Consider the following 234,006-nt stretch of genomic DNA (forward strand, 5'->3'; position numbering starts at 1 on the left):
ATAAAAGCACTAAGCTCCTTCTACAGTATTTATTGCAAATTATTGGCTAAAAGTAAAAAGGATTTTCAACGAAATTTAAGGTTCAGCAACAAGGAAAATAACAGATAAGGAGGAGTGGCTAGAAGGAGCGAAGGCGAGAACTGAGGCAAGGGCGTGTGCCAGCTGGACTCGTAAATGTTTCGGTCATTAGCCATGGCGTGAAAACCAATAAACGTGAAATAAACCAAAAAGAAACATGGAAGGAGCCAAACAAAAAAAAATTGCAATCAAATCAAAAACTACAAAACAAAGCAAAATGCCTTTATGATATGGCCATAAAGTTTAGCCAGCCAGCCAGACAGTTGGCCAGCCAGACAGCGGGCTCAAAACATGCCGACATACTTATAGCCAATTTGCGCCGGTTAATAAAAATGATAAAAATATTGCAAGTTTTATTAAAGCGAAACATTTGGCCACATACAATATTTTTATTATTATTATTTTTATATATTTTCTTTGCGTCATCTCTTTAGTCACTTATTTCATAAGGGGGGTGGGTGGTGTTTCCCCCCACATGCCTTCGATCGACTGTTATGACTTATTGTTAGCAAAAGTGCAAGTATTGGCCTTTGGGCTTCGCTCCGGGGTCCCATGTTTGATGTCAACAACCACCACGCCCCGTAGCAGCCGCAGCCGCAGCCGCAGCAGAATCAGACAGACCGCAATATGGAGCACTCTGAGCTATTTGATTTATTGTGAATTTAATGCGGTCTGTCTGAATGTGTGTCCCGTTGCTCGTCCTTTTTTTTTTTGCTTTTTGCAGCACATGGTTAGTTATTGATGGCATTAACAGGACATAGACACGTATTGTGACAGGTGTAAGGCCGTCTATTCATACTCAAACAAAGTCAAAAAGTTGATGAACACATAAACGGCATAAGGAATCATAAATCATTTTGAGGTAAGGTTCGTTCCTCCCTACATTGAAATTGGTTTTAAAATTTTAAAGCCATTTCAGACTTGCCATCAATCTCAATTTCAACAAGTAATAATAAAAATAATTAATAATCATGTGGCCATATTAATTATATATTGCACTCACACACTTTGAACGTTTGCATAAAAAGTTCATCATTTGCTTAATTAAATCGTCAATTAATTTTGTTTGAGTTGCACATGCAGAGATTAATATGAGTCGTTGGAGTAGTTGGTTGCATATTTTTTATTCTTCTTGTGGCATTTCATTTCATAATATCACACATACGGCCCATTGGTCATTACGCATTCGCCCAGTGGTAATCATTTCTGTAAACTGTTTTCAATCTACAGAAGATGTGAGGCACGTACTTACATCCATATATGTATGTATGTATGGGCAATGGACTGCTGACTGAAAAATGGAAAGGAGGAAGGGAAGGACTATTTTGTGTTGTGCCACAAATAAAACCCGTTTAGTCGCTTGGAATGCTTTGCGTTCAAATGGCTGTCGACAACGACGCCCTGTGCGATGGCTGGCAAAGTCAACTCGACTTTTCCTGTCAGCCACTGGCTAACAAATGGTGCAGAGTCCAGGCCGCAAGAGAAACTATTTAAATGCGGGCCCCAAGCATCGTCCAAAGACGAAACTCTCAACACACTCACACATATTTAGAATGACCAGATGGATGGATATATGAATAGATGGATGACTGGATGAATGCATAAATTGATGGAAATGTGAAACACCCACAGAAGGAGAGAGAGAGAGAGAGAGAACGACACAATGAACCATTTATGGGAATTGTCTGCGTTGGTGTCCGCTTCAATTGTCGCCCTCGATTTTGATTAATCACTGGCCAAACGTATTCTATGTACCTTGAATCTGGACACTGGCCACCAAAAATATTTGCCATGCCAGCAAATCCGAGAATTCCGTGTCAAAGTTAGCTTGCTTGGCATAACTTCACGTGCCAATGTGTTGGCGTTCCAAAGTTTTTTTTTGCCCTCATTCTAATTGGTTGCAGCTTTTCTTCTCACACACAGGAACTAACTTGCCTACACAGCCAAGACGACGACACACTCTACATCCTGATTTTCCAAGCCTAACCTCCTTTTCTATTCTTTTTCTTTTTTTTTTGTTGCTGTGAATAATGTTGTTGCCTTGTGTTGCTAAATGTTAACGATGACGACAATGACAACGAATGGTGGGATGAGTAGGCACACGACGACAACGACAACGACGATGATGATGATAATGGCCTCGTTGCCATTACTTTGTTTGCTGCTGCCGCTGCTGCTGTTGCTATTCCTGGGGGAGGTGACTACACTTCTGCCTTCTGTCTCTGTCCTTGTTGTTGGCCTAATTGATTTAGTTGGAGCTACACAGAGTTTAATAGTTGCTCATCATTTATAAGACACTTGCGGAGCACCTTCAACTTGAGTCAGTCACTTAATTTTATCCAGCACTGTATTTACACACACACACACACACACACACACACACACACACACACACACGTTTGTTGTAATTGTTAAACCGGTTAAGCAGCATCTCCATGCTCCAGTTTGCCCTCCATGCAATCGAACCCGACTATTAAGTCAAAGCATTTTCTATCAAGAATCAATAGCCACCACCCTATCGAGTTCTGATTACCAACTGGCGCAAAGCCATGAATGGCATTTTATCTAATCCACTACAAAACCGCCAGTCGCGCCATAAGTGGTTCGGTCTGACAGTAAATATATTTAGAAACTAATTTTAATTACTTATTAACTAATCAAACATGGAGCAATTTAAAGAATTTCAACTAGATTATGGCGTCAGAATGGTTGTTAGAAAAGATTAAATCATAGTTGTTAGCTGAATGTCCTACAAATATAATTAAAAAATCGATGAATCATTTAATAATTCAGTAAATACTTCAATTTGCTATGCCATCAGAAGACTTACAAAAGTAAGTCTTTTTTATTTCGTCTATTATATGATTATTTCTTTCTTAAATTACAAAAATTACAAAATATATTAAACTAAACAAGTCAGTATTTGTTAAGAAATGAAATAACGACGACGATGACGAACTAGATTTAGTTAATATCATTCTTATTAAAGTCTTTATCTTCTATATATATAAAATTGTAAGCCGCTTTTTTGTAATTTAATAAGTCCTTCAGGAATCAACCAATTTTGCCCATTTTTTTTTTTTGTAAATGTTCGTTGTAGCCCAAAGAAGAGTTTTTTTCCAAAAGAAAGTTAATTTTCAGTTTAACCAATTAACTAAAGGCGTTTTAAAATGAATGATTAAAATGAATTCAAATTACGAACCAGTGTTGTACAACGTTTACCTCTAACGTATAAAGTCTTTCCTCTTATTAAAGTCTTTATAGAACATCAAACTCTACAAAACCAAGACCTTTATTTTGTTTGACTATGGTTTTTGCAAGGGGCTTTTAAATGGGGGACTAACCGATTAATATCATCGGTTAATTTTTGCCCTACAGTGTCAAGGCAATTGTAATTGTAACTGCGTCTTGGATCGGCCACACTTCTAACACATTGTAGAACGACATTAAACATTAACTTGATAAAGTAGTCTGTAATACAATTATTATGTATTGTTGTAGTTGTAGTTCTAATAATTAACTTTGGTTGGCACTTGCCATTGATTTATGCAGGTAGCATGCAAACAGCAAGCTGGAAGCTGCTTCCATCTATAGACAATGTCTAGTGGCAATTAATCAGCAATTGTGGTATAAAAGCAGTACTAGGGCACTGTCAAGAGAGTCAGTTCCATTACAGATGCAGCAGAGAGCGTTCTGACAAGGATCTCGATTAACTATATATAGATTTCTTTCCACCATGCGAGCAATAGCAGTGAGTTTTAATCAATTTAATGGGACAATGTGATTGCAGATATATTCCCTTTTTATATTTCGTCAGTTGCCGTTGTTGCTGTTGGGCCTTTTGGTCATCCAGAAGGCAGAGGTGAGTGTGGCCCATGTGGTACCTCTGCCTGTGGCTGTTCCCTTGCCAGTGGCTGGAACCTATTTGATACCTCATCCGGGGCCAGTTGTGTTGTTAGTGCAACCGGTAGAGGATGATGGCTCGTATAAGCAAATTTTAGGTGTAGATGATGGACTATGGAAACCACAGCCTGGACTAGAAGGTGAATATGTAGAGACGGAGACGGAGACGGAAACGGGAATCGATTTGAGTGAGAATCAAAGTGCCAGCTCAACAGCGAATCTGGATGCAGCAGAGGATGAAGGTACTCTGACATCTGACAGCTCGGCGAGTGTAGCCGCCGAAACAGCAGCATCTTGCGAGGGTGGAGCTGGTGCAGGAGGTGGTGGAGCTGCTGGCCAGCCAGGTGGATTGCTTGGTGGGGCTGGTGGCGCCGGAGGTGCAGGCGGAGGAGGCATTTCGGGCGGTGGAGGCGGCGGCGGCGGAGGTGGTGGAGGTGGTATTGCAACTTCAGGCGACAGTGGACAAACAGGAGAGCCCGGAGCACCAAGTCCCTCTGGACCACAACCGGATGGTGAGGATGGGGCAGATGGCGCTGATGGCCCGGACGGTCCAGATGGTTCTAAAGGCGGCAAAGGAGGCAAAGGTGGCAAGGGAGCTCGCAATGGAGCTGGAGGCGGCGGAGGAGGCGGCGGTGCTGCTCCACATTCTGCCCCCTATCCAGCACCCGTATGGCCGGAACCGGAACTGAATGCAATGTAAACTAAAGAACAAAGTCTTTTTGTATATGTAAATTGACGTTCTTCTACTTTTCATTGCAGTCACGTGTTGTAGATAGATTCCTTGGAAATGCTGCAGCGGCCATTTTAACCTAGTGATTTAAGCCTTGTTTCTAGCCTTAAGTCTAGTCAACAATTCTAGAGCTCACATTTAAGTCCATGCAAGCGAATATTAAAATTCGATAATGCCTATACAAAAGTATTTAACTTTGCTTACAGTTCAGGCCATTAGTCTGCGTACAAACACACGCACACACACGCACATAAATTGGGAACACAATTCCGGGCCAGCAGCTGGACAGGTCTTTAATTTGTTTTTTGGCCATTTAATCACACTGCAGACAATGACTTTTTGTTTCCTCTTTCACTCTGATTGTCTTTCTCTCTCTGTTGGCTCTTTCATTTCTGGGTAATTTGAACTTTTCCAAAATTACACTCAATAAACTTGGTCTAGGCCAAAGACAAAAGTCAACGAAATCTGGTTTACAAGAGCTTTTTGGACAGCAGCTGCCAGCTGGCAACTTTATTTTTGCATAAATTATATTTTATGCCTAAAAGTAGGTTATGGAAATTACATTATCTATTTGCATCTCATCATCGAATTTGTTTGCTTTTGATCTGAGTTTGCGTTTAGCTTTGGGTTAAACACAAGGTAATGCGTAATTACGCATGTCAATCAATTAATGTTAATTTATACGGCACAACCAAATGTCAGAGATACATATTCCTGTGTACATATTTATATATATAAATTGATATTCATACAGGGACAAATGTGTAGGTTTAAGTATGTTTGATTAATATTCATAAATTGCCAAATGCGAATATTGAATTTAACTTATGGCGAAATCCTTGCAATGAATATTCTTAGAAAGTCCTTACATTATTTGACTTTAAGTGTGAAAAAGAGTTTTGCAAAATCTGTTATTCTTATATGATTTTCGAACATTTAAATCGATTTCATGTGAATTTATGTCACATTGTTCATCTTCAGGCTACATTTAAGGTATAACTACACTGTTTTAAAATAAGTTAATGACAATGGGAGCAACCATTTCCCTTGATTGAAATACACGACAAGGATAAAAAAAAACACACCCAGACACTTACACACTTATATAAAACAAAAAATTTCAGTGGAATACACATTTAAACAAAGGATTTAACTGATGATTATACACATTTATTCCACAAATCACAATTCGCTTCAGGATTTATATTAAGCAAATTCTGAAAAATGCATTTTAATGAATTCCTGCGAATTACCTTAACAAATTATTCTGCTAGAAAATATTTGGCTAAAAAATAAAAACAGCAGAAAAAACCAAAACATATAAAAATGCTTTGATATTACAAGGTTTTTCGCAGAATAATATTAAAATTTAAAGTAAATTTCTGGTGCAATTCACTATAGATAAAACCAGAAAAAAAAATGTACTGCAGTTAAGTAAATTTGTAGTTAAAGTATAGTTTTTAGTTGATAAATTGTCTTGATTTTGCTTAACTGTCCTAAACCACACAGATTATTACAATGGATTTCAACACTCTGTCGATTACAACATATATTCAAAACAGATCAATTAGGCCATAAATTAACGCCTTAACCATAAATTAAATTGATGCAAAACATAAAAGTCACTTTAACAAACAGCAAAATATGCAAAATGCAGCCAAAAAAAAAAAAAAGGAAAACCGCCCACCACAAAAAAACAAAACACAGAAGAAAAAAAAAACAAATGCAGAATTGTTATATTTATCGGACAAACTTAAGCTGTACCGATCTGTGTATACCCTAGCAGAATCTTTCAGTATCTAACCAATCAAGTTAAGTGTGAAAAACTAATGAACAATGCTTTTCTTCTGAAGGGTATACCCAAGTTGGGATAAATCTATTCAAAATCCACAACGAGTGGCATACAATTATGGTATTTGTTTACTCAACAATTGGGCAGCCCTTCCCTTGATGGAAACCAAAAAGGCTGCAATACCGACTGGCCAGAATATTTGGCCAAATTGGTTTCATATTAAATAAGCGTGAATTCTGTGAATGTGAATGAAGCATTTTTTTGAAGCCTGAAGTGCAATAATGAACAAGCACATTCACTTTTGACTTGCGGCTCGTGCCACGCCCCATATCAGTGCTCATGTGAGTGTGTGTGTGTGAGCCAACTTACTGGGCGGTCGAAATGGTCAAGCTACCGTTCTAGGCATTTTAAAGCAGCTGGCAATTTAAACAATTCCAATTGCCGATTTCAGCTTTTATGTTTTTGGCAAATATGTAATTAAATTAAGAGACCGTCGGGTCAGTAACCGAACTCATAGCTGTAGGCGATGCGAAAGCGAAATCGAAACCAAATCCATTTGCCACTTCCCCCTTTCCACCCAATGAAGGTCGTTCGAGTGGATATTTAAAAATTAAATCAAGCCCGAGTGCTAAATATAACATTTTTTCTCTCTCGCTCAAGCGAAGGGCCATAGAAATTCCTAATTTCCAACTAACTAAACCACTTCTGAAGAGGAAGAGGAGGAGGAGGAGAGTATGAAGTGAATTCATTTATTCCTAACCCGCCATAAATTCAAATGCCAATGCATGCTTAATTAAATGGCCTACGGTGTACAGTTGATATTGCCTATTGCCGTCCCAGGAAAAGAATTTACGATGGTTTCCATAACCAGGTAAAACTTGGCCAAGCCCTCTTAACAGGTGGGCAGTTGAGTTAAGTTGAGTTGAGTTGATTTTGGTTGGCTTCGTTAGTTGGTTTTTCGTGGAAAATTGAAAATCCTTTCGCCCCCACACTCCTTGCCCTCTCTCTATGTATGTATATGCCCTTCATTCGAAGCGAACGGAAGGGATGGTGACCTTTGCGTGCACATCGAAGGTTGTTAATTTTTAATTAGTTAGTCTCAGCTAACCTGCCCTGTAATTGACTTTTCCCATCGTCTCGATGCGGTCACCCAGCATGTTTGGAGGTTGCCAAGGTTATTGATTGGGGCCAAAAAGGTTGCATTTGAATTTATGGCTTATAGGCACATGCCAGAGACATATAATCAATTTCTGCATCATTGACAAATATCAAGTAAGAATTATTTGCTTAACTTTCACGCATAAGCCCAATGAAATAAAATGAAAGACAGCGGCATGCCGCATTGATTGATTGTTTACTCTCCCAACGATGCCACATGCAGCTGACTCTCACTCTCTCTGTCGCCCCATCTCTTTCTCTCTAACATCTATTTAAGCCCAACGCCCATTCGGCCCATCATCCTTGTGGCACAATGCCATCACACGCTGTCACCGTCAATTTTCCTACATGCAAATTTCAATCGCAGCACTGCAAATATTTATGTGCCTTTCAAACGCATCTCCACATCTCTGAGTGGTGAGTCTCGGAATCGGAGGATTCCCTGTCTCTCTCCCTGACTCTCTCTGACAACATGCGTATGTGGTTGTCAAAGTGAGAAACATATTTTCTACTATTTGACATGACATTTTAAACTTAAATATTTACGATATCTTCCAATTATTCTAGCAATGAAATGCTCCCCAAACTTACACATTGAAATGACGTTTAATACATATGTTAAAATCAAATTCGATGCAATCGGGAATCTTGGTATAAGAATCTTAAGAGGGATTCAATTCTTAAATGAAGTAAAACATTTAAACGGTATTTTCAAACAATTTTAAATCGAATTTACTTATCACTTGAAATATTCGATGAGCATTCATTTAAAAAATGTTTAAAAACAATAACAAGTCACATTAATTTTGATTGTAGTCATTTGTTTCTCGTACTCAATTTAAAAGGGGAATTTTCAGAATTATTTCTTAATTGTTGTTTTAGAAAATTGGCTATTACTTTTTAGTCTACCACTGACCAAAAGGTTAACAAATAATGTATCCTTTTTAAGAACGGTAAATTATTGTTTTATCTAGAGAAAATTTTCATACCAACTTTAATGTTGTTATGTTTTTTGTTAGGAAATCAAAAGTCAAATTAAGAACAAATACATTTTAGCAGTTTATTTCTCTGTTTTGCAGTTTCATATAAAATATAGTTTTTACATATATATATATATTGTCTGGTTTATATATGTTTTCGCATAGATTATAACAGTTATTTACAACACACTCGTACAGCGCTTTTGGAAAACTCAACGGAAAAGGAAACAGTATAGAAAGATAGATCATAGATAGAAAGAGAAAAGAGAAGATACTTAGAAAATAAATCGATCAAGATATAATATATACTTGATATTGGCAGTGATTTAAAAAAGAAGAAGAACAAAGTGGAAGAACAAGTCGTTTAGTTCGTAATTAGTTTCAATTTAGATCGCAATTTGGGGCAAGTAGGCAATCTGTTGCCTACATCTCCCACATATTTCGCCTTTTTTTGTGATTTCGTTTGCATGTGTGTTTGTGTGTGTGAAAGAGAGAGATACATAGAGTGGGTTAGAGAGCAAAGTTCGCCGCCGAGAATCGCGGAGGGCGGGGGCAGAGGCTTCGGTAGTCGGTTAGAGTGAAACAGAATAGATCAGGCTGGCTGAGGATAGCTTTAGTAGTGATCGTAGTGCGCATGGTACTGGCCATCATCCTCATGAGCTCCACCACCACCACCGTAGTAACCACCGTGGGAGCCACCGTGGCTACCATGGCTGGCAGCGGCAAGAGCGTTCAGATGCGCGGCACGAGCGTGTTGCACCTCAGCAGGCTCCACGGGAACACCGTTGTGGATGACGGGAATGTGAATGGGACCCTTATGCGCATAACCGCTGGCATAGCTGTGGGCATGGCTGTCGTGACCGCCATCCCAGCGACCATCGTACTGGCCATCGTAGCCACCATCCCAGGAGCTGTGCGAGCTGGCATGGGAAGAAGCCTGTGAGACGGCGGCGTAGTGGGCGGCCTTAGCATGCTGCACTTCGGGGGTATCGACTGGGACTCCGTTGTGGATCACTGGCACATGGTAGCCACCGTGGGCAATTGGGGCAATGGCATGACCCGATCGGGCAGCGGCATGGGCAGCGAAATGAGCGGCCTTGGCGTGTTGTACCTCAGCTGTGTCAACGGGAGCACCATGTCCGTGGGCAACATGACCCAGAGCCTTGGCGTGGGCAGCATAATGTTCGGCCTTGGCAGCTTGTACATCGGGGGTGTCTACTGGAACTCCACCATGGGTAAGTGGCACATGAGCGGCGCCGCCATAGGCCCAGGGACCGCCATAAATCGAACGCTTGTACAAATGATGACCTCCAGCGTTGTGGGCAGCAGCAGCATGAGCAGCAGCATGGGCAGCCTTGGCGTGTTGCACTTCGGGAGTATCTACTGGGACTCCTCCGTGGGTCAGAACGGGAATGTGAATGCCATGAGCGTGATGAGCATATGGCACATAGGCGGAATGGGCATGAGCTGCAGCGTAGACTGGAGCACCATGGGCGAGGGGAGCCTTTGGCAAGTTGGTGCCAACAGCATTGAAGCCATGATGAGGATCGGCGGTATACGAAACAGATTGCAAATGACCGTGTCCATCTACATAGGAATAGGAGCCATGAGTGGTGCCATCATGAGAGCGTGTCTCATGCTTTTGCGAATTGGGATCAGCATAGCCGTAGGAGTAGGTATGACTGTGGGGATCCAAATGTTGGTATTGTGTGGAGACGGCACCATGCCACGAGCCGGACACTGCCGAGACGAGGAAGGCGGCAGCAAGCAACTAAAACCAGGAGAAAAACGATATCACAGTTAATGGATGCTATGGACTAAACATATCATTAATCATATTCCCTACTAATCTCTGTCTTCCTCTCTCTCTCTCTCTCTCTCTGGAATATCTGTCACTGATGTAAACTTTTCTCTCGGCTATTGCTCCGTATAAGCTAATTGCATGTTTTTCTGCGCTTGCGTCAATGTTTACCACATTCGCTTTCTTTGAGCCAAATAAACATTGACTCAGCCCCGCCTCTCTATGCTTCTGCCCATCCCATTGCCATCATCAGACACACACAATCATTCACTCCACTTGCACCTATCTCACTTTTCAGCGCTTTCAAGCGCAACCATTTGATTTGATTCCCAGATACTCGTTTACGCCAATCCAAAGATATTACCGCATGCGATGCGATTATGTATTATTATATGTGTGTCAGCAGGTGAATGGAGCTCCGACTGACGGAAGCAGACATAAACTAGCCGTATCTACAGAACAGCTGCTGATGATTGGCTAGATTAAGTATGTGGCAAGGATACCATGCATTTTCTCAACGTTGAAGAGTATATTAATTATAAGGATATACATATTTCTATATGCACACTTATTGAATTTGATTTTGGGTATTCACTCAAATGATCACCGTTTCGAGTTACTTACGAATGACTTCATGTTCGGTTTTTCTTTTACGTTGTAATCACAAAGCAGGAATCTCTTTGGGATTCGTAACAAAAGGAAACTAACTACGGGGAAACGCACACACGCACACACACGTTACGGCACTAGACACTTGGTTTGGGGGTTTTTGGAAGCTGGTTGAACCTCCTAGAATCACGACTAGGACTGTTAACGAACTGTGCTCACTGCCAGCTGCTGGCTTCAATATATACCGCCTCAGAGGCCGAGATTTAACACGAACAGAACAATGGGGGAACAAGAGTAATCGAATTACAACGTTAATCGCGGCTCAAAAGCAAGTTTTTTTGTTGCAGCCACAAGCAAAAGCCGAACCAAAAGACAACGACGCCGAAGAATGTGCATGTATCTATGGCCAGGCAACATGTTGCTAAATGCAATATACGTATTTGCTGGCAACATGTTGAGGAAAATTCAATTGAATTGCTTCGGTTTATGCCTTTTGTTGCTATCTGCAAGTGTACTCTCGGTGACTATAGAAGGTGGTACCTGGTGGTGGTGGAGCTGATACCGCCGTGACCTTGCTTTCGATTGCGTCGATTTTAATTGCTTAGTGCTACTATTTTATATTGTTCAGTCTTTAACTTCCGAGCATTGAACAATTAGCACTCATTATTTGGCTATGTGGAATTATGTTGTGATCTTATCTCTAGGCCTCTTTGCCTTTCCCAAAAAAGAAATAATAAAAATAAAATGAAAAGAGAAGTAACAAAAACATAAAACACAAAGCCCACAAGAAAGAGACGTGGTCCCATGGACCCGCCCAGCGCTCAAATTAAAAAATTCTTATGCCCCAGAGAGACTGACTTGCAACATGGCCATAACGAAAAAGTGAGCAGAAAATATCGAAAACATGGTAAACGTAAACCAATTTCTGGGCGTTTGCCTCTTTAATCATTGAACTGCATCGGACGAGAAAAATAAAGTTGAAAAATGAAACGAAAAGTTTGCAAATTAAAAAAATAAAACCATGAAAAATGAAAAACAACAATAAACAGAAAATCGGAGCACAAAACAAAAGACAGATAAATGGTTGTGTCTGTCTTATTCGTCTTGTGCTGCTGTTGCCACATGTTGCAGCATTTCTTTCTGTTGGTGTTCGCCAATCTTGATTGTGGCAAGTTTTATTGTTTCGCTTGCCTCACACACACACACACACACACACAGTCCACTCTGAAATGCATTTTAATAGTCGTAATGAGTGCAGTCAAAAGTTTTTTTTTTATGATTTGCATGCGATAAGCGGCAGCTCTCTTTTACATATGTTGCATGCCACATATCAGCAACTTAATTTGTTTCAACTTTTCGCCTGTTGCCAATTTAATTTAAATAAACTCAAGCCACATTCTACATATATGTACATATGTATGTATTTGTGTGTGTGTGTGTGTGTGTATGTGAGCTGTGGGGGCGTTTTTGTTTTTTGCTCAATATTATAAATTACTTGTAAATATTCCCGTTGCCACATTTGTTTATAGTTTATACCTTGGCTTATTCACTCATAAGCCACGTCGACAGTTGTGGGCTGGCTCAAGTGCAATCTACACATTTGTATGTGCCCCGCCTCTTCGCCCCCACCTTTCCTTGGCATTTGCAACCCATAATTATTTCAGGCCATGTGACTATGCGAGTTTTCTTGGCATGTATTTGTCACTCTAATGGAAATTAACTAATTAAATTTAAATCATAAATATTAATCATTAAATTGCCATTCATTTAAAATAACCAATTGAATTAAATCTTTGCAAAGAACTAAACAATTTGTAGTCCATAATTTAGAAATATAAGAAAATCAATGTAGAATAATGAAAATTGAATCAAATTGAGGCCCAGCCCTTTTTGGTTGCAATTCTATATGTTTTTATTGTTAAATAACAATTACAAAATAGTTAAACAAGACTACATAAGTGCATAGTAGAGATATTTAGAAGGGACAACTGGGTTTCCTTTAGTCCTAAAAGATTCTCTCTACTTCTATGAGCTCCTAATGAGTTGCAAAGTGCACCTTGATAATGCCAGTACTTCTTTCCAAGATTTTATAGATAAGTTATAGATGGACATTTGAAATTCTCACTGATACATGGTTCGTATGGCACAAAAGAACTTGTACGACATTCTTAGAAACTATTCAGAAAGAAAGGCATTAAAAAAATACATAAATATATGAGAGAGAAAACATTACCGTGCTCATGGTTTCCATGGAAATATCCAAGAAAACGGTGGCTTTCAAAAAGACAGGCTTCTGAGCACGCTGAGCCACAAGGACAAGCATTTTGCGAACACGATGATCTGCTATGGTCCAATTCATATCATATACAGCAAGGGCCACTCCACCGCTCTAAAAAAAACAACATTCATATGTACATATATAACTACTTATTATAACAATACAAATGACTTACCGCTTCGATTAATAACTGACTAAAGTAACAAATTAGATATATTTCAACATTGGCCGAGATCAAGTAGAGAGTGAGCTTTACAACTTGTTCAGGACTTAGAACAATGGTCATCTGAAAGCCCACCAAGCACACGACCACCGAAGAGGTTAAGAAATTAAGCAACAATGGTCGACCGAATACCTCGTTTATCAAATCGATAAGACTAAGAACGAAAGTTGTAATTCAATATAGATATATAGTCGAAAGTCGGTGTATTAATACCCTAGAATTTTATTGTGATACGCAATTAGATGCTGCAACTTCGACAAGTCTCTATTCGCTCCTTCGATATTGGCACCATTTTCAGCCTGTATGGGAAACTCTAGCAGACTCTTCGAAAGATAATCAAAGTGCATAAGGACTTGAATTTCTACAGAAAAAATCATTAAATCGGCAGATATATGACCCACTGAGGATACACAAGCTGCCCATGACTGTAGGAAATAAGTCCCATAGAATCCCCAATTACTATTATGCCAATTCCATGGTACATTTGGCACATAGGGCATCGTTCGCTCAGCATCCGGTGAGTTTTGAATATAACGATCTATAACATATTGAAAATATGCGACCATATTGTAGAGGGATATAAGAACAATATAAAGCACACTAAAGCTTTTTGTGAGCAGCCGACAACGTGTTAGATACCGACTAACATCATAATCTTTATGCTCGTGGTTTTTGGGAAATATCGAATCCATCTGATGAACAAGATTACTCAAAGTTGCTCGACGAAAATAGACGGCAATGATCTTAAGATCAGACACAGCAACGAATCCAATGTATCCCAAGGTTTCGCAAGCAACCACAAAACTTCCGTTCATAAATTGATCAATAGCAAAGATAATTTCGCAACCCAGCACAAAATTCAATGCACCCATATGGATAAAGAATAATATCCAAAGCCAATTGTTACTGGATCGTCCATCTTTCTTGTCTTCTGCATAGGGATTGAAGCCAATTATGTGATAGAAAAACAGAGGCAATCTCACAAAGTCCTTAAATTCCGCATACAATCTTTTAGTTTTCATCTCCCGATTGAACAACTTTGACAATTCCTTTCCAAAGAGCTTCATGGTGCCGCGGAATTTAATTGAAGGACTACATGGGAATTTCTTTACCTTGCCCTTTTATAGTCGAATGCTATGAACAAATGCTTAATCAGATCTAGTTTAATTACGGTGTAAGTGATATAATGTAATTTTCCCATCGTTTATTATTTAATCAAATGCACTTGGACAAGGATAAGCAGTAAATACCATTGTGGAAATATATCCAGGTGATGTAAATGAACATCCGTTGTTTATAACATTATAATGAATGCTTTAGGAAATTCACCTATACTTAACTAACTGACCGATACAATGATTCCCCTTTTTGGCACACAAGCAAAAAATAATTAGTATTAGCTAGTAGTATAAATCCCTTTTTCTCCTCTTATTCTTACTAAATGATTATCTTGCATCCTCTGTTCTTCTCTTATTCTTACTAAATGATTGCCTCCCAAGAATAAAACTTACACTATAAGTTTTTGAAGAAGTTTGTTATTAGATTAATGCTTTATTAACCCTAAATGTGTTCAAATTTTTCATTGGAACATGGTCCGTAATAGGCAAAAGAAATTGTAAGACATTTTCAGAAACTAAAAGAATAATAAATATGCACATCGTTCAAAAGGCATTAACAATGCAAATTCAATTCTCAAATTTACCATACTCATAGTCTCCATTGAAATATCCAAGAATACGGTGGCTCTTAGACAAGCAGTTTTCTGAGCTCTCATGGCCATAAGGATGAGAATTTTTCGAAAGCGAATATCGGTCGAAAACCAATGCATATCATATACAGCAAATGCCACTCCACCGCTCTATGAATATAGAGATGAAAAACTAATTTAATTATTGAGAAATTCGAAATCTACTTACCGCTTCGATTAATAACTGACTAAGGTAACAAATTAAATAGATTTCCACAGTTGCCGAGACCAGAAAGAGACCAAGTTTAAGTGCTTGCTCGGGACTTAAAGCGTTGGTCATTTGAAAGCCAACCAGACAGACGACCATCGATGAGGCCAAAACATTGAGCAACAATGGCCAACCGAAAACCTCGTTCAAGACTTCAGTTAGACTATATGTATTGGGGATAGTTATGGGTGAGCAAAAGATATATGTGGAAAGTTAACACACAAACCCCAAAATTTTGTTGTGATAGATAATAAGATGCCGCAACTTGATCATATCTTTATGGGATTGCGTCGACACTTGGAACTCTTTTAAATTCTTTGAAACATAATCAAAATGCATTAGAATCTGAATAACAAGGGCAAAAATCATCAAGTCAGCCGATATATGCCCAACAGACGAGGTGCATGCAGCACAAGTTTGTATTAAATAGGAGGCATAATATTTCCAATTGTCATGCCAATTCCAAGGAGCAGTCGAAACAAAGGGCAAAGTTTGCTTGGCATGCGGCAAATGTTGAATCCATCGTTCATAGCCATATTGGAAAAATGCAACCATATCATAGGTGGATATAAGAAATATATATAGAGCACTAAATGCCTGTGTGATCACGCGGCATTGTCGCAAATAACGACCAACAGAATACTCTTTATGCTGCCAATTCTTTGGATATATAGACTCCATTTGATGAACAAGATGACTTAGGTTGGACCTTCTCCAGTAAACGGCTATTATCTTCAAATCGGCCACAAACACAAATCCAATGTATCCCATGGTACGAAATGCTTCAATTAATCTTCCGCTTTTTAGAGCAAAATATACAAAGACAACTTCACAGCCCAGCATAAAATTCAAGATTCCCATGTGAATGAGAAAATAAATATAAAACCAAATGCTGAATCCCGTACTTTCACCTTGCTCCGCATAGGGATTGAATCCAATTATGTGATAGAAAAATAATGGTAATCTCAGAAAATCCCTGAACTTTCCATCTTGCTTCGCTATAATCTTCTTTTTTGGCATATCAGCGAGAGAGAGGAGAGAGAATTTTCTTCCAAGAACTTTATAAAAATACTGATTTGCAATATTGGACACTTTGTTTTTATATACTTCTTCATGCATGTGATACTGTTGGAAAAAAGGAATAATAATGTCCTTTAATATTTAGTCCATTAGGTCAAGGAGGCCCATGTAATTTGTATCGTTATTTTGCTTAGAAAAAATAATCTTTGTGGTCTTTGGTTCCTGAATATTTCATTATATAATTTGCTTAATTTTATTTAGCTTAATATTCTCTTTGTTTCCTGGAAATAATGCACATGTCGTTAATCCGACATCAACGAATTCACAAAGGTCACGTGTGTTAGAGGTATTTAGCATTAATCATAGATTAAACAGGTATAATTAGGTTTCAGTGCTCCATAAAGAGTAATCACTTATGCCCTTTGACTATAAACTCAGTCTTTTCAGATGGTATTTGTTGTGGGAAATGTATAAACTTGGCAACCGCTAAGTGAAAAGAACATTGTATTTATTAAATATATTATTCAACAAAGGTTATAACTTTGTTTAAAGTGATCAAAATTGTCACAAAATGTCTAACAAAAAATAACTGTATGTATGATTTTTGCCCTTGTTATTCAGATTCTTATTTCTTATATACCAGAACTCAGGAGTTTCTACTTAGCAATAAATATTTTATACTGTGAATAATTATTATATACTTTCCATTAGGCCTAGCCATAAAAGATAAACATTTCGTTGAACTTCAAGAGTAAAATCTATCAACGAGGTTGTTAGTTTTGAGTCACAATTACAACTGTAATTTGCCCACTCATTGGATTTTGTAATGAATTTCTGTGATAATTAATAATGACAAATTCTTGGCCCTCAGCAGCTGCAGTTGGGCCTTTTGCGTATAGTCTGAAGTGCCCTCTTAGAATGTTGGTACAAATGTTACACCCATAACCATACCACAAACACACACACATGTCTGTAATGGGTTATTATAATAACTTGGCTTAAAAGTGGGTGTCGGATGCCCGACTTTGTTGTTGCTTGAATGATATACGTATTAAATTCAAAGTAAAACTTGGAATGCAAAACTGAAACTGAAAAATATTGCAATAATATGCAAAGCGAATGCCTCGTCGATTTTAGCATTTTGTTTAATTATTGTTATTTACAGTTACGAGCTTACTAAACTACGATTACGTAGTATATGAGGGTGGGGTGAATTGTTTGAGTTTTTATTGCAGTTCATATCATAAACTTTAATTTGTTATCCTTAACTTATGAAACAACCCTCTGGGCATACATTTAAATGCAACCAGGCTCACTTTGGGGGCAGGTGTCAGTCGTGTCTAGTGTGATCCACATACATACTTACATATATATATAGTATATGCATATTCATTGAAAGAAATCATGTTTAATTAATTGCACTTGCTGTTAAACAACATAATTAAGACAATCAGAGTGACTATACCACAGCCGCGGGTGTTCACCATTAGGTAAATGAAGCGTGATCTGGTTAGTAAGTGAATATGTATGGCCCAACACTTGGATGATTGCAATTAAATGCAATTATTATTCAAATTCTTCAGGCAAGAACCACTTGAAGCAACTCTACAAAAATCGTCCGACTATTCAGCTTAACTTGGCCAATCAGACAGACTTGCAATGCACCTATCGAAATTAGCATGGCAACACCTTCCAATTCTTTGGCGAGTTGCTGAGCAGCATGCTTCACTGAATTCGAGTCCACTGAGCAGAATTACTGAGCACCAACCGTGGGTCTAAATAAAGAGAAATGATATTAAAAGACACCTCACAATCATATATATCAAAAAGAAGTAATTATCAATAGGTTTATTGTTAGAAACCTACTTTATTACCTACTAGTTACTTTATCCAGTTTAAGTCATCGAGACAAGTAAATTTCATTCTCTTGGCATTTCATTGTTTCTTATTTTAGTTTCATTCTAAATCAGACTTTGATTGATTGGGTTTTATTTTAGCCATTTTTTATGTCAAATTGTCTTTGACTCTTTTAATAGGAGAGTTGTTCGATGACATATTCAACAATTTTAAATGAATACTTTTCTAATAAATTCTGATGGTTTTTCTAGCACTTTGCCCCAGTGTCCGTGGAAGCGAGCGCTTTTTGGCTTTTCTTCTGGTTATCTTTGGCTACACTGCCGCAATATGATGGCAATGAAATACTTTGGACACAATCGATTGGATTAACTGCGGCTAGCCAGTTGGTCATTAAGAAACAATGCAATCTGCATTAACCAGCGATGCAGTGAAGCGTTGACTAATTGCAAGTCCATCGGAGTGGCCAAGCGGATATGCAATCAGAGCGAAGGCGGTTAAAACACCCAACCCTATCACTCCGAATTGGTAATAAGAAGCCAATTGTTAGTTTTTTCTTCTTTTCGAATATTTTTGCGGTGAATTAAGAACGCTAATTGCTGGCTAGTTTGTTGGCCATAAGACGAGAATACGTTTTATATTGCGAAAAGCCAAGTATAACTTGAATAGAGGGTAACCACACATAAAAATAACAAACTTAAAGATTGACTAAAGATTAGTGATATCTATTCTCCCTCTTAGGCACCCTGTATATTATGGTGGAGGCATTCAAAGAATTAATTCAATGTGCTAAGCGAAAATAAATCATTAAAATTTATGAATTTAATTGCCTTCAATTATTGCCACAGATAAAATGTAAAGCAAACTGCAACTGCAATCAAATCGCCATCGACTGACCGCCATGACCGATGATAATCAAGCAGTTACTACAACTACAATATAAAAGTAGCTCTGAGTTAGCTGCCATTTGACTTCGAATCGTGTTTCATTCAATTTTCGATTCCTCGATCAACAAGGGTGGTATTACAGAAATTATGGCAAAAACTTCTTGTGGAACATATGATTAGGGTGTAACTTGGCAAATCATCGAAATGAGGCGTTACCACGCCTACTTTATTGCCATATATGTGGTTTGTCATGGAGGGCGACTAGTTAATTAGTTTTTCGGGGTAAAAGTTCTGCCTAGAGGTTAAGACTTTATTGAGCGTTGGCTCAATGAAAATAATTTTCCATGAAATGAAATGATTGTCTGGGATGTTTGTACTGCAATGTTGTTGTTGTTGCTCTTGTTGTTGTGGTTGTTGTAGTTGTTGCTGGGTGCAGTTAGCAAGATGCCATTCCAGATCGTCGATGGTTGTGTGGGTTGGGTCGCTTACAATGGTCTGGTTTTAGGCTGGCCAAAAACTACTACTTGTATGCAATTTGACCCGCCATGAACCAGTTGTTTAGTTATTGCGAAATTTCTATCGCTCACCAGCAGCAGCAGCGGCGGCAACGATTCGCCACAGGTGCCAAGTTTTTTGAGTTGGCCCATCCCACGCTGGCTATTTCAATAGCCAGAAGATTTACCCAGCAAAATATGTGTCCTGCAGAAAAATGGGGGAAAAAAAAAACACAATCACGAATGTACACACAACATTTTTTGGTCAACATTTTTGAAATCTTCTAAATACGGTTTGACATGGACATTCGGGCAATGCAAATCCGCCACATGACAACCAAATCGGGAGACCAACCAACCAGCCAACCAAATAAAACCACATTCACATTCCGCCCTCCCTACAAGTTCATAAAAGTGGGCTCAAGCGAATAGAATGGAATGGAATAAAATCGCTTACAATTAGACGCATGGGTGTAGTTAGGACCTTATCTAAAAAAAAAATAGAAAACAATGAGAAGTTCAGGGACGTCAAAGTATCCTAGATCTCTCCAACTAGTTCTCTGCAATAAAAAAAAAACGATGAAGCGTTTTATTTGAAAGTTCAAAGAGTTTGAGAGTGAAATATCTAATAGACAGTTTGTCAATAGACAGGCTTTCGCTCTGGCTACGTCCATGATATGACCTGCCCAACATGTCGGTCTCTGATATTAAAATTGCCAAAAACCAAAACAAAGAAACAAAAAAAAAAAACCCACAGAAAACACCATGAAATAAATAAAAAGCTAAACCACATGCATAAAAACAAACCTTAAAACTCCAAACTGACCACCCAAAAAGCAGCAGCATCAGCTTCAGTATCAATGCTGCTCGTGCCCCATAATGGAGGCTACGTGCGATGTCAGGCGGGGCGGCAAATAAAGTTGGCCAACAAAGTAAACAGTACACGGAGTCAGAAGTCAGGCGCACAGGGCCATTAAATGTGAATACCATAAAATCAAAAAGAATACGATGGCGATTTCCTGATGCTTCTTTTTTTTCTGGCCTGGAGCTAACAAATGGTCTAAAATTTCTACTATTTAAAGCTGAAGAAAAGCAAAACGCACCCAGTCATAACTGGAACCAGAGAATAGCACTTATTTAAGAGCTCTTTCAGTTAAAGAGAGTGTACAAGAGATTTGTAGAGCTTTTTTTTCGTTATTGACCCCCTTAACCTTTATTCAATAACAATAGTTTACACTTTTTTTCCTCAATTTGTTTGGATTTGTGAATCGAGGTTATCCACACACACGCACACAAACACACACACACACACACACACACACTCACAGTTAAACAAATTTTCACGCCATTTAGCATTGAGTGTTGCAGACCATGACACTGACTTTTAACCACTGGTTGCATTCACCAATATTTCCGTCACTCCATGAAATAAACTGCAAAATTGAGAGAACTGGTTTTTTGGCCTGCCCCTGAGATTGCGTATACGCAACGTGCCCCAATCACGCATGCGTTTGTGCTAGATAATTGAGGTGGTTATGCTTGTTGTTGGCCACAATTTGTCACACCCGTCACTAATGTGGTTAAACGTGTCGCAATGTTCAGTTGAGTTTTCAGTTTCAATTAAACTGATATTGCAAATATGCAATTTTTTTGTTTGTGACAGACTTTCACACTTTCGTGTGTAACAACAGATTTTCTATGCTGTGATTACTAGTAATTGCTTGTTAATATAAGTAGATTATGCAAAACGATTAAAGCAATCAATTGACTGCAATTTAAGGCAAAGTTTTTAATAGGATTTAAATGAGAAAAGAAACTAAAAGCAAAGAGGGAAAGTTCCCGCGATTTTACTCTAGGCAATTAGTAACAGAGATGCAAGATAACTTGCAGGACTCCATTTGCCCCCAGGCAAATGGAAATTACTAACCAGAGCCAACCACAATTATAATTTTACAACTTTTTTCTCTCATTGCTTTTGCTTTATATTTCTAGTTGGCACTTGCATTTTGAGCTAGCCTAATTAGTTTTTTCTAATCTCTACAAATTGCCATGAACTTTGCCGCAATATCAGAATGCCGGTTGGGTCAACATTGCCGCAAAAAAATCGCATATCAAATTTATATCTATTCTTAACATCTCCGTTTGCTAATTAACCTTGAAAAGTGGCAGATGTCAAATGGGTAACGGTTGCATGGTATGGCTTTCAGTCAACCCAATCAATCAATGAAAAACTTTTTTGTCTCTCTGACACAAAAGCGACCTTTGTTAAAATATTGTGATCCAGACCCACACCCTCACCCACACCCACACCCACCGCCCACTCCATTTCGATTTGAAAGTGAGATTGTCACTTTGACAGATGAATAAACGTCTTACACTTGAAGTTCAAATACATATTTTATTTATATTTCTCTATCTGGATGATAAGTTATCGAGATAAGGCCAAAAGCCAACGTTTGTCTAGCTGTCACAAGCGTGTGACCTTCACAAATCCATAAATAATGAAAAGTGTCCCAAAAAAAAGAAGAAATGTTTGGCATATTAATATGCAAAGCATTGAATAAATCTAAAAGATAATTCGAAAAGGAAACCACTTTTCCATCACTATTCTGACTGACATTTGATGACAAACTAAATAAAACACATTGCAAGAAGCACGTGGCGCTAATTCAATTAAATAAAAAAGAGAAACAAAAGAAAAATATATCAAAGGTAATTAAAATAAATAAATTTAAAAAAAATAAATATAAAAAAAATAAAAAAGAAGGAATTTTCTACTTTTCACAAGTAGTAGGCCCCGGCGAGATTCGAACTCACGATCTCCTGTTTACTAGACAGGCGCTTTAACCAACTAAGCCACGGCGCCATGTATGTCGCTGTGGACGAATGACGTATAATAGAACATCTCTATCGATTGGAATGCTCGAAAATATTCTTTGCCTTTTGTTTTTCTTTTATTTTTGTGTTTTTCTTTTTGTTTTTGGCCCATTTAAAGTTTTGTTTAGTTTCATTTTTGGTTAATGAAAAATCAAAATTATACACATAGATTAGATAAACACAACATTCAGCAAAGGGCTGCGCGCGCTTGTGTGTGTGTGCGTGTGTATGTGTGTGGCCAACTAAAAATAGAAATTAATTAAGTATTTTTGTTTGTGCAAAGAAGTACATATTCTGATTTTTAGTTTTATGTGTATAAATCATGCATATTCGATTAATAAATGAAATTTTATTTGCCATTTTCGTTAACATAGAATAAGGGAGGAAGAAAAATCAATAAAATAAAAAAGTGTTAGTAAAATTACACAAAGTAAATAAAATGTACAACTATAGTAAATAAAGGTTTTGTTTATTAAACACTTAATCTCAAGAATTAATCAGACAATCGCTTAGATTATTTAACAATATATAATCATTTTTTATTTATAATACACAACTTATGAAGTTGAGTGAGATGTTGCTTAGTAGATATGGTTGCGAGGTGTGTTCAAAAAGTAACCTGAGAAGATATTAAGATATCCATTGTGTCTACTTTAGAGTAGTCACCCTTAGAAAAGTTAATTTCTTAACTTTGTGATATAGCCTTTTGATATTTTAGCAATACAGTTTTCACACGTTTTTGAGTTTATGAGACCCTTCAGTTTTGGGAATAGAAAAAAATGTCGTCGAATTAATGTGGTGATTAAGGTCTGGTTTTTTCCAAAGTCTTACAAGTATGTAATTAAGGAATTGTGAGCCTTTTTTGATTATTGAATTGCTTAAAATTTCGAAGGACTGAAAGAACATAATCGATGCAAAAGTTGCACGCCAAATTGAAAAGGTCCTTACCTTTTAAAATAGACCTCGTATAAATTATTTCAATGTAGTGTTCTTTTTAATATTTCGAAGTACTATTACTTCCAATGGAATCTCATCGAAAATTAAAGTTAATCTTTAGATACGACGACGTTTTTTTATCCAAGACAGAAGCACATTAAAAATCGCCTCAAAATTGAAAATCTCTTTAATCTTTTCAATTTAAAGAATATTTTAAAGGTGTTTTAAAAATGTGTTTAATAATGTATAGTTTTACTTTGCCTTTCGAATATATACTAGGCCTCTAAACCAATTTATAATGTTTGTTTCTTTATAATATAAGACACATATATGTATGTTAGTAAGTAATTAGCATGAACTATAATTGGTCTCTGATTTGATTCTGTTTCTATAAATGTCCAACCACTAGATTACGCTTCAAACCATCTTATATGATTAGCTTGTAGTTTTCCCAACTAGATGCCAATTACTTTGAACGTGTTATCAACCCGCAACTTGCCATAATTCCAATTGGTATAAGGTTCATGCATATATTGCCATATCAATTACTTAAGCTCCAGCTTGTTGCACTCAAAGGCAATAACAACTACAACAACAGCGTCCAATGGATAGGTCGGCATGCGGACAACATTAAGCATATCAAATGCTCAGACAGCAAACACCTTCGCGCATGCCCAAAGCACTTCCACACAATGCTCCTCACACTCCCTCGCCCCCCTTTACCCTCACAGGATTAGGCGGGTGGTCTGGTCTATGTGTCTGAAATGTCTTTCAGAGTCTTTGTCCGAACCAGAGTCAGACCACAAGCCATAAGGCAGGCGCCGCCGACAAAGTGCAAAGTCACGGATGAATGAGCCACAATTGGAGTTAGTTTTTTTTTGTTTTTTTTTTTGGTGTTGGTGGAACTTTGCTTCAGCGATTCGTTTTAATTGATTTTGTTTCTGGCTTGTTTGGCAATTGCAGCGGGAACGGTAAATCTAATACGCAAAAACACACAAACAAAAAAAAGAAGGAGAAACATTTCAACAAAATCAGAAAATTCTGCAATTGAAATCAAGTCGTTTACAAGATACCCTTTAATTGAATAGGTTGTACTCTAAGAATAAGTTTACAAACGATTATCAGCCCCCTTTCCTGCATAGTTTTCTGAATCCGGACCTATTAAGAATGTTGTGAACCAATGAACTTTTAATAGATCGACTTCACGTTTTCCAACAAACAGCATTTTGTCGGTATTTAAGAATTCCTTAGATCGATATTGAACACAAATCTATATACAGTCTTACAAGCTCTGACTAGAGGGTATAAAAACTTGGGCAACTAATTTTCAGTAAACATAAAGTTTTGTTACCAATCTGAAGAGGGAGGGGAATTGCAATCGGGTGAAGGTATATGCAAAAGTCAGTTGCCAAATAATTTTTGTAGCCATTCTTTGGCGGCTCCTAATTGTGAATTTCTGTGGCCAAGCCAAGTCAGGCACTTGCCAATGATGTTGTTGTAATTGCCACAGTTTTTTTTATTTTGCATTTATTTTTCTTTTGGCTAATTTTCAAATACGCGATCCATTTTGAATTTCAGATTTTCTGTTTACAGTTTTCCATTTTCCATTACCAATCGAGGGGGCGCCCGTCGCTGACAATTTGCAATATAGTTATTTGCTGGTTGCTGGTTGGGCCACATTTTTTCCGTTTTCGCCTTTTTGGTGTTTTGTGCAATCAAAATTCTTGCTGTCCCCGGGGTGAATAGACTCCACTAGTCGAATGGCACTTGTGGGTGCAATTGTAATTATCCTAATTTATGTTGTGTTCAGTTGCCCCTCTCGCTCCCTAGTATATGCATGTATATGTATGTACATTTTAAAATACCGCACAGATTTATTGCAAATTATCTCACAACTTGACAATGATCGATAGCATAAAACTAATGGCCGCAACGATATTTCCCATTTTTTGTTTAATTTATTTTATTTTGGGTAATAAAGCGCTCTACCAGGATCCATTTTCCAGATTATATTTTTGTTTAATTCTCAAACTCCCGCAGCTTCAAGTGGAAACGAATCAGGTTTTATTTGTTTGGCTTTTGGTTTCATTTTAGATTCGTTTTAGCCAATTCAAAATATTTGCCACTCTCGTTGCCAACGGTTTGGTTGTGTTTGTCTGTCTGTCTGTCAGTCTGCCTGCTGTTCCCCCCAAATAATTAGTTGGCCTAATAAATGTTTTACCATGATTGGTGAATTGTTTTAGTCCAGTGAACGCATTAGTGAAATGAGGAGCTAATAAAGAGGAAATAAATTAATTGCACACTTTAGTTTATAATTTAATATGGCTAATTAATATGGCTGAAACACTTTTTGCAAATGCAACTGGTGGAATGTGGTGAAAATGCAAACCCAAATACATATGTGCTGCAATTATTAGCTTAATCATCATCGATGAATAAAGAAATTAAATTATTATGGAAAAATTGAATTTAAAAAAAGGAATAATTCTAATTTTACTGGCAAAAATTAACATATTTAATAATTATTTCTTTTAATATTGTCGTGTGAATACAACCGAATAAATTGGGTTTTAAACTCACCTGTTTAAAGCTTAAACTCGAAAATATTTAATGGTCGTTTTTTTTTACTTCGCGCATCTGGTCACACTCTTGTTTACATTTATGAGCGTTTCTTATCTTTGTCTTTCGTAAATAAACAAAAGGAAGGAAAACTTATAGAAGCTTATAAGAACCATTAAAAGGAGGATCAAAAAGAAAATAGAGTACAGTATAACTTGTTCGATTAAAGACACTTTAATTTTACTTACCTCAACTTTTGTTTTGCTACATTCCTTTATTTTCGTATTTCTCTTCCATTAATATTTATCGAAGGCTGCATACTTGCACTTTGTTTACACTAAACACCAAACAAAAAAAAAATAAGCAAAAAACATTACAGTTACATATGTATGTAAAGTACATATCTATTTACATATGGATATTTCTTTCACTTTGCTTGAAGGAACCGGCGACTGCATCGCCAGAGATGTCTCATCGCATGGACCGAGGTGTCTCAATTTTGTTTTTCAATCTTCGCCCCAATGCCTTTCCGGATTTGGGGAATAAAAAAACATATGTATATGAACACACGTAGCTTTAACTTTATACCAAAATCACAATCATTATTATTATCACTTTTCTCCAAACGCAAATACAGAAATTAAAGCATAAATTTACAACCGAAAAGTCGTGCCGCCAAAAAAAAAAAAGTGACAGTGCTGCCAGATGTCAATAATCAGATCTGACAGCGTTGATCAAATACCCAACGTCAAAAACCGCTATAATGGCATTGCTTGACAAAATCCGCTAAATTTTAAATTCAAAACTGTCGATAGGCTTCCCTTAAAAGTTAGTAAGTTAGAATGAATTTATCTTCTAATTGAATATTATTATATTTGCAAACTAGGTTTAGTCTGCCACTTGATTAGGCACACATATAAACATATGCATAATTGAACGTAAAATTGCTCTTTTGCTTCACTAATTAATATTCTAATGTTTCCCATGAGTTCCCCCCTTCAATTAAGTAAAGTTCGTATATAAATGCCAAAGGCTTCCCAAATATATGGAGAACATATTTATAACTTCATTCAAGTAAAACTTGCCAATAATAATATCTTGTGTAATTAACACATTTCTGATGACACACAGGCGCTAAGGCTCTGTGACCCCCTTAACCCCAAAGAAAAGGAATATAGTATACATATATGTTTGTGTGTGTGTATATATTTTGTGAATGGCGCCAACTTGAATGGAGCAACGTCTTTTGCTGTCTGCCACAATTAATAAACCATTTGCTCTCCATATGCAAGTGCTAAATTATTAAATTAGCTAATAACAAAAGCAGTGATAATAAACAATGGAAAATACACAATAACAAATTAATCCATTGAACAAATAACTCTGGGCAATCAATGTGGAGTGAATAATGACAAATGGCTCTGTGTAAGCGTTAATATATATTGATAGGCTTTGATTTTTAGTAGGTGTGGTGGTCCAGCTTAAATGGCAAATTGAAATGTTCTCAAGTGGAACTACATATGAGAGTGTAAATTGTTTAAAACCAAAGCGAATTGAATTGATTTATGAACTGCACATTGTCGTGTTTATGTTAATTAATTACACTGGAGTTGTCAACAATGTAATTGACATAAACTCACACACAGAGAGACAGACAATCTTTGCTGGGTAAGTCATTAAATTGAAAAACTTAAATTGAAAAATCGAAAGCATTTGCTGTTATTGTTGGTGACAGGTAAGTCGGCCGCATTAGCTCTATTTCCAAAGCAGATGTTTACTTTTACTTTTCGGGTTTTAACTCAAACACACCACAATTAGTGACAATTACGATTAGTGGTGCGGAGGCCATTAAACTCCGACGATAAACTAATGGCCCCAAGCCGTTTCTATAAAGTACAAGCGATGCATCCGTATCTCAGCCACACATCCCCGAGAACACTTCCGAGGCGATAACGAACAGATGCAGCTGCTGCAGCAACATCGTTGCATGGAACACAAAGTAAAAAGTACCTAGTACAAAATCAACAACAGTTCTCCAAATTGTTTTTAAAATCAGTTTCGAAATGTCAACGAGACTCGCCGGTAATGTTAACGCATCGCAGCACACAAAGTTTTATACTGCCAAAATCAAGGACTTGCACAGGGAAGAGTGTATCCGTGTGTGTGTGTGCTATCTAGTGACTGAGTGTGTCTGACATAAAGTGCAAGTCACAAGTGTGAAGAGATTTTCCACAGAAAATTTATTGAGTTTTCGTTGCAGTCAAGTTCGACCCAAACAATAATAACAATTATTCCACGTTCGACCGGTTTCTGGAAAATTTATGACAAAAAAAAGGAAATAAAAACCCACAAACACTTTTCAAGCATCACGATGAGTTGCATTGATTGTAAAAACAAGTTTTAACGTCATTAGATTTGGAAAAAATGCGGAATTGAATTGCATTTAAGAAAAAATTAAACCACTTTGAATGCATAACTCTTAAGATTCAAGACAACTTAGTTCTAAGGGCCCAAGAGAGGGTGTGTAATTGAGGACGAAGCTCCTAAAGGGCAAAGGACTTTTGCCCTGACATTCTAGTGCATTCCTGTTGTGTTGATAACGTAGATAGTTTGTGTTCCAATAACCACAATTTTCATAAAATAATAAAGCATCCTTCGCTGCGTTGCAATTTTCCGTGAAATTTCCATGTGGCCAAAACAAGTATCTCAGCTCTAGTGAGTAGAAAATCCTGGTGGTCTGACTGAACCGTGGGCCAGTGGGCGGATTCCATTTTCAATATTTTTAAATTCATAAAAATACGTTTATATTTAAGTCTCTGTGACAGCTCTGAACTAGGAATAAAACGTTGTCAATGCCTTCTCTATCTAAGTCACTGAGATAATGATTATATCTTTAAAATTACTTATTTTTTAGAACAGCAAGTTCATACAATTAAAAGCTATAAGCAAGACATAAGCAATTACTTCTTAGAACTAAGTTAAAATCATACTTAAAGGTCTACCTAAACCAAACAGAGAGATTTAAGTTTGCGTTTTTTAACGAATTCCTGCTAGGGTACTAACAAATTCGTAGAAATTAATTAGAATGAAGGCATATAAATTTCCATTGTGATTTATTTACGCGATTTTTATTTGCGAAATAGAATCCCATTTACTGATAAGCTCAACTAATTATTCAAAATGTGCCGAGTTGCAAATTATTATAAGAGTGAATCTTTTGCATATATAACTGACTCTCTCAACGTTTCTGAGATCTCTGGCACAATTGATTGAATCACAATTCGTTCGTTTACCTTTTAGTGAAACCTGATGCCTCAGCATCATCGTCTATATAGTATTTCAATTTCGTTTTACTGGGTCATTTAACGGTATATGATCTTGAACCAGAGTTCAAGTGAATACCCAATGAAAATTTCAATTCTCTTGGGTAGTAGCCATCGGCGTACCAAGATTATACAAGTTGAGGAACCAAGCACATTGTACATATTGCAATTACAAATATCTAGATTCTAGCTAGATTGATATATGTGTGCATACATATTGTATGTGACGTGTTTGTCAATCTCGGTCATAGTCGCTAATTAAAAGGTTTAAGGCTAAAATTAGCATACCTACATATGTATATGTATTGATGTTTGTAGTTATAGTCGCAATTCAAAGTGATTACAACATGTGTGTGTGTGTGTGTGTGTGTATATACACAATGTACCCACCCGCCCTGCGTGTTTGCTGTTCATGAAACTCAAATGAACAAAAGCAATGCTCTTGTCCTGGGGGTCTTGGCTCTATGGGCCCTTGGGTGATGCGAGGGTGAGATAGAGGGAGAGGGGGAGTGTATGACCAGAGAATAGGTGCGTCAGTAGCAGGGAATAGGCTTTGGAGAGGAGGGGGCACATCAGCACATTATAGTCGATGGTATCGCATGCCGGCAATTACCCGCATAATCTTGTAATACTAACCTAGCCTAATACAATCCCCCCCTCCCAAAGCGTCCCTTCCTCCACCTTTTCGGTGTGGCAATGCCGAGAGTCAAATTCAGTTTCAGTTACGCCTCACGAACCTTTAATTCACTTTAAAATAGTTTGCATACACCGTGCTCTATAGACTTACTTTTTCTGCCTTGTATATTAAAGGCAAAAAAAATTAATTTAACCCAATTTAAATACTGCTGGCATAAATAAGACCTATTGCAAGAGGTAAACTGAAAGGAAAAAGTGAAGGAGATTTCTTCTTTCTTGGGACATCTTTCTTACATCACGAAAAGTCACACCCTTTATGTAATTGATCCAAAGGTTTGGGGTTTTCATAAGATATTACAAGATTAACTTCCAACTTGCCAAAAAATATCAAACAAATTGTCTTTGGCTTACAATTAGATCCGAGTATTCTAAAAATACTACAAGAACACTTCCACCCCACTCCTCATAGAATCCTTGGCAACTCTTCATAATGCACTAAAATTCAATCACATATCGCTTTAATTATTTATAAAAACTTATCCAAAAAATATTTCAAAAATTGATATTGAAATGTCTCTCTTTTAAATGGCAATCAGTTGTAGTAGAGGAACTGATTCTCATCTACCTTTTTGCATATACAAATCTATTCCTATTGTTGATACTCCTCCAAGCATGTAGAGCCAATTGGAAAACATAAAGCTGAATATGTAACTCAGTCAGTCCGGCGATTGTCCGTCTGTTTGTCTGTAGAATTGTTTTGTGAAATTAAATTAAATTGATTGAATTTAGACGGAATTTAGTTTTGAAGCCACCACCACTCATGGAGGTGGGCCAGGAGGTAGAGGTCAATGCAGAGCAGTTTAATTTTGCTTACTGACGATTCTTGTTGTTGTTGTTGTTGTTCCAGTGATAATGACACTAATTTCTGTTGATTGGCAGATATTAGAGTGGATTAATGTAAATGGAGACTATTGTCAATGGCATAGACAAATGAGGTTAATGGGTCGAAGGTGTAACCTATCCACGTACATATAGAATGTGATGCCATTAGGTACTACAGTTTGTAAGATTTTTGGAAATGATCAACAATATATATCTAAATGAAGATCAGCATAACAGAGGAACCCGCAGCAACAGCACACACACCCACACACACACACACACACACAGTGCACAGTGGTTCATTCATTGAAGCGCCGTCGTTTGTCGTTTGCTCAATTGAATGTCGCGCGCCGTGATTGCCCGTCCAGTTTGACCATTGCGAAAGCCATGCTTCTGCCCCAGCTCCAGTCGCAGTACGGATCTATCAGCTCTCGGTCTCGGACTCTCGGTTCTCTCGGCTCTTGTTTGCTTCCAGTTTCACAAAAAAAAAAAACGAAAAAAAAATTGCGTTTAATTAAAGTATAAAGGCCACAGAGGCGGTCTCAATTTGCTTTTCGCGCTATGAGTCGCCACAGCCAGCAACTGAAGATGGCACTGCCGATGGTGCATGGGGCCGGGGTCGGGGCCGGGTCCGGGGCTACGTTGGCTCGCGATGCGTCGCCGAGTGTTAAGTTGGGATTGGGGGTAAACCAGAGAACTGGACGGGTCCAATGGTGTCCTGGGTTGACCTGCTGTAAAATGCTTATATTACTTCCAGTGGTAATGTTGCCTTTGACATTGGTGCTAATTCTTCTAATGCGTTTGGATGGGATGCTGGCAGCACTGCAAATAAGTGAGCAACGGATGCGGGAGCACAGGGCCATGCCAGGCTATGCTGAGGACTACGAATCTCTGCTGCCGGAGGGAGAAACCTACAATGAACTAATCCACGATGAGTTTTTGCTTCCTCAAGCCAAGCGTAGTCAGTTGGAGGAGCAGGCGGCAAATCGGGCCAGACGTTGTCTAAATATACGCTACGGCAATGGGGAGACTTTGGACCTAGAGGAACGCAGTACCCTGATGAAGGATTCGCGTACATCCTTTCTACCGTTGGGCGCACCGCGCGAATGTCTGGGCAATGGTTTGGATTACGACAGGCAAGTCAAGTCACGAGATGACGAAGACATGGAAGAAGATGAGGACATTCGCCAAGAGTTGTACTCCAAACACAGAAAGGTGATTCCCAAGCATTATCAAGAGTTGTCCAACTACTGGTCAAGTCGTGGCCGGGAGCGACGTGAGGCTGAAAGGCAGGAAGAGGACTCCGAGGATTTGGCTGCTCAAATTAGCGAAACGACAGCCGCATTACAGTCATTTTGGAATGAGCAGGGCACTCCGGAGGACATACGTCTGGCCCAGGCAAAGACAATGCAACGTTATATGGACTTGAAAGTTGATCCCTGTGTTGATTTTTATAAATTTGCCTGCGGCAACTGGGAGAGACTTCATCCCATTCCCAAGGATAAGGCTGGATTCGATACCTTTGAAATGTTACGCGAAAGTCTCGATGTTGTTCTCCGAAATCTTCTCGAAAAGAATACTCCATTGCAGAATGTGCCCGAGGGACACAAGAGTCCAGTGCGCAATAATCTCTTCCGTCTGAACGAACAGAACCCCGAGACGGAAGCAGATCAGGCAGAGCGACTACGTCAACATATTGTCAGCAGAAGGCATCTACTCAATCGGGTTCTGGTACGTTACAAACGTTTAACCAATGGCACAAAACGGAAGCGCATCATTGAGCCGACACGTGAGAAGTCCAAAGAGGAGGAGGCAGTTGTTTCCAAGCCGGAAACTGGCGGTGCTCATCAGCAAAATGAATATCTAAAACCCATACATGATGCCCAAGTTAAGGCTAAGAATCTATACAAATCCTGTGTCAATAGCCACTTATTGGCCAGTCGAGGTCTGGAACCTCTGCATACATTGATCCGTCAATTGGGTGGTTGGCCAGTGCTGGATCGCGAATGGAATTCCGAAAATTTCAATTGGCAACATCTGGCGGCCACACTGCGTCGCTATAACAATGATATACTGATTGTCCAGTGGGTGGGAGCCGATATTAAAAACTCCGAGGAGAATATCATACAATTCGATCAGACAGGACTCGGTTTGCCCACTCGGGAGTATTTTCTACAGCAAAGTAATGCCAAATATCTATTGGCCTATCAACGTTACATGTCCGAGGTGATGCAGAAAATGGGAGCATCGAAAACCGATGCCCAGCAAGTTGCCACCGAAGTGATTAGTTTTGAGAAGCGTTTGGCAGCCATAACTGCACCAGCAGAGCAGCGACTGAATGTGACAAAGGTGAGAATGAACTTAGATCTAATGGACTCTACTAATTGTTCCCCTACTTACTGCAGCTCTACAAGCGCATGACCCTTCAAGAGTTGCAGATGACAGTTCCCCAAATTGGATGGGTCAATTACTTGAAAACCCTGCAGAATCGAGAGGTACACGACACCGAGCAAGTGGTCATCTATGCTGTGGACTATATGAAGAAATTGGTTGGCCTACTAGCCGAATCGGAACCCCGACACATAGCCAACTATATGATGTGGCGTTTTGTGCGGCATCGCATCAATAATGTTGACGATCGCTTCGATGACATTAAGCAGAGTTTTTATCACTCGCTCTTTGGTCGGGAGGAGAGTCCTCAACGCTGGAAGGTTTGCATTGCCCAGGTGAACACAAATATGGGCATGGCAGTTGGCTCCATGTTTGTTAGACGCTATTTCGATGATAATAGCAAACGGGATACCCTACGCATGACCCATGAGCTACAGCAGGCATTCCGTGATATATTAAAGACAACCGATTGGCTGGATCAAACCACCAAACAGTTGGCTGAGGCCAAAGTAAATGCCATGTCATTGAAAATTGGCTATCCGGATTTTATTCTCAATGCTGCCGAATTGAATGAGAAATATGCCGGCATTGATATCCATCCGGATAAATATTTTGAGAATACCTTGAATGTCCTGTTGCATACGGCCAGGACAGAGCAGGCGAAACTACATGAGCGAGTGAATAAGACAAATTGGCAGACAGCTCCGGCTATTGTGAATGCGTACTATAGCAGGAACAAGAATCAGATTATGTTTCCAGCTGGAATTCTGCAGCCACCGTTCTATCATAGACATTTTCCCAAATCCTTGAACTTTGGCGGTATAGGTGTGGTCATTGGACATGAGCTAACCCATGGGTTCGATGATAAGGGTCGTCTCTTCGACAGCAATGGCAACATTCATAAATGGTGGACAGATGCCTCGATACGCGGTTTCGATGAACGTGCCCGCTGCATTATTGCTCAATACAGCAACTACACAGTCGAGGAGGTGGGCATTATTCTCAATGGCGAGAGTACGCAGGGTGAGTGGTGAGGCGGAGGAGGAGGCCGAGGAGGAGTAAACGAATATGTATAACATTTTCTATTCACCAGGCGAAAACATTGCCGACAATGGAGGATTACGACAGGCATTTCACGCTTACAAGCGTTGGCAAAACGAACACCCGGAAGAGGCACAGGATGAGATGCTGCCGGGCATGAATATGACGGGGCCACAATTGTTTTTCCTGAACTTTGGCCAAGTTTGGTGTGGAGCCATGCGGCCGGAAGCTATACGTAATAAACTCAACACGGCCATACATAGTCCAGGACGTTTTCGTGTCATTGGAACATTGTCCAACTCGTATGATTTTGCCAGAGAGTTCCACTGTGCAGCCGGCACACCCATGAATCCGCATCGAAAATGCAGTGTTTGGTAGTCAACTGAGAATGGCAATGAAAATGGAATGGTCCGATGGTGAGTAATGGTATGCAACTCCTTTGCAGTCATTCCTCCCTACGATATATAGCAATTGCTCCACTTTGGGCACTTGCCACTTGATTAGAAGTATGTCTTGGCTTGACAGCTGCATCTGGTCTTATCTTCCAACTAGTCATCGCCGACGTCGATGTCGTTGCCGCCTTTAAGTGTATTGGGCCAACAACTGCAATGCACTTCAATTGAACCAAATAGTCTAGCACTTAATTAATGGTGATTTATGCCTTTGGAAGTTGGGGGTATCCATAACAACAACAACAACCCATCGACTACTACTTCAATTGTCTTTCCAATTAACTTACATTTTCTTCGAAGGGACTGCACTTTGATATACAAAAGAATTCCTATGCATATGATAAACTCTATTTCTCTCTATCTATTTCTAGTTTACTCCATTCGAAACTGTATTGAAATGAACTTCCTTGAATTGTGCCAAAAAAAAAATTAATTTCAATTAATTTAATATTATTTTCCATTTATTGTAAATAAGTCTATGTATTTTTGGTAGATTTAAACTATTTATATTTGTGATAATTTTCCCAATTAAATGTTAATGTACAATATCATCAAAGAACAAGAGGAAGAAACATTTTTACTCAATTTTTGGAAAGCTTTTCCCCAAAAAATATGACTAAATGAGATTTTGGAAAACTTTTCGAGCAGTTGTGATCGTGCTGTCAGCGGGACAAGAAGAGTTTTCTTTCAGTGGGTGAACTAAATATATGTATTTATAGAAACGTCTATATATATATACTTATATATAGATACATATATGAATTTCTTTAAGGGAATGTGATTCAATTTAGAGTGTATAAAATGAAGTTTTGGTTAGTGTTCCCAACTCTATTATGGTCGATTGGGGTACAGAGTCAATATTATGCAGGTAACTCGTATAGCCCTGCCAGCAATCAAGCAATTCGTATAGGTAAGCTTTTATCATGCATCACATTTTCACTCAATACTCACGAGAAACAAACAACAACAAAAGGCCTTATCACAGACGATGCCACGGAGAGGATCCGTCGAACCTTTGATCATGCCATCTCTGTGGTAAACAATGAGCTGAGTGTCCCGCTAGTGGGAGAGACACATCAAATGACCAGCTATGGCAATTCAGTGGAAGCCTTTGGCCAACTATGCAAACTAATGCAAGTAAGCAACAAGTAACTTCAATAAATTCCAAGTCGAAGGAACTGAAATGAAAATTGTTTCCTCCAGAGTGGAGTGGGTGCAGTTTTTGGACCATCTGCCAAACATACTTCCGCACATCTGCTGAATGCCTGCGACTCCAAGGACATACCCTTTATATATCCACATCTCTCGTGGAGTTCACAGACCGATGGATTCAATTTGCATCCCCATCCCGAGGATATTGCCAATGCCTTGCACGATATTATTGAACAGTTTCAATGGTCACGTTACATCTTCTGCTATGAATCCTGTAGGTAACCTTTACTTGACCTTTCCATGAGCTAATTTCGTCTCCATTTTAGCTGAATACTTAACGATATTGGATTATCTGATGAGTCGTTATGGCAGAAAGAGTCCTGTCGTTAAGGTATTGCGATTTGATCTGAATCTTAATGGCAATTACAAGTCAGTATTGCGACGTATAAGAAAATCGGAGGACAATCGTATTGTGATTGTTGGCTCTACGGAGGGGGTGGCTGAGCTGCTGCGTCAGGCCCAACAAGTCGGCATTATGAATGAGGATTACACCTATATAATTGGTAATCTGGATCTACACACATTCGAGCTGGAGGAATACAAGCACAGTGAGGTCAATATCACTGGCCTACGAATGTTTTCACCCGATCAGGAAGAAGTACGAAATCTTGTTGAGTTATTGCATCAAGAGATTGGCGAGAGTGAGTCAACTAATAATGGTAAAGCTAAAGATATTCTAAAGATATTTGGAAACAAACTACATGGAACTCTTTGTACAGGATCTTCATCCATTACCCTGGCCATGGCTCTGACATATGATGCAATCCGTGTAATTGCCGAGACCACAAAGCATTTGCCTTATCAGCCACAAATGTTAAACTGTTCCGAACGACATGATAATGTCCAGCCAGATGGGTCTACTTTTCGAAACTATATGCGATCGGTAAGTTAAAAAAAAAACTAAAAAGAAACTCTTAATTATTCGAATAATCTATTTAGCTGGAAATCAAAGATAAAACCATGACGGGACGAGTTTACTTTGAGGGCAATCGGCGAAAAGGTTTCACCTTTGATGTCATTGAGCTACAAATCGGTGGTCTGGTCAAAGTTGGAGTTTGGGAGGATGGCAAGGAATTCGAATTTAAGCGTCCGCCACCAGTAATCAATTATAATGAACTTGACGATGGTTCATTGGTAAATAAGACCTTTAAGGTTCTTATCTCTGTGACAGTAAGTTAATGTGAAAACAAGAGAAGTTAACAAATATCATGAAGCTTATTTTCAGACTCCTCCTTATGCCAGTTTGGTGACCACTTTTGAGACTCTAATTGGCAATAATCAGTATCAAGGCTATGGTGTTGATCTAATCAAGGAATTGGCCGATAAATTGGGCTTTAATTTCACCTTCCAGGATGGCGGCAGTGAGTATGGTTCATTTAACAAGACCACCAATACCACAACGGGCATGCTTAAAGAAATAGTCGAAGGAGTAAGTTTGAAACTGAAATGAAAACTAAATGATCTTCTAATGACTATACTTTTTAGCGAGCTGATTTGGCCATCTCTGACTTGACCATAACATCGGAACGGGAAGAAGTCATTGATTTTTCTATACCTTTTATGAATCTGGGTAAATTAGATATGCAAGAAACGTTGATCCAAGTTATCTTATTGGGTTTTTTTAGGCATTGCCATTCTCTATGTCAAAGCACAAAAGGCGCCACCTGCACTTTTCTCCTTTATGGATCCCTTTTCCAAGGAAGTATGGCTATATCTGGGCATCGCTTATCTGGGTGTCTCTCTATGTTTCTTTATACTGGGTCGCCTCTCGCCCACCGAATGGGATAATCCATATCCATGCATTGAAGAGCCCGAAGAACTGGAGAATCAGTGTAGCATAAATAATTCGCTATGGTTCACAACTGGAGCCCTACTGCAGCAGGGATCGGAAATTGCACCAAAGTATGATCAATAATTAGAAGAATTATACCTACATTTATTACCATTCGCAGAGCTTTAAGTGTTCGTACGATTTCGGCTATTTGGTGGTTCTTCACACTGATCATGGTCTCCTCGTATACTGCCAATTTGGCTGCCTTTTTGACAATTGAATATCCCACAAGTCCCATTAACAATGTGGACGACTTGGCCGAAAACAAAGATGGTGTACAATATGGAGCAAAACGGGAGGGATCTACTAGGAATTTCTTTTTGGTAACTAAAATTAAAGTCTAAAGAGAGTAAAATTTAATTGAATTTTCATAAATCAGACTTCGGAGGATCCCACTTATATGAAAATGAACGAATACTTGATGAGCCATCCAGAAATGTTAGTTGCTACCAATCAGGAGGGAGTCTCTAAGGTTGAAGCTGGACGAGATTATGCCTTCTTAATGGAATCCACTTCAATTGAGTACACCATGGTAAGGCATTGCAATCTAACAAAAGTTGGCGAAGCTCTCGATGAAAAGGGTTATGGCATAGCAATGATAAAAAGTAAGTACCAAAATAATCTACCAACTCAACTCAAATTATTGATTCCATAGATTGGCCCTATCGAGATAAATTCAATAATGCTCTATTGGAGCTTCAGGAGCAAGGTGTTTTGGCTAAATTGAAAAACAAATGGTGGAATGAAGTTGGAGCTGGTGTTTGCAGTGTAAGTCTAAAGACTATTGCATTCAATTTTGTATATAACTTGTTTTTTTGATATTATTTTTAGAAAAAAGCCACCGATGATGGTCCCTCAGAATTGGGTGTCGATAATCTTATGGGTATTTATGTCGTCTTGGGTATTGGAACAATTTTGTCTATTCTACTCTCCATTATGTATTGGTGCATATTTGTCTTCAAAAAAGCCAAATTCTATGAGGTATAAAGAGTGAAATTGAAAGTATATCCAAATATATTTATATTATTCTTTTAATCAGGTACGTTTCTGTGATGCCCTGGTCGAGGAGTTTTTAATTGTGGTTCGTTTTTCGGAAAATGAACGTGCTCTAAAAAGTGCCCAATCGGTTTATTCCCGCAGTCGCAACTCTTCACAGTCCATAGAGTCACTCGAAACGGATTCTGAGGAAAATATATCCAGAGAGGATTAAGCTTTTCCACTTAAGCTTTCACTCAAAAATCATATTTTCCAAATTGTCAATTCGATCAAGTTTTCAGTTCTAACAATTCGCTCAACAAGTGAGGACAATAAAATTGGAAAAATATTGTTTTCTTGCTTTAATGTTCATATCAAAATATATATATAAATAAAAATAAAAAACGAGAACAAAATGCTTGATAAAAGCATTACTTATATATTTATTTTTTTACAAATCGCAACTATTTATGGTCAATACGAAAACTATGGCGGAGGCTATAATAGTTTTCAGAACTCCGAAAGTGTTCCAATTGGTAAGTATTTTTCTTTTCGAGAATACATATTCCAAAAAAAAAGAAAAAAGTGTGTATAACCTATTTAAAAACATTCAAGAGTTTTATTTTTAAACTTTTTGTTTTTAATGAGAGAACATGCTGAGCGTTCCATCAACGCGAAAAGCTCATAAAATTGAGTTTTATTATTTGTTTGTTTTGCTTTCTCAAACCGAATGGGACAGTGTGTTAATGAGATACATATACAAAAAGCATTTGTTTACAAGTTCAATTTTTTTGTTTACAAACAAACCGGCATAGGTCTCCTCACCGATCAGAATACTGAGACCATGAACATTATATTTGATCATGCCATCAATGTGGCCAATCAAGAAATAGGCACATCCCTGTCATCCTTGAAGGCCGAGGTTAATTACGGTGATGCGTATCAAAGTTATGGCAAACTATGCAGAATGCTGGAGGTAAAATATATAAGAGATCAATAGTGTCTACTTAAATTAAATATTGAATTAAACAGACTGGCATAGCTGGGGTATTTGGGCCCTCTTCTCATCATTCGGCCTTGCATTTGATGTCCATATGCGATGCCATGGACATTCCCCATATCTACTCGCATATGAGTGAATTAGCAGAGGGCTTCAATTTGCATCCACATCCCAAGGACTTGGCCAAGGCTTTGCATAGTGTTATAACTGCCTTTAATTGGTCGCGTTTCATTTTCCTTTACGAATCGGGTAAGCAAGTCTGCTTAGTCAGTGAAAAATTAATATTTTTATCTTAATTTTAGCTGACTACTTGAACATCTTGAATGAGCTAACCACCTTATTTGGTATGAATGGTCCTGTTATCACTGTTCTACGCTATGACATGCAATTGGATGGAAATTATAAGCAAATCTTGAGACGTGTTCGTAAATCTTCAGACAATCAAATTGTTGTTGTTGGTTCCAGTGATACGATGCCCGATTTTCTAAATCAAGTAAGTTTCATTTACTATATGGAAAACTAAGAGAAACATAAACAACTTACATTAATTTCCTAGGCTCAACAAGTGGGAATCTTTACTGAGGATTATAATTATATAATTGGAAATTTGGATTTTCATTCATTCGATCTGGAGGAGTACAAGTACAGTGAAGCCAATATAACAGCTTTTCGCTTATTTTCACCAGAGAAAATGGCCATTAAAGAGTTGCTTACCAAACTTGGCTATTCCAATGATCAGGATGAGTTTCGTAATGGTATTAAAAATAAACAAATTTAATTTAACTACAAAGAATACTATATATGGAATTATTTCTGATTAAAAGGTTCTTGTCCAATAACTGTGGAGATGGCTCTTACCTACGATGCTGTGCAATTATTTGCCGAAACTTTAAAAAATTTACCTTTCAAGCCAGTTGCTCAGAATTGTTCACAACGCTCGGAAAGTGTACGAGATGATGGTTCGTCCTTCAAGAACTACATGCGAACGGTGAATTGAATAAGATATATAACCCATGAATATCAGAAATATCCTTGTTTTAAATTACATTTTAGCTACGCCTAAAGGATCGTCTTCTGACCGGACCCATTTTCTTTGAGGGGAATATACGCAAGGGTTATCTTTTGGATGTCATTGAACTGCAACCATCGGGCATTGTCAAGGTGGGCACATGGGATGAACAGCGTGAATTTCGTCCTCAACGTCTGAAGCCCACGAATTCTCAATTCGATTCCATAGATAACTCGCTGGCCAATAAAACGTTTATAATATTGCTTCATGTGCCGGTAAAGATTAATAACCAAGTTAATTTTATGAACTACTAATTATGAAAGATTTTTAGAACAAACCTTATGCCCAATTGGTGGAATCCTATAAGCAATTGGAAGGAAATAACCAATACGAAGGCTATGGAATTGATTTAATCAAAGAGCTGGCAGATAAATTGGGTTTTAACTATACATTTGTGAATGGCGGCAATAACTATGGATCATATAACAAATCAACTAATGAATCTACTGGCATGTTGAGAGAGATTATGATGGGGGTAAGAAAAAAATCTCAAAAATCGAAAAAGAATATTCTTATATATAGGTCTGATATACTTTTCCATAATTAGCGTGCCGATTTGGCTGTCACTGATCTAACAATTACATCAGAACGTGAAGAGGCAGTCGACTTTACAATTCCCTTTATGAATCTGGGTATGTTTAGAATGTTTTATTGTGGCTTGAAATTTTGTTAATTAAATTTTATACTTTATTTGTTTAGGCATCGCCATACTCTATTTGAAACCTCAAAAAGCCCAACCAGACCTTTTTACATTTATGGATCCGTTCTCTCAAGATGTTTGGTGGTTTCTGGGATTTTCGTTTCTCTTTGTATCGCTGAGTTTCTTTATATTGGGTCGACTATCGCCAAGTGAATGGGATAATCCCTATCCTTGTATTGAAGAACCAACAGAGTTAGAAAATCAATTTACCTTGGGCAATTCGGTTTGGTTTACAACTGGTGCTCTGCTCCAACAGGGCTCGGAAATTGGGCCCAAGTAGGAGGAAAAACTAAACAAATTTTCCATATTTAACAATGTTTGGTTTTGTTTTGTTTTTCAGAGCCTTATCGACTCGTACAGTGGGCACTTTCTGGTGGTTCTTCACTTTGATTGTGGTATCCTCGTATACTGCTAATTTAGCTGCCTTCTTGACCATCGAGAATCCTCAAAGTTTGATCGACAGTGTGGACGATTTAGTTGATAATAAAGATGGAGTGGTATATGGAGCCAAGCGTACAGGTTCTACTAGAAATTTCTTTATGGTAAGTTTATAATAATAAAGTAAATTTTGAACTAAACTATCAACTACTTCTAGGCATCGGAGGATGCACGGTATCAGAAAATGAATAAATTTATGATGGAAAATCCAGATCTCCTCACAGAAGACAACGAAGAAGGCGTACGCAGAGTTAAACATAGCCAGAAATATGCTTTTCTAATGGAATCCACTTCCATTGAATACAATACAAAACGTGAATGTAATCTAAGAAAGATCGGTGATGCCCTAGACGAGAAGGGCTATGGCATAGCCATGCGTAAAAGTAGGTGTGATCAACGCTTTAATAATTGATTATTATAGATTTTGAAAATATTCTGCAGATTGGCCATATCGTGACAAGTTAAACTTTGCAGTAATAGAGCTCCAGGAGCAGGGTGTACTGGAAAAGATGAAGAACAAATGGTGGAATGAAGTGGGCACTGGAATTTGTGCAACCAAGGAGGAAACACCCGATGCCACGCCCTTGGATATGAATAATCTGCAGGGTGTTTTCTTTGTGCTATGTGTGGGCAGCTGCTGTGCCCTAATCTATGGCATTATAGGCTGGGCTGTGTTTGTAGTTAAAAAGGCTCGACATCATCGGGTGCCATTGCGTGATGCCCTTAAGGAGGAATTGAAATTCGTCCTCAATTTTAACAATTATGTGCGAGTGCTCAAGAACTCTGCCTCAATCTATTCGCGCAGTCGCCAATCATCCATGTCGATAGCTTCTATGGCAGACAGTTAATTAGTAAAAGTTTATTATCAGAAATGGAATGAAATTGATTATCCGATTAAATAAATTTATACGATTATTATTAACAACATTGCACCCCTGGGTCAACTGAGATCCGATTTTTAGGTCCAATTCTTGGCGCGCCACAGTAGACAATGAATGTTATTGTCCACATCAGTTGGCGGCAAGGATTTAGCAGCACCATGCGTGGGTGTACTCACTGTAGAAGCGCACTGGCCAGAAGTCTCGGCCATATCCACATAGCGTGAGATCAGTGATCGATAGCGTCGTCCAATGGTGGCAATTAATGATACGCTGCCATTGGGCACAGTTACAATAGCCTTGATCTGCAAAAGGTAAGTGTAAGTAACTCTCAAATAGATATATAAATGGCATATTTCTTACTTCATTTTCGTATGGTCGGAATACACTGATCGGTCGCAGTGTTTGTAATTCGGCCACGATTAGACAACCCCAAGTAGTGCCAATATATAGCTCTGTATTGTGGGCCGCCAACGCCGATATCTGACACTTGATCAAGCTAACATGCTCGTCAAGGGCAATACTCTGCAATGACTCGGAGCAGGGCAACAGTTTTGAACAGTCCAATTTGTTTTCAATCCGTTTTGAACTAACACCCCATTGATAAACCATGCATCCAGGATAGAGACAGCTAAACACATGACTATTATTACTGCAGAGTCGAGTGACCTTAACATCCTCAATCAGATTGGGTTCTTCGCTGTGGCAGAGAGCCTGATGACCGCATACGCCGGACTCGTTTAAGGGAAAGACGTTCATTTTACCGGCTATTTCACCGCACCACAACTCGTAATTGCTGGAATGAATGAAAATTAAATTAAATAATCAGAAAAAGCTCCAATCAAATAGTTAAACTCACCCATCTACTAAGACTGAGCAGGCCGCATGCAACACAAAGCCAGAACAAATTTCGGTGAGCACGAAACTTCCTTCGGCAAATGCACAATTACTTGGCACCAGTGTCGCATCCACTAGAAACACTCGCCCATTGTGTAACCCGACAGCAACTCGGGCTATTCCTTCCATATAGACTAGACTTATCACAGCAGATTTAATAGCCGGATCGAGCATGTAGGAAAACAAATGCTCATAGCTGACTGTACTATAGGCATGCAAATTGCCAGACACATCGCCCATCCAAATGGCCTCTTCCACTAGACAGCAGCAAAGCATATTAACTTTGGGCAGACGATGGCCAGATCGGGCACGCCCGCTTTCGGGTGGCGTCTTTGCCGGCGGCACCATCTGAGTCTGAGAAGCACAGCTGATGCTGCTGCATTGCACCAAGTTGCCACCAGGTGTGACATCCAAAATATCAATGCGAGATCCAAAGGATGGGAGCCATAACTCCAGACTAGAACGTTCCTCGTCACCTCCACATATTGGGCTATAAAAGAGACCGCAGACAACTTTCTCGCTGTGGGGTAGAGCAACTACATCAAGCAGGTGAATGCACTCTGGAGCACTAAGTATGGAGACAATTTGACTGGCAGTGGGCCGACGACGAGGCTGCTCGTGCCAGCAAAGAACCATTAGGTCAAGACAACAAGTGGGAAATTGTGTCTCGCGATGTGTCAGAGCTGGACGACTGCCTTCGAGAATGCATTCTTTAATCGACTCATAACCCTCAAAAGGCTGACGCAAGCTTATGTTCTCGTAGATGAACATGCCAAAGGAGAAGCAGTCCACCTGTAAAAAATGAGAGTAAATGATAAGGGATTATCCCAACTTTTACTAGGAAAACTACTCACTTTCTCTGTGTACTCCTCCTCGCCGTTGTAGCGTATGATTTCGGGGGCCATAAAACCTTCGGTTCCTCCAAAACCCTTGGCTCCACTTGGTGCTGTCTGCCTGCTAATGCCATAATCTGCAATTTTGATATGCACATGATTCCGTGGATTATCTTCGGTGTGTGGCTGCGGTAGTTCCCAAACGAGTACATTTTCCGACTTCAAATCCCGATAGATAATCCTTCTCCGATGCAGATACTCAATAGCCCGTGCTGCTTGCAACACAAGTGTCTGGAATGTATGTGGCCCCATGTGGGCGCCGCTGCGGCGATACTGACGCAGTAAACTATCAAGACCGCCCAGCGGTGCCAGTTCAAGGACGAGAGCCAACGGTCTAATACATATTCCCACCAATGGAACAATATTCGGATGTTTTAGAGTAAGCAGTACAGCCAATTCCTGTCGTGCTGTGCAATAAGCCTTGCAGGAGTGTTGCAATGGATCCCGATCCCATTTTCCCAACGCCACTTTATAAGCCATTAATGCACTCTAGCAAAAGAATAAAGTTCCAGGATACAAATTCATTTTGTTAATTTATAAAACTCACCTCCTTGGCCCTTGCACCTGGTGGAACTGGTTGTAGCATTTTCATGGCGACTGGTTTGAAGGATCCACGTAACTTGCAGCTTGCTTTGAAAACAAAGCCGAAAGCTCCACGGCCCAAAAGTGAACCCTTAATAATACACTCCGATGGAATCGTATATTTCTCTGGTATATCAGCAAAAATTACATCCGGAGCCAGTTGGGCCATCGACTGCTCCAGATGAACAGGACAACTGAGTTTGCTTTGATTGTAAACGGATAAAATGCACTCCTCAATCATCCAAGCGTAACAGACATTTGAATTATCTGGCAGATGATAATTTGGATGGCCATCTACAGATGTATTGCGTGATGAATCAGCCGAATCAGGACCCACACCTGAATCTGCGTCGGATCCTGCATTTAGTGAATCCTCTGAACGTCGTTCTCGCCTGGCTGTTGCATTTAAGTAAGCGGAAAACACATTTAGGCCGCCATCTTCACTTGGATCGCCAGCTCCATGCAAAAAGTAAGCACTACTAGGCCCACCACGCTTCCCACTGCGACTGGGCCTATGACAGCCCATGCCTGAAGCAGGTAAATCTCGATCCACGGGCGGTTCACCGTTATTCTGCATCTGCAGCTTTCGCAAACATCGTGGACACAAGACAAGACGGGTTATTAGGAATCGACCTTCCGAAGTGTGCACAAATCTTGTACCCAAAGCCGGATACCAATCTTCCAGCAGTAGATCAATGTGATCCACAGTTAAGGCCAACAATTTAGCCACGGCCGACATTTGAGGCTTCAACTCGGCGAGCAACTCCCTTTCGCTATTATCCAGCTCATGGGAGATGGTCATTTGGTGTAAAGGAAAGTAAACTTCCAGAATGCTTGAAGAACTCAAATTGACATCGCCCCAAATGCCATCCAGTTTGAGTTTAAAACGATTGCTAGCCGTGCGAAAAGGCTGCGTACGCTCAGTATTTTGAAATGGCACTTCCCAGATTTTAAAGATTAATACATTGCCATAATACAGAGCCAAACCCGTCTGCCAAAGATTCCATTGGGTATCCTGTTCCAATGACGAACGCAAATCAAAGTCCAAGTATTTCTATAAACCATAGAGACAATATTGAAATCACTCAAACTTAATAGTGCTTATTCTACTCACATCTTGGACAGTTACATAAACACTTCGTATAGCCTCAATGATTTGCTCGTCAGCCAGAATACGTGTGATAAGACGAGACCAGAAGCCAGAGGGAAAATACGTCATCAAGAGTATTCGCCTAAGACCTTGACTGCTCGGTGAATTGCCTGGCGAACACTGTTCGTATATCAAATTGTTCAAGTTCAACTCTTGCGATACGGAGCAACCAACATGCCGAGAACGAGAACGCTGAGATAACTTTACAGTGGTCCCCGCACTAAGAGTGACGCCCTCCTGCACCGGCAACAGGGATGGTATTAATAGAGTGCGTGAGTCCCAAGTGAGTGCCACTTCGAATTTGTTCAACAGGTTAACTATATAGCTATAAAGGATAAATTGATTACAATAGAAGACACAATTAGGTACTCTAATTTGCTTTCTCTTTACCTACGATTCCCATTCACATGAGCATGGACACTGCGAAACAATAACTGGAGATCATCCAACTTCATCACGCCCGTTGGAGCAAAGGGATTGATTTCCCGCACAGTTACCACATGGGCCAACATATCGCACAGCCATTGGGGATCAAGAAAATAAAAGTCCCTCAATGTGGCATCATCATAGTGAAGCAGAACTCCATTATCATGACACCAAGTGGTGGCCTGTTGCAATTCGGCAGCATCCCTGAATCCCTTGTAGTTGTGCACTCGCATTTGCTCTGTCACCAGACGTCTGTATTGCTCCCCATCCAAGACAGGATCACGCCCAGAGGCACGCAGATTGCAAGCAATTACATTGGCAATGTCTTCCAGGGCAATATAACTGGCGGGAATCTTTTGTAGCAACATGGGCTCCTTGGAGCCCGGAGATCGCAATTGCATGGCAGTGTCGTAGATAATATTTGCCAGTAAATGAATGTTGTGCAAAGTGCTAAGAATAAAACAAATTAATTAAATTTCATCAACCAATCGTATCCAAAGTGCTTACCGGCAACTAATCTCTATGGAATCAATGACACGTGGTAAACCAATCTTTTCTGCATCTGGAATGGCGATGAATTTCTCTCGAATAAGCTGCTGAAAATGTTCCGCTTGTTGTGCAGAGATAGATTCACCCACCAAATCGAAATGCGTGGCCACAATGATGACCGGCGAGTTGGGTGCTCGAGCCTGTATATTGATGAGCCACTGCAGCAGATCGGTCAATCCTTTGTGAGCTGCATCGGTAATTCGCCATAATACCAAGTATAAACTGCGCTTGGACAGAAAATACTGATGCGTTGAGTAGTACTCCTTCTGGCCACCAAAATCCCAAGTTCGAAAGACAACAGGACCATGATAGCCAGGTGAACGTTTTCTCTTCTCGCATATCCAAGTGCCAATATCAACGCCGACTGTAGAAATGTTGGGATTGGCGCGATGCGAACGCGAAGTGCTTCGCGAATGACCCATTCTCTTGGCCCAATGATTCTCGCTGGCCCACGAAGAGCGCTGTGATGCACTGGCGCCTGAGCCCGAACCCACGCCCTGACGCAACAGATCCAATAGGGTGCTCTTGCCGATTCCCGCTGCACCCACCACCATCAGTTTCATTCTAGCATAGGGTTGTGCATCCTCATAGATTGACTTCAGATAGCCAACAATGTCCATAGTTTTGTGCTTTTTGCTCTCGATCATTGAGCGCAATGGTTCCTGCAGCAAACATCCGCGAGTGTTTAGATTCCACAATCTGGAGAGCAGTCCCAGATGCGGAGGCAACTCGGTTATATTCACATTGCCACTAATATTCAATACGGAAAGGCTGCTCAGCTCGTGCAGGGAAGGGGGTATCTCCTTCAGGCAATTGTTAGTCATATCCAGCATGGAGAGATTTGGAAATATCACTTTAGATTTATTCACACCCAAGACACTCCAGTCCGCATCTTCGGTCTCATTGAACAAAGTGGAGGCATCGTCGGTAGAAAGTTGAATGCGAGTCAATAGATTATCGGCCAAGATGAGAGTACGGAGAGACTCGAGACGTAGATGACGCCTATGCCGGCAGACACTTTTAAGCACCGATGCGCGAAACGAGGAACACGTGGACGTGGAGGATACCGACGATGTTGTCTTATAACTGGGCGATTCTTCGATTCCCTCCGGTAGCTGGACATAACTGTAGCACAGCAAATGGGGATCTGATTCGGTAATGCGAGGCAAGCTAGGCCAACAGGAAATCTCGTTGTGACTTAGATCCAATTGCTTTAATGTGGCGGGATAACTAGTGACATGTCCCATGGATCGCAGGCTATTGTAGGACATATTAAGACGGGTCAAATTGACTGCCAGACATGGCAACGCAGCCGGAATGCTACTAAACAGATTATTTGCTATATTCAAGCTGCTCAACTGTGATGTAATGGCTCCAGTCACGGATCCGTTCTGGCCGTCCATCAACTCCTGCTGCCATTTCATGTCGTTGTCCGTGATTTCCAATGTAGACGACCACAGATTACGATGGATTAGGGTTCTTGTGGTCATCGTACGCGGCTTGTTCGATGGTTGTTCATCGAAAGACTGTAGCTGCAGCTTATCCAGACTCAGCAGTGAACTACTCGTCTGCATGGGTGGAACTGGTAGATCCTTGAGCAAATTAAATGCCACGTTCAATTCCCGAAGTTTGGGTGCTCGCCACAAGTCGAAAGGTAATTGCTGGAGTTTGTTATTCGAGATGTCCAGTATGGTTAAAGCGGGCAGATGAAAAATAGCAGCTGGAAGACTGGTCAACTGATTGTCCTGCATGTAAAGCTCATCCAATACGGGACAATTGTAAACAGCTTTGCCTCCCAGAGCAACGGAAGTTGGTAACTCTACGATTCGATTCTGGGCCACATTCAAATATCTGCCGATAAAGAGTCTAAGTCTAAGAGTTAATATCAAAATTCTCACTTACCGCAGGCTAACCAATTGAAAGAGCTCATCGGGAATACTTGTCAACTGATTATGAGAGAAATCTATTCTCGTGATGGCAGTCAGTGCGACCTCATTGAGTCTCGGATGGGATTGTAGCTTGGGATTCAACTGAACGACTCCACTGACAAGCCAAGGCAAGCGAACTGCACTCAGTTGTAAACTGTGCCAGTCCAGAATGGACGGAATGTTGGGGAACATAGCGCTATACGAGATATTACTGCTGGATGGCAGGAACACATTCACCTCCACCGGCGTGGGAAGGCCCTTTTTGTTAATCTTATAGTCCGAGTCGGGGTGAACGCGTCGGGCTAACAATCGGCTTAAAATAGCCTCATCATCTCCGCCAATGGCCAAGCCAATGGCCAATCCTTTTTCGTCCTGTGCTCCATACTTGAGCAGCAAATTTAACATCGGCAAAGAGCGCTGCTTACAAGCCTCAACGATCGGCACATTGCTTAGCCCATAAATCTCTTCGCTGCATTTTGGATCATTCTGATCCTCCACCGGCTTAGCCACAATGTTGGGATCGGCATGATGTTGGAGCAATAACTGAAATGAAACCAGATTTAATGACGATTCTAGGAGAAGCATTTGCTGGTGAAATGTATTACCTGCACCACTTCTAGATGTCCACCACGAACGGCGGCCAGTAAAGCAGTCTCTCGTGTAGCTCCACACAATAAATTGACATTGAGAGGACAACGATGCGATTTGGTAGCTTCTTGTGCACCAGACGCCTCAAGGGAGGCATCTCCATCGCCAGATATGTGCAGTTTCGACATAATTGCCTGGATTCCAAATGAAATGCGTTTCCTGGTGGGTGAAATGGGAGTAATTGGCGTCGACGACGAATCCCCCTGAGTGCGACGGCAGTTAAGCTGCCATTTGAGCAAGACTTCCACCAATTGCTTATTGCCCAATATGCTGGCTATATACAGACTCGTTTGTCCTGTAACATCCTGAGCATTGGCATCAAATGGCAGACGCCACTCCCACTGGCCCTCATCGTCGCGATATGTCTGATAGAGGTAATCGGGATATTCGTAATTTATTAGCAGTTCCAATAACTTAATGTGTCCATTGATGCAGGCTGCATGCAATGGCAGCCATCTCTCCACTGTCGGCTGTTGAATCAGTTCCGGGAACCGCTCTAGCATAAGCTTAGCAATGCACAAATGTCCACTATGGACGGCTGCATAGAGGGGCGAGTACTTAGTCACGGCATGTGACCGCCCATCGGCTCCAGCATCCACCAAAAGTTGCGTAATTTTATCATAGCCAGACAGACAGGATCTACAAACATATAAATCATATAATATAATAATCGCCCTATCATCCCTCTGGCAAAAACCACTCACATAAAAAGCAATGTGTTTGCTCCAGCTGGTGCCATATTAACTATAATCTGACGCTCACTTCCCAAGGCAGACAGCAGGACGCGCACTGTACGCTCATCCCCGGCTGTAACAGCGCCTCGAAGCTCTCCATGCTTAATCTGGCGTACCTCCTCCCGGGCATCTGCAAAGAAAAAAGTTAGTTAACACATCACAAAACTAGGACATATGGAAGATAATAGCGCCTCCTACCCAAGACACGCGTTCCAGACGTCTCAATGACCTCATCAACAAAATAGTCACAAGCCTCTAAGGCTGTTTCGGTGCCCGCTTTTGGCTGTACCACAAATTTCCAAGACATTATGTAAGACGAAAAATAATACCAACAAAAAAATGGCAAATAGGAAAATGCTATGCAAATTTATGACATTGATGAACCGAACGCAACTGCGGCTAAAACCGAACTGACTACGGAAAATCGATGACCCACGCTCACATGCGTTGCCCCGGCCGCCCACGTTGTCCTGGTCATTGATCCAAACGACGTGGCCGCAAAAGCACTGCGCAAGACACGCAAATCAAACAACAATAAATCCAAGGCAAACTGTTGCACACCTGACACTGAAGCCCAACACCCACTGTCAATTCATTCATGGAGAACCTTCACAGTACCAGGGAAACCTTTTATGAAAATCCATTCAATTAATATGTCAGAATTTTATCATGAGAAATTATAAAAATTATGAAAAATTATAAAGTCAAAGTCATCCATACACTAGCCTGGGATTCGAACCCGGATCCTCGCGTTGTTCAGTTGACTAAATGACTAGGCCACTTAGACAACTCATCTACCGAGTCAGATTAGAACTTGCTCTTCATATGCGAACTACACAAAATTTAAAGTTTAATTACTTTGTCTAAAGCTTTTATTGTACATACATATATTCATTTCCGTTTAATTTAGGTAACTTTTACCTTTAATTATTTGAAAAAAGATTAAGTCAGAGATAAGAAAAATCTTATCTGAATTCTAGTACCCAAACAATTTTATTACTCATTACCCACAAATTTTATGGCTTTGAAATAATTACCAATTAATAAATATATTTACAACTTTAAGAGCAATATAGCCAGAACTTAATAAGTCTATTTGATGGTGAAATTTACAACTTGAAATTCTTTCAATATTAGTCAATATTAATTTCAACTATCGAAATGACAAAATAGTCATCTTTTAATAGTCCTATCAAAGGGAAGAAATAGTACTGAATAGGGAGTTCAGCACCGCAAAAACTGAAAGCCCATCTTCATCACTTGTATTCAAATTATGAACTGATTTTATTAACAAACGTCTAAGAGGCGACAATTGTTCTTAAAAATGCTTACTCTAATGTTTATATTAATGCTTGTTTATATCATGCACAGCGTTGGCGACTTGATATTGCGCTGTTCTTAAAATCTTGAGTGCTTTCCCACAGAGTGTGGGCGCATGTTTTGTTTATTTCTTTGTTCAATCTGATTTGGTGAAGCCATTTCAGATGAACGCGATGTTTATCCTTAAACAGTACTTTAGTTAATATGACTTTAGTTTTTACGATTTGTTTAAATCTATCCAATGTAATTCCTAAAAGGTAATAAAATAAATTAATACAAAATGCCCCACAGTTTTATAGCAATCTTATGACTTTTGAATGTTTTATGAATCCTAATCCTAAAAATAACAGAAAAATGAAGAAGTCGAAGAAACCTTTTCCAAAACTTAAAAAAAAAATCATCAATTTATAGAATTTATACTAATATTAATCAAATTCTTGGTACTAAATTCTCCCACACTGAAGTACTAGATTTTCTCCAGGAACAAATTTTCCTAATTTGCTTACATTTACATGGGTATTAATATCTAGGAATCTAGGATTTAAGCCGAGTAGCTAGAATTTATTGATAAGAAGCGTAAAACCTGGGTTTGAATCGCAATTATTTATGTAAGTTAATTATGCCTAATTTTCTTCCCCAGATACTGCTGACGAATTTCTAAAAGCCAAGTTTGATCCCCACGCAAATCTGGAATTGACAGTTAAAACTTTGTAAACTGATGTCTCACAAACTTGGGAACATTTAACATTCTTTAATAGTTGATCCAGGATTCATTGAGGACCAACACTGCAGGGCCAAAAATTCTGCTCCATTCCAGTTGAATTACCTAATTCTCACCTGGCCCATATACCTATACACAAAATTCAATTTATGTATTTGCTAAAGGAATGCTTTAAACCACTGTCAAATGAGCAAAAATTGTGAACTTAATATTGTATGTACATAAATTTTTGATAACCAATGAATACAGAGCAATTGATTAAGTCAACATTTTGCTTTACTCACCTTCATCGGAGTCGCTCATTGTCAGAATGCAGTTTTTGTCCTTACACAACAATTACTTCTTGTAATAATTTGTGCATCTTAGTTTTTTGTGAAAATTATCACATTATTTATTAAAAATATTGATCAGTTTTTCGCTTTGTTTACCTTACATGTAAATAAATATATTTTATTTACTAATGTCAACAGTGTGACCAACAACACAAAGCCATAAAATTCCTGCTATGTACTAAAAAAAAGGATATAAAACGTTACAAAATTCAAAATGTGCATAAGAAAAATGGAAATGTTGAAATATTTAAATTCGATATTCTTCGATATTATGTGAAATTCATTTCACACGATATTAAGATAGAAAAAACCAAAACCTAATAGATTGAAATGGAAGGGGAAAACAAATAAACTTGTAGTATTGGCATCGAATTTGTAAATTCCGCTTGTTTATTTTATGAGGTTTGCATTAATCGACAAATTTGAAACATTATTTGTAAACTTTATTGTATATTTGTACGTTTCCGACCAGTTGGAAAATAATCCAAAAAAGATTGGATCTGGGATAAAATTTCTTATAATTCTAGCCAAAGTCCGACAAAATGTATAGAGAGAAGGGACAGGTGGTCGAATATCCTGGAAATTTGCTAATATTTTATTAAAGATCCCTAAAACAAACAAATCTATCAAGCCATCAAGCAAAAAGTAAAGAGTAAACGGATATTATTGAAAACGAGGTTTTCAGGGATATCTTTGACTATTCTACATTCATAAACTTTGTTAGATATAAAAAAAAGATTAAATCACTAAATCTTTTTTCACTATGACTTGTTATTTCGCAAAACAAAACAAAGCATGAGACGATCTAAAAAAGTCTTGCAGCCCTGATAGATGAATTTCAATCGGTTATCGTCAGTTATCGAACCGATACTCATCCCAAACAGCCAAAATATTCGAAATCTGTAAATAAATAATTAATTTTTTGTGCGTTTTTGTGATCAGTTTTGAGTGCATTGTGTTAGAAATTGATTTTGAAAACAATTGTGTAATGTCCTGGCATGGGCGTTAGTCGATGCCGGTGCTGATGAAAAGCAAGTAAATGAAGGCATTTCCTTTTCGTTTTTTTTTTTCCTGGGGTCGACCACTCACACAAACACACACACGCACATATACATCTAAACTTTTATGCTTGTGTTTGTTTGTGGATAGACATATGTGAGTGTTATTGTGGCATCGCGACTTAGATAAAGCCTTGTTAATTTTAAATACTCTAACATAATTCTAAAAATAATATTCGTAAATTAAATAAAAAAACACAAGTTATTTTTTAAATATTTACTTCAATTGCATAGATAATTATCGATAAACTGCCATAATTAGCGATTTTTTTGTTTTTGATCAACAATCTATATATACATTGCTTGTGGGCAGAGCATGCAAGTGTCGCCTTGATGCCCACCAGGAGACTCATTCTTGTTTTCGTTTTTTTGCGTTCCCCTGACGGCACCCAAGCAGCCATTACCACTGACCCTACGCCTTAGCTCCTCCGTGTGACTCTGCGTGATTCATACTAAATATAAAGTCAATGTTTTTCTGCTCTTTTCACTGTTGGATTTTTTTTAATCCAATTGAAGATGAAGTTTTAATTAAAAATATCAGAAAAAAGAGAAATGCGCGACTGCGTCTGGCTGCAGATTTGTCAGCTATAACTAACTTATAAATAGATTTTTTTTTTTTTATGTGTTAAGCCTAAATCCCTCCCTGTCAGATTCAACCGGTTACAGGAGGAAACGAAAGTTCGGGTGGAAGTTTTTTGGGAGGAGAGTCACCTTTTATGAATCTTATCAAGAAGTGGGCGGGCCATGCCATATGTTTTTTTTTTCTTGTTTTGTTACTGATTTTTTCCATTTTGTTTACTAGGTTTAACGGGAGAGTGAGTGAGCGAGAGAGAGAGAAAGAGATATCTGTTGATTTAAATGGAAAACAACCAGACAACCATCAACAATAATACCAATAACAACAACAACAACAACTGAGATTGAAATCAGCTTTGACCATGAATCATGCTGCTGTCCCTTTGCCGGCCAGTTCGGTCTCGGACATGCGTAACATGCAGCAGGCAGCTGGCTATAACAATAGTCCCCAACAATATAGTGGAATGATGATGTATTCCCCACATGTCCTTCTCCAACCACTCGAATCCGGCAATACACGTTTCTCGATTGGTCTATGGAAGAATGATCCACCAGACATAGTGGAACTCATATGCTTTCTGCCCAACGGCATTACCATCATACTAGATGCCAGTTCACAGTCCACGATACGAGACATCAAAGCGGAAATAGTCCGCCAAGGCAAACAAGGAATAATGGGCTATCTGATAAAGGATGCCTGTGACTATCAGTTATATGGTATCTCCAATTTCAATATCGATCCGTTTACGGATGAGACAAAACGTCTGTGCGAAGTCCAGCCATATTTTGGTATACTGAATTTGGGTGCACGCACAGATGCCACCCATTTCTCCAGCGACTATGAACTGACCAAAATGGTCAACAATATGATTGGCAAGACCTTTGACCAGCATAGCACGCAACATGCCAGTCCCGAAATCGATGAGTTTCGACGTAAAATGACCACAGTCTGCGAAACCATTGAGCTGGAACGATCCCAATACACATGGCATCATCGCCTGCTCTATGAGCATCCATTAAGACTGGCTGCATCTAGAGAAATGCCCGAACTCATTCGTCAGCGTCATCCAGCCCATCATTTTCTGATTGTGGTCAAGAATGAGAATGACCATAGCACGTTCACTTTGTCCGTGATGGAACAGGACACGCCATTATCCTTGATCGAGAGCACGTTGCAAAAAATGAATCGATCACAGATGAAGATCAACGATCGGGTCACAGACTATGTATTAAAAGTCAGCGGACGGGATGAATATCTGTTTGGCGATCATCCGCTGATACAGTTCCTATATATCCAAGAGATGCTCTCCGAATCGGCGGTGCCCAATGTAGTGTTACAATTGGTAATACGTCTGGATTCGTATATTAATCACCACAATGAGCGAAACATGGGTCTGAAGCTGCCCCAAAAGAAAGAGCGACCACCGCAGCCAGTGGTCAAACTACGGACCACATCTCTGTACGATTTGGGCAACTATTTTCAATTGACACTGCACAGCATTAGCAATGTAAATTACGATCGGACGCGAGCCTTTAAGGTGGGTCTCCATGTGGGCCTCTTCCATGGCGAGCATAAGCTTTGCTCTCAACGCTCCCTGGATGCTCCCAACGATGGAGCCAAGATCTTCCAGTTCAATGACCAGGTTATTGACTTTGACATACAAATGCGTAATCTGCCACGCATGACACGCCTGTGCATCGTAATCTATGAAGTGAGCAAAATGTCCCGTTCAAAGAAGTCCTCGAACAACAAGGATAGCTCGCTCAAGGATGTGTCCTATAATAAAAATCCTTTGGCCTGGGTGAACACAACAATTTTTGACTTCAAAGACCATTTGCGGATGGGCCGCCAAACTCTGTACACATGGACCTACGCAGATGATATACAATCAGATGAGGTATTCCATCCACTTGGCACTGTCGAGCCAAATCCGCGTGCCGAGGAATGCGCCCTGGTGGATATCACATTCCATAGCAGCTGGGCAGAGGCGGTTACCTATCCAACCGAAAGTGCAGTCTCACAGTATGCGGAAGAGAGGGCGCGGGCACATCATCGGGATAGACAAATGTCCGAGAATCAACCACCGCTTAGAGATCTAAGAGAATTACTGTCTAGTTATACGGGTTTGGACAAAATATATGAGATGGTAGATCAGGATCGCAATGCCATATGGGAAAGGAGGTAACAATTTGATCGCAAAATTAAGTATATTAAAATTTCATTTATAATAAATTCTAATCTCGTTTAGATACGATATTGTACGCGAATATCCGGAAGAACTGTCCATATTGTTACATTGCGTCTGCTGGAACGAACGCGATGATGTGGCCGATATATGGTATCTTTTAAGTCGCTGGCCACTAATATCTATTGAACGCTCGCTGGAGCTACTCGACTATGCCTATCCTGATCCAGCTGTCCGTCGATTTGCCATCAAGTGTCTGCACTATCTAAAGTGAGTTTCCCTTTCCTTTAGGTCTTTATTCAATTTCAAGCTAATTTTCAACTTCATTTTTCATTTTAAAGGGATGAAGAGCTGCTTTTGTATCTGCTACAATTGGTGCAAGCTATCAAACACGAATCGTATCTGGAAAGCGATCTGGTTGTGTTTCTGTTAGAGCGAGCTCTACGGAATCAGCGCATTGGGCATTATTTCTTTTGGCATTTACGTTCCGAAATGCAAACACCATCCATGCAGACACGTTTCGGCCTTTTGCTAGAAGTCTATTTGAAAGGATGCAAGCAACATGTGGCACCGTTGCGGAAGCAGCTTCAAGTGTTGGAGAAACTGAAGCAGGGATCTGTGATAGCTAAAAAGGGTAGCAAGGAAAAAGTGCGACATATGCTGCAGGAGTTCCTACAGGATCAGCACAGTCGGGGTGTCTTCCAGAACATTCAGAATCCGTTAAATCCAAGCTTTAGGTGTAGTGGAGTCACACCCGACAAATGCAAAGTGATGGATAGCAAAATGCGACCTTTATGGGTAGTTTTCGAGAATGCCGATCAGACATCGAGCGATGTTTACATTATATTTAAGAATGGCGATGATCTGCGGCAGGATATGCTGACCCTACAAATGCTACGCGTCATGGATCAGTTATGGAAACGTGAAGGGTAAGCCAATAAAATAGAGAAAAACCTAGAAATTATCTTAACTTCATTTTCTATCCTATTCCAGCATGGATTTCCGCATGAACATTTACAATTGCATCAGTATGGAACAGAGATTAGGCATGATTGAGGTGGTGCGCCATGCCGAGACTATTGCAAACATACAAAAGGAAAAGGGCATGTTCTCGGCCACATCGCCGTTTAAAAAGGGATCCCTTTTCAGTTGGCTTAAAGAGCACAACAAGCCCTCCGATAAGCTGAACAAGGCTATAAATGAGTTTACCCTAAGTTGTGCCGGTTACTGTGTAGCCACTTATGTCCTGGGTGTTGCCGATCGACACTCAGATAACATAATGGTCAAGCGTAATGGACAGGTAACTATTTACTCCTAACATATAACCACTAACCATAGAACACATAGATGGGACAAACTCATGATTTTTTGATTGCAAACGCTAGCCTAGTCATGGAACCCCAGAGAACTTCGAGAAAACCCGAACGTTCGTACTCTCTCTACTTAGTTACGAAAACGAGTGCTTTCGTACGGTAGTCTTTTAAGAAAAAATTACTTCATCTATTTGTATTTTTGGCCATTTCGAACCCCAAGGGCCAGCGGAGGGTTAATCAACACACTGTACAGCCATTTCATTCGCACTCACTATACAAAGTGCCTCTCACCCACACTTATTGCAAGCATAGCTAAGACAGTTCTGCTGCCGACGAGACTACCTTATGTTATTGTATCATGGACTAGGCTAGCGTTTGCAAGCCATCTATGTTGTCTATGGTCAGTTCCCAAAGGCAAAGGCAGCCGAGTAGACTACCTAACGAAAGCACTCGTTAGCTCGTAGCTGATTGGCAGCCGAGTAAGACTAAAGACAAAGGCAGCCGAGTGTAGACTACCTTACGAAAGCACTCGTTTTCGTAGCTAATTGGCCCTCTCCCCACTTTACGCTCTCATTGAGAGTAGGAACGTTCGGGTTTTCTCGAAGTTCTCTGGGGTTCCATGACTAGGCTAGCGTTTGCAATCAAAAAATCATGAGTTTGTCCCATCTATGTGTTCTATGGTTAATGATATAACAATAACTAACTAATTCATCTTCTCTTAGCTCTTTCACATCGACTTTGGCCACATTTTGGGCCACTTCAAAGAGAAGTTTGGCGTACGACGCGAACGTGTTCCATTTGTGCTAACCCATGACTTTGTTTATGTTATCAACAAAGGTTGCAACGATCGCGAGGCAAAGGAATTTTGTCACTTTCAAGAATTGTGCGAACGCGTAAGTCCTTACATTCATCTATTTATCTCGTTGTTTTGATTCCAAACTAATTTTGTTTTCCTTCGACTTGTATAGGCATTTTTAGTTTTACGAAAACACGGCTGCCTTATTTTATCGCTGTTCTCAATGATGATTTCAACGGGACTGCCGGAACTGTCCTCCGAAAAGGACTTGAACTATCTACGTGAAACATTGGTAAGGCCATCAAAATAGTTGAGTGTTGAATGAAATGATTTAAATTATCTATTTGTTTGATTAGGTACTGGACTATACGGAGGAAAAAGCACGCGAACATTTTCGACAAAAATTTAGTGAAGCTTTGGCCAACTCCTGGAAGACTTCCCTAAATTGGGCCTCGCACAATTTCTCCAAAAACAATAAACAGTAAACAGCAAGAACAACAACAACAACAACAGCAAGGATCATAGTTACAACTCTCTCTCATACACACACACACACACTCACACACATACACATAACACAAACGCACACACGACACAAGCATGTAAATGTGTTTGTGGGTTAATCGAACTCTTTTTTTTTTCTCCGACTCCATTTATGTGCTTCATCTTGAGGTGTAGTAAAAATGTTTTTATATACAACTCAAAAAACCAAGTTCAAATCTATGTGTTCACTATGTTAGGCTAAAATACACATAAACACACACACACTCACACACACACACACACACCCCATGCACCAACGCATATTTACCTTTATAGATATAAACATTGCATATTTACGCCAGCCAATATCCTATTAACAAAAACAAAAAAACAATATATTTGTATATTAGGCATTTGTGAATTCATCATCAATCCGTTTTCTTTCAGACATTTTTTTTGTTTTCGTCAGTGTCATTTATTTTGTACATTCTTAATATTTGCCTGTTCCTCCAATTTAGTTAGTTATGTTGTATTTAGATCTTTCTATCGTTTTTGTTGTTTAAACAGAGCCAATCAACACACACACATAAGGTGTGTGGGAGTGTTACACATAAACACAAACACATACACACACATATAATTGAATCCTATACTTGTTTAAGCTCAAACATTTTTTGTGTTTGTCTAAGTTAAAAATTATCTTTATTTTTGTATGCCCTATTATTATTATTATTATTATTATTACGGTAGTAGAATACTTTATATTTGTTTTTGCTTGTTGCAAAAAATATATATATAAATCATATGTATGTTTCTTCTTTTTTTTTTGTAATATTGTGTTATAATTATTAGCGTATTTTGTGAATGGCTGGGTAATTGTAAACATTAAACTCAAAACGATTTATACATAAAATGTAAGACGAAATCAACATATACGCCGGGTAAATATATATATATCTATACTATTCATTTATACATATATATATATATATATATTAAAAAAAAAACGATTGTATACACTGAAATTGAAACAACAAAATAAATATACATTATGTGCTTCTAAGTTTACACTAGACTGTATGCGACTCGAAATTATTGTGTTTTAATTTTGAAATGTCTCACCTTTCACAGAAAATCTGCTTAAGGAAATATTTACCTGAATTAATGGACTCGTCATCCTACTCAGTTTAAGTCAGAAATCACTGGAAAACCGATAAATCTCAAGAGAAAAGATTTAAACTCCACACAATTACATTTAGTATAAAGTTTTTATTTGACATCAAGTATTCAGTTTCAGTTTTATGTATACATATATATTTATATATATAATATATATATATAAAATATAATAATTGTTTTCTTGTTTTGTTTAAAATTAGTTTTGTTTCCGATTTAATTACATCATATCCACATATAAAAACCCAAATGTGTATCCTTTTGGTAGAGGAGACTCATTGCTGTCGCCTCTAGCCGAGGATGCTTTTTCAGGCGCTTTGAACCAAACTTCTCTCTATGATGATTTTTAATGATGAACCAATGAACGAATAAAAAAAATATAACCTCGTACATAGTACTGTTCATAAAAGTAATGATAATGTGTAATAGAGCCTAGACGCCTAACTAGCTAGCTAATCAGTAGTAGTAGTAGTAGTTGTTTTTGTTGTTGTTGTATTAGGTAGGTGGTAGTAAAAACCGTATGGAATTTTCATGGAAATTTAATTTGGATTTGTCGTTTTCTTTAACAGGAGTGGATTAGCTTACTAAAACAAGGATTAACAGCATATTGTGCAAACATTTTAAACATGTTTCGGTCTTGACCTCTTATGGAATCGTTTAAAATCTTTTCATATAAAAATAGTTTATATTAAATATATATTGGTTATATTTCTCGCTTTCGATTTGTTGTGTAAAAATACTGTATTTACAAACATTACAATTACTCACTTAGATTTTAACATCTGTTCAATATATAGTCATTTGATTTATGTAATTATGTTGTATATGTATGTATATATATATATATATATATATATATCTATATATATATGTATGTATATAAATAATTTAGAAAATATGAGAAACCGCGCTTGTTTTGTTTTCTTTTTTGTTTTTGTCTTTTTCTACGCTTAGGAATATGTTTCATTTTGTTTAAACTTCTTCTCAAATTTGTATTAGTTAGGGATTTACTGTAAATATTTGTTCATATTTTTGTATATATACAAATCATTTTTTGTACATTTGAATTTTAGTTTTTGTAAATATTGCATTGACAACTGAATTTTGTATTAAGTACAGCTATACAAGCAGTTCGATCAAACGAATGACTACGACTTAGAATGTTGATAAGACCTGTGTCTATACTATAATTAGATAGTTCAAGATTGGGTCACCATTAAGCAAAAGATTAAACATAATTACTTTTTACTCATTTTGCACAAATGTCGAACTTAAAAATTATAGTAGATTTTTAACTTTTGACTTTATAGATTACAAATATTGTTCTCAATTTTAAATTGTGCAATAAATGTTACACTTAACAATTAGAAATTGAGAACAAGACTGTAATCACTTATGAAAATAAACTTCTTCTTCTGTATGCTATTGTAAATTCCAAATTGCAATGTGCTTTTGCAATTTTGTAATTGTTAAGTTGCAAGTCTTAAAATTAGCATATAACAAATCGGAATTTAAAACTAATAATGTAACACTCATCTTTATCAGTTATTTATGGAGTACATACATATATCCTATATATCCTCCAACCACTGATATAGAGAGTGGAGTTGTTTAAGTTTTGCGACTACTTATATGATCTACTTAATACAAAATGTTGTCAATTTTTTCAGCATTTGGATATCTATTTGTTTAGGTTACTCCAAAATTGGTGTACTCATGTATTTTTTGTTTTTAGAATAGTTTGTGTAAATATTTTACGAATGCTTTTATTGGCTTTATATTTTATTTTGTGGTACATATGTATTTCTTTTCTTTTTTTTTCATTTGTTATCCCTGGTATTCTGTTCATTTTTGTTTCAAGGCACACGCATTTAATAAAAATATTTTTATCGTTTTTTTTTTGTTTTTAGTTTTCTTGTTTAAAATATTTACCTGCGCGGTGATCTAGTTTCTTTATTTTACGCTTTTCATTTGTTTTTTGTTTTTGTATTTGTTTTTTTCTAAAAAAAAATCAGGTTCAGTCTGTTTCAAGGAAATGTTTTTGTTTTTTTGATGAAATAAAACGTAATTTTTCTTTGAGATTCTTTAAGACGTGCAAGTTTTGTTTTATACATCCTATAGAAAATAATGTTAAATTATATATGTTTACTTTCTCGCTTAGAATAAAATTCTTTTGCATATTGAATATGTGTTTTAAACTGCATTTCTCATTTCTGTTATGATGGATTTTGTTGCTTTGCCATGGTTCTTCCATCCCTCAATTGGATTGGATTGTATAAATAGATTTGGAACGTGGTTTTCTTTTCTTTTCTTTTTTTTTTTTTTTTTGATTTCCTCATATAGTTAAAAATTTCTGTCTTAATTCGAGCAACCTAACTAAGCTTAATATTTAAAACAATTAGGTTACAACTAAATTATTAAACTAAACTTAGCAAACAGCATTCTATGTGTAGTTCTTTTTTTTTGTTGTTGTTTTTTGTTTTGTTTTTCAATGTCATCCTTATGCACTACTAGTACTTAACTCAAGGGTTGACCCAGACACTGGGGCAGCTGGAGAGCGCGCGTGCGTATGGATTTGTTGGTATGTGTGTGTGTGTGTCTCAGTGCTTTGACAGATTCAGTGGTAAGTCTGAACAAAAGATAAAAGATTCAATATATATATATATATTTATCGTATGAGAAGGGAAACACTCACCTGAACTTGGTTCATTCCTAAGATTACTATTATGAAACATTGCAGATGACGTGCCAACGCCGGATGCAACCGTAGATGAGGCGGATGCACTGGAGCTGGCCGGCGAAGTGGAGGCGGTGCGATGACTGGTCGCTGCAGACATTGGTTGGTCGGTACTACTATCAGTCAGTTTTGGCGTGGTCGTCATATGAGCCAGTGCCGTTGGATGCGCCAAATGTGGATGTGTATGGGGATTGGGTGTAGGGTGTTGCCCGAAAGCAGCGGCGGCGGCAGCAGCAGCTGCTGCGGCAGCCACAGCAGCAGCCCCGACCCCATTATAGGCGAACGCATGGGCATAGGGTGAGGACGGTGATAGTCTTGAGGCGGCTGCTGCTGCTGCTGCTGCCACTTGGCTCGATGATGCCTGATGGGAATGAGGAGGAGGCGGCGGTGGGGGCACTAACAATGATGCTCCGGCACCAGTTTGGTAATGATGCATCCACAGCGGATTGTGTCGAATGGCCGCCAAAGTGGATATATAAGGATGATACAGAGATGGCGAAACCACCGAGGGAATATACGCTGCTGCAGCTGCTGCGGTGGCGGCGGCTACGGCAGCACTGCTACTGCTGGCCGCCGCCGACACTGACTGCTGTTGGCTTGGGCTGCTATTAACCGCCGAAGTGGGACCCCCGGTGCCATTAACTTGGGGTGGTGGCGGATACATGTAGTAGTGGAGCGGTGATCCCGCCGCAGGTGAGCTCCGATTCAGATGCATATGTCGCCGATCCGGTGGTGATACGCTACGCTCGCCCGGTGAGGAGCAGCTGTTGCTGCCAGCGTTGGGCGAGGCGAACTCGCGGCGTATTGATGCAGTCTTTTTGGGTACAGTGCGAGGAGTGGTGGCTGGCGAGGCCGTTGAAGAGCGAGCCGGCGATAGATCCCGTGAGTTCGACGACGACGACGACGGGACTCCGTGTGGAATGTGCGACGTGCTACTCGACGCAGTGGACGGTCTGGGCGATGCGCCAGAACCAGTTGTAGCATAAGGAGCGTAAAAAGAATGCGGGTGCGCATAGTCCAGAGGCAGCGGCGACCCAGCGGCTGCTGTGTATGGTGGCGATCGTTTTTTCGTGGCACCATGAGAGGGTGACTTACCCCCACCTCCGCCTCCCGAACCATTGCTGCCGACACCCATATCAGGAGATTTGGGAGAACCCAAGAGCGCACGCGGATAGCTTGCTGAATTGGTTCCATATAATGAATGCGAATTATGTTGATGATGTTGATGATGATGATGATGATGCACATTGCTAATTATAGCGGCCGGATGATCGCCATTCCCCTTGGTTGAACCAGTGGAGGCAGAAGAGCTGCTGCTGCTGCCGCCCAATAGTGAATGAATACTGTAAGAGCTATTCAATCGTGTGGGCTGCTGTTGCTGTTGCGCCGCTGTTGTTGCATTTGTTGTTGTCGTTGGTGTGCTCGGCGTAGTTTTTGCCTGTGGTGGAGCCAAATTAATTGGCGCTGATTTGCTTGATGGGGCACATGCCTTGGCCCTACTCCGTTTACCACCGACACCGCCAATAACTCCACCAGCACTTGAACCGCTGGCGCTGCCATTATTTGCACATCCATTATCTTCCAGTGACACTTTCTCGAATTCGCGTAAAATGCGTTTCCTTGGCGACACATGCTGATGATGATAGTCGACTAGACGACTGGCTGCCGATGCCGATGATGGCGGAGAAACCTAAAAGCAATAAGATTCGATATGAATAATAATATATTTACATCTTTGCGGACTCTATGTTGTCATGGTGAGATGAAGGTTAATAAAAAAGGATACAGTCGAAATGAATGCAAATAATTTAAAATCAATTCTATTCTGAGATCCTACCTTGTGCGTCAAGGAGTGACTTAGACTACTGATGGCTCCGCCAGAATTGCGCTCGGTTGATGTTGCCAGCGATGCCATTACCGCTGATGTCTTGGACAATTGCTCTAAACGTGCTGGCACCCCATCGATTAGTTTCTGTATGATGTTATTGAGCTTGGCTCTGGGTTTCCGCTTTTTAAGTCTTATTAGATCTGTCGTTGGTGCTTTACTCTTTGTATCGCCATTCAGTTCGGCGGCAGTCGTTCCATTGACAGCAGGTGTTTCAGCTGCTGATGCAGAGGCAGTTGCAGGGGCAGGGGCAGGGGCAGCACCACCACCACCAGCATCTGTAGATACATCCTCATCCTCGCTAGTATTCATTTTCTCTGCTTTACAAGTTATTGAGTCAATGGCTTCTGTTGTTTGGCTTGGAGCTGTATCCTTTAACTCTGTTTGGGAATCCTCCTCTTTGATCGCTTCTGGTTCGTCCGATTTAATCTCATCATCAGCAGCAATTGCTTCAGAGTGCGCTGGAGCTGTTTCTGCTTTAACTTTCGTATCCTCTCCTCCATGGGTCTCCGTTTCCGTCTGTTCGGGCTTAAGCGTCTCATCGCCATTTTCCTCCATTTTTATGCACTCAAAAATGCTTTTGTGCTCTTCCTCGCTAGCCATGGGATCATGTGGCCTCCTACGTTTACGTGATGCCAACTGGAGAGCTTTATTGCTGAGAACACTTTGCCTGGGACGATGGTAATATAGCGATAGCTCCTTCGAAATGCCACGACGTGGTCTTGACTGTTTCCAGGGCTGATCACGTTGCCAGGGCGATGACTGTATGGAACTGTTGTCATCCGAAACTGCAAAATGGAGAATGAATTTTAGTTTCCTCATAATATGTTCAAGATTTTCTTTGCACTTACAACTCAACGATGTGGAATTCTCGTTCTTTGGATACGTTGTGGTCACTGCCGATGTGGGCGTCACTGTGGCCGATGTTGCCGCTGATGGTGGACGAAATGCCTTACGCGGTACTGATACCCAACCACCTCTGTCGCTGTCCTTGGATCGAGCCAATTCCAAAATGAATTTTCCATCTAAACCAAAGCAAAGAATGATGAATAAATTGTGATTGGAAAAGCGGATAGAGCGGACTCTAGTGATGACTTACTTTTAAAGAATTGCAGCCGACCCCCATAATTAGAGTTGGTAGCACTAGTGGGCGTTGATATTGGATGCCTGCCCATATCAAAACCGCTGCCGCTGCTATTTTTGCCTGTTTTCACTGCACTCGTCTGGACATGGCTTAGATTGCTATAGTCCAATACACCGCCAATGACATCGACGGGCTTGGGAACAGACGTTGCTGAAGCTGCCGTTGCCGCCGCCACCATAGCAGCTGATGCCGCCATTGCTGCTGCTGATGATGATGATGAGCTGGTGGAGCTGGAGGCGGTGGGGCTGCTACTTTTATTGGTTTTTGTTGTTGTGGGCGTGGTTGTGCTGGTGGCATGCGGCAAAAATCCATTTGTTGTGACCAATGCAGATGCGGATGCGGATACGGATAAGGAAGATGCTGACGCTGAGGTGGACGCAGGCGGGGGTGGTGGTAATTGGAATTGGTTACCGTTTAATCCATTTTTGAGTAGAAATTTCGCTGCCGCCTCTGCTATAATGCGCTCGTTGTTGTTGTTGTTCTCGTTGTTTGTATATTGTGTGGTGTTGTTGTTGGTATTGTTGCTAGTGCTGCTGCTGCTGCTGCTGTTTTTGTTACTATTAATATTATTATTTTTATGCTCATCGGTCATTGTTGTCTATTGCTGCCTGCTGCCGCTATTACAATTTGTGACGTCATAAAGCCTTTGAAGTAAACAAACCAAAACAAAACAAAGTTATCAAGCATTTGAAATTGTACATTTTAATATATTTTTCAGTGTGTTGCATTTTTCTAATTGCCAATTGGCTTTTGCCGAGTTACATTTTCATTTATTTTGTTGTTGTAAATTCCTCGTAAGCGGCACGGTACGCATTTTGGAGCACGAAAGGGGCGCCAAGGGGACACACACAACAACAACGTCCGACGACAACTACAAACGGCGTCGCGTATCAAAATATGCCAGCTCGGCACGGTATTGGGAGGAGCGCATCTGCGGCTGCTGCTGCTTTTGCATTCTCCATTATTTTGATTCACGCATTTATCATAGTTTATTCATTCTTTTTATTCCGTTTCTCGCCCTCTCTTTTTATCTACACATTTGTCATATTTATTTATTTTTTCCCTTTTTGCATTAAACGAGAAACAAATTTTGTTTCGTTTTTAAATGTTTTCCATACACAAACACACACACACAGACGAACACAGGCACACACTCTTAAACACACACACACAAAGAGAGTCCAAAAAACCAACGACGAAGTGTGGACAAGGAGGAGATAAAATAATAGAAAAAAAAAAAACGTTCTCCAATTACCATCAGCAGCAGTTATTTTTCACATTTTTACAATAAAACACCTAAACGAAAATACCCAAAATATTGGGCAAATCGTTACGGTATCTTTGCCGAAGATTTTGCCACTAGTTTGAACCAATAAATTAATAAATAAATGCATAAAAACTTAATTTAAAAAAGGGATCAACGAGAATTCCGTTTTTTTGTTGTAGTGTGACCGAATTTTATAAGGTAGAAAATCCATAAAACTTTGTCTACGGGTTTGTTTTGTCCGCCCCCGTGCTAACAAACTGGCTCCTTAGAACTTTAAACATTTTAACTAACTTATTCGATTGTTGGCTGACCAGAATTGCCTCCTCCCTAGTATATCCTATGCTTATCCTAGAATTATCATACTAAATCACAATCACTAAATTCAAATGCACAGCGAAATATTTGTAGAGGAACTACTTTAAGCATTTCTATATCATGAAGTTATTATCGTTATCGGAACTAGTTTTTTTGCAACCGTTGGATAACTTTTAAATGAATCTCTGCCGTTAGCAAAACTGATATAAAAAGGTTGTAATTCACAGATAAATTAACTTTTGTAATAAAAATTTCCCCCAAAAAAGCAATTTTTGTTATTGTGGTTCAAATTTATCAGTTCAATTTGGCCCTGATCAATGCATTCCAATTTCAAACACTTGTTTATGTAGAATAAAGTATTTATTTTTGATAATATCTGCTATGTTTATATTTCTCAATTTTATTGTTTGTTTAATTTTTATTGCGTTTAGCTTGATAAATACTTATGGTTTTGCAAGTGTCTTTTTACTTGTTTTAATACTGTTTCCTTGCTAATAATTCGATACGGTTATTTATGATGGAATTGTAATGGAGCATATAAGTAAATACATATGTATTTTTATTATATTGGTAATGGTAATTAATTGTAATCTGTATATTGATGCGCGTAGTCGGAATACAACCCATTCTGCTGCCTTAAGTACTAACACACATTTTCAAACTCCGATGTGTCCACTGCTAAATCTGAATCCTATGCCTAGACCGAACTACCATGATACGTGAATACATCTATAATGTAAAATATATGTATACATACATTTAAATATATATAAATAAATGTATGTATATCTATATAAAATATGCATATTTAATTATATCATATTCATAATATTTCATGCGCTTTTGATATGAGTGAGAAGTCCTCCAAATTTGTGGGCGCGAAAATATATATATTTATATAAGAGTGGAGCTAAGATGGAGAGTTTTAAGAAAGTTTATAGTAAATATTGCACAAAGAATGATCATTTTTGTTTTTGCAGTTCTCACAACTAAATAGCACACAAATTACGTGAGTTAATTTAAGAAAAGAATTTTGTATTGCGCTGCTTTCAAAACATAATTTAAATATCACAGACGTTTTGCCAATTTCATTAACTAAAGCATGTCACTCTTCTTGTTTAGTCAATTTTGTTTGTTGCCAACGAACTCAAGATGAAAATGAGCAATTAAATCAAATGTAAAAAGGAAACACTTCTAATAAGTTGATAGCACAAATTTCCAACAGGATTTCTCTAGAGCTTATTTGCACAATCCCGGCAAATATATGTCCTAAATATGTCAGTCAAAAGTGGAAATTGAAATCAAGTCTTGTTTTAAACATGGCACATAAATTGCTAAAGAACGGAAAACAGGAGCGAAGCCTATGATGATTAACATTTATGCCAATCAATCATATACGAATGTATATATATATATATATGTTATATGTATGTAAATACTAAGTAGATCATCCAATTTAATGGATGCTTCTAATATTCATGCCCATCTAATGCAAATTGTCCACACGGCCTGATGGTAAACCTAAAGCGGCACTTAAATTTAAGCCTGCAGGAACACCCACTCCGACATTGACTGCACCAGGAACATTACCCTCGCTTTCACTTTTCCATGATGAGACGGGTATATGCGGTGCCGGCAAGCAATTCCGCAGTGTCTGCACAATCTGGATTGTGTCCATGAGAGCTACAAGAGAAGAGGTTAAAATGTGATGAATTGTTCCCTTTTTACTGGGTGTTTTGTGGTTTGACTAACTCTTTTGAAGACTCTCGCTCTGTTTGCCATACGGCTTGCACATAGACGGACGTATGTATGTCTTCATACGGGACATGTTACGCATTAATTCCGAGAATATACGCACAATTTTGTCCTGGCCACCGGTCATGGGATCTAGGCGATTCGGATCATTGGTGGCCCAGGCTCCATTGTGAAGAGCCAAAAGATCTTTATTCGATTCAATGGAATCCAGATTGGTGCTAATGGAGCAAAATATAAATTATGTGAGCCTGAAAAAGGAAAACAATTTCATTCATTGTCCTTACCGCATGGAATCTGTTACAGTTTTGTGCGGTATCTGCTCCAATGACGAAGAGTGCGAGGAAGACGATGTCGAGGACACAGATAGCGGAGATTGTGATGGCGGCGGCAATGCATGATGAACACCATGACTATGCGATTGCGAGGATGAGCCAATACCAGTTGAAGCAGACGATGTGCTTGTAGCTGATGGAGGCAATTGTGGCTGTTGTTGTTGCTGTTGTTGATTCGCTGCCACAGCAGCGGCTACCGCTTGGGACTGCATTAGGCCTTGAATTTGCAGATTAGCTGCTGCAGCAGCAACAGCCATGGGATCAAAGTGTTTGGGATCTAATTGAGCGAAAACTCGCTGTTTTTCCAAAGGACTCAGATTGCTCAATTTCTCGAGGCTTTGCTGGGCAAGAACTCGATTTTGTTGTTGGATTAGGGCGGCTGTAAGCTGTTGCTGATGCTTAGCTTGTTGTTGCTGCTGCTGTTGTTGTTGTTGTTGTTGCTGTTGTTGTTGCTGCTGCTGTTGCTGCTGCTGTTGTTGTTGCTGCTGCTGCTGTTGCTGTTGTTGTGAGAGTTGAGATTGAAGACTATTTTGTTGCTGCTTGGTTAAATGATGGACAGGTGGCATTTGTTGCATCTGCTTGGAACCACTCGATTTGGATAGATCAATCTCAACATTTGCCGATCCAGATGTTGCCGTTGATGAAACACCGCCTGCTGTTGCATTTGGCGGCAGGTGGGTGAGACGTTGAAGAAAATCAGGTGTTGTATTAACGCCGGAATACTGTTGATCCATAAAGGGCATAGGAGATATGCCCATGTGATTCTTGTAGTAGCGACATGCCGGACTGGGACACGATTGGACCACCTCAATAATAAATTCCTTTTCCATGCCAAAATGATCGCGACCAATGGTATACGACTCAATGACAGCTCTCACAGTGGCATCCACACTGAGATGGAGGCCATGTGGTCCGGACATATGCTTCAGCATGACCGCATTGGCAAAGTGTTCAAATGGCAGCACAATCTTGCCATTATCGCGCAATATGAGGCGTCCTTGCGAATCCAGAGTCAGTCGGTTAGCTAGAACCCTGCCATGACAAAAACAAAAAAAAACAAATTAGTTAATCTAATTAGTATATAATTTATAATTACTTACTGCAAATAGGCGGCACTGGGCAACATTGCATTATCCTTTAGATCGCTGAAGCACTGCAAAAGCTCAGCACTTGGATTCCATCCTTTATTCTGTAAGTAGAGCTGCAACAGCATATAGAGTTTCTCGGTGACATAGCCAACGCCGGACATTCCAGCTGACGACTGAGGCAACATATCACCACCGCCACCGCCGGGAATCGACCCTGGGCCACCTTTGGACAGTGCCGCCTTCATTGTTTCCGAGAGATCTAACTTGTAATTGTCGGGATAGAAGTGCTTGACGTGCTCCTGAAATGGCAAGAGTTGCAATTGCAATAACCTGCACTTTTGATACACACACACACACAGACACGCCCACCCATATAGAAAGTCGCAAGAAGGGCCACCCACCACTCACCAAATTATTCATTTTCAACTGAACGCGACCTGTTGTAAGATCAGCATCAGCAAATGCAAGAGCAGCAGCATCTATTTGCAGTGGCGCCAAGGAAGCATTTTGAACATGTTACCAACAATTCCAACTAGTTGTTGTCCAATTGAAAAACCAGACACAAAAACGAAAAAGAAAATTGTATGTGTCTGTCTGTCCTTGGAAAGGATTCGATTGTCCTTTCGATGTCGATAAACATCGATAGATATCGTTCTCTCTCCGCAAGGGATGGAGATGCTGCGATGAACTGGTTCAGTTTTTAACGGTTAAATTGGAAATGGTCAAATGACTTTTAAATTAAATTTAATTGGATGATGTAAATACTTATATTTAAGTTTGAGATTTTTATCACATTTTCTCATTCAAAACGTAATTAGGTAGAAAAATGTGGGTTTTAAATTGACTTTTATAAAAAAAGTTAATACCATTCACATAGCCAACGGCCATGGTAATAAAACCTCCATTAAGAAATCTCATATTGAATTTTCCTAAAATAAATAATTCTCTTAATCATTATTTTGCATCACGCGAATTCTAAATGAGCGAAGTAAATACAACCACAATGGAAAGGGCACACGATATGCTGAGGCGTAACAAGTGACGGTTCGCTTAACCCAAACCAAATGCGGTAAAAGTGGTTGACCAACACGAACAAGTGAACCACCTGCCTTGAGGTCCTTGTGCCAGCCAGCCAGCCAGCCGGCCTCACCCCACATATTATAATAATTGTACTAAATGCGTGGCTGCCGTCTATACCGGATCTTGAGGGTTGTGGGTAGCTATAGCAACTTTTGGCAAACAATAAAGGATATGGAACTGGATGGAAATTTGTTTACTTGCCTACTGTCCCCATGCCATGCCATGGCCTGACTGAGTGTTATATGCCTGCAACTGCAATCCACTTCAGGCCAAATTCAGTCAGTTGCCTATTGAGTTTTGGTGAGCTAGAATGAAAATTCGTGGAACTATGTGCTTCCCTTTAAAAACCAGATTCTTCCAATTGCTCTGGACTTTAATATTCCTGAAAATTGGCAATTGTTCAGTGACACAGCAAACGCCACATACATTTAGGTTTCAGAATCCCTCACAGTGCCTCAAAAATGACAACTACTACAATTTAAACTATTTCGATTGTATGCCCTGCAATGAGGCTGGTGATGTGGAAAAACTGCAACCCACTGCGGATAGTAAGTATATCTATTGATTAAACAAAATTCTAGGGTGCTAAGAGGTAGGGTACCCCCTTCTCCTCCTCCCTTTTTTTTCTCTGCAGAATTCTCCTGCCAATGCCCAAGTAGCCATATCTCAATCTATGAGAAGGGCAAATTATGGCCCAATTGTGATGAGATATGTTCCACATTAACTGATCGGAAGGAAAACTGCACATCCGTTTGGCTGCCACAACCCAGGCCATCGAATTCCTGCAGCTTTCGATATCTAAACTCCACTTCGGCCTATCTCAGGCAAATGCCTATTCATCCGATGATTGTAGGCATTGTGCTGACGACCAGCGTTAATCCAGATAGCAATATTAGTGACTGCCACAGCTGTGATCTCATATACAACTATCAATATCAAGGATATTGCTTGGCTAATGTCCTGCTGCGTCCATATTTGCATTATAATTCCTTTTGGCAGTCTACGACCAACTCAAAGCCGAGTTTAAATAACAACATTGCTCATAATTTTGGCGAGTTAAAATTCGTGGCTTTCTTTTGCCTGGCCCTGAGGAATACCACTGCTTGCCAGCAGCTGGCTAATCTCTGTGTACTGTCACACTTTTCACCGGATAAGCATTCACCATGTAGCCCATTTATTCTTACCCAAATGTCGGATGTTGTCATGAAATATGCCCATTCGGGAGAGCAATTACGTTCCCTGCAACCTTTTCTGTTCTACAAGAAGGGCAAAGCCACCAGAGATTTGTTATCCAAGACTCTGCAACGTAGCAATGTGCATGAGCTGCAACTATTCAGCACCACCTACAACTTGGCGGGCAGTCTAAAACGTTGGGGAACCTTTAGGTATAAAATATTTCAGAATATGTTGCATTTTATCACACAATAATTCCACAATTTCCTTAGTCTGGAGCATGTTAATCTGTGCCAACAACCAGCACCAAATCTACACTTTGGCCAAAAGCAAACGGATGTGTCCTGCCATTTGACATTGGAGGAACTTATCGATCTGGCAGGTCAACAAGGCAATGATAACTTTCTTTCGGTCTATCTAAACTTTACTAGTAATTGGCAATTTCTACTACATCAGTTGCCCGTACTCATAGAGAATCTTACGCCCGAAAATCAGGTGAGAAGGCAAATGGAAGGACTTTTGAAGGATTTTCAATGTAATATTGGCTCTTTCTTTAAAGCGAGAACAACGCGATGAATGGCAGTTGGTCAAACGTTTCCAAATGATTTCAACTGTTTCCACTAATAGTCATCAGCAGCAATCTGTTTTGAATCGCTATGAGGATGCCCACAAGTTGCAATTGTATCGATCCATACGATACATTGAGCACTTGGAACTGCACTACACTGTGGAGGAGGATCAGAGAGTGGGATTGCCTCTGATTAGAGTACGCTATCGCCTCATCGAGTTGGCTGGGGGAAATGTGTCGCTGTCGCAAAGCTTTCCCTTCCAGCTAAAACTGAGCTACGAACGCTTGCAACGCAGCTGGGATTGGTTAATATTGGAAATAGCCTTGCCCCTGCTCCTGCTGGTGGCTTTCGCTGCTGCTGTTTTCCGTTTCCAAAATATACGACGACGCCGGCAATCGGAATGCTGTCAGATTAGTAATATTTTGGAGTTTCTCCTCGAATTGGCCACCAATGTGGCGTGGGCTCTATTGGCCACAGTGCTCTTGATGCTACTGCTACAAGCTACGAGTCTACGCACCCTCAAGTTGCTCATCTACATTGCCTTCTGGTTGCAATTTCTGTATCTAAGTGTACACCTTTGGCGCTGCAGTCAACTGGAACTTTTCCTCATCGACTGGGAACGCCCACGAAGCAGTTGCGAGGGTCAGCGTCTAAACCTGGACAGTTCTTCGCTCTGCTCCAGTGTGCGCACCTTTGTGGCCGAGAGCAGTGTCTCCGCTTGGCGTGTTCTCTTCACGGCCAATGCCTGGATACGTCTTAGTGTGGCCCAAAAGTATTCCAGTTTGGTCCAAATTGTAGTAGTCATTGCTGCCTATCAGCTATGGGATCGCTACACTCACAAGGAACTGGCCTTGCGTTGCTGCCTAATCTCCGTCAGCTACCTAATTGCTTATCTCTTGCAATTGTTAACTCAACGCATGTTTGTGGGAAATCCTCTACAGAAATTCATTGATCTATGCAGTTTGGCGAATATTTCGCTTTTTACACTAAAAGAACCAGGCTTTGGCTATTATATACATGGCCGATCGCCTCATGGTTTCGCCGATACGGATATGTCTTCCATGATTCTTCAACTTCAGAGGGAAGCTCAGAATATGTGTGGTCGACGTGGCCTACTCATGGACTCTGACAAGCAGGCATATGTAATCTTGCCGCCAAGAAATCTACGGTTAGTTGAAGGATAACTATCTTGATCTGATAATCTATTTAATTTAATGTCTTATTGTTAACAGCATCTACTTGGATCGCCTGCTGTTGCCTTTCCAACGCAGTGCCCATGGCAGTATGTCCCAGACTTTACTCTATCAGAAGGATATACCCAGCATAGATGGTCAAGTCGAACGCACTTCCATAGCATATGCCAGTGTAAATCGTTTCTTTTGCGCCTTTATCGATCATGTAAGTAGTTATTTATTTATAGACTCCTTTCAGACCTAATATTTATATAATGCTTAGGCCATCAAGGACATGGACTATATTATCAAAGAAAAGTCAGTGGCGGAGAAACTCTTTAATTGTGAAATAGAAAATTATCTGACCGAAAGTATGATATGATGAAGATTCTCATAATATAAAATGTAATAATACTTGATTATTCTTCAGATAAGGGCACTTTCTATATAGATGACTCGTATAGTTTTTCTCGCCTACTTTTACTGGGCAATCATATGGATATATTTGTACTGGAAATTCTCTTATTATTGTCTCTATTTCTGTTGTCTGGCAATCTACTGATATCTGCTGCTGCCGCCTGTGGTTTTAATATGGTAAATAATCATCATTTCCTGTTTCCGGTTGTCTAATTAAATTCCACCCAATGATAATTTGCAGCTAATTCGTCACATCTTTCGTTTTTGGGTGCGTCGCAATGTTTCCCGCAAAACTCTTATCGATGAGCGTTTCCTGTTGTAGCAACGCATGGAGGAGCAATATATGCGGGATGATGGTTTCTTTGATATTTAGTTTTTATCGGTCGTTTTATTTTATATGATTCACTCGATAGTAAGTAGTAGTACATACATTTATATTAGTATTCTTTTTGTGTGTGTGTGTGTGTTTTTCTTTTAGTTACCATAAAACTTAAATGCTAGCAAAACAGATAAAATAATTTCTATAATTTCACTTTCAACATCTTGATGATTTTAGTTTGATTTGTTTTCTTTATATTTATATAATTTTTTTATTTCTAACTTGCTCGCAATAGTTTCATTTGGATAGCACACATCTATTTCATATTGGAATATATATATTTATATATATCGACTTTTAATTATAATTTCTTTCGATTCTATTTCATTTTGTATGTGGCATCATCAATAGGAGTAGCAGCAAATATTTTACTTTTGTTGACTTATGAATTTTTTTATTCACCATGGCGAATTTGGTTTTAAGTTACGTTATGAGTTTTCTTCTAATTGATATTTTATTTTTGATATTTTTGTGTACAAAATCTACTTGAAAACGGTTTGCGGTTTATTTATATATGCATGTGGGTGTTTTTTGTGTGTGTTAGAGATATTCATATATACATCACTTGCGTGGTCTGATTTATATGATTGGCAACTGGCTACAGTTCACAGCTGCAGTAGAGTTCCTTCTTAATCATCTTTATATATATATCCTAAAACGTCAAACGTACAACATTGAAACATTGAATTCTAATGCCTAATCGTAAATATTATGCGGTTTGTTTGATTCGATTTTATGTATGTATGAGTTTGTGCACTTACGAAGCTAGAATGCATCTTATTACAAGTGTCTTCTTATATGTGTTTAGATGTATACATAAATATACGAATGTATGCTGTTCTGGGGTTTGCCTATTTATATATATATATATATATACTATATGTATGCCATAGGGGGGGATGAAGAGTTGCCAGTTTATCTGTACTTGGAACAAAGTCAAACAGAGACACAAACATAGCAAAAATTCGAAACAAATGACGAAATGGAGTTGAGTAAATGGGAGATAATAATCAATAATTAGTAAATAATTTGTTCATCTTATTGTTTTTCGCTATCACAAAAGTAAATACAACTCCAACATAGACGATGGGGTGGTCAATCAAAAACGTTTAGACAGAACGCAATCGAACGTAAGCACTTAGAATTAGATTTAATCTCTAGCATGGTATATATATATATATATATATATATATGTATGTATTATGCATGTTCAACACTTAGATTTTAGCTATAATTATATGTATATTCCAATTTCACTTCTCACATCTCTCACAATCAGTTATCTCTTTTCACTTACAAATAAGAAATCATATCAAATGACTTGATTGGCTATTTACACTTGAGGACAATTAAATACTAATCTTAATCTGATATACCTAGAGTTTCTTCTTTGTTCGATTCTACATGGATTGGCTGGTATTCTTTATATATATATATCAATAAACCGATCAATATGGGGTGGAAAAAAATAATATAATAATAATAAAGAGAATAACATAGACTTATTTTAGAACCGCGTCAATGAAAAAGGAAGCCAAGGTTCCGAGAGTTAAATAATATACACTAAAAGACTATGATAATTCGTTTGTGACCGTATACATCAATGTCTCCTCCTATAGACCAAAAGCGGCTGCATAGGCATGCAGCAATTGAAGCACATAGTCGGCATTCTCTTGGATGACATTGCTACCCAGGCTACGAGGTCGCTGTGGCATCTCTAGCTGCTCCAATTCTGATGCGAATTCCGACTCTAGCTGCACTGAATCTAAATGCTCGGACATTAGATGCTCTGATTGTGGCCTTTCTTTTGGTTCTGGCTCTTCTGGTTGCTCCGGTTGCTCTTTCGTGCCCTTCTCATCGGGCAAAAGTTCCTCCTATTCATGCATTGTGCGTCGAGCGCGCTTGGCGGGCAAGCTGGAGCCATCATTGTCCCCAAGCGAGGCGGAACCACAGCTCTTGCGTCCATTCTCGATGGGTGAAGCTGCTGCTGTTAATAGGGCAGGTGATGTCGAAGCGCTTGTCGTCTTGCCTTGCTTTTTCTCGAAATTTGGTAACCATTTGGCTAATTGCTCCTCAAAGAAGTTCTCCAGGTATTTGGCATTTGAGTAGGTCTTGGTGTCCTCCTGGAAAACAAAACATCACACATTAGCGATAAGTATGAAATAAAATCTCCGAGTTGTTTACCTGATAAAAAAGATACGTGTTGGAGAAAATCAAGCGTACATCGGACACAAAGCCAACAATGTCCTTATAATGATTTGGACTGGATGGATCCAGACGCGTGCGTATCACATCCAATGACATGGGACTGGAAAGGCAGAAGGTTGGTAAATATTAAAGGCTTAAACGATGGACGGATATGAAGGAAACTTACCTGGATACGATTTCATAATACGATGTATTTGCCGGCGATTCGGGCTCTCGAAAATTGAGACTCTGCTCGTACTGGCAATACAATTCCAGGCATATACGCTGCAATATCCTCAACTCCAGGCTGCTTAGCTCACCCTGTGAGACCTTGTCACTGCTCTCCGACTTGGTCAGCTCCTTGAGATTAACACACAACAGACATTGCCAACTCTCGCTTTCGTCGGGCAGTGAACTGATCGCGGGTATGTGACAATTTTGATGGAATACCTTGGGGCATTTGTCGCAGCACATGAGCTCACCACCATCCAGACAAACGGCGCACCAATCTTCATTAGGGTCATCTTTTTGTTCGTTTTTATTATTAACTGATATTATTAGTTTAGGGTTTCGCATTCAATGTGTGTTTTATTTTAGAGAGTTGTGTATGAGTTTTTTTTTTCATATTTTAAATATTAAATATTTTGTTTTGTTTGTGTTTTTGTTTTTGGGCGTATTTCGTTGTCAGTGTGTCAGTGTAAATGTGCGTTTTGGTGTGCGTGTGTGTGTGTGTGTGTGTCGATATTTGGTTTTTATTGGTTAGTAATTTATTTGACATTATTTTTGGTTTTGGTTTTTGATTTTCATTTACGCGTTTCAATTTGGATTTTGAAAATAGAAGTAAAGAAAGCAAAGTTATATAAGAATTTTGTTTTTAAAAATTGGCAATAGATTTGTAGGCAAGTAAAAGTAATAAGCACTGATCTGATCTAAAGCATATATATATCTATAATTCTCAAGCAGTTACACATTTCGTTTATATTCTTCTTCGCCACAATTTATAGAATGTGTAACTCTTTAAAATATTTGCGAGAGATTCACTAACTACAACACCATCCGCCACACCGCCGCCCTCCTCCACACAGATTTTGAAATATGTATAGCCAAAATGGACAAAAACAAAACAATTCTTTTGGCCTCTTGTTGTTGGAGAACACTTACCTTCTTGGGTATTGGACAAGTCCGTTGAGCTATGCACCTGTGGTGATGTTGTCTTTGTCCGACCTTCCGGCAACACTTGAACGCCATTCGAATCCAATTTGGCTATAGTGGCTATAAGATCATTAATGGAATCATCGCGCACCTTATCAATGGGTTCAGTAAAATCCTTGGTATTCTATAAAATAATATATATATATATAAAACATATGAATTGTCGTCGTCTTTTTGGGCTATTACCTCATGTGTGCTGGGGCTGGGAGTCTTTGGATTTGTTGAGGTTACATTCGGTAATATTGAAACGGCTGGTCCCAGACCCAAAGCGGCAGCATTTAGTTGCGGCGAAGCAATTGAGCCATTGCCCCCGTTGCCAGGATGATTGGGTCCGCTGCCAATGCTTAAACCAGGCGGTGTACTATTCTTCAATGTATTGGGAGATTTCAGTGAGATTTTAAAGTTTTCCGATGTCTGGCGGCCATTGGCAAATGGCAAGAGAGGTCCTTGCTGTTGACACACTGCAAAAATCAAAAGCAAATGAATAAGACTTTTGGAAAAGGTGTCTCTTTGGGTGTGAGTTTGTGTGTCAACTTACAGCTCGACTGCTGGGCAGATTGAGGTATGTGCCATTTGGCAAGGCTATGCATGCTGGCGCTTAGTTGAGGTGACGTCTGAGGTGGCCCGGTATTAAAACCAGGCTGGCTCCCATGAAACCCCATCGACTGCAATAAGAGTTGGACCAATTAAATATATATAGAGAGCATTTCATCTATTTCATTCTTACATTCTGCATGGGATTTGGCATCATTGGTGGCCGCTGCATGGAACCCGGCGATGGTATTTGTCCCCCGCCGGCAGCTGCTCCGGCCATGGCAGCCGCTGCTGCCTGTTGTTGGGCATGGCTTGCCATGCGTTGATACTGAGACTGAAATCGGGCATTGCTACTCATGAAGCTGCCATCGCGCGGACCGCCGCCCTGGCCACCACCACCCTGGGAAAACCCCGATTGCTGACTGGACAGAAAATGTGGTCGCATCTGAGGTCCCATTTGCTGATGTGCAGGAGATGGTGCACCCTGCGGTCCACCTGGATAGCTGGGAGGTCCATTAAAGGCCATATGGGCATTGGGACTCTGCGCCGCCTGATTGTTCAGCAGGCCACGCAGACTAATGTCTGGAATGCATTGAAATGTCACACATAAAAATAAGTTCAGATTAATCGCTTCTTTTCGTACTTACCCATATTTTGCGGATGTGTTGAGGAGCTAACATGAGGCTGGCCTTGCCGTTGCATGCCCACAGGAGGCATGCCACCAAATCGAACTAAAACCAGACAAGAAATTAACAAATTTCATTGGAAATGTGAGTTGTTGCCTTACCTGGCCCATCACCAGGAAATGAGCGTCCCAGCGAGAGATTATTATACTGCGGCTGACCACCCGGATTACTGTACATGGGCGGACCATTCTGTGGCCCAAAATTAACCGGCGGTCCATTTGGTGACAATCCGGCTGGCATGCCGGGCGGCAAGCCAGGACGTAATGGTGGCGCCATATTCGGACTGGGCGGTTGACGCGGCGGCGGCTGCGCTGTTCCATTGGGTGACGGGGCTGGGGGATATGGTTTGCCATCCACAATCACAATACCAAGCTGAGAGATCACCTTCTGCAGATCGGCCACTTGATTGAGCTGCACCTGAATGCGTACTGGTATCTCCGGATTGGGTATATCCGCTCGCTGACATTTCAATTTCTGCAGATGGCGTATAAGTGATTTTTTACTCGATAGAATGGCAAAATCGCTGCCCTTCTCCAAAGCATTCTGCATGAATTCAATGCAATGATCCGTGTTGTCAGAGAGAAGCTGCAGGGTTTCCTTCTTCTCAACGAGAACCTTCAGTTTGCTGTCACACACTTCATTGAGCCGCATGACCAACTGTTTGCCACGCATATTGACCGTATTGGTAATTTTCACTACCATGGCGGTGATTTCCTTAATTAGATCCTTTTTCTTATCGTGTATTAGCTGCTGGCGATCGTCAATCACCTTGGTGGCCGATGACAGCAGGAAGCGCTTGTAGTTAATCTCCGAGACCAATGTGGACAACGCTTGACGCGATTCGGTGGCAATCTCGTGAGCAAATTTGTATTTGTGATCGCGATGATCACTCAATTGACAATCTCGACATGTCAGTTTGTCGCATGTCTCGCAGAATAATGAGAGTTTCTCCTGAGTGTGCAGCTGGCACATGTGCAACTTGTCCACACCGGCTGTGCCGGCCAACTGCTCATTGTTGGCCTCATCCTTTGGCTTGATCGTGTGATCCTTGGTGATCTTGAGCCGCTGATGTGCCTGTACACAACTGTCGCATATATATTCGGAGCAATCTACACACCAGGATGTAGCCACAGCGCCATCCGAGCAACTGCTGCATTGTATATTTGCCGATGCCGAGCTCTTTTGACCCTCGGGCGATCCTCCGTTGCCCTCTCCGCTGTCGCCCGATGCACATTGCTCGATCAGGAACTGATTATCAATAATGTATTCGTTTTGTGAGGCATTATCACACACCGGACAGTGTATCAATGGCGGCAGTGAACGATCCAACTCGGAGAATTTCGTGCTCACACATTGGGAACAGGCCACGTGTAGACATTCCAATAGTTTCGGTCGATCGTTCGAGCCCAATAGCTGGGCACAGTAGACACATTTGAACAATGTAAATTTAGCTGAGGCGGATGAGTTTGATCCTGACTGAAATGAGAGATTATAGATTGAAATAAATTAGTATACAAAAACTTGGATGCAAATGGGATTTAACATTATCTTATCTTTCATATTTCAATTCAGGGCACTATTCACTTTGACAGCATTTTGATTGATTGAGTGGCTCTTATCTTATCTAATCTCAGTGAAAATATCGACATTATTTATTGTTGATAAGATTTATTAGTTTTTTTATATAAATAAATAGCACAAAATGGCCGCCAATTGGAAAATTTTCATTATCATAGTGATCATATTATACTTTCACCTCGACTGATTGACATGAAGAGTCGCCAGTTTATCTAATCTAATCTAATCTCAGGGAAAATATCAACGTTTGACGTTTGAGTGTTTCACTTCAAATTGCCCAACAAAATGGAAGCCAAATTATATTATTTTAATGGTCGTAATAAACTTTTAATTATAAAATCAAGCAGACCAATTAATCAAGTTTCTTCTGTATTTAAAATCCAGTTTATAATTGTTTTTTTTAAAGGATAAAAAGTAAAAATTTCATTTCGGTTTCTCTCTTGAAATTCCACTTAAGCCCTAAACCCCCTTCACTTTTTGATAAGGCGGCGGTTTATAGTTTTACAGTTCACTGAAGATTAGCGGAATTTAATTCCTCTTAAGCCTGCAGAAACAATTTCAAGGGCTTTTAACATTATCTTTGGAGGAAATTACATTTATTCAACTGTGATCTTTCAATGTCAACTCCATTTTAATTAATTGCAGTAACTTTCCAGGGACAAGCAAATAAATAAGCAGCAGCAGCAGCAAATGGAGAGTGGAGATTGGGGATGCCATGCAATGTCGTTGTTGGGGCAAAGATTGATTAGTTTTATCTTGAGTTGGAACACATAAATCCAATTGATTGATTATGTTTTGTGCTCGATAAAGATTCTACTGCATTGGTATGCGAATGTATCTGCCTGTCTGTGTGTTTGTTTGGCAACGGAAGCGCCCTGGACATTGATGAATGCCCCGTTTTTGGTCGGGCCAGAATCTCATTCATGCCGGCCATTTTTGGACAAAACAAATGCAAATTAAAATTGCAATGTAAACTACTTTGTTCATTTCGGGGATCTCAGTGTTGTCTGCTCGATCCGGCGATCCATCTTCTTCTTGTTTTGTTGCTGCTGCTGCTGCTGATTTAATGCTGACGTCACAAGTGGCCCAGAGGAGAAAGTTTTCTCATCTTTTAGCCTTGCTCATGTGTATGTGCTGGTTGTGCCAACTTTCGAAACGCCTCAGCGCTCGCGCACTCTCATAAATCATGCGGCAAACATCTATGTACAATTATGTGAGTGTATATAGATATTCTACATATTTATACAGACCACCACACATACATAGACACATCAGAAATGGCGGGCGGATGAGGGTAAACGGGACGCGCTCGCTCAACTCTCCACAAGAAGCCACGTTCGTCCCACTTGAAAGCCATTCATCATAATGTATCATCATGGTCGTTCCCCCCACGACCTCCAAAACGAGGTTGGCTACCACCCAAACAACACACTATATCGTGTTCGTGTCTTCGGATCGGACTTTCGGCTCGATATATACACATATACGGTTCGTTTCGGATCGGACGCAACCCACTTAAAGTTGCTCAAGACTCGACGGCACTTCTGCTGTTAGCCTGGTATGCCATTAACCATTTATTTTTCGTTTGTGGCGAAAAACCAGCTGCTAGTGCTTCGTAGCTTCTACCCCCATGATTTCAATCACATTGAAATGTGTGTGACTTGACGCAACTGAAAGCGGGTAGCAAACTCGTTTATTTGTTCATTTTCACTGTGTGGGTTTCAGTTCGTTGGTAATACCCGCAGCACTGCCCTGGGTAAACGAAGACGAACATGTGTCAAGATTTTCAGGAATTCGTTTTTCTTTGTTTCTTTCTCAGTTAGTTCTTTTTTTTGCAAGTAATTCAAATTAATAGAATTTTCAATCAAGAAAAACCAAAAAGAGACTGTCTTTAAGCACCTCTAGAAATTCCAAAGAAAAACACAAAATGTCAATGACTTTTATAAATATCTAAACAAGAATGAAGGATACATCTTGAGAGAGCTAAACTAAGTGAAATTCCTTAGACACATTCTAATTAAAATCGTTCTGTCTGGTTTTAATTTGAACATAATTGGAATGATTAGTCAAATATGAACATTTATAGTATTTCTGTCTACCAAAACGAAAATTTCTTCCTAATGAGTGCAATCATTCAGAAAGAAATGTTAAAATTAAATACATTTTGAATATAAAAAGTTATGCACATTTAGTGAAAACTTTCAGAAACTTTTTGTAATAAAATTTTCGCTTTAAATTTTTCTTTTTTGAAATTGTTTTCTCATTAAAATATGTTTTAAATTTGAAAAGTTTTCTCTCCCTCTCTCTTTTTTTGTTGTTGTATGACATGGCAAATTGTTGCTTGTTTTCTTTCTAAATCAATTTCAATTAGGAAAAGGACTTTCAACTCTCTCCGTCTCTGTTTCTCTCAGCAACCAACCAAACAAGGAGCCAACTAAAAGCCGCAATGTGAAGCTCAACAAATGTGATTGAATGAATGAGTGCATTTATGATTGATGTAATTTTGATAAAAGTAATTCAGTAATAAGTTTTCTCATGCCTTTCTCCATTTTGCCTCGCACTACACACTCTCACTCAAAAAGGAATGAATGGGAGAGAGGAAGCCTTTAAAAGGCTTTTCATCATTTCATTTCAAATTTTGTTTGATGCGAATCAAGTGCAAAAAGTTTCTCTCGTTAGTCATACACACACACAGACACACACAAACACACACACACAACGAAACTGAGAAAACTTTATTACGAAAATGAAATGAAAGAAGTTCTACAATCGTATTTTATTACCAACTTTCATCCGTTTCTACGCTCTTCTTCTCTTTCCCTTTTCTGTTGTTACAAATTGGATAACATTTTTTAAAATGACGCATTATTTCTGAAAAATTTCTACAGCAATAAGGAATGAGACCTAATGGAAAGAAATTATGTTTAAATTGTAAATTAATCTTATCTCTTTTTTTTCCTAGTATACAACGAAAATAATTTCGTAAGAAAGGGTTAAAGTTTATAAATTTTGTTACCAAGTGATTTGCTTATCTCGATTTTTTCTTTCTTTCTATTATCAATTTCTACTTGAATATTTATTTTTTATATTAAATTATGATTTACGCACATACATATAATAAAAAGCCTACAAATGTTGCGCATACGACATGTTGGATCTGAAAATTCTGACATTTAGTTTAACTAGTACAAAGTCGGGAGGGATTCCTCATGGCAAAGAATCAAGTCATTTTGAAGATATCAAGAATACATTTGATTAAACAGACTTATACTTTAGTATATATTAATATTATAAAGGGCAACTTGGGGAACAGAATCTCAGTTGGTATCAGAAATAAGCCCCCTCCCCTTCCCCACTCCCCACAATGGTGGAATTTTTCAACAATGAATTCCATTATAAGGCAATCAAGTATTGTGGAGAATCCAATTAAAGTGAATCTGTAAAGCATGATAAAAGTTGCCTTCTCATCCACCCTACCGCACCGCCCACCCATACCCCACCTCCCCATTTTCCACTTTATGCATAAATCCATTTTAAGTTAATGTAACTTTGTTGTTAACGATGATGACGATGTTGATAATGATGATGATGGCAATATATAACAGGTAATTGGAAGTCGTTTCAATTTGATTTTTTCGATTAGTTTTACTGTCGTCCTCCCTCTCTCTAATCCAATTACAATAAATGACTGCGAATCCTTAGAGTTATATTCCTGGAAATCCCAATTAAGGACACTAATGAATATGAGAAATATTTTGCATGTTTTGCTGTGCTAGTCATCATTCAGTTTGAATTTCTGTAAATTTCTGTTGTCGCAACCTCCCATTGACCCATTGGCCATAAATCAGTGCAATATGAGAGGCATGCATCATGTCGACATCTGTGTGTGTGTATCAGATATCCTGCTGGACAGTGGGTGGTAATTTCTATTGTTGCTGTTGCTTTTGCTAGTTTCTGGCAGCTTCTGGGTGGTCGATGGTTGTCGGTCGGATGGTCCTTTCTTCAAATTTCCAACTGCAGGCCGTAACGTTTGTTTATTCGAATATTTCGCAAAATTCAAAAACAGATGATGACACACACACACGCACTCACACATGCACACAATGTCCTTTGAAGTTTTTGGACAGGCCGTAGACACCGCAAAGGCTAAAATAAATTGCATTCTCTGGTGAGGACACATTGCATATTGCATCAGATTTATTAAAATTGATTTTCTCTCCTTTCCTGATTGTGTGTTTCATATCCTTGTCCATCTATCTATGTATTTATAATACTTTTTTTTGCTTCCTTCCTTCATAATTTTCTGTAAACTTAATTAATCAAATTAATTCTGATTTTGCCCATTTGGGTGAATTCATTTGTTACGTTTCCATTGGCAACACACACAAAGAATAATTCAATTTAGCTTCGCTTCGTTATGGTCCTTCAACGTTCATTAATTCTAATGGAATTCATCAAATTGGCAATGCCTTCGAGTAGATAAAGTATTCAAAAGATATTAAAAGTATATTTTTACCATGACGATAAATAAAATACATATATGTATGTTTGTACAGTGGCGGCCACCAATTTATGACGTTTTCCTATATAATATAATAATAAACAAAATAATTCCTATAACTTATAGGAACATTTCTGTAATTTGTTGGTTATTGTATTCAGATAATGAACCTTAAAAATGGTTCTTAGTTTATTCCGTTTTTTCACGTTTGCAAAATTTCAAATATTACAGAGAAGAGAAGAGAAGTATAAACTCTTTGAAGAAGTTGTAAGCTTAACTGCATACCACAAATTTTTAATTTAGCCTCAACTTTCGATTTGGAGTCAATTGAAAGTCCGAATTTTGTAATTAAATTTTGGGCGGGGCCATTTTGCGACACTATTTTGTACTAAAGTAGGGGAGAGGGCCCAGTTATGACCCGGGTTTTGAAAAACCTCGAAATTTTTTCTTCAGTTCGGGAAAATGAAAAATTAAGAAGTTTAACTTAAATTTTGAAACAGATTTAATTTGGATAACTTTTTTTAACTTTAAAAAAAAGTGGCCCAGTTATGACTCAACTTAAGAAATTCACTGAAAATAAGAAAATATGAAAGGAATGTCACACGAATTGTTGTGATTTAATGGTTTACTTATTTTAAAGGGCTTCAAAGCCAAAAACAATGAAAAACCCAAAAGAAAATGGCCATAAATGAGAACGATTTTAAGCCCTCGTCGTCCATGTGACTTTCGCAGTTTTTGCAAGTGAAATAACTTGCTTGCATATTAGCGCACTTCGAATGAACATTCCCGATGGAGATCTTCCAGAATATTCTTGGACAAACTGGTCTCAATATGTAAATTTTCTTTCCTTGTTGTTAAACAACAACAAAAATGTTGGAATTTGACAATTTTACATAATCCGAGTGCAAAAAAAAATGGGACATAACTGGGCACCCCAGCTAAGTCATAACCGGGCCTTTTTATAGTTTAAAGTTTATATCTATATTTTTTATATACACTACATAATCACATAAATTTTTATAGAATCACAAAATATACGGCAAATACAATACTTTGATGCATTGCACTCACCTTTTCACTGTTGATTTCACAAAATTTTGGTACTTTGAAAAAAATGGAAAAAAACTTTTTCGCACGATTTTCAAAACGATGTTTGGTACGCGTATATACAATACGATTATTAACGTTGGGGTCTGTCCAAAAACTGCAGAACGTCTAACAAACATGATTTACAGGGCTCAAACTGTCATTCAATACCGCATTTCAAAAATATTTGAGAATGTCACAACTGGGCCTGAGTCACAACTGGGCCCTCTCCCCTACTTTTTCCTTGAACTACCAAAGAAACCGAATTGAATTTTTTGTCAAATGACATATTTTTCATTAAAATCGGATAAAAACTAGGTAGGCTTTATGGCCTATAAATAAGGGACATTTTATGCAAAACTGCCCTTCCATTCTCCATCTGTTTCTTTTCATGCGTATGTCCCTTCCGAAGGCCGCTGTTTGGACTGTGGCCGCCACTGTATGTATAAGAGATTTCCATTCCATTTCTCAAGTGAATTACGCACATTAATCTTCGCCTTAGATTTATTTTAATGAGAAATTCAAATTTCTAACTCAACAAGAGAAAATAATCACGATTAACTTATATTGTAAAGACAAAATGGCTAAAAACGGTAACGCTTTAAGGCCAAAAGAATTTAGACTGAAATAAGAGCATAAATATTGCACCAGTTGATGCTGCTAATGCTAATCAGAAACGGGAAGAAGGTGCACCTAATAAATATTAATGGCCTCTCCATTGGCCAAGGGGCAATACCATCCCATCCCATCGCATACATATGTATGTATGAATAGAGGAAAAAATATATAAATATTCAAAAGGAAATTACGAATTTCAAATTGCCAACGAGTGTAAATGTTGGATTTTAGAACTTGTGCTAAAGGTATCTATCTATCTATAGATATTGGTAGTAGAGGGTGGAGAGGGCCAGGGGGCGGAGTCGGCATTGGGGTCGAGGCGTTGCCTTCCTTTTTGGACCATTTTTGCTGTAATCGGGGAAACATATCCGGCAGCGTCGTTACCATTTCCGTTAAGAGAGAGCAACGGCGACCAGGACAAGTGGTGGCGGTGGTCCCGGTGGTGGTGCCTCCGTCCTAATGGACAAAACCCTAATGACCTGACATAACATTTCATAACGCAATTTAAGCAACTCGAAAAATATAAACCTCCCCCCACCACCACACACACACACACATCCACATAAATTGCTATATATAACGATGCCATAAAACGAAAAAAAAGTCTGTTTTTGATTGTGGGATTAACATAAGAATCGTCGACACAGTGGTTAAAAAACCTCAAGATATACGTTTAAATATATCTAGAAGCATTCTTACTTAACTACAGTGTAAGGGTTTTGGGTTTGTCTTATTCTTAGCCCCCTCCTCTTCTCCCCCTTCTTGCTTGATTACCTTGCAGCCATTACAGTCGTAAAGATTTAATTGTATGGAAATCGTAAATGGCACGCAAGAAACAAAGAAAAAAGTTTTCGCTTTTTATTTTTATGTGAAAATCGATGGAATCCATTAAAGGCAACGACTATAATCCACTCGATTTCAATAAAGAACTGCAAATCTATTAACATTTCTTGTCGAAAAAGATTTCAAATCTTAAGACTACAAATATTGATGAAATAGTATTACGATTTTAGACATTTTTAAAGAGGTTTAGTCCTTTAGATTGGTCCTTTCAACCTGTTCTATAATCTATATTAAATTCTTAATAAATCTGAAAAATGGTTGGAAAATTATGTCGATATTGCTTTTTATTACAAAAATTATTGGGAAAACAGCTGTTTTACGTTTAGTCAACGTCCAAAATGAATCAGTGACTTTGGACTTTAATTACTTTTAGCCAGTTCTTTTACTAACAAATTAAATTAAACATTAAAAACCTTAAAACAAATAATCTTGCATTTAGCTAAATTCACATTTGAGTAATTATCTAAGAGTAAAAGCATTTCAATTACTCCTTTAGTTGTAAAAGTATATAAAAGGATCGCTTTCTATATTATTTCTCAAGATTTACAAAAAGATTAGGTTGAAGTAGGCACAAAATTCATTTGGGGGTTTACTCATACATAGTCAGTATGTTATTTTTTCTAGTATTTTATGGCTCCAACCGGGAAAATATGATTCATTTTAATTGGCCAACGAATAACAATGAATCAGACAATAAAAAAGAATTCAATGCTACTTGGTAACTAAAGTTTATTGTTTCTTAGAAACTCAATTAAAGAGAATGAGAATCATAAAATTGTCGTTTTGCAGCAGGACATTCAAATTGTTTAAATTATAAGATTGTATTTTCTTTGACAACAAAAAGAGTCGATAAAAAAGGTGGAATTTTATGGATATTCATTCGTTTATACCTTGCTTTCTCTATATAATTTATTTATTATTGAAACAGATGTCATAGGCATTAGGGAAACTCCAAAGAGAAAGGTAAACATGATGAGATACATTAATAAATATTTTTTTAATAAAGTGAATGTATATTTAATATTTATATAAACCCAATCATGATCATCATTTTGTCCTGAATTGGAGTCTTTAAATTTATATTCAATTCCAGTTGAGGTTATAAATTTGGCTCATTGCTTGATAAGATATAGAGCAATATATAGAATACGCTTATCAGTTGCAATTAAATGGGTCTATAAAGTGTGACTATCAAACAGTTGAAAAAACACACTTATCTAAAGAGATTTACAATTTTACCAACTTACTGATAATATCAACTCTAAAGATACTGCAGATATTCCTTTTTTGTTGTATTTCAAATGGAATGTTTATTAAAGATTGTAATTATTATATTTGTTGTTTACAAGGACCAAACAATTACCTAAAACTAGACAATTACTTAGGAACTTCACAATAGAACGACGATGGGAACAAGAACCTTAGTTTTAATGCCAACAAGTGAATGGTAAGAGCAGAAAAAAGTGTAGAGAAGTGTAAATAGGTTCGCTGCTTTCATATACTTATCATATCCCTTATCTATCATTAACGTTTTTAACATGGAAATAAAGTAAGTCGTCTCTCCGACTTCGGTAAACATATTGAGTTGGGTAGCTCTAGCTTTTATGGTTTCTTAGATCTTATTAAGACAGAAAGACATGGCTAAATCGTCTCGGCTGTTGATGCTGATCATATATATTCTATGGGGTTGGAAAAACATTCTGATGCCTGGTACATACAGTTTGGCGACTTTAATATACTATTTCACTTCATTTATGGCTGCATGGTATAATGAATCGTCCAGATTAGTACTTTTCCGTATACTTATCGTTGTCCCTTATAAATGATCAGAAAATACCTTTTTCATGAGTAAATTTATTAAGTTCCCCCAACTTTGTTATAAATTAATGGTCAATTCGATATGGAGGATGAAAGAATAATGAATAATATAAAATTAAATTTGGTAAAATTTCAGCTTTTTATATAAATTTACATTGTTTCACGTCTGAATACATTCTGTGTTACAATAATGCGAAAAAAAGAATTAAATTCTTAAAAAATTTACATGTAAATAAGAGCTCATTCATTTAAATTAAATCAAGATCCTTTGTGACATATCATGAACACACACACACACACACACATTAAAACCAAAATAAGCTTACACAAAATGTTCACCCCGAAGAGAAAAAATTTGGTCTTTCGCGTGAATGAATAAAATTGTTATAAATCATTAAAATGTTAAATATTAAAAAATATTCAAAATCGACGACGACGAAGAGAGAATCAACCGCAAACTAATGAACAAACCGAGTTGAGTTGATGCCATCGACGAGGAGAAAACCTCAGAGACTGGCTACAGACGACGATGTCGATGACGTTAGAGACTGGGTTTGAGGTTTGGGTTTGGGATTGGAATTGGTCTCTGTGGTTTCAACGGTCCGATAAAGTCATCTACGTCTCGGGGTCTCTGGAGCCTTACTTCAAAAGCCGTGCAACAGCAGCAGCCACGTTGCTAGCTGCTGTTGCGGTTTTGCGGTTCGTTTTGTGCCCGCTGGGATGCAATTGTTGTTGTTACCATTCCCGTTGGCCATGACATGAACAGAAACGCATAAGCACACACACACACACATCCATCCGCACCTGCATCCCCGCATATGGATATAAACATATTTTTCAAAATGGCGTCGATTTTGGGTGGTAGTAAGCCCGACTAGAATTGGATCAGAAACGTGATAAATTTAAAGTTCAAAGCATCAGAGGCTTCGTTTTGTGTGTGGCTTAGTCAGGACTTTTGATGTGGGAAGAGAGAATGGGAATCAAATGGGAATCTTCTCTCTTTGATTTGACTTAAAGTTGCGTCAACGTTTGCCTTTATTGTTTTTTCTCCTGCCCCCACACTCTGTCTCTCTGTCTCTCCTTTGCTGTGTGGGCTTGTTCGTTATAATCCTCTTTTTGTGATCGGATTATGTCGTCCTTCTGTGTATAGCACCTAATCCCTGTATGTATGTGTATGTATATACATATTTTATATGACGTGCCTCGGAACAGGTGGTCCGTCCTTATCATCCACTTTCCCTTTCCCCCCCGCCTCTCTATTATATTTCGACTGATCCGGATACGCTCTGGCAGCCAACTTTAATTACGCACATAACAAAAATGGATTACAAAAAAGGCTCAATAAACGACCGACCAGACAGCCTCCTCCTCCTCCTCCTGCCCCTCCCAGCAAAAAAGCAATTAAAATGTGAATGTATGTGTAAAAAGTGTACAGAGAGGTGAAAGTACACCTGGTGTTTGCTGAATACGGAGCTTAACTTGCCTAGGAAACACCTTATACGGTCGATAATGGGGAGGTTACGTTCCAAGATTTCTTCAGAGGATCAAGAAAACGTATAATTAATCACAATTTACAGTGTTCACATAGCAAACGAGCATTTTAGAGGGCTATTCGTTCTTGGATATCGAAATTTGACCAGTCTCAGAGGTTAAACTTCAGTTTTGACGGAGGAAATTTGAATCGTTTGGTGAATTTTAGTGTACTCGACAATTTGCCGGTCTCGAATATAAAAATTCCAGCAGTTTAGCAGTAAAATTAACGTTCTTTGTGACTCCTTCGTCCTAGATACAAAGATTACTTTAGTATACTGAATACCCTGAAGCCCTCCCTAATCTAATTAAGTTAATTAGAAACTTTAATGTAAATTATATTTGAAATCTTTTCTCCTTCTGCTGCTAATCACAAAATTCTAACGGCTAACGGTATTTACTAGTCTTAATTGCATTTAATGACTTCCATCCATCCATATATTAACTTTAAGCTGAATATATAATTTTGCTTGCACATTCAAATGAAATTAAACTTAATTGTCCCATCATTAAAAGAAGAAAAAGAATTCTTGGAATTTAATTTTACGTTTCAACGAAACAAAAGAGAGAAGAAGAATGTGAAACCCAAAAGAGAAAACGTAATAAACAAAATGGCTGACTGTCAATTTTCGTTAGCCATTAATTATGGTGTCAAATTTTAATTACAACCTTAAGGCACACACAAGACTTAACTAGATACACACACATACATACACCTATGAATGAATGTTTCTTTGTAGATGTATGTGTGGAATGTAGATTTTGCTTGCCATGCAATTACCATCGGAATGACATAAATCGAAAACAAGTTCCGGGGTGAAAAATGGATTTACCATATTGGATTAAACTTTAGTTGCCAAAGACAGAAGCTAAAAGACATACTACTGGCAAGTTAATTCAGCTTTCATTAATGAGAAAAACATTCAAATAATTAATTAGAAACATCTGAAAAAATTGCCTTATCAATACAAAGAACCCAGAGATAATCCAGGCATAATGCCTAAAGAGAAATCCATCTTGAATTTAATTGAATAAATTGGGTATAATTGGCTAAAGAAATATCTTTAAGATGCTCAATCAACTCTACTAAGTCCAAAATAATAGAATTAATAGGCAGTTTATTTTAGTTTCTAGATTTATATTTCATCTTTGGAAGTACAAGGACAGGGATAACGACGTCTTTTTGAATCTGATTCATGCCTAAATCTACAAAGAAAGTCATAGGAAAGACTCCTGAAATTCTAACTCGAATTGATTGAAAAAATCCTTGAGAAACTTGATCTCTGATGAGTTCCTTGAGATGTCAAACGCGTTTTTGGAAGCTCCATTGTCGATAATTCATGTAATGAACAGACACTGTGTAGTTATAGGGTATCTTGAAGAGTTACAACACCAACTCTATAGCAGTATATTGAATTTAACGCCATTTTATTCACCGACTCGCCATATTTATTTCACAAGACTCCTTGTTAACGATGTTTACTTTTCACATGAATGACTTTTCATATGAAGGTCAAATAAACTGTGAACTCAAAGTCGTATATCTGTGAAAGAGATCTGAGGATGAAGATCAGCGATCTGATGATTGACGGATGCTCCGAATTGAATGAGTGCATGTCATTCCCATTTCCATTCCCATTGCGCGGACTTTACATACATATACATGTATGTGCATATGTATGCATTATGTATGTATTCCAAATGTACATATATATGTATAAACACGTGAGTGTTTCCTCTTCAACCAAACACTCGACGAGGCCTAGGCATTTATTTGCACATGCTTCAACCCGAACTGAAAAAATTGGTCAAATGCTATACGACTAAGTAATACCCTAAAACAAAAGTTTTAAAGAAATTCACAACTTATGATGATTTTATGATATATATTAACTCAATATAAATCAAATTAAGTCTAACTTTTTAAGCATACAATGTTTTTCTTCTCTATAAATGCTTAAAAAAAAATTTAAAGGCAAAATTTAAGCTTTGATATGTTTAATTGTTATGTTTAATGTTTTAAATTGGTCTCGAAATGATGCTGTATGAAATTACCATTGAATATTTCAAGAACTTATATAATTAATATATTAAAATCGAATTGAGAAATTGAAATCTATCGAATTCTTTTTTTAATAATCAAATGGGTATAACTAGGAGATAACGATTCCGATTGCGTTCTGGAATAAAGATGAAAATGACCTCATATTGGACCCATCTGACTAGTTAAAGGTGATTCTTACTTAACAAATTGTCTTTAAAGTGTCCTTGACTCGGTCCATTTCGTCTTTATTACTGTTTCTTTAGAGGAAAGCATACAGGACGAACAGACATGTCCCGATTTAGGAGTTTCTCGCTGTGGGCTAACGGGTTTCTTCTACTGTGAAAACTTTCGTGTAACTTATTTGGGGGTAAGATCATCAATCTCCTCTCCTTTGCCTATTTATAATGATTTATAACGGTAACGGGTTCTAATAATACAGTTACATATATGATGAAAGATGACAAATTATATTGTTTTTTTCCGTTTTCATTGATATGCTGCTTGTTACCCATTAGTTGCCCAAGAGTGGTTAATAAGTTTATATTATTTTTTCCTTAAGACGATTTATTTTGACGCCGCTCAAGCGAGACTGCGATAGCGACTAAAAGGCAGACACACACACACACACACACACACAAGCACTCACACCAATAAAAGCAACAGCAACAGCAGCTGCAGCTGATCTTTCGTTGGAGATTGACTTTTTTACACATCTTCTGCCAAGTCTCAGAGTTCTCTCCCCAAAAACTCTCTCTCGTGCGCTCTCTCTCTCTCTGGTTTTGTGTGTAGCATTATCTTTTCGAAAACCAGAAACGAAAACCTGGAAACTGGAAAGGGGGCAGGCAAGAGGCTTACGGCACGAGACTTGGACATCAGCAAGAAAGTGAAATATATTTTGGCGTTTGTTTATTTGTTTGGCATGGGAAAAAAGATAAGGCAATGGGTATTTGGTTGTGATAAGACGGGGAGCACGTGGTGAACGTAGTCGCCCCAGTTTAACCTTTAAGCTTACCCTCTTTTCGGCGCTATCGCATGGATTACCCATCATGGATGACGATGATGATGATGAGGTGCTCGATGAGGTTGAAGTTGTGGCCGTTGTGGCAGCTGCTCCACCGCCGTTGCCACCACCATTACTGCCACCTGATCCTGCTCCTCCGCCGCCGCCTGAAGAACCGCCACCACCTCCAACCCCACCACTGGGCAACCCCAACACATCTGTTGGCACTGTATCTAATTGCTCCTGCTTAATGCCAGCTAGTAGAGGCAGAAAATCATTTTTCAAATGCTCCAAATCCAAATCCATGATTTTGTTATTGTTGTTGTTGTTGCTTGTGTTACACTTTGCGTTAAATGTGGGCGTATATTCGTTTGTTGTAGGCGGTAAATATTTTGATTTTTGTTTGCGTTTCACATTAAGAACATTTTGTTGTCGGATATTTTTGATTGGATAAAGCTACAACAATTTGCTCATAGGAACCCATACATTTATAAACACACACTCACACACACACGCACGCACGCATTTTTTTACGAATTACATTTACAACTCTTGTTATTTTTCACTTAAAGTGCGTGTTTTATCTTTTTCTGTGTTTCGGCATTTTTGTCAGTTGGCCTTTAATGCTAATTGCATTTTCATTTCACCTTCGACTTCAATTCGGACGCTGTTTGCTTGCCTATGCTTTGCTTGCGAAAAAAAAAATTTTCTCTCTTCGTTTTGCACCAATTTACTTGTCTCTGTTTCTGCTGCTGCTGCTGCTGCTACCGAAGTCGACAACTTTCCTTTTAGCTATCCACTTTGCTATTAATTAAACTGGTCTATTAGCACGCCCGTAACATTTGCACAATGCGTATGCAATTATTTATTCGCTATTCAAATGAATTTTCTGTGTTTTATTGCCATTAATTATTTTGAAGGAACACACAAACGCACGGCGTCTATTTTTTTTCTCTTTTTTTTTTGCTTGCTTGCTGCTTCTCACCAAAATTATCGTTCGGCCATTTTGTATTTTGGTCTATCGATACTTAAATATCGGCTAAAGAGAGTTGCCACCTACGATAGTTGAAAAGTGTGGCAGCGCCACTATTGTAAAGCCTCTTAATTTTTGAATTGTTCAATTTTTACCAAAGCAATTTAAAATAGATTATGTTTCTCAAAATTATAGATAATTTAAAAAATCTTGTAAGGTCTTTGCTTCGAAAATTTGAAATAGCAGTGATCACGGAGATGGTGAAGAATCACAATGTAATTTAAAATCAGATGTTTTCGATAATTCGATAACGTGGGTGAACCAAAAGTAAACCGCCGCACGTGCGAGTTTAACAAAAAATGCTTATTGTTAAGGCAGGTGAATTATATTTAAAATTGTTGTTATTTATAAACAAACAAACAAATCTATTAACAATATATATCTTTGCATTGCAGTCCGTTGGGTAATCGGCCCTTCTTTACGTTGTAAATCTTTTGCCGCAGCCATGTCGGAAGCTCTGGACAAATTTGATGCGGATGCTGCCGCCAAAAAAGCAGCCAAAGATGAAGGCGTCAAGGAAGCGCAGCGCTTAAAACGTACATTAAAAAGGAAAAAGTGGGTGGACTGGAATGACCAGGACACCGAGGATGGCAAACGTCGGGCAACAGATCCTGCCTTTGAAAGGATTAAGCGAAAGAAAAGCGCCATTTTGCTGAGCTATTGCGGAGCCAATTATTTTGGTATGCAGCGTAATCCGGGCATGCAGACCATTGAGGAGGAGCTCTTTAAAGTCATGTTGAAGCACAAATGGATAACTGAGGATAGCTTTGAGCAGGTGCAAATCGCCTGCTTTCAACGAGCCGCCCGCACCGACAAAGGTGTGTCTGCTGCTCGACAGGTGTGCTCCGTCAAATTGCGTAAGTTTTAGATGTCAACTGCCAACCACGTTAATTAACATCCCGTTTATCTTTTAGCTGACGATTTGGACCTGAAGGCTTTCAATGAGGATTTACCCGAACAGATTCGTTTATTTGGTGTGGAGCGTGTGACAAAGGGATTTAATGCAAAGGATCAATGTAATGCACGAACTTATACTTATACCCTGCCAACAGTAGCATTTGCTCCATGCCAGTCTGAAAGCGACAAGGAGGCGCAACCTCCGGAGGAACAGTCTACTTATTGCATTTCGCCCGAGCATCTACAGAAGGTTAGAGAGACACTTCAACTCTATGAGGGCACAAAGAACTTTCACAATTTTACCAGTAAAAAGTTTGTATAAGTCTTTATATTTAATTTATTCCACTTCTCATGTGAAATTATTTTGTAGAAACTTTTTGGATCCCTCGGCGAAGCGGTTTATCATGCTTTTCAGCTGCAGCGATCCGTTTAAGAGTCCCCAAGGCATTGAGTTCGTCACGCTAAAGGTAAAGGGTCAAAGTTTCATGTTGCACCAAATCCGTAAAATGGTAGGTTTGGCCATAGCCATAGTGAGGGGGAACACGACAACTAGCACCTTGGAGCGTGCACTTACCGAAGAGCGTTTAGATTTGCCAATGGCCCCGGGTCTTGGCTTAGTTTTGGATACTGTGCACTATGAACGTTACAACGATCGTTATGGCACGGATGGCATACATAATCCCTTAACATGGGCGGCCCAGGAAGCTGAGGTAAGTGAGTTCGTGGAACGACAAATCTTTAGTCAGATTTACAAGACCGAAGCTGAGGAAAAGAATATGCTGGATTGGATAAGCACCTTGCACTATCATTCATATGACACCCGGCGGGATGATGCGCCACCACCACCACCTCCAAATGCCAAACGGAAAGGCAATACAACCCAAGATGATGGTGAAGAGTAGCTCCAGTAGCTTACAATTATCTCAGGTTATTTTTTATTCATTCTTTGGGAATCAGGAAATGAATCTATTCCATTTGATCCTAGAATTCCCTTAAAATTTTAAACAAAAGTCTCATCTATGAGATTATTTTTCATGCAAAAACCATTTTATATTAATTATACGGTTGTGTAATAAATTTATCATTATTTAGAAACGACCGCCCTTCTTCTTTTTGTGGCCACCCTTGCGATGCTGTTGCCTAGGTCCGGGAGCGGCTTCCTCACGGTAAACGGGTGTCGCAGGGGATTGCTTGCTCAGATTAACGCGATTGGACATATCACTGGAAATAAATGAATCGAGAATATGAGATCTCTGTTTAAGGTCCAAATAGTTATAGTACTCACTATTGATCAGCTGCTCCTGTGGCCATGCCCTGGGATCCCTTGATGACGTCCTTGCCGCGAGCACCGCCACGCTTCTTACGGAAACCAGTTCTCTCGTATTTGGGTAACCAGCGTTCGGGATCGGGTCCCACTTCAGCATTGTAGTTCTTGGGTAGTTTGCCTTTACGCTTGCGATTGTTATGTCTTTTCTTATCCGCAGGAGTACTGGGTGAGGGTTCAATCTTGCCGGCCGACTTCTTTGCAGCCTTGGTGGACATTACCCAATTGGCCGCTTCGAGAGCATCAATTTCGGAAGCCGTTGTCAATGTCTCCAGTTTGGGGAGTTTGCGACTCATCTCCAATGCTCGTTTGGGATTGAATTTGGCATAGGCAATGACCAGCTGTGCCAATACCTTCATGTCGTTGGGATTGAGCTTAAGCAGCTCTTCCAAGGAACCGGCTGCAGTCTCGGGGGCGCCTCCACGCAAATGAAACTCTGCCGCCTGGCGCCACATATCGGAGAGATCGCCGCTGCTTACATTGTTCTGCTTATACCATTCAACGGCTGACTTTAGCAGGGCTGAAGCCGCCGGCGTGTTATTAGTGCCCTGATAAAGGGAGACCAAGGCGGATACAATACCCGGCTTGTATTTGGCCTCACCCAAAGAGAGCAGCGTCTCAATGGCATCCTTTCGATTACCTTGCTGCAATTGCAACTGAATGATGGCAAACTTCGTGACAAACTCAAGAGATTGATGCGACGATGCAAACTTTTGAAGCAATACAATCGCCTCTTTGTGCTTTTTGTCCTTGGCCAACTGACTGCAGCGTATTAGCACAGACTCGAATTCGACCTGCGGATAGGTCTGAGCTAGCTTTTGGCTCAGCTGTTGCACTTGGTCACTGGCATTGGTATACAAAGCCAGCAGACAATTATTCACGGCAATTATCTGCTTCTGGCGGGACGTGAGCTTAGCATCACATGCTTCTGCCAGAGCGGCGCGTATCTTCTTCTTGGAGTCAAACACATTCTGATCTTTGTTAATGACAACCGAGTTATTGCTTGCCACCGCAACCAATGCCACATCCTTGGGCTTGTGGCGCAAGCAATCCGCATAGATAATGCTGGCTTCCTTTACCTTGCCCTGCAGTTGCAGACAATAGGCCAATTGGACACGAATCACATCCAATTCCTCAACAATCTCCTCCTCAGAGGAACCCTCCTCTTCGAGAAATTCGCGACACAACTTCTCGCTGGTGCGTAGCTTCCGCTCGGCTTCCACATACTTTTGGCGATTGGATTGAATGCAAGCGCTATTGAAGTATTGTTCATACGTCTCCTCGGGCACTTCGGGTACATCCTTGTTCTTGTCCAGAGCCAAATTGGCAGCCACTGCGCTCAGATTGGTGCGTCGTTCATCTTCGTACTCGTCGCTGGTGTTCTTGATGATGTCTTTGTACGAGTCCAGGCATTCCTCGTAGCGTTCCAAGCGGTATAGGATCTGAGTGCGCAATTCTTTAAGATTAGCTGGCAGTGGTTGCACCCCGGCATCATCTATGGTCTTAAGAGCTTGAAGCTGCTTGTTTAAGCGATATTCACAGTATGCCTTCTCAAAGATTAGAGAAGAGCTAAGCCGATTCTTTTCAATAAACTTGTGGGCTTCCTCGAACTTGGACAGCTGCACTAGACAAACGACCTTACAGTGCAAAGCTGTGGCATCATCTGGAGCTACGCCCAAAACTAAGATACGGACGAACAATTGTTAAGTCTAATCCAATCTTCTTCAGAAATTTTCATGGCCAAATTAACACTTACTGCGATTTACAGCTTTGACTGCCTTATCGAATTCACGATTATTGGCAAATTTGTTGACATCGGCATAAGCAGCGCTAATCAACGCATCCTTGGGATTTGTGTCTTTCGACATTTTCGTTTACAACAAAAGAAAAACAATGTATTGCAACTTATCCTCTGAACTTTCGCCTCGCATGCGTTTCGGAAGACACATCAGCAATAAAGCGTTGCCACTAAGTTAAACAGAACATAAAATGAATACCAGATGGTTTTGTAAAACGGTGACAAATATTTACTATTAATCTTATTTGAATAGACCATAAATAAATTCAGAATAAAAGTGGGATTTATGTGATAATGTATAAATCTGATATTTATAGCAAATCCAGACAAATCAAAATATCCCCACAAGTCACAGTAATATCCGATAACCAAATAAGCCGGATTAGATGTCCCATCACTAACAAATTTAGTATTGAGTTTACTCGCTGGCAACGCCTTAAGCGCGAGATAAATTGGAATCGCTGTTTTTCTTCTGCTCTACTTGAACATTTTAGCAAACAACAAAATGTCTGCAGAAGTTGAATTTAATAATAAAAAGGAAATCCATCTACGCACATTAAAGCAGTCTGGTCATGTCGGCTTTGACAGTTTACCGGATCAATTGGTGAACAAGAGCGTGCAAGGCGGATTTGTCTTTAACGTCATGTGTATAGGTGTGTATGTATACAGTTGCAATCTGTGTATGTGTGTGTGTTTGTCTGGGGGCTGGGGCAGAGTGAATCAACGAAGATATTACTTGGGGATTGGAGCAATTGAAGAGTGCATTGTTCGGAATTTTAAAAACACTTGAACGCAAACACACACACAGAGCCCTTATACGTCATGAGTCATTTGAAAACAATTAAAACTGGAACACAGTGTCGGTGCCTTATTGGTCTCATTCCGTCCCTGGGTTTCTGTTCTGATTTGATTAATATGTGCATAGTGTCCGGCAATCGATTTTTAATTGAACTTTCTACTATGTACTACAAAAATTTCTCCCTGACATCAATTGAATTCGTAATTACCATTTCTCTTCTTTCCTCCCCATCTCTTAAGGCGAGACGGGCCTGGGCAAATCCACATTGATGGATACCCTCTTCAACACCAGTTTCGAATCCACGCCAAGCCCCCACACCTTGCCCAGCGTTAAATTGAAGGCCCACACTTATGAATTGCAGGAGAGCAATGTTCGCTTAAAGCTTACCATTTGCGATACGGTTGGCTATGGCGATCAAATCAACAAGGACGATTCATTCAAAGCAGTGGTGGACTATATTGATGCTCAATTCGAGAATTATTTGCAAGAGGAGCTGAAGATAAAGCGTTCATTGGTCACCTGCCATGATAGTCGCATTCATATCTGTTTGTATTTCATCTGTCCCACGGGTCATGGGCTAAAATCTCTGGATTTGGTGTGCATGAAGAAGTTGGACAGCAAGATCAATATAATACCGGTCATAGCCAAAGCCGATACCATTTCTAAGATGGAATTGCAGCGTTTTAAGGCAAAGATCATTCAGGAACTGAATAGTAATGGGGTCCACATCTATCAATTTCCAACCGATGATGAGACCGTGGCCGAGACCAACACCAGCATGAATTCGCACATTCCATTTGCCGTTGTGGGCAGCACCGAGTTCATTAAGGTGGGCAACAAGTTGATACGGGCTCGACAATATCCCTGGGGCACCGTGCAAGTGGAGAACGAGACCCATTGCGATTTCGTCAAGTTACGCGAAATGCTGATTCGCACCAATATGGAGGATATGAGGGAGAAAACTCATACACGGCATTATGAATTGTATCGGCAGAAGCGACTTGAACAAATGGGCTTTAGTGATGTTGACAGCGAGAACAAACCGATATCATTTCAACAAACATTCGAGGCCAAGCGCTCCAATCATCTGGCCGAGCTGCAATCTAAAGAGGAGGAGGTCCGCCAGATGTTTGTTCAGCGGGTCAAAGAGAAGGAAGCCGAGCTAAAAGACAGTGAAAAGGACTTACATGCTAAATTCGAGAAATTGAAACGAGATCATGCCGAGGAAAAGCGCAAGCTAGAAGAATCTCGAAAAGCTCTCGAAGAGGACTATTTAGATTTTCAGAGACGCAAACAGCAATTGGCCACGGCTCATCATACTCTGACACTGGGAAAGAACAAGAAGAAGTAATCGAAGTCTAATCGATCGAATTGTCGGTGTCTTTTTTCAAGTATTTTCTGTGCTTAACCCAAAGTAATTATTGCTTTTTTCATCTCGTTGTGTATTTCATTTTACTATTATTAAGTTTATTTCAACTATTGACATATATACACACACATATACATATACATATATATATGCATAAACCACATATATTTACAAAACTAACGAATAAATCGAACTTAGTATTTTAAAACATAACAAACAAAAAGCTTTGCAATTCAACTTCAGTCTTGAGTTTAAACAAATTTCCATATTTTACGGATAACCCTGAAGATTATGAGGTCATTCCTGGATTTAAGACAAACTTAGAATTCATAGAAATTAAAATAATAAGTCATTAAGCATAAAGTTAGTTTTAAAATTTTCGTTTGTATCGATTGTTTATTTCAATCCCTAAGAAACGCAGTTCATAGGATTTTATTTTACAAATTCACAACTTTAAAAGTTAACATTCTGGTCTAATCTATTTTGGTTACAACAACAAATTACAATACTTTAGTTTTTTGGTTTATTTATTTAGCTAACTAAAAATTCCATTGTATATCCGTAGAGTGATTGATGCAAACGTCCACTTCTCCATGGGTCGTCGTATCTTTTCCTGTGAATTGCTCATCAAAGTCGATGCCCATATTCATTATCTGATCCGAGATGCATGAATGACGACATTGTTTAAAGAATGAGTGTGTCATTAATTTCTTAACACTCCATCGACTTGAAGGATGGCGATTTAAACAAATCTCTATATACTGATGAAAGTCATCGGAAAACGTTCGTTTGCTATAGTTCTCTTGAGGTTTTGTTCCTTTGAAATAATTGTAAGGCACAGTTCCTTGAACATCCAGAAATGTTGATCTATCCAACAGAGATGGAATATTTCCACGAATCTTTTCCGTATACATTAAGGTAGGTTGTGCATCTAGATAGGGTCGAAATCCATTTGCTAATTCACAGGAACAGATGCCAAGAGAGTAGACATCCGATTTCTCCGTAAAGCCACATAAATTCTGATCCAAGACTTCGGGTGCAATCCAATTTAAGTTTTCCTCTACGCCCGGCAGAATACCATGTAATATGGGTTTCCTCTTTCCATGATCGATGAAACTGCGACAGCTTTGGAAGTTGGCGAGTAATGCCCTATTTCCGTCCAATAATATATTTGATGCCCTTATGGATCCATGGACAAAGAGATGGGTGTGTATGTACAAGAGAGCCGACAGAATATCTTTCAGGATCAAGGCTATCAATGTCTCCGGAAATCCAGCGGTGAATACATTTTCCAGTAGCATTTCGCAGTTTCCATAACGAATGAATGGATATAATATATAAACATTAAATCCACTGACAAAACTGTGGAGAGCTGTGTATATGTTAATATGCTTAAATTGCCGGGAATGAAAGAGTTCTTTGCCTAAAATATTTAACTCGTCACGTTTTTGTTCTAGCGAGAATTTTTTTGCAAAATACAATTGCTTTTCTTTAATATAATTTACTCTGTAAAGTGTCCCAAATTTGCCATCTTTTAATGCTGATAAGAACTCGTAATCAAATATATTGTTGCTAAACATTGTAATTGTTAATGAATAGAAATAAAAAAAAATATTAGTGTGACCAAACTCTTGAAAGCCAAGACGAATTTCTGCAAAGTAAATGTCACAACTGCTACTGACAAATCATTTAATTATTAAATTCGGAATGAATAAATCTTTATAATAAATAATTGAAATATATGAATTAAATATTGAAGATATATTATTATATACACATCGCTTGTTCACCTAGATCCATATTTATTTCCTAGTCACTGTTTTTGTTTAAAAGTTATCGTTATCACTGTCACGTAAATATACTCATGTAGATAAACTATCTACAGAAGTAACCAGATTCTTTTCATTGTTCTTGTTGTAAATTTGCGACTCACTCACTGCAAAAGTTGTAAAACAAAAAAAAAAACGCATATAAAAAAACGCAATTTGTTAAATTGCAAATGCCATTCGGCAAACAGAAATGAAAGCAATATCAAAAAACTAAAGCAATTATCAAGTGTTCATCTGACAATTATAGTATAAATTGTGGGTGGAAGAAAAACAAACAAACACAACAAGGAAAAAATCGGACCTTTTGTTTTTGTTTGTTTCAAATTTCTCTACGATTTGTTATTTGTTACGCTTAGTGAGTGGGCGGTGGTTAGATATAAGTAGTATTAGTAGTCGGACGTGAATTCAACACAATGTCTGGCGCAAATAATTTATTCGCGATAACAATAATTACATTCTACGCCGTTCTACTGCAAACAGGTGAGAGTCAGTGACAGTCAGTCACCCAGTCGAATCAATAATTTATACAAAAAAAAAAACTCCTAACACCTTTTGCATATTTTTTTTTGTTTTGCAGTTACCAGTTCATATACTGTACAAATAACTGCACCCGATCAGGCCCTAGTTGGGGCCAAAGTTAATCTAAGTGCCACTCTCTTAGATGATGGAAAGCCGCCCAATCACTCTAAATCATATAAATTCACCTGGAAGGATGGCTTGGGACACGAAAAGGTACACACAGAAGTGGGAAGAACATCTATGTATTAAACAAAAGAATTTGTTTATTTCGACCCTTCATATTTATTGATGTAAAGTTGTTTTATTGCTTATTGTTGGCAGTTCTAGACAAAGGGAGAATGTTCATTTCTATACCTTATTTTTATTTATATAACTCTTTAATAATTCATGCAATTCTAGACAAAGTGTAGTAGGAATTACAGGTTGTACTTCTATAGAAATGTTAACTCTTTGGAGTAGTTAATTTAGGCAACATTTACTTTCAATATGACAATTTATTAGAAGTTTTTAAATCACTATAATAAGACCATGGAAAAGGAGCTATTTTAACTTCAAAGCTTAAATTTGGATAGTTACAATTTGATTCTGTTTAACAAAGAGTAGTTAGATATGATTATAAATAAGCTATAAAAGTATTTGTATTGAAATTAATAGATAAAGCATGCAAATTAGTTTGGAAGAGCTAATATATATAATAACAATGATTCTTTATTAGAATTGATCACACTAAGCTATACTAAGGTAAATTTAAACTTAATGGCTTTAATTGAAATGCCACTATCTCGATTTTAGTTTAGCTTATATATAAATAGATACAATAACACATTTCCATACGTGCCTGGTACGCTTTTCTATCAGCTAAGGTTTTTCCACCCACAATGACCAATCCCCACAATTCTATTGTTGATTAATTTGCTGGACAAGTGAATTAAATTGTCTCATTTCTAATTGTTTCTCTTTTTATTCTACTCAAAGGCAATTGAAACGGAGAATTACACGTGCAATTGGACAGTGGAGTATACTGAAGAGCATTTAAAGCCCGGCGTACTTAAACTAGAAGTGGAGGTATCGGAATTTGTTGTGCTCACCTGGTTCACATTGACGAGAAGTGAAAAGAGCATTAAGCTGGTCAATACATTAAGTGGACAATTGCAATTAATACAGAATAATACAGTGCGTCCGTTGGATTTTGTGTCTACACAGGATGCAGTTGATCATAATATTGCACTGTGGCCAGCTGATTTAGAGTATTTAAAGGAGAATGGTTATTATTATATACAGACATATTGGTTCCAAAATTGTACATATCTTGGCATGTCCAATGCTTATGATTATAAAGCAATATATCCAAATCCGGAGCAATATTATGACATTGAAGTATTGGTAGTTGCATCAAAGACAGCGCCACCAGAGCCAACTACCTCTACAACAACAACAACAACAACAACAACGACTACAACAACAACTACGACGACGACGACTACAACTACCACAACACCTGCAACCACAACCACCACCACTACATCCACCACTACAAAGCCAACAACAACAACTACTCCAAAGACCAATACTACTACTCCGATTACAACAACTACTCCTGCACCCAAGGCAAATCTTCGTTCCAGGCGTGATCTTAATGAAACTATGCACGCAAATGCTGCAATTCTTGGTCTTAACCTTGCTAATGCCATTAAACAGCAACAACAAATGGATAGAATAAGCCAAAAGAATCGAAACAATAACATATCCTTGGCATTGGTCAATCCATTGGGTGTCCGCAGGATAACGCATCTAATTAACCAGCCAGACGATGTTGTTCCCTACAATTGTGCAAACAAGAGCATCGTGGCACAGGACACAAATAAACTCTATGGCTACTTTCAACGACGCATTATATCCAAAAGTAAGTGAATATCACTTGTCTTGCAACTTCTATATAACATTATATTTATCTACCTTTTGAACAGATCCTGTCTCAGGCTTTACTACAAGTGGCAAGAACTGGCTACAGCATTGGGAACTATTGAGTCTGGAGGTCGCTTGCAAGGGCTCTCCACCGTTTGACATATGCATACAGGTTTATAGTGGTATGTGGAAATGGATTTTGTCTGAAAAATCCAAAAATTAATTTATTTATCTGATCCCCCAACCAGCTCCGTATAATGCCACAGGCAATGAGACATGCAATTTTTATAATAAGCATGATAGCTGCTCTTTCAATTACAATCGTTACTTCTCGGAAAGCAAAACGATTCTTTTCTTCATACGCAACCAAGTATCCGAGAAGGTTAATCAAGTTACCATTAACCTATATGAAGGTACATAAAAGGGCAGTCGCCACAAATGGCTCAAGACATTAATGTGGAGTCTCTTTCCACTTTCTTTTGTGCTTACAGCTAAGCGACAATCGCAACTTTCAGTGGTTGTTGTTCCAATCGCCTGTACTTTAATGGCCGTCATTTTGGTTATATTCGGTGTGGCTTATTATATACAAAGCCGTAATCGGTAAGCCCATGCATATGTCTTTCTAATATTTAAATAATTTGGATTTTCTTTTCGCAGTTTCACTGTGGAGGTGGCTGACTTCAATTTCGGTGATACTCAATCGGTGGACTTGGAGTATAAGACATTCCAACAGCGTCTGATTGATAGCCTGCGCGATGCCTGGCCATGGCCCAGGTCACGCAGATATTCTCAGTCTAGCTCCGATCTCATGACTGCAGAGGAGCAGCCATCACATTCGAGACCCGCTGGTAGTGGAAATATTGGAGATGTGGATAATAATTTACGCTACAACACACTCAACTGAAATTGAAAGTTGATATTGCTGTGAAAATGGGAATATTGTTACCTAACGAATTAATTAATCGATTTAATTTAAATATTTTATTGTCATTAAGTTATTCTTTTGTTATTTGTATTTGTATCATTATTGAAATGCACCATCTTTGTGTGTGTTAGTCATTGTCCTCTTGTTCAATCAAACACCATTAGGTGATATATATTTACCGCATATATACACACACCTTCGTCCATATATAGCTCGCACATATACACACCAATACACCCTAACCCGCTCATCAATGGCCAAAAGCATATTGTTAAAACAAACAAAAAACAAACGAAAAATGAAAGAAAGTAGAGAAAGACTGTCTTTGTTCTAAACTTGCATAAGATGTAGCAAAATTGAAAGTATTTTACCTATGCGCACTCAAAAGTGAAAGTTGTCTTTAACAAAATTCAAATGTTTATAATTGCAAAAGTGATAAAACCTTGCACTTTCTCACCCAATCATATTCTGATCGCATCGCATCACCAATGATAACTCGAAAATGTAATACTGTTAGCAAGGACATTGAAGATAGCCGAAAATCGAAACAAAGACACTCTCAACATCAACAAAAAATACAATACAAACGCATACACAAATAAATATTCATTGTGATAGATCATAGAATAAACTTTAAAAATATATTAAACATTGTTTCTTTTATATATATGTGATTCGGAAATTTTGTTTCAAATTACTTTGGCCTATAGATAAAATGTAAAACAATAAAACCAAAAAAAAATTTACTTAAATACAAATATTAGTTCTCTTTGATTTGATAACAATTTTCCCTTTTAAAGACTTAAATCAATAAATAAGGAATTTAAATTGTTAAATAAGTTTAAATTAAAAAATTGATTGGGATTACCATAATGTATCCACAGGGAGTTTGGTTAGAGATGGGAATCGATAATACTATATAGATCCGTTATTCTTATCATCACAATTTACGTTATTATATATATTCTTTATATTCATTCAAAATTCGAATCCAGCAAATCGAGCGATAAAGGCGAACATCGAGCAAAGGATGCCAACTTACACCGATGACATTTCACTATATGTTTTCTCTCAGTGCAGACCCATCGTCTTTAGTATTTTTTAATACCTGTCTTTGGTATTTCTATAACCTGTGTATGTGGTAACTCTGTCTACGAACAAACAATGTTTTTGAATGATCTTGGCCAACCTCAAATATTGGATGCTAACAAAAATTACGGACCATACGAACAGGTTAGCAAAGTTAAGTAGCAATCTATTAATATTAACAATTAAGTTTACAGCACAATGGTCCCTTGCTTGTAACTGCGGCTGCCTTCAAAAATCATGTAAAACCGGCCAACTGGGGCGGTTTAGTTATTGGATCTGAGCGAGATGTCTGTGATTTGCAAACTACTTTTCCAGATTCGTACACAAAGAACTGTAGCTATTGTGTCGTAAGGCCAAATGAACCAACAAAAATTGAATATGGCAATAGCACGATAACATTAATGCTTCTGCCTGCTAGTGCAAGGGCTCCAGGCGAGAGCCTTAGAAGAGCCACTACATATTATTTGGAAAGTGAGTGATCCTCCCTCGACTACGGTCCTTTTAATGGGATTATAATCCGTCTAAACGTTACTTATAGATGGATATACCAGATCAATAATTGTGGATGAAGTACCTGCCACTTTGGACTTTATACCAAAGACTAACGCTTCCTTTCATAGGGCTCTCAGAGATGGAATCGATGTAATGTATATAGATGACCCGGTCCTTGACTGCTATAAAGAAGATACATATGCACTGATGCAGTTAATTCACCCAAAACATATTTATGGAGTTAGGCAGGATAATCTACCAAAATGGCTCCTAGATTTGTGCGTGAGAAGGGATTTATATGCCTCTCATGAATGCTGACAGTCATTTACATATATTTAGTTTAGAAAAGCTCCGTTTAATAAAAAAAATCTTTAACTAAAACCCCTAAAACACATTTAACCCTTTGCAGCCTTGGCCTTGCTCTTGACTTTCTTCACACGCTTCAGGCCATCCATTTTGCTTTTCATGAACTGCGAGTACATAGACATCATGGTAGGAACATCCTCCTCACGCACTACTGTAGAAATCTATCAAAAGAAATCACAAAATTAAAATACAAATCGAGGATGATGTCTTGCGTTGTCGAATCACCTTTTGAGACTTGGACTGGGCACGAATTAGGCACATATAAGTATCTGGCTTAGGCAAAGGCGGTCGTCCAGCTCTCGGCACGGGTTTATCATGTCCATCATCTGCAATTGATAATGAAAATGCATTTTCCTAATCGACTGACAGGTGGAGAGAAATACTCACAGCGTTTGAATGTTATTGTGAACGAAGAGTCCTTTTTTGCAGCATTGGCTATCTTCTCAAGCCGCAGTATAAACTAAAAATAAAGGAAATTGCATTATTTATACAATGTATTGCATTAAAAAATGCATTATTTACATACATTGGAACTGTCTAGCAAAACCATATTTCGTGGCAAAGCAAACGTAAAGGGAGAGAGAAAACGATACAAAAAGTGACACTGACAATTGGACTGCCAACTCAGTTGAGTTTTGTTTAGTAAATGAGTACCAGGGCTGGCAAAACAAAATGCCAATTTCAAATTAAAATAAAAGCAATTTAGCAACTAAGTCTTTGCCTTTGTGATTATTGTTATATAAATTATATTTAATTTGAAATAATTTCACCAGGGTCCCACACTAACAAGTCAATCGCATCGGTGTGGCAACACCCAAAAAATGATTGGTTGAGAAAGCAGCAAGGAGACCGACCAAGGCCTAGAAAAAAACTCGTAAAATACTACGAAAACTTACAACTGCAGGGCGAAAAGAGGCGGAAAGCTGTTGCACACGTTTAACAACAATAAAAAATCACCTTTGCCTTACTCCCACAAACAAAACACACTAATCAGGCACGCGAGAGGAATTTCTAGCAAGCAGCAGCAGAAAACGGGGGAAGAAAAAAAAAACACTGACGCTGAGCCGATCGAACATCTACGACCGTCGCTGCCGCCGCCAAAGGAAGCACTGCCCGCCCACGCCAATAGAAGTAGAAATAACAACAACAACAACAACGGCTTTGTAGTAACCTTCAAACCTCAGTGCAGTGTGTAGTAAACAAAAAGCATAGAGAATCCTAACAAAACAAAACTTTGCAAATATGGTGAGCCACTTGGATGTTATTTTTTCTCCTCTAAGCTTCTAAGCAGTTGAGGAAGGCTGGGCGTTTGGATGACGGCGCGTCATTTCTAAGCACACACATACACACGCACAGTTAAACAGGCGCAGTGTGAAATGAGAATATGCCGCGCCGTTGTCATCGCCGTTGTGAACTTTGACCGGCAAACCTAAATTCTTGTCCATTCTCCATTCTTCATCAATATTTCAGGATGTGTTCCTAATGATCCGAAGGCAAAAGACAACCATCTTCACAGATGCGAAGGAAAACACAACAGTTGCCGAACTGAAACGTATGATTGAAGGTGAGTCGCACAGAAGGGGGGAGTAGGTAGGTGGGAAGGTGATGTTATATGCCTGCATGTATGTGTGTGTGAGCTTGACGGGTCAGTGTGTGGGTGAGCGTGTGTTTCCTCCTATTTATAGAATCCATCAAAAATTTGTTGTTTTTTTTTTGTGTCTTTTATGATTATTAAGTAATTTATTTCCTATTACTATTAATTTGTATTTACTCACTTTTTCTCTTTGCGTCCCCTTATTAGGTATACTAAAAGTACAGCCCATCGATCAGCGGTTATACAATCAGGACAATGACATCATGGAGGATGAGAGCACGCTGCAGGATTATGGCGTTACAGTGTCAACGGCAAAAGCTCAGGCTCCAGCGCAACTGGGCTTGACCTTCAGGTGAGAATCACACACAGACACACACACGCACACATTCGGAACACGGATAGAAAAGCATTAAACATTAAACAACAACAAAAAATGAGTCTAAAACTGATAAGTAGATCAAGCACAAATCGCACTTGCCGCCATGAGCTTGTCTTTATAGCTATCATCAACGGGTTAATACAGTAAACTGTTTTTATATTGAATCAAATTTCCTTATAAATTTGGTAAATAATTCGATTTAGGTCCTTTACTAATCAGATAGAATTAATATGAAACTTAGTTTTACCCGCTTTGCAGTTTTCATTTAAAAATTGAATTCTTTTATGGCTTTTTTTAGTTTCCTTGCTAGCAATTTGTCAATTTTGGATCTTATATAACTCTTGTCGCTTTCCTTTTACATCTTAGTATAAAAAGGATCAATTTAAAAGTTGGATCTATCAATAATTAACTTGATATTAACATGATTTATATGCTATTTATAAAGTTGACCTTTTGACGATTTTTAAGGGAGAAGAAAAGAAGAATTATTCCACACAATTTTGAAATCAGAAGCGTCTTGATATATGTTTTCATAGTGTTAAATCAATTTCGATCAAGCTAAGATTTGAGCTCTTGCTTTTCTAATAGGTTCCACAACATATCCTTTTTCTCAATTTGATTGATACTCATTTAAATTGTTTATTCTTTCATCTAGAAACGACATGGGTGACTTTGAGACACTGGATATGTCACCGTACTCAGCACCACCAGATTTACCTGAAGTTATGAAAAACCAAGAGGCCTCCAATGGACAGGAACAAGTTGCATAGAGAACAATATAAAATAATAATGATAAACAAATGCGGCAACAGAGAGAGAGAGAGAGATGTTCGTCATCAGTTTAGTCACTCAGAGTCAGTCGTCAGTTAGTCAGTCAGTCAGTAAAACAAACTTTTTAAAAAATTAAAACTTAAAGGATAAACAATATTGAGCAATTGAAATGCCTTTTTTTGTATGGGCATATGAGAGACAACAAAAACAAAAAAAAAACAACACTATTTTTCGCTCGCTCGTCCCGTCAACAGTAAAATTGGAAAATTATCACCACAGTCAACCCTCGTTGCAATGGAAGGATGTGTTTATTTTTCTGTTCTGTTCTTTAATTAACTCTCTGCTTGAGCACACACAGACACAAACACAGCAATATCATATACACACACACACACACACACACATCAACGTCAATAGCTAAATAATGCATTTTATGTTCGTTAAAAACTATGCGAATAGCAAGAAACAATTTACTTTGAATTGATTCTTATACAAAATTGTACATTGGTATGGGATTTATATAATATTTTTCATTCGACTTTTATTCACTTCTGTTCTCAAGATTTTTTTGTTTTGTTTCTTTTTTCATTATGAAATTTATACGAATTTGTTGAAAAAAAAAAATATATATATACCGAAAAAACAAAATCAATTGTTAAAGTGCAAACAAATTGAATTCTCTGACAAATTTAACCCGCTGCCGATGCAAGATTCCCCCACCCCCTCCCCCCTAAAACATGCTCCAAAATTCAGCGAGTTGTAAACGATGAATATTGAAAAAATTGAAAACAATTATATTGGAAACTAATTTTATTATAATTTATAATCAAATTATTATTTTTGTAATAATAAGAATTTAATTATTATTATTAAAAAAAAACAAAAAGAAAAAAAACAAAACGAAAAATGAAAATAAGATGAAAACGAAACGAAGATTGCGAAAAACCAAAAAAAAAAGACTAATCTAATCACTGTCATCCATAACAGCAGCCACTTCGGCATCATTGGCCTCATCCTCGCCATCGGCGCTGTCCACAAAGGATGCATTGCCGCTCTGTTGCAGTTCCTGTTGTTCAAGATATTCCTGGAGGCGGTCTTGAAAGAAATTTATATAGGTTTGTTTCTGTTGGGCCTTGGCTGGGAAATAATGACCACCGTCATGCTCCAAAATATCGACGTTTTTAAAATGGTTGGCCAGAGCTTGACTCATCTCCTTGGGTATGATCTCATCCGTCAGGCCATAGACATGCAAGGCAGGTATGCTGATACGCTCCTCGTAGGCGCTCATATGCACCAAACTGCCAGATATAAAGCCTGAAGCGAGTACTGCAAATTCCGGACGGATGGAGGTCACTGGAATTTAAATTTCAATTATCAATCGACCCGCTGAAATAATTTATAATACAAACATTTCTTTTTGGCCAGACCGCAAATCAAACCCACAAAGCAGGCACCTTGTGAGAATCCCAAGAGGCCCTGGAATGGGCCTTGTGTCTTCCAAACATCTTCAACCAATCGCAAACTCTCTTGGTAGCCAAAAGCCGGTCCACCCTTGTTGGTGCCTTTGAATGTTCCATCGTCCTTGTTGGCCCACCAGCTACGTTGCTCCTGGACAGGCTCGGCATTAGCTTCTAAGGGTGGTGCTACGTGTGGTGCCGTAATGAACACAAAATCGGCATATTTTGAGGCGAATTTCCGGAATGATCCAATTTTGCTTTTAAACGCATCCGCATCTTGACGATAGCCATGCAGGCAAAGAACACGCACTTTTTCAGTTATCTCCAAATTCGGTTGTTGTTGCTGTTTGCTGGAGCCGGGGCGGCTGGAACTGGCTGGTTCTGACATCGATTCATTGTTTGTCATTGTGCAGAAGACATTTACTTGGTGATTAATGCATAAATTAAATAAAAAGCCTCTTAAATGTTTATGTTTAAGGTTAATAGTACAAAAAGGTGGCAGCACTGTGGTCTGCATATCGATAATTTATCGAATTGTTGCCCCGATAACTAATCGATAACAAGTTTTGTTCCGATGGTCGATAACAAACCGTAATTTGCTTCGATAACACTCGTTACCACCAGATTACCAGATCTTTTGAAGTATATTTCAACAGGGTGGCAACCAAAAACAAGGAATGCCGCATTTTTTACGTAAAACATTTCTATTGCCTAAGTTCAACAAGTTAACTTTTAAAGTTTGAATTTTGTAAATATCAAACCTCGTATAAGATTAGTTGTATCAGCTCAAAAATGATTTATACAACCACGTTGCTGTCCCGAGGATCGCTGATCGGCTCGCTAATCAACAAAGTCAGGCAAGTTGTAGGCAAAAAAAACGAAATTACTAGCAGTGCCCCCCCGGCACTGTCCAATCAAATCAACAACTTAAATCTCACACCTACTACAAACTGCGCCACCAACAGACCCCTAGCCGCTGCCAGTATCAGCAACAGTCCCGTTCAGCAGTCCAAGACCGTGGAGGAACAAGTTGGACTGCCGCCGCGGCCCAAGAAGCCATTGACACCATATTTCCGCTATATGCGAGAAATGCGCCCCAAACTGATAGCAGCTAATCCAAATATTTCAACAGTAGAGGCCGTACGTCAATTATCCAAATCATGGGTGGTTGTTGATGCCAAACTAAAGGATCGACTGCAGGACGAGTACAGAAAGGACAAGGAAACTTATATTGCACAACGTGCCAAATACGATGCCACAGTCACCGACGAACAGCGCGCCGAGATCAGGCAAATAAAGCAAGATCTTGTGGATGCCAAAGAGCGGCGTCAGCTGCGCAAACGTGTCAAAGAACTCGGTCGTCCCAAAAAGCCCGCCTCTGCCTTTCTACGTTTTGTGGCCAGCGAGCGTATCAATACGCCACAGACTGGACAGCAAACATATCGGGATTGGCATCAAAAGGCAACAGCAAAATGGACACGTCTCTCGGATGCAGAGAAGGCAGTCTACCTGCAGGAGTCACGCAAGGAGCTCGATCAGTACAAGTGGGTTAAAGAGACATTCGTATGATTTATATGTAGACTGATTGATTTGTTCTTGTTTTCCTACAGAAAAGCCATTTCCATTTGGGAGGAGAAAATGATACGCCTCGGCCACATTGATGTGGTGCGTCATGGCAATCTAATTGAACCGCCAGAGCCTAAGCCACGCAAATCTAATGTTGGCAAAGAGAAGTAATCTTGAATTCTCCTCTCTCGCCATCATCCATCACAATTTCATTATTTTCATTTTGTTTTCTTCGATTTGGATTCTTTTGGGAATTGTTAATGTTAAGCATTAAAGTCTCCAAATGACGTATACACTAGGTTTGTTCCTCACTTAATTCTACTACCAAATAAATTTAGTCATCTTTTCTGGACAATGTTAAAATGGCCCAGCATTATGTATTAAATGCAAACTGAACTGAAACAATATTAAAAAAACAATAGTTTTTTTTCTTGCTTTCACCTTAATTGATTTTAAATCCAACCGTATAGATGTATATGTATGGGTCTAAATTGATTTAGTAATTAGATTTTAATGTCGATTTTAATGAAAATTTGAAATGAAAGACATCTCTTTGGCTATCCAAACCAATTGAGAGCATACTTATATGTAAATACAGAAAATCAAAAACTGCCAAGGTATAAATCCACTTATTATCTTAAGTGAATTCAAAATGTAGAAAATCTTGGCATATTATGTAATTTAAACCGACTCTGTTTTTTTTCTCTTTTACAATAGACTTAAGATAAACTGCAGCATAATTCTAGCTAAAAGAATGACGTCATAAGGGAATGAATTTTTCTATAAGTTTTAGTCTAGATAAAATATTTTTTTTTGTTTTTAATATTTTCTATGAATATTTTCTTGATTTATTGAGCTATTGCTGTCGTTTTTGTGTCTCAATCTCAGCCAATTTAAATGTAAAATACTTATTTTTCTAATCTTTGGCCAACACGTGGCTTTTTTGTATGAATCTTACGGGGTTAACATCACACTTTCAGTTGATTTAACACGGAAATCGATCCAATTTAATCTATCTGTGTAGATCACGGTAAACAAATATTCAATTAATTTGCCACCTCAAATGCACAGAATAAAAGGTACTTTCAATTTTGTACAGTAAAATAAATTACTTAGATTATATTGTATGGTTATGTATAGATTAGCCCTAAGAGCTGAGACCAAAGACACAACCGCACGCTGCTCGAATCAAGTTCCAAATGAACGCAGCAATTCGCCGTCTACGGTTAGGCTGGCTTGGCTGAGAATTGTGGTGGAGACGGCTGGAATGCTGACGATGGCTGTACTGGAATTTCCGTTCCACACTGGTCAGCGTGTGAGGCGTCTCTTGATCGCTCGCCCGCTCTCTCGCTCTCTATCTGTCTCTCCGGCGTTTCTCTTGTCCGCTGCTCGAAAACCTATAAAATGGTATTGAAGACAATTGATAACTGTTTCATTTATGAGTTTCTAATCAAGGAGCGGAATATGCCCAACTAGGGGATTTCCTGTCTCTACAGTTTGTAGTAAATGTTTTCTAACTAAGGTCTTTTAAATGCTTTTTACCTTCTATTGAAATATAAGAACATATATCTTACTATTTTAAAATGTTATTAAAACGATTTTGATATATGTACATATATGAATATCACAAAAAACTACATTTTAAAACTTTGAATTCTCTTTTAAAGTAAAAGTTAATTAAAAATATATCAAAAATAACGTAATAAAAACTGAGTTGTTTTTGCAATTCTCAAACTAGACTAGAAAAATAAAATATGACTTCAAAATCCGTTAAAATTTGATAGAATTACAGATGCAAAAACTTCGAATTTTTTTGTATTTTTGTATGTATTAGGACTGACTATACAAAAATTATTTGCTTTAAATCTATAAAAAATTTTGAAAAGAGAACCAAAAATTACATTTATAAAGGTTGAGAAAGTGTAAATTCAGAGGAATAAGTGTACGACAGTGTAAAATTCTTTGAATTTAAATAGAAAGATATAATGATACAATCGCTTTTAAACTAAATTTACGTTTTCTATAAAATTTTCATTAAATTTCGAAAGTCTTAAAGATAAACATTCTAAAATATGCTAAATTATATGTCGAAAACTAATTTTGATTTATAAATTAAAAGACCTCGCCTTAACACTAACCGAGAATTGACCGAATCCTCACCTGTTGACAATGCCAAATTATACTTTTAGTCTCTCTGCTGAATATGAGTTTTTAGAAACAGTTTCTTCTTTGCCTTTAACGACCAAGAGCAGGTGTTCATTTTGGTTCCAGTCCGATTCCAAAGAGAGAGGAGAGAGAGAGAGTCTGCCTCTCTCTTCTTGTGCTTGCAACAGGTAGTCAAAAAGAAGGCAGAAATCTGAAATCCATTTTGGAAAACTCAAAAACAAACAAAAAGAAAATGTTTTCAAACTAACACCGAGGTGACAAATAACTTCAATTCTTCTGGGAGACGAATTGAAGTTATTTGCATGGCCAACAGAGGAAACTCTGAGAAATACAACAAAAAAAAAAGAAGAAAAAAAAACTCGCATGACCGTCACATTCTTAAGCAAGAATTTTAAGTTACCTCCGAATGTTAGTGTGTGTTTCGTTTCGACCGTTTTTGACCAAATAACACGTATGGAGTCTCTATGCTAGTTAATCGTACAGCGCGGAATTGCGCAAGCCATATTGGCAAAACCTTGAGCTACTCCAAAATAAAAAAAATATAAAGAATTAAAAAACAAGTACCCCCCGCCTTACACCTCCCAAACATGCCACAAGCGAGAAGAAACTTTTCGCAATAGACGTAAAACAACAGCAAAAACCACTTGGCCAATAACAAAAAACAAAACAAAATTCGGCAACACACAAATGACAAATTCAACTTGGAAAATGCATTTAGAGAAGGCTAACGGCTCGATCAAGACTCGTAGATAAACATTCTTGTAATACCATTTGATGCAATTTAATTGTGGGTATATTAGAACGAAATAACAGAAAGGGAAATGAATAGGCAAATCTGTGTTAGTTAGTCTAGTCTTACATATAACCTTCGAGCTATGTAACTCTAAAGTAAAAATATATAAAAATGGTTCATTAAGTTTGAGATTAGGGTCTTCATTTCGAAATGTTGGCGGGCACTGTGGCACCTTTTATTTAAACTATTTTAAAAGCCTTCAGTAGTAATTAACGGTTTACTTTTCTAGATTATTATATGTGTCTCATTTTGAATTCAACCGATACCAAGAGACTGCTTAAAAACGTATTTCAGAAAAGTTTTCCCTTGGTTATTTGAATATTTATAAGCTGAATTATGATTTTTTTAAAATCCATTGTTATTTTATGCCAATTTTTTAACACCTTAAAAAATGATTTTCTATTTATTTAAGAATCTTTCTGATGTAAGCAGCACTTTTGTTGAAAATATATCGATACAGCTGACTATAATATATAGAAATCGGCAGAGAACAGCTTGCGATATTCAGCTGGCTTGTAAAAGAGATAAAAATGATCTATGTCCATAGACCTATAAGTTAGAGAGAGATGGCCACCAATTTAGATTGCTATTTGGTATTTTGAGTGATCATTAGTAAGTCTTATATACAAAACAGGCAAATGAATTCAAATCTTCTGAATAATCCTTAATAAGTGTTATATACTTACCTATAGAGACAGAGTTTGAACCCTATAACAAGATATCACAGCTGGTTAAAGGATATACCAAAGTCGAACCTTTTTAGAAGATTTTTCTTTTAGACATTTATTCGTTTTGGTGCCTAACCAAGCCCCCCGAGTGTAACCATTTGAACAGCTTACATAGTTATATTGTGTTTTCTTTGCATTTCAAGCTTCCTCTCTACACACACACACACTCACACACACACACAGCCAAGTTAATGGAGGCCAACAGCTTTTCATTGGTTTGGGCCACCAAAAAAGATCTATAAATCATTTAAATTATAGTATTACCATTTGAAAGCATTTTTGAGTTTGTTCTTTGATTTTTAGTAAAAATTTATTCAACAATTTGTCTCTGTGTTTATGTTTTCAAAAATAGTTACTAAAGGAAATATTACTATATATATATATATAAAATATTTATAATATTTGTAGCAATCTAACACTTAGAAGCTAAACGAATATTTACACAAAACAATACATATATTTAGGTATATATATATATATATACGATAAGATAAGGGTGAATAATTTTGTTGACAAGGCGTTTGAATAATTTAATGCAATGAATTAGGATGAAACCAATTTTTTTTTTTTATCGCTGACAATTTGATGAAGATTTAGTAGAGATACATAAATTTATTTGCTATATTCAAAATGAAAGTACAGAAAGGATCACGTTCGAAAGGATTAAAGCCGTGTGTGTGTTGGGTATCTAAAGGACTAACCACGTTGTTTTCCACTGCTGCTGCTGCTGCTGCTATTGCTACTATGACTATCCTCTGAGGGGGGACGCACCCAGCCGCCATAGCGTCGCTCCATTTCACGTGCCACCGCCAGACATAGATGATCCTGACCGGGATTGGCCACCACCTGAATGCCCATGGGTAAATTGCGACGATCCAGGCCAATCATGCAATTGGTAACAGGCAGGCCAAGTGTATTGAATATGGCCATATACATCGGCTCCAGCAGCTTGTGATAGATCTGATAATGCTGATGCGCTGTATTGGGAAATGTGGGATAGAGGAAGACACCATCGTTGCCCAGCAGCTCCTTGAATTCAGTCTTGAGCGCCTCAATGATGCTGGCCAAATGCTTGTGCCGCGAATTGGGTATTATTTTCATGAAATTCTGCAAATGGCCAAAGATCACCGAGGGTAGAATACTGTCAGAGCAGCCAAAGAAATATTTGACTGTCTCCTTGCACACCGTTTTGGGCTCCTCGCCCTCCTCGGTCTTGTGGTAAATGGTCTCGATATTCTTCATGGTCAGCATGGCCGACAGCGAGATGTCCAGTGACCATTTCATTTTGCGTATATTCACACGTTTGGCATTGAAATCACTGGCCACTCGATTGATTGCCGTATGAAGGTCACGGCTCAGAGGACGCATCATACCCGAGGGTCCATCGTTGTCCATGAAAAAGAAACGTATGCCATGGGCACTGATCTCCTTATCCAATGTCAATTTCGGTCCAGTCGGATCACTCATGCACTTCAGCAGCAGCGGCAAGTCCTTGGCATAGCGTGTCATGGGGGCAATGGTGAAGAAGTCACCCCATGTCGGCTGATCCGAAGTGGGATGATGGCCACGAAACGAGACGGCATACGGTGTGGGCTTGTGACCCCAAATGCCACTGAACATGGCGGGCAAACGCGATGATCCGCCTATATCCGAGGTCAGGCCCAGCAGGGAAGCTCCACTGGCCAGCAGTGCTGCTTCTCCACCCGAAGAGCCTCCCGGCGTGCGCTTCAGATCGTAGGGATTCTTTGTCTGACCAGTCACATTGTTGTATGTCTCCCAGAGCAAGCACAGCTCTGGTGTGTTGGAAACCAACAAGATGATGCCGCCACAGCGCTTGATCTGCTCCACCACCGGAGCATCCGACTTGGCTATCTGAGGCGTCTTGAAGACACGACCCGCCTGATTGGTCAGACCCTTGACGGCAATGCTCTCCTTCACCGTCACTGGGATGCCCAGAAGTGGAGTGTGTTCTTCCATCGATTCCACGCTATTGATGCCCATGGCAATGACATTGTCTATTTCGCGTGCCTCCTCCAGGGCCTCCTCGAAGCGATCCTGTACAATGGCATTGATCAGCGGATTTACCTGTCATTGGATGAATGAGGATTCATAAGCAAACCTTGGGCATGTTAAACTGAATAATCTGATCTATTCTTACCTGTCGACATCGTTCTATATAGGCCTCAACCACTTCTTCGCTTTTAATCTGCAATGACAAAGAGAAATACGCAAAAAATTTATTAAACAAATATATATATTTCCGCATCTTTGTAAATATTCCCACAACATTCCTAAATCAATTGTTTGCTGACAATTAGAATCCCAACCCGACAGACAAAAGAAATTTATGTATAAATTGAAATCAATAAATAAACCTAAACTCGCATTGCATTTCATGACGTTCACATTTCACATTAAGTGAGCGATCACGAGTGGAGGCCAAGCCAAGACAACAAAAGTATGTAAGTATATATTTATATATATATTCATGAGTAATCTATCGTAGTCTGTAAAAGAAAGCATGGCATATGCATATCGCCCTAAGTTCAAAGTTTGACCACCCCACAAATTGGGACAACTTTATTGATATTGATTGGGGGGCGAAAAAAGAGAGTTCAGACTTGTGTATGTCGTTTTAAAAGGTTCAAAAATGTGTTTTAAATAATTGATAATCGAGGGAAAAAATGAATTTTTAAGATAAAATTGGCCTATTTATAAAAGACAGCTGGTTCGGGGGGATTAATATATAATTCATTGTCAATCAATTAATATCAATACTTTTCCACTTAATTCAAATCTTAAGCCTTTAAGGATTTACATTTAACTTTACCAATCAATCATTTGAAATCAAACTTATCTTCGCTTTTTACCTTCATTAAATATTTGTTTTTTGGACTAAATTCTTTTATAAAATTATAAATCTTTCTATATATCTTTATTCAATAACATATATTGTCCATATTTATGTAACTTTGACTTTTATAATTGGTCTTGCAATAGATTTAAATTTCTAAAATTTAATCGTATTTAATGAAGTATTTAATAGTTAATAGTTAAAATTGAATAGTCGATTTAGAAACTGTGCAAATTAAATTTGCTTAAAGGTTTTAAGTTATTGAAATAAATATGTATTATTGACAATGACACATGAAATTGATCCAGTTTATGTGGTTAAAAATTTTTAGTCCATAAATTGCAATTAGAGTCAAGGATTTTATACAATATTTACAATGAACTTGATCTGACTCAATAAAAGAATTTGAAAACGATTGCACATTTTGAGGTCTATAAAGAAGACTCTTTCCAAGTACAAAAGCTAGTTAAAGTTAATTATTTTCATCATTTTTATTTTGTTGATATAAATCGTAATTGTATATATTAAAGTTACTGTCTGGAACTGGCCAAAATCAACACGATCAATACTTGGCTAGACATATTAGTTTAGTAAAGAAGTATTTAATTTAGAAATTGAATCCAAGGCCTTGCACTTTTTTGTTTAGGTCTAGTATTAAATAAATAGGAAATTTTTAAATTAAGAAACTTTTTATTATTATTATTAAAGTATAGGATATACTTATTCAACCTAACTATATTTTTAGTCAACCTAACTATATTTTTAGTCAACCTAACTATATTTTACAAGCACTGGCAACTAAGGCCTTCGGCTTAGACGAAAACTACATCTACATTAGCCAAACACTAGTCTGGGAATCGAACCCGGATCCTCGTTGTTCAGTTGACTAAATGACTGGGCCACTTAGAAAACTCTTCTACCGAGTACTGCGAATTAAGAAACTATTTAACGTAGTTGACACTGAACGTACTTATAACTTATTGTTAATATAAAATATAATTACAAAGTAATATAAGAAGAGGATTGGGTCCTTGATATAAGTGTATTTAGAGCTGAATAAAGGGCAGAGGGTTTCGGGATCTCCACAAAAAAAGACCCACAATTGTAAAAGACAAATACAGAGAGAAAATCAAAAGACAAAAAGGGAATCTCATGATCAAAAACTTGTCAAAACTAAAAGTATCTCTATCTCGTCTCAGCCCACTCACTTTATAACTAGGTCCTGTAAATATCTATGGATTATTAAATACTAACTAACGATAAAGTTCATTTTAAAATACTAGGCAAGAGGATCGATTTATTAGCCAAACTTAAGCCCATTCATGAAATAAAGGTCATTTGTAGTCAAATGGACAACGAAATGAAGCATTAGAAATGACCCAATTCTCCAAGTCTCTTTAATATATTCAAGTTATTTGCAATTTTCTGTTAAATTAAGGCACTTGAAAATCCCCTGGCACCTAAAACTGCTGCATGGTAAAACTATATACATACATACATAGTACATATATCATTAAAATTAAGGCTACCTGAACATTTCAATGACTTCCAGTGTAATAATAAATCAGAGGCACACACGCAAAAAAGTGTGATGCGATGGTTAACACATAAGTAAAGACTGATAAAGCAACAGCGAAAAACAAAACCGAAACGAATAGGTACAACAGGTAAGTCTTTTGGCATGCAACAGACTCGAAAACATTATTCACCGAAAGAAAAGATGGAAAAGATGTTGGGGGCAAAAGCAAAATAAAGAAGCCGCGCGACACACAGACACAGTTTTTTTTCAAGTTGTTTTCTTCATCATATATTTTCGGGGCGGGGGGAGGGTTAAAGTTGATGGAGAAGTGCAGGGGCGGACGGGGAGGGTCTTATGCTAAGTACTTAGTGCATGACGAACGTGATATAAAACATTAAATACAACGCAAAGACTAAAACTTTTGCGATTCAAGTACGAATACAATTTCATGTACATGCACATGTATCTACATATATTCATATGTGTGTCCATATGAGTAGATACATACTCGTATCTTGTACTTGTTCATATTACCCCCCCAGAGCCGGCTTATAAGGGGCTTCTCTACACACAGGGCCGCACTTGACACTTGTGAGGGTATGTATAAAGTGAGACTAGACTAGGCAACTCCTTCAACTTTAATGGGATGAATATCATATCAGGGCACAACTTAACTTTTATTTTTCTAAACAGATTTTTAGAATATACGATTCTTATTATAAATATCTAACAAGCTTCTTCTATAGAAAAGTTTTGTCAAGTTTTAAAAAACTTTTATATTATCAAAATTTGAAGTTTAAATCGTTTTTTTTCTTGAGATATAAATGATTTGGATCCATTTATGTTATATACACGTTATAATTTATCATTTAGAATACCTTTGGTGATATTTTCTTTTATATTTATGAACGTGGTGACAATTCTTTTGAAAGTTATAGATCTGAAACTTGGTTCGATCAATTTTAATTCGTGATAGGGCTGAGAGTAGAGCTGAGCTTTTTAAAAGATATCCCTGAATTTATCAGTAGAATCGGTATGCAAATTATCAAAGCAATTACTTTTAAAACAGGCCGAAGAATCAGTCGCTTGAACCATATCTACCATATCTTGACTAGTTTTGCTTTGATTTGCTTAAACTTTTTATATAATATTTGAAAAATATTACTGATTCAGTAAACAAATTTTGAAAAAACATGATTTCAGTTTAAAGAAACATTTCAAAAATGTTTAACATTAATTTAGATAAACACATTATTTAAAGCGTTTATCATTCACTTGGTAATTAAACATCAAAAATAAGTTTTAGCCAATCAAAACTGTATTCCACTTCCAATGAATTTTCTATGGAGCGCCCACTTGGGGGTGTGATCCTGTTCTGTCCCTGCATTTTGATAAATGCATAAAAGCATACATGCATATCCATTTTATTGCCTTACTTAAAAATAAATCTTAATTTTAAAAGAGAATTAAGCAAAATTGTTCAGATGCAAAATTAAGCTTTCGTACAGAACACGATAAATACATATACATATATGATTCTGAATGGTCGTTAACATTTTTGCCAGCCCATTGACCAATTAAAACCTAATCAATCTCGAGTATACGATATTTTGAATTACAAAATAATATTGTTGTTTATTTTGTTTTCCTCTCTCAACCAAGTGAGGTAATGCTCTCTTAACCTATGACAATGAAAATTACTGGCCAGCAATTAAAAAAGCAAATGAAAAAAGTAAAAACTCAGCAAAAATTCAAATTATAATAATAATAATTTAACGCACATACGAAATACGAAGTACTTGCCAGCGATGGCATTTAACAATAAACGTGCATTAAAAATATAAACAATACATGTGCATTATGTACATATAATGATAAAATACAGATACATATACGCGATAAGGTCTGTCAAGTAATGACCTCACACGATGTGGACCAATGAACGGCACAAATCTTGCCAAATGAGACCCAAAACTTTAGTGTAAAAGAAACATAAAACCAACTAACAATTGAGCTATATATGTATCTGATGGATACATTTAACATGCGTCATGCAATTGAAGGCACAAGCCGAAGACCAAAAACCTAAACCCAAACCCAAACCAGACCACATCAGATCAGATGTTATTGATATGGCTCTATGAAACTCAGCCAGGCGGTCAGGTCTCTAGGCCGCAGCTTGTGCAAAATATTATTTGCCTTCTCTCTCTTAACAAAAAGCGTTTGTTAATACCTCCTAAATGATGCTATGGCTACTAAACAAATATATGTATGTACAAACAGGCATAATTCATGATTTTCTGGTTTCTATATCTTAAGCATCGGTCCAAACGTCTCTCTAACAACTGTCTGAGCTGCAGACGTAAACAAAACCAAAATGAAAAAAAATAAAGGAAAAAAACCCAAATTGATTTCGCTTTCATTAAACTAAGCGTTTTTTGTTTTAAGTTTAGATACTTTAGCATTCAATTGGATAGACTTCTATGAGAAAGTAAACTAGTTCTTTTGTCTATATCTAAGTTAGTAAATTAAAGAAACTATTGTTATTATAAAGAACAAATTAAAACTATTATACAATAAAGCTCAGCTGCCAGGGCCATTGGCTCGAATATAAGCTATAATTTACGATTATTCAACAAATATTTTTTAATTAGAGCTCTAGAAAGTTACAAGTTAACGAAAGTAATTAAGTATTAACTGCTCCTATACTATTAAGGTATTGATTTGGCATTAAATGGGAAATTGGCATAAAATGGCATAAAATGGCATAAAATGGCCATAAAATGGCATAGAATGGGCATAAAATAGGAAAAAAGGAATCAATTTTAAATTTTTGTGTTCATAGATCTTGGTTAATCTCTTTTAAAACGAACTCAATCTTACACGATTGTATTATTATTATTTATCATGTTATTCATCGCCAAATCTCACAATTAATCTTATATGATTGAAAATATTGCTTTATGTTTAGATAAACTTTCCAGTGGTTTTCGCTTTCGAGGAATTGCTTCCATTTTGCTTCTTAAAAGGCAATCGAAACAATGTAAACTCCATGACACTAACTTCTGTTCATATACTTAATGGCAAATGATTCCAAGATCAAATAACAAATCTTTAGAAAAACTTGACGACGACATATCACAAGAATTGGCTCACAATTAAACCAACAATAGTCAGATAAAGCTTATAGAATTGAACTGAACTGAAGCCTTTGTGTTGGAGCCCAATCTCTTAATTTGCATTAAGCCTATGTCTAGTTTGACGTGGGTGGTAGTTCCTAGAATGTATGTGTCCCGTATTGTCAAGGACCAGGTGTAATTTTGATATTCTGTATGCAGTGAGGACAAATAAAGGAAGGAAGGGCAAGTTTAGACTTTAATCACAAATCTTAGACTTTTTGTTTGATTCACTTTTATTGCTGATTTTGTTCCATTTATTTGTTCATTTTGCTCTATTTGTTTTCAAGTCAAATAGGACAAAACAAAAGACCGCGTCATAAACTTGGTTTATTCTATTTTGTCACTTTGCTTATGACTTTATTTTATAAAAAAAATTCCTAGAAATTGTTAAGTTAACTAAGTAAGCAGGATTTTTTGTCTTAAAACCCAAATTTAAACCTATTGTATATAAATAGCTAACTACGAAATATCAACTAGTAACAAAAACTAACGTTTTATTGAAGAAAGTTAAAAAAAGGAATTTGACTTTTACATAGTTTAAACATGGAAGGAACTAGATAATACTTTTTGATGTAGTCCATTCAAAAACTCAAGATTTTTCAACTTAAAAAGTTGAGTAATTTTAGCTTGGTCCATAAATTTGAAATCTGTTTATTACATAGTTTGAAATTATTTTTAATTTTAGCCAATCTAATGTGGCAATGTGTAGGGTATTTAAGAGTCGTAAAATCCTATTGCAAATTTATATACACATACATACATATATATATATCTCCTTTGTTATTACGCACACTTGCCTAATGTCTAATTGAAATGTTAGGGGCGAGTGGCTTGACTCGGATGAAACTGTTTAACTGCTCAATAAAAAATTAAAATTAAAAAGTTGAGAAAAAAAAACAACAATTTCTTTGTTTTATAACATTGTTTTTTGGCTTGTTGCCTTCAGCGTGTGTGTGTGTGTGTGTGTGAGTGAGTGTGTGTGGCCAAAGGTTTCACACTTTTTTGGCATCAAGACTTGTGACCTGTATCAGCAGACGGGCATGGTCCAAACTGACAGTTTATTGCCTAAACTTTGCCACAAAGTATCTAATGGAATGTGGCAACTAAAATTTGCTGCTTCTGGTGGTGGTTTGTCTATTGCCTGCCTAGCAATTGATTTTGCAAGATTACACTTTGCCCATTTTTTTTCTTTTTTGCGCAAATTGGCCTAAATTGCTTTTTCGGATTTTCTGGCTCAATTGCAGACGGGATAGGCGGGGGGATAGTGCAGAGTGGGGGGAGGATAGAAGTAAGAGTCAACTCACCTTACGGTTGCGAATCAGTTTGGCCAAATCGACGGCTGGTATCTCCAACAGATGGCTGCGTATGGGCGGCAATTTACGGCGAATCACCTTGATGTTGTTGTAACGGCTAAATGGGACCACGAACCAACTGAAGACAATCATGGCCGAACGCAAAAAGCGCCGCATGATATATCCCAGGATCCTGGAACAAAGTAGTACAGCAATTTTGACGGCTTTGACTTTAACACGTTGAGAAAAACAAAAAATCGAAATCAAAAGAAATGAAAAACTGGAGCGGTTGGATGCGACTGCGTTGGATCCCAGGGGGTGACGGAGGGGGGGCCGAGGATCGCGTAGATATACACACACACACACACACGAAAAAAGCGAACGCAAAATGCAGCGCGAACAAGTTGGCAGGATTGTGCAATATTTTTTTTTTCTCTCTCTTTTGCTGCAGCTGACTGCAATTGCCAAGCTCCAATGATGTTGTTGTTTCTTGCACAATTCACTTTGGTCTGGAGGGGGGATCTTTCAGTGGGTATTGGTCAGTTGGCTAATAGTTGCGTTACTTTCTTGCATCGCGAAAAATAAAACTAGTTTTCCATTGTATCTTTGGTTATATTTTGTTGCACTAGTCGAGGAGGGCTTTGATTTTGGCGTTTAATACCACAACGCTGATAAAACATTTCCCTGGCTTTCATTTTTTTTTTTTTTGTTTTTTTTTTGTATGTTCACTATTTCCAGTCTGACTAATTATATATGTAGTTCCAGCATTTTATGCTTCTGATAGACAAACGACACAATGACCCACCACCGGCGGGAACTATGAGATCTCCGATGCGATGCGATGCGAACCGAACTTGACGAAGCGAGGTAAGCAAATAAACACAAACACGTTTCTGCAGCAAGTCGTCATTTAAAGCTGGGCCCGGCCCAAAGAGAGCACTAAACAAATGTAGTTGTATGTGTGCACTTGCTTGTGTGCATATGTTGCTTTACACTGCGCAAAATGAAAAGAGATCAAAGGAAAGAAAACAAGGGCAGCCCATAACTGATGCAAGAGAAAGTTAGAGAAAACAAAGCAGCGATCAAGTTGGTAGAAAACCAAATCTAAACTTAAGCTCTTGTTGGTTTTGTGTAAGGACTTCGGCAGCCCGTCGGCTTACGTGCCGAACGTGTTTGTCCTTCGGGGGATATGAGTGCCATGCCCTGATTTAAAGCAGGGCTTTGAAGCAATTGAGCCACATTTTTTTCTATTTTCATTTTTCCAAGTGTGAAGCACACACACATACATTGAGAGTTTGCGTTGGTTCTCTTTGTGCCTGGCTTACGCACTCAACTGGCAAGCTTACTCTCTGGCCACAATGAGAGCGGGAGTGTGAGAGCGACACTCTTTTTAGTTAAGCTTTTACTCTCTTATAAGCTACGCTTAGCTGAGACAAAGTTCGTTTGTAATTCCCATTTACAAGGAAATGGACCATATTCTTACTAATTATAACACTTGGATTAACTTTTTCGACCGACATTCCCTAATGGCATGTTTTTGTTTATTAACTTACGTATATTTCCTTTCCTGCTCAAAAGCCAATTACAACAATGAACTTTTGAACCTTTGTTTTGTTTTTAAACAACTCTACTCTCTCTTATAGCCTTAAAATAAATCAGGGTATATCAATTGATGTACCAATTGATGTAACAAAGGAGTATTTATGATCCTTAAAAATGTATTCTTAATAAGCCAAGTTAATATGTTTATAAAGGGACACGTTTTTAGAATTTATTTTCTTTAATCTTTTAAACTTTTCTAGATGTATAATCCAGGTAACCTCAGAGACCTTGTTCAATCTGAACTGTAGTTAAGTCACAAATGGTCATATTATTGATCTTTAAAGTCTGTTATCATTTATAAAACGTTCTCACAGTCAAATAGGTTCAAATATCGAATCCTTATTGGATTAGAGATTGAAAATAGTTGAGAGATTGAGAAAAAGAAAGTTTTTAAGATTTAAATTCGAATCGTGTGTATAAAAGTTTTGACAGGCAAGCAGATATCAATTTGGAATAAATTGATATGAAAGGGACAATATTAATTTAGCATTTAAGTGAATAATGAGTTTATAAATTTATAAAATTTATATTTTACTTTGATTTTTTAGGAACCTTCTTCTGACAGCAAAAAAAATGTATTCAAATGATACTCATGATGCGAAAACTAAGAAAAATCGAGTTCCATTAAAGATATGATAGCAAATTTGATAGTTTTTGAGGTATAATTCTTGTATAGAGTATTTTAACAACGGCGTCTTATATTTGTAAGCGTTCTGTTGGATCATAATACCAGGAACTCCCTTCAATTGCATTGTTTTTATAATCTTATTACAATCTCAGTCGTAAAATTACAGATCCGGTTCAATTTGGGTCATGCCGATTCTTACATACACTTGTTTTAACTGCTTTAAGAGAAACAGGCCTTTTGCAGGATAAAAGGGTCAATATCAAAGTTTTCAAACTATATTTATAGGAGATAGTTTTGTATCTAAAGCTATTTAAATAAAAAATAGACCAAAAATTAACTAAGAACTCTAACAAATTCAAATCTTTAATGGATGATAAAAAAGACAGTTGTTCCTTCTAATTTCGATCTTTATGATCGGAATATGTGTATGGGTATAGATGCCTACTTTCTTAAAAAGTTCTATGTGAGAACATAGGGACCCCTTTTTGTCAGGGTATCATAAGAGGAGGATTCACTTCATAGGTAATTACACGAATAACACTTAACCATGACATAAACCATGATTTTGGCATTGTTATTAAGCAACACTTGCAATTAGAGATAAAAATATATCATTGCTGACCCAACACCATTACAAAGTGCAATGACGTCGATCTGTAGACACGTCAGAATTTTATTTAAACTAAATATTGACCACAATGACTTGCTTTTTAATGTTGCTGAAAGGAGCCTTATAACCTCCCGACTCGCACCATTTGCTGATTATTATTCAATACTAAAAGCAAAAGCAAATGCATTCGGAAATACTTAAATATGTATGTGTACTAGTGCTGTGTATATGCAAATATTTAACTTTCGGGTGAAATTTTTCATGAAGAATGCAAACACAACGCCAAAGAAATTGAGAATCGATATTTGTGCAATGAATAAGTGTGGAACGAGGCTTCAAAAACAAAAGCTTTTGCACTTGGAGTACAATATTTAAATACAGTTTTTATTTGTTTGTATTCTTAATCCCTATTGAAACTCAAATACTTGGTCTTTTGTTTAGCAGTTGATTTCGATTCTCTTCACTAAAAAGATTCTTTTATTAAAATTATCATCTTTATCAGGCTTTAAGAAAGTCAATTCCTAATCGATTTCTAAAGTTGTATATATTTTTTGTCGTAATTCTGTATATTTTTTAATGCCATCTAAATCTAGAAAACTGTAAAAAAATAATTTTTAACTCGATTTTTGATAAAAAATCTATTTGATTTTTAAAAAAAATTTGATTTCCAGTTTTGAATGCGAATTAAAAAAACGAGAAAATAAAGATAAGAATTTCGAAAATCAATCAAAAATTGTCAAAGTTGTGGATTCGCAAAGTTACGAATTATTTGGATATTTTTTAAATTATATTTTTAATCTGTGATTAATCAGAGCTGCTCAAATTATTCAAGTTATTGTACTATATAAACCGCCAAAATCTATTATTCTATAATATAGAAAGAAAGCATGAAGAAATTGACATTTATTAATAATTAACACTTGATAACAATTATAAAGTTACTTATATCATTCATATAAATGAAAATATCCATTCAGTTACAAAGTTGTAGTTAAGAATTTTCATATTTTTGATCTTAAACTGCTCAATCAGTCGGACATTTATGGTAAGCATTCAGGCATAAGTAACTTATCTATGACAATAAAATTGTTTTTTAATTGCCCCCTTCATTAGGCAATAATTACGCAATAAAAACAAAAAATGTCAGACACTAGAACGGGGAGGAGGAGGAGGAGAAGTTACGTTAATTTAGACAAATCTATGGAGAACTTTAAATTGCTCACTTAGATAGATTGCGATGGATTTGGAGTTCTCAGATGCTAAGTGATATAATCATGGCAAACAAAAACATATATGAATGTATGTATATGTATGTGTTGGCCATGCATGGAAGTTATAAGTATATAGCAGAACATGGCATGAAGATGGCAATAAGAGATTATATTTTTAATGGCATAGAATTTTTGGTCAGTTTATTTTGTTTTGTGTGGGGAAAAACACAGAAATTGTAGGGATTGTTTTTATGGGTAATTCTTCAAGGTGAAGAAGAGTTGCCTGTGATCCAGTTTAGGTCTTAACCTCTGAGACTATTTCTCTTAAGGTGGAAACGACTGTGAGAGGCAGTTAAGAGAGCAGTCGGCAAGATAACATTATCTGTTAACTATAAGTAAGGAGGAGAAGAAGCTCTTGAGGGTCTCCCCCACCATTCAGTACAGTTAAAGCTCTCCGTTGATAAAGTTGTTCTGCATAAAAGACTAAAAACGATACGAAAACAAAACAAAAAAACTTTCCATAACCCATATTTAATGCAAAATAGATAGCACACTAGATAATAATACAGCGACTAACTTACTAGTACCCCCCACTAACCACCCGGGTGGCCATGTTGACGCAACGACTATATAGTCGAGGTCTGGCTAATTACAGAGTTTGGCAGAGCTTGAGAAAATTTGCAGCCAGTGCGAACAATGCAAACGATAATGATGTGGATGAACGTCATCCCCTCAAGGGTATACGAATTTTGGACTTGACGCGTATTATAGCCGGACCCTTTTGTACCATGGTCTTGGCCGATCTGGGAGCGGAGGTGATTAAGGTGGAGCGTCCTCATTTCGGGGACGAGTCACGCAAATGGGGACCACCATTTCTGGAGCAGAGCAAGGATTCCACATACTACTTGGCCTCGAATCGCAATAAACAAAGTGTTTGCATTGACTTGAAGCGCGGCACGGATATGCTACACGATCTGGCCAGGATTAGTGATGTTTTCGTGGAGAATTATGTGCCTGGCACTCTGGACCGTTATGGCTTGGGCTATGACCAGTTAAAGGAAATCAATCCCAAGCTTGTGTATTGCACTCTTAGCGGTTACGGCTCAACGGGGCCATATGCTAAACGTCCTGGCTATGATGTGATAGCATCCTCAATGGGTGGACTATTGCATATTACTGGCCAGCCAGATGGACCGCCCAGCAAAGTGGGTGTGGCTGTTACAGACATAGCCACAGGCCTGTATGCCCATGGAGCCATATTGGCTGCCCTCTATCAGAGGGAGAGATCCCAGCGGGGTCAGAAAATCGATGTAGATCTACTCTCCACGTGTTGTTCATTGCTCATCAATGTGGGCAGTAACTATCTAAATGCCGGCACCGAGGCAAAACGTTGGGGCACACAACATTCCAGCATTGTTCCCTATCAGAGTTTCAAGACCCGGGATGGTTATCTTACACTCGGAGCTGGCAGCGATGCTCAATTTGTGGAATTATGTCGTCGTCTTGGCATTGAGCAAGTGTCATCAGATCCGAAATTTCAAACAAATCGAGATCGTGTAACGAATCGCAAGGAGTTGGTCAAGCTATTAGAGGACATTCTAAGCGGGGATACATCCAAGAACTGGATGAAACAATTCGAAGGAGCCTCCTTCCCAGTGGGACCTGTTAACAATATACGAGAGGTATTCGAAGATGAGCATATACAGGCCATAAATCTGGTCAAGACCCTACGACATGATAAGGACGGAGCAGTCAAGGTGGTCGGTCCACCTGTGGTCTATAGTGAGGCGAGAAATGATGCCAGAACTGCCCCACCAACTTTGGGAGAGCATACGGATAAGGTGCTTAGTCAATTACTTGGCTATGATCCTCAAAAGATACAACATTTGCGTGATCAGGGCATTATTCAGTAATCTGTGACTTGTAAATCATTAGAAATAATCTAGAAATATATATAAGCCCGTTTGAAAATCTCCAGTGCTGGAAATGTGAAACTTTCTCAAGTAGTTCTAATCGCAGACGATATGCCGGTGGTAGGTTTTGGAATTAAAATTCTAAATCTAAATCAATTTTCTGAATCGATCTCCCCCTCGATTAGCTGCCATCCGTGCCATGGCATAAACGCTCACGTCGGGAACAGACCATTCTTGTGGTGTTCTTTGCATTCGCTTTCATCCTGCTCATCTCTATCACCGCCGGCGTTGTCTTCTTTTGCGTTTATACGCAAAATCATAAGTATTTAGCACATAAAGAGGACCCCCCCAAAGCCCTTACGATGGTCACTAAGCAAGAGCCGAATTCAACAATGCCCACAATCAATCCTCGATGACCGCAATCCTTACCTGAAACTGAGCACGTCCAATTGCAGCCACAATAAGCCGATTATCGATTTTACCAAAGCCATCATTTCCAAACGAAAAAGGGAAAACTAATAAACCAAAAAAAATAAGGAAAACTGAAGTGATGTGAGCTCTAAACTTAATTGAAAATTGCTTTATTGTAACTCACTTTGACGGAATACTAATGAGACTTTTTCTTTCAATTCACGTCCGTCTCTGTTCGCCGAGAACCTGAGACTGAACTGTAGTTTGATTTTTTTTGTTTCTGTGCTACTGCAAAAGGCGACCGAAAAAACTATCAACAGGCGGGCGGTACAGTGGAACAAAATTTGCATAAAATCAGTCATTTGTATTATGAACAGCCTTCAACTTAGGAAAATGGGGCAAATATCAAGAAATTAAATGGATTTTATTGAGTTCCAGTGGCTAAATTTTCCCTTAAACCACAACTAAGGTCTGGAGTCCTCTTTGGTATTTAATTAAGTTTGCCCTGTTCAAGTTAAATCTCAGTAGCAATAGGTCAAGAAAGTCTTAAATTTAATATTGGTTTATTCGGTGTGAACTTTTGTCCTATTAAGAAGCCATTAAAATAAGAACTTAAACCATTCTCAATACTTATGTTTTCAAATATATGTTAAGGTATATTGTGATTTCGAAACAAGTTATAGCGATTTTTTGAAATATGTTGTAATAATTTCAAAGAGTTCTTTAGTCTACAGACGATATAGTACTTACGGAATCTTTATATTATAGTGACAAAAAAAATCAATTTGTATAAATATAGCCTTATCAGCAAATTTCGCTGAATAATTATAAATAAATGTCCGCTTACTAAAGGTGTCTGTTTATGTAGTTTTCACTGTAGTTGGAAAATATTGCGTATGTTTAGTCTTTGATCTAGAACTCTGATTTGGCGGTCAGATTTCGTCGTATTTATTTGCTATTATTAATATAAACAGTTTCGATTTGATAACTGGACCACTGTGCACAATGACACTGCCGGCGTAGGCGTTAACTTCAATAGTATTTTGTGGCTTGTGTATTTATGTGTGTATGTTTATTTATACATACATACATACGTACATACATATATGTACCACATATGTAGGGGAGAGGGCCCAGTTGTGACTCAGGCCCAGTTGTGACATTCTCAAATATTTTTGAAATGCGGTATTGAATGACAGTTTGAGCCCTGTAAATCATGTTTGTTAGACGTTCTGCAGTTTTTGGACAGACCCCAACGTTAATAATCGTATTGTATATACGCGTACCAAACATCGTTTTGAAAATCGTGCGAAAAAGTTTTTTTCCATTTTTTTCAAAGTACCAAAATTTTGTGAAATCAACAGTGAAAAGGTGAGTGCAATGCATCAAAGTATTGTATTTGCCGTATATTTTGTGATTCTATAAAAATTTATGTGATTATGTAGTGTATATAAAAAATATAGATATAAACTTTAAACTATAAAAAGGCCCGGTTATGACTCAGCTGGGGTGCCCAGTTATGTCCCATTTTTTTTTTGCACTCGGATTATGTAAAATTATCAAATTCCAACATTTTTGATGTTGTTTAACAACAAGGAAAGGAAATTTACATATTGAGACCAGTTTGTCCAAGAATATTCTGGAAGATCTCGATCGGGAATGTTCATTCGAAGTGCGCTAATATGCAAGCAAGTTATTTCGCTTGCAAAAACTGCGAAAGTGACATGGACGACGAGGGCTTAAAATCGTTCTCATTTATGGCCATTTTCTTTTGGGTTTTTCATTGTTTTTGGCTTTGAAGCCCTTCAAAATAAGTAAACCATTAAATCACAACAATTCGTGTGACATTCCTTTCATATTTTCTTATTTTCAGTGAATTTCTTAAGTTGAGTCATAACTGGGCCACTTTTTTTTAAAGTTAAAAAAAGTTATCCAAATTAAATCTGTTTCAAAATTTTTTGAGTAACTCAAATAAACATACATTCTTTGGAAAAAAGTTGCGTTTGGTTAATATTTAAATGTTAAACTTCTTAATTTTTCATTTTCCCGAACTGAAGAAAAAATTTCGAGGTTTTTCAAAACCCGGGTCATTACTGGGCCCTCTCCCCTATAAACAATGGGCAAAGTGCATAGAGCCGCATCTGAGTATGGGACTCGCTAATATCACCTGCTGCCTTTAAATCGAAGGTGAAGAATATTTCACACCTATTTTAAAGTTAAATAATTATAATTTTATTAAAAGCCAATTAACAGTAAAATATATAAATGAAGAGATAGCTTGTCGCTTAATGGAATTCAAGGTTAAGAACTGGCATATGATCATTCCTTCCATAGAAATAATTCTATTGTAATTATGTTGGTGTCTAGATAACTAAATCTAAAACAAAATGTTCATACATATTGTTATACAGTTGCTTAGTCTTAGTATGGTATGTAAGTATTGGTATGTAAAACAGTTTACTTAAAGATAATTCTGGCATTTAACATTTTTAAAGTCTGAATAATTTGAATCCAGGCGGCAAACTTTGAGAGCTACCAACTTATTATAAAATCCTTTTTCATAGTCTGGTCTCACTTATAAAGCAATACTAGTTCCAGTTATCTGTTTGATATTTGAAACTAATTTTATTTATTACACTGATATTACGACTTTTAAATTAAACTCTATTGAAAAGATTTTGTGTATTATTTAATTAAACCTTGCCAATTTTATTTAGAGTCTATGATAGTTCTGGAATCAATAGTACCGTAAAGGGAACTAGTTCCCTTGTTAGTAGTAAATATTTGTTATTCAATCGCCAAACCCTGGTCACACATGTCTTTTGATGTTATAATTTCGTGTGTGTTTTGAAATTGAAAACTAACGAAAAATATGGTGCAAAAGACGCCGTCATTCGTATCCCGCAATCTAGTCACAATTGTGATGATACCCAGCTTAATTGGTATACATCTGGGATGGAGTTACATGCAGGATAACCGCAAACTAGTGACAAAGGAAGAACAAATCGACTTGCCACCGGTTACGGTGAGTTAATCCTTCTGCACTCTCGCAAAAATAGATTACTAATAATTCGTAAACTAATTTCAGTTTGCCAAATTTGTGTACAATAAGCTGACAGGAGCGCAAGGGGCATCAGAAAATGGAGACGTCAAAGGGTCTTAGCTAAATTTACAAGCCTGCGGTATCAGATCTTAAAACATACAATCCATTTATTGTATAATTAAAAACTAAATACAAATTAAATGTTTATGATACATGAAAAACATAGGTAGAGATGAGAAAACGACACATTAAACATTCAAATTTCTATTAAGATTCACAACTCTCGGCTGCAAATTGATGTGAAGGTGAGATTTAAATGAAAAAGCAACACCAATCGTTCGACTACTACTGGGTGAGCGACGAGTTTACATTAAGGTTGTCCAGCTGGGCATTGAAAAGAACATCACTGATGAGTTTCTCAGCAATTATACGCTGCGTGGGATTGATGGACCGCAGCTTGCTGGCCACATTAACACCAATGGCATCATATTCGTCTTCCTGCCGTTGCGGATATGCAGTTGCTCCGGCATTAAAAATTGGCTGATAATGCTCCCTTGCTATTTGAATGGTGGGGACTGACTGTGAATGATGCCCGTTTGCCTGTTGAAGTTGCAATTGCTGCTGATGCTGTTCCAAAGAATTGACGGCCTTTGGGGAAGCAAAATAAAAATAGGTTTATTTGGAGGCACTTGAAAAGATTTATAATGAGACTTACCTGTTGTATTTCACGTTGAGAATTTGAATCTAATGAAGTTATCTCCAGCACTTTCACTGCATGTGACTGGGCAGCCGTTGCTATGGTTGTCTGATGAGCTGCTGCTTGGGCAACCATTTGCTGATGTGCTGCCGCCTCATGGGCTGCATGGTCCTCGTTTTTAACCGAATGCATAGTGACACACTCGGCAGCACTCACCGATATCGTACTAATCGTAGCTCCTTGGCTGCTAACTACAACACTTGTAGTCTCACCCGCAACTTCCTCCACTTCATCTGAAGATGTGGGCGCTATGCTTTCCAAATGCTGTGTGGTATGATGGGATTCCTCTTCGAATTCCATCGAATCGTCATCATCAAAACTGATTTGTAGTTCCCTTTTAGGCTTAGAGCCCTCGTTACCATGTCGCTTGGGTTTGTGATCAGCTATGAAAAGTAGTTTATCATAGTACCACAAACGTGTCTCGTAATCATTTTTGCTGTTCAGCTTGCGGAACTCCCGCCTAAATGCTGAGCGTAGAGAGTTTATTTTTCTAAAGAGAAAACAACAAACATAGACAAAGGTAAGTTCTGCTTAATATATATATGTAAATATTGACAATTACTCACCTTACAACCATGGCCCGATCGGGAAAGGGCTCCACTTCCTTTAGCTTCTCCACCAGCCTATCGTAGGATTTATTTCTAGCCGCGTGATTGCTGTAATCATTATGCTTTGGCTGCCACAAACACTCTTCCTCTTTATATTGCTCTATAAATTCGGTTAGCCAGTGACGCGAGTAAGATCGCAAGTCTACATTCATCATGGTATTTAAAAGAATTTTGGCTTTTTTTATAAACACTTAAGGCGTAAAATTTTTAATTCTGTTTTGTTTTCAGTTTCTTCTTGCTTTTTCCATTGACGCCATTTGCATTGTCTACCAGGTGGCGTTTACAGAATACCACCAGAGGGCGCCAAAATCGATAAGAAAATGTGTTTGCAAAATATTTACGATTAATTATCGACTATATCGGAGCAACGTTATCGTAATCGACATTATCGGAGTGGCTTTATCGTAATCGACCCTATCGGAGAAAAGTTATCGTAGTCGAAGTTATCGGAGAAAAGTTATCGTATTGGACATTATCGGAAATGTAAATGTTTATGGAAGATCGCGCGGAAAATGTGTACTAATACTTTAGCAATAAAGTTGTGAAATGAACAATTACAATAAATAAATTGCAGCACGAACTCCACACAATTGTCACCATCGCGTAGAACGTGACATTTGCATTGTAAATAGAGAATAAGGGTGGAATGCGATAAGCAAACGAAAATCTGTGTTAACAAAAACAAAAGGTGCGTTTCCAACATAAATTTTAGTGTTGTTATTTTAGTGTTCTAATTATATAATTAACCATGTGTATATGTGTGTGTGTGCGCCTGTGTGTTGCAAGGAACAAATTTTATTATGAGTTAGACAACAAAGAATGTCTTGGCACCTGTCAAAAGTACAGAGAGGGGGTGCTTAGCTGGTTTGTATGGTGGGAGGGGACGACGAAGTTTAAGCAACAGCTGTAGTAGATGCTTCTCCAATCAGAATCAGAATCATGTCACGTAGCTCTTGTTTTCTTTAAACAGTCTGAAAAGGCGCAATTTGTTTATAAAGAAATAGCACAAAACAACAAAAACAATAAAGCGGCTACATAGACACATATGTATGTATGTACACATGCCATTTATATAATTTATTTTAATTGTATTTCAATTCTGATTTGCATAACTTAAGAGACATATGAATCGGAGAGTTTTTGTCTAAAGTCCAAAGTCCATAAGTTTACCATTTCCTCGTGTTTCCTCTCTCTCTCTGCCTTTCTCCATCTCTCTCTGCCTCTCTCTCCTCCCCCACACGACCATCTATTCCAGTATATTTCTATTTTTAGATAAACTCAAATCGTTAGATTATTAAAAGAAACAAATATATGGAATATACTGGATCCAATGACAATAATAACAATAACAATAACAATAACCTTGACTGAGTGCAAAATAACAAACAAATTGATATTTACATATGCAAAAGTATTTACACACACACACACACACACACACACTTACACCTACATATATAGTTTGTGTATGTATTTACGAAAAGCTTAACGAACTTGTTTACGTTTTATTTTGCCGGCCTGCAATTGAGCTGAGCCCCCCACCCCTCCAGTCCTCCACCTGACCATCCAGCAGCATCAACTGCACCGTGGGCCAATAAGAAAGAGAATCGTAGTAGAATTAATTCATAACTATTATAGTTTTGTCATGATTTCTTCAAGTTAAATATGCATTGAGTTCAAACTCAACAATTTCCTATACTTAAAATTCATTATTGGTGAATTTTTCTTAATGGATTTTATTTTATTAACAATTAAAGATCTAGTAAATTGTGTTTCTTGATCCTTTTAAAAGACTTTGATATGCTTTTCTTTATGTCCAAGTCGAGATCTATTCACAAGTTCGATCCATTTAGCTAAAATAATCACTAGAGGATCCTCAGTGAAAGAAATTAGGCAAATTTTCTTTTCCAAGAATAATATTTTACCTCTTGAACTGCAAAAATTACGATATCCAAGATAGATATTTTCCCTTCTTTCTTCCTTTACACTACTTTAGAACGGCTTAAGACCTAAAACATAAATCTTTTCAAGTGTTTCCACTTGTTGATATGCATACTAATTAGCACAACTTGTTTACCACCACTGGGAGACTTTAACTAGAAGCTTGTCCACCCCAGAGATATCTTATCAGGGGATACATGTGGGTAAGATAGGTGTAGTTTTATATATACAAAAGTTATGTATAGAATATATGATTATAAGCATGAAGCTAAATCATGTTCAAGGTTAGAGCATGCGAAATAGAAGCAAAATGTTGTACATATATTCTAGTTCTAGTTCTATTTAGCAGACAGATGCTGGCTGCGTTAAGTTGTCAATGAAATGGATTTAATTTTAGCTGCAATCAGCTGTCTTCTCAGTTGGAAAAGTGCCCATTCCGATTTGCCACTGCAGATTGGCAAATAAATTTTGTGTTTTTGCTTTTGGAGGTGTGTTTTCTGCCTCCAAAAAAAACAAAAACTTCTCTCTCTAAATACAGAAACCTGTTGATAATTTGTTTGTTATTGAGTTAGAGCCACTCAAACTGGTTTGCCCATTTTGTAAATTTGTTTCTAGATTTGTTTCTACCTTATTAAGCTATATATTGTTTATCTATGTAGTTCATGCGGATTTCACTTTTGCTTCTTGGGGTTCCATTTATGTATATAATAGCAACGCAATAGGCACAAAAAATCAGGAAATCTTATCAACAGTTCTTTGTTTTTCTTTCTATTTATAAAGTCAATTGAATAAACAAAAAGTTTAATAACTTTTAGCTCAAGTTTGAAACACAGAAGGCCTTACATTTGTAGAATTTCTGAAAACAATATTTTATTATTATACAAATGTCTTTAGCAGAGTCAACTTCAACTTCAATTAATTCAAATTTTTTTTAGTTAGTTTTTTAGATTAAATTTTTGGCGTAGAAAAATTAACAAAATTTTATAAAAATGTATTTTAGGTATTTTCTGCTGTTGTTCAAAAGTAAGCTATTATATTTACATTAAAATACTGAAGTCTTTAACCTGAATTGATAAAGTTCTCGGTTTTATTCTAGTCGTAAAAGCTGGTTTGAATTTCTTAAGATTTAAAAGATTTTTAAACATTTTGAATAGTCAATTCACACCATGATTGTGATATAGAAAGTCTAAGAAGATATAGTGTTAGTTTCTAGACTTAATTTGTAGAGGTTACAACAGTTTTAATAGTTTTTTGACATAAATGGATTGAAAAAGTCGTTAAAAATAGTTGGCAATTCCTATTTGTTAAAGTAAAAAACTCTTTTATACTCATAAATCATTATCATTCTTATTCAAAAGGTTTTAGGATGATGTTACTATGGAAAACTTCTTTCTGAACATCAATAAAACATATAATATGGTTTTTTATTAAACTTGGAAAGTGTATACATAAATTTAAATTTAAAGTTGGCACCAACTCTATATACACCTAGTCCTATACAGATATAGTTTCCTTTTATTATTGTTTAATCAATGAAATTTTAATCTTAATAAGCAAATAGTTGGCTGAACTTTAAAACAATGCAAAGTACAGAAAAATAGATAACAATTGACCATGACTTGACATTAAACATCTGGTGGATACCTGGACCTCCATTATGCTAAAAGTATTTTGAATTGGTGCCAAATATGTTTAATATGTTAGTATCTAAGTGTGAGGTTTTCCGCATTTGTTTTTGTTTTCAATTACGAAACAATTGCTAAAAGATTATTAAATTTGAGCTAGAAAAGTATTGAACTGATGAACAATATGGAAAAGTTTCGATTGGTAACCCATTGAAGAGAAGTGAACTACGCTACTGTTCAAGCCTTATCAGAGAAATAAATAGACATAAAGTATATATGTATGTATATATGGATGTTTGTATAAATATTGCTATATAAATTAATTTCTATCTGTGGATTTATAGGACACGCCTTGTTTTGATTAGGAAGCCTTTTAAAGGCCGGCACACCAGAAGCAATTTGAACATTAGACGCTTTGATTAGTTAGTTATACCCTCTAACGATGCTAGCAAATGGCATATCAGGCAAAAGAAAGTAGAAAACTTGGTAAAGTCCTCTATTTACTACAGGGTATTTACATGGTAGACTTCCCAAAGACTGATATTTTGCTTTATTTGCCTTTGTGATCGAATCATTATCAGGTTTTGATAATAAGCCCGCAATAAGCATATATATATTGAGCGTATGAACATGTGTAGTACTTAGGGAGACTTAAATTGAAATGCAAATTGACTGATGGCCCCCGCTCTTTGATTCTTTCTCCCAACATATATAGAGTCTGCCATGAGCCGTCTTCTGGAAAAGCCGAACATTGCCATGTCCATTACAGCAACGGGTAGTCAATTATCAAGCACTGTCGCATCCGCATCCGCAACGGGGAACAGAGGCACAGAGGATGTCGAGGATGAGGATGGCACAAGTATGACATCATCATCAGCATCAGCATTAACGACAACCACAATTCCCGCCAAAGTCAATCAGCATTCAAGCAGCATTAAGACTACAGAGAGTAAGTATTTCTAGAGGATATATGTATATATTTGTTTCGATTGTTAATATCCTTCTTATCCTTTTGGCAGTGCGTAAACATATCGATGAGGTGCTTATAAGTCTGATAGCTGGAGCAGCAGCGGGTGCTCTGGCCAAGACCACAATTGCCCCGCTGGATCGCACAAAGATCAATTTTCAGATACGTAAAGATGTCCCCTTCTCATTTCGCGCCTCACTGCAGTACCTGGAACAGACCTACACCAAGGAGGGTGTCCTGGCTCTGTGGCGTGGCAATTCGGCCACAATGGCCAGAATTGTACCCTATGCGGCCATACAGTTCACTGCCCACGAGCAATGGCGTCGTATACTTCAGGTGGATACAAATGGCACAGAGTGAGTAGACTGAATCATAAATTATCTATATACATACATATATATAAATGGCTTGAATTCTATTCCGCTTTATAGCACGAAAGTTCGGCGTTTTGTGGCTGGTTCACTGGCTGGCATTACCTCACAGTCATTGACGTATCCTTTGGATTTGGCCCGAGCTCGTATGGCTGTCACGGATCGATATACTGGCTACCGCACATTACGTCAGGTTTTCGCCAAAATCTGGGTGGAGGAGGGACCACGGACTCTGTATCGTGGTTATTGGGCCACCGTATTGGGTGTCATACCCTATGCGGGCACCTCTTTCTTTACATATGAAACACTCAAAAGGGAATACCATGGTGAGGGCACAAAGTAAATAGAAATGGAATGCGAGGCAAAATAACTAATTGTCATACTTCTATTTTAGAAATGGTTGGCAATAATAAACCAAATACTCTAGTCTCGTTGGCATTTGGTGCTGCAGCCGGGGCAGCCGGACAGACGGCCAGCTATCCGTTGGACATTGTGCGTCGACGCATGCAAACGATGCGTGTGAATACGGCTGCCAATGAGCGTTGTCCCACCATTCTGGAGACGCTCACCAAGATCTATCGGTAAGAGTACGATGTGCATCAGAGAAATATATATTTTAATTTTTTTATTTTAGCGAGGAGGGCATCAAGAATGGCTTCTATAAGGGCTTGAGCATGAATTGGATCAAAGGACCGATTGCTGTGGGAATTAGTTTCTCGGCATATGATCTGATCAAGGCTTGGCTTAGGGAACTATCTCATTTGAAACGTGGACGGGTTCAGGAATAGCATTTTACTATAAACATTTGCCAACACAAAAAACACCAAAAGAAAACGCAGCATCAACCATCATGCTATATAATTGTTAGATATTTTTTAGTTGTTAATTGTGAAGTGATTTGGAGGAGTTGAAAATAGACATAAACGCTTAACTTTGTTATTACATAATCTGCTTTAAGCTGAAAGTATACACAGAGCAAACGAAAAAAACAAAAAAAAAAAACAAAATAAAACAATCAAATTAATGAAATCTTTCCCTATGTATAAACAAATGAACACTCATCATACAAAACACACGCATGGAAAACTTCCTATTATTTAGGTGTTACTTGGACAATAACAAAAAACTACTCTATTACAATTAATGTTTTAATACTTTAATATTATTATCTTGGCTTTTCTTCTATTCTTGATTGTGTTTAATAGAAGTTATGTAAACAGTGGCGAGATGCAAATACCAGGAATTTAATGTATATGTTCACCAGCGGAATAATTCTTATGCATATTTATATATTTTATATAAGTGTGTTTTTATTAGTAAAAATAAATTTATAAAAACTGTTTCAAATCACAATGTTTATATTTATATAGAAAAATGTGTTTTAAATCTGAAAAACTTGATAAAAATGTGTCAAACGATTTGAAAACTTTTCAAGTTACGCGCTTGACTTCCTCTCTTTATAATGAGGCCGCTCTTTTAATATGAGCAGAGCTCTTAAAAATGAGGCGGTTGTGCATTGTTATCGATTGTCACCCATTGATTTCTTATCGATAGGTTGTTGAGATTCTGGCAACGCCTGATTTTTGTGCAAAAAATTAGAAGTGCGCAATTTAATTGTTTATACATTTATTATACAAAAATATAATACCGCCAAGTCATAGTGTTAGTGTAGGCCACGACCTGGGCCGCAGGCTGTTATTAACCTTCAAGGTGCTTTCAATTTAACAAGATTCTCAACTTGCGGCCAGTGCATCAACAAATCACAACCATAACCAAAAAAAAAATAATAGAAAAAAAACAGGTGAGCAAGAGTTTCCATTAGCTTAAATTAAGATTCTACAGTAATTCTATATATGTATACACACGTATAAATTCGTTGTCCTTGGCGACATAATGCTATTCCTGTTGCGTTGCTCCGGAAATTTTCGAGCTTAGCTTGTTGCTGCGCACAACAGGTGAAACAGGACTAGCGTGTGTGTTTGTGTGTATGTGTGTGTGTGTGTGTGAGTGTAGATGTGAAAATGTATAAATTATAAATATTTGCAAATGCTACAATCGGTCAAAATGTACAATAAAATTTAATTGTTTTTAATTATGCGGTGTCTCGCATACAAAGCCCCCTTTAAACACATGTATTCGTGTGTGTGTGTGTGTCCGTATATACGGATATGTATTCCGCGTAGACATAGTGACTTGAAAAAGTACTCATGCAGTAGTTTCTCTAATCAAAATTGAAATTACTATCCGTCTCGATAAGATAGTTCTTAAGAAAGCTTTTCTACGTGATTTGGATCGGGAAGCCCCTTGTTGCATCCACTGGCAAGAGTAGTAAACTTGTATATATCAGAGATTGTTGCTCCAAACACTAATACCAGAAGTAACCTTATCTTTACATACATATAAATGGCACGGATCTCATTTGCAAAAACAAAACAACATTCACATGTTCATATGTAGTTAAAAATATCTTTAGTAAATCAAAGTCAATCACTTCGTTATCTTTTGTAGCTAAAATGTTCTTATCTAATATGAGAAATTAACGATCGTACAATTAATCACCAATATAAAAGCAATTGCAATCTTTTGATATACTCTATTCTGCAAATATTCGAATTTTAATTAATTTTATTGTCGAGTCTAAAGGGTCAAATTTCTTGTTGCATTGATAACAATTCTTTCAACATTCGATTTGTTAGTGTAACTTTAAATTATTACACTGAAAAAATAAATATGGGGGCTTTTATTCTACTGGTGAATGTTAGCTGGGTGTAAATCAAACTTGAATCTGATTGGTTGATTGTTGCTTTAGTGTGGCCATTTTTTATAATTATGGATGGGAATTCTCTTGTAGTAACCCCACTCGATAAAAGCGATGAAAACACATCCATCTATCGATGTTATTCCCATCTCCATTTTCCAGGTGAGCGGGGGTGTTCGACAACAGTTGTTGCTCGCGGAAATAGAAGAGATATTGATTTTGAATAGCGCGGAAAGTGTTTAATAATAAATGAACTGAGAGTTGTGAAAAAAGCAAATTAAAAGAAATAAATACGTAATCTTTGAGAAAAAGGGAATCTGCAAAACAAAAAAAAGTCAAAGGTGCGTTTATTGTTAATATTTATACATACATATGTATTAATCATTTAGTTGTATAATTACACATGTGTGCGTTTTTGTGTTTGAAAGTGTATGTGTAAGAGTGCATTTAATCAAAACAGAAACGCAAAAGAAACTTGATCAAGAAACCAAGAAAGAAAAAGGGAAAATACACTGGCAAAAGGAATAGCGAAGAGAGTGGACTTGGGTTCGCAAGATTAGAAATACTCTTTTTTTTTATAATTTAGTGGCAAACACTCAAAAAGTAAATGAATGCAAACATTCATTCAATTTCTTGTCGCTTCCTTAATACAAACACAGAGAAACAAAAAAAAAAATAAGAAAAGTGAGCATATCTTGCTGGTGAGAGTGAGTGGGTGAGAGTGAATTTTCAGTGTATTGAGAATACACATATGTATGCATTTGTGTTCTTATAAGTGTGTGTATGTATGTGAGTGCGGACGATTTAAAAATAAAACGCCAAATATCGAAGCAGCAGCAGCCGCAAAATACAAATACACGTACACCCATCACAATAAACGGCATTTGTATCCGAATATTTGTATACATATACGTAAAGGTAAATAGAAAACTGTGAACAAACGGGGGCGTTGGAGGACGAGGGAGAGCGCTAAAGACAGATATATGTTTGTGGGCGAAAAAGGGTAAGGGTAGGAGGAGCCCTGGGAATGACTAAAACACGGGCAACTGTGTTTTTTTTTCTCCCTTTTTCTTGTTCCTTTTGCTGTTTGTGTAGTGCACGGTAAAATCAACAAGCAAAACAAGCAACAGAAGGAGGAACAGGGGGGCGGAACAGGCACGTCCGTCAGTCAGTCAAGACATGGGCGTGGGCGGGACCCCACAAGTGTGTTGGGGTACACAACAACAACCGCGGCGGCGCAGGATTTTCATCTAGAATTTTCTATCTGCAAACATGTTTATCTTGAAACATAAAGAAATTTCCAAATTTTCTTTTGTTTTGTTTTTCTCTACGTTTTATTATTGTTATAAGTTTTTCCCGATGGCTGGCTGGCCAATAGTAAATCATGTGTTTCCACTTGAGATTGTTTTTGCCATACTCACACATACACAAGCATGCATACGCATGTGTTCTGCACATGGATAAGTGTGGCATAAGATAACGTTTAACAATTGGACCATATTCAAACATTGCCTAGAAGAAATACTAGAAAATTTACACATTCTTATGTGTATATGCATTTATGTATATAAATTTCAATTGGCATGATCTACCTTCACATCCTTGATAAGCACTGTGTGTGCAATGCTGACGTCACAAGAATAATTGAATAACGGACCTGCGCAATGCGCTATCTTCTGTTGCTTGTATCATGCACTCTCTTGCCGGGTTTCGGTGTCGCAGGCATATCTACCTCTCCCTCTCCCTCTCTCTTACTGTTCTTGGCGTATGTGTTGTTGTTGTTGTATAGTTAATTCTTGGAAAAATCATAAAAACAAAAGAATATAAAAATTCTTTTTTTGTTTGCAACAGCAGCAGAAGAAGCAGCACCTCGCGTTCGCTCTCTGTATTGAGTATATTAGCTGCCGCCGCCGCCGCAATTGATTCTTTACCCACCCCCACACCATCCTCAGCAGCAAAAACAACAACGACAAGAACAACTCCTCGTTAGACCCTGAGTCTATTGGCCCCGCTGTCGTTCGTTCTCATATTCACTTGATTTCCAATGCGATCGACAAGAAGAACAACAACAACAATAACGAAAGAACGAACGTTCATTCTTGCCCGCTCAACACTTTTTCTTTTTATCTCCACTTTTTTTTTTCCTTTCTTTGGTCTTGAAGCGCTCGTTCTTCATATCACTCATATGAATGTCGTTTAGTATTGTTGTTGTTGTTGTTGTTACCTGCACAAGTTACCCCCTTTTGTGAACAAAGGCAGTCCAAACTCGACAAATAAATATTTATAAACAATAAATATGTATATACTTTTGCCATATTATATTATTAGTAGGTATTATTTTTATCGCGCTGATTGAAACCGACACAGTCAGTCGCCAATCTTGATTGTTTGTGTCTGCCTTCTGTGCCATAATTCTAGGAAATTTTGTAATCCAAAATCTGCTAACTGTGTAAACTTTTCAATTCAATAGCCTTCAAGTACTGCTGATCAATACGAAATACATATACAAACATACATACATATACATACATACATATGTACTTATTATAACTAATAAGTTCCAAAAACATGTTGGTATAAGTAATTTTAGTAAATTGTTTATTAAAAAATGTGTTTCTTAAATTTTATTTAGTCGGAAATGCCATTTCTATATGTTTATGGCTATGCCGATAAGGGTGGCACGACAAGCGACACCAACAGTTAGGATTATATCACCCAAACTGTTCTTTAATTTCCATTGTTTACTTAATAATAAAGTAAATAAATTTGTTACATATTTGGCTTTAATCGTAGTCAAACAAATGGGAAACGTAGAACATTTTCTATAGAGCTTTTTATTCCTTATAAAGGACTTTGAAATACAGGGGTGTAAAGTGATTTAAAAAGTTATGATTATATCACATACAACTTGTTTAATAATTCTACTTTTGAGGTTATATATTTCACACATATTTAGCCCCAATTATACAAACAATATCGTTAAATATAATGAATAGACTTTCTTTATATTCCTGCTAAGGAGAGCGTTTAATCCTTTTGCCGTATAAATGGCTTACATTATTTCAACAATGGCCTGTAATTTTGTAAAAGGTTCAACCTGAAAGGAAAGTGCTGGGTGGAGCCTTTCGCCCACGCAATGAAAATGTTTGAATTCAAGAATGGTTTTAATAGAAATGATATATAATGAAGTATAATGTATAATGAATTATTTTAGGAAATAACTTAATATGTTATCATAAACAGAGTTAGCCCATTGTTTTTGTTTTCCCCCAATTATGTACTTAAAAGGCGATAATTGTTTGCAAATATATAAACTGCTGATAAACCGTAAATAAACTAAATTTCAGCACTAATTTGTCGACGAAATTTATGAATTTTATCAAATTAGAGTTAAACTAAGCTTAGGTTGCTTTACTGTATTCAGTAACTCATTTTAGATCTCATTATTAGATTTCTTTTTGGTTTTGATTAACTCTTTTTTGTTGAGTGTATGCTTATTTAAAAATATGGTCTAACATTTGTTGTAGCTGTTTAGGTTTGTTTGTGTGTGTGTGTGTGTTGTTCTTTTGCTTGGAGTTGGCCCCAATGGGACCCCCTGTGCATGCTTGTGTGTGTGTGTGTGTGTGTGTGTATCTTTTTGTTGTGTGTGCAGTGCTAGGTTTCTGCTCCAACTTTGCCTTTTTATTGTTTTTTTTTGCTTGGTTTGTTGTTTTATTTTTTAGCTTTAGTTTTTTTTTTTGTTTAATTTTTTTTATAGGCAACAAACATACACCGATGCATACATACATACATGAACACAAACATAGGGCTTCTCTTTCTTTCACACACTAATACAATTAAACAGTCTGTGTCGGTTTGAGGTATTTGTTTTTGCACTCTGTGTGTTAGTTCTGGCCGCTCTCTCTCTCTCTCTCTCTTGTTTGCTCTCTCTCCTATTGTTGCCGGCCGCCAAAAGTTATTTAAGTAATCATTTAAACGTTGTTGCTCATCTGAACATTGAATACCCTTTATTTAAATAGAGATAAAGGGCATATACATCCTTCTTTATCATACATTTAGAATAAAATTGGATTCCTTTTTTTAACACATTCTAAACCGTTCTGAATATATGTATGTATGAGATACCAAGATTATTACAAAGTATCGTAACAACAAAAGGTTACTTCTTGTTGTTTGTTTAATGCCATATTCAGTTGGCTTTTCTGTTGACTTTGCTTTTCTCATATCAGTGTATACACATATACATACCCATAGGATCTTTGTATGTATATGTATACGCCCGCACACGATCAGACATCTGGAGCGTGTTGTTCATTAAGCGTCTACAAGATGCTTTTAAATTTATTTCCTTTACTGAGCATTTTATAGCTGACAAATAGATTAAGCTTTGTATATCATCAAGTCCTAAATAAAAATTCAAATATTTCAAATATTGAGAGATAATCTTTTATTGCAATATGCATATTATACAAATTTTTATACTAAAGTCAGACCGAAGAGACATCAAATATTCGTTTTCCTAAGAACAATGTGTATTTAAAGGCTTTTAAATAATTGTTTGGGTTCACTCTATAAATTTTAAATTCCTTTTATTTAAACAAAACGATTTGCTATTGCTTAGAAGATAACCCCTTTACAATTCATTTAAAGTCATATTGTTAATTATATTGTAGCACAGTTAATCAAGTTAATAACTCGTTTAAATAAGCCTGCCTACCTCTGGGAGAAACCGTTACTACCAAGAAGGCAAAGATAAGATATTCTCTTTGCCTTAGCATTTCTTCGAACTAAACCGAAATGTACCTCAAGAAATTAGTTATCAGTTACTGCAGCTGTAAAACTTTCCGCTTATAACAATAACGTGAATCTCTAAATCTTTCAGATCTATCTGCATCTTCTTGTGCGCCAAAAGTTTGTCATTCTATCTTGTTTATCTTTTGGCTTATTTTGCGCTCTCGTCAGTAGGGCAAGATAAGTTTTTTTAAGAAATTGCAAAATCTACAAATTTGAATTAGATCACGCGAGGCAAATGTATCTTCAGATGCGTATACACACACACACACACACACACACACACACTTGTATGTATATTGTGAGTGGAATTTTGTTTAGTTTTAAATCTTATCACCCTCCAGTTGAGTCATCTTGAAATTGTAATCTCTCTATCTCTCTCCTTCTCTGGGCCAAGTGTGTGTTATTCATAAAATTGAAATAAAATATAAACAACAAAAATGCAATTGGACAATATTTTTTGTTATTTGCGGGGGCGGACAGCAGCAGCTGCCGCAGTCGCAGCAGCTGGCAAACGTTTGAATATGCAAAATTTGCATATTGCATCTAAGCTAAGGCAAAAGGAAAAAATTGCTAATAATTGCACTTTGGTTTTTCCCAGTTTTGCATTGACTTAGTTTAACGTTTATTACCTCTCCCCCTTTCCATGGAAATTAAAAGTTGTCTAACCAGTTTGCAAAGTTGCATTTTCACTACTTTCTTTGTTTTTGCATTTCAAGGTTAGATTTGCCACAGGTTTTTCTTGTTGGGCTAAAATAGAGCAAGCGCCGCCGCATTTGTTGCTGCTCAAGGTCGTCTATAGGAAATGAAGAAAGACTGAGTGAGAGACAATGTGGCGCAGACACAAAAAGATAGCCGAAAAACATTGGAACTAAGCTAAAAGTAGGGTAGACTGCATATTGACTATAGAAGAAACGGATTTTGTAAGCCACTTCAAAGCCAAGATTCCTTTAAGAGCCTTTCTAGTATTGCTAAACAAGTGATGGGCGTGTATCAGAAAGTTAACTTTTCCTAAACTTTTTACTACTCTTAGTTTATTACCTTTATAATCAAGGGCTTACCCCTCCAGAAAAGTGTTGCAGAGAAGCCAGAATTTCTAAGTTTTCGAAATAGAAGAAAAATACTTTCTCCCGATTTTAATTATTCTTTTCCATAATCCACAAAAAACAAAAGCCAAACACAATTATCAACTCTCTATATAAATATCAGGCTATCAATAGCAATTGTTAAAAGTCTTAAAGCTATTTAAAATTTCTTGGAAATATCATTTTCGCCTGAAAAACGCTTTTACGTCAATGCAAAATAAAGTTGATTTTTTTTTTTTGCATCTTTAAAATGTTTTTATTTTATATATCGAATTTATAAATTTTTAAAAAGCTTCGTTACATATGCGCGAGTTTGTTTGGGCTTGACGATACACTGTATACATTCATGTTTATTTATTGACTGTGTGTGTGCGTGTGTGTGTGTGTGTAGACACGTTTTTAGCCCCCCTAAAGAAAACTGAAACTAGAAAGAGAGAGAGCGAGAAAGAGAGGGTGTCTTGGGTCTGTAAATATTTCTTATTCATATCAGCTTTACGGCTATCTATAAATAATAATGTCTACCTTTGAATAGGAGGAGGATTATTATTTGACGCTCGTTGCACTAAACAAATAGACCCTCTGATCCGCTACACCCGCCCGCCCTCGCGCCCTCCGCCCCACCAATTTGTCTGGTCTCCACTATCATGGCACAAACATATGTGCATAAAAGCACCCATACATCTAGACATTCTATTGAAGTTATAAAAATCGACAGCAGTGTGCGTCGTCGTCGTCTATTGGAGGGCGGGCGGCGGCAAGTCTTCTTTCTGTGTATTGCCGCCAACCATACACACATTCACAACTACCGGTTATCGCACTCCACTCCACTCCACTCACTCTGTGATTCCGTCCGTCCCTGTCCCAACTTAGCTAAGGTTTTATCACCGTCATTGTTGTCGTCGTCGTCGTCGACGTCGCCTCCATCGTCAAGGTATACTCACCGTCACCTCACTAATATCACTTCTTTTCATTGCCTTTTCTTTGCACTATGAATTTGTTGATTTTTCGTATCATTTATTATTGTGGTTTTAGCTGTTGATGATCAATGAACGAAAGTGTATAACATTTTTGTGGTTTACCATAGACGACTCTAATGAAAATTTGCAAGAAAACACATTTTTGTTTGTTAAGGGGATTTTTTTGACTCAATTTGGGCCAATAATCTTGTTGTAAGTTCAAACTTTAATTAAGTAATTCAAAATTAAGCTTAAAATCCAAACAAAGGGGTACTTAATCGGAGTGACTGTGACTAATGCAATCGTTATTATACATAGTAAAAGCCACAAAACACACAATGAATGGATTTGTTTTGAAATCGATAAAAGAGAGCATGCTTTGCCGTTTATAGAAAATGCAAAAAAAAGTGGTTTAACAAATTGAAATCTGTTTGCCATATAATGCATAGCCAAAGGGCCTTACCTAGACTAGAATTAATGAACTTTTGCTCAGCAGTTTAAGTTAATACAGTTCTATTTAACTAAAAAGTAAGTACGAAGGGTACACAAGGCCAAAGCTATCTCTGGATCTCTCTAGTTTGCTATTTGTTTAGTCCTCGAGTCTCATTGTCTGATGAGTCTCATTGGACTGATTAGCTTGGTAGCACTTAAACAGTTTTTTTGTGTCGTTTTTCCGGAATGACACCTGGGAATTTGTGATAATAGACTTGGAACACATCGCCACCATCATCATCACCATCGCATTATGTCTACCAAACAATGACATTCATAATGAAAAAGGGCCACTTTTAATTATGGTTTTGGCTTAGTTGGTTTTATTACACTTAATTATATGTTAGCCAGCTCTTAACGTGGTCAACATTTGCATAGCTTTGCCATTAGTGAATTTATTTCGTTGTTTTTTTCATTCTTTTGTAGCACAAATTAGTTTATTTTGCATTTTTTTTCATTTCACGTGTCACAAACAAAAATTCTATTGAAACTGAACTAAATTTTGTGTCGAGTTCTAACTCTGCCAGTTGCCTTGGCGCTATCTGGGCTAAAAATAATAAAAGCAAGTTACTTTAACTGATATTCCAACTAATTTGATACGCATAATCAATTTTATTGGCAACTGATTCATCGAACAATTTTCACCTTATCAATTTTTATAGTGGTTTCCAAGTAAAATTTCAATTGTTTTAACAATTTCAAAATAATAATTCCAATTTCATTGTAATTTATTCAAATCAAGAAAAAAATGAAAGCGGGGGAAAATTTACTATGCCATTTTTAACAAGTTTTGTCTTATCACAAATAGTCAAATTTTGTTTGCAAGGTATATAAAAGCTAAGAAGCTAACGGTTGCTTACCTTAGTTGTCGTTCAATTATTTAACGGTAAAGAAGGCTCTACGTTTAAATAGATATAGATCAAATATACAGGTAAACCAAAGACATCTCATGCAATCGGGGAATGCAAACACAAAAGACAAAAGAATATTAAACTAAACTCAATATTTCAGACGCCTCTCTTTCTTTTGGAAAGATTTCTTGTTTGGTCTCCTTATGGTTGCATTCTTTGTTTATTTTTTCCACCTCTCATATTTAATCATCTCAAATACCAAATAGAGCATACAGAGAAAATTCTGTTTAATTCAAATGATAATCGATACGATGATGATAAATAAACAAGGCAATTATAAACTGAGGAAAATTTTACAACGTCCTTGGTAGATGGTTTTCCATTTCCCTTTAGCTGCGTTTAAGGTCAAATGATGGCGAATTATGCTGGAAAACTTTTATAAATTACAAGCATAATGAAGTCAGTTGGCTTGACAACAAAAACTTCTAACCACAAGACGCATTCGGTAAAGTGAGTTAAAAGAAAAGTTGGTCTTTTCAACTTTGACTAACCAATGTACAAGGAGAAATAGAAAAACCTTGAACTACTTTGCAGGCAGCAGCAAAGAAGAAGAAACTTGGTCGAAAACGAGTCGAAAAAGAGTCCCAAAATCTTTTGGACTACTCTCTCCCTTCTGATACACCGTTGCCTTGCCGTTGACTTTGTTGTTAGTGAGCCGCACATCCGATTTTGGTTCCTGAGGCAGGTACCAAAAATCCGCGACCTGTTTCTTGTATAATCTTTTCTTATTCTTCTTTTTGTCTTTCTCTCTTTTCTCTAATACCCTGTATAAGCAGGATAAAAGGGTATATTTATATATTTTGTTTCAAGTATTTGAATTAGAATTGAATTTCAGTAGATCGTTGAAAAATTTGAATAACAAGATAGACCAATATCCTCTACCAATCTGAAGATTCATCATTATCAATCATAGAATTTAGGTTTTTGAAGCGAAGAAAAGTTATCTTCCCGACGAAAGGGAAATGAGGTAAATTTTCTATTCCTGGAGAATATTTTACCTCTTAAATTTCGATATCCAAGACTGATTTACTCATAAAAATCTATATTCAGATCCCCCTCCGCTTTTTGAGGGTATCCTGAAAGTCGTATTTAGATTAGGGTATATTTAAAAACTACAAGTTGTCCCTTTGTTTGATTTTAGCTGCATTTTGTGTGTGTGTGTGTTGTTGTATGTTTCCAGTCATTAGATCCTTATCTAATTTCTTTGCTAGCCCTCTGGACTGGTTTGTCTTGTTCATTTTATAAAGAAGCATTTTTTGTGTTGTCGTCGTCTTTTTGTGTGTGTGTGTGTGTGTTGTGTTGTGTGTGGGGCCCATTCATATTTGCTACGTGAGCGAGCGTCTTTCTGATGCTGCCTGCCGCTGCTGCTTGCTGCTGTTGTTCGTTTCTATTTTTCTAAAGAAATACGTAAAAATTAGCGTATCGACCACAAAAGCAAACAAACCGAGTATTGAAAGTGTATTTGGGTTCGGTTCTAGGTTCTTGTTTGGTTTTTACGGTCACGTTTTGGCGACAACTATACACTGAGCTGTCGGGACATGGTCGGGACTGGTCTGGCCTGAAGTGGAGAGGCCTGGTCTAGAGTTGCTGGTCTTATCAGCGCTTTATTTTTGACATGGCTTTTAACTTCGACTCGTATTCAGCTGTGCAATTGGATTTGTGCAATAAATTTTCACACCTGTCGACAGCCGGTCGCTCGATTTGGTGGGTTGTTGTGTCTACACGAGCCAGTGCCTAGAGCGAAGTTTCCCTTCGTTTCGCTTTTCATGTTTATTTTCTCACTTGCGTGTTAGTTGTTTGTATTTAGTTTGTTTGTTTACCATAAGCCATACGTTTTTTTCCTTTTCGTTCTTGCTTTTGTTATGGCTATTAAATGTATTCATATATTTGACTATATTCGCTCAGAGCAAGCTCTTATGGGATGAGTATTCTGACAACAAGTATTTCAGCTCTAAATCGATCAAAAACGATGCCCAAGTGGTTCTTTATTTAAGTGACTTGATTTAATTTAATGTGTGGTCAATGAATCGAAACATTCAAGAATAATGTGTGACATTAAGCGCTTTAGTTGTAATCTATTCCCCATATTCATAATCATAACCATGCAATCCTACTCTTATTCATTCATACATATATAAATATATGCTTTTTTTTGTGTTATGTTTTATTTATAGTCATCAAAGTCATCAAGTTACCAAAAAAAAAAAAAACAAAATATATATCATAAACAAACAATAACATAGAGAAACAAAAACCAACTGCACATTTTATGGACGAATCAAACTCATTTGCTTGTGGAAGTCAGATGGACCTTGGGTGAGGTTAAGAGCAGTCCAGTCTAATCCTCATCAGCCTCAGCTAAAGCCAAAATAAATCACAAAATAAAACGCTTAAAGCCATTAAACCTTTTCAAATAAGAACCCACACACACACTTACAAACACCAAGTCATTCAATTGCATTCATAATACGCACACAACCACATAGAGCATGAGCCTTTGGAAACGCATTTCCAGCCATGCGGACTGTGAGCAACGCATGGCGGCTTATTACGATGAGAAGGGTCTGTTTGACCTTCGACTCTGCTTGGCGCCCTGGATCGAAGATCGCATAATGTGAGTAGCTAACTGTCGCATTGGGGGGGAGAGCGAGCGAATGATGTTGTCAGGAACTTTAACACTATTTGTAGTTGATAGAATGAATGTCTAATTTCTTATTTTAATCGTTTTTTATTTCATTTAATTAATATTATGGAATTTTCCTTCTCCTTCCCCCCAGGTCCGAGCAAATCACACCAAATTCAACGGAACAACTTGAACGCATTGCGCTCAAATTCAACGAGGATCTGCAACAAAAACTTTTGTCAACACGCACAGCCACCGATCAGAACTTAAAGTATCGTGTGGTCGAGCTTTGTGCCCTCATTCAGCGTACCCCAGCCCTTGAGCTGTATACACATCTGCGTAGCGGATTGCAAAAGGAACTGCAATTCGTGACCGAACAAAGCGTGGCGGCCACTGGGGGTCAATCGATGCCGCTGAATCCCTACAATATGAATAATCCAGCGGCTATGGCTGCTGCTGCTGGCTTTATCAACGATGGCAGTCAACTAATGGACAGCAGTAGCAATGGCGGCGGAGGTTTTGTCGCTGGTGGTGTCCCAGTTGTCGGTCCCGGTGCAGCCACTCCATCAATGGGCGGCGGCGGTGGTGGTGGTGTTGTTATGGGCCATAATGCTACTCCCGCCCCGGCTGTGGGCATGGGTGTCGTTAAAATGGAACTCTATGATTTACATCAACAGATCATGCAGGCATATAACGACTTCTCTAGCATTGGCAATCCCCTGAAAATGATGGTACACACCTATGAGTGCATGATCCAGGTGACAGGTGCACAGAAAGCCGATCTAATGCGTAGTGTGATTGAGCAGAAGGCAAATATTGTTTGCCATTTGCGTCGCAGTTTTATGTATTACGAGGCTCTGCAGGAAATGGCCGTAACAGAGTTAAAAAATTGGCGTCGCCAGCAAGCTCAGGCCGGCAATGGGGCATCCTTCAATGAGAATATGCTTGACGAAATTCAGCGTTGTTTCGGTATCTTGGAATCGTTTGTGTGCCTGCTATTGGAGGCAGTCAAGCAGGTCCGAATGATGGAAGAAGATCAAGAGCTAAAAATTTTCATGGAGACAATACAGGTGGCTCAAAAGAATTTGGTCTGTTCGGCTTTTATTGTTGATAAGCAGCCGCCACAGGTGATGAAGACGAATACACGTTTTGCATCTTCGGTACGTTGGCTAATTGGCTCCCAGCTGGGCATACACAATAATCCACCAACGGTTGAGTGCATCATCATGTCAGGTAGGTGTAATCAGGCAAACTAAAGTCTATAAACAACTGATCTCTCTCTCTCTCTCTCTCTGTATCTCTCCTCTCTAGAGCAACAAGCCCAACGTTTTGTCACTCGTGGATCACATATGGATGTGATTAACAATAGCATGTCGAATCAATCGTCTGGCGAAATACAAAACTGCTCCAGTACCATGGAATATCAGCAGAATCAAATATTCTCCGCCAGTTTTAGAAATATGCAGCTTAAGAAAATCAAACGGGCCGAAAAAAAGGGCACCGAAAGTGTGATGGATGAAAAGTTTGCACTCTTTTTCTATGCTACAACCACAGTTGATAGCTATCAGATACGCGTGTGGACTCTATCGCTGCCCGTGGTTGTTATCGTGCATGGAAATCAGGAGCCACAATCCTGGGCCACCATCACCTGGGATAATGCATTCGCAGATATTGTACGTGATCCGTTTGTGGTCACCGATCGTGTGACATGGTGTCAGCTCTCTATAGCCCTCAATATTAAATTTGGTTCCTCCACACAACGACCGCTGACATCCGAGAATTTGGAATTTCTTTGTAAGTCGATTAGATCGATTTATTTTCTTGTCATTCAATACTAATTAAACATTTCTTTTGCTGCTTTTCTAGTTGAAAAACTTCAGCGCGATAATATTAGCGGAGAACGAAATGATTGCATTTCGTGGAATCACTTTTGTAAAGAGCCTCTGCCAGATCGTGCATTCACTTTTTGGGAATGGTTCTATGCCATTATGAAACTCACCAAAGACCATTTGCTGGGCATGTGGAAGGCGGGTCGCATTACCGGTTTTATTAGCAAGGCTAAAGCACAGGATGATCTAATGCGTGCCACAACAGGAATAGGCACATTTTTGGTTCGCTTCTCCGACAGTGAATTGGGTAAAAACTACAAATAAACATATAAAGAGAGAGAGAGAGAGGGTTCTATTAATCATTTTTTTACCCTTTAACAGGTGCCGTATCTATTGCCTATGTTAATGAATATGGTGTGGTTGTCATGCTAAAGCCATGGACATCCAAAGATTTCCATATTATTAATTTGGCCGATCGTATACGAGACTTGGACCTGCGTTACCTGCATCCGACAGACATCAATGTGTTGCCCCTAGAGCGTGATATCGCATTTGGTGAATTCTATACACCGCGAGTTGGTATGAAAAGACTTGAATTTCAAATAAGTTCAACTATTAATCTAGTTGTTTTACTATAGAACCAGCACCGAGACCCGATGGCTATGTGCCCAGCACGATACGCGTTCAGGTGCGTGCCGCTGGTGGAGAGAATGGTTCGATTGCCGGAACACCTCATCATCCAATGCAATCACCGCCGCAGAACGACATGACTGGGATGGGAAAGTAAGTTTAGCAGCATGTTGTTCCACCTAACTCTCTCCTAATCTCCCCTTTCCATCCACTAAAAAAAAAAAACAACAATAAATCCTTTTGTATTTAATTTTTATATTAATTTTCTCCTATTTTGTTGATAAGCCTGAACTAAATCTTGAGATGATGACCTGGCAGAAAGTTTATTTATCTAACTTGAATACCTTTCTCTTACTTTATTATTTCTGTTGCTTGTTTTTTTTCGAAAACCCACAAAAAAAGGCTAAAAAACAAATATGGAAAAATTTTAATTTGATTGCAATACTTTGAACTAAAAAAAAAAACAATGAAATTTTTAAAGAAACATCAAAAACAACCATGCGGAGGAGCACAAAGTTTCCCCAACTGACTAACCCATTTGTTGTTGTCGTTAATGTGTTGTTCATCCGATGACTGATGAATTGCTCAAGCTTAAGCCAAGTCATGTTTAGCAGTTAATAAAAAATATTTTAGAAATTTTTGCAGCGGCTAATTTTTGTTATTTATTTTATGGTTTCATGGTTTTTTCTACCATTTCCTTTTTGTGTATTTAACCGTGCCCAAAATTTACACTCTCTTCTTTGTTGTTTATTTTCATTTACCTCTCGTCTCTCTTTGATTTTGGTAACTCTGCGCGTGGTGGTGTTTGTGGTGGTCGTCGTTGTTGGTGTGGTTGGTGGTTGGCGGTTGGCGATTAAACAGTTCACCACTGACGTTTGATCCCTCGGGCACATTCGATGCCCACTCACCCAGTGTGATGGATGACTCTGATTCCGATGATAGTCAAATGGCGAATGAGATAAAGCTTTTAGTTGAAAGCACACCACCAGGCCATCCCATACTGGATCAGATCAGTGATACTATATTAACAGTCTTTGACACATATTGCTCCAGTCCAGCGTCGTATGCCATGCCATCGCCTTTAAATGTGCCATTGTAGAGAGTACCAACTTCTGGGTTATCTTTTTATTATCTTTCCTGCTTACCGTGAGGTATTATTATAAACAAAAATTTATGATTATGTGCCACCATGCATCAAAAATCATCGAAACCAAAAGCATTTCAATGCGATTGCAGTTCCTAACATATTGCTCCACCCTCCACTCTCTCTTTCTCTCCCACCTGCTACAACAAAAACGAATACGAAAATCAATTTTCCCGCGTTCATCTTTCATTGTCCCTTCGCCGCCTACTCACTACGCACACACTTCATGCCACTTCATTAGCCTCTCTCTTTCATTATTGGTTTTAACTAACTCAAAATCAGCTTTCAATCAGTGTAAAAATCTACATGGATGATGATATTATACATACAAAACAATTTAGAGGTCTTAAATGTATTTTCTTTGTTCGATTTTCTATTTATATGCAAACCTATTTATTTGTATTTTTTTTTTATTATTTAAATTATTTCAAAGTATTGCCATCTAATTAAATTTTTCAGCTGCAGCAAATTACTTAACAACATTAAATTGCAATCAATGACTTTGCTAACTATTTTTCACTGATTTTCCAAACTCTCCCTTTATATTTCTCTTCTATTATTATTATTTTTTGCAATTTTCTAACGCAAGCAGCCTACAGAATAGCACCATCATGCACCTATAAGACAAAATTAACAACATCTAGGCAACAAGAAAAGAATTTCCAATGGTTGCAACTGCATTCGACGAGCTTCAAACGCAATTAATAATAATACAAATGACGAAAATCCAAAATGTTAAACAAATTATTGAAAGAAAATGAATATTTAACAAAAATGAATATAAACAAAAGTGTTGCATGCAATTTTCTCTTCTTGTTTGTTGGTGAATTGTCTGTTTGTTTGTTTGTTTAATTGTTTGTTGTTGTATTTATTGATGTTAATTAAAAGTCAATTTAGTGTTAAATATATATACGAATTTACATGTAGCACATACGCTCTATGAATGTTAGGATTTCGATTCAAGTTTTCGCTTACATCTCGCAACATCTTTTAACCTGCTCAAGGCCTAATCTTTCATATGACGACTACATTTCCAAACCCCTACTCTCCCTCTCTCTCTTAAACATTGTATAATCCCCCCTCATACATATGCATGATAAAATTTGCCTTACTAGTTTTTATTATTTTGTATTAATTTATTTTTAATTTCCCCCATTTTTCTCAATTTAGTGGTAATAATGATTTTGCCATGGCGGACTTTGATGCGATGCAGAACTTTGACTATACTATATAAACTATGAAGCATATATATTATATATATCCAATATATGAATAGATATATATGTATAATCTATATATATATACAAAGAATTTTATGTATAAACAACTACGATATAAACAATTAATGGAGTGCCGCTACCATGGATGTTAGAGCAACGAGACTTTTTGTGGATCATCATTTTAAAATTAATCCCGAAAATGTTTTTATTCAATGTTTTTTTAAGAATGTTTTGGATATATACATCATGATGTTGTGGCATGTTTTCTTTGGTATGTATTTATTTTGTTCATCTTGTTATAATTAGTTTTTTCTTTTGTCTGTTTATTGTAAATCGTAGTACAAATATTAAAACTTTAAATCAATTAGCTTAAATAAAACTACTTTTGGTTGTGATCTCTCACGAAAGTTACAAGAGCGAGATATTCTTGAAAAGTATAACCTATTGATCATATCTAAATATATATATATATATACAACACATTATTGTGCACATTTGTTAAATGTTATAATGCATAGTTATATATAAATGTGTGTTTTTTTTTAACGGGTAAATGACACAAGAATGCGATAGATAATACCAACTATCGATTCGGTTTCAAGTTAGGGACTATTGCAGTCATAAGACTAGGCAAAGAAATTAAAACAGGACATGGAATAATTACGAATTTACACAAAAAAACAATTCATATTTACATACACAGATATATACATATAAACATATATTACAATTAAAACTAAAAACAAAGCTAATAAAGTTAATGTAAAATATTTTTGAAATTAATGTTTAAATGTTACTATATGTATACTTGATAACTAACTCGAAAACTGACTTCAGTTTATCGAAAATAAACAATATTCTTGCAGTTTTTTCAAATCTTGAACTGCTGATATCTTATTAAGGCTTTTCATTTGTTCGCTAACGATCTAAAACTAAATGTTGTCCGATTTAACTGAGCTTATAATTATCTGTGTCTGTACATTGATTTTATTTGTTTTGTAATACTATCTGCAAAGTATTTAAAGTATTTATTAGTGTTAGGCGCGTGGATCTTTGATTTTTGTGTATTTTATTTGTTTACTAATTATTCTGTTCTATTTATTCTTGCAGCATTTGTGAAACGCCATACAAAAACAACAACTACAACTTAAGCAATGCATGCAATTAATTGTTTGACTTGAAAACAACAACAACAACACACACACACACACACACAAAACACACACCTAACTAGCCACATCATATCCGCACTCCAAACCCCCCTCAGCACATGCCCTCTGAACTATTAGAACTATTTTAGAATGTATGTCTGAACTGTGCATTAAAATATTTTCATATTTCTTTTTTTTTGTTTTTATAGAATTTCTTTTGTAAAATGTGTAAACTTTTGAAATGTTTCTGTATATCGATTCAAATCTTTTTGTTCGCCATTGTTCTTGAACATGGTTTAATTTTAATTATCTTATCTACTTAACTAATTGACAAGGATATCAGTTTTTAGTAGTTACATATTATTTGTTGAATCTAAATTTTTTGATTTTTATTTTAATTTTAATTGAACTTACTTTTAGATATGTGTATGTACGTACGATTCATGGTTAAGTGAAATTAAGAGCGAATGAAACGAAAAGCAGCAAAGCGATGAATGGTTTCAGTTTAAATTCTGATAATTTTAGTTACTATTATTATTTTTAATGTATTTCTATATAATGTGTGAAATGCTTTATGTAAAAAGTAAAACAAAACAAACAAAAAAAAAAACAAAACAAAAAACGAAAAATAAGAAATCAAAATGTGAATCCTCGTTTTTTTTTTTTTTAATTATTGCTTCCATGCTGAAAATGCGTAAATCTTATTAATATATGTATGTAAATTTCCCTTTTTTGTTTGATTCAAGGCAACGTTGTTTTGCACAGCATTACAAATGCGTTCAATATGGTCAATATTAATATAAAATATATATATATGTATTATGTATATATAAATATATACGTTTTTGCCTTTAGTCATTTAACGAAGCACAGAAAATACTATTGATAATATCAACTACAAAACTATTTTTTGTATACACTTAAGAGCTTGTAACGTGAAACTTTTAGAATTTTATAAAATCTAAGTACATAATAACCACCAACACAAAAGAAAAACAAAAATAAATCATTAAACATTTGAAAAACAAACACACAAAAACGAAGCAAATGGATAACGAAACACAAAACCGAACCATCTTATTTACGAATATTCGAAAAACAAAAAGAAACACTCAATGTGTGTACGTAATGTCATTTTATGTGAATGTTTTACTTATAAAGAACTTTTATGGACACATTCCCATTTTTACACACACACACACACACACATACACACATAGAGACACGAAGAGAAGATGATATTGAGAATGGCTGAATGTATGTATTTAAATGTTTACACATCTATATATATATATATATATATATTTGAATTATATACTGCAAATGTATGTAAGAAAGTAAGAGGGGAATAAACTATAGAACTATTCTTGTCAAAATGGCCAATAAAGATTTTGAATGTAAAAGCAACTAAAATATGAAATTTCTTTTTTATTCAATGAATACGTAGTAAATTGATCTTTAAACTGTTTGAAATACATAATAGAACAATTGACTATATGGAACAATGGATTTTTGTAAAGCAAATATCAGAAAATAGAACTTTACTTTTTTTTTTAATACTCAAAACTAAAGTGGACTAAGAAGGGGATTGACTTGCTTGACAGGTAACACGTTTATTTATATTTAAGAACTAACATTATGGAGATTTAAACGTCTTGTTTCATTTATTGCTTCTTATTGGCGCAACATTTGTCCTTGGGTCCATTTTTGCAGGCACATTGGCATTGCTGGCTGCAGGCGCAGTTATCACCGCATTTGGTGGCCGAGCACTGGCAGTCTAAACAAATGGAATAACTATTATTAATATGTGTATAAATAGATTTCAACTATATAGACTTACTTGTTCCACAAGCTTTGCAACCCATTTTATTAATGTCTTTACTTTTAAGCTGTTACTTATTGATGCATTTAAACGGGCGGGCAAACTCTTTTTATACATTCGTATGTGCACTCCGCCAGAGTCAATCAATTAAAGAAAAAGTCTGATAATGCCTTTGGAAGGCCTTATCAAGAGGCGTGCGCAAAATTACGCAGACGAATCTAATAACAACAAAACGACAATTCTAGACTCTTTCGTTTTTGCGCACGCCAATTGCCGGCTGCACACGGCTTTCTTATCTTATCAACTCTCTGGCCAGCCTGAACAGACTAATGAACTAATATAAAAGGCGAAACACATTGGCTAGACAGCAAAAAAAAAACTTGATTGTTTAAACAAATCATCCAACTATCCAAAAGTTCAACAAGATGCCATGCAAAGGATGCGGAAACAGTAAGTGTTGGGAATAATACATACTAAGTAACTAAAACTAACTCTAATCTTTTATTTTACAGACTGCCAATGCACAGCCGGCAAATGCGGTGGAAACTGTGCAGGAAATCAGCAATGTCAATGCGCCGCCAAGAGTGGATCCGGAACTGGGTCAAAATGCTGCCAGGCCAAGTGAATGGCAATCCTTGATTGTTATTTGAATATAAATTAATTAAATCTAGTACTTTAATTAGTCTTTGCCAATTATGACTGATCAAATTAAATAAACTTAGAATATTATGTTGTAACTTAATTTTGAATACCTTTTTCTTTCTTTCACTTACAATCTATTCTAGTTCGAAAGTAGTTTTAGCACTGGAAATCAAGAAATTTATGCTATTTAAATTATTCTAGTGCTTTCCAGTTGTATGACAAACATAAAAATATGATATATAATTTTATTACTTACTTTCTATTACTTGATAACCTATGAAGCTTTTTCTCTTTTAGTCTACAAAACCAAAAGGCTACATATATACATTTAATGACTAATAGTCGAAAGCGATTTATTTTTGTGTGGCTCAGTCTCATTTGATTCTTCAACAATGAAGCTACATCAATTAATTTTCGGCCTGTTGCTGCTTCTACTAGCTCAGTTGGATGTAAATAATTGTAGATCTGAGGCAAGAAATCTCAATGACATTGTCCGCCAGGAGATGGTCTATAGGAACTTAAGAAATCCTAGAAGTTGGATTGAGTTTAACCAACGTGTTCATGGTTACTACATTTGCCAATGTAAGTGTAAAATATCGGTGAGGAACACTAGGAGCATACATCCTGGAGGTTTTACTGACCATAACAAAAAACCTTTAGCCTGCAAGTTCTCGCCCTGGTTAAAGTTATAATCATTGTCAATAAATTACCTGCAGTCACATCATGCAAAACACAATAAACTTAAAATATTGAAAAAATTTGTTTGGTTTTATTTAGAAAGAGCAGCGCAACATTTGACTAAAATAAATTTTGACATTCATGTTCAAAAGCTTGATAACCCATGATGATAATCCATTGTAGTCTATACAGCTTAGACTATATAAAGACTTAATAATCGAAAAGAAGAATCATTCTTTGTCCGACTCGGTGACAAAATAGTCAGTCTCAGTTTTATTTTTTAATAATGAAGCTACATCAATTAATTTTCGGCCTGTTGCTGCTTCTACTAGCTCAGTTGGATGTAAATAATTGTAGATCTGAGGCAAGAAATCTCAATGACATGGTCCGCCAGGAGGTGGACTTTAGGAACTTCGGAAATTCTGGAGGTTGGACTACCAATACCGCAGAATATTCACCCTACACGGCTTCAGTTTCGTCACATAAAGAAAGAACCTTTGCAGATTCTGGAAGTTACCGGACCAATACCGGAACACATTTACCCCACCATAGATCGCCATATGCACAACATCGATACCATAATCGTCGTCGTCATAATTGGTAATCAATTACCTTGCAGTCGCATCATGCAACACACAATAAACTTGAAATATTAAACAAATTTGTTTGGTTTTATTTACAAACTGCTGTTTTTACTAGTTCAGTTGGATTCAAAAAACTATGTTTCTTCAGCTTCAGTAGACTCATTTGGAACACGGCTCATAGATCATTCCAAACGAGTTATGCCAATCAACCTTGGAAATCACCCTTGGAAATCAAAAATAAATAAATTAAACAACACAAAATCTTGATTTTCTTAAAGAATTTAATAAAAACGTTTTAAAGACTCAACTAAAAAAGCGTATTATTTTATATTTCTTTTTAGTGGAGGTATAGATTTTTATTTCCGTCCAGATCCAGAATTGATGGTATACATGCATATGTATTTATATATATTGCAGAGAAACAAATTTGAAGGAACCAAAAATGTGGGAAAACTTTATTTTTTCGTGTTTTTGCCTATTATATTTAACCTAATCAGTTGCTTAGACGAGCTGAATTCGTGGAAAATATAGCAATCATTATATACATATTTCATATATTTAGCATATCAGCATCATTTAAACGAAGAAAGATTAAGATTGAGTCCAAGTCCAAATACTTTTTGACGGTATTATAATTATAATTACTTACATAATCTATTGGTGCCGCATGGCCTCTTTTGACAGGCCCAATAGCTTAACCCCAGGATCCGCACTGAATATAAATATATATTTCTTTCAAGTCCTGACGGAAGTTCGGAGAACTAGACTAAACCATGAAATTTCTCTTCCTTTGCATAGACAAGTAAATAATTATTTATGTTTAGATTAAATAATTCAATTCAGTTTCCTTTATGCTCAATTCTTTTTGTATCCTGGCTGCTTTTACTTCCGTCAATCGAAATGTTTCTCTAGTTGTTATAAACATTTAATTTTACCAAAGCAGCTGGCATTTATTTTACTGTTGTTGTTTTCCTATGGCTCTTAGGTCAATGTCAATTACCATTACCAAAGCATTAGCTGATAAGGTAAGGGAAAAAAACGATTCCGATTGCGTGTGCAAAATGTGTTTGAAATTAATAAGCAATTCGACCCCTACCCACGCATTTTGCACACGAGCAAAGATAAGGCCCAGAATCGACAACTTTAAAACTTGTACACAATTTTGCACTCGTTATTTTTCATTCCTCCTCCGATGTTTATATAAGTGGCGAGAACTGCAGATAGGTCAACAGTTGTGCATAACAACCAAGTGGAAAACTTAGTTTTAATTCAAGTACAGAATCAAGTATACAAAATGGGCTGCAAAGGTTGTGGAACAAGTAAGTTTGAAGCATAACAAGTACAATAATCGATAATAATCTACAATTACTTTGAATTCCATTAGATTGCCAGTGCACAGCACAGAAATGCGGAGCAGGTTGCTCCTGCAACAAGGATTGCAATTGCGTGTGCAAGAATGGACCAAAGGACCAATGCTGCAGCAACAAGTAATCCATAAATATTCAATTCCATCAAATCTTATGTTGGCCAATATGCAATAAAAAATGTGTCTCCCATGGGAATTACTAAAACTATATATTTTTTTGGATATCCCATTGGTTTACATATGAACTTTTCAAGTGGGAAGAGTATTTGATTTTGGTTTTTTATGATACGCTAAAAGACCTGTGGCGGATTCTCGGGTGTGAAATGAGGAGTCTCCCCCCTCGACATGAGATTGTACCTCTCAAAATGCTTGATTTCCGTCGCCAAATAATAAGTTAGATCCGCCACTGGTTAAGAATCTAATGAGCCATTTTACATGACTTTCCTCACATGATGGAGGAGGAATCAACTTGATGGGGGCCATAATGCAATCCCCTAAACCGCTGGCTTCCTCAATATTGATATTCATCAGCTTCTCCAAGGCATTTTCTGTGTTACTTATCAATGTCGCTAAATGCAGAAGATTTTTATAATTAATGTGCTTTAGAAGTTATTAAATATACTCAATATTTTTCAAGAGAAGGTTCCATTCGAAGTGTGTTTTCTTCCAATTGCTCTTTTGATCCTCAATTTGTTAGATCTATATTTTGTAATCATTGTGAAAAGACAATTACAATCCAGTAAACTCTCATTAATGGGTGTTTTAATTTAAATGGGAATCACACGTGTCAACTCGATAAATTAGTTTTGTTATCGGCATTTGATAATAATTAGGATTGCCAAACAGTTTTTGTTTTTGCAAGAGTTGCTACCTTTTTAGTTTTTGACTTGCCAGGATTGCCACGGAGTCATAAGAAGCATGAGGTCAATGCGGAATTTCGAAACTCGAATTAATAGACAAAATTAAATGAAAGATATCTTCGGAAAAGCTGTCGTCTATGCTTAAAAGCGGCAAAGTAATCTAAATTCAAAACGTTCATGTGATTTACGCATTCAGTACGTATGTGTGTAAGATAAGGCACAAAAATTTACATCAAAATTGCAGCAAGAGGATAATTTTTATTGGAAACATCATGTACACACTCAGCAAAGGGCGGAGCAAAGTTGTCACCCAGACGCGTCGTGGATTGCCACAGAATATCGAAAAATTCGAGAGCATAAAGAAAGAGGTGGTCACCAAAAAGTCTAGTAGCTTCGATACAAATAGTTCCGAAAAGCCAAGCAATATACCCCGCCCGGTTTTTCACAAGCCAAAAGTTGTTCCAGCCCGAAAGTTAGTTAAAGTTAAAGATGATGAGGCCATGACGCAGCAGCACGAGGAGATCGTTGAGTTTGTTAGTGACTCCTGGAACGAGTTGGTTGCAGAAAATGCCAATATTGCGTTGTCACTATCACAAGGCTCCACGGACAACCCTGAGGAGATGCTACAGGCCGATCCCATTCAGAATAATGCCAGCGGATCAGGGGACTGCGTCCAACCCACTGCCGTCGTGTGGATAGAGCCATCTAGTGCCGAGTTGAATGATTTCAAGCCCTTCAATTTAGACGACTGGCTGAGTCAGCGTTTATTCAATAACATTACCCAGAATCTTTAGACGAAACTTTCGCTTCCCTTAATTGGTTAGTTTGGAACATATGTAGTTATTTGTTTCCCCAAAACTGTTATCATGTTTTCTTTAACTTATTTTCAGGCTTCGATATCCAAAAAAAAAGCAATCTGAAGACAGTTGTGATATCATCGTAAGATGAGAGAGTTTGAAGAAAACCAACCTTTAGTGAGTGTATATGCTTTTATTACTTTCAATATATATAAGATTTTATGATCATTTCAGAGAGACTGGAAAAGTACAGGGAATTCCAAGATTTACCAAATGCGCAGGCAAAACTTAGTCATTTTTCACTTTCTATTTTATTGTTTTTAAAGAATGCTTTTACATTTAGGAATCAATTATATAAATATAAATACTGAATATTATTATTATAATATTACAAATAAACTGCTCTTCAGAGGATGTAGCTAAGAGGTATAAGTTATTGGAATTTATAGCTAATGAGTCAGTTAAATCCACACCACAAACCTCTCAACACAACTAAATACGTCATTTTATGGCAACACCCTCTCCTGATAAGGCAAGCATATTCCAGAATCAACCAATTGGGATTGCGTGCGCAAAATTTGTTTAAAAAAGATAAGAGTTTGACCCGTCCAACGCTTGAAACTCATCTATTTTGCACACGAACTGATAAGGCCAGACCAATCGTACTGAAAACAAACATTTGTCTGCCTCCAAACTTGTGCAATTTTGCACTCGTTTTACTCGTTTTCTTTCGATGGATATATATATAAGGAACGTGAATTGTGGATAGATCAACAGTTTTGTGCGAAACAATCAAGTAGATAACTTTCAAATTCAATTTTAAATCCAAATTCATCATAATAATGGTTTGCAAAGGCTGTGGAACAAGTAAGTTAAAAGTGAAAACGAATGACTCATTATTTCATTACCCATAATTATTTCGATATTTGTTAGATTGCCAGTGCACAGCACAGAAATGCGGAACAGGTTGCTCCTGCAACAAGGATTGCAATTGCGTGTGCAAGAATGGACCAAAGGACCAATGCTGCAGCAACAAATAACTACAAATTACCTAAGAGTTTCAATAAATGTTTGTAAATTAATTGGCGTGCAATGGAAAAACACCTGAATAGGGATCCCGGGAGAAGGAAAATAACCCAATCTTCATTCGTTGAATTCAAATTATGAACTGATTTTATTTAAAGAATTGTTGTGTATATAAATGAATTCTTAGACTCTAGGCAACAATTGTTCTTAAAAATACTTATTCTAATTATTCTTATTTTGCTGTATATATTGCTGTCGAATTATATTTCAGTTTAAAACACACGTTTTGTTAAACCTTTTTAAGTATATACTCCTAAATTATCACTAAGAGTAGGATACTAAGCTTGTAAACTCTGGAGGCACACAGTCAAAGCGTCATTCTTTAATAGTATTTTAGATGCGGGTCAAGAATTTCTTTAAAATAAGTACGGATGGACTTTATTCTAACAGCAAAAACCTGACTAGTAATAGATATAACTTCATTGCTAATCAAATAAGACTAAAGATTTTGTAGTCCATTATTTAGCGTCAAGTTATAAATGAATGCTTCGAAACGAATAAAAAGTTTCTTAGAAAGTAATTAATAAACGTTTTAAAACACAACAGAGCTTTCAAATGTGTTGAACCCTGCTCAAAATACAAAATCAATATTTAGCTTTTCGTATAGAGAAAGATAGTATATTCATTTTCAACCGAAACCAACTTTGATTATACTTTTGTTTCGTGGCTTATATTGTCAAGGGTATATAACAAGTTGAAAGTTGAAAAGGTTTTTGGCAAGTGTCTTATCCAGTGTAATATCAGATGGAATCATTTTTGGAGGAAAGTTTCCCATTTCAAAAAGGATAAATTTTTGTTTTTATACCTCAATCACTTAAGTTGGCAAGCAACTTGAAGATTAAATTTATTTCAAGTTACAACAGACAAGAAAAACACCTTAGAGTTTTGTAAATGTATAAATAGTTTTTAGTAGAAGCCGTGAGAGAAGCACATGGGGGGAGTGGATGAGCTGAAGAGCCATCAGGTGGTAGAAGGGCACTCAAAGCCGCAAACCGCAGTCTTTAAATGTGCAACTTTGAAGAGCAAATGTGCAGGCAATGTGCATGTCTGAGTGCTGTGTGTGTGTGGCAAGGCTTCCATACTCTACATACAACGACAATCACCTGGAGCCTTGTCTTGAGTTTCTTCACACACACACACACACACACACACACTGTCTGACAGGTAAACAGATTGGCATTAAGTTGACGGAAACGGAAACTGCCAACCTGCCTGTCAATTTAAATCCAATGAGTACATTAAGCGATACTAATTGCGTTTGATAGTTTCAATTTGAATGCCAGCGAAATGGACAAAGTTATCTATTAGTACAATGACAGCTACTAACAGCTGAGCTAGTGCATGCATATTCCTCTCTCTCTCCTCGCCGAAAATAGGTAAAAAACGAAATCAATTTCAAGGCTTTTAATGGACATTAAGCGGCGGAAATGGAAATCGCGCCTGGTAAAATGGTTTTATTTGCGCCAAGTCATCAAAGTTAATTTGTATGAGGAGGAAATTCGAGTTCAAATGTTTTTACAGCTATTTCCTGTACAAAGGCAGTCAAAATGCCAGGTATTCGCCATTTGCCTTTTGCCATTTTTGCTTTAGCCTTGTTTAGTTTTGTTCCGTTACGTTTCTAGGCGGAAGTTTGTGTCACGGCATTTGTTAGATTCATGCTGATAAAGCGACATGTTTCACCAAAAACTTACACTTGAATATATTAGGTATAGAATTGTATATAAACCAATGCAAAGGGTATTGCAAGTCAGCCCACAAAGTGGGTCACGCAAAGCGTTTTAAATCTCGCTCACACCACACATGGCGTATACGCGATTTAATTTTTACTGTAACGGCTTTTAAGTCCCAAAAAACGCAAAAACAGTTAATTACGGCATTAAGTTTTCATGTGTCAGGGCGGAAACAACTGCAATGCGGCGGCTACTTCGTTCTGGGACTTTGTCGCCCATTTGCCCGTTGTCATGGTTAGCAAGTAGCAAGTAGTCAGCATCATGGCATCACTTATGCATAAGAACATTTTATCTCCTTTGCTAGCCACCCTGTTATGGTGAATATATGTGTACCCTATACCAACACATGAGAAAGAGGAGAAGATTCTGTTAAGTATCAAGCCAAATCATGGTAATATTTCAAGCAGTCAACCTTAAGGAACTCCTCCTGGTAGTTGCTTTTAAAAAGAGCCAATCATAACGTAAATTTGAGTTGCTATCAATGAATTTTTAGTAGTCACTGTTTAGAGTTAACAAAAATCAAAAGGGCCAAGAGTTTTGCTTACAAATTTAAAGTCTTTTGAGGGTTTTTTGAGGATACAGGGTATCTGAAAGCTTTTACTCTACAAATATTAATATACTTTATAGCAAATTTTTTTGTTTTGCTTTTCTTTTCTTTGTGGCGGTTGCACGAGGCGTTTCCCAGGGCGAAGTTTCTGTATGCTTGCCACGCTTGTCTCTGGGCATGTGACCAAGTGGAATCAAAATCAAATGAAATCATCACATAGTCAGGTGGCAAAAACTTTGCCATAAATTAATGAAATTTCATGCCCATGCCCCTGACCCTGTCCCTGCCCCTGCCCACATCCTACAATGCTTTCTTTTTGTCCTTGTCCTGTGCGCAAATATGCTTAATAATTTATTACATTTTGTTTGGCTAAGCGCTTCAAGAAGAACTTTACTGAACTTTTCAACATAAATTAACAGATTAGTTGGCTGGCTGGCTGGCGTCGCGCCGAAAAGAAGACTACAAAAAGTGTTGCCAACTTTTAGCACCTGCCAAAAAACGAAAACAAAAAAGAAGAAAATCCAAAATATATATTCAACTACAATACAATGTGCCAGCTGTTTCGACTGTGTTCTACGTTAATTTTCATTTCCCCTGAAAAACTTTTAACCGGCACGCACTAAAAATGATTGTGGCCACTATAAATCTTTGGCTACTTTTCGACTTTTTTCGGTTTTTGTTGTGCAATTTGCACGCCTTTTTTTTTTTTTTAGAATTCACAATGGGATAGCCATGGGCTTAATGGGAATTGGTCTCCAGTTGAGTGCAAAACAATTTGTGAAGCTTATATGAAAACTCACGTTAGAGTCGCAAGGATTTTTGTTGGTCTTTTTTAGGTAAATTAAAGAAAATCAATTGTTTTCGTTTGCTCTATTCATGCCCATTTCGAGGGATTTCAGAGTGAACTACGCCCCTGGTTCTTAGTTTTACCATGGGGGACGTGACCTGTAAAGTTTCTCACATTGACCATTGAATATTTATATATTTTATGTTTCATTTATAATGCTCATCGGCCTGACGGCGGTCGAAATGCCCCTGACAATTTTTAAAGAGGAAAACAGTTTTGTAAATTATTTTCGGGAGGGAACGGACAGTTGCGCTTTAAATCGATGATTTTGGTAGGAGGTACCTGATATAACCAACACGCGCACAGTGCCGCTCCCAAGTGCGTAATCAGACGTCAGACTGACATATGTCTGGCATGGCGTTTATCAATTGCTAGAACGACAAATTTAACACGAAACTCATTTTGGTTTGTCGTTTTCGTTTTTCATTTTTCGATTTGTTACCACTGATTTCCCCAAGCACTTTAAAAGCCATGACATACAAGTGCTAGGCGGCGGGAAGGATGAGAGGGGGTAGGACACATAACTTTCACCGGCTAAACACATTAGGGTGGAACATCCAGCGCTTTGTAACTAACGGCAGCCGGAAGTCCTGACCCAACTCATGACATCTCAGGCACAACTGACCTGCCCTTTGTTGACAGCAATTTCATATGCACGAATGCACCATTAGACAATGTGACACATACCAAAGACAAAGGAAGCCAAAGGAATGACGGTACCCTTTCTCCCACCCACCCATCCTCCATTAACTCACTTCCTCACTGACCTATTGAGAAGGCAAACAAACAAAATTACAGTTTTCTTCTTGCTGACCATTACGATTTATTATCAAAGTTGGCCAAGAGATGAGCACATGCAGAGGTCGAGATGTTAAGGTGTGTCTGCTTATGTTATTATGTTGTTAATTAAACGAGCATGGTCAGCATTCCAACCTGTCCATCTGTCAGGTGCAAATGACCACAAAAAATTAAATTCCAAATAAAAATGCAATTAAAAAAAAAAAACACGGGAAACCAGAACCACAAATGTCACCGACAATCGCAGGGCTTACTTTTAGTCATGTGCTAGAAAAATATGTTACAAAACACAATTGTTTATACTTTAGCCACACAAACAATTAGTAAATTAATTTTAAAACTGCGTGGTAAGCTTTAAATCAAAATTATATTGTTATGGAGCAGTTTTTTGCAGTCCCTAAGGGAGATTTCACGAAACGAATTCATAGAAAAAATGATAAAAATGTCAGTGTTTAAGTTAAAAGGATAAAACTTGTGTCTTAAAATCTGAAGAAAAACCAGAGGGCCGGGGCTAACTTCGACCGCGTCAAAGTTTGTATACCCTTGCAACTTTTATGGTAACTCTTTCCTTACCTATAGCCATCAAAGTGGAAAAATGTTTAAGCTAAAAAGGCTAATGTTTGCGAAAGAACGGCCTACAATCTTAGCATAGGAAAAAACGAAGATATTGATCAAAGTCACTGTTTTCCACTGATCGTTCCTATGGGAGCTATATGATATAGTCACCCGATCTTGATCAAATTTGGCATAGTTTATATGTGTAATAAACTCATCCATATTAAATTTCACGACATTAGCTCAGAAAATAACGAAGTTATTGAGAAAAGTCACTGTTCGTGACTTTGGCGTTTGTATGGGAGCTATATGATATAGTGATCCGATCCGGCTGAATCCGAGATATACAACGCCTGCAGTAATACAAGCCTACATGCAAAATTTCAGCTCTGTAGCTCTTTCGGTCTAGGAGGAGTTTGCGTTGATCCAGACGGACGGACGGACGGACGGACATGGCTATTTGAACTCGTCTCGTCGTGCTGATCAAGAATATATATACTTTATATGGTCGGAGATGCTTCCTTCTATGCGTTGCACACTTTTGACCAAAATTAATATACCCTTTTTGCAAGGGTATAAAAAGGATCGCAGTTAGTTAGACATATTATGGTTTTTCTATATTTTCTTGCTCTTCTCAAGATTCAAACCAAGACTCTATAGATTTAAAACTATGTAGGACGAGAGATTCAAAATGACTAATCTGATGCTCTATTGAATAAATATCACGAAAATTGAAGAGGTTATTGAAAAATTTAAAATACATTCCAACGATGAGTGTCCCTTGACGACCCCTCATATTAAAATAGGGGCGTTAGCCGCCCACTGAGTGAGTTTGTACATGTTACTGAAGCTCGCCTGTCATTCTCATTAGCTAATACGGACACGTGCCCAAATCAATTTGACCACGTTCCACGCAAGTCAACTTAAAAAAAAAAGAAGCTGAAAAATAATAATAATCATACGACGCGTTGGCCAATGGCAATCAAATCAAAATGGTTTTGATATAAAAATCACACTCATCCCCAGAATAGCTATTCGCATGCCATTGGAATGGCGTGGAATGTTTTAATAAGGACTGACAGTTGCATACACACACACAGAAACACACACACACACAATGCTCCTAACTCAGAAGTCAAGTCATGCAGCAGCTTGAGTTGGTTAAGTATAATGCAACTTATTTAACCCCCCTTCTACTCCCCACTCCCCCCTATAGTTTCTTGGTTTTTTTGTCTTTCTTCTCCACTCAGCTGATGTTTATCTATGGCAGTGCTTGCCAAGCTCTCTGATAAGTGCACTTCATGATGTTCAAATTATATGGCTGCCATCAGCATTACATACACCACACAAACAAACACACATACTTAGACAAACACACACACATTGTTGCATAGACTATTAAACACGCTTGGTAAAGGAGATGAAAATGCATTTTTAATGCAGCGCAAATGTGGCAAGTGGGTTTTAGATAGAACAACTTTTTGCCATGACTTTATTGAAATACAGAATTTGTTTAATAAAAGTTTTTCCATGCAACTAATTAGTTAGAAGCGAAAAAACTTGAAAGACTTTACAGAAAAGACATTACAATTTTTTTGTCATTCCCTTTTGGCTGATTCTTATTTGGGCACTCTAAAATCCTCCAGGTTTTGTTCATGTCTTCCTGGTGCACTCTGATTTTATACCATTAGAATGGCAAGTCTTTTAGTTTTCGCTGTTGATTGGATAAGCAAGAACAACCAAAAAAAAAAAAGGAGTACATTTGAAACGGGGTTAACCACTTCTGACAGATGGAAGGAGTAACCAACCAGTAACCACTTACTCCAGTTCACCCATTTGCATGCAATGGAATTTGTTGGCCTCATTTGTGCAAGTCAAGTTTTTTTATAGCATTTTTTGGCTCAACTCTAATCAGGCACATGTGCCACGTACACACACACATAGGAGAAGCAGGATGCAATGAAACAAAGCCAAAATCGTTGCAATTTGGCTTGTATCAACAACAATTGTTCAGTAGCATCGACAGTAAAAAGCAAATAACCCCCCAGAGAACAGCATCAGTAGAGAGCAGAGTTAGATCAACCAATACGAAATCAAACCCAAGTTGAGGCAAAAACAAACTCAAAGACCTGAAACACGATGCCCATGCCAAATGAACAGCAACCAAGATGAGAGGCAAAAAAAAAAACAACAAAAATTTAACCGATATGACTTTCTTTTTGGTACTCTAACTAAAGTAAGTTGATCAAAAGTTGCATGAGCTTTGCATGGATTTCGGTTTAAGGGATATATTTACAACAAATAATAATTCAAATATAAGAACCTAAATATAGCATATTGATTTATTAAAGTAGATTTAGCTTTAAGTAGAGAACTGGCCAAAGAATACTTTGCCGACAGGAAATGGGTTTGTTTTTTCTTCACTTTCTTAGCTTTTAAGAAGATAAAAAGAAGAATACATACTTAATAGAAAATCGGAATCTCTATAGTAAGTATATGAAGTTTTCGGCATTATAAAACTGATTCTTACCTATTGCTGTGGGTTTTGTTCTTATATCTATTAGGATATTTGTTGTGGTCCGTGCTTTTGCTGCTGCTTTTTGGGCTCAAGACGCAATGGCACATTTTTCATCTACTTTTACGTGCTTCTGGCTTTTTGCCCCAGATGATTTATAAAGTGCAATATCCTTGCGACAAGCGAAGCGTAAATATAAACTTATGTTGTTTGGGGTAGGTTGATTTCCCGCTTTTTTTTTTCTTTGGGTGTGTCGGGTGGAGGGCAAAGACAAATGCAAGTTGTCACAACTAAGGTTGATAGGCCGCAATTTAAACATTTTTACCGAGCCAACAAGCAAATAATGTTCATTCATTTGCATGCTGTTTTATAATTCAGAGAAATGCAAAACGTTGCTTTCTTTTTTTTTGGTTTTTTTTGCCTGTCAGTGAGTGAAGTGAAGGGCCTAATAAAAATTGTATAAAACTGCGAGCAAAAGCTGACGCTTAAGTGGTGACAGTAAACCATGTGAGCACAGCTCGATATAGTATATGTATATAGTATATACAAGTGTTATGCTAAAGTTAAAACAAAATTCTAAATTATGCAATAGACAAGTTGAGGAAAACAGCAAAATGATTTCAATTCATTTGAACTCACTTGCGTTTCCAGTTAGTTGAATGGTCGAAAAACTTAATTAAAAGACATATCAATTATTAGCTGTATGGGCAAAGTTCAATCGAAATTTACATATATTCTAATTCTTACTTCATCGCTCCCCATATGTCTAACACTCCCTCCATTCTGTCTCTCTCTCTCTCTAACTTGTATATATCTATCTAGTTAGCCAAACTCATAGCATAGAAACTAGAAACACTCTGGCAATGGCTACGTGTCGGTTTCAATGAAATGAAAATATAAAATATGCATTTACTGCAGCCCCTCCCACCCCCGACTCACTTTGGCAGTTCAGCTCCTCTGTGTGAGGTTCTGCTGCCGTTGCCCGGATAAGTATGCTACAGGCAACGTGCTGGGGAATTGCGCCAAAAAGTGTTATGCATCTCTCTCTCTCTCCCCCTTGTCGCTGTCATGCATTCAAATGGCAGTCGAAGCCATGGCAGACGCATGGCAAAAAGGGTGCATTGTCTATGAGGCGACGAAGCCAGTAGCCACTCAATAATAAATGTAACGAGCGCATTACAAACACTTATGACAAGTTTAAAGCCGTTCCATGAAAAATACCAGACAGAAAGAAAGAGAAAGAGACAGAGAGAGAGAGAGAGACAGAGACTCAAAGACAGTCAGATAGAGATAGAAAAATGGTACTCAAACCATAACGATATCTGGAGATATAACCACCATGACTACCTTTGACTGTCACATACATAATAATTGCAGAATTGCTTTGCAAATAAAATGGACATCAAGACACTAACTAAGTTAGTGTAAAGATATCTGTGTGTTTCTCTCTCCATCTGTGTGTGTGTAAGAAAAGTTCTGTGAGTTTTCTATTGTCAGGCAGTTGCACTTGAAGTGGAAAAACTTTGGCTGCATTGCGTTACAGAAAAGTTTCGACGCTAGTTGTAGCATAAAAAGCAAAAGTTTGCCGTCAAAGCGAAAGTTTAAAGCCAACAGAAATGTAACAACATATACACTGAAACAAGCAAACAACAACAACAACAATCTAATATAAGAAATTAAAGTATATTTAAGATAGTTAATGTCTCTACTTATTAATAGAAGTTAAAGTCTTTTTTACTTAAACCTCACTTGACTTGCAACATAAGAGTTTCAATTTATCTCTGTGTACTTAAAGAAAAAACTATATGTATGCATGTATATGTATTTGTGTCTGAGTGTACTGTATAATATATTAAGAATATTTGTCAGCATTAACTTTAGGCAGATAACTGACCTGAAAATGAACTCATTTATTTGTTTCAAAAAATTTTTAGCAATCAAAAGTGTTTTTTTTTTTAAGGTGAAGAGAAAACGCAAAGACACAAATAAGAAGTGATAAAGAAAAATTGCTAACAGAAAGTAGAGGGAAGCTTAGTCGAATGAAATGGACAAATCCACATACACGTATCGAAAAATGTGGCACAACAAACTTTCTACTTCTATTCCCCTGGCAAGTTGCACGAACAAATTTTTTGTTTCTTCTTCTATTTTTTTTTTTTTTTTTCGTTTTGTACAATTGGCAATCGAAAATTGGAAAACTTTTCCCTATATTTGTTTTGCCTTCATTGACTTGACTGACTCCCACACACACACATACACCTAAACACACACACACACATCCAGATGGTTGCTCAGCTGCTCTGGCATTATCGAAAACTTTTTCGCGCTTTGGCTTTAACAGCAATTTTCACAGCTTAGAAAACGGGGGAAAAATAGAAGAAACTTTAATGGCAAACAACTAAAATTGGGGCAAATGTTAGCCACTTTAATTACCTAAAACTAACAATTTTCAATTTTAGCAACTTTAGTGCCCCATTGCAGTAGGTTAAGGTGCCATAGCAATTGCAATTAGAGTGGCAAATAAATGACAGTTTTATTCTACTCATTGTCAGATTGTCCTTTCCCCCTTGTTCTCTCCACTATCTTGTGAAGTTTTTAGCGCATCTCTTTCACCTGAAATATTTATGGCTAGTCAAGACAGAGAGAAAGATAGACAGAGAGAGAGAGAGAGCGATGGCAACAGGCAACGACCCTCTGTGTGCTAATGGTAACACAGTGGGTGAGGTTGTAAGCCCCAAGCATTTCTTAGTCTGTGTGTCTGTGTGTGTGTGTGTGTGTGTGTACGCATGCATGAGCCAAAGTAAAAGGCAACAAACAGCAACTAAGCTTAGTTGGCCTAATGAAGCGGGCCCATTTATTGCCGCTGCCGGCGTCATGCTTAACGCATGGTAGGAAACTTGTCCCCGGAAGCCACAAACGGAAAGTCTCTGTTTTGGGGGGGCTCGAGCTTGTTAATATGCAAACATAAATGTGACTACCTACTCCACTTGAATCAGAGTACATTTAATTTTCCCTTTGTCGCTTGAACTCAAATAATTTCCCCTATTTAAATTTCTGCATTTAGTAAGTAAGTTTCCTTGGAAGGACACAAGACTTGCCTCTTGAATTTATTACACATGTTTAGGTAGTAATTTAGAAATGAATTTTGAAATATCTAGAATATTATTTTAAAGGTAATCAATTTTAAAGAAAATTAAAACTGTTCTGAATTCAGACAATTGTCTTTATGATAATTGTTGTGAATTGTTTTGTCTTGGTTAGTAAGACTTAGTTCTTATGTTTCTTATGTTAGTTGTAATAGGTTTTTGGAATAAGTTAGATGTTAATCAAAGTTGGTTGATTATATCAAAAATCTGTCATTCAAATACGATAAAATTTCATGTTAATCTTTTTTTTATAGTATTTTAAAAGTTGTTAGATAATTAGGCAGGGAAAAGGAAAAGAACCATTATGTTTGATTTTCAAAATTACAAAATATCAAATGTGGTTTTGATTTTTTATTTATTAATTTCCGAAAACTATTGCATTGTATTAAAAAACATCATTCGAGTCATTCGAGGGACTTAAAAAGAGTTTGGATTTGATTGATTGATTAAATATTATGATAAATTGTTTTGATGTTGTTTTATATACCGATCTTTTTAGATAGATTGAAAACAGCAAACATACATAAGTATATGATAGGGAAATCATACGTAGAGCACATGAAGCACATTTCAAGAACAATTTAATCCATAAAATACCCTGCATCGGAACGACAAAATATGTAGGATTCAAATTCAAAAGAAAAGAAAAAGATTATCGAAGCAAAGATCAGCTACGAATTACAGACATGACGACAAAAACTTGACATAATCATGATAATATAATCATCATACAAACATGAATTTCTTAAGCTTTCTCACTAGAAAAAGAACGAAGTTATAGTTTCAAATGCGATTAATATGGAAAATATAGAAAAAAAAGTCGAAATATTTCACAATCAAATTAAAGGATGATCTATAACATTTCAAATTTGATCAACATCAGTGACTAATTATGACCTTTTCAGAAATGAATTGCAAAATTTTAGAAGGAGGAACGTAGTTTGCTGGCACATAAATTTTGTAATAATTTCTGGATGACAAAAAGGAATTAGTGGATTATTTCACTACTACACTCGCACATCTCGCTGAATAACAAAGGCAACAGACACACACACACACACACACACACACACAGAACCAGTTCCATGTCATCTGATGGCGTGCAATCCGTGGTATCTTTAGCGCTGACTCTCGTGTCTGTCTGTCCGTTTCACTTTGTCGCCAACGTTGATTTCCCCAAGCAGCATAAACTCCTCAGCATCTTCACTCCCCCCTCGGCCACACTTTTGTCGAGTTTTCCTCGAGCTGTGCTGTGTGATCAAAGCGAATGCGTTTCTGTCAATATGTGTGTGTGTGAGAGGTTGGTAACTAGACTGTGGCTAGGATTCAGGTACCGATGTCTTATGCCCTGAGAGACTCCCCATCGATGTCGATAGACAATACTGATGACGCTAACACCAGCGACTAAGGCACACACAAACACACACACAGACAGACACTCTGGGTCGTAAACCCTGTTAGTGATTTTATTATTTATTGTTTTGCGTCTATGCCCCACTATGGAGTTGAACTCACGGTGGATAAAAAAAACAAAAACACCAAAAAGAGCAAAAGGATTTAACACATAAATATTTCATCTCGATTTGCTGCTGTTTTGTGCTGTCAAAATGGTTTGTATTTGCATTATAATCGCCCTAGACATATATAAATCTAAAACTGCATGAATATTTTATAAACATTTTGGACATTTTCCCCCGTTTTTGTAAATGTAAAAGCATTTTACTCCAAACGAATTAAATTTCATGTGATAAATTCTAATGTCCTGACATTGTGTTAGATACACGAGTGTGTGTAATTGTGTGTGTGTGTGTGTGTGTGGTTTTTGACAAATTGAAATTAAATTTTGTTTGTGTACAGATCATATTTCGAGTTTTATGACATTTCAGTGAGGCTTTTATTTAATTAGAATAAACAAATTATGAAATACATTTTCCATTTGGTAAAACGTCAATGCACAGCATTTTGTTGGCTTTTTAGAAATTATACAATTTAACAAGAAAAAACCAAAGGGTCGAGACAACACAATGCCGAAATTTGTATACCCTTTGAATAGCTACACACATTGCAAAATCTTTCGTGGTAATAGTATTATTCGAATTTATGCAGTTTGAAATTGTTAAAAAGGTTCTTTTTGGAAATGTTCTGATTTCCTTTGCCAAAATTATCTGATTTCATTCTTCAGAATTTACCACTGTCTCCACTATATAACCGATTGAAATGTATGCAAATAGTAAAAACTAAAGAATAAATACTGCCGATATGGATAATAAATTTATATGGCCATTTGTCAGAGTATTAATCTTCAATAGATTTGATTTAGCGCCAGGACTTAAAAAACAAAAAAATGGATAAAATTTGTGGAAAAAACGCTTAAGCAATTAAATTTTTGTGATTAATTAGTTAATGATTATAGCAAAAAACCACATTTCAATAGTCTATCTAATGACATCAGACTAATTATAATTAAAGGTAAGCAGCTAATTGCATTGAAAACCAAACCGCAAATGGCAATTAATTAAGCGAAAACATTGATGGAGACTCGTGGCATATTGAGGTAGGCGAAAAATGGGACACAACTCATGTCCATGGACTGGAATGGAATGGAATGGAAGATAATAATAAAGAGGAAATGCGAAGAAAACAGAGCCATGTTTAATCTTTAGTCGTTTACTGTTAGCTTCACTCACTTTCTCTCTGTCTCCTCCGTCTATATTTTTTATTATAATTCTATTTGAGCAATTTTTTTGTTTTTAATTTCATTAGCCTAGCGCTCCTCGCGCTCTGGTGCAGAGCTTGTAATTAAAATGCCACAAAGAGCGAAGAGCCGCCAGTTGCCGACACTCGGTCTCCCGGGATAGAGACAGCGGACTCTTCTCTAGACAGTGTCAGCAGCCTGTTCAGTGTGGGGTAAGCTAAGTCGAGTGCGGATTGTGGACGCGCCCACGCATTTTGCCTATTAAAAATTTCTCAATTGCGGCATCAAAACGCGCGTGTATAAAATAAACTCGCCTGAAATGGAATAATTAAGCAGGTTCTCATTCATTTAAATTTCTATGGCGTAAATGTTGAGACTCGCCCACCTACATATATAGTCTATCCTTTACTCTCTGTCCGACAATTTGTACATACATATTGTAGGGCCCCAGGTCATTTTTTGTTGTTGGACATTTGATTTCTGTTGAAACTGGGTTAAAGTTAATAGAGAGAGCTACAGAAAACTGCGGCAATTCCTGCTGTGAAGCTTGAAGGCCTTCAATTATACGACAAGAGAAAAAAAGGGTAAAAGTATCCCATTTTCCATTTATTTTTTTTTGTTTTACTCAAAAAACACAGAGCATTGTGTCTCAACCAGAAGAACATGTATTCCAAATTACCGAGAATGAGAATGCATTTGCCACATGAGGCGAACAAAAAGTTTTCTTGTCGGTTGCAAGAAAAGGGGCAGGTGCAGATTATGCATAAACATAAACCAGCTGCCCGTAGTCCCTGCCGTATACACGGACATAGCAAAACTTTGCATTGCTACACTTGAGAGAACACACACAAACTCATAACACACACACACACACACACACACACACACACACACACACACACATTTACCTACATATAATGCATGCAAAATTGTAATAATTTTTCGTAGCTAAAATCTTTTTGTAAATTTTGCACAAATTTCACTACCAATAAATTTTATGTTATTTTTTGTTCTTTTTGTTGCGTTAGGCGCCAATGGCGTTGTATAAAAAAAAGGAAAACAAGACTCGAAACAGCAACATTGTTATGGATGTGGCTAAGAATCAGAATAAGGATGCAGATGAGAACGAAAATGGCAGTAAAACATTTCTACCAGCCGGCTGGATAATTAAGATTTCAGGCATTCCGTCACATTGTTCATCCTAAAAAAAAAAACTTTGCCTGTTTAACCATCTTAACAAGTGCGTTTGAATTATTGTCGGTCAAGGAAAGAAGGATTTTATGCTAAATGGCAAACAAGGCAGGATTTTGTGATCGATTTTTAGATTACAATCTATGTATTTGTCTTAATTAGCATGAAAATTCAGATATTTTCTTTATAATTAACCTTTGAGTGTAAAAACATGCCAAAATTTCAAAACTCTTGTGGCTTTATTTTGCCAAGTTTAATTCAGAAGCTTATAAAGTTTATAAAAACAAATACATTTAACTTAGATTTGGTATGTAATGATTTCTTTATACTCCACAAAATAGGATAATAAAATCTATAATGATCCATAATCCATAAGTTTAGGTAAGAATTCTTATGTAACGACTTTTCGATACTCCAAGAAATGGGTTCTACGGAACTAAGAATTAGTTTTAGATGGATTTTTAAATTATTTTTATAAATTTTTTATATTGTATTTTACTTCAAATTAAAAAAACCATCACTATTTATAAGACTCGAAAATCGAAGATTTATAGAAATTTCTAACGGATCAAAATCTCTTAGAAATATTTGAACTTTTAAAAATTTGTTATCCATGATTCAGTAGATCCTTTAGACAGACATATGTATATATGCATTACAACCATGACTATCTCAATAATGAGTGATAAGTTTCGATTGAGTTGAAATAAAGTAAAAGTGAGTGTTTTTAATTTATTGATAATTGTTAATTTACAAAAGTTTTATAACTTTCTAACTTTTGTATGACTTTGGTCAGTGGGTGAGCAATTGCAATTTATGTGTGAATATTATTCACTTGAGTTTTGTTTGTTCTTTTCTAGTTGCCAGTGCTAGCACTCGGTGAATACACTGAGTGATTGCTGTGAGTGCAGTCAGTGCAGAGAGTGAGTGAGTGAGTGATGCACAACTCGAGTGTCCTTAGCACAAATGTGCAAAACAAACTTCACTTTACAATCATGGGTAAGACGACGAGCTCACTTGAAGTCTTACCGCAAGCAACCAAAATAACAGCAACATGACGAGCACAGAGAGAGAGCATCAGACACTCCAAATGGGAGTTCTTGTAGTTGCAATGGCAGTGGCAATATTACGCATCCAAACTGGGTTACGCTATGTAGCAGATATACATACATATATTTTATAAATATGTATGTGTGTGTGTGTGTGTGTGTACTGGGCCGATGTGATGCGGAAATGTAGAAAACAACAATGAAGAAAGTAAACAAAAACACGTGCCGCAAAATTATCCGCCATGTTGTAAGAGAGAATACTTCAATGAGAGCCGAACAAATGCGGCTGTGCGGATAATGCGGCGTATGAGTAATTTCTTAAAAGAGTTTTGGATAAAGAGAGCATAAGTCAGCATAAGCATAATGCGGTTCGTTTTGAAACTAACATTTTGAATACTACATGAGGTTTTGGGCATAATAATAATCATAATAATGTTGCCTACTTTGCGGCTTCAGAATGAAATTGAACATCAATAAATCATTGCCACATAATAAACTTTCCTTCCTCTTTCTCTCTCTCTCTTTCTATGGATCGATCTAAATGTTAAATGCCATAAAAATATTTTCAAATTATTCAATGAAAACTTATTGAAGTGTAAACGCTGCTGCAGTAAAACCCATTTTCAAAAGCACACAAGCAACAGACGTGGTGTGTGGGGGGGGGGAGGGCTATGTCAGCCCAATTCCATCACATAAAATCCATTTATAGCTCAGCTCAGTTTAGCCCACAAACCTGATAATAAATCAGTTATTTTGCCTCCTTGCTTATGTGTGTGTTTGTTGTGTGTATGTTGTGTGTGTGTGTACCTTCAAGAGGGTCATCTGAGCTGTAAATAACCCATATTTAATGCTTTATTGACAAAATGGCAAAATAACTGTTTATATATCAAAAATATTTATATTTATTTCAATCTAAATGGTTATTCAAAATTTAAATGGTTTGCTTTCCAATTTAAATTTATAAACAAATACAATTCAATTAGTTTTAAAGTGCTTCCTTTGTATATGTTTTCTTAGGACTTACACTGAAACAAATAATTGTTCTGCATTTATGCAAATATATTTGATTCATAAGTTGATCAATTTAAATATTGAAGAGTTTTTGAATATGGTAGTAATGTCTTTAAAGCAACAATCTGCAAATTTTACATAAGATGGAAACTATAAAATAATCTTTTATTCATTTGTAAATCAAAAGGTTGAATATGTAATTTCTTTTCTATATTTTACTAAGCTATATATTTTTTAGTTTTCGGAATATTGATGGGCTAATTCTTCAGTTTGGTCACAAAAATTGAAATGGTTTGTCAGCAAAAAAACAATTTCTACAATTTTAAACTAAAATATTTTAAAAAGGGTTTTTTAATTTGCTTTTTATTGTCCTTAAATTATGTTTACTTTACTATTAATTTAGAATGTAACTCTTCCTTTATTAGAAGGTATTAAGCCTCAACTAACAAATTGTATCAAACTCCAAAAGGATTAAATGTTTCAAAGATGTATTTGATATATTTATTTATTTATATTCTGAATTGAAACCGTGATTGCAAATTACGGACAATTCTTAAATCTAGCTACTAGGCCTTAAGCTAAAATTGTGCTAATTAGTTAGAAATATATTTACAGGATACTAGATTTGTATGTGTATATGTACAAAGTCTAATTTGTATTGTTGAAAGTTGATATTTTGGTAACTTATTATATAAGATGGGATAGGTTTGCTTCTTGGAGGAATTGTTTAATGGGAATTGATATAGATATCGATTTCACTATAAATTTCTAATTTTCATAATTTTTTCTCCTGATTGTTCTTGTTCTTAGAAGACGACCCTATTCAAGAAATTGTTATTGTTAAAAGGAGTTTTGGGTTTTTTTAAATGCTTTGCCTTCTAACTTGTTTAACATTCATTGAGTTTTAAGTTACAGTTTGCGTTAGCTTCAGGCAATACTAATTTAATATTAAAGCAACTTTTATTTGGCCAAAAATGTATATTTTGGTTGTTCAGTTTATGTTTCTACTACTCATTAAAGGTTCTGTCCTTTACTGATAGTCTATTACATTCAGTTGAATGGCCAATACCGCCCACTGCCCACGCCCACCACCCACCGCCCGCCACCCACAGCCTTTGATATGCCGCGTTTGTGTAATGGTTTTTTTTTGTTGGTATCAATTTAATTAAAATGTATTCAGAGTGACACGCGCTGAAATATATACGTTTAATTAAATAAGTAAGCAATGTTTATAACTAATAAAATATAAGATCTAAAGATAATATTTTCACAGTAATTTATATATTTTTGGCTTCTCTTTTTTCTAGTTTTGATGTCATGTTGGAAAGTTTGTTGAACTCATCCAACTAGATGCATATATATATATATATGTTTCAAGTGTGACACGACAATTGTAACTTTGCAGTTCATTGCATTGTCCCTGAGTTGAGTTGAGAAGAGCTAGAAAACTGTATGAATATTTTATGCATATTCTTACATCATACATAGTTGTTGGGTTTTTTTTGTTTGTTTTTTCTTGCACTTTAAAGCAGTTTTTATCTCCGCTTAGCTGAACTCTTGGTAGCCTCCAGTCTGGCGGTAAAATGGCATTATTTCATTTTAGTTGAAGTTAGTCATTATTAAAACTTTGCCACAAAGCTGCACGCAAAAAGTTGAAGCAACGCATCTAGCCTTTGTGGTTGGGTTTTCTGTTTGGAGTAAAAGTTGTGCACTAATTAAGCGCTAATAACATTTTAGCACAATTTACCGACCAACTTTTTCGCTTCACATAGACGGATGATGATGAGGATGTTGATGATGAGAGAAAATAAAAACGATAGACGAAGACGTGAGAACCTTACATAGTGTAGAGTGTAGTACATGGTCAGTCAGTCAGTAAGTTGACTGCAATCAATTTCGCACAACTGAGTTAAAACATTTTAATTTTCATTTACCAGAATGGCAGGTCTGGCCAAATTGCACCGATTGCCATCAAATCCCAGGGCGAATGGCACTTTCCGTCCCTAGCTCCTCCCTTCTTCCGTCTGTTGCTGGCAAATTTTTAGGCAGCTGCCAACTGTCACAGTGAGGGCAAAGCAAGGGAGGAGCCGGAGCAGGCAAACAAACAAGAGGCGGGGGTTGTGGAATTGGAGAATGAGTGGCAGGACAGGTCGTGCCCCCTGGCGACGACTGTGATGCGAGATGCTGGCAAAGGCTTCAATTGAGTCTGCTGAGCAAATAGCAGTTCCCTCGACTGGTCAGAAGCAGGTTGGGCAATGTAACTTGAGTAATGTTTAGTTTCATGTGAGTGGCCAGTGGCCAGAAGTAGATTCAGGAACAGGAAACGATCAGCATCTCTTTATCCGTAGAAACTTTTGCTAGGACAATAAACTTGATTTATGACCAACCCTCTGCTCTCAGTAGTTGTAGTTATGCTCGACATAATCTGGTACAATTTTCTTCAAGTTGATGTAAAAGTAAATTGAATTCTAATACTAGCAAAGAATAGACGGGGCAACGAGGGGTGAGATGTGTGTATGTACAATTAAACAAGAGTTAAATCAGGTCACTTCACCTCGGCACACCCCTCGTTTGCCATTCGGTTTCTTCTACGCTTCCTTTTCGGTCCCTTAAATCGTCTCTCGCTCTCGTCTCTGACTGAAGGCAAATAAACGCTTATTTGCACACTAATTGCACCTGCGACGTGCTTTGTTATTATAAAATTCTATATTTACACAAGCCTTTGTCCTTACGGGTCTTGTCGTTTGTTCGGTCTCTTCATGTCTCTGGTTTTACCCTATTGTCACAATATTTGCCATTGTCTTCTCTGTGTTGTGTGTTGTGTGTTGTGTTGTTCTTGCTTGTTAGGCTTTTTGGCTTCTGTTGTATAAATTTTTCAGTGACGCTGCCAACATGGCGTATGATTAACCATGCAGATGCGGCTGATGTTGATGCTGATGATGATGCGGATACTGTTGCGGTGTATTGCGTGCTCTTAGCTTAATTATATCACCAAGTTAGCTTTGTCTTTCCCGCTCGATGTCATGGTGTCATATCCTTATCCTTGACCTAGCCATAGCATGCCAGCCATATAAGCATGAATTATGGTCATTAAAAAGCTTTCAGAGAGCTTGTCGAGTGCGCTAATGACATTATGAAATCGTGCAGAATATCACATCCCATCCTTTCGATCCTTGACTCTCTATTTAATTGTGAGTTGCCAATTGGTGAAAAAGACAGAGATAGAGATAAATACATAACAGATAGAGATAGAGATGGAGAGAGGTTTGCTGCAATTAGGCAAAGTTTTTTTTTTATTTTATTTTTAGTGTAGTTTTGGCCATAAAATTGTGCATTTGAGCAGTTTAAATATTTAAACATCGCAGTGCAAAACTTTTGGGAATACCACTACATACATACATACACACATACATATAAACGTAGAGTCCAAATGCAATGGAAATTGTCCAACTGAGTTTGGACTGGGAATCGAAAGGTCTGCTGCTGCATTTCAAGTAGTTTTAAGCCAAGTAAGCAGAGAAGAAAGAAGGCTGGCAAAAGCCAACGGACTCTCCTGTCCTTTTGTAATATGCGCCCAACTCGCAGCAACTTTTGTCAACTTGAAATCAAAGGGGACAACGGCAACGACTACGACAACTACAACTACAACGGACTATGCTATGACTATGATGACGTTGACGATGGCGATGAAGATGACGATGGAAGCGCACAGGAAGTTGAAAAGTTTCAAGACTTTCTTTTTTTTTTTTAGTTCTCCTTCCCAAGAGTTGCCGAGAAAAACCATTAAAGGCTCACGTAGTCAAAGTCAAACGACAAATTTGCATTGGAATTTTGTAGGTGTAAAGAGTTAGGGAATAAGTATACCAAAAAAAAAAAGGAAAAAAATATATATTATATACATTCTTTAGTTTTGAAATAAAAAACTGCTTAAAGCTTTCTGTTAGCCATTTTCGGTGTTTTGTTTGTCCAAATTGTTTGCACTCAGCTGCGTTCCCTTTTGAGCGCACAATTAAAATGCAATTTACCTGGCTAGAGAGAAAGGACACAAAATGGAGAAAACAATAAAACGAGACCAGTGAAAAGGAAATGTAGTAAGCGTATGGCGAGGGCTAAATTGCTTCGACACCTGAACCAGAGAATTTTTCGTTTGTTTGCCATTAAACAAATGGTGCATTTAATAAGGATTTAAGAAGAGAAAAAGAAAGTAAAACTCTTGAACTAGTTAGTAGTCAGTAGTACTTATCCGAATTTAAACTGGCAAATCAAATAATACACAAATATCATGAATGAATCTAAACTCTAAACTCTCAAAATATTATTTGTATTTGCATTTGCATTAACATCTGGCCATCTTATCTGTAATTAAATTGTATATTAATAATAATTGAGCTGCTTTTGCTATAGAGGCAAAACACTTTTTGCCTTCTCCTATTTATATTCTCTACAGGAAATAAGGCTTACTACATTTGCCAAGCCAAAGGCTAAGAATGATTCTAATGCATTTGCCATCTAATTTGCATTAATTGACATAGACAAGTGATATAACTAACTTAGGTAGACAAAGCTAAAAATAAGAAAAGTTGTGTATAAAGTCTAAGCTTCGCTTGACAGACAACCTCCTCCTTTTACCTCCTTTGACAGACAACCTGCTCATAATTTTACAATCTGAAATTGAAAGATTGTCCTTGACCTGGCCAATATCTAAAATTAAACGATAATACAAAATTTAAGCCTCTTCTTGTTAAAGTGTGTCCCAAAAGTCGGTGATTGAACCTATGAAGACAGATTTTAATTTCACCTGCTCATTCTTTTGGTTGGATGCTGAAATATTTTGTCACGTGCTGCATCTGGTGGCAATGTAAATTGAGTTGTATTTGCCGCACTTTGTTTATTGTTTATTTTGTGGCACGTGTGACTGCGGCAATTGTTTATGATACGATGATGTTGGGCACAGGAAAAAGAAAGGTACTCGTATTTTTTGCCTATATATTTTTTTTACAAAAATATTTTAAATTGAATGGCTGAATTGTTGTGTAAATATTTCGCAATATATGCCCAATGGGTATATGCTCAATTTTTTTGTATGTCCGACAAACAAGTAGGACCAATTAAAGGCCAACAAGGCGTATACGTTATGCAAATACAATAGTTAACATAGCCGATATAACAGCTCTGTTAAATGATATATTACTAGTTAACAGTGGGACGTGCCTCTTGGCCTTCCTATAATAAAGTCACAATTTGCCACAATTAACATGATCATGTCAATCATAGATCGAATGAAAGATAGAACCTGTTCAAACTGGCTCAAAATTTGCACCAAATCAAAATTTCAAAAAAACAAAATCCTATTGTCGTGTGATCCATGTTAATTGTGTCTCACGCCTTCTTCAATTTTACGATTGTATTTCGGTTTGTTTTTTTTTTTGGGCGTCACCATTGTAGTTCTAAATAAAACCACAAATCCTACGAAAATAATACACAAAAAACAAACCGCATGATAATTTGGTGTGTAAATTCCGCTAAATGTTTGTTTTATCTTTATAATCGTCACATATTCTGGCTAATCAAACGATAAGCTTTATGCCAAACTTTATAACAGTAATTCAAGGTTCGGGTGCGTTAGCTTAATTGAAGATAACTAAATATTTTGATCAGCTTCAGTCAGTCAAGTAAATGTTCCCTGTATCTCTGGCTGTAGCTAAGTACATACATCCAGAAGAGAAATCTGTTTGTGATGGGAAAATTTTAAGCTACAGTTACATATATATGTATGTATGTGAAAATGTTTTGAAAATTATACTTTGAAATTATCAAAGTCGTTACTTTTAAGATGTAAATTTTATTTATAGTTAGGTCACCAAAAATTTGAAAATAATCTTAGAAATTGAAATCTAGTTACTATTTTAAGTAAAAATATTAAGAAACCCGAGATTAAAAAGATTGAATTTTGAGTTGAGATTTCAGCAATTTACCTCCCCTTGACCCCACTACTGTCTTTCACAGTTACAATTTAATTGAATTAAGCATGCTTCAAAGTAAAAATAAAACTGATTAGTGGCTAGTTAGTTTTTGACTGGTAAGTCAAATTGTTTTGTGTAAAAAAATCCAAAGACAGTCTCTTCTCGTACTATTAATTCATTGAAATAGAAATTTGAAACTTTTCTAGTTGCCGTTATTAATATATCTTTTTTTCCAACTAAATACTTTGCCTTATTACACTTTTTGTAATTTACAAACTATTTAGATATGAAACAAATTGTTTCTCTATAACAGAATACAAAATTGGTAATATTATTCAATTTTCAAAAATAAAAGATCTGAAATAAAATAAAATATGAAAACATATTCACGAATCGCTAGAACTTTTTGACGTAAAATGTAATACCTCGATTTTTGGCTTTATAATTATGAATTTTCTCGATTTTCTGCTTTAAATTTTACGCTTTAAATTAAAATTTTCCAGTTACATCGTAAAATGATGGATCCAATTTTAGTAGGCATAGGTTTTGCCATTGCACAATAAAGTAAATGGTTAAATGAAATGCTTTATAAAAACAAATGATTTTAAAAATCTTTTACTTAAGACAAAAGTATTAAATAAACATTTAATACAAATCTAAAACTTGAAATTTTTATTAAGATTGAGTGAGTTAATCATATAGTCAATTTAAATTTCACTGAATTTATAAAGCTCAAATTCGTTGTAAAAGCTGTCTGAAGCTGAGACAACACAAATAAAATATTATAAAAAAAATAAAATAAATAAAATGCTGGTTAATATTGAATTTAGACTTTCCGATGATTTATATATGATTTGAAGATATTTGAGTATTTTAAATAATAATTTAGTAATATTAAGTTAATTCTAAAAATAACAATAAGAAGATTATGTTAAACAAGCAAATATAAAACAAAAACCACTACATTTTAAATTAATGGCAATACTTTTTCACTTGCCGCACGGGGCAAAACGAGATTTGAATATGTAGATATATATATAAACGATCTTTCTTTTATTTTTTTTTTTTTGGCGTGTGTGTAAAGCTGATCGTGCTGAGAGCTGCGACGCGACTATTTACTGCCTTGTCCAGCTGCTGACTGGCAGCAGGCTGCAGTTTCAGTCCGCTGCGAGCAACCGGCGGCTTCACACCTGTCCACGCCAACCAACATCTTCATCTCCAGAACCATCTCTACCTCATCCAGTAAGCAAAAAAGGGGAAAAGTAAGAGTGTAAAACAAAAATTAAAAATAAATATATATTCAGGGAAACTCCAAGTTGTAAGCGGTTGAAAAGTTTTTTGTTAAAGAAGAGGTTCAAAAGTTTATTGCTTGTTCGTTTTATGTGTTTTGTGTGTGTGTGTGTGTGTGTGTGTGTGTGTGAGGTATTTTCTGTAAACAGGAATTTGCCAAAAGCATGAGGAATGTGTCTGTGTGTGTCTGTGTGTGTTTTTGTTGTGAACTTTTCTGTGGCTTTTGCTATTTGTTCAACTGCATTTCAATGAAATTTTAATTAAAGACGTTTCTGCCTTTTGGCCGCTATCGATATTACCGTTCCAGATGTGGCTAAAATGCCAAAGATTAAGCCATGTAAATTGTTCGACAAATTGTTTTTGTTTTCTTAAACCAAATTTAGACAAGTGTTTCACAATGATTTCACACAAAAGGCAAGGAAATAGTTTTACTATTTCTTTAGTTATTCAATTGATTTCTCAACATTCTATTGACAATGAAAGAATGTACAATTCCTTTTTTGTAATGAAATACATATACCCTGACAAATATAGGTTACTTTTGGTCTACTATAAGATACATATGCCTAGATATTAATAATAGATATATATTTCAATTCGAACGACTAACGATACACCGTGATGCAGTTGACTTGCAAGTTGCTTGGGACACAATCGAGTTAGCTTTGCTTTTTAAGTTTAATTATTACCACAGTAAATTACTGAATGCCAGTACAGGGTATTACTTAGTCTATCTAGTTTCTTCTAGTTTCTAGTTTTCATCTTGTTTCTTATTATTCATTTGTGACTTTTGTTGGGTCATCAACTACTTATCAGAGGCAAGAGATAATATTGTGGTCTATGTTCGTTTGCCTAAGAAGCTCTTTAGTTCATTAGTAGACACTCTGAGACAATTGCCACAAGAATTCTATAAATCATCTAATGGGACACTTTATCTATGCCAAATCTCAGCAGTTGAGTTATTTGTTGTTATTGTTGGTTTTTAGCAAATTTAATTTGTGGCAAATTAAGATAAACGTATGAGCTAATAAAAAGATAATTGAAACCAAAAAAAGAAAACCATATATACCTACATATATATCTGTATATGGCTTATTCTTGAACAAAAAACAAAAAAAAAACCAATTTTGTGGCGTTTGATTAATAGCAGGTTTTACTAGCTTAAACCCATAATTATTAAATAATCGTTAATAAAATGATTAGAGTTAAATTTTATTGCTCATTGTAAATCGGGCAACATTTTCCACCACTTTTTTCTTTCTTTTTGTGTTTTTCCCTAATATAATTTGTTAATAGAGAGAGAGAGAGAGACAGATTGAGTGTGCGGTAGTTGCCATTAAGTCATAATGATAAAATGATTTACTCTCTGCACACATACATATGTAGTTTACCAACACGTGTGTGCGTAAATTGTTTAAATTAAAAGAAAGAAAAAAATAAAACCCAATGGACATTGCCGAAAAAAAAAACTCGTGCAATTTGCAAATCAAAACGAATCAACTGAGAGTGTAAGCCACAATTATTTGATTATAAACATTTCACACACAAGTGTGTGTGAGTGTGTGTGACTATGCTGTGTGTGTGCGTTTGACTCTGGGTATTTGATTTCGCGTGCCTCAAATGGCACAATTTGCGAACTATTTGGTTTAATAAGTTAAATGGATAATTGAGTTAAGATGCGTTGGCGTTGGTCAGTCAAAAAAAATATAAAAGATAAAAAAAAAGATCTCATTGAAAACTTTCTTATTTTAATAAAAGACACATCTTCTATTTCCGTATTAGTTAGACACAAATTGCTTAAGAGTAAATTTTTCATTGTCAAAGTCAATTACGAGTGCCAGCACGCAACTAAATTGGATTTATAAATAAGCTAAAGTCAGGGCGCTACGACGGGGTATAGAATCTAACAAATCGCGAAATTATAAAACACACATTGTCCGCGCGTGTGTGTGTGAGTGTGTGCAGTGAACCCAATCACCGAGCGGTTGTTTGTTAAGTGAGGCTACTCAATTTAAATTTGTATTTAATGAAGCGACAACACGCAGCTACTTATATGAGATATTTACCTACTATATACACCTGAGAGATCAGCTCTTTAATTTGTAACGTTTTGTATTGTTTGTGTTCTCCTATAGGCACTCAAAATGACCGACCTAGAGTCATCGAAAAATGGTAAACACCATGAACAACAACATCATCATCATCATCATAATAAGTGAGTAACGAAAACTTATCGACTTATCATCATTATCACAAGGAACTTATCTAGCTGCTGTTTAACCACTTTTTTCTCTGAGCCCTAAAGCAAAATTGTGGCAAACCAGTCGATGCCGGGTTTTGTCAAAAACTGGTTTTAACCATGGCATAGACGCAAAAATTCGAGACTGTTCAAGTTGAATGGGGGCCAACGGGCAAACCATAAATAAATAGAAAGCGAAAGTAAAGCCACTACCGGCTGGAATAAACTCATTTGCATTTGCAGTTTTCATTTTTCTTCATTTTTTGCCTTATCAGCGGTTTGGCTGTTAAATAAATGCATTCACATTTTCATCCTCTTTCTCCCTTGATGTCTGCAGCAATGATATTGTGGAAAGTGAGCCGCTCACATGGAGATTCTGGAGGAAGCAACGTTACATTGTGGTGATGATGGCCTTTTTCGGTTTCTTTAATGTCTATTCACTGCGTGTGAATCTCTCTGTGGCCATTGTGGCCATGACCGAAAACCGCACTGTTGTGGATAGTGCTGGAAATGTATCCTATGAGCAGGACTTTCCATGGGACTCCAAGCAGAAGGGCTTGATTTTAAGCTCCTTTTTCTATGGTTACATTCTGACCCAATTTCTGGGTGGCTACATAGGCACCAGAATCGGAGGCAATCTCGTAAGTATAATAAAACAAAGTAACTAAAATAAGTAACATATATATTCAAGTGTAGGTCAGGAATATCTTTTCCATTTATACTTTACTTTTTAAGTACTTTTTAGTAAGTCAAGTAAAAGACTTACAATTTGAAAGCTTGATAGATGAAAGATCAGTTAAGTAGAATTGGAAATGTTAATCATTTGATTGGGTTACGGCAGGAATCTTTACTTATTGTTAGTGAAGAATGAGGTCAACTTACTTAGGATTGGTCAATGGAAAATAATATGCAAAGACTTTGATTTTTTAAAAGTTTTTGATTTTTGTGTGGCATTTAATGGGGTTTTAATATATTTCATCAAAATTAAATAGTTATTTGGCATAACTCAAATGCAGAATTTACACACAATTCTAACAAAGAATATAAATACGAAATCGGGTATAGTTTTAGAATAGAATTACAGAAGCTATAGATTACGCCTTGTCATGAAACTGAGATTTAATGTCAACTTTGAAATATTTTAACATAAGGAAAAGGAACGACTATTAAGTAGGGTTTTTCTATACTCTAAATGATCTTTAACTGTGTGTTTATTAGAGAGCTGCATGAATGGGAGAAAAGTCAATGTCAAATGAATCCATTCGAATTGAATTCAAATAAATGAGTGACAACTACACAATGAAATGAATGAGTGTGAGTTTGTACTTGTCATATCTCTAAAAATACGTAACTCTGTTTAATGAAAGGCAATGAATTGAGTGTCAAAACATCGAATTGTACTAAGGCACTCGAAAACTAATTATTTTATCAAAAATGTATGGAAAATAATGGCAAAATGGGGGCTATTAAAATCTAGTGTTTATTTATAGAACAAAGCTTGAGCTATTTGATACGAAAACTTGGGTTATGAAAACTTTTGAAGATTTCAATGTGTTAAAAATGGAAATTATTGAAAATCTTTTTAGGTTTTTGGTTGTGGCATAGGAACAACGGCAATTCTAACTTTGCTGACACCGCTGGCAGCCAAGCATAGTTTGGAAATGTTTTTGGCAGTGCGTATTATTGAGGGCGTGTTCGAGGGAGTCACATTTCCGGGAATCCATGCGGTATGGGCTCGCTGGTCACCGCCTTTGGAACGTTCTAGGATGGCATCGATTGCCTTTGCTGGCAACTATGCCGGAACTGTGATAGCTATGCCTTCATCTGGCTTATTGGCCGCTCGCTACGGATGGGAGAGTGTGTTCTATGTGTTTGGGACCATTGGTTGCATTTGGTATGTCAGCTGGTTGTTAATTGTACGCGCTGGACCCGAATTGGATCGTTTCTGTTCGAAGGAGGAATGCGATTACATACAGAAGACAATCGGCTATGTGGGCACCAAGCATATTAAGCATCCATGGAAGTCAATTTTCACATCGATGGCATTCTATGCCATTATGGCTTCACATTTCTCTGAGAATTGGGGATTCTATACATTGCTAACGCAATTGCCTAGCTTCCTTAAAGGTTGGTCTAATTAACTTTCTGTCACTTTTGTATTATTAATTGTCTATGTCACCTGCAGATACGCTGAACTTTGAGCTGGGTAAGACGGGCTTTTTATCGGCTGTGCCATACCTGGCCATGGGCATTCTGTTGGCCATTTCCGGCTATTTGGCCGATTGGTTGCAAGTGAAGGGCATTTGGACCACTACGCAAGTGAGACGTAATTTCAACTGCGGCGCCTTCCTGGCCCAGACTGTATTTATGATGCTGACCGCTTATCTGTTGGATCCCACCTGGTCGGTGGTCTGCCTAACCATTGCGGTGGGCTTGGGTGCATTTGCGTGGTCTGGTTTTGCGTAAGTCACACACCTGGGAGGGGGTAACAATTCACGTTTTCACATGTGCTTCTTCCTTCTTTAGCGTCAATCACTTGGATATTGCGCCACAGCATGCCAGTGTCCTGATGGGCATTGGCAACACTTTTGCCACCATTCCCGGCATCGTTAGTCCTTTACTTACTGGCTACGTTGTAGTTAATCAGACAAGTGATGAGTGGCGAATCATCTTCTTTATTTCCGCTGGCATTTATCTCGTGGGCTGTGTCATTTATTGGTTCTATTGCTCAGGCGAGCTCCAGGAATGGGCCAAGACCCCCGAACAAAAGGCACGCGAGGCGGAAGAGAAGCAACTCCAGCTGACCCAAACCACCGGAACAGCTGGCATTGTGAACGACGGCGCCGAGCTGAAGGAGTAAAATGTCATTTAGCTAATCTGTTGTATACTGTTGTATAATTGTATTGACGTTTCCAAATGTTGTAGTAATTAGGTATCCAAGTATTCAGAAAGTACCATACGACACGATGATGATGATGATGATGATCATGTATTCTAGAATTTTGTTATCTGTTACATTTGTGTAACTGTGTTTTATTTATGTTATTCCCTACGTTTTAATCCCTTGACTATATGTTAGACTACCAAAAGCACTCGCTTAGAGTGAACCTGCGAATAAAAGAAGCATTTAATTAAAAACAAAAACAATTTTACAATTCTGAGTATTCTTTGGGTTACCTTTACCTTTTGGGTTACCTGCCAAGCAAAATCTATTTTTGAAATATAAATAAAATAAGGTAAATATATAAGTGTCGTTTGCTTGAACAAATATTTCTATCTATCGATAGTTATAAAGCAATTTTAACGGTAATAAACAAATAAAAGGTTAAGTAATTTATTTCAAAAAATGTCGTGAATTTAACAGGTTCTAGTTATTTGTATTAAAATTAGTATGGGATGTCGAATCAATATTAATTTTTAGTTGTATTTCGAACCTACTACAACTTTTGCTTATTAAATATGGAAATATTATATAATATTTACTTATTGACATGTTATCATTTACTTTAAACAAACTACTAATCAGTTGTGTCAATAGTTCTGAACTAAAATAGTTGAAATAGAATAGGAATTTATAATAGTTTTGATTATTGCAGTTTAATCCATTGATTAACCATTGTTAGACTAAGGAAATGTTTGTGTTTATGTGGATATAGTTAGAGCCGTTTTCATTACTTGACAAAAAGGAAATATTTAAGGACATTTATAATTGATTGAGAATGCAAAGAATGAAAAAATAAACCCAATTAATGATCTGTAAGGAGTTTCAGATATTAAATATGCTTGTTTAATTTTCAAAAATTTGTAACTACGTCAAATATTATCAAACTTACCATATTAATACTAGCGGTGCTGAAAAGTATGCAATAAAACTCGACTTTAAATAAACAGAATATATCAAATTTATATTTTTAGAAGGTCCCCAAAATTATGCTCATAAATTTGCATAATTTTTTTAAATTTTGCACTAAATAAGAGTTAAAATCATTTTTGACTATGTGACAAATTTGTTTGGCCGACATTCTACTGATTTTAATTGCATTTCAATGAGGAAATGATGGAAATATTAAAATTTCCATTTTTATGCCTCATATTCTATTTTGTTATTTATTCTTTCACATTAAACTGTATATGGAAATAAATAAAACTAAAGCAACGCACCACAAATTGATAAGCTGATAAGAAAACCGTGTGCAGGAGTTAAGCAATAAAAAAATGTTTGAAATTGATAAGCAATATGACCCACAGCAAACGCTTGCAACTCAATCATTTTGCACACGAACTGATATGGCCCGTTTAAACATAGGAAAAACATTGATTTTTCTGCCTCGGATATCGTGCAATTTTGCACTCGTTTTACTCGTTTGCCTTCTACGGATATACGTATAAAAGTGGCGAGAACTGCAGATAGGTCAACAGTTTTGAACGAAACAATCAAGTGGATAACTTCTAATTTCAATTCGAACACAAATTGAGCATAATAATGGGCTGCAAGGGTTGTGGAACAAGTAAGTTGAAACGGCAAACGATTTAGGCATCGCCCCGACAAACGATAATAATCGCCTATAATTATTTTGATTTTCATTAGATTGCCAGTGCACAGCACAGAAATGCGGAGGAGGATGTTCCTGCAACAAGGATTGCCATTGCGTGTGCAAGAACGGACCAAAGGACCAATGCTGCAGCAACAAATAAAATTGTCAGAAACTAATTTACACCGAAATAAAATATTCCAACATTATGAACATTTAAATATAATCTGTGTTTGTTCCACAAAATGGTGAAAACAACTGGAATAGTCGTCTTCCATTTAGAATGATTTGCTTGTTGTTCTCTGTCTATCAAAATCGAACTATATAAAACGGTTGAAAGGGTAAATAAACTTTTAAAAGTCATTGAACTTCAAACATCACTCAAAATCGAGAGGCACTCAATCGAAATGTCATTTCATATGGGGACAATATTTTTCTGGGCAAAGATGTGGTAAACAAGTTTATATCAACACTAGAGTTCACTTTCTTTAAAGCCATGTCACCGTCATTCTAACACTATCGAAATTGCAATTCGTATAAAACAAAATTATTTGCAAAATCGTTTTCTATAGATGCCAATAATGTGGTATACAAAATATTTCTAAATGTTTCATTTCTGCCATTTCAAATGCAGCCAGCCTGAAAAAGAAAGAATTTATAGCCATTAAAGAGTGAAATTGGTTTTGCCCAATAGCTTACCATTCAATGCATCCTCTAACTAAATATCAAAACTTTGTTCAAAGTTAACCAATTTTTGGAAACCAAAACTAAAACTACTTTTAATTTGCATAAAGAAATATGCAATTTTATTGAAGCACTGGGGAATGTATCAATGTCACAAACATTTAAATGAAACCCACATATTGTAGGTATACAATTTATTGACAAATCTAACATTTTGCATTTGGCCATTTGAAATGGAATTCTCAGATTTATGATGTGTTATGCAAAGCATTTTATGTCCAAAAGAGTCGCAAATCGATTTAAACTAGAAATAGTGCTGTGTGTGTGTGTGTGTGTGTGTGTGTGTGTGTGTGGAGTTTACAGAAACTATGGTTTTGTTTCCGTTTCCACTTCTTTGGGTAGTTGTTGTCAAAAGGCAAATCATTAGCATAATCAAATGTGCGTGATTGGCGTTTATTTCACTTTTTTTACTCAGTATTTACCCAGGATTAGAAGAGTATATAAGACTCCGTGATCCATTTTTAGAGTTAATCAGAGAGAAAAGAAGCAACTTTAAAGAACTTGCAATTTCGTCATTAATCACAGCAGATGATAAAGTTGTTGCTATTGTATTGATAAGTGCAAAAAAAAAAAAGAAATGATGAAAATGTTGACTTCAATGATCATTTGTGCCTATTTATGTTCCATTCGGTAGAGTAAATGTTTGCCTATCCGAAAAGAGTATACGAAAGCTGATTAAGATTCAATAGTATTAAAAATTACGCTCCGATTGACTCACGTTTAGTTTGGATCTTCTTGAGAATAAGGCACGCCAAGAACCGAACGGGGCAATGCCCCTCTGAAAACTGATGCGCGCTTCCGTAGCTGCAGCTGCTTTTATACACACGTTGACAAGAGCGAGAGAAAGTGCAAGAGCAGCGCTCTCATTGATATGCTCTCTCTCTCACTTACATATTTAAAAGTGCGCTTTGGCCTTAGCTTACTAGTAAGAACAAGAGCACCTGCTTATGTGTATGTGAGAGAGAAATGCCGCGGTAGAATGTGAGAGAGGGTCAGAGTGGACATTGCGTGGGATAGAATTGCAGCATTTGAGAAGTAGAAAGAGTGTGTGCGTTTTTTGCACTCATTCTGATCTGAAGAGTGGCTGCAGAGGGAGAGAGAGAATGAGTTTCAAACTTCTGATCGGAACAGTGGGTGGTAGCAAAAGAGAGAGCAGTACAATAAATTGAAGCCTCTCTCTAATTGTTTTGCTTACGCTATTAGGCAGATTAGTTGGTATTTCGCTTACGTCTTTTCAAACTAACCTAGTATAAAATATTCTTTTAAATATATTTTTCAAGTCTTTGTAATGCAAATACTGGGTAACTCTTAGCCGATCCAAAGAATACCCCAAACGATTCCTTTATTTGTAAGCTTTGCGTGCTGGATTCATTTTGCTTTCGTTTTGTTGTGCAAGGAAGTGAATCGCAGCTTTCGGTTAATCAGGCGTAAATAATTTGACATGTGAACGACCAGTGTGGTCGATCGGATTGTTGCGTGCCTTGTGCTGGCTGTCAAAATTTCGATGCTTCTATTAAATACATACAACTTGGAATTGTTTTTAACACAAAACACACTCACTTGGCAAAAAAAAAAAAACGAAGCACACACACACACACACAAACTCACCCAGCATGGAGTCATTCCGTTCCGGCAGATTTGTGGCCATCGAGAAGGGTAAATCGACTGCTGAGCAAGAGAGTCCATTAAGAGATTGTGGTAACTAGAAAAGCCATATCTAAATGGAATATAGAGTGAATATGGTTTAACTTTGTGTGGCAGGTCAGAGGAGCATTTCCTCAGCCCTGCTTATACGTGGCATTCTGTTGGTGTTGCTCTTCAATATGTGTTTGGTTACCATTCTGCTCGGTGGTTATGTGTATCTGAGTTCGTTGACCCTGGAGCAACAGAATTATTTAACAAATGCCGCGTTTGTGGTTGTTGGTGGGGTTGCTTTTGTGACCCTACTTCTAATCGGGGTAGGTGAATGGCATTTACGTATTTGGCATAAATATTGGGCGCTAATTAAATTTACAGGACTTGTCCAAGGACAGGCCAAATTTCTATTACATTTAAGATTAGCTATATGGATGTCGCCTGCTGCCCGTCAGATCCTTGCCATTCAAGTGTATATAAACTTAATAAAAAAATTTCGCTTTCATGCCGGACTAATTTGATTAAAACAAATTGTATTTGAGTTTCTTTGAATTGCAGGCCACACGCAAGAATTTTTCTATGGTCGCGCACGGCATGCGCCAATTTTCGTAATTGATAAATGCAAATATGTCAAAACATTTTTCAAATTTCATCATATTTTCACCTGACGTCACATTAGTTTCCCTCAGTTTTGCGTCAATACATTTTCATAGAAGCACATTTGTATAAAGCCAAAATTGTTCAACGTGTTCTTTTTTTTGCTTATTACTTTTCGCGGTTTTAGTAGTTAATATTTTATTCCAATGTCAATGCCATTTGGATCGTATGATCAACGCCGTGTATCGCGTTGGTTTTTCGGGGGAGTGGCCAGTTCTATGGCAGCTGTAGTAACACATCCTTTGGACCTTTTGAAAGTGCTAATGCAGACGCAAGCGGAAAAACTATCCACTGTGGCCACCACAAAGAAAATTGTTAGAGAGCAGGGCGTTCTGGCCTTGTATAATGGGATATCTGCCTCCATGTTGCGTCAATATACATATGCATTGACCCGTTTTGCTGTCTACAATTTTGGTACCAAGAACATGGACACTAGTACCATGTCCCGTAAGGTGTTACTTGCTGGAGCTGCTGGCCTTGTTGGAGGTTTTGCGGGGGCTCCGGCTGATTTACTCAATGTGCGGCTACAGAACGATGTGAAATTACCTAGAGAAAAGCGTCGCAAGTACTAAATACTTACACTACTTACTACTTGTCACCTCATCATTCATCTTGATTGCCTTCATCTTGCAGCTATAAGCATGTCTTCGATGGCCTGGCCCGTGTGTGTCAGGAGGAGGGTTGGCAGCATCTGTTTAATGGTGCCGGCATTGCAGCCATACGTGGCATGCTCATGACAGTGGGGCAAATCGCCTTCTACGAGCAGAGCAAGGACGTGCTGGTCGCCAGTTTCAATATGGAGCGAAATATGAACACGTATGTGGTTGCCTCGCTTATAGCCGCAATTGCCGGCACATCTATAACCCAACCCATAGATGTGGTTAAGACGCGTCGCATGAATGCCCAGCCCGGTGAATATTCTGGACTTTCCGATGTTTTCATCAAGACAGCCAAAGAGGGGCCGCTCGCCTTTTATAAAGGATATGTGCCCGCATTGACTCGCCTTATGCCCCACACTGTATTAATGTTCTTGGGAATTGAATTTCTGCGCACTCATTTTGGCTACCTGCCGGAGCCAAAACAGGTCGCCCTGCCACACCCATATGACATACCCGCTCCTATTCTCAATCCAGATCTCGAGAAATGGAATGACGATTGAAATCCAATCAAAGCTAAATGTAATATTTTACAAACAACAAAAAATTTCCTGTAATTGTGTATGCATTGTCTATAAATAATTGAATAAACAAAAAATTACCAGTTTATTTGTATTGTTTGTAAATGGAATTAGTATTTCTTTTACATTTTCGAATGAATATTTGTTATTGGCTGGCTAGCCTGCAGCTGAACTTTGTAGTTTTCTTTTTTGGGCAAAATATTCAATAAAAGTTCAATGAGTAAAATGGCTCTGGGCTACCTTGAAAAAAGCAACCAGATGAATGATTTAAGAGCCGCTCAGCCTGGAAATGCTTTTCGCTGATGTCGTGTAATCGCATTGAAGCCATTAACACACACACACACACACACACACACACCCATACACATATACACTCTAGAGGCAGAGAAACAGTGAGGAGAAAACCCATTATTGCCCCATGTTATGTTGACACAGAAAAGCAATCATACGCCCCGTGTGTTAGTCTTGCTAAATGCGCCCAGACAGGCACAAGACACGGACAACACGGACACAACAATGAATGGGGTTGCCTTTTTACCTGCCCACTTGGCCCATACAATATTGATGTTGGCCAACAAGTTGTCAAAAACGAAACAAAAGCCAAACAACAACCAGTACAAAATTTAAGCTGCTAAAGTTACAAGAAAATATTTTCTAGCTGGTTCCGTTTTACCTACTTCTTAAAAAGGGTATATTCAAAAACAAAAAACTGTTTTCATGAATGAAATAAATCATAATTTAGAAGTGAGATGAGATGATGAGATGACCATTAAGACCCGATTTCCCATATCACCATTTTAATAGTGGCTTAAGGATAAGATTTCTTTTTCATCTTTTTCAGGTCCAATGCCAGTGCAGAGTTACCCATTTGGTGCATTTTTCCCATAGAAACTTGCTAGTTCCAAGAGGTTGGTAGTGGAAAAACGCCGTCTGCCTGATTTGTTTAAAGTCACTGGAAAGAAGTTACTAGACACCCTTTTATATTCCTTTAAATACTTTGTACAGGGTGTCACTAAAGTCTTTAACGTAATTCCTTATAAGAAATTTGCTTTGTTTTAGCCACAAGCAATTTGTGCTCAGTTGTTAACCTAAATTAATTGCATTTCACGGAAAATTAAAAATTGAATACATAAAATTAAAAAGTTTGTAGTACATTTTAATTAAAACAATTTATCTAAGAAAGTTACATTATGACGGAATTTTTGTATATAAAAAAAAACATTAAATTATAGTTGTCACAATAAACAATACAATAGAATAACCTTTACAAGAAAGATATTACTAATCCGGGAAGTGATACTGATTTACTAAGAGACACTTACATAAGCAAGGCGACACAAGAAACTAATTATAACTACATAATCCAACCATCCTTTTTAAGTGAACTGTAAGTAAGCACTAAAATACAATAAAGTAATATAAATTTAATCCATAATTTCCAAAAGCTTAGACTGTAAGGACTTGCCTGTTATAGCTTCTAAATTGTGTTGAGGTTCTATATATGTATGTGTTTATGTATGTATAACAAAAACTTGATTCTCTTCTAGGATTAGATTAGCCAAAGAAGTGTAGCAGGCTCTCTCTCTCTCTGTGACCACTCTGGCATATTTCTCAGAAAGCGAACGATTATGAGATCTGCGAGAGTCATGAGAGAGAGCAAGCGTGGCAGTCTAAGCAAAACGGTTGAACAAGGCGGTCGTGCAATTAATTCTAAGTTCATCCATTGTGTACATAAGGTAACCGAAAAATAAGAACTGTGTTACCAAAAGAATATTCATATAAACACTCAATTGAACTAAACTAATAAAGATACTTAAAGCTAAACTCCTAGTTACATCCTGTTATAGATGTTTTCAAGTTTTCATTCACCTACTTGACCTATTTGACTTCTTGTTTAGAATATCATTAAAGGATATCTAATTGAACAGAAAGAAATGGCTTAAAGGGTATCCTGTAGTTAGTGTTGTTTATTATTAATTTACTCTATTCTTTTTGCAGCCTTAAGCTTTTTAATAAAATTTGTGGTTTTTAAATGCATTTTGGTCTTAATTGGATATTGTTATGTGTAGTAAATTTTTTCCTTATTATAGTCATGAAAAACGCCTTCATCTTCCCTTTTGGTTTGAGTGTGCAAACTTTATGACAATGTTATGATGCCTTTTCTCAAGTACATAATAAAACTGTCATTTTGGTTGCGCAAAAAAAAAAAATTTATGTAAATTTCAGTACGAGCTTGCCGCAGTTCAAATATCATCAGCATCAGCAGCAACATCAACATGAACATCAGCATCTGTAACAGCAGTCCTGAAACAGGGATAAAGTTGAAGCAAGAACAACATCTGAAATAATGGCCACAATGACAAATGCATAAATCAGTTTTAATGAATATTTTGTTACATACATATACTTTACATTCCATGGCTGTTGTCTCAATAATCAGCCATTAATATGCTGTGCCCGCTGCATAAATTGTGCGATTTTTGCGGTTTTACTCAATTATGCAATTATATGGCAAGGGCAACATGCGCAATCCTACATATAGATACAACAGCTTTTACACAATTATTCATGAAATGGTCAAGGCCAGTTGCAGAGACGACACCACACCGCAGAGAAACCAGAATTCATAGAAAGGAGAGAGAAAGAGTGAAAGTGAAGAAGAAATGTAAACACAAGTTGTGGATGGTTGGATGAAAAGTTTTACATTGGAATAATATTTCAATATTTATGGGTTATTTGAGTCTTTAGTTTTTCGCACACAATTGTTGGTCAATTTAAATGCAGAGTCAATAAATTTAAGAACAATTTCAAAAAGGCGTCCGGGCTTCTTGTCTTGGCCATCATTTACCCACCCCCCGTCCCCCCCTTCCGCATTACCCTTAGGACACTATCCGCTTTATGCGCGGAAGTCCATTTATATTGCCGCCGTTGTTACGTCCGGGCAAGACACAATAAAGTGGCTTGCAAAAACGTTTAAAAATACCTCTTCGTGTCCGGTGCCATTTCCCAAATGCCCCGACGAAGATGGGAAATGCAATAAACTTCTAAATCAGTCGATTAAGCTGCGACTGCGAGTGCCCTTAAAAGCATGCTATAGTTGGACTCCTTATATGTGTATTTAGTGTGTGTGTGTGCGCATTCTGTATGTGTGCATACAAAAAGTTTTGTGAAAAATGTTAAGCAATTAAAATAAGTAGCGTGAAGCTCAAGGGAGGAGCCTTGGGCCGGGCAGCAAGTTGGTTTAATTTCCTTTTTTTTTTCTGGGTGTTTTTTTTTTGTTGTTTTTGTTCCCGCTTTTGGTTTGGTTTGGTTGGGTTTTAGCCTGGTCTGGTCTGGTTTGGTTTGAGGTTGCTATGTTATCTTTTGTGTGGATTTTGCTGTCAGCAATGTGCTGCACACTGAGACTGAGTGTCTAATGAAGTGAGAAACTGAAAGACAGAGAGAGAGTGAGAGGGAAAGAGGGGCAAGACGAGTTGAGTGCGGCATTTAAATTTCTTGAACATATCGACAAGAAACAAGAAAATGCTGGAAATTCTGTTTTAAACTGTTTTGCAAACACATTTAAATGCCGTGCACATACTACAGAGATAGAATAGAGAGCCATAAGAGAGAAAGAGAGATTATCTTTATAATTAGATCGCATCGCCCTTCATTTCTGGAGACAAAGTAGTTCAGATTGGCAAACGGAGGTTATGCTCGTCTGGATACACGTACTCTAGGGCACAAACAACGATACGAAGAAACCTAAAACCAAAACCAAACGCATAACCAAAACCGAACTGAAGCGCGAATCTTGTCAGAAACTTGGCTCATTAAAGATTAAGACGCATTAACACAAAAGACTCTGTATGTGGGTGTGTGTGTGTGTGTGTGTGTGGTATTCGAAGGACGAGCAATTTAAGAGCCATCAGCATAAATATTTATGTAAATTGGGATTAAAAGTATTTTGTATGTATTTTGTTCAAAAACTTGCCACCTCATGCCACTTGCTTCTCAATAAAATGAGCTCTCGTCGAGTTGAATTGGCCATTTAATTAAATTTGTAAGCTTAAATTTTGCTTCAACTTAAAGTTCAGCTCAGTTCAGTTGTTGCTTTCATCCAAACAACCTTGGTCAGAGCACTTTTACAGCCTCTTTGAGATCTCTTCTCAATTTTTCACCATTTTTTTGTACCCTTTTTTGCAGTCCGTTTTCTTTTTTCGGCATGGTTGCATTAGCAACTTTGAAGCACACAGACAAAGACACTAATACACCTTATAAAAAAGTCAGTCAGAATCACCCCAACGACAAGGTACATATATGCAAACAAATAACTAACAAAAATATATTAAATAAAGCTTTTAAATTGAGAGGTAAGAAATTTATAAATGAATGAATTTAGCCCACACCAAAAATGATTTAATAATCAAAAGCTTTAATCAATTTCTAAAAGAAAAATTTATTTAGAAAATTTAATTAGAAATGTCAACGATGACTTATCAAATGACAAATTAAATTGACGCTTATCAATATGTTGGCCATCTCTCGGTTTTCTTTTGTCATTTTTTGAAGCAATTAATTTGTTAACATTGTGTTATCAATAATGGCAAAAAGAGATTAATGCTGGGTCAAGAGGAGAGAAGAAACATCTTCTGGTCTTATTGGGCATTAAATTTGACCATGAAATTCTTAATTTCTTTTAAAATCATTGTTTTGCCCAAAAAGTACAATCAGCAGCAGTTTTAGGCAAAGCTCAGGGCTAATTTACCTCTAAAGTGGGCATTTGGGAGCTGTTTCTAAATGCATTCTTGGAAAACGTTCATTAACAATATCGAGGACCATTTTATGTTCATTTTTTAGTTATCAAAACTTAAAACGTCGGTACTATGAAAGATCAAATATTTCCCACTTTCCTATCACTAAATTTGAAAGTAATTTCTATACATGCAGTTCTCGGTAGATGAGTCGTCTAAGTGGCCTAGTCATTTAGTTAACTGAACAACGAGGATCCAGGTTCGAATCCCAGGCTAGTGTATGGATGTAGTTTTCGTCTAAGCCGAAGGCCTTAGTTGCCAGTGCTTGTAAAATATAGTTAGGTTGATAGTTTAGAACTATATCCTATACTTTAATACAATACAATACAATACAATACAATACAATTTTTGTTCATAGTCAGGTAAATGTTAGTTACTGAAGTTATAAAAAATAATTATGCTGCAAGAGTCCTTCATAAAAACGAGCATGAGCACCTTTTAGTATTGAGAGAGGCTTTTATCTCTCATCTTATCTCATCATGAAGTATGCCTTCTTTGTACGTTTATCACTTACCAATTTACATACATAACTTCAATGCCAATAAAAAGGAATTGCTCTTTATCTATTGTCCTGACAATAAAATTCGTATTAGTGTTATTATATTTATATATATTTCTGTCAATTTTTAAACCATAGATAACAACTTTCAGTGGCATGCTTCAAGAGAAAGTTGGGATTGACAGCGACTTGCCCATTGATTGGCATATTCATTTTAAGTTTATTCGTTTGGTTTCCATAAGGGTAAATTGGCTTGTTTGAATTGGCAAACTCATCAATATGCGTTAAATTTCAATGCTAGCAATTCGAAGCGGCTTTTGATGGGAATGTGATGTTTGCAGAAATGTTTATTGGCCCACATTGTTGCCTAATGCAATTATTCGAATTTCAGGTTAGTAACTCCCACACTTGCACCCTCACACGCACACCCACACCCACACACACACACACACGCACACACACATACAATCAATTTGCCTTTCGCTTGTTACTGAAATTTCATTACATTGGGTAAACAAAGTGCACGTGTCCCAGCCTAGTAGTCATCCAACAACAAAGAAGGAGAAGAACCTGCCCTTCCGAGTGACGCATGCGCGGATAAATCAAAAAGAGCGTACACGATTTTGCCATATTTCAAAAACGATGAATTATGATTTGAAATCATTTTTATTATCACTTTTGATCTATGTGTTTCATTCAATTATCAAAAATAATTTAAAATAATTTCACACACACACACACACACATAGTTACCTAGAGAGATACATCATATACGTATGTATATCCTTTTCAGAGGGCAAGAGGGCAGACCATGGGTATAAATGGTCACGTCGTAATCAGCAAAAGGTTCGCCTAGTTGCGGTTATAAAGTCACCTACGTGACTTACATTTCAAAATGCAAAAAAGGCTGCAGAATAATATCTAATTTATGTAGTTTACGTTTTGGATTTATTGTGCCTATGATTTTTATTTGCCAAATGGAAATTGATATGCTTGTATACAGTTTAAGCCCTTCTTTGTGGCAAGTAGCCACCACCACCCACCACCCACCACCCCATAGATTCGCCTTTTTTACCATATCCATACACCCATAGAATGAATTGGTATATTAAAGTCGCCAAAATGTATGTAAAAGGCAGAAGAAAGCAACAACAACAACAATACTTGGTTCAATTTGGGACTTGGGAAAAATTACAAGTCCAAAAACTCTAGAGCTAGAGTTGTTGTTGTTGTAATTGGTTTTGTTGTTGTTGTAATTGTTGTTGTTGTTGTTGTAATTGTTGTTGTAATTGTAACAACAACAACATCAACAACAACAATTACTACAACAACAACAAAAATTACAGCAACAACAACAACAACAGCAATTACAACAACAACAACAACAACAACAACAATTACTACAACAACAACAAAATTACACCAACAACAACAACAATTACAACAACAACAACAGCAACAATTATAACAACAACTCTAGCTCAAGAGTTTTTAGACTTGTTATTTTTCCCAAGTCCCAAATTTAACCAAGTAGCCAAAAAAACTGGACCAAAACCATAAAATCCTTAATATCTCAGCTCTCCACAGGACTACTGAGATGTCCTTTGCACCCGAGATACCCCTTGATGGTTGGAGTCTTATGACACCACTTTCGTCCTGATCCTTTACAGGACTCGAGAGATATTTGCCACTTTTCGTCAAACAGAAAAGTCCTTTTATCTCAGTTTCCTGAAGGACTTTCCAGGATCTGTTGGCGACAGTCGAAGCGGATCATTAAGGCCTACAATCTGACAAAAGGACGTCCTGTTCGTCCTTCAACTGACGGAGTTATAAGGACATTTATGTGTTTTTTGAGATTTTTGGCCATTTTTCTGAGCCAACCCCCTTACAAAAAATCGAGCAATATTTATTAAAGGATATTGCAAATCCTAGAATGCAGATCGATAGTCCTGAACCTGGAAAATCCAAAAAAGTCTGTCCTGTCGAATTCGACTAATGTCCTGCAGAGTTATGGCATCGAGAAAATTATCCTTTTTTTGTTTTTTAGCTCTAGAGTCCACAAATCCTGCCGCAGAACAAAAACATATGGTTCCCAAAGATGTCCTTGACGATCTCTACAGATTGGCATCAAAAAAAGTTGTGGTCATCTAAGGATGCAGGACATGCAATATTCCAAAAACATCCTTTTTCTCAGCTACTCCAAGGACATTCCAGGACCTGATGATGTCAATGGATAGGCATGGACAAGGACTTTATGCTGGCCAAACGATATCCCAATAGTCCTTGAAAAAACAGAGTTATGAACACTCTTTCTGTTTTTTGGACTTGTAATTTTTTCCAAGTCCCAAATTGAAAATGCATCTGTTTAATAAATTTTAAATATTTGCTTTACTGGTGTATGGTATACCCAAGTCGGCGAGACGGCTTACTTAGTTCATTTTTTTGGGATTGCGTGTGCTAATTTAGCAGCGACCTGAAGTGGCCCTTCACTCAAGTGAAAGCTGCTATACGCGGCTTAACTTTATGAGTGCCTGCGGGATTTTGTTTTAGGCCAAGAGGGGCTTCTATTGATGTTGACTGCAAATTTTTTTCATTAACTAATTACTCTAATTACGCATGCTAATAAGGTAAAAGAATGGAAACGAAAATGCCACAAATAACCTTGACAAATTTTTCTTCAATTGATCTCCAAGGAGTTCTAAGCTGTGTGTGTGCGTGTGTGTGTGTGTGTGACATGTGTGTGCGTTAAGGCGTGGTGGCGGTGAGTCACGCCCTTTTTGGCCCCCTTTAAGAGCAATCTTATAATCAGCATTTCAGCATGATTCTTGTACATAAATACAAAAGCAAACAACACACACGCCCACTTGACTTTCAGGCTCGTGTTGTGATTTTCTTTTTTGGCCCCCGCCAGAATAGACAAGATCTTGGCCATGGTTCGTGCTGGTTGCCAAGATTATGCACTGGAGATAATTATTTGCCCAGCTAGCCAACCAGTCAGCCAGCCAGCTACTGGCGGCCCTCGTTTTCACTGCCAATTCCAATTTCATTTCCATTTCCACTTTCACTTTCATGTTTCAACGCTTTATGCTCCTCGCCGGCTGCTGCTGCTGCTGCTCTTGGTGCTGATGTTGCCAAGTTGTGCCCTGGAGACTAGTTGGTCGAGAATAATGTCCGGGTGCTTGATGTCTGTGTATGTGTGTGTGTGTGTTTGCCTGTTTGTGTACCGCACTCTTATTATATCCTGCTGGTGATAGGCGTTGCCAGCCAGTGTCATAAATAAAATGGCAACTATGTTAGAAGTATGGGCAAGGCCCCACTTAAACACCATTATTAAGTAAATACGTAAGTTTTGTAGCTAGAAATATAGATCAACCTGTACATATATAGGTACGCCTACATTTATTTTGTTTCGATATCGTTTTCCACTAATTGTTGGCAGAGTAAAAATATAACCAATCATTAATCACAGTCACACAGAATACACAGTGCCCTTCGGCATTGAACCTATTGAACAATTCTTTTTGTTGGTTTAATTGTATTTTGCTGTTGGAATCGTGTAAACAATTATAATTATAACTAATAATATTTGAACAAATTCTATTAAAGTTTACCTTAAGCTAAACTAATTGTTGTTGATGTAACCCAAATATAGCCTAAGGAACTCTCAAAGGTCTTAGACTTGAATGATATGATTAGATATATGTCGAAAAAAAAAAACACAAGAACAAGTCATGAGGCACTAATAAGAAACGATTTAAAACCAGAGGGCCGGGGCTAACTTCGACCGCGTCAAAGTTTGTATACCCTTGCAACTTTTTTGGTAAGTTCTCCCTTACCTATAGCCTTCAAAGTGGAAAAACGTTTAAGCTAAAAGGGCTAATGTGTCCGAAAGAACGGCCTACAATCTTAGTTTTTCTTCTGCATAGGAAATAACGAAGATATTGATCAAAGTCACTGTTTTCCACCGATCGTTCCTATGGGAGCTATATGATATAGCTACCCGATCCTTATCAAATTTGGCACAGTCATTAACAGATATATTAAACTAACAAATGTTTAATTTGAAAGCAATCGCGTCAAAAGTAACGAAGTTATTGACAAAAGTCACTGTTTTCGAAAGATCGTTCCTATGGGAGCTATATGATATAGTCACCTGATCTTGATCAAATTTGGCATAGTCGTTTATATGTGTAATTAACTTAACAATATTAAATTAAACGACAATAGCTCAGAAAATAACGAAGTTATTAAGAAAAGTCACTGTTCGTGACTTTGCCATTTGTATGGGAGCTATATGATATAGTGATCCGATCCGGCTGAATCCGAGATATACAACGCCTGCAGTATATACAAGCCTACATGCAAAATTTCAGCTCTGTAGCTCTTACGGTCTAGGAGGAGTTTGCGTTGATCCAGACGGACGGACGGACGGACGGACGGACGGACGGACGGACGGACGGACGGACGGACGGACGGACGGACGGACGGACATGGCTATTTGAACTCGTCTTGTCGTGCTGATCAAGAATATATATACTTTATATGGTCGGAGATGCTTCCTTCTATGCGTTGCACACTTTTGACCAAAATTAATATACCCTTTTTGCAAGGGTATAAAAAGGCAAAAACATCATACAACAATTTATGAGAACATAAAGACACTAAAATACAAGTGTGAATCAGAAATTAAAAGAGTTTCAATTTATTTTCATATTTTGTGTACTAGGATGCTTAAAATGAAAATTTTTAGATTTAAACTTCTTTACCATTTAAACTTTCTTTACCATTTAAACATTGAATTTTGTTTGTAGTACCTTTCTATTTGTAAGATTTCTGTTTAATATTTTCACTTTAAAGGTGAAGCCGCAAAATTTCTGCCTTAGTCATGTGAATTGTTTATAAAAAAAGACGAACATTTGATGACTTTAACACAATATTTCTCACTATGAACGTATGCCATTAAATTGTTTAGAACCCTTGTTAATAGATATTTTTTTAGGCTTTAGCGTCTAAATGGTAGGTAGTTCAAGTATAGAAAAGGATGAATAATGATGAACAGCACTTTTTGTGATAAGTCAATGGCAACATAAAGCTCTACTCACCATCGTCATTCATCGGCTGTTTCAAACACATAAAATGCCCATAAAGTTAGTTACTAATTCCCAACACACACACACACACACTCAAACATCTATACAAATTTCTTATTTCCTTGAGAGTTAGTACAAGTCATGTGGCCAAGTCAGGGGAAAGAAGCATGGCGCCATATTCAGTGAATTGTGTGTCATGCCAAAGTCAATTTACTCCATTCAAAGGCACTTTATTGGTTACTTGACAATTGCTAATGGTTCAACACTAGCAAAAGCACACATTTACGAGTATATTCCCGTATATGTATGTATATAAGTGTGAGGATATGAGTAAAAAGTTTGCATGTCACTCGGTTTTTGCTTCATTTCAATGTGGCAAGGTGTGAAACAATATGCATTCACGGTACACAAAAAGAGATAGAGGTGGAGACAGAGAGAGAGAGAGAGAGAGAGGGAACACATGAGCTTCCCCAGCTGTTCTTTAATGCATTTTGCCCTCGTTGATGTTTTCGTTGCACTGCTTTTATATTTTTGTAGATTTATTTTGTTGATCCAAAAATGTAATGTAGTTTATAACTTGCTGAAAAGTTGAAGCAGCGCGCTTGAAAGTATGCCATGAATTTTTGGCTAGTGTTTGTGTGTGTGTGTATTCGTGTGTTTGTATATGGGATGAGCTAATGCACTAAGGAATTCACTCTGCTACATTTTCATATGCTAAATTATTTAATACACCAAACGACTAACAGCTTTAGCGTTAGCTCCATCTGCTAACCCTCTGGCTCTGCCTCCGCCTCAGACTTAGCCTCTGCCTTTTTCAATGGTTTTAAGGTCCAAAGAAGGCAAAGTCGGGGGCATCCAACCAATTATAATTGCCCACCCATAGCCTTTGAACTGCTTGTTGTCTGCTATGGACAAGCCCATCGATTGCAGGTTCGGCCAACTTTCTGCACCATTTCTTGCCTTGTTCTGTTGTGTTGTGAAGGGAAGGCAAAAACAGCTGGAAGAGAGCTTAAGTAACCATACTTTGCTTTTATTTATGACTCGGTCTCGGCTTTAAAAGCCACCCCCGCCCCATCCCCTGCCCTGGGCAGTGTCTCCGGTACATCCTCAGCGTTTGGTAATACTTATTGTTGGTCTGTTGCCTTTTGTTAGTCTGAATTATTGATTTTCATTAGTTGTCTTTCACGTCTTCGATTACATGGCTGCTCTGGCAACAATTTCAGTTTGTTTTGTCAACTGCTGGCTCCTCCCGCCAGATCCCGTCAGCTGCCTGCCTTCTACATTGTATGTATTTGGTTTCTTTTGAAAATGCCGCTCAATTGGTCGCCCGTCGTGTTGCGGAGATTTAATTACAACCGCATGTCTCACTCTTGCCCAACTCAATTGAAATGTTCGGCTGTGTCTTGTGTAAAATCTTGAAACTGGCACACAAAAAACCAACACCAACAGCTACAGCAACATCACTGGTCTGTGGATTTTTTAATTTAATTAAAAAGTCGACGGCCAGTACACAGGCTCAGACGAAACCATCACCGTGTGGCCACAATGCAATTGTAAGGTTTCCATTTTAATTAAAGTTTTTACGCGAATCTCACTAACTTGAAATCGCGGCACAAACAACCCAACTTGGCCAAGCGTAGACAAAAAAAAAATTTCATATTCCGTTAGGAAAAACTATCCAATGAAAAATTACAAGAAGCAAAGAAGGGGAGAAAAACTCAAAGTACTTTGGTTGGTTGGTTTCCTCAGATCTTCAAGCCTTAAACTATCATCTGGCAATTAAATGTTTGTGTCAAATGTTCCTGCAGCTGGTGTTGAGTTTCTTATTGATGGGCAGAACATGGTTTTACTTGGGTAAAGGAAACCGCTATAATCTGCAGCTAAGTTGTCTAAAGACACGTCAGGGGCTTCTCTTCATTCATTTTGGGCTTTAAAGAAAAGTTTTTGCCTCAGTTTCCTGGCATAATCAGCTCAGTTTATGCAGCCCCACGTTTGGGTCTGGCTTGCAAGGCCAAGATAGGGTCTTACCCGTTATATTTAACCTCGTTTGTTCGCTTTCGCAATTAGTCAAGTCGATGAACTTAATATTGGAAAAGGGGAATTCTGTTGAGTGGCAATGGTGATGGCAAATAATTGGCGTGGATAAACCAACATTAAGCAACATTAAATTATGCACTGAGGGATTCTTCGCCATAGACAACACAATTGAAGTGCCATTCAGACAGAGGCAGAGAGAAAAATAAAACGGCAAAGCCACAGCCAAAGCCACAGCCAAAGCCAAAGCCAAGGCAATGCCAACAGTGGGATGCCATTCGGGGACATCGAGGCTGAGGGCGATGATGGCTGGCATTGCTAGCGAGTAGCAATTAAAATGTCAATTGCAACGCCCTCAAGCGATGACTAAGCAGCGAGGCAGGCGGCGACAACGGAAATGGCAAACAGCTCCATCAGCACCCCGACTGTGATGCAGTCAGCTAGAGGCAAGCATTCCAATTTCATTTCGTTCACTCAGGGTGTCCCCCCCCCACCCGCACCAGTTTTGCCACCTAATTTCCAGCTGGGCCACTAGTTACACATGTGCCATGCCTTTTGTCGCCAAATGAATACCATTTCATTATTAATTTTGGTCAATGGGAAATAAAAGCAAACAATTAAACTACAACCACAAGGTCAAATGAGGTCAAGAAACGCCAGTTGCTCAAAAAGCAAACCCCATCTTCATCATTGAGTGCAACCGCATTCAACGATAAAAATAGCGTCTAATGTGCTAACTGGGCTAGTCGCATCCCGTTCTTTATGGTTCATTGAATCAGTTTAATTTAATTAAAATGGGCAACGAGCTTAAAAATAGCACTCACTGGCAATCGAATCGATGTGGTTATGGATGAATGAGCTGCAGCTTATATATGGATATGTATTTATAGAACGCCCAAATCAAAAAAGGTCAACCTTAGCGTAGGTCAGCATTTAGCCTGGTTATTCTGGTTATGGTCGACAGGTGTTCTTGGAGTTTGGTTGTAGGTTGTTAATCAAATTACACACATATGTGTACGTGGCATTTAGTTTCTGCCTTGCACTTTGCAGTTTACAATTCAATTAAAAAACTTTAGACATGAAGTAACTTTGGCGACGAATGTCCTAGCAAGGACAGACTGCTCCATTCGGTGGTTGTTGACGAACGAAATTACGTGACATGAACAAGAAATGACCAAAGCGCCAGAGACCAAACGGGGCAAAACATATGTGAAATCGCTTGGCTGGGCTTGGCTTGGCCTGGCTTGGCTCTCAGGTTCATTGAACTGCACCAAATATTTCGTAGTTAAGTAAAGGAAATATATGTATTCTTGGTGGACTTAAAGCTCATTAATCTGGGCTAAAGCAATATACAGAATCCTGAATTAAAACTAATATATACTGAAAAAATGGCAATTCATTTGTATTTTGTTTAGGCCTAGTTTACTACATTTTTAAATAATTTTGTACTATTTCAGTTTTCATCAATGACCGTGAATTAATGACTAGTTTATGGAATTTCCTCTTTTTCAAGCACTAGAATTACAATACACCTAGACCTCGCTTTGCGTTGGGGATACGTTCCAAAAAAACACGACGCAAACAGAAACGACGCAAAGTGAATTAAGATATTCTATAGGCAACCATGGAAAGATCAAAGATAGGTTCCCGGGCTATGAAAATACTAATTTCTAGAAAGAAAAATTGAACAAAGTAAACATTTAAAAACAAAAATATTATTGCATTCATTCATTAAAAAAAACTGCTTCCATTAAATCAAAATAACCTATTCAATTATTTTATCTTTATGAGTTTTAAGTGGCTTCGTTCACCAAAAATTTGTCCAGAGTTTGGTGAATAGCTTTTTTTTGTACATTTAAATAAATTTCTTGGTAGCAGTTGATGTTTGCAGCTACCGCCTGGGATACCTTAAAACTTCTGTTATTGTCAGGATCGTTTTTTATAAAAATTCTCCATTGCTTCGTCAATCAAGCCCATCGCTTTTGAAATTTGTTTGGAGGATAAACACTGTTCTACGAACATTTCTACTAAACCATCCCCGAGTTTTGATATCAAGACGCAATTATAAACAGAAGTAGGTAAGCTAGATGTCAATGTTGAAAAACGTAAAACTGCCAAAAATTCAAAGGCAATGTTGGTAAAAGTTGATATTGGCGTTGCCACAATGGCTGATTTAGAAAAAAAAGTTAAACACTCGAACTCAAAACAACGCAACAACGAGAATTTAACGACGCACAGTGAAAATTAGTACTAATAAAGCAGCGGCGCAACTTCGAAAAAACGCAATACGAAACGACGCAAAGCGAGGTCTAGGTGTAATTACTTACCTAACTGATGCAAAATATGCCATTCTCAAGACTAGCTTTCCAAATGTCTATGAATGTTCCAAAATTCAAAATAAAATTAGGTAAAATTTCACTTTACTCCAACAGCAAAGACAACAAACTCTTAACAGGGCGTATGCGTAATTTTCAAGCACACTTTTTAAACAGAAGAAGACAAATACTTATGATTAAAATTTGTTGCCTATCTTTTTAGTTTTCAGTTTTAAAATGGATTAGCTACAATGAAGTTAGTTTGCTGTGCTGCAGTTAGTCAAGAGTTTTTCTTGTTTACTTCGTTTTGTTAAACAATCAAAGAAGCTTTTGTCTAGAATTAACTGGAGGCAATTTTTGTTGTTAGAGACGTCACAGAATGTTGTATGGTGCCGTTTGCTGTGGCATGTTTCATGAACAGACTTGGGTAGGTATATGTACCTACATATAAAGAGATATATAGGTACATAGGCTTGTCAATGTTGGCATTGTTTTTCCTTTTTGGGTGAAAAGAAAAACCTGGTTCAATGAACTCAATTTACTACATTCCACTCAGATAGAAAAGAGTGGATTGGATGAGAACTAATATATAGGTATATACTTATATATATTGTTTTTATGTTGTAGTCGTAGCAGCAGACACTTTGCCGCGTTCTTTTTCAATTCGTTTTCCTACTTTTGGCTAGAATTTATTTATTTATATATTACCAAATGTTGCCTTTAGATTCTCTGGTGTTATTTTTAGTTTGCTAGCCGACTCCTTGGAAGCGGTGCACTTGCTCTCATTAAACATTAACGACATTGTCTGGCTGAAAAGCGACTCTAGGGGTGTTTGTTAGGCTCTTTCTGGTGGGTTTTCCTCCATCTGATGTTTCTGTTGCAGTCAAAATATGAGGCAAAAGCGCAACGTCAAAATGGAAATTGTACGCTTAATGGTCATTGCTGGGCAGAGACAGACAGACAGAGAGAGAGAAGCTGCCATTGGGTGCAAAAGTAAAACATTTTCTGGGTATTTCTTTTGCCTATTGAATTATTTAAAAAGGTTTTCTTTTCCAGCGTTGCTCTCGAACGTTTCGGGATTAAGCAAATCAAAAAGTCAGTGCCCGCCCGACTCGAGAGTGGCACCAGCAGCAGCCGTTGGCATCACTTTGACGGCCCGAGTGAGTGAGAGAGATGAAGAGGGAGAGAGCAACAGTGGGGTCCGACTACAAGTCCAACTACGAGTCCGAGTCCGAGTACGAGTCTGTGTCCGTGGTCATGTCCATGTCATCGTCATAGCTGTTGCTATTGCAGCTGCAGCTGCAGCCTTGTCCGAATGCAATTAAAATGTCAGCGCTACAGGCAAAAGAAGCTAAAGGGTGGGGCACAGAGTTGAGGGAGAAATGGCTTCCTAACATGCAATGGCAGAGAGATGGTTGCCCCACACGTATCCCAGGACAGACGAAACACGCATTTCGCTCGAACGACTATGCCATTTGCCACATATGTGTATGAGTGTATGTGTGTGTTTGTGTGTGTGTGGAGAATAGCTAGATTTCAGTTAACCAAGCCACCGTATATACCAAGTGTTGAGTGAAAGGACTAACCACGCCTCCATACAGACCATTAGGCGCACTTGTGACGTTCGTAAATTAATTTACTGTCAGCCATTTATGTTTGCCAACAATAAGCGCCAACAACAAGACCGAATGGTTCCATTACTTTCTTCATTGACAAGCAAAAATTTGTGGCAAGCAACCAACAAACAGAACAAAAATATATAAGTATATATGTATAAATAAAAGTTATGGCAGTAAAAGTTTTATAATAAATAACATTTAGCACTCAACAAACGAGCCGCCAAATGAAATCAACAGAGATGCCTCTTAATCGTTTATCCCTAAACAGGATTTATGATTAAAGTCAGCCAAACAAATATAAACTGTGTATATATAATATCAATATGCTTATGTACTAGAGTCCTGCACGAATACACTCATTTGCCTCAGTCTTTCAAATACTTACAAATTTTCCTATATTTGGTTTGATAATATTGCTTCAGAACGAATGAGACGAGATGAAAAGTCTCGAAGTTTTGTGTTTCGTAGTTCCTGAATGTATCAAGCCGAACAAACAAAAACAAAATCAAAGCAAGCCGAAACAAATAAGAAAGACTACAAACGAAACAAATGAATACGGTACTTCTTTCCAGTTACTTGGTACTAATTTCGGATTTGCTTTACCGGATTTTTCGGTATGCCCTGCTCGTTTAAACTCATTCGTTCGTTTGAGATGCTTGATATACTCGATTTACAAATACGAGTAAGTGTGAAAACGAGTTCCGAAAGTGTAGAGGGATTTCGTTTTCCGTTTCGAATGTATTCATGCAGGTCTCTATTATGTACATATAAATTCCAAAAAAATATCAAAAATATATGCCTTTAAATGTCTACATAAGCAGAATTTCTCAGACTTTCTTAACTAGTTGAGAGTCTCTATTTTTAAGTCTCTAATAAATTAAATGTTTATAAGTCTTTTATTTTCGAATTTTGCCAATATGGCGAAGCAGGTCAGTTTTAATCATTTAATGTAAATAACTAGCCTAATCTAGTAATCGTTTTGTATAGGTTGGACTTCTCAATCAAGAGTGGAATTTCAGATACTTAATGTCTTTGGCTTTCTTAAGGAACAACCCACTCAAAAGGTACTCAAAACGTGCTTGATTCTATTTCCCTCGTCGAACAGGAAAAACATTTCGTCTAAGATTAATATTTGTAGTTCTTAAAGTTCATGATTGAGTCACATAGACTGGACTCAATCTTCTTAGGGAATACTTAATGATATGTATTCTTCTCTGTAACTAGTTCATTATCAAAATACAGCACCTTAACCCTTTCACATTAAGGAGCACATATATAACATTCACCTCAAATTGCTACCACAAGTTGCGGATATTATCTGAAGGGTTGTCACTATGCTAGAAACAGATACTTAAACTCTGTCCAGTTGGCGGCCCCGTTCTTAGTTGACTTGTAAACGGAAGCATGCGACTTGGACGGAAATTGCTGCACATGCAAGGCACGCAGCGGAGCACTTTACCCGACGACCCATTGCTGCTCCTCCTACTCCTCCTCCTCCCCATCATTCTGCTAGACCAATTGAAAGAGACGAACATGCTGTGGAATGTTTTTCTTTGCTCCTATGCGTTTTTTTTTTGTTTTTGTTTTAACAAATTAAAGTAAAAATTACAATGCATGGCATGCCATAAATACGAAAGTTTAAGACCTTGACAGCCATGACCAATTGACCCAATTGTTCTACCATACTTTGCATGTGGTGCCGAGGTGTTTGAGTGCTTGGGTAGTGGGTGACGTGCGGGCGAGTGAGGGGGGAGACCTGAATGTTTGCTTTTTGAGTGCCCGAAATTTGCAGTAGGTAAGCGAGTGGCCAAATTGAATTTTAAGCGCAAATCAAACCAAAACAAGGCCATCCTGGCAATCCTTAGCACAGCTTCAACCATTTTTTTTTTTTTTGGCTTGTGCATTGAAGGGCCAAACGGATATACGCCTGGGCCAATGACAAAAGAGAGTGTGTTGTGTGTTCTCTTAAATTGGCATACGCTCTCTCTTGCGAGAGTTTTTATCCGGCAGTCGGGCCACACGACACGACCTAGGTGAAGGCATCAAAGACACAGAGGCGCATACGGCATGTGGCGCGCTTTACTGGCCAACCAGTTTGCCGCAGTCTAGCAATGAACACGCAACGCGCGGTTGCCATAATATCCGTTTCATAGGATAAACAGCAAGGATAAGAAACGTATTTATCTGTGAGAGATCGAATTCAAAGCCAAAGGCAAAATCAGTTTGTCATTTAAAAAAATAAAGTATAAAATATTATTTACTACTACCACTTTTTTGTGAAATTTACGAAACAAGATACAGATTCGTAAAAGTGAGTGTGTACATGTGTGTGTGTGTGTCTGTGTAATGACCACTAGTGGGTATTACTTCCGGTGGACTCATCTTGCTGCTCAAACTATGTACGTACATATATTGAGTTTCATCTAAAGCCGCAAAATCCAACGGCTAGTTGCAAATTCACAACGTGCCACCGCCAACGTGCAACATTCACACCTTCACGTTGTCCTACGGGTCGGATTCGCATAGCATTATATTTTGGCAGCCGAAAACGAAAAAAAACGAAAAAAAGAAATGTTGGTTTAGTTTCGCCATTATCTCTATGCACAGAGAACTTCCAAAACGCTAGTGACTGCCTTTACCCCCGCCGTGTCGCGTCGCGTCGCATCGCACTTCTCTCTTCTCTCGTGTCGGTATTCGCAGAACGTGTCGCTAACCAAAAAATGCAAAACCTTCTCGTTGGCATGTAAGTGATATCCGTATGTAATGGTTATATTTTTCAGGGGGGGAGGGTGGCATTTTTAGTTTGCATTTGCGTTAGCCACCACCAACAACAACCAACGATCCCGCAATGACAGTATCAGCATCTGGCTAGCAACCAAACAGCCGCAATAAATTACCAACAACTTCATCTGGCAAGTCTGTGTGTGTGTGTGTGTGAGTGTGTCATGTTTGCCAATTGAAATGCAACTGCATCATGTGTGTGCCTACCTTAATTAAATTTTAGAAATTTTATCAAAATTTACGACACACACACACACACACAGAGAGAAAGTGTATCTGTCCATCATCAGTCGGACGACCTTTGACTACTTCATCCATAGTTTTTTTTGTATATGTTGGTACCTACATGTGCCGTGTTCTTGTGGTCAATAATATGACCATGTCGAAGCGAATGCCGCGGGCATTTTTCTTCTGTTGGCTTTTCCTGTACTTCTCGTTGCTGTCTCTTTTTTCTCTGGTCTTTTGGGCGTTTTGAAAAATTGGCAAAAACTAAAGTCAAACTTCAATGGAACGTACAAAAGGTCGACATGATTTATGTTAGGGTCATGCATCATAGTCCTAAACACACGCTGTGGCCGGAGAGATAATATTTTTCCGTCTATTACCGACTCCCAAGGAAAGGCCACATCTATCCGCATGGCCAGTGTGAATATGATGATGGTCTAAACAAATATATATATCAGTTGACCACAACTACAGAAGATTTGCACAAAGTTGATTTATGTTAGCTTTACTTAGCAAGATAAAGGATGATCCAAAATCTATATAGATAATTATCTAGAATAGTAATAAACTATAAATATTCATTTTCAGTTTAAAAATGTTTACCAAATTGTCTATATTTTGATATTTTCTATTATTAATTGAAAAGTTTTGAAACAGAAATTTCATTTCTGAGATTACTCCAAGGTCAAATATGCAAATTTTCAAAATTTATGTTTCTCGTTTTCAATCTTAGAAACCTTTAATTGAAATATATTTTATATTTAAAATTTTTATGTATCAAATTTTGCCTTACAATAGTTAAAGGACAGCATATTCTTAATTAAGTTAAAGGACAATTTCATAGCCAACGAATAAATGATGATTTATGTCGCACATTTCTGAAATGAAATTTATAGATTTTGGGAAATTTCAAAAGTATTAGTTACTTACTTGAATTTACTTATGTTTCATTTTAGCTAAAAAAAGAAAAACCAAACAAATCGTAATCAAATAAATTTTTATTTGTTTTTAATTTCTAAGCTGCCAATACAAAGAAAATAAATAATTAATTGATTAATTTTTTTGGATTTAAAAGTCAGTGCTCTCGTATACTCTGCAGTGCATGGAATAAAATGAATAATTCTGTTCCTTCCCCCCCCCATGCTGAAGCAAACAAATCGTAAATGTAGGCCATTATTTTAGTTTTAGCTTCAGTCGTAATAAATCAATGTTCTCGTTGCTCAAAATTAGTAAAATGCAAATAACATGACGTTGTTAATGATTTTACTCGAATAAAAAAGGAAATGGTAACACACACACACAGACACACAAACGTACACCCACTTAGATACACGCATACACCCACACACACACACACACAGAGACACATGAACATATTGTACTCGTATAATAAAAATATGAAACAAGGCAAAAGGCAGAAAAAAAAAACAAGTAACTGATGGAGAGAGTAAAAGGCCCTTAACGAATGAGTGAGTATGAGGCAGCAGCAGGGGGAGCAAAAGAGGAAGGGGAAATATCGAATACCCGGTGTTTTATCAATTGCCATATCGCGTGTTCAAGCGAGCAAAAATAATACCGAACAAGCAACAAAAGAGCTAAAAACAAAAATCCAAAAATGAATGAAAGCGAAATTGCTGGGAAATCGAAATGGGAATGAGAATGGGAATGGAAACAGGAATGAGAAGGCCAAATCGAAGAAATACATTTCTCGTTTCATTTCGCAAGGCATAAAGCGAGCGATCGAAATGTGTGAATTGCTGGCTAACAAGAAACTTGATAGCACTCACACACACACACACACACACACACACACACACACACACACACACACACACACACACCACACACACACACACACACACACACACACGCTATTGCTTCTTTTTCGATGCTGACGCTATTAGCCACTTATTTCGTACTATTGTTTGTCTGTGCGGCAAAAATTATGAGCACTCCTTGTATGGGTACACATATATATTTTCTGCTAATCGAACTTTATGTTTTGCATTCATGTAAAACGAATATTTTACGAGGATGTATGTATGTATGTCCCTTTGAGCAGATCCATGCCAACTCCTGTCAGTTTGCTACAAATGAACTGTTTATGTTAATAAATGAGCTCACCTTCATTTGAGGCCTCCATTCCCTCAAGCTGGAGCATTACATCATTAAGGCAACACCTGCTGCGTGTATGAGTATATGTGTGTGTGTATGTGTATGTGAGTGTGTGTCAATGTCAAGAGACGCCTACGCATTGGTGCCTAGGGCCGACATCATGTTCCCCGCGTCTTTAGGCATATTACAGCTAATTAACTTTTTTTTTTTTTTTTTTTCAATTTGTATCATGCATACTTATTTGCAACCATTCTGCAAAAACACTTGAAGAAATTTGCCAAATAATCCAAAAAGAATTAAATAGAGTTTAAAGTCATTAAATTTAGTTAATTGCCTGAAATATTTTCTTATTTAATGACTCATTAATAGACTAGAAATTAAAAAGGTTATCATCAATCACCTTGTTCTATGAAAAAGTTAAAATATTAAAGAAATGAAGTTATATGATAACGATTTAATAAAATAAAGAAGATTTTTTGACTACTTTCTCTTTTCTTTAAAAAGAAATATATAGCCTTTATAAAGACGTTTTTAAATCTTTTATTGGCAATGAGTAGGTCAGAATAAATTATAGTTAATTATTTAACCTAATTTTAAACTAAATATTCAAAACTTAAACCAAATTTTCAAATAAATCAATAGAAGAATAAAGCAAAAATAGTCCTTTACTTAAGTAAGTTAAGTTGAATTTTGATAACTTCCCTTCCAGGATGAGTCAAATCAAATTTGTTTTAACATTTCCATCTATTATAGAGAATCAAAGGTTTTTTAACTTGATTTATTTCTTTAAGTGTATACAGCATAAGACTTTCTTTTTTGTAAGGGTCTTGGTCGCTCTGTTGGGTGTTTAATAGCCGGAAATCTGTCTATTTCCGTTTGCCATGGCGTTGATTATACTTAATAGATGACCAACAGAAGCTCCCTTCAAGCTGATAATTTTTCTTTTCTTGGCCAACTTGATACTTGAGTATTAGTCCAGCTCTAATTATGCTCTAATTATACGTCATGCATGTTTGTATATGTGTGTGTGTGTGTCTAAGGCAAAAAAAGAAAAATCTCGTCTCTGATGTAATTAGAACTCAACGTATAAAAGGCTTGAGAGTAAGGAAGAGAGGGGCAGCCCTATTTGCACACCTGGGATAAGACAAGGTGAAACTTTGCAGACACCTTCAGATAATGGCGGCTTTTGTGGTTGAGTGGAACTTATGTATTTGGCTTATTTCTGATGCTCTCTGCTTGGTGGTTTCATTCTGCCATTGCCATTGCGTGTACTTAATTGGTGGTTGAATTATTATATAAAATCTATTTGTTTCTCATAATCAATATATGTAATATTTATGTGATTTCTTTTTCTATTTTCAGATAATTTCAAACCCCAAAACAAAAAAAAGAAGAAAAAAACAAACAACTAACAAAAAACGGAATCAACATGCCAGAATAAATAAATAAAAGAATCTATATAACTTTAACGATACATATCAAATATTAGTCTGATTTTCATTTTCTCGATTTAATCAAAAAAAAAAAAAAACACAAAAATTAATTATAGTACATATATACAAACTTACCTAATAATCAATATCAATAATCATATCAACAAGAAATCAAATTTATTTGAGATTTAATTAATTCTAAAACTTAAATATAAATAAAACGTGAATATATAAAGGTAGATTTATATATAATTAAATTTGTTGGCAAAATCAGCCTAAAGAACGAATCTTTTTCTAAACATACAACAGTGCGTATACGTGTTTTGCTTGTGTGTATTCGTGAGGATATAAGTTTGTAAGTGTTTTTCGTGTGAAGTGAATTGGCATTGTGTGTGAGTGTGTGTGTGTTTTTTTTCTCGTTGTTTTCTTTGCTCTTATTGTGCGAGTCGCGTCAAATCGCTTTGTCATGTAATGTCTTTATGCCTCTCAACGGATCAAGTGCTTAAACGATAAGCAAAAAAGCAGCTGCTGTGGATTTATATGCATAAATGAAAACACGCATGTCTTTGCCGCAAGCTGAAGTGAGGTTCAAGACAGGCAAAAAATACATACGCAAACGGATTAGCTGCAACATAACATAAAAAAAAACACAAACACACACATAAATACGAAAAGGCATAAAGGAAGAAAAAAAGTAGGAACAAAAAAAGAAAAACAAAAGCCCAGCAGGAAACTGTGCATAAGATCCCCCTCCCCCCCTCTCGCCTGTCGTCTGTCATCTGACGTCAACTGTGCGGAAATGGCCAAGCAATTAAGCTGTTAACGATGTACGCGCACTTAAAAGTCCCTTCGAGCAGAGACAGATACGAAAACGAAACGGAGAGCGCGCATAAAGAGGATATCTATGAAAAATGCATGCGCTGATTAATTCCAAGTAAGTAAGATGAGACTTTGACGTTTTATGATTTTATTTAATGCTTCTACTTGCCGGCTTAACGAGTTTGTTTTGCTTTCGGGCGAAAACAAACAAAAGGCCAATGCTTAATTTATACCCTGCACTTAAAATTCATATACCGACGAATGCTAATAAAGTTAAAGCAAAGTTCATGGCCCATTACCGAACACGTTTCACTCTATTCATCTCCTGTTTGGAGTGTATTCTACGAACTATACTACCTCAAGTATTTTTCAGTTGTCAATTGTTATTAGAAACTAACTAAACAAGAAATTCTAATAAATTTTTTTAAAATATTAAATAGGATTTTAAATTTATATCATTTATAAATTAATTCAATAAATTACCTTTTTCTTTCTTTCGAAATTTTGAATGCACTTTTATTTTCCATTTAGACAGCAGCTGTAAATGATTGAAAAGTTATTCAAATTTGTTATTAATTTAATGTCGTCTTTATAAGTTGGTTATATATATTTCTCGAGGATTTCCATATTAAGATGGTATGTCTATAACTTAATCGCATTTCCATTTATTCCTTTTCCGTGTTCTGACTCGAATAGACAGCCCTTTTGTGTACTGATTGTCAATTTACTGTTTCGGTAGTCCAAACAATTTTCTGGAAAATTTTCCACGTTTTATTTATGTAATTTAATTTTTTTGAAAAAAAAAATTAGATTACAAGCATTTTGCCTGAGTTACATTGAGAAAATGTAGCATACTTTTCTGAGCGCATCAAAAATGCGCACAAATTTATGGAAAGAGATATACTTACTTAGCTACGTGCCAGGATGGAAAAGCAAAACCGCAATTGTTATTCTCTTTGCTGATGTTGTTGTTTTTGTTTTGTTGCTGTTGCTGCTGTTGTTGTTGATGTTCATGTTGATGGTTGTTCGGTGGTTTTTTACTTGTACTAAAAATATAACATCCAAAAATGATTTTCAATGTAAGCATGGAAATAAAGAAAATCAACAAAGAGAGAGAACGAAAAGAAGCCTCAAGGTCTTGGCTTTTTATAGAATACTTATAGAAATAGAATATAGAGTTCTGTTGGAATTATCTATGCTTGTTTGTATGAATTTGTAAGTGTGTGTGTGTGTTGTAGAGGCATGTTATAATATTTTGTTGAACAAAAAATTGGACAGCCAAACAAATGCATAAGTTGAAAGCGAAAATCTTTTCGCAAGGCAGCTTTTCGAAAGTCATCTAATTCTCTCAATTCAAACACTTGGCCCTAAGCCCACAATATGCAGATATATAGAAATCTACACACACACACAGAAACAAATACAAACTTGTTTTGCAGGCGGCCTTTGAAAAGTCGATTGAATGAATGGGAAAGCAAGCCGTGTGACGTGTGTGGAGATCCAAGAGCTCAGCCTAAAACAGGCAATTCACAGGCAAGCTGGCAGCTTGGAGTCAATGGCGCCCATTCACCGGCTTAAATACACATACAAAAATAAGGCTGCGTATGCATACATATATTCACTAGTATATGTGTGGCATAAATCAAGCCCATACATATTCACACACAGGCACAAAACCACAGCCGATGGCGCTTAAAGACATTCTTGCAAAAAGTTTTTAGCTTCAGCATTTCAATCGTGTGTTTTATTGCTCACATATTTTATGCCGTTTATGCTCAAAATTCAACTCAATATGCGCGGTGCTTTGCTCTTACAGCCAAAGAAAGGAATTTCACTTGAGTCCTGCATGTCTATGTCCTGCGGCGCAGAGAGCCAAGTGTAGCAAAGGCTCCTCTTGGCAGCGTTCGGGAAAACCGCAATGCGGCACATTATGCGCGCTCTAAAAAAAAAAAGAAAAGAAAAGCAGAAATTTACTCCATTCCCGATTCCTGACTTGGCCACTTTGGCGACTTGGCGAAAGGGAAAACGCAGCCACGAAAGAAATGCGCAAATGTTTGCCCTACTGTGGTCGAGGTGGTGAGATGGTTGGTTCAGTTCCCGCTGCTCGTGAGGGGGTGTCCTGCCCATGACTGGACATGGGCTATTTATGTACCTTTTCGTTCGTTTCACTTTTATGCAGTTTAAAAACCTGAAACACCAAGTGTTTGCCCTAAAAACTATAACAGAACAGAACCAAACAGAAACCATAGAAGGCAAAGTAATTAATTAGTGTTTTAATATGCGTGAAAACATTTTTAAATATGGCAACTGCTGCTGCTGCTTTTAAAGCTAATGAAAACAGAAGCTGGTTCCAGCTTCTGCAATAAATTAAATCATATTTTCCTTTGTTTCTTTGACATTGCGCATACGCAACGTGGCCGTAATATGAAGTCTGCAGCAGACATGAACTTTAAATTTGTTTCTCCGATTGTAATTTAACTGTTTGTTATATCGTTTGCTTCAGGCCAAACAACGACGAAATCAAAAAGCAGTTAACAAAGTTAATACAAATAAATTAATGTCTTATATTAAGTTTTTTTTGGTTATTCAATTTTGTTCAACAACTAAGAAGGTCAAATTTTAACCATTGTTAATGAAATGTATTAATAAAGATTTTATTATAATCTGGCTACAGTTCGACATCTTTAAAATGATTCAAACCTTGCATTTGAGTCCACTAGAGAATAAACTTACTAAAAGTATTAACTTTTAGGCCAAAGTTTGATTTCATTAGAAATTTTTAAAAAATGGTTAAGTTTAGTTTTAGTTAAAGCGCTCTGTTTATTGGAATAGTTAGGAAAAACTAACTCAATTCAGCACGTCTTAATGTTAGAATAATGTTTCTTCTTCATTTTTGCCTCCTTCACTTATTCGTCATTTGCCTTTCTCCTTTCAAGGTAAAAGCGACTTGTTTATGTTGTTGCTTCTTCCAGTGTTATGATAAATTTTTATTATTCCTGTTTATTTTTGTGTCCTTTCAGAAATTTACAAGTTCAGGCTCTACTTTTCTCTCTGTTATCTCTTAGTTTTCTTATCAAAGCTCAAACCAGCTAAAAACTACAACCAAATAATAAGTAGTAACATTACAACTACTAAGTGTTTAAGTACTCCACTTTGGTAAACAATGGTTAAACTAACAATATTTATTTAAAATCAATAAAGAAAATCTCAGCCAAATGATAATTCATTGCCAACAGACTGCCTTTAGTTTGTTTTAATTACTTTGACAAATTTGTGTTAAAATTGTTTCAATCCTCTTGATGTAAAGTAAACTAAAGGCTCAAAGTAAACTTAAACATTTTGTTCTTGGTCTTATTGTTGTTGTCATGGCACATGGATTAAAGGTCGTTCATTGAAGTATGTACATGTTGCCCATGTATGAGAATAAATAGCTTGTATATCTTGATGTACCTCCTTCTGTGGTTTTAGTTCATTTCCTTGTTTGCTTGCGTCGTTCACATATTGATTTTTATTTACTAATGAAAAGTGAACATAAAAAAAAAGGAAAGACACTTAACCCTTTTTTTTTATTGAATCGACCACGCAATCTGCAGATGATGACGTCAGATAGTCAGTCAATGGCTACAGTTTGAATGAAAGCCTATATGTGAGAGGCGTCGATGCCTGAGAGAAAATTACACTTTAAAAACCAAAAACCACTGACACATAAGGAGCTGGTAAGGGCAAGGAGGAGGGCGAGGAGGTGGGGTGGGTGATAAAAGACCCTTGAAGAGCATACAAGCACACACAGCTACAGTCGTTGTTTCCATGATGTCTTTAGCTTTGGAAACGTTTAACCCACATAATTATTACAGTACTGAAAGGTTAACACGGTCAATGGCTGAATGAAAATAATGTGCGTAAAGTTGGGAGCCGATAATTGCAACGCCTGCTTGAGGGCGATGTAAATTATTGTTAAATATTTATACAACGGCCTACCAGAACAAAGAATGGGCTTACCTGCCTTCGAGCCTACGTTTGGCTGACTTCCCAGTTTCCCTTGCCGTTGCCCTTGCCTTATTCTGTGTCTGCTGTAATTGTGAATGTTAATTGCTGGCACACACACATATATATACAGCGATATAGCGAAAACAAATACATATACAAACAGACAGTGGAAACTATTCAGCCATAATTGCTGAGATATGGTTCAGTGGACTTGAATTCAGTTTTCCCGTCAGTTTTTACAGTTGCAGCGTTGCAGTTTATTTTTGTTTTTTCCCCATTTTTTTGGGTTTGCTACGATTGAGCGAATGGGTAAGTAAGCAATGCGCAGTCGGCTGCATGTGCCACTTCCGCTTGATAGCGTCATGCTGCCGGTTTCATATCCATATCGAGAGGGTATCCATGGCATACTCCGGGCATACCAAAGCCCAAAGATTGCGTGACATTTGCACGTTAGTCGCGAAATGCGTTTGTTTTGGACGATGACTGGGGACAGAGGAAATGTAACATTGCGATGGTTTATTAGTTGTTTGTCTGTTTTCA

General features: G+C 37.3%; 36 protein-coding genes, 2 long non-coding RNA genes and 1 other non-coding gene across 53 annotated transcripts in view; 23 read left to right on the forward strand and 16 right to left on the reverse strand.

Moving 5' to 3' along the window:
• Positions 1–3,750: 3,750 nt before the first annotated feature.
• LOC6649530 (uncharacterized PE-PGRS family protein PE_PGRS54) lies at positions 3,751–4,900 on the forward strand. Its single transcript, XM_002072138.4, has 3 exons — positions 3,751–3,829; positions 3,896–4,677; positions 4,741–4,900. Exons 1-3 carry the CDS (start codon positions 3,815–3,817, stop codon positions 4,751–4,753), a joined length of 810 nt encoding a protein of 269 aa, XP_002072174.2. The 5' UTR covers positions 3,751–3,814; the 3' UTR covers positions 4,754–4,900.
• A 3,846-nt stretch (positions 4,901–8,746) lies between these two features.
• On the reverse strand, positions 8,747–11,241 carry LOC6649531 (histidine-rich protein PFHRP-II). The gene is made up of 2 exons (XM_002072139.4): positions 11,067–11,241; positions 8,747–10,412 (listed from the first exon to the last, which is right to left on the reverse strand). Exons 1-2 carry the CDS (start codon positions 11,076–11,078, stop codon positions 9,255–9,257), a joined length of 1,170 nt encoding a protein of 389 aa, XP_002072175.1. The 5' UTR covers positions 11,079–11,241; the 3' UTR covers positions 8,747–9,254.
• Positions 11,242–13,139: 1,898 nt separating this feature from the next.
• Positions 13,140–14,619, reverse strand: LOC6649387 (odorant receptor 67a). Its single transcript, XM_002072140.3, has 4 exons — positions 13,766–14,619; positions 13,505–13,706; positions 13,285–13,440; positions 13,140–13,226 (listed from the first exon to the last, which is right to left on the reverse strand). Exons 1-4 carry the CDS (start codon positions 14,617–14,619, stop codon positions 13,173–13,175), a joined length of 1,266 nt encoding a protein of 421 aa, XP_002072176.2. The 3' UTR covers positions 13,140–13,172.
• A 7,935-nt stretch (positions 14,620–22,554) lies between these two features.
• Positions 22,555–22,628, reverse strand: Trnat-agu. The gene has a single exon. It is a non-coding gene; the product is annotated as a tRNA-Thr (tRNA).
• Positions 22,629–28,182: 5,554 nt separating this feature from the next.
• Positions 28,183–35,418, forward strand: LOC6649390 (neprilysin-4). Of its 2 annotated transcripts, XM_023179616.2 has the most exons (5): positions 28,183–28,216; positions 31,733–33,324; positions 33,381–34,389; positions 34,460–34,823; positions 35,231–35,418. In XM_023179616.2, the coding sequence occupies exons 1-4, from the start codon at positions 28,198–28,200 to the stop codon at positions 34,783–34,785; spliced, it is 2,946 nt and encodes a 981-aa protein (XP_023035384.1). In that variant the 5' UTR covers positions 28,183–28,197; the 3' UTR covers positions 34,786–34,823; positions 35,231–35,418. The 2 variants fall into 2 exon arrangements, with proteins under 2 accessions (XP_023035384.1, XP_002072178.2); XM_002072142.4 differs by lacking the exon at positions 28,183–28,216 and having other exon boundaries at positions 31,169–33,324.
• A 171-nt stretch (positions 35,419–35,589) lies between these two features.
• LOC6649391 (glutamate receptor ionotropic, kainate 2) lies at positions 35,590–39,243 on the forward strand. The gene is made up of 14 exons (XM_023179772.2): positions 35,590–35,769; positions 35,833–35,996; positions 36,063–36,285; positions 36,338–36,730; positions 36,791–36,954; positions 37,011–37,241; positions 37,297–37,500; positions 37,557–37,641; positions 37,697–37,973; positions 38,024–38,225; positions 38,282–38,507; positions 38,558–38,670; positions 38,734–38,883; positions 38,942–39,243. Exons 1-14 carry the CDS (start codon positions 35,661–35,663, stop codon positions 39,110–39,112), a joined length of 2,712 nt encoding a protein of 903 aa, XP_023035540.2. The 5' UTR covers positions 35,590–35,660; the 3' UTR covers positions 39,113–39,243.
• A 49-nt stretch (positions 39,244–39,292) lies between these two features.
• On the forward strand, positions 39,293–42,932 carry LOC124460621 (glutamate receptor ionotropic, kainate 2). Its single transcript, XM_047011863.1, has 13 exons — positions 39,293–39,413; positions 39,693–39,853; positions 39,910–40,126; positions 40,180–40,370; positions 40,434–40,632; positions 40,702–40,865; positions 40,931–41,161; positions 41,218–41,421; positions 41,494–41,578; positions 41,646–41,922; positions 41,987–42,188; positions 42,242–42,467; positions 42,526–42,932. Exons 1-13 carry the CDS (start codon positions 39,293–39,295, stop codon positions 42,930–42,932), a joined length of 2,685 nt encoding a protein of 894 aa, XP_046867819.1.
• On the reverse strand, positions 42,929–53,247 carry LOC6649393 (leucine-rich repeat serine/threonine-protein kinase 1). Of its 2 annotated transcripts, none has more exons than XM_023179615.2 (12): positions 53,095–53,247; positions 50,740–50,899; positions 49,993–50,674; positions 49,362–49,930; positions 47,418–49,310; positions 46,875–47,360; positions 46,449–46,809; positions 45,300–46,388; positions 44,714–45,241; positions 43,822–44,651; positions 43,326–43,758; positions 42,929–43,267 (listed from the first exon to the last, which is right to left on the reverse strand). In XM_023179615.2, exons 1-12 carry the CDS (start codon positions 53,111–53,113, stop codon positions 43,043–43,045), a joined length of 7,275 nt encoding a protein of 2,424 aa, XP_023035383.1. In that variant the 5' UTR covers positions 53,114–53,247; the 3' UTR covers positions 42,929–43,042. The 2 variants fall into 2 exon arrangements, with proteins under 2 accessions (XP_023035383.1, XP_046865208.1); XM_047009252.1 differs by lacking the exon at positions 53,095–53,247 and adding an exon at positions 50,968–51,175.
• Positions 53,248–54,001: 754 nt separating this feature from the next.
• On the forward strand, positions 54,002–60,267 carry LOC6649394 (phosphatidylinositol 4,5-bisphosphate 3-kinase catalytic subunit delta isoform). The gene is made up of 8 exons (XM_002072146.4): positions 54,002–54,177; positions 55,003–56,958; positions 57,026–57,232; positions 57,304–57,891; positions 57,956–58,262; positions 58,998–59,168; positions 59,244–59,363; positions 59,428–60,267. Exons 2-8 carry the CDS (start codon positions 55,139–55,141, stop codon positions 59,554–59,556), a joined length of 3,342 nt encoding a protein of 1,113 aa, XP_002072182.1. The 5' UTR covers positions 54,002–54,177; positions 55,003–55,138; the 3' UTR covers positions 59,557–60,267.
• Positions 60,268–63,330: 3,063 nt separating this feature from the next.
• Positions 63,331–66,692, reverse strand: LOC6649491 (protein hairless). Its single transcript, XM_047011872.1, has 6 exons — positions 66,452–66,692; positions 66,204–66,377; positions 65,305–66,140; positions 64,953–65,157; positions 63,426–64,856; positions 63,331–63,359 (listed from the first exon to the last, which is right to left on the reverse strand). The coding sequence occupies exons 1-6, from the start codon at positions 66,690–66,692 to the stop codon at positions 63,331–63,333; spliced, it is 2,916 nt and encodes a 971-aa protein (XP_046867828.1).
• A 2,400-nt stretch (positions 66,693–69,092) lies between these two features.
• Positions 69,093–71,864, reverse strand: LOC6649492. Its single transcript, XM_002072148.4, has 5 exons — positions 71,662–71,864; positions 71,266–71,552; positions 70,118–71,197; positions 69,831–70,051; positions 69,093–69,761 (listed from the first exon to the last, which is right to left on the reverse strand). The coding sequence occupies exons 1-5, from the start codon at positions 71,671–71,673 to the stop codon at positions 69,565–69,567; spliced, it is 1,797 nt and encodes a 598-aa protein (XP_002072184.1). The 5' UTR covers positions 71,674–71,864; the 3' UTR covers positions 69,093–69,564.
• A 797-nt stretch (positions 71,865–72,661) lies between these two features.
• Positions 72,662–76,112, forward strand: LOC6649493 (meckelin). The gene is made up of 8 exons (XM_002072149.4): positions 72,662–72,881; positions 72,968–73,718; positions 73,779–74,001; positions 74,066–75,243; positions 75,308–75,473; positions 75,531–75,618; positions 75,678–75,841; positions 75,906–76,112. Exons 1-8 carry the CDS (start codon positions 72,662–72,664, stop codon positions 75,984–75,986), a joined length of 2,871 nt encoding a protein of 956 aa, XP_002072185.3. The 3' UTR covers positions 75,987–76,112.
• Positions 76,113–76,524: 412 nt separating this feature from the next.
• Positions 76,525–96,631, reverse strand: LOC6649494 (transcription intermediary factor 1-alpha). 2 transcript variants are annotated; one of them, XM_023179621.2, is made up of 10 exons: positions 95,693–96,631; positions 80,764–82,138; positions 80,624–80,707; positions 80,170–80,558; positions 79,981–80,107; positions 79,629–79,903; positions 79,392–79,566; positions 78,418–78,754; positions 78,228–78,351; positions 76,525–78,166 (listed from the first exon to the last, which is right to left on the reverse strand). In XM_023179621.2, exons 1-10 carry the CDS (start codon positions 95,984–95,986, stop codon positions 77,918–77,920), a joined length of 3,429 nt encoding a protein of 1,142 aa, XP_023035389.1. In that variant the 5' UTR covers positions 95,987–96,631; the 3' UTR covers positions 76,525–77,917. The 2 variants fall into 2 exon arrangements, with proteins under 2 accessions (XP_023035389.1, XP_002072186.3); XM_002072150.4 differs by having other exon boundaries at positions 78,418–78,778.
• A 316-nt stretch (positions 96,632–96,947) lies between these two features.
• On the forward strand, positions 96,948–98,705 carry LOC6649495 (tRNA pseudouridine synthase A). The gene is made up of 4 exons (XM_002072151.4): positions 96,948–97,031; positions 97,109–97,570; positions 97,628–97,922; positions 97,981–98,705. The coding sequence occupies exons 1-4, from the start codon at positions 97,013–97,015 to the stop codon at positions 98,510–98,512; spliced, it is 1,308 nt and encodes a 435-aa protein (XP_002072187.2). The 5' UTR covers positions 96,948–97,012; the 3' UTR covers positions 98,513–98,705.
• Positions 98,636–100,893, reverse strand: LOC6649496 (signal recognition particle subunit SRP72). Its single transcript, XM_002072152.4, has 3 exons — positions 100,691–100,893; positions 98,896–100,615; positions 98,636–98,831 (listed from the first exon to the last, which is right to left on the reverse strand). The coding sequence occupies exons 1-3, from the start codon at positions 100,800–100,802 to the stop codon at positions 98,699–98,701; spliced, it is 1,965 nt and encodes a 654-aa protein (XP_002072188.1). The 5' UTR covers positions 100,803–100,893; the 3' UTR covers positions 98,636–98,698.
• A 242-nt stretch (positions 100,894–101,135) lies between these two features.
• Positions 101,136–103,113, forward strand: LOC6649422 (septin-2). Its single transcript, XM_002072153.4, has 2 exons — positions 101,136–101,385; positions 101,771–103,113. The coding sequence occupies exons 1-2, from the start codon at positions 101,238–101,240 to the stop codon at positions 102,880–102,882; spliced, it is 1,260 nt and encodes a 419-aa protein (XP_002072189.1). The 5' UTR covers positions 101,136–101,237; the 3' UTR covers positions 102,883–103,113.
• A 151-nt stretch (positions 103,114–103,264) lies between these two features.
• Positions 103,265–104,519, reverse strand: LOC111519351 (putative serine/threonine-protein kinase STE20-like). The gene has a single exon (XM_023179740.2). It carries the CDS (start codon positions 104,478–104,480, stop codon positions 103,440–103,442), a length of 1,041 nt encoding a protein of 346 aa, XP_023035508.2. The 5' UTR covers positions 104,481–104,519; the 3' UTR covers positions 103,265–103,439.
• Positions 104,520–104,814: 295 nt separating this feature from the next.
• On the forward strand, positions 104,815–108,208 carry LOC6649423. Its single transcript, XM_002072154.4, has 7 exons — positions 104,815–105,209; positions 105,307–105,461; positions 106,224–107,151; positions 107,216–107,335; positions 107,402–107,566; positions 107,645–107,753; positions 107,811–108,208. Exons 1-7 carry the CDS (start codon positions 105,143–105,145, stop codon positions 108,055–108,057), a joined length of 1,791 nt encoding a protein of 596 aa, XP_002072190.1. The 5' UTR covers positions 104,815–105,142; the 3' UTR covers positions 108,058–108,208.
• A 973-nt stretch (positions 108,209–109,181) lies between these two features.
• Positions 109,182–109,977, forward strand: LOC6649424. Its single transcript, XM_002072155.4, has 3 exons — positions 109,182–109,311; positions 109,362–109,638; positions 109,706–109,977. Exons 1-3 carry the CDS (start codon positions 109,243–109,245, stop codon positions 109,975–109,977), a joined length of 618 nt encoding a protein of 205 aa, XP_002072191.1. The 5' UTR covers positions 109,182–109,242.
• Positions 109,978–109,993: 16 nt separating this feature from the next.
• Positions 109,994–110,638, reverse strand: LOC6649425 (signal recognition particle 14 kDa protein). The gene is made up of 4 exons (XM_002072156.4): positions 110,552–110,638; positions 110,413–110,485; positions 110,251–110,351; positions 109,994–110,186 (listed from the first exon to the last, which is right to left on the reverse strand). The coding sequence occupies exons 1-4, from the start codon at positions 110,573–110,575 to the stop codon at positions 110,055–110,057; spliced, it is 330 nt and encodes a 109-aa protein (XP_002072192.1). The 5' UTR covers positions 110,576–110,638; the 3' UTR covers positions 109,994–110,054.
• A 160-nt stretch (positions 110,639–110,798) lies between these two features.
• Positions 110,799–112,933, forward strand: LOC6649426 (elongin-B). Its single transcript, XM_002072157.4, has 4 exons — positions 110,799–111,270; positions 111,496–111,589; positions 111,827–111,971; positions 112,654–112,933. The coding sequence occupies exons 1-4, from the start codon at positions 111,268–111,270 to the stop codon at positions 112,766–112,768; spliced, it is 357 nt and encodes a 118-aa protein (XP_002072193.1). The 5' UTR covers positions 110,799–111,267; the 3' UTR covers positions 112,769–112,933.
• Positions 112,934–113,561: 628 nt separating this feature from the next.
• Positions 113,562–114,729, reverse strand: LOC6649427 (esterase CG5412). Its single transcript, XM_002072158.3, has 2 exons — positions 114,179–114,729; positions 113,562–114,122 (listed from the first exon to the last, which is right to left on the reverse strand). Exons 1-2 carry the CDS (start codon positions 114,630–114,632, stop codon positions 113,734–113,736), a joined length of 843 nt encoding a protein of 280 aa, XP_002072194.1. The 5' UTR covers positions 114,633–114,729; the 3' UTR covers positions 113,562–113,733.
• Positions 114,730–114,861: 132 nt separating this feature from the next.
• Positions 114,862–116,194, forward strand: LOC6649428 (transcription factor A, mitochondrial). Of its 2 annotated transcripts, XM_002072159.4 has the most exons (3): positions 114,864–115,083; positions 115,192–115,770; positions 115,837–116,194. In XM_002072159.4, exons 1-3 carry the CDS (start codon positions 115,019–115,021, stop codon positions 115,961–115,963), a joined length of 771 nt encoding a protein of 256 aa, XP_002072195.1. In that variant the 5' UTR covers positions 114,864–115,018; the 3' UTR covers positions 115,964–116,194. The 2 variants fall into 2 exon arrangements, with proteins under 2 accessions (XP_015032560.1, XP_002072195.1); XM_015177074.3 differs by having other exon boundaries at positions 114,862–115,770.
• A 101-nt stretch (positions 116,195–116,295) lies between these two features.
• LOC124459706 lies at positions 116,296–118,243 on the reverse strand. The gene is made up of 2 exons (XR_006953744.1): positions 117,953–118,243; positions 116,296–117,189 (listed from the first exon to the last, which is right to left on the reverse strand). It is a non-coding gene; the product is annotated as an uncharacterized LOC124459706 (long non-coding RNA).
• A 1,527-nt stretch (positions 118,244–119,770) lies between these two features.
• Positions 119,771–135,036, reverse strand: LOC6649430 (fatty-acid amide hydrolase 2). Of its 3 annotated transcripts, XM_047009255.1 has the most exons (5): positions 134,883–134,931; positions 134,717–134,802; positions 128,336–128,516; positions 121,638–121,685; positions 119,771–121,564 (listed from the first exon to the last, which is right to left on the reverse strand). In XM_047009255.1, exons 2-5 carry the CDS (start codon positions 134,779–134,781, stop codon positions 120,176–120,178), a joined length of 1,683 nt encoding a protein of 560 aa, XP_046865211.1. In that variant the 5' UTR covers positions 134,782–134,802; positions 134,883–134,931; the 3' UTR covers positions 119,771–120,175. The 3 variants fall into 3 exon arrangements, with proteins under 3 accessions (XP_046865211.1, XP_046865210.1, XP_023035372.1); XM_047009254.1 differs by lacking the exon at positions 128,336–128,516 and having other exon boundaries at positions 134,883–135,036; XM_023179604.2 differs by having other exon boundaries at positions 134,717–134,904.
• Positions 132,829–134,916, forward strand: LOC6649635 (succinate--hydroxymethylglutarate CoA-transferase). Its single transcript, XM_002072161.4, has 2 exons — positions 132,829–134,407; positions 134,473–134,916. Exon 1 carries the CDS (start codon positions 132,986–132,988, stop codon positions 134,285–134,287), a length of 1,302 nt encoding a protein of 433 aa, XP_002072197.1. The 5' UTR covers positions 132,829–132,985; the 3' UTR covers positions 134,288–134,407; positions 134,473–134,916.
• A 2,439-nt stretch (positions 135,037–137,475) lies between the features above and the next one.
• On the forward strand, positions 137,476–137,962 carry LOC6649636. The gene is made up of 2 exons (XM_002072162.4): positions 137,476–137,723; positions 137,787–137,962. Exons 1-2 carry the CDS (start codon positions 137,571–137,573, stop codon positions 137,859–137,861), a joined length of 228 nt encoding a protein of 75 aa, XP_002072198.1. The 5' UTR covers positions 137,476–137,570; the 3' UTR covers positions 137,862–137,962.
• On the reverse strand, positions 137,884–139,384 carry LOC6649637. The gene is made up of 3 exons (XM_002072163.4): positions 139,065–139,384; positions 138,457–138,988; positions 137,884–138,389 (listed from the first exon to the last, which is right to left on the reverse strand). The coding sequence occupies exons 1-3, from the start codon at positions 139,259–139,261 to the stop codon at positions 138,087–138,089; spliced, it is 1,032 nt and encodes a 343-aa protein (XP_002072199.1). The 5' UTR covers positions 139,262–139,384; the 3' UTR covers positions 137,884–138,086.
• A 190-nt stretch (positions 139,385–139,574) lies between these two features.
• On the forward strand, positions 139,575–145,034 carry LOC6649638 (mitochondrial coenzyme A transporter SLC25A42). Of its 2 annotated transcripts, none has more exons than XM_002072164.4 (6): positions 139,575–139,794; positions 143,388–143,621; positions 143,692–143,995; positions 144,071–144,336; positions 144,405–144,591; positions 144,645–145,034. In XM_002072164.4, the coding sequence occupies exons 2-6, from the start codon at positions 143,396–143,398 to the stop codon at positions 144,796–144,798; spliced, it is 1,137 nt and encodes a 378-aa protein (XP_002072200.1). In that variant the 5' UTR covers positions 139,575–139,794; positions 143,388–143,395; the 3' UTR covers positions 144,799–145,034. The 2 variants fall into 2 exon arrangements, with proteins under 2 accessions (XP_002072200.1, XP_046865212.1); XM_047009256.1 differs by lacking the exon at positions 139,575–139,794 and adding an exon at positions 142,052–142,070.
• A 2,003-nt stretch (positions 145,035–147,037) lies between these two features.
• On the forward strand, positions 147,038–165,020 carry LOC6649639 (signal transducer and transcription activator). 5 transcript variants are annotated; one of them, XM_015177075.3, is made up of 8 exons: positions 147,038–147,109; positions 157,781–158,859; positions 158,938–159,420; positions 159,493–159,762; positions 159,837–160,034; positions 160,094–160,238; positions 160,947–161,236; positions 162,400–162,461. In XM_015177075.3, the coding sequence occupies exons 2-7, from the start codon at positions 158,034–158,036 to the stop codon at positions 161,182–161,184; spliced, it is 2,160 nt and encodes a 719-aa protein (XP_015032561.1). In that variant the 5' UTR covers positions 147,038–147,109; positions 157,781–158,033; the 3' UTR covers positions 161,185–161,236; positions 162,400–162,461. The 5 variants fall into 5 exon arrangements, with proteins under 5 accessions (XP_015032561.1, XP_002072201.2, XP_023035558.1 ...); XM_002072165.4 differs by lacking the exon at positions 147,038–147,109 and adding an exon at positions 157,222–157,617; XM_023179790.2 differs by lacking the exons at positions 147,038–147,109; positions 160,947–161,236 and adding exons at positions 157,223–157,617; positions 163,560–165,020 and having other exon boundaries at positions 162,400–162,720.
• A 168-nt stretch (positions 165,021–165,188) lies between these two features.
• Positions 165,189–165,521, reverse strand: LOC6649640 (metallothionein-4). The gene is made up of 2 exons (XM_002072166.4): positions 165,441–165,521; positions 165,189–165,377 (listed from the first exon to the last, which is right to left on the reverse strand). Exons 1-2 carry the CDS (start codon positions 165,463–165,465, stop codon positions 165,265–165,267), a joined length of 138 nt encoding a protein of 45 aa, XP_002072202.1. The 5' UTR covers positions 165,466–165,521; the 3' UTR covers positions 165,189–165,264.
• Positions 165,522–165,789: 268 nt separating this feature from the next.
• On the forward strand, positions 165,790–166,164 carry LOC26529877 (metallothionein-4). Its single transcript, XM_015177120.2, has 2 exons — positions 165,790–165,872; positions 165,935–166,164. Exons 1-2 carry the CDS (start codon positions 165,848–165,850, stop codon positions 166,045–166,047), a joined length of 138 nt encoding a protein of 45 aa, XP_015032606.1. The 5' UTR covers positions 165,790–165,847; the 3' UTR covers positions 166,048–166,164.
• A 2,395-nt stretch (positions 166,165–168,559) lies between these two features.
• Positions 168,560–168,888, forward strand: LOC6649641 (metallothionein-2). The gene is made up of 2 exons (XM_002072167.3): positions 168,560–168,645; positions 168,711–168,888. The coding sequence occupies exons 1-2, from the start codon at positions 168,621–168,623 to the stop codon at positions 168,815–168,817; spliced, it is 132 nt and encodes a 43-aa protein (XP_002072203.1). The 5' UTR covers positions 168,560–168,620; the 3' UTR covers positions 168,818–168,888.
• A 707-nt stretch (positions 168,889–169,595) lies between these two features.
• LOC6649642 (metallothionein-2) lies at positions 169,596–171,516 on the forward strand. Of its 2 annotated transcripts, XM_047009424.1 has the most exons (4): positions 169,596–170,371; positions 170,443–170,526; positions 170,584–171,216; positions 171,283–171,516. In XM_047009424.1, exons 3-4 carry the CDS (start codon positions 171,192–171,194, stop codon positions 171,387–171,389), a joined length of 132 nt encoding a protein of 43 aa, XP_046865380.1. In that variant the 5' UTR covers positions 169,596–170,371; positions 170,443–170,526; positions 170,584–171,191; the 3' UTR covers positions 171,390–171,516. The 2 variants fall into 2 exon arrangements, with proteins under 2 accessions (XP_046865380.1, XP_002072204.1); XM_002072168.3 differs by lacking the exon at positions 171,283–171,516 and having other exon boundaries at positions 169,615–170,371; positions 170,584–170,767.
• A 23,141-nt stretch (positions 171,517–194,657) lies between these two features.
• Positions 194,658–200,158, forward strand: LOC6649497 (sialin). Of its 2 annotated transcripts, none has more exons than XM_023179701.2 (6): positions 194,658–194,744; positions 196,908–196,987; positions 197,349–197,652; positions 198,598–199,138; positions 199,197–199,473; positions 199,538–200,158. In XM_023179701.2, exons 2-6 carry the CDS (start codon positions 196,917–196,919, stop codon positions 199,869–199,871), a joined length of 1,527 nt encoding a protein of 508 aa, XP_023035469.1. In that variant the 5' UTR covers positions 194,658–194,744; positions 196,908–196,916; the 3' UTR covers positions 199,872–200,158. The 2 variants fall into 2 exon arrangements, with proteins under 2 accessions (XP_023035469.1, XP_002072206.1); XM_002072170.4 differs by having other exon boundaries at positions 194,658–194,724.
• A 1,287-nt stretch (positions 200,159–201,445) lies between these two features.
• Positions 201,446–201,764, forward strand: LOC6649498 (metallothionein-2). The gene is made up of 2 exons (XM_002072171.4): positions 201,446–201,519; positions 201,600–201,764. The coding sequence occupies exons 1-2, from the start codon at positions 201,495–201,497 to the stop codon at positions 201,704–201,706; spliced, it is 132 nt and encodes a 43-aa protein (XP_002072207.1). The 5' UTR covers positions 201,446–201,494; the 3' UTR covers positions 201,707–201,764.
• Positions 201,765–203,811: 2,047 nt separating this feature from the next.
• LOC26528951 lies at positions 203,812–204,453 on the forward strand. The gene is made up of 3 exons (XM_015177090.3): positions 203,812–203,985; positions 204,049–204,245; positions 204,304–204,453. The coding sequence occupies exons 1-3, from the start codon at positions 203,901–203,903 to the stop codon at positions 204,340–204,342; spliced, it is 321 nt and encodes a 106-aa protein (XP_015032576.2). The 5' UTR covers positions 203,812–203,900; the 3' UTR covers positions 204,343–204,453.
• A 133-nt stretch (positions 204,454–204,586) lies between these two features.
• LOC6649499 (mitochondrial dicarboxylate carrier) lies at positions 204,587–205,844 on the forward strand. Its single transcript, XM_002072172.3, has 2 exons — positions 204,587–205,144; positions 205,213–205,844. Exons 1-2 carry the CDS (start codon positions 204,726–204,728, stop codon positions 205,736–205,738), a joined length of 945 nt encoding a protein of 314 aa, XP_002072208.1. The 5' UTR covers positions 204,587–204,725; the 3' UTR covers positions 205,739–205,844.
• A 24,121-nt stretch (positions 205,845–229,965) lies between these two features.
• Positions 229,966–234,006, reverse strand: part of LOC111519368 — a 28,747-nt gene continuing 24,706 nt past the window's right edge. The window contains exons 3-4 of one of the 2 annotated variants that reach the window (XR_002724338.2): positions 230,388–230,525; positions 229,966–230,231 (exon numbers count right to left, since the gene is read on the reverse strand). This is a non-coding gene — a long non-coding RNA (uncharacterized LOC111519368). The remainder of the gene's footprint in view (positions 230,232–230,387; positions 230,526–234,006) is intronic. The other variant, XR_006953802.1, reaches the window with a different exon arrangement.

This window comes from Drosophila willistoni, chromosome 3R (genome assembly GCF_018902025.1).
Source record: "Drosophila willistoni isolate 14030-0811.24 chromosome 3R, UCI_dwil_1.1, whole genome shotgun sequence".
NCBI lineage: Eukaryota > Metazoa > Arthropoda > Insecta > Diptera > Drosophilidae > Drosophila > Drosophila willistoni.

Bases quoted from the DNA above. Each gene is read 5' to 3' on its own strand.
- LOC6649387 (XM_002072140.3), bottom strand. From the start codon at position 14,619: ATGAAGCTCTTTGGAAAGGAATTGTCAAAGTTGTTCAATCGGGAGATG. The intron at 13,707-13,765 runs GTATTAATACAC...TTTCGTTCTTAG, and splicing joins TATCACAATAAAATTCTAGG to TCTTATCGATTTGATAAACG. The intron at 13,441-13,504 runs GTAAGTCATTTG...TGTTTTTTTTAG, and splicing joins GTCAGTTATTAATCGAAGCG to AGCGGTGGAGTGGCCCTTGC.
- LOC6649390 (XM_002072142.4), top strand. From the start codon at position 31,537: ATGAGTCGCCACAGCCAGCAACTGAAGATGGCACTGCCGATGGTGCAT. The intron at 33,325-33,380 runs GTGAGAATGAAC...TACTTACTGCAG, and splicing joins AGCGACTGAATGTGACAAAG to CTCTACAAGCGCATGACCCT. The intron at 34,390-34,459 runs GTGAGTGGTGAG...TCTATTCACCAG, and splicing joins CAATGGCGAGAGTACGCAGG to GCGAAAACATTGCCGACAAT.
- LOC6649391 (XM_023179772.2), top strand. From the start codon at position 35,661: ATGAAGTTTTGGTTAGTGTTCCCAACTCTATTATGGTCGATTGGGGTA. The intron at 37,242-37,296 runs GTAAGTTAATGT...GCTTATTTTCAG, and splicing joins AGGTTCTTATCTCTGTGACA to ACTCCTCCTTATGCCAGTTT. The intron at 38,671-38,733 runs GTAAGTCTAAAG...TATTATTTTTAG, and splicing joins TTGGAGCTGGTGTTTGCAGT to AAAAAAGCCACCGATGATGG.
- LOC124460621 (XM_047011863.1), top strand. From the start codon at position 39,293: ATGCTTGATAAAAGCATTACTTATATATTTATTTTTTTACAAATCGCA. The intron at 40,127-40,179 runs GTAAGCAAGTCT...TCTTAATTTTAG, and splicing joins CATTTTCCTTTACGAATCGG to CTGACTACTTGAACATCTTG. The intron at 41,923-41,986 runs GTAGGAGGAAAA...TTTGTTTTTCAG, and splicing joins GGCTCGGAAATTGGGCCCAA to AGCCTTATCGACTCGTACAG.
- LOC6649393 (XM_047009252.1), bottom strand. From the start codon at position 51,076: ATGTCTTGGAAATTTGTGGTACAGCCAAAAGCGGGCACCGAAACAGCC. The intron at 50,675-50,739 runs GTGAGTGGTTTT...ATATGTTTGTAG, and splicing joins GCAAACACATTGCTTTTTAT to ATCCTGTCTGTCTGGCTATG. The intron at 43,759-43,821 runs GTGAGTTTAACT...CATTCATTCCAG, and splicing joins TGCTCAGTCTTAGTAGATGG to CAATTACGAGTTGTGGTGCG.
- LOC6649394 (XM_002072146.4), top strand. From the start codon at position 55,139: ATGAATCATGCTGCTGTCCCTTTGCCGGCCAGTTCGGTCTCGGACATG. The intron at 59,169-59,243 runs GTAAGTCCTTAC...CGACTTGTATAG, and splicing joins TTCAAGAATTGTGCGAACGC to GCATTTTTAGTTTTACGAAA. The intron at 59,364-59,427 runs GTAAGGCCATCA...TTGTTTGATTAG, and splicing joins ACTATCTACGTGAAACATTG to GTACTGGACTATACGGAGGA.
- LOC6649491 (XM_047011872.1), bottom strand. From the start codon at position 66,692: ATGGCGGCATCAGCTGCTATGGTGGCGGCGGCAACGGCAGCTTCAGCA. The intron at 64,857-64,952 runs GTGCCCCATCAA...ATGCAACAACAG, and splicing joins ACGGAGTAGGGCCAAGGCAT to CGGCGCAACAGCAACAGCAG. The intron at 63,360-63,425 runs GTGAGTGTTTCC...TCTTTTGTTCAG, and splicing joins TAGGAATGAACCAAGTTCAG to ACTTACCACTGAATCTGTCA.
- LOC6649492 (XM_002072148.4), bottom strand. The intron at 71,198-71,265 runs GTAAGTAATTAT...TTGTCATGGCAG, and splicing joins CCCAGTGCCGCCTATTTGCA to GGTTCTAGCTAACCGACTGA. The intron at 70,052-70,117 runs GTAAGGACAATG...TTGCTCCATTAG, and splicing joins ACTGTAACAGATTCCATGCG to CACCAATCTGGATTCCATTG.
- LOC6649493 (XM_002072149.4), top strand. From the start codon at position 72,662: ATGTGCTTCCCTTTAAAAACCAGATTCTTCCAATTGCTCTGGACTTTA. The intron at 75,474-75,530 runs GTAAGTAGTTAT...TATAATGCTTAG, and splicing joins TTTGCGCCTTTATCGATCAT to GCCATCAAGGACATGGACTA. The intron at 75,842-75,905 runs GTAAATAATCAT...GATAATTTGCAG, and splicing joins CCGCCTGTGGTTTTAATATG to CTAATTCGTCACATCTTTCG.
- LOC6649494 (XM_002072150.4), bottom strand. From the start codon at position 95,986: ATGGATTTGGATTTGGAGCATTTGAAAAATGATTTTCTGCCTCTACTA. The intron at 80,108-80,169 runs GTAAGAATGAAA...CTCTTATTGCAG, and splicing joins TGCCAAATCCCATGCAGAAT to TCGATGGGGTTTCATGGGAG. The intron at 79,904-79,980 runs GTAAGTTGACAC...TGATTTTTGCAG, and splicing joins ATCTGCCCAGCAGTCGAGCT to TGTGTCAACAGCAAGGACCT.
- LOC6649495 (XM_002072151.4), top strand. The intron at 97,571-97,627 runs GTAAGTTTTAGA...TTTATCTTTTAG, and splicing joins GGTGTGCTCCGTCAAATTGC to CTGACGATTTGGACCTGAAG. The intron at 97,923-97,980 runs GTTTGTATAAGT...ATTATTTTGTAG, and splicing joins CACAATTTTACCAGTAAAAA to AAACTTTTTGGATCCCTCGG.
- LOC6649496 (XM_002072152.4), bottom strand. From the start codon at position 100,802: ATGTCGAAAGACACAAATCCCAAGGATGCGTTGATTAGCGCTGCTTAT. The intron at 100,616-100,690 runs GTAAGTGTTAAT...TCCGTATCTTAG, and splicing joins AGTCAAAGCTGTAAATCGCA to TTTTGGGCGTAGCTCCAGAT. The intron at 98,832-98,895 runs GTGAGTACTATA...ATTTATTTCCAG, and splicing joins ACAGGAGCAGCTGATCAATA to TGATATGTCCAATCGCGTTA.
- LOC6649422 (XM_002072153.4), top strand. From the start codon at position 101,238: ATGTCTGCAGAAGTTGAATTTAATAATAAAAAGGAAATCCATCTACGC. The intron at 101,386-101,770 runs GTGTGTATGTAT...CCATCTCTTAAG, and splicing joins CTTTAACGTCATGTGTATAG to GCGAGACGGGCCTGGGCAAA.
- LOC111519351 (XM_023179740.2), bottom strand. From the start codon at position 104,480: ATGTTTAGCAACAATATATTTGATTACGAGTTCTTATCAGCATTAAAA.
- LOC6649423 (XM_002072154.4), top strand. From the start codon at position 105,143: ATGTCTGGCGCAAATAATTTATTCGCGATAACAATAATTACATTCTAC. The intron at 105,462-106,223 runs GTACACACAGAA...TTCTACTCAAAG, and splicing joins ATGGCTTGGGACACGAAAAG to GCAATTGAAACGGAGAATTA. The intron at 107,754-107,810 runs GTAAGCCCATGC...TTCTTTTCGCAG, and splicing joins TATATACAAAGCCGTAATCG to TTTCACTGTGGAGGTGGCTG.
- LOC6649424 (XM_002072155.4), top strand. From the start codon at position 109,243: ATGTTTTTGAATGATCTTGGCCAACCTCAAATATTGGATGCTAACAAA. The intron at 109,312-109,361 runs GTTAGCAAAGTT...TTAAGTTTACAG, and splicing joins ATTACGGACCATACGAACAG to CACAATGGTCCCTTGCTTGT. The intron at 109,639-109,705 runs GTGAGTGATCCT...CGTTACTTATAG, and splicing joins CACTACATATTATTTGGAAA to ATGGATATACCAGATCAATA.
- LOC6649425 (XM_002072156.4), bottom strand. From the start codon at position 110,575: ATGGTTTTGCTAGACAGTTCCAAT. The intron at 110,486-110,551 runs GTATGTAAATAA...CTTTATTTTTAG, and splicing joins TTTTGCTAGACAGTTCCAAT to TTTATACTGCGGCTTGAGAA. The intron at 110,352-110,412 runs GTGAGTATTTCT...TATCAATTGCAG, and splicing joins CACAATAACATTCAAACGCT to ATGATGGACATGATAAACCC.
- LOC6649426 (XM_002072157.4), top strand. The intron at 111,590-111,826 runs GTGAGTCGCACA...TCCCCTTATTAG, and splicing joins ACTGAAACGTATGATTGAAG to GTATACTAAAAGTACAGCCC. The intron at 111,972-112,653 runs GTGAGAATCACA...TCTTTCATCTAG, and splicing joins CAACTGGGCTTGACCTTCAG to AAACGACATGGGTGACTTTG.
- LOC6649427 (XM_002072158.3), bottom strand. From the start codon at position 114,632: ATGACAAACAATGAATCGATGTCAGAACCAGCCAGTTCCAGCCGCCCC. The intron at 114,123-114,178 runs GTTTGTATTATA...TTTAAATTCCAG, and splicing joins CGGTCTGGCCAAAAAGAAAT to TGACCTCCATCCGTCCGGAA.
- LOC6649428 (XM_015177074.3), top strand. From the start codon at position 115,019: ATGATTTATACAACCACGTTGCTGTCCCGAGGATCGCTGATCGGCTCG. The intron at 115,771-115,836 runs GTGGGTTAAAGA...GTTTTCCTACAG, and splicing joins AAGGAGCTCGATCAGTACAA to AAAAGCCATTTCCATTTGGG.
- LOC6649635 (XM_002072161.4), top strand. From the start codon at position 132,986: ATGTTGACGCAACGACTATATAGTCGAGGTCTGGCTAATTACAGAGTT.
- LOC6649430 (XM_047009255.1), bottom strand. From the start codon at position 134,781: ATGATGGCTTTGGTAAAATCGATAATCGGCTTATTGTGGCTGCAATTG. The intron at 121,686-128,335 runs GTGAGTTGACTC...TTGTCATTGCAG, and splicing joins AACTGATTCGCAACCGTAAG to ATTAAAAGCGAAGAAGTGGT. The intron at 121,565-121,637 runs GTAAGAATAGAT...ATCCAATGACAG, and splicing joins ATATAGAACGATGTCGACAG to GTAAATCCGCTGATCAATGC.
- LOC6649636 (XM_002072162.4), top strand. From the start codon at position 137,571: ATGGTGCAAAAGACGCCGTCATTCGTATCCCGCAATCTAGTCACAATT. The intron at 137,724-137,786 runs GTGAGTTAATCC...AACTAATTTCAG, and splicing joins TCGACTTGCCACCGGTTACG to TTTGCCAAATTTGTGTACAA.
- LOC6649637 (XM_002072163.4), bottom strand. From the start codon at position 139,261: ATGATGAATGTAGACTTGCGATCTTACTCGCGTCACTGGCTAACCGAA. The intron at 138,989-139,064 runs GTGAGTAATTGT...TTTTCTCTTTAG, and splicing joins GATCGGGCCATGGTTGTAAG to AAAAATAAACTCTCTACGCT. The intron at 138,390-138,456 runs GTAAGTCTCATT...GCTTCCCCAAAG, and splicing joins CTCAACGTGAAATACAACAG to GCCGTCAATTCTTTGGAACA.
- LOC6649638 (XM_002072164.4), top strand. From the start codon at position 143,396: ATGAGCCGTCTTCTGGAAAAGCCGAACATTGCCATGTCCATTACAGCA. The intron at 143,622-143,691 runs GTAAGTATTTCT...TCCTTTTGGCAG, and splicing joins CAGCATTAAGACTACAGAGA to TGCGTAAACATATCGATGAG. The intron at 144,592-144,644 runs GTAAGAGTACGA...TTTTTATTTTAG, and splicing joins ACGCTCACCAAGATCTATCG to CGAGGAGGGCATCAAGAATG.
- LOC6649639 (XM_002072165.4), top strand. From the start codon at position 157,493: ATGAGCCTTTGGAAACGCATTTCCAGCCATGCGGACTGTGAGCAACGC. The intron at 159,763-159,836 runs GTAAAAACTACA...ACCCTTTAACAG, and splicing joins CTTCTCCGACAGTGAATTGG to GTGCCGTATCTATTGCCTAT. The intron at 160,239-160,946 runs GTAAGTTTAGCA...GCGATTAAACAG, and splicing joins GACATGACTGGGATGGGAAA to TTCACCACTGACGTTTGATC.
- LOC6649640 (XM_002072166.4), bottom strand. From the start codon at position 165,465: ATGGGTTGCAAAGCTTGTGGAACAA. The intron at 165,378-165,440 runs GTAAGTCTATAT...CCATTTGTTTAG, and splicing joins TTGCAAAGCTTGTGGAACAA to ACTGCCAGTGCTCGGCCACC.
- LOC26529877 (XM_015177120.2), top strand. From the start codon at position 165,848: ATGCCATGCAAAGGATGCGGAAACA. The intron at 165,873-165,934 runs GTAAGTGTTGGG...TTTATTTTACAG, and splicing joins ATGCAAAGGATGCGGAAACA to ACTGCCAATGCACAGCCGGC.
- LOC6649641 (XM_002072167.3), top strand. From the start codon at position 168,621: ATGGGCTGCAAAGGTTGTGGAACAA. The intron at 168,646-168,710 runs GTAAGTTTGAAG...GAATTCCATTAG, and splicing joins CTGCAAAGGTTGTGGAACAA to ATTGCCAGTGCACAGCACAG.
- LOC6649642 (XM_002072168.3), top strand. From the start codon at position 169,825: ATGTACACACTCAGCAAAGGGCGGAGCAAAGTTGTCACCCAGACGCGT.
- LOC6649497 (XM_023179701.2), top strand. From the start codon at position 196,917: ATGACCGACCTAGAGTCATCGAAAAATGGTAAACACCATGAACAACAA. The intron at 199,139-199,196 runs GTTGGTCTAATT...TGTCACCTGCAG, and splicing joins ATTGCCTAGCTTCCTTAAAG to ATACGCTGAACTTTGAGCTG. The intron at 199,474-199,537 runs GTAAGTCACACA...TTCCTTCTTTAG, and splicing joins TTTGCGTGGTCTGGTTTTGC to CGTCAATCACTTGGATATTG.
- LOC6649498 (XM_002072171.4), top strand. From the start codon at position 201,495: ATGGGCTGCAAGGGTTGTGGAACAA. The intron at 201,520-201,599 runs GTAAGTTGAAAC...GATTTTCATTAG, and splicing joins CTGCAAGGGTTGTGGAACAA to ATTGCCAGTGCACAGCACAG.
- LOC26528951 (XM_015177090.3), top strand. From the start codon at position 203,901: ATGGAGTCATTCCGTTCCGGCAGATTTGTGGCCATCGAGAAGGGTAAA. The intron at 203,986-204,048 runs GTAACTAGAAAA...TTTGTGTGGCAG, and splicing joins GAGTCCATTAAGAGATTGTG to GTCAGAGGAGCATTTCCTCA. The intron at 204,246-204,303 runs GTAGGTGAATGG...TTAAATTTACAG, and splicing joins TGACCCTACTTCTAATCGGG to GACTTGTCCAAGGACAGGCC.
- LOC6649499 (XM_002072172.3), top strand. From the start codon at position 204,726: ATGTCAATGCCATTTGGATCGTATGATCAACGCCGTGTATCGCGTTGG. The intron at 205,145-205,212 runs GTACTAAATACT...TTCATCTTGCAG, and splicing joins CCTAGAGAAAAGCGTCGCAA to CTATAAGCATGTCTTCGATG.